The following is a 288,358-nucleotide window of genomic DNA, read 5'->3' as shown; positions in this document are numbered from 1 at the left end:
TCAGGGCCCCCAGGCCAAGCACCAGATCCCCGCCCATGGCCCCCGGGGTCTTGGGGCTCAGCCAGCTTCCTGCCCAGGGTCCCCCACCTCGCAGCACACACAGGGCAGCCACTGTGGCTTGCAGGTCGTCAGCCTGCTCTGCTGGCTCTGGGACTTTTGCTCTGAGGCACAGCAGAGCCCTGTGCCCTCTGGGGAGTGGTGGCGGCCAGGCAGGGCGGGGAGGGGCAGGGGAGGCCCCAGGGTAGGGGGAGGCTCCCCAGCTCCCCCTTTTGAGAATAAGGAGGGGCTAGGGTGTGTCTTGGGGCAGAGCAAGAAAGAGACGTCCATCCACGTGGGTAAAGACACACACCGACACACGATGGGCTTTGTCACACACAATGGTCTGTACCTTGTGACACACACCTCCACTCACCACACCCAGACACCGAAGGACACTCCACGGCCCAAGACAGAGACTAACACACCAGGGCACACAACACAACCTACACAGAGTGACTCACAACTCCCAGCAAGCTCCAAAACCCACAGCCACACCCAGACACCACACACATGGTGTGACACACACCAGTACTTAGCAAGCAGGCAGCATCCCGTGGCACACACAGCCACACAAATACCGTCCACACACAGCCACAAATATTACACTCAAAGTTGTCACAACTTTCTCTGACACAAAGATCCTCACCCAAACACCACAAATAGGATGATGCACATCTGTGGCCACACAAACACAACGTACATCAGGTGTTACACAAACACATAATATATATTAAAATACTGACACCCCGACGCCACACACCACACATCTACAGAAACACGGTGCAGTCCCGGTTTCCTAAACACTACACACCCTTGGAATGAACCCCGATATGTGCAGACACACAACATTTAGGGACATACCTAGAGCAGCCCCCAATCACCCAGCACCTAGAGAAATGCACATACATTGTGGCACCTGTTGACTCAAACACAAGTGCTCACGGTTATGATTCAAAACACACACTGATCCAGCGTGCTCCAGTGTGTGATGCGATTCCAATGTATGGTCAGAGGACACGCTGAGTGGATGCGTGCGGAGACCTACAAGGTACAGAGACACACGGAGAAACCCAAGCAGCACATGCCTGAAGCAAGATGATTCTGGTATGTTCTGGTCACACAGGACACGACCCAGGATGATGCCCCGGGGGAGGAGGATGAGGTTGGACCTTCATAGACCCCAGTGCCCAAATGCAGCATACGGCTGGGTGCAGTGGCTCATGTCTGTAATCCTAGCAGTTTGGGAGGCTGAGGTGGGAGGATCGCTGGAGCCCAGGCGTTTGAGACCAGCCTGGGCAACAAAGCAAGATCCTGTCTCTGAAACAAACAAAAACAAAAAAACAAACGCAACACACACCATCACCTTTGACCCATGAGCCACACCCAAACATCACCGACAATACCACCACACAACCCAGCACATGTTATATTCCAACATGCGTGGCCACACAGACAACATGCATGGAGTAATACACCAGCACACAGCAACACAAAACACATAGACACAATGTTTCCCAGCACACTCAACCTTCCACAAACGACCACGTGTCCCATAAAACACCAGATGTCACCACTCACTGATACCACTGACACTGAGGCCTACCACCACCCACACAACACCAGCATCCGGGGAGCGGGACATATCCTCCGACATAACACACAGCTACACAAACACAAGACACTTGGGGTGGTTGGCACTCAGGCTGGGTGCTGGGGGCTGGGAAGGAAGAGGCCCCGGACAGGGACATGGACCCTGACGTGAGACACAATGTCACGTCCTTGAGTGATACACAATGTTACATACAGGAGACCCACCAAGAGAAAACACACACACTGCCACACACAGCAGCAAATGGAAGTGTGGAATGCACACAGTGACTCCCAGAGTGACACACGACAAAGGACATCACCATGTGTCGCGGTATGAGCCACTCATGGGCCTGTATACCATACGCTCTGACACAGACCCAACCCTCCTGTGGAGACACACAGCCATGCGCTGACCTGGTGACGCACATCACCTCCCAGCGTCGTGCACTGACCCGGTGACACTGCCCTTGGCCTCATGCACACCCATCTGCGAGGAACCCGCGGACACAACCCTCCCCCTCCTTGTGTCCTAGGTCATGTGGGACCCTGGACCCACCAGCCCCAGGGAAGCGAGACACGCACAGACATGCCTGGTTGCACACCGAGGCAGCCCACACAAACACACCCAGAGACACCAAACCATACACACGGACATGCCCAGTGACAAAAACACAACCCTTGCGGGGGCCCCGCCCCTCGGCACACAAGATTACCCACTCGGCGAGACTTGGTGGGAGAGGGCTAGAGACACACCCGGGCGCGCCCAGACACCACACATGCGTCCACTTGGAGAAAGTGCAGCCGCCAGGCACTTCCGAGCCTGCAGCCTGGGTACCCCTGCCCACTGGCCGCCGGGCTCTCCACGTCTCTCTCCTCCCTCTCTGGCTCTTTCTCTAGTTCTTTGGGCCTTGCTTCCTGTCTCAGTCTCTCCTGGTCTGGAAGCCTCTGCTTTTGTCTTTTTTTTTGAGATAGAATCTTGCTCCATTTCCCATGGCTGGAGTGCAGTGGCGGGATCTCGGCTCACTGCAACCTCCACCTCCCACGTTCAAGCAATTCTCCTACCTCAGCCTCCCGAGTAGCTGATATTACAGGCATGCACCACCACACCAAGCTAATTTTTGTATTTTTAGTAGAGACGAGGTTTCACCATGTTGGCCAGGCTGGTCTTGAACTCCTGACCTCAGGTGATCCACCTGCGTCAGCCTCCCAAAGTGTTGGGATTACAGGCGTGAGCCACCGCTCCTGGCCAGGTTTGTCTTTATCTCTGTCTCTGTCTGTCTGTCTCTGTTTTTCTCTCCCAGTACCTTTGTCTCTCTCTGTCTCTCTCCGCTCTGTCTCTCTGTCTCTGCCTCTCTTAGCCTCTCTGTGTCTCTCTCATCTCTCTGTCCCTTTCTCCATCTTCCTGTCCCTCTCTGCTCCTCTGTTTCCTTCTCTCCCTGTCACTGTCTCTGTCATTATGTCTGTCTCTGTGTTTGTCATTGCCTGTGTCTCTGTCATCCTGTCTCACTCTGTCTCCCTCTCTCTGTCTCTAGGGCCCTCTGTTTTTGTCTGTCTCTTGCTGAATCGATGTTTCTCTCTGTCTCTGTTTCACTCTCTCCCTGCCTCCTGGTCTCCTTCTGGGTCTCTCTCTTTCTTCGGGCCTCTCTATGCTTGTCTCTGCCTCAGTTTCTCTCTGTTGTTCACTGGCACAGCTATGGACAACCTCGTTCCTTCCAGTTCTACCCCAGCCCCACTCAGAGGCTGAGGGCCAGTGACCCAGAGACTGCAGCCACCCGAGGGTCAGAAGCCACTAAATAGAGAGCGCTCCAGCTGCGGCCATGCCATGGCATCTGTGCCCCAGTTCAGGCACTTGTGAAAAATGGAGACAGAGACTGACACAGAGGGAGAGAGAGAATCAGAGACACCTCGAGTTGTTCAGCCCAGGGAAGGAGGGGGCATGTGTTAAAAAAAAATCAAAATCAAACAGACCCACAGGTGCAGAGAAACCGGAAAATAGAATCAAGACACGGAAGTTAGAGCACAGAAATTTTGCCTCCAAAGAGACTATGACTGAAAGAGGAAAACAGCAAAGGCTGGGCATGGGCATGCCTGGGTGGCAGTGATGGGGTTACAGTGGGAAGGGCACCTGCCTTCAAACTGCAGTCCTGGGATGCAGGGGTCAGTCCTAGGAAACTGCTTTGCTACACAGCCAGCTGCTTCCAGCCCAGGGAGGGGCTAAGCGGGGAGGGAGAGGTGACTCAGGGCCCCAGGGCTTCTTGTGACTCACTGTTGGTCTCAATCCTAGAGTGGGGAGTGGAGGCAGAGAGGGGTTTGTGTAAAAGAGAGGGAGAGGGAATAGTAGGGGACCTCAAAATGCCTAAGAAGAGGGGTCCAGGAGGAAGAAGGTGGGAGCCTGGACTCCTGGGTCTGAGGGAGGAGGGGCTGGGGTCTGGACTGCTGGTCTGAGGGAGGAGGAGCTAGATCTGGACTCCTGGGTCTGAGGGAGAAGGGGCTGAGGCCTGGACTCCTCGGTCTGAAGGAAGAGGATATGGAGTCTGGATTCCTGAGTCTGAGGGAGGAGGGCTGGGGCATGGACCACTGGTCTGAGGGAGGAGGGGCTGGGGTCTGGACCCCTGGATCTGAGGGAGGAGGGGCTGGGGTCTGGACCCCTGGGTCTGAGGGAGGAGGGGCTGGGGTCTGAACCCCTGGGTCTGAGGGAGGAGGGGCTGGGGTCTGGACCCCTGGGTCTGAGGGAGGAGGGGCTGGGGTCTGGACCCCTGGGTCTGAGGGAGGAGGGGCTGGGTCTCATGTACTGGAAGAACTGATTCCAGAGTCTCCGGGATTTTTCCCTGGCCTTGTCCCAGTTGCACCACCTCTGTCGCGCCCCATCTCCGGGCCTGGAAAGAACCCAGGTGCCTCGGGGCCCAGCAGGAAGGGCCCAGGGACAAAGAGTTGTTTAACTGGGCAGGCTGGTGAAGGAGAGTGAAGCGGGTGTCTCAGGCGGAAAGGTCATTCATCGCCCAGGGCTTGTGCAGGGAAAGGCAGGGCTGAGCCCTGGGGAAGAGATCCTGAAAGTCAGAGGTCAGTGGCGGCAAATCCTCCACCGTCATCTCTGGGACCTTGGAGCCTGGAAGCTCCAGGGCTTATAAATACTGTCACCTGGTGTTCACTTAGGGAACTGCAGGCACTCTCCCTGTCCAGCCTGGTTTCTTGCCAGCATATAGCAAACACCTACTGAGCGCCAGGCACTGCTCAAGGAGTTGGTGACATGTAATGAACAAAAACAGATAAAATTCTTGCTCTTGTAGAGCTCCCAGGCTAAAGGAGGGAGACCTCGTGGTTCCATCAACCTCAATCTCTTCTTCGCTCTCAATCTTCGTTTTTCTTTCTGTATCTCATTGTCTTTCTTCTTTCCTCTTTCTTTCTTTCTTTTCTTGTTTTTTTTTTTTTTTTTTTTTTTTTTTTTGAGACGGAGTCTCGCTCTGTCGCCCGGGCTGGAGTGCAGTGGCCGGATCTCAGCTCACTGCAAGCTCCGCCTCCCGGGTTTACGCCATTCTCCTGCCTCAGCCTCCCGTGTAGCTGGGACTACAGGCGCCCGCCACCTCGCCCGGCTAGTTTTTTGTATTTTTTTTTTTTTAGTAGAGATGGGGTTTCACCGTGTTAGCCAGGATGGTCTCGATCTCCTGACCTCGTGATCCGCCCGTCTCGGCCTCCCAAAGTGCTGGGATTATAGGCTTGAGCCACCGCGCCCGGCCTCTTTCTTTTCTTTCTTTCTTTCTTTCTTTCTTTCTTTTTCTTTTTCTTTCTTTCTTTTTCTTCTTTCTTTCTTTCTCTTTCTTTCTTTCTTTCTTTCTTTCTTTTCTTTCTTTCTTCCTTCCTTCCTTCCTTCCCTTTCCTCTTTTTCTTTCTTTCTTCTTTCTCTTTCTCTTCTTTCTTTCTCTTTTTCTTCTCTTTATTTCTTTCTTCTTTATTTTTCTTTATTTTCTTTCTTTCTTCTTAATTAAAAAATCTTTTTTTTCTTTTGTCATAAAAACAGGTCTCACTATGTTGCCAGGCTGGTCTCGAACTCCTGGTCTCAAGCCATCCTCCTGCCTCGTCCTCCTAAGGTGCTGGAGTTACAAGCGGGAGCCACCACGCCTTGTCTTGCTTCTCTGTTTCTATCTCCTGGTCTTAGTCTCCAAGTGCATATTTTTCTCCTTTCTCCCTTTTTCTTCCTTTCTGCTTTTATTTTCTTCTTTGTATCTCTGTGTTCCTCACCAGTTAAAAAAAGTATGTATGTTATGTTATTACACAGAGACATACACCCGAATACTATATATAGTATATGCAGATATGTAGTATAGTATATGGCATAGTATACAGATGTGTAGTATATACAGATGTATATTATATACAGATATCTATATCTCACAATATGGGAGTCTAGAGACCTTGGTTTAAGCCTCGACGTGACCATTGCCTTTATTTATTTATTTATTTGAGACAGAGTCTCGCTCTGTCACCCAGGCTAGAGTGCAGTGGCACGATCTTGGCTCACTGCAACCTCCACCTCCTGGATTCAAGTGATTCTCCTGCTTCAGCCTCCCAAGTAGCTGGTACTACAGACGTGCACCACCACACCAGGCTAATTTTTGTATTTTTAGTAGAGACAGGGTTTCACCATGCTAGCCAGGCTGATCTTGAACTCCTGTCCTCAGATGATCCACCTGCCTCAGCCTCCCAAAGTGCTGGGATTACAGGGGTGAGCCACCATGCCCGGCCTAACTTTATTTTTGTATGGAATATATCATACGTACAGCCTGGTTTAGAGACAAACCTGAATTCAAGCCTAGTTGCCATCCATAGTTGTGTGCTCTGTGAAACTTGTAAAAGAGGGATTATGTTTCCTATGTGACAGGGCTGCTTGAGGCTTAGGTGAGAGAGGATGTCTAGAGCCCTAATACTGGGCCTGGTCTATGTTAAACTCTTGTGATACATTGTCTCCCAAGTTGCCTGCCAGTGACTTCTCCCTTCCCTGCACTGACAGGTGGCTCCTCCCATGAAGAGATACAGTATGTTCCTTCTCCTTCAGTCTATCTGGCTCATGACTTGCTTTGACTAATAGATTGTGGCAAATGTGACACTGGACCAGTTCCACATCCAGTTATTTTTTTTTTTTTTTTTTTTTTTTTTTTTTTTTTTTTTGAGACGGAGTCTCGCTCTGTCGCCCAGGCTGGAGTACAGTGGCGCAATCTCGGCTCACTGCAAGCTCCGCCTCCCGGGTTCACGCCATTCTCCTACCTCAGCCTCCCGAGTAGCTGGGACTACAGGCGCCCGCCACCGCGCCCGGCTAATTTTTTTCTATTTTTTAGTAGAGACGGGGTTTCACCATGGTCTCGATCTCCTGACCTTGTGATCCGCCCGCCTCGGCCTCCCAAAGTGCTGGGATTACAGGCGTGAGCCACCGCGCCCGGCCCCACATCCAGTTATTAAGGACTCTAGAAGCTTCTGCTTTTGCACCATTAGAACTTAAAAACCACCATGCTGTAAGGAAGCCCAAGCTAATCACACGGAAAGGCCATGCAGGGATAATGAAGCTATCTTGGCTAAAGCCCCAATCCCACAGTAACAGAATGCTGTGGCCATGTGAATGACTTCAGGAGAGACCAGCAGAAATGCCCAGTCAACCCTTAATTATGAGATTGTTTATTTTAAGACACTAAATTTTGGAGAGGTTTGTTACACAGTAAAAAGTAGATTATTATACCCTTCTGTTCATTTCTGCATGTTTGAAGTTTTCCATAATAAAAAATTATATATATGGGCCAGGCACAGTGGCTCACGCCTGTAATCCCAGCACTTTGGGAGGCTGAGGTAGGCGGATCATTTAAGGCCAGGAGTTCAAGTCCAGCCTGGCCAACATGGCGAAACCTCATCTCTACTAAAAACACACAAAAAAATTAGCCGGGCGTGGTGGTGGGCGCCTGTAATCCTAGCTACTCAGGAGGCTGAGGCATGAGAATCACTTGAACCTGGGAGGCAGAAGTTGCAATGAGCCAAGATCGTGCCATTGCACTCCAGCCTGGGTGACAGAGTGAGACTTTAACTAAAAAAAAAAAAAGTATATATATGAATATGTATGTATATGTGAATAGATAATAAAATAATAAAATGTATAATGCAAATTGCACTCCATACACTGCAACTAGCATCATTTTGCTCCTAATTTTTTTGCCTATGAGCCTTTCTTGGTCAATCTTGGCTTGTGTCTCAATTTTCCTGTCTGTCTTTCTCTTTACTTTCTTTCTGTGTGTCTATTCCTATCTTGTCAAAACTCCTCCCACCACTTTCCTCTGCATTTACTTTGCTTTACCACATTAGCCTTGTTGCTAATTCTCGAACATACCAAGCTTTTTTCTGCCTCTGGGTCTTAGCATTTTCTGTTCCCTCTTCCTGAATGCTTTTATCTCCACTCTCCTCATGGGCCATTCCCTCACTTCATTCAGTTCCCTGCTCAAATATATATATAAATTATAATATATATTATAATAATATACAATAATATATAATATTGGCCAGGCGCAGTGGCTCAAGCCTGTAATCCCAGCACTTTGGGAGGCCGAGATGGGTGGATCACGAGGTCAGGAGATCGAGACCATTCTGGCTAACACGGTGAAACCCCGTCTCTACTAAAAATATAAAAAAACTAGCCGGGCGAGGTGGCGGTCGCCTGTAGTCCCAGCTACTCGGGAGGCTGAGGCAGGAGAATGGCGTAAACCCGGGGGCGGAGCTTGCAGTGAGCTGAGATCCAGCTACTACACTCCAGCCCGGGTGACAGAGTGAGACTCTGTCTCAAAAAAAAAAAAAAGTATATATAATATTATATAACATATATAACAAAATAATAACATATAATCATATAATATAAATATATAGTATATTTATATATTATATATATTATATAATATATAATTATAATTTTTATATAATATATAAAATTTATATTATATATAAAATATATAAAAATTTATATTATTTATATTTATATTATTTAAATATACTATATATAAATATAGTATATTTATATTATTTAAATATACCATATATAAATATAGTATATTTATATTATTTATATTACAGATATATATCATTATACTTATATTATTTATATTTATATTTATATTATTTATATTTATAAATTTATATTATTTATATATTCATATATATGTATTTATATTATTTATATATAATTTTTATTTCCTATTTTATTAAATTTTTTTGAGACAGGGTCTTGCTCTGTCACCCAGGCTGGAGTACAGTGGCGCGATCTTGGCTCATTACAACTTCTGCCTCCCAGGTTCAAGTGATTCTCGTGCCTCGGCCTCCTGAGTAGCTAGGATTACAGGCGCCCACCACCACGCCCGGCTCAAGTGATTATCCTGCATCAGCCTCCTGAGTAGCTGGGACTACAGGTACAAGCCACCACACTTACCAAATTAAAAAAAAATTTCTAGAGAAGTGGTCTTCCTATGTTTCCCAGGCTGGCCTTAAACTCCTGGACTCAAATAATCCTCCTTCCTCAGCCTCCTGAAGTACTGAGATTACAGGTATGAGCCACAGCACCCAGCCACTCTGCTCAAATATAATCTCTGCCTTAACTACCTCTTTAAAAACGGTCTCTTCCATCTCCCTTAATTATCCTGAATCTTATTTCACTACTTTATATTTTATCATAGAGCTTATGACTATGTAAAATGATCTCATTTTATCTGTCTCATTGTTTAAGGACAGGAACCTTACCATCCTGTGTTCAGTGCCTGGCACATAGCAGATGCTCAATGAATATTTGTTGAAGGAATGCTCTTGTTCAATGATACTGATGGGCTTTTTTCGACTCTAGCCTCTTGTCCTGTTCCACACTGTTCTGGAGGGGGGCGAGATGGCATTTCTTCATTTCCCTGTCTTTTGTCCTCCATTAGTTGAGTTGCTGTCTGTGGTTCTGAGACCCAATACTATGGATCTGTCCTTGGTGCTGACCTGGACTTCCACTTCCACTTAAGCTAGGGAGGGTGGGGGAATCTTGGGAAGGGGCAAGGTTGTGTGTAAAATCCAGTCGTTAGATAATCATTACCTGCATTACCAGGAGAAGAGAGATGTCTGGGTTCCCAAAGAAGTGGGTGTATGGGTCACTGTGAGTTAAATGGGTATTAGTTCTATCTATCTATTATCTACCTTTTCATATACACATACATACTCATATATATGTACATATATATTTATTATGGAGAATTTCAAACATATAGAAGTGAACAAAAGAGTATAATAAACCTCCATGTATCCATTTAACAAATACCAATTCGTGGTCAATTGCATTTCATCTATGCTTCCATTTACTTCCTCACTTCCTATGTTATTTCAGTGTAAATCCTAGATATAATACCATTTAATTATATGTGGTATTTTAAATTGTTTTCTTTTTCTTTTTAGAGGTGGGGTCTCGCTCTGTCACCCAGGCTGGAGTGCAGTGGCCCAATCAGAGCTCACTGCAGCCTCGGCCTCCTGCCCTCGAGTGATCCTCCTGCGTCAGCCTCCCAAGTAGCTGGGGCTACAGGCGCACACCACTGTTACTTTTAAAATTTTCAATAAAGACAGGGTCTCTCTATGTTGATCAGGCTTGTCCTGAACTCCTGGCTTCAAGCAATTCTCATACCTCAACCTCCCAAAGTGCTGGGATTACAAGCGTGAGCCACCAGGACTGACCTAAGATTTTCTTTTTGTTGAGGTATGGCTTACACATCGCAAGTCTGCAGATCTTAAGTGTATGGATAAATTCAGTTAAACCTGTGTACGGACATGAGTGATCACCATCTCGATCAAGCTATCTCCATCATCATAAGAGACTCTCTTGTAACCCTCCCAACTGATACACCAGAGATAGCCAGTATTCTGAATCCCTATCACCAAAGATTAAAAAGCTCTAATATGGATGTCCAAAGACCTGAGCTCTAGCCTTGTCTTTGCTTTTGGCATTAAAAAAAAAAAAAAAAAAATAGACTCGGCGCGGTGGCTCAAGCCTGTAATCCCAGCATTTTGGGAGGCCGAGGCAGGTGGAATACCAGGTCAGGAGATCGAGAACATCCTGGCTAACGTGGTGAAACCCCATCTTTACTAAAAATACAAAAAAAATTGGCTGGGCATGGTGGCGGGTGCCTAGAGTCCCAGCTACTCAGGAGACTGAGGCAGGAGAATGGCATGAACCCAGGAGGTGGAGCTTGCAGTGAGCCAAGATTGCACCACTGCACTCCAGCCTGGGCGACAGAGCCAGACTCTGTCTCAAAAATTAATTAATTAATTAATTAATTAAATATGCCTTATATGTAGAAAGTGCATAAAACATAGTGGTACATTTTGGACAAATGATGTAGTGTGAACCTCCATAAAATCAAAGGCACACCAAGAAAAAATATTTGCATTCCCTGGAATCTCCTTTTTTTTTTTTTTTTTTTTGAGACGGAGTCTCGCTCTGTTGCCCAGGCTGGAGTGCAGTGGCTGGATCTCAGCTCACTGTAAGCTCTGCCTCCCAGGTTTATGCCATTCTCCTGCCTCAGCCTCCCGAGTAGCTGGGACTACAGGTGCCCGCCACCTCACCCGGCTAGTTTTTTGTAATTTTTTAAGTAGAGACGGGGTTTCACCGTGTTAGCCAGGCTGGTCTCGATCTCCTGACCTCGTGATCCACCCATCTCGGCCTCCCAAAGTGCTAGGATTACAGGCTTGAGCCACCGCGCCCGGCCCCTGGAATCTCCTTATGTGCTCCTTTATGATCAGGAACCCCCAACCTCCAGAGGAAACCACTATCATCACTTAGAAGGGACTTTAACTCCTTGTAGACCATAACACTCATACTCTGGTTTCGCAGTTCCTCCTTCTGCCTCCAGCCTTTTAATCCTAAATGGCCCTTGACTCTAGAAGCCAGGAGGCATGAGAGGCCCTCTCACCATCCACCTCCCTGGTCTCCCTGTCTCCAATCTCACTCCCCTGGGTCTGTTTCCTGCATGGCCACAGGGAGAGCCTCGTGTCACCTGGCTTTGACCATGCCTCTCCCCTTCTCTACATCAGTCCATGGCTCCCCATTGGCTGTAGGAGAAAGTTCAGAAAGTGTTATCCCTATTTGACATCGTAAGCCCCTCAGGGGCACTGCCACCTCTTCATTCACATCTTCCTCGCTTAAAAAATAAAATAGAGCCTGTAATCCCAGCACTTTGGGAGGCCAAGGCAGGTGGATCACGAGGTCAGGAGATCAAGACCATCCTGGCTAACACAGTGAAACCCCGTCTCTACTAAAAATGCAAAAAAATTAGCCAGGCATGGCAGTGGGCACCTGTAGTCCCAGTTACTTGGGAGGTTGAGGCAGGAGAATGGCGTGAACCCGGAAGGTGGAGTTTGCAATGAGACTCTGTCTCAAAAACAAACAAACAAACAAATAAATAAATAAATAAATAAATAAATAAAGACTGGGTCTTACTCTGTTGCCCAGGCTGGAGTGCAATGGAGGGAACACAGCTCACTGCAACCTCAAATACCTGGGCTCAAGCAATCTTCCCACCTCAGCCTCTCTAGTAGGTGGGACCACAGGCACGCACCATCATGCCCCACTAATATTTTTAGTCTTTTGTAGAGATAAGCTCTCACCATGTTGCCCAGGTTGGTTTCAAAGTCCTAGGCTCAAGTGTTCCTCCCACCTTGGTCTCCCAAAGTGTGGGGATTACAGGAGTGAGCCACTACTTCTGGCCTTCCTCACACTTTACACACATACCAAGTCTTTGTGCTTCCCACCTTTCCTACCTGGAATGCTCTTCCTCCTGCTTCTTTGCCAATTCCTACTTGTCATTTATGTTTCTTCTCAGGGATTCATTCCTAGGAGGATCCTTCCCTGGTCTTCCTCTTTGGAGTTCCCTTAGTCCCTCACATCTCATGTTTTTTCAACTGTGAGCCTCCTGGTTTGCGACTGTCTCTTTCCAGCCCAGAAGGGCAGGGCTTGATCTAACTCATTGCTAGGTCCCCAGCATCACCAACCCAGAAGAATGGGTTATAACTGTTTGCTGGATATTTGTCCCTGCAGCTCTCTGTCTCTTATGAGTTCCTGCTCCTGTCCTGTGGCCTCTGCCATTTAACAAGTGTTTCCTGAGGGCTTGGGGTGGGCTTGTCCCTCTGCCTGCATGCTGTTCCCAAGTCTGTTCACCTGGCAACCTCCTACTCGAACTCCTGGCCTCAAGCGATCTTCCTGCCTCAGTCTCCCTAATGTGCTGGGATTACAGGTGTGAGCCACCACACCCCTCATCATTACATCTAATACTCACTTGCAGAATTTTGCTTCCTGTCCGCAACAGCTCTGAGCTCTGCTGGTTTGGGTCGAGTCTCAAATAAAGTATGCCTCCACCAGGGGGCGCAGGGGCTGGTCCACTGAGCTGGACGATGAGACAGCCATCTGGCCACTTGCAGGTCCTCTTGCCACTGAACCAAGAGGTAAAGAAAAGCATTACTCTATTTGCTAGGGCGATTGATCTCAATTACCAAGAGGAAATTGGGTTACACAGTGGGGCCAAGGAAGGCCATGTCTGGGACCCAAGTCATGCTCTGAAGCACCTGTTAGAACATCTATATTCATTAGTGAAAGCAACCAACCAACCAAACAAACAAAAGGTAGGACCACTGAGGATTTAGACCCACTGACCCCATGGAGGATTTAGACCTTTCAGGAAAACTGTTTTGGGTCATCTTGTTCAATAAAGACCACCAGCCAACTGAGGGCAAAGGAATTACATTCCACTAATTCCATTACTTGGCATGAGTAACGGAAGAGGTTAAACTTATCAACTATGGCCTTGTGACCAATTACAGAAATGCAATTACAGCTATGCATATTTTCTTCTTATTTTTTCTTTTTCTTTTTCTTTTTTTTTTTTTTCGCGGAGTTTCATTCTTTCAGCCAGGCTGAAGTGGTGTGATCTCGGCTCACTGCAACCTCTGCCCCCTGGGTTCAAGCAATTCTCCTGCCTCAGCCTCCTAAGTAGCTGGAATTACAGGCACCTGCCACCATGCCTGGCTAATTTTTGTATTTTTAGTAGAGACGGGGTTTCGCCATGTTGGCCAGGCTGGTCTCGAACTCCTAATCTCAGGTGATCCACCTATCTCAGCCTCCCAAAGTACTAGGATTAAAGGCGTGAGCCTCTGCGCCTGGCCACATATTTTCTTCTTTGTTCTCTTTTCTTGTTTCCTCCTTCCTTCCCTCCCTCCTTTCCTTCCTTCTTCCCTCCCTTCCATTACATTCATGTATTATCCATCTACTAATTTATTTTGACCTTGCCTCATCTTTCTCTTTATCAAGTGTTTGTAAATAAAAACTTTGTGAGTAAAATCCATCTTACTTCTCCATTGCTTCCCCCACTCCATCAATATCAGACATTTCTTGTGCATTGCAACTAGAAGACAACAATAATTAATTGTTGAGTGAGTAGTAAAAAATGGCTAAATATTCAAACAGATGACCATAGATCAAGAGTACAAAGAGATGTGTGTGACAGGGTAGGCAAAATGAATGACATGCAAACTTAAGTCCATTCAATCACAAAAATGTTACACATAATTTGGATAATTCGGGACCAATAAAGGGAATACAGACTATATTTTCTGGATCTATTCATTTATTATTTCTTTTATGTTCTTTTATGTAATATGTTGCATAAAATGCCCCAGTTCATTCGATAAGATGATTAACTGAAGTCTTTACTCTTTTGCTCATTGGTTGTAAACAAATTAATACTTTTAAGAAAGAAGCAGGCTCTTATTTCCTCTTTGTTCCCGCATTCCCTGATACCACCACCATTTGCCTTTTCTTTTCTTTTTAGAGATAGGGTCTTGCTATGTTGCCCAACCTGGTCTCAAACCCCTGGGCTCAAGCAATCCTCCCCACTTGGTCTACCAAAGTGCTGGGATTACAGGCATGAGCCACCACGCCTTGGTTCCATTTGCCTTTTCTACCCCCAAGAAAGTATTTTAAGATCTTTAAAATGTGCATTGGAAATCATATGCATATAGAAAGAGCATAAATGCCAAGTGAACAGCTCAATGAATGCTCAGATGAATAAACACAATGGTCAGGCTCCTAGATACTCCTTTACCCCTCTTCCAGTTGCAACCGCCCCCAAATAGTCACTACTGTGACTTCTGATTGCATATTTAGTTTTGCCAACTGTTGTGATTTGCTTAAATGGAAACATACAGAATGTTCTCTTGTGTGTCTTTATTCTTTTGCTCAACGTTTGTGAGATTCCTCCATGCTATTGCATACACTTGTAAAGTGTTCATTCTCATTGCTGTGTAGTACTCTATTATGCAAATAGGCCACAAATTGATATATCCACCCTACTGTTGATAGGTACTTGGGCTGTTTCTATTTTGTGACTATTATAAATTGTTCTGCTAGTACATGTCTTTTGAGAAAATGTATACACTAATTTATGATGGAGAGCTCTATCCAGGAGTGGAAATGCTGGGTCACAGTGTGGGTGCAGAGTCTGGTTTAGGTAGGTACTGAAAGATAGTTTTTGCAAGGGGTTGTTCTATTTTAAAACACACATACTACCTGGATGTGAGAATCCCAGTAGTTCCACATCCTTGCTAATAAATGCAGCTTTTTATTTTACTTTCAATTAAACTTTTTAGAGAGACAGCCAGGCTGGTCTCGCACTCCTGGGCTAAAGCAATCCTTCCGCCTCTGCCTCCCAAATTGCTGGGATTACAGTTGTGAGTCACTGTTTCCAGAAGGTGAAGCTTTTATTAGGCGAGTGCAAAAGTAATGGCGATTTTTGCATTGTTGGAATTTGCCATTTGATATTGGAATACATTCTTAAATAAATGTGGTTATGTTATACATCTTTTTTTTTTTTTTTTTTTTTTTTGAGGCAGAGTCTTGCTCTGTCACCCAGGCTGGAGAGCAGTGGCACAATCTAGGCTTACTGCAACCTCCGCCTTCCAGATTCAGGCGATTCTCCTGCCTCAGCCTCCCGAGTAGTTGGGATTACAGTGTGCACCACCATGCCTGGCTAATTTTTGTATTTTTAGTAGGGACAGGGTTTCACCATGTTGGCCAGGCTGGTCTCGAATTCCTGGCTTCAAGCGATCTGCCCACTTTGACCTCCCAAAGTGCTGGGATTATAGTTGTGAGCCACCATATCCAGTCTGTTATACATCATTTTAATGGACATTTCTTGCTTTACGTTTTTTTGCTAATGACTTATTACTTGACGTTTATTTTATGTTTATTTTAGACTATGGAAATGATATTAGACAAAAAGCAAATTAGAGAGACTTTCTTATTTGAGTTCAAAATGGTCATGAAGCAGAGTTTGTTGAATCCTGAAGCACGTATTTTTATACTACAGGAATCAAAAAACTTAATTCTCGTTGGCAAAAATGTGTTGATTGTAATGGTTCCTATTTTGATTCTTAAAGATGTGTGTGAGCCTAGTTATAATGATTTAGAATTCACGGTCCAGGCTGGGCATGGTGGCTCACGCCTGTAATCTCAGCACTTTGGGAGGTTGAGGAAGGTGGATCAACTGAGGTCAGGAGTTTGAGACCAGCTGACCAATATGGTGAAAGCACCTGCCCCTATTTCTACTAAAAATACAAAAATTACCCGGATATGGTGGCATGCACCTGTACAGTCCCAGCTACTCAGGAGGCTGGGACAGGAGAATTGCTTGAACCCAGGAGGCAGAGGTTGCAGTGAGTTGAGATCATGCCACTGCACTCCAGCCTGGGCAACAGAGCAAGACTCCATCTAAAAAATAAATAAATAAAATAAAATTTATGGTACAAAACCATAATTACTTTTGAAAAGCGTCTCCCTCTCTGCTAAGCACTCACGAAGGCATCTGGGTGGCGATACCCAAGCAGCTACATAGCTGAGTCCACATTTTCACTTGGACTCCCCATACTGTGAGTTCTAAGACAGTCGGTGCACCCCTGTCCTGCTTAGTGAGAGCTATCAAGTATAACCTTTCAGAAGTTTTTGAATCACTCTCATGGCAAAGAACTGCCAATTGCTCATGTATTGCATCTCACAGGAGTCCTTGGCCACCACACCTCAGGGAGAATCTTCTGTCTCAGATGTACAGTCATACACTGCCTAACAACCCCTCGGCCAATGTCGGACTGCCTTTATCATTACTGTGGCACCATAAGATTATAAAGAAGCTGGCCGGGCGTGATGGCTCACACCTGTAATCCCAGCACTTTGGGAGGCTGAGGCAGGCGGATCACTTGAGGTCAGGAGTTTGAGACCAGCCTGGCCAACATGGTGAAACCCCATCTCTACTAAAAACACACACACAAAAATTAGCTAGCCGCGGTGGCTCATGCCTGTAGTCCCAGCTGCTCAGGAAGCTGTGGCAGAAAATCGCTTGAACCTGGGAGGCGGAGTTTGCAGTGAGCTGAGATCGTGCCACTGCACTCCAGCCTGGGTGACAGAGCAAGACTGTCTAAAAAAAAAGAAAAGAAAAAAAAAAGATTACCATGAAGCTGAACAATTCCTTTTTTTCCACCCTATTCCTCAGGCTGAAACCTATTTACCCTGTTCCTCAGGCTGAAACCTAGGAGTCATCTCAAGTATTCCTTGACCAATATATCAGCAAGTCCTGTCTTCTCCACTAATAAAATCTATTCCTTGCAACCTGTTAAGGAGCAGCTAAATTAAAAATCTATTCATTTTCCAACTCCTTGCACTACCTCTGCCATCATGGGTACATCATCTCTTGCCTAGACTGGTGCAGTAGCCACCTCACAGGTCTAGCTTCTATTCTTGTCACAGGGAAGCGTTTAAAATGTAAAGCACGTACACAAAAGCACATGCTGTAGATTCCATTCTTATGAAGTTTAAAATAAGCAATATTGATCTATGATAGAAGTTGGAGTCATGGTTATCTTTGGGGTGGGAAACTGACTCTGAAGGGCTATGAGGGAGGCTCCGGGGACATAGGCTGGAAATTTTCTACATCTTGACCTAGGTGGAGGTTATTCAGGTATGTACATATGGAAAAATTGCAATTTATGCATTTTATTGTATATATTTTATGCCTCAATGAAAATGTTATATCATATATATTACATGTAATTATATACACATACAACATATATATACACACCTATATATGATTATGGCAGTCTTCTACTTCTCCAACCCTTTTTTTTTTTTTTTTTTGGAGACAGAGTTTCAGTCTGTTGCCCAGGATGGAATGTAATGGCATGATCTCAGCTCACTGCAACCTTTGCCTCCTGGGTTCAAGCGACTCTCCTGCCTCAGCCTCCTGAGTAGCTGGGACTACAGGTCCATGCCACCATGCCCGGCTAATTTTTGTATTTTTAGTAGAGATGGCATTTCACCATATTGGCCAGGCTAGTCTTGAACTCCTGACCTCAGGTCATCTGCCCACCTCAGCCTCCCAAAGTGCTGGATGACAGGCGTGAGCCACCATACTGGCTCCAACGCATTCTGTATTAGCCTTGGATTAACCAGAAAAACAGAACCAGTAGACGATCTATAATACAATACTTATTGCAAAGAATTGCTTATGTGGCCTGGCTGGGCAGGTCAGAAGGAGCAAGCTGGAATCTCAGACATGGGCTGAAGCAGCTGTCCATAGGTGCAGTTTTTTTTTTTCTTCCTCAGAGAAGCCTCATCTCTGCTCTGAAGACCTTTCAGCTGATTGAGTCAGGCCTACTCAAATTGTCTAGAACAATCTCCCTTCCTCAAAGTCAACTGATTATGAACTTTAATCACATCTACAAAATACCCTCACATCAACCCACTGATTAGCGTTTGATTGAACAACTGAAACTGTCACCTAGGTAAGTTGACACATCAAACTGGCCATCCCAACTTCAGACCACATTCGCAATAAAATCCAAAATCTGGCTGGGCATAGTGGTGGCTCACACCTGTAATCTCAGCACTTTGGGAGGCTGAGACAGGAGGATCGCTTGGGCCCAGGGATTTGAGACTAGGCTGGGCAGCATAGTGGGGCTCCATCTCTATAAAAAATACAAAAATTAGCAGGGTGTGGTGGCACACACCTGTAGTTCCAGCTACTAGGGAGGCTGAGGTGGGAGGATTGCTTGAGCCTGGGAGATTGAGGCCTCAGTGAGCTGATTGTGCCACTGCACTCCAGCCTGGGATAGAGCGAGACCCTGTCTCTAATAAATACACAAACAAAATCCAAAGTTTGCTTTGGATTGCTAGCCCATCAAAAAGGCTGCTTCTTAAAGGTGGGAATTTTTGCCACTTTTGTTCCCTGCTGTATGCCCAACAACTGGAACAGCGCCTTGCACATAGTAGGTGCTCAGTAAATGTGAAGGATGAATGAAGACATTCAGCTTCCCCTTGTATGTCAGGGTGTAAAGACAACTGAAGCCCTTGTCATGTTGGCCTTACAGAAGCATAGGAGCAGAGAATTTCTGAATTGCCCACCTTCCCCCAAGGCTGCTTGCTGACATGGAGCGAGAAGATACGGGAGGTTACTCTTGCTATGCACTTACTCTGAAAATTGCTTTCTCATTGTGCTTTGCTCATCTTGTCTGTAAAACAGGAATGTGTCTTAGTCCCTTCAGGCTGCTGTAACAAAATACCATAGACTGTATGGGTTACACATAACAGAAATTTATGTCTCACAGCTCCGGGAGTCTGAGAAGTCTACAATCAATGCACCAACAGATTCAATGGCTGGTGAGAACCCACTTTCTTGCTTATAGGCACCTGCTGGCTGTGTTTTCATGTGGGGGAAGGGGCAAGGCAGCTCTCTGGGGCTTCTTTTATCAGGGCACTAATCCTATTCATCGGGGCTCCACCTTCATGATCTCACCACCTCCCAGTAACATCACTTTGGTGAATAGGATTCAAAAGATGAATTTTGAGGAGTACAAACATATAGACAATAGCAGGATGCAACTTACTTTTTTGCTTCCCTCACTGAGTTGCTGGAAAGATCAAGTGGCAAAAAGCATGTGAAAGAACATAGTAAAGCATGTGCACAGAGAACATGCTGAAGGATCCCATTTCTATGAAGTTCAGGTACTTATGAAAGTGTCCTGTACACCCTGTGTTCCTTCCTCCCTCAGACCTTTGTCCAGGCTGTCTCCTCTAGCTAGAATGCCCTTCCTCTTGCTTCTTTTTGCCAGCTACTATTGATCCTTTAGGATTTTGCTCAAGGGTTAATTCCTCCAGGAAGTCTTCCCTGATCTTTACAGCTTGGAGAATTTCACCTCGCTGAACTTTGCCTTTTGTATTTTTCTGTGAAGTTAATTGGCACTCATGTGTTTGGGAGGTGGTGTTGCTTAGCAGTTCATGGGGCTGGGAATCTGGTTCTTGATTCTCTACTCACTAGATACACAAGCTCAACCAAGTGCTTTTGCCTTTCAGTTTGTTGACCTGTGACTTAGAGCTTAAGACAGTAGCCCACTTATACTGGGCCACTGCTGTGTCCCAAGTACTAAAGGTTAATCTTGTTGAATTCTCACCACAACTACTGTGAAGCAGTTCTTGTCGTCATTTATAGAGTTTATTTTCACCTCCACCTTATAGGTAAGAAAATATTGGCACAGAGAGTTCAAGTGACTCGTCCATGGTCTCTGTGGGATGAACGGTGGAGCTGGGATTTGAACCCATGCAGCTTACCTCCAGAGGCTGGCCTACTAACTGTGAGGGCATACTGCTTATTGGGCCTCTCATGATGACACTAATAAAGACATCATTGTATAGCTCCCTCCTAGAGCTGCGACAAGCTCTGGAGGGAGAGCACAGGAAGCCGTGTTACGGGGTGCCTGGTGCTCAGTAAGTAACAGCTGTGATGAGAATTGCTCTTCATCAGGGCAGGACATGGCTGTTTTGCCCTCCCCTGGGATGCTGGTGACTGTGTCCAGTTTGTTCCAGTCCTGTTGACCAGGTTGGGGGGCACGAGGGAGGGAGAGATGAAAGGCCAGAGGGACACGAGTGTAATTCTTATTTTAACATCATTTTCCAGTGAGCTATGTGATAGGGGCTGAAGCAGCAAGAAGGAGGTATGTGAACCCTGTCCCCAGCATCCTGGAGGGGCAGTCTATGAGAGCCCCACCAGCAGGAGGACCGGGAGGAGCAGGGCCAGGACCTGTACTGCTCGGGGAGAGGTGGTGGCCAAAGCACTGTTGAAGGGCTGGATCATGGATTTCCTGTTGCAGAGGTGCCCCTCACAGCAGGAGCCCTGGAGGTCGATGGCTGTCCAGGGGCTGGTGGTGCCCTCAGTGGTGCAGGAGGGCCGGTGGCAGGTTCTGATGTACACAGGGACTGAGAAATTGCCTGGGGGTGGGCGGAGCAGTGAGGAGCCGTCAGAACTGAGGGAGACAGCTGCACCTGAACTTCCACCTTGATGGCTAGGGCCATGCCTGGGTCCTCAGACTTGCTTCAGGTTTTCCTCCTAAGACCAGGGCCAGGCCTCCTCCCTCAGACCAGGGCCATGCCTCTTCCCTCAGACCCCAGGGCCATGCCTCCTCCCTCAGACCAGGGTTATGCTTCCTCCCTCAGATCAGGGCATGGCCTTCTCCCTCAGACCAGAGTCATGCCTCCTCCCTCAGATCAGGGTTATGCCTCCTCCCTCAGACCAGGGCCAAACCTTTTCCCTCAGACCACGGTCATGCCTCCTCCCTCAGACCAGGACCTTGCCTCCTACCTCAGAGCAGGGCCATGTCTCCCTGTTGGGCCTGTCTGGTGTCACTACCCTCATGGTTGCCCTACCACCCTTTCAGCCCCTCACCGACTGTCATTCTGCCATTGCCCTGGAAGCAGGCGGTCTGGTCCTGGTGACACTGGACCCTACGGGACTTGCTGATAGCGCAGTCATCCTGATGGACCCCAATACAGGCGTAGCACTCGGCGCCGCTGAGCGTCGGTGGTTCGGGTGCTGGCAAGAGAGGGTAGACGCACACTCAGGCAGTGGTACCCTGGCACAGTCGTGCGGGCTGCGCACTGCACCAGAGCCCGTGCCTTAGCACGTCTAGGGGGCTGGGATCCTAGCGCGCCAAGAGAAGGCGCTCAGCGGAGGCCACGCCTTCCCCGAGGCTGCCCGTCCTCTTATCGTCCCGCCCAGAGCCCAGCCCCGCTCTCCCGCGTACCTTGGCTCAGGTTGGGGAGGGCGTCATGAGTCATGAGGTGGGCGTTGCACTTATCAGTTGTGCAGCCGCGCACCACCGAGTAGTCTGGCGGCAGCGCGTCGGGGTTCGATTGCGTCTGGCCGGCAGGCGGCCCGGTCCAGCAGCCCTTCCGCACCAGGGTCACCGGCGCGCGATACCCTGGGGGCGGGATCGGGGCTTGTGCTCTGCTTCCCGAAACCAGTAAACTGGATAAACCTTTCTTTATCCAGTCTCAGCGTTCTTCCTCCTCCCTCTACCCTTTTGCTTTCAGCTACACCTCCTCCTCTCCCTCCTTCCCTGCTTCCTCTCACCCCCAGACCTTTTCCCCGAGTTCTTCTCTTCCTCTGCTCTTCCTTCCTGTGTTCCTCTCCCACCTTCTCTTCCTTGCTTCCCCATTGTCTCCTCCCCACACTGCTCCTCTCGTCCCTCATCCACTTTTTCTTTTGTGGGGCAGGGGACGGAGTCTCGCTCTGTCGCCAGGCTGGAGTGCGGTGGCGCGATCTCGGCTCACTGCAACCTCCGCCTCCCGAGTTCAAGCGATTCTCATGCCTTAGCCTCCCGAGTAGCTGGGATTTCAGGCGCCCGCCACCACGCCCCGCTACTTTTTTTGTGTTTTTAGTAGAGACGGGGTTTCGTCTTGTTGGCTAGGCTGGTCTCAAACTCCTGACTTCGTGATCCAGCAGCTTGCCTCCCAAAGTGCTAGGATTACAGGCCTGAGCCACCGCCCCAGCCTTCATCCACCCTTTTCTTTCTCTTTCTCCTCTTCTTCCTCTCCCTCCCCATCTTTCTATCTTTATCTTTTCATCTTCTGCCCAATTCCCCTCCCTTTCTTCTCCCTTCTCCCCCCTTTTTCTTCCCTAATCTCTCATCCAGGTCCCCCTGTTCCCGCTCCTCACCGGTGTCCAGAGACAGGATAGCCTCAAAACACTCGTGAGGACAGGAGATGCTGGGCAGCTTCATGGCCCTGAGGTCAAATGGGCCAAAGTAGGTGTGCTCAAAACTGTAGCACTGTAGGCCTTGGGACCCTGGGGAGAAGGACATAGCGGAGTCAGTAGGGCCACTGTGAGCCTGTCCCAGGAACTCAGAGCTCCACCCAGCCAATGACAGGCACATGGGCCTGGCCCCTCTGTTCCCAGGGAAGCCGCGCCTTGAGAGACCAGGTGCTGCTATTGCAGCTGGTCACAGCTGTGTCTGTCTCATGGCAGAGTAATGACTTCTCTGCAGCTGACAGTCCAGTTTTTTTCCCTCCAGGCCGCTCCAGGTCTCCACCCTCCTCCAGGAAGCCCGCTCCCTACCTATGATTTAGAATAGGAAGGAAAAGTGATTCATTCTCACTCTGCCCATCCTTCCCCACACTTAACTCACAATGTGGACAGCACAGTAAGTGACCCCTGACGGGCAACGTGCACTCCAGGACAGGCAGAGTGACATGTGGTCCTGTAGTGCCCTGCAAACCCACGCATCGGCCCCAGCAACACACAACACTGACATAAACACACAATAACAACATATACACAGGTTCATCCAGGTCTCACAAGTATACACAGAATATCCTGAATGTACCCAGGCAGAGTTTTACATTCCCACATGAAACAAGTATGCCCCTAGACCCTGCAATATAAACCCCCCTAACTAAGGCACAGCACTTCACACATGGAAAATCACACAGACACCAAAGCGTGTGTCTGTGAGGATGCTTGTGCATGTGTGATAATCATATCAACACAGAGAGGGACCAGATGCACGGAAAACCATACCCAGAGAGGTCCCAAATCACAGAAATACTGAGCACATAGACATAGAGATAAATATAGGCCTACAGATCACAGAAATACATAAACACAGACCCAGATACACAAAATTACACACGCATCTCTTTTACAAAGAAAGCAAACTCAGAGACAGACCCACAAAAGCGTTTGCTCAGACTAAGACTTTGAAACCTATACAGAGAAATACACACAAGCACAGGGACCCACAGGACGTGCTGCACGTGGACACATACAGAAATCAAACGCTCTCCCATTGAGGAGCAGAAACACACAGATTTAGTTGTGTGCAGGAATAGCCTCCTTTCTACCTTTCTAATTCCCTGTCTTTGTAACCACTTCCATTCTGAAATGAGTATGTTCCTTCCTAGCCCACAATGGGGTAGAGGTTGCCGGAAGATGAAGCCAGGGTTCCTGCCAGTTCTGGAAAGAGTCCTAAGGGCTCCCTGGAAATACCTTTGAATTGGGGCTTGGGCAAGGAAGAGAAGAAAGGCTGGGATGGTGGGAAGAGAGACACCAGGAAAAATGACTGATGGGAGAAGAAGGAAGGCAGGGAAGAGAAATGAAGATGACATAGTCTCGAGGCTCCTGCCCACCAACACCCAGGAGTCCAGGCCCCCAGTCCCCTCCTCCCTCAGACCCAGGAGTCCAGGCCCCCAGCCCCTCCTCCCTCAGACCCAGGAGTCCAGGTCCCCAGCCCCCAGCCCCCTCCTCCCTCAGACCCAGGAGTCCAGGCCCCCAGCCCCTCCTCCCTCAGACCCAGGAGTCCAGGCCCCCAGCCCCTCCTCCCTCAGACCCAGGAGTCCAGGCCCCCAGCCCCTCCTCCCTCAGACCCAGGAGTCCAGGCCCCCAGCCCCTCCTCCATCAGACCCAGGAGTCCAGACCCCCAGCCCCCTCCTCCCTCAGACCCAGGAGTCCAGGCCCCCAGCCCCCTCCTCTCTCAGACCCAGAAGTCCAGACCCCCAGCTCCCTCCTCCCTCAGACCCAGGAGTCCAGGCCCCCAGCCCCTTCTCACTACTGGATTCAGAAGTTTGGGTACCTGTCAGGCAGAGTGCAGCCCCAAAGAGGCAGAGGAGAATGACTCTGGGGACCCCCATTGCCATTGCTGAGCTGCGCCACCTGGGACAGCTCCTCCCGCTGTGATGTGCTGCCTGGCTGGTTCTCCCTACTGAGTCCTAAGCATCCCGGCCACCCTGCCTGGCCAGTATTTCTCCGTCCCACCCTCCCTATGTGGGCGGGTCTCTTCCTAGGTAATCGTGATGGAACCAGGGTGATCCTCAGTTGCTGGAGGCCTGCACTTCTGGGTCTGAGGGAGGAGGGAACTAGAAGTCTGGAACCCTTAATTTTGAATGATTGGTGTCTTGCTGGCCTTCTTCCTACACCCCTCCCAACACCCTGCTCTAATCTGAGGGTGGCATATATGGCCTTTTGACTTTCCTTCCCTCACCCTACCCCAACACACACCACCCACACAGCTTCCAATCCTGGGGCCACTTCTCCATACCCAAAGATACATTCATCGTCCCCTCCTCTAAGACTTCTCTGACCCCCATCTCCCCACTCATCCACACATCCTCAGCCTCCAACACCTCCCTGTCTCCCAGCCCTGATCAAACTAGGCTGGGCTAGCGTCTGTCTCCCCTAACAGGCTGTGAACTCTTCGGGGGCCTCCAGGAATGTCTGAGATATTTTTGTATGAGTGAGCGAATGAATCAATGAATGAAGACACAAACAAACAGAAAGGCACCAAGAGACAAGCAGGGAGAGACAGACACAAAAGAGAAACAGAGAGAGAGAGAGAGAGCGCCTTTGAGGAAGCAATTACACATGAGATACAGAAAGACAGACAGCCTGGTGTGAACAGATGTGACTGTGTAGTCACACAGACAAACCAGAGGTGAAGAGGGTCACCGCGATAGACATGACATACCCCCAAGGTGTTTCAGAAACATTAAATGAATGAAATCAGGAAGACGGAGATACAGCAGACAACCAGAGGGACACTGCCCCCCTAGGACACAGACAGACCCATGTGGATGCTCAGACACTCAGCAGATGAGGAGGTCCAGAGGTGGCCCCAGCAGGTGGGTGGTGCTGGAGCAGAGACCCCAGGTTAGCATCTGCTGGTTTGTCTCACTTCTTGCTGCTTAGAGATGCTGCCTGCTGGATCGGGCTCATCCACTAGCCACAGAGCAGGCACCAGTCATGTGCAGACACCTAGAATCTCAGACCCACATATGGATGGCAGAGTCCACGTAACGCTGGTGACCAAAAGAGCCTTAACAGTCTCCTCAGATCGACTAAACTTTAGACAGGTTTCTTCCTGACTCTCGGCCCCAGATCACACTTTTTGTAGAGCACTTACTTTAGAAAACTTGTGCAGTCATCCCTCGGTATCTGCAGGGTATTGGTTCCAGAGCTCTTATTGATAACAAAATCCAAGAATGTTCAAGTCCCTGATATAAAATGGTGTAGTATTTTCATACAAGCTACGTGCACCCTCCTGTATACTTTAAATTATCTCTAGATTACTTATAATAGCTAATATAATATAAACAATATGCAAATCGTTATGTCATATTGTTTTCTATTTCTTTGTTTTTTTTGTTTTTTTGTTTTCAAAATATTTTTTATCCAAAGTTGACTGAATCCGTGGAGGTAGAACCTATGGATGCAAAACCCCATGGACACAGAGGGCCAAATATAATTGCAGATTCTTTCTTTGCTCCCCCTACACCCCCACACCCCACTTTTTTTTTTTTTTTTTGAGACGGACTCTCACTCTGTTGCCCAGGCTAGGCAGTGGCGTGATCTCAGCTCACTGCAAGTTCTGCCTCCCGGGTTCAAGTGATTTTCCTGCCTCAGCCTCCCAAATAGCTGGGATAACAGGCATGTGCCACCATGCCTAGCTAATTTTTGTATTTTTAGTAGAGACGGGGTTTCAGCATGTTGACCAGGCTGGTCGCGAACTCCTGACCTCAAGTGATCTGTCCGCCTCAGCCTCCCGAATTGTTGGGATTACAGATGTGAGCCACTGCGCCTGACCTTCTCTGCCCATTTGAAATGCAGGCAAATCTCCTGGTCTCTTGCCAGTGTTACAACCCAGGAATGCCTTTTTCAAGGACCTGGGAATTATCCCTTTGAAATCATCAAGGGAGATAGCACTCCTATCTCCCAGTCTCTGTGCGAGGGTAGGAGCCTCACTTTGATAACTGACAATCAGGAAACCCAGATGGCCCAATCACAGAGAAAAACGTTTTCAGACTCAGGAATAACTCCATGTGATGGACACATCCCATTGACCCACCTCCCCCTATTGTCCTCCAGTACTTTTCCATTAACTTACCTAGGGCTTAAACACCCTAGCATGTTTGTTTCAGTGGAGTTGAGTTCAGTCTCTTTCCCTATTGCAATCACCTTGAATAAAGTCACCCTTGCCTGTGCAATTTTTCTTTGACAGCAGCCACTGTGAACACTCACCAGGCTATGTCCTCCCTTACCCTTATCTTGCCAAATCCCTCCTCTTCCCATCAGGCCTCACTTCCCAGAACCTGTTTTGCATCCAAATTATTCTTCCTTCCTGATTCTCCAGTTTCTGCCCCAGGCTCTCAGTGGGGGTCTATCCAGACCAGGGCAAGGTTGTGCTCAGTGTCTCTGGAGAGTGGAGTCTGGCCAGGAAGGAGGATGGGTTTTCTGAAGTCCCAGTGGAAGGTGAAGGCATTGGAGGTCTTCACAGCAGTTTTCAGTTTCAAGGATTGAGGCTTACAGGGTAGGCCAACCAGTCTGGTGAGTGTGTGAGTATGTGAGTGCTGTGTGCACTTTTGATTCTGGTATCCTTCAGGTGCTTTTGGAGACTTTGAAGTGTCAGCTCCCCGTACCTTTTGGGAGCATCCGTCTGGCTGTCCTCATCTGCCTGGTGTGTGAGTGTTCACGAGTCTGTGAATGCCTTAGAATTTTGAATGCCTTAGAATGTTCTCAAGGATCTTCTGTTGCATTCCATCAGTTTCCACGCATGGTTCCATTTCCAATCATGTTTGCAAACATCTTGCCTCTCAAAAATTTTTTTCCATATTTGATTTTCATAAGCAGTTTACTAAATGTGGGTAGCTTCTAGGCTTTGTGGCCCAAATAGTTGAGAAGTATTTAGTATTTCTTGCCTTATTTGAAATGATTCCATTAATCAAACAAGTCATAATTGTAATGCGTTTTAAGATATTATTCCCTAAATAACGTGGGTCATCCCTTGCTTCCAATCTTCATGTTCTGCATGAATGTTCTTCCAAACATTATCACAGAGAGTTGTGAATTTTCTTTTGGAACTCTAGTCATTACCTTGTCAAAAATTGGATCATCCAGATTGTGTGCCAATATATTCTTTAGTTATTTTGTTATTTTTATTTTTTGAGACCCAGTCTCACTCTGTCGCCCAAGCTGGAGTGCAGCGGCACCATCTTGGCTCACTGGAACCTCCGCCTCCCAGGTTCAAGTGATTCTCCTGCCTCAGTCTCCCAAGTAGCTGGGATCACAGGTGCCTGCCACCATGCCTGGCTAATTTTTGTATTTTTAGTAGACACAGGGTTTCACCATGTTGGCCAGGCTGCTCTCGAACTCCTGACCTCAGGTGACCCACCCTCCTCGGCCTCCCAAGGTGTTGGTATTACAGGTGTGAGCCACCACACGTGGCCTCTTTTGTTGTTTTCACATAAATTCTTCCTGCAGCATCAATATTTCTTTCTTTCAAATCAGATCTTAATTTTCTTTTACCGTTCAGTAGTATCAGGTGTATTCATGTTGTGCAATCAATATCCAGAACTTTTCATCTTGCAAAACTGAAACTGTTTACCCATCAAACAACTCTCCTTTCTTCTATCCCTCCTCCCCACACTCCCTGGCAAGCACCATTCTACTTTGTTTCTGTGAATTTGACTACTCTAGATCAGGGATCCCCAACCCCCGGGGCCTGGTACAGTACCTGTTAGGAATGGGGCACACAGCAAGAGGTGAGCATTGGGCAAGGGAGGGAAGACTCATCTGTACTTACAGCCTCTCCCCAACACTTGTACTACCACCTGAGCTCTGTCTCCTGTCAGATCAGTGACTTAGATTCTCATAGGAGCGTGAACCCTATTGTGAACTGCGCATGCAAGGGGTCTAGGCTGTGCATTCCTTATGAGACTCTAATGCCTGATGATGGGTCACTGTCTCCCACCACCCCTAGATGGGACCATCTACTGACAGGAAAACAAGCTCAGTGGGTCGGGCGTGGTGGCTCACATCTGTAATCACACCACTGCAGTACAGCCTGGGCGACACAGCAAGACTCTGTCTCAACAAAACAAAACAAAACAAAACAAACCCAACAAGCTCAGGGCTCTCACTGATTCTACATTATGGTGACTTGTATAATTATTTCATCATATAGTACAATGTAATAATAATATAAATAAAATGCACAATAAATGTAATGCTCCTGAATCATCTGAAACCCTCCCCCACCCCCCGGTCCATGGAAAAATTGTCTTCCACACAATCGGTCCCTGGTGCCCAAGAGGTCGAGGACCACTGCTCTGGATAACTCATATAAGTGAAGTCATATAGTACTTGTCCTTTAGTGACTGGCTTATTTCATTTAGCATAATGTCCCCAAGGTACAACCATGTCGTATGCAGCATGTGTCAGAGCTGCCTTCCTTTTAAAGGCTGAACAATATCCCATTGTGTGGATATACCACATTCTATTTATTCATTCATCCATCCATCAATGGACACTGGGGGTGTTTCGCCTCTGGGCTATTGTGAGTGATGCTGTTATGAATATGGCTGTACAAATACCTGTTTGGGACCCTGCTTTGAATTTTTTTTGGTTATTACATCAAATAATTTTGAATGTTCCACACTCTTATGGAACTGCCCCTCATCTCATTTTCTTTCTTTTCTTCTTTTTTTTTTGGCAGAGTTTCACTCGTGTTGCCTAGGCTGGAGTGCAATGGTGCGATCTCAGCTCACTGCAACCTCTGTCTCCCAGGTTCAAGCGATTCTCCTGCCTCAGCCTCCTGAGTAGTAGCTAAATTTATAGGCAACTGGCACCATGCCCAGCTAATTTTTGGATTTTTAGTAGTGACAGGGTTTCACCATGTTGGCCAGGCTGGTCTTGAACTCCTGACTTCAGGTGATCGCCCGCCTCGGCCTCCCAAAGTGTTGGGATTACAGGTGTGAGCCAACGCGCCCGGCCCACCTTCTCATTTTCAAATAATGTATGATAGCTGTGCTCACCTGTGTTGTTGCAGGCTGGGCTCTCCTGGGAGGCAGATTGTGAGGCTGAGATTAGTGTGCAGGACCTTGGGATCAACAGCTGCGAAAAGGAGGCAAGGAAGCTGGATTTTGAGCAGAGGGTCCTGATTCAGTCAAAATAAGGGTTCAGTGCGCCCCAGGGGGAGGTCTGGTACTGGGCTTGTGGGTTCTGGTCAGCTGAGGCAACGTCCAAGGGGCTGACGTCAGAAGCAGTTGTCAGAGTCCTTCATTCTTGAAGAGATCTTGGTGGCAAATCACAGCATCCACACCACATTCTACTCATTTCTTTGCCTTAGTGTATTTTTCTCCGCCTCCACTGTATTTTTTTCCACCTGTTTGAAATAAAGATTAATTACAGAATCCTTTGAGATTAAACAAAGTTACATGATCTGGTCATTTATTCCTCAGTTGAAAAAACTGATGTGAAACAACTTTTCCGTCTATCGTTACTGTCTTTTGGAAGTTAAATGTTCTTTTTTTTTTTTGAGACAGAGTCTCCCTCTGTTGCCTAGGCTGGAGTGCAGTGGCGTGATCTTGACTCACCTCTGCCTCCCAGGTTCAAGTGATTCTTACGTCTCAGCCTCCAGACAGGCTGGGATTACAGGTGTCCGCCACCACGCCTGGCTAATTTTTATATTTTTAGTAGAGATGGGGTTTCACCATGTTGGCCAGGCTGGTCTTGAACTCCTGACCCCAACTGATGTACTGGCCTCAGCCTCCCAAAGCACTGAGATTGCAGGCATGAGCCACTGTACCCAGCCTAATTGCTCTTATTTAAGGCAAATAATTTTTAAGAGTTTAAATTTAAGGGTTTGATATTTAAATATTCACATTTAAAGAGTTTAATATTTAAATTAGGTGGCTGGGTACCTGGATTGATGAAAAGAACATGTAATTAAAGGGTTCATTTATTCTCCATTTTTCCTGTCTTCCAGTTATTTCTTGAATTTTCTTTTCTTGGCTTACACAAAAGTGGAAGGAGTAAATTCATGGTCTATTCTGCTCAATCATTAACGGATCTGTGCTACATTCTGCCAAAACAGCAGCTGTGGAAATTTTTTCCTTTGGAACTTTGTTTTTCTCAAAAATTCATTCAATGATCCACTTTGTTTCATAATAGCTTTCCATTTTCTGGTCCTGATTATTTTTCGTCCTTGATAGACATCAAATAAGGTTAATATTTTATCTTAGAATTTTAGCATCTTTCAGTACTGTGTAGGTAACAAAGCATTAAATTTTCATGAGTTTATTTTTATACTCATGAAATTTCTAAAGCAATAATAAACAACTACTATAATAATATAATTAACAGACTTGCATAATACTCTTTAATTTCAACCCACACACATTCTTTGTGGATGATTAATGGTAACTGGATATTAGTTTGTTGTGTTATTGTTGTTGTTTTGAGTCAGAGTCTCGCCCTGTCACCCAGGCTGGAGTGCAATGGCATGGTCTTGCTCACTGCAACCTCCGCCTCCTGGGTTCAAGTGATTCTCCTGCCTCAGCCTCCCGAGTAGCTGGGATTACAGGTGCCCGTCACCACACCCAGCTAATTTTTGTATTTTTAGTAGAGACGTGGTTTTGCCATGTTGGCAGGCTGGTCTCGAGCTCCTGACCTCGTGATCTGCCCGCCTCGGCCTCCCAAAGTGCTGGGATTATAGGCGTGAGTCACTGTGCCTGGCTGGATATTAGTTACTATACAGTGATTTGTGCCAAGTGAAAGGACTTGTAGATTTATTTATTTATTTATTTATTTATTTAAGACAGAGCTTCGCTCTTGTCGCCTAGGCTGGAGTGCAATGGCGCGATCTCAGCTCACTGCAACCTTCACCTTCCGGGTTCAAGCGATTCTCCTGCCTCAGCCTCTGTAGCTGGGATTACAGGCGACTGCCACCACACCCGGCTAATTCACTGGGCTAATGTTTTGTATTTTTAATAGAGACAGGGTTTCACCATGTTGGTCAGGCTGGTTTTGAACTCCTGACCTCAGGTGATCCACCTGCCTTGGCCTCCCAAAGTTCTGGGATTACAGGCGTGAGCCACCATGCCTGGTCAGGACTTGTAGATTTAAACATAGAATTCAACAATTCCAGTCTGGTAGAGTAAATAATTAGATGAAAATATGAACTGCAATATGAAATACTAAATACAATGTGCTGGCACCATTAGGGACTTTAAAAAAATGTTCTGCATATCAGGTGGAAGAGCAGCTCATTGTTTAGAAGCACAGGCTATTTTAAATGACATAAAATCAACAGGTTTTTCCATTTCAAAACCAATGTCTCCTTAGTATATGGAAGTAGAATGGTAGCTACCAACCCTTTTGGAACAAGACACTTTACTGCCATCTGCTGGAACATAATTGCAATAAATTGTAAATCACTTTTGCAGCTGGCAATAGAATACACAACACACAATAATTTTCAAAAAGTTGTTTTCAAAATACTAAAGATGTCTGTGAAATGAATAGCACCTCCTTAGGTGTAGTGCTCTTGTGCAGTGCCCAACATGAACAACTGCACATGGTGACAGTAGAATCATGGCATCTGCAAAATAAAATCCGTTTTATTTTTTCCTTTCCAATCTTTATGCCTTTTTTTCTTTTTCTTGCCTTATTGTATAGGCTAGAACTCCCAGTACATAATTGAATATAATTAATGGGAGTAAAAATGCTTGTCTTGCTACTGATGTTGTTATATAGTTGTGTGTTTTTTTGAGACAGGGTCTTGCTCTGTTACCCAGGCTGGAGTGCACTGGCATAATCATGGGTTACTGCAGCTTCAACCTGCTGGGCTCAAGTGATCCTCCCTCCTCAGCCTCTTGAGTAGCTGGGACCACAGTTGTGTGCCACTATGCCTGACTAATTTTGCTAATTTTTTCCTTCCTTCCTTCCTTCCTTCCTTCCTTCCTTCCTTCCTTCCTTCCTTCCTTCCTTCCCTCCCTCCCTCCTTCCTTCCTTCCTTCCTTCCTCTTTCCTTCTTTTCCCTCTTTTCTTTCTTTCTTTTCTCTTTCTTTCTTTCTTTCTTTCTTTCTTTCTTTCTTTCTCTCTCTCTCTCTCTCTCTCTCTCTCTCTCTCTCTCTCTCTCTCTCTCTCTCTCTCTTTCTTTCTTTCTTTGTCTTTCTTTCTCTCTGTCTCTCTCTCTCTTCCCTTCTCTTTCTGTCTTTATCTTTCTTTCTTTCTTTCTTTCTTTTTGGACAGAGTCTCGCTCTGTTGCCCAGCTGGAGTGCAGTGATCTTGGTTCACTGCAACCTCTGCCTCCCAAGTTCAAGCAATTCTCGTGCCTCAGTCTCCCGAGTAGCTGGGACTACAGGTGCATGCCACCACACTCCACTAGTTTTTGTATTTTTAGCAGAGACAGGGTTTCATCATGTCACCAGACATGAGCCACTGGGCCTGACCTGATCTTTTATTTCTCACAGAGATGGAGTCTTGGCCGGGCACGGTGGCTCACGCATGTAATCCTAGCACTTTGGGAGGCCAGGGCAGGTGGATCACCTGAGGTCGGGAGTTCGCGACCAGCCTGACCAACATGGAGAAACCTCGTCTCTGCTAAAAATACAAAATTAGCTGGGTACGGTGGCGCATGCCTGTAATCCTACCTACTTGGGAGGCTGAGACAGGAGAATTGCTTGAACTCGGGAGGCGGAGGTTGCAATGAGCCGAGATCGTGCCACTGCACTCCAGCCTGGGCAACAAGAGTGAAACTCCATCTCAAAAACAAACAAGCAAACAAGGCCGGGCGTGGTGGCTCACGCCTGTAAACCCAGCACTTTGGGAGGCCGAGACGGGCGGATCACGAGGTCAGGAGATCGAGACCATCCTGGCTAACACGGTGAAACCCCGTCTCTATTAAAAATACAAAAAAATTAGCCAGGCGTAATGGCGGGCGCCTGTAGTCCCAGCTACTCGGGAGGCTGAGGCAGGAGAATGGCGTGAACCCAGGAGGCAGAGCTTGCAGTGAACCGAGATCATGCCATCGCACTCCAGCCTGGGCGACTGAGCAAGACTCCGTCTCAAAAAAAAAAAAAGTTCATAAAGAATTATTAAATATCCTTATTTTTATTTTATTTACAGCGAACAAGGCTCTAAATAAAAGGTGAGAGGTGAATATTTTTAATCAACTTGATGTAAGCAATGTTTCACAGATTAACTTTGAAATATAAATGACATGTGGCTGGGTGCCATGGCTCATGCCTATAATCCCAGCACTTGGGAGGCTGAGGCAGGAGTATTGCTTGAGCCCAGGAGCTTGAGGGAAAAAAAAAAAGGATAACATGGAATAGTTGAGAAATGTGACATCATGAACATAAAGGCGGTTTTTCTAAATTTTATTGTAAACAAATGTAAAGGTGTGAAAGTGTTGAAAAATTAGCTCACTGGCTGGGTGCAGTGGCTCATGCCTGTAATCCCAGCACTTTGGAAGGCCAAGGTGGGCAGATCAGCTGAGGTCAGGAGTTCAAGACCAGCCTGGCCAACATGGCAAAACGCTGTCTCTACTAAAAATACAAAAATTAGCCAGATATGGTGGTGGGCGCCTATAATTCCAGCTACTTGGGAGGCAGAGGCAGGAGAATCACTTGGACCCGGAAGGCAGAGGTTGTAGTGAGCAGAGATCGTGCCACTGCACTCTACTAGATTGGGTACTCAGTAGTGGCGGTAACTTGATTAGCTTTGGTGAGTGGGAGCCTCTGCGTGGTGCCCTCCCGCAGTAATGAGTTTATGCAAGATCTGGGTGTTAAAGAGTCTGGAACCTCCACCGTCTCTCTCTTGCTCTGTCTTTTGCCATGTGACACACCTGTTCCCCCTTTGTCTTCCACCATGATTGTAAGCTTCCTGAGGCCTCACCAGAAGCAGATGCTGGCGCTATACTTCTTGTACAGTCTGCAAAACTGTGAGCCAAATAACTTTCTTTCCTTATAAATTACCCAGGCTCAGGTATTCCTTTATAGCAATGCAAAATGGACTAACATACAGGCATAGCTTTCATCCTTGCCACCATGGCCGCTCTGTTCATGAGACCATTGAACCAGCATGGGACTGGCTGAGGAGATGGACAAACTTACTTTCATGGGATGAATCATCACTGTTGTTAAGAGCCTTCTTTGTGGAGGATTATTGTTCTTATTTATTTACTTTTTAAGACACAGTTTCACTCTGTTGCTCAGGCTGGAGTGCAGTGGTGCAATCTTGGCTCACTGCAACCTCCGCCTCCTGTGTTCAAGTGATTCTCTTGTCTCAGTCTCTTGAGTAGCTGGGATTACAGGTGCACACCACCATGCCCGGCTAATTTTTGTATTTTTAGCAGAGATAGGGTTTCACCATGTTGGCCAGGCTGGTCTCGAACTCCTGACCTCAAGTGATTTGCCTGCATCAGCCTCCCAAAGTTCTGGGATTACAGGCATGAGCCACTGCGCCCAGCCAAGGATTATTTTTTGTAGGCATCAGGATGAGACACATACATGTACGCTTTTTGTGTGTATGCCCATGAATTTCCCCACATACTTCTTCCTAGACCTACTTGCCCCTGAGCTTCCAGTCTCATTCCTTACAAGATTCTGACCAAATAGAAAGCCATGGGCCATTTCCCAGGAGCCCATGTATATCTGCACATTGGGCCACATCTCACTCCAATTTAAGTGCAGCGGCCAGGTGTGGTGGCTCAGCCTGTAATCCCAGCACTTTGTGAGCCTGAGGCGGGAGGATAGCTCGAGCCCAGGAGTTCACAATCAATCTGGGCAACATAGGGAGACTCCACCTCTACAAAACATTTAAAACAAATTAGCTGGTGTAGTGGTGCACACCTGTAGTCCCAGCTACTGGGGAGACTGAAATGAAAAAATCACTTGAACCCAAGAGATTGAGGCTGCAGTGAGCTATGATCCTACCACTGCACTCCAGCCTGGGTAACAGAGAAAGACCTATCTCTAAGACACACAAACAGATGAAGTGAAGATCTCCAATCACACCTCTGTACACCAGGATTTACCTTCACCACTGCCTGTAGGACCCACCTCTGAGTAGTGGTCCTATAATACGATAATTCAGGTTCAGCTTCCAAAATATATCAGTCATACTGATCCATCTGTGAGCCAGACCTTTTCTTCCTTAATTTTCTTTTTTTTTTCTTTTTTTTTTTTTTTGAGACAGAGTCTTGCTCTGTCGCCCGGGCTGGAGTGCAGTGACCTGATCTCGGCTCACTGCAAGCTCCGCCTCCTGGGTTCACGCCATTCTCCTGCCTCAGCCTCCCGAGTAGCTGGGACTACAGGCGCCTGCCACCTCGCCCGGCTAGTTTTTTGTATTTTTTAGTAGAGACGGGGTTTCACCGTGTTAGCCAGGATGGTCTCAATCTCCTGACCTCGTGATCCACCTGTCTCAGCCTCCCAAAGTGCTGGGATTACAGGCTTGAGCCACTGCGCCCGGCCTTCTTCCTTAATTTTCTACAGTAAAATCTTCATATGATGTCATGAATGTGAATTAAAGGAACAACATAGCTGCAACCAAGGCCAATGACATGAGAGTCTGAGCTGTCTGTGTAACTCTTTTGTGCCATCTAGATCTCTTACAATGAATTACTACTGTGCCAAAATGACACTGTGATTCAGTGGGTTAGATACCCAACTCATGACAGGTAGTTTTAGTCATATAGATACTTGATGTCCCTTGGTCAAAATCACAGACTCTATTAGTACTCAGCAGCTGGTTTTCAAATTGAAAGCACTTATATGCTGCATAATAATTGGACTTACTTCAGAACCTTACGGGTTGTAATTTTGCTTTTGTATCTTGCCAGAGACTCCACATAACAGCTCCAACCATCACAGATAGAGCTGACACCATCGAAGCTGCTGATTCATGTGGCTCAGGGACAGAGAGATTGCATCACAGGCTTTACCTGCTGTAGAGCTCTCACCTGCTTTGAAACTCAGCAGCCTTCGAGTTTATCTGAAAAATGAGTCAGAACAATATTCCAGGCCAGGCATGATGGCTCACACCTGTAATTCTAGTACTTTGGGAGGCCAAAGTGGGGGGATTGCTTGAAGCCGGAGTTTGAGGTCAGCCTGGGCAATAGAGTGAGAACCTATTTCTAAAAAAAAAAAAGAAAGAAAAAGCAGTTTGAGACCAGTGTGGAACACAGGGAGACCCCTTCCCCACAAAAAATTTAAAAACTAGCTGGGCACGGTGGCATGTGCCTGTAGTCCCAGTTACTCAGGAGGCTGAGGTGGGAGGATCTACCTGAGCCAGGGAGGTCAAGGTTGCAGTGAGCTGTGATCGTGCCACTGCACTCCAGCCTGGGCAATAGAGCGAGAATGAAATGTCTAAAATGTCTAAAATGAAAACAAAACCAAAAACCAGCTATAAAAGACACCTAGAACTATTTAAAAAAGAGAAAAAAAGAACACTATTCTGAAGTGTGATTTATATATGTATCATATAAATCTATATATTATACATATACACACATCTATACACACCCATCTATTATTTTAATTTTAATTTAATTTAATTTTATTTTATTTTTTGAGACAGAGTTTCACTTTGTCACCCAGGCTGGAGTGCAGTGGTGTGATCTCAGCTCACTGCAATCTCTACTTCCTGACTTCAAGCGATTTCCCTGCCTCAGCCTCCTGAGTAGCTGGGACTAAGGGAATGTACCACCATACCTAATTTTTGTATTTTTAGTAGAGAGGGGGTTTCGCCACATTGGCCAGGCTTGTCTCGAACTCCTAACCTCAAGTGATCCATCCGCCTTGACCTCCCAAACTACTGGGATTCCAGGCGTGAGCCACCATGCCCCACTCCATCCATCCATCCATCCATCCATCCATCCATCCATCCATCCATCCATCCATCTATCTATCTATCATCTATCATATATCTATCACTTGCAAATGTCAAAGATCCCTACCAAATTATGTGCCTCTTTATCAGTTTAGGAAGTGGGAGTTGTAATAACTTATTCTTTACCTTAAGGGAGATATTATGGATGTCCCAGATGATTGGACTTCTGAAATCTTCACTGATGTGGTAAGTTAGTGAACTTTCATGAGGTTTATCTCCCTCTTTCTGTCACTCATTTGCATTACTATGGTTTCTACAGTGATTGCCACTTCCTGACCACCAGGTCCAGTTAGATGATGTTATTGGTGGAATGAACCAGTGCTATGTTCTTCAGAATGTAAAGATGATCAAGGCCTCTGTGGACTACAACATAATGGAGATTAGGAGGGTTATCAGGAACCTGGGGCAAGATAGTGCTGCAGTCCTTACCATGCACACATGAATGGCTTTTGATTCTCCTAAATGTCAGAGATCAAGTAAAATACATTTGTCAGATCACTAAGCACATACTAAGAACCAAAAACTAGGTTGGTCAACTCCAGTAAAAATGTCACATCTGACATAGCAGCTGAAATTGGAGCTGCTATTTGTTTAGTCACTATAAATTAGCTTTGGCCACATAATCAGTGATATGGTTTGACTGTGTCCCCACTCAAGTCTCATCTTGAATTGTAGCTCCCATAATTCCCACATGTTGTGGGAGGGACCCGGTGGGAGATAACTGAATCATGGGGTGGGGGATTCCCCCACGCTGTTCTCATGATAGTGAATAAGTATCATGAGAGCTGATGGTTTTATAAGGGGAAACCCTTTTTGCTTGGCTATCACTCTGTCTTTGCTGGCCGCCATGTAAGACATCCCTTTGCTCTCTCTTGCTCTTCTGCCATGATTGTGAGGCCTCCCCAGGCATGTGAAACTATGAGTCCATTAAACCTGTTTTTCTTTATCAGTTACCCAGTCTCGGGTATGTCTTTATCAGCGGTGTGAAAAAGAACTAATACAATCAGTAACCCCAAAACTTAGAGGCTTGAAATTACAAATATTATTTCTCACAATTCTGGGGGCTTTATGAGCATTTCTTTTGCTCTGGGCTGGTTTGGCTGCAGCTGGATGGTATAGTCAGGCCTCACTCAAATTTCTAATGGTTGGTTGGTTATTGTCAGGCGGGTGGGTATGAGGATAACTTGGCGTTATGTTTCTCATCATCCCTCAGTCTAGTTCAGGCTTGCTTGAACTCATGGGAGCTGGGTTCAAAATGCAACAAGAAAGCGATTTCCATTCAGTGAGCATTTTTCAAACCTCTATACATGTCACATTTACTAATGTCTCCAAGAAAATCAAACGTACATGCCCAGATTCAAGGAGTGGAGAAACTGACTCCACCTTTGAAGGGAAGACCTGCAAAGTCATGTTGCAAAGAATATACACACAGGAATGGGAAGAATTTGTGGATTTTTTTTTCAATCTACCACATCCACTAGCTTCAGTCATGCAGGTTTTTTGCAGGGGCCAAATGAAACGAATGGGGATATGATAGGGACAAAGAATCCTGCATCCTCTTACATTTGATGATGATGCAATCTCTGTAATTCCTCCCACAACACAGTATTGAGTTTGAAGGGTTTCCATTTGGCCCTTTATACCATAAGGACTCTTTTTTTTTTTTTTTTTTTTTTTGAGACGGAGTCTTACTCTGTCGCCAGGCTGGAGTGCAGTGGCGTGATCTCAGCTCACTGCAATCTCTGCCTCCTGGGTTCAAGCTATTCCCCTGCCTCAGCCTCCCAAGTAGCTTGGATTACAGGTGTGCACCACCACACTTGACTAATTTTTTGTATTTTTAGTAGAGACGAGGTTTCACCTTTTTGGCCAGGATGGTCTCAATCTCCTGGCCACGTGATCCACCCGCGCCTGGCCCGTAAAGACTCTTAGTTCACAAGTTAGGAAGCCACTATAATAGGTTCTACCAGAAGATGAGCATATCTATCCCAAATATATGTTAAAGGGTAGAGGAAAACAACCATAGGGTGAGTTCATGGACTCACCAAACTCACTGTGAGATCAGACTTGGGCCAAACGTGGATAAGTAACAAGCTTAAAATCCTATCACAAGGATCTTGAGGGTCTCTCCTGGAAACACTCCTCTTAGCTTACATTCCCTACAGGGAGGACCCTAAGAAGTTTCTGTGCTATTATTTTATCAGCAGGTACAATTCCAGGGAGGCAGGAGTGAGGGAAAAGTATAGTGTGGTAGGGAAGGAGAGAACACTTGTATGAAGGTCTTACTGAGCTGGCCACTGCTTGCTATCAAGTGTAATTGATGTTTAATTTTGTATTTTAAGACCATCTAGCTGAGGAGAAGAAGGGAGGTGAATTCATCCACTGGCTCCTATTACCTATTCATGAAAGGTTTGTCCCACAGACTATTAACTCCACTGTACTTCCAGGTCGCGTGTGAATAGTTCAATGGGTTCTGTAACCTCTCACGCATTAGCATCAACAGGAAAGCCCTAGGGCTTCAGACAAGTGGTGTCCATTGCAGGCATGAGGTCAGGCTCTGTTGCTGCTTGTGCCCATGAAGAGTTGTTCCGAGTTCATGCAGGGATGTTGCTGTAGCAGTGAGTCAAGAGAAACAAGTTTCCAGAGGCCCCAGGCACAGGTGAGGCTGAGAGGATCTGAAGTGACATATACCATGTATCTGAACTCTTTCCTAATTCAACTCCTGCATGCAATTATCTGAGCCTGGTGATGATTAGAATTTAAATTCTAAACTACTGATGCTGTATCATTAATGACAAATTGTCTATTATTAAAAGTTTCTGTCTCCTCTTGTCAATTCTTTAAGTTACAGCTTTCTAGGAAATTGACCATTTCATCTCTTTTCAGATTTATTCTAATTCAAAAAATATTTTCTATTCTTGTGTAGTCTTTTTCTTTCTTAATATTATTTGTGCCTGTTCTCTTTTTTATTCATCTTTTAAAATAATCTATTTTTTAATGAACTCAGAAGTGGATCACTTCAAATAAGCAGTTGTTGGCATTTAGCCTCTATTGTATCAGTGTTTTCTATTTCTTTAACTTGTGCTTATTGCTGACTTCATCCAACTTTCTTTGTGTTTATTGTTATTCTGTTTTCTAACTTCAAGTTGGACATAGCCTTCCTTCTTTTCATTTTTCCCGTCTTCCTTTTCTTTGAGATAGAGTTTGCTCTGGTTGCTCAGGCTGGAACATAATGGCATGGTCTCAGCTCACTGCAACCTCCGCCCCCAGGGTTCAAGCAATTCTCCTGCCTCAGAGTCCTGAGGGGTCTAGGGGATTAGTGATTATTAGTTCTAGTGGGTTACAGTGACCGGTAGAACAGGAGGGACTGGCTTCCTCTTTTTGAAGGTGAACCGGATCTTTTCTGTCCTTTTTCTAAGCAGCCTAAATAACACATAGCCAATAGGCACAATTTTCATTGGCCTCTAACTCATGACCCACTAATCCCCTAGACCCCGCTGGAAAAAAGGAGAACGTGTAACCCTGGAGATCGATGGGTCAGGGTTAACCCCCAAGCTGCCATTTTAGTTCAAGGGGAGGTCCACAGGCGCTCTCCCAAACCAGTGTTTCAAACTTTTTATGATGAGCTGAATCTGCCAGCACCAGAGCTTCCAAAAAAGACAAAGAACTTCTTTCTGCAGTTAGCAGAACGTGTAGCTCATTTCCTCAATGTTACTTTCTGTTATGTATGTGAGGGAACTACTATGGGAGACTGATGACCTTGGGAAGCCTGAGAGTTGGTGCCCACTGATCCAGTTCCTGACACAATTCCAGTTCAGAAGGCCCAAACTAGCAACCTCGGGGTCCTAAAAACTTCAATTATTGGACAATACTGTGTAGCTAGAGAAGGAAAAGACTTCACCATCCCTGTAGGAAAGCTCAGTTGTCTAGGACAGAAGTTGTACAACAGCACAACAAGGACAGTCACTTGGTGGGGTCTAAACCATACTGAAAATAATCCATTTAGTAAATTTTCTAAATTCCAGACTGCCAAGGCTCATCCAGAATCTCATCGAGACTGGATGGCTCCCGCTGGACTATACTAGATATGTGGGCACACAGCCTACACTCAGTTACCTGATCAATGGGCAGGTAGTTGTGTCATTGGCACCATTAAGCCATCCTTTTTTCTACTGCCCATAAAGACAGGTGAGCTCCTAGGTTTCCCTCTCTATGCCTCCCGGGAAAAGAGAAGCACAGTTATATGAAATTGGAAAGATGATGAGTGGCCCCCTGAGAGGGTCATACAGTACTATGGGCTTGCCACATGGGCACAAGACGGCTCACAGGGATACCGAACCCCCATCCACATGCTCAATTGGATCATACGATTGCAGGCCGTCTTACAAATAATCACTAATGAAACTCGTAGAGCTTTGACTGTTTTAGTCCGGCAGGAAACCAAATGAGAAATGCCACCTATCAGAATAGACTGGCCTTAGACTATTTGCTGGCAGCTGAAAGAGAAGTCTGTGGAAAATTTAACTTAACCAATTGCTGTCTACAAATAGATGATTAAGGACAGGTGGTCAAAAATATAGTCAGGGATGGCCAGGCGCGGTGGCTCACTCCTTTGAGTGATCCCAGCACTTTGGGAGGCCGAGATGGGCGGATTATGAGGTAAGGAGATCGAGACCATCCTGGCTAACACGGTGAAACCCTGTCTCTAGTAAAAATACAAAAAAAATTAGCTGGGTGTTGTGGCGGGCGCCTGTGGTCCCAGCTACTCAGGAGGCTGAGGCAGGAGAATGGCGTGAACCCAGGAGGTGGAGCTTGCAGTGAGCCGAGATCACGCCACTGCACTCCAGCCTGGGCGATAGAGCGAGACTTTGTCTCAAAAAAAAAAAAAAAAGCTGGGATTACAGGTGTGAGCCACTGTGCCTGGCTCCAATGACCCTATTTCTAAATAAGGTTATATTATAAAGTCCTGGGGAGTGGTCTTCAACACATGAATTTTGAGGGGACACAATTCAACCCTTAACAATAACCTTTTAAAAAGACGAAGAAAAAACAGAATGAAAAATGAAAAATAAACCCCATATAAGACTTTTGCTTTAGTTTAGGATGTATAATGACACAAAAGACCTTCTACCCTGTTGTGAAAATAAGAAAAATCTGGACAAAATAAAAGTCACACTTTTCTATGAAGTTAGATAGAAGTGGTAGAGGCAAATTAGCCTTAAGGAACTGAATTCCAAGATAAATGAGTCCTTCACAGGGATACAGCTAACATATCTGGGGCTGGACACTTGATCTGTGTATCTCTGATAGGCTGGTTATAGACAGAGAAGTTTTTGTAGGATTAACAAGAAAATAAGTTGATATTTGGATTGTAGTGTGGGCTGGTGGGATAGATCAGATTCTGGATGAGCCCCAGACTTAAACACAGATCACTCAGGCAATCTGTGTTTATGTTGCTCAGGCTGCTTTTGAACTCCTGACCTCAAGTGATCTGCCCACCTTGGCCTCCCAAAGTGCTGGGATTACAGGTGTGAGCCACCACGCCCGGTGTGTTCACCAACTCAGAAGCTTGCTGAACCCCATCATTCAAGGTTTTTATGGAGGTTTCATTATGTAGAAAGGATTGATTATAGCATTGGCCATCGGTGACCGAACTCAATCTCCAGCCCTTCTCCCCTCCCCAAGTTGGAGTTGGGTGAGGCTTAAAGTTCTGACCCTTTGATCATATGGTTGGTTTTTCTGGTGACCAGACTCCAACCCGAAGTTATCCAGGCCCCTCTTATCCCCTCAACATGAGTCATCTCACTAGCATACAAAAGATAGTAAGTTCCAAGCTAAGTTTTAATAGCTTTGCACCAGAACTAGGGCTTAAGACTAAATATATATATATATATATATATTTGGATATATATACAAACACATACACACACACACACACACATATATATATATATATTTGGCTGCCTCACAGTTTGTCATTCTTTCAGAAATAGAAAGCTATTTCCAAATTTAAAAAAATAACAGAATTGTGGGGGAAGACTTTTCTTACAGTCATTAAGTGTGAGCAAATACATTGTACTGTAGATGGAAAATCATTTGACTGGATAACATCTCTAAGTTCTTGACATTCATTAATGCAACTGGACATTTCACCGTCAAGATTTGCTATGAATAGCCTGATTCTGGTAAGATGGGATGAGGAATATGTGCAAACACAGAATACTGTGTGGTACACTGGATACTTAATACCTGTGGTTATATTCTCCCCTTATTCATTGAATATTCAACTAAAATATCACTTTGAATATACAATCCTCACAAAATAGCCAATGAAATACTTAGTAGATGTTATTCATATATAATTACATTTTTTCTTGGTCATTATTATTATTTTAAAAATCTGTAGAGATGGGGTCTCACTGTGTTGCCAAGAGTGGTCTTAAACTCCTGGGCTCCAGTGATTCTCCCACCTTAGCTTCCCAAAGTGCTGGGATTACAGGTGTGAGCCACTGTGCCTGGCCATCTTGGTTATTAATAATCATAATTTTGAATATCATTTAATGTTATGTCATATCCATTTTTTATTAGCCATATAACGTTCCATCCATGGATATAATACAATAATAACTGCTCAGTCTTGTGTCACAGTTATACATGACAAAGCCATACAAACCGCACTCATACTTGTGAAAGTTGATCACAGGAATTGGGTCATTATTGTTATACCCAACTAAAACAGAGTAGAAAAGCCAGAGGGAAAAAGCACTCAGGGCATGTAACATTGCTGCAAGAATGTAATTCTCTGCAAGCCTGGCTGCTGAAGCAGTCCGCTGCAACCGATAACCTGTTTTATCTAACAGCTGCTGAAACAGCCTCCAGTGACTAAGAATAGTTTTACTCACTGCTGTTACTTACCAATCAAAACTTGCCAGCTCCCCCAAATTTTACTAGTGTCAGTGAACTTTCTCAAAGAGCAATACATAACATTTCTCTGTTTCTTTTTTTTTTTCAGATGGAGTCTTGCTCTGCCACCCAGGCTGGAGTACGTTGGTGAAATCTCAGCTCACTGCAACCTCTGCCCCCTGGCTTCAAGCAATTCTTGTGCCTCAGCCTCCCAAGTAGATGGGACTACAGGCATGCACCACCATGCCTGGCTAATTTTTGTATTTTTAGTAGAGATGGGGTTTCACCATATAGCCAGGCTGGTCTCGAACTCCTGACCTCAAGTGATTTGCTCGCCTCTGCCTCCCAAAGTGCTGGGATTACAGGCGTGAGCCACCGCGCCCATCCACATTTCTCTTTTTAAAAATAAAACCTCTAACCTTTTCTTTGTTCTTTGGACATACCAAAGACCCCCTGGTCTGCATGTATACCCCAGTGCAATTCTTTCTACCCAAATAAATTGTTTTAATTTCAGACATTAGTCTATATTTTGACTTTGACATACTAAAAGATACATATTCAGTAAGTCACAAAGCACCTCACATGTCAGTCATAGCCTCATAACCATTCAATCTGTCACAGACATACACCCAGATCCTGTCATATCCACTCTCTCTCTCTCTTTCAAATGTATAATATCTGTCACAAACCACAGAGACATATCTTTGCCCTGATAATCATACAGACACCTACATGTACTCCATGTCTGTAACACACAAATCCACTTCAGACCTGTCACTCGTATGCATGCAATATGTTATATAGTCACAAAGACTCACTCGAGAATTGTCATGTGCAAAGGTACTCACACATAAGTGTGTCAGCATAGTCCCAGAGACACATATGCTGACTAGTCAGATGCTCAAAGACACACACACACACAGAATTCTCTTTCTTACACACACACATACACACACAGAAAGCTAGCCCCGGCTTGCCTAGTCTAAAGATGCCCTCACACATAATATTTGTCAAACTGTGTGTACCATGATTCACACGTACATAAGAACTGTCACATAGTCATGTAAATACATTTTGGCCCTGTCGCTTCCAAAGACACACACAAAACATGCACATACAAAAGTCTTCTACATAACGTCACAGACACATCTGGCCCTGTAACATGCACAGGTGCTAACCTTTCACATACTTTTCATATACTGTCATATCCATACAAGCTACCACCCAACAAACATGCACAATGCCTGTCACACACAGTCACAGAGACATATCCTGACTTGTCACACGCATAGGTCACGCACACACACACTCATACCACATAGTCACAGAGATATACCTGAGACCTGTCACATAGCATAGGACACATTACACCATCATAAAACCCCACTCCAGCTGTCCCTCTACACACAAACCCACACACTTGTGTCACAGTCACAGATTTAACCCAGTCCTGCCATACACCACTTTCTTCTCTTTCACACACACACACAGTTTGTCACAGAGTCACAGAGAAACGCACCTGCTCTGTCATGAGCACACATGCAGTCATGACGACATACCCTGGCCATTTCATGTGCACAGATGCACACACACACACCCCATTCCATGTGTCACACAAGACATCCCAGCCCTGGCATGTGCACTCTCACGCAGATGCAACGTCACCATTCGCGCGGTAGGGCACATCCCTGGCTCTATCACGCACATAATATTGCACACACCCCCTACACCATGTCTGTCACTACCATGGATGGTCCATCACACGCAGCCAGGGAGACGGCCGACCTCGTTTTGCCCACCTCTGTTGGGAAAAGGGCTTGGGGATGCCTGCATAAACTGGCCATAAAAATATGGGACAATAAGTTGTGGAAAGCCACAAGAGGCCTCTGAGGAGGAAAGCCTCCTAATTGCCATTATGTTCCCATGCTCAGAGCAAGACCTGCTCTCTTATCTGTAAACACTGTGTTCAAGGAGAGAGGCACTCCTTTGAAGCACTGGAATGTGGCCAGATACGCCGGCTCCTAGTTAAGACCACTCCCCACAGCTGCTCTCCGGTAAGTTAAAGAATAAATCAGTAGTTAAGTTTACGCTGCGTCAGCACAAAGACCATTTACCTAAACCGTCATTGCTATAGATCAGGTGTATGACACACCGCCCCCCTTTCACCGTTTCACCCCTGAACATCTGCTTCTTAGATCTAAGTGACTGTATTCAATAAATAGTGTGGAGACCAGACCTTGGCGCCTTTGCAGCCTCTAATTTGCTCTAGCTCCCTGGTTCCCACCTTCACGAACTCTTAACCTGTCTCTTCTCATGCCTTTGTCGCCACCGAACTTCGGGTACCCTACGGGTGGTGTTGAGGCTGGTTCCCCACACAACCCTCCCTCAATTCTTTATACCCAGCCACACTGTCACCTTCTTCAGCGGCTCGCATTCACCTCAGTGCCTCTCCCATCCTCACCCGCACTGCCGACAAGAGTAGGAGTTCGCAACGCCCTCTGCGCCTCGCCCTGCTTCGACGTCTCCTTCCGAAGCTACTTGCTTACACGCGGAGCCCAAGAATCACTAGGATGCGCGAAGCGCCTCAGGGGCCCACGCGCATTCGGCCCGGTGGCCTGTGGGAATTGTAGTCCAGGGCCGGAAACTCAGGAGACGCCGGAAACCCAAGTGCCTTGGGACGGCACGGCCCAGGGGTTTCTGGAAGTTGTAACCTGTGCTCCGAGTGCGAGTGCGCAGGCGCTGGAACGCTTCTGGGGAATCCCTTTAGCGGGGAGCGTATATTGAAAAGTGCGTGGGGAGGTGAGAGGCAATAAATTGGTAACGGAAACAGATGACATACTTCGTTTTCAGTTATCAAATTTCAAAAACTAAAAATGTAGGTGGTACACAATATTGTTGAGAATGTGGGGAAATGAGAGCTTTCACACATAGTGGGTGGAAATGACTACAGCTCTTTTACAGTTTTGTGTAGTAGCATTTACAAAGTGTGAAAGCAAACCCCTAAGCAACCAGCATTTTTACGTACAAGTATCTAGCCTACGAAAATGCTGGCATGAAAGACAAAGATGTGGGTACAGTAATGCTTACCAAAGCCATGTTTGTAATACTGAAGAATTCAGTTTGTAATACTGAAGAACCTCAATGTTCGTTTTTTGAGACATTGTTAGTCTGTGCTGGCCAATATGATAGCTATTTGTGGCTATTTAAAATTAAATTTATTGAAATTAAATGAAATTCAAAATTCAGTTTCTGACTCACACTAGCCGTGTTTCAAAGGCTCATTAGCCAAGACAGCTAGTGGCTACTGTATTGGACAAGAGGGATATAAACATTTCTAATATCACAGAAAGTTACATTGAACAGTGCTGGGTTAGGTAATAATTCAACGTTAAAAAGAATTAAATCTATAACTGACATGAAATGAAATAGAAGAATGTGTTGAAGTGGAAAGGGCAAATGGCAGAATTACATAGATAACATGATCCCATTTCTGTGCAAAATAGCTGTGTCTTTATACATACATTCAGTGTACAGAAAAATCTGGAAGAATACCTGAAAATATTAACTTTGGTCATTTCTGTAGATAGGGAATGAGTAGGGGGACACTTTCATTTCTGACATTATTTATCATCAGTTGTTTGAATATTACAAACTACAACAATTAACTGAATATTGCTAAATCCAAATAAATATTTTTATTACTTATTTTGAAAGATTTTTGGCTGCCTTCTACTATCTCAGCAATGTACTCTTTCCTGAAATACTGAACTACTTTAACTTAATAGACCTCCCTCATTTCTATTTTATTTATTTTTCTTTTTTGAGACGGAGTCTCACTCTGTCGCCCAGGGTGGCCTGCAGTGGTGTGATCTCGGCTTAATGCAAGCTCCGCCTCCCGGGTTCATGCCATTCTCCTGCCTCAGCCTCCCGAGTAGCTGGGACTACAGGTGCCCGCCACCACGCCTGGCTAATTTTTTGTATGTTTAGTAGAGACGGAGTTTCACCGCGTTAGCCAGGATAGTCTTAATCTCCTGACCTCCTGATCTGCCCGCCTCGGCCTCCCGAAGTGTTGGGATTACAGGCATAAGCCACTGCGCCCGTCCCCATTTCTGTTTTACCTTCTCACTGAAAAGCATTAGAACATGCCTACAGCCGTACCACTCTGAATGCTCCCAATCTGGCCTGAAAAGCATTAGAACATGGAATTACTTGAGTGACTAAAAAGTAAAACAATAAGAAATTGATTGTGGCTCAGAAATAGTGAAATCAGTTGGATCAGTTTAAAATCTCGTATACATAAGTATTTTTTTAAACGTTTTTCTTTTTTACTTTGTAATTACAAAGGCAATGCATGCTTATTACATAAAATAAGAATATAGAACAAGTGCAATAACAGAAAAGATCCCTGTAGCCCATGGAGTGGTTGAAAATGGATGATTGCTAATGGGTATCGGTGTCTTTTTGGGGCAATGAAAATGTTCTAAAGTTGATTGTGATGATGGTTGCATAGCACTTTGAATAAACTAGAAACTACTGAATTCAGCCAGGCACGGTGGCTCACGCCTGTAATCCCAGCACTTTGGGAGGCTGAGGTGGGTGGATCACGAGGTCAGGAGATCCAGACCTTCCTGGCTAACACGGTGAAACCCTGTCTCTATTAAAAATACAAAAAATAAGCCGGGCGTGGTGGCGGGCGCCTGTAGTCCTAGTTACTTGGGAGGCTGAGGCAGGAGAATGGCGTGAACCCAGGAGGCAGAGCTTGCAGTGAGCCCAGATAGCGCCACTGAGCTCCAGCCTGGGCAACAGAGCAAGACTCCGTCTTAAAAAAAAAAAAAAAAAATTAGCCAAGTGTGATGGCAGGCGCCTGTAATCCCAGCTACTTGGGAGGTTGAGGCAGGAGAGTCGCTTGAACCCAGGAGACAGAGGTTGCAGTGAGCTGAGATCGCACCATTGGGCAACAAAAGCAAAACTGTCTCAGAAAAAAACAGAATCTACTGAATTGTACATTTTAAATGGGTGAATTTTAGAGTATATGAATTATATCTCAGTAAAAGTATTACAGAAAAGCAGTCATCTGCGTTAACTAGTTAACCACCTGGAAAAATAAAGTAACTTCCATCTCTCACATATTAAAACAAATAACACTGGCAACATGCATAACCTAAAAATAGACTACCAGAGTACTTATCAAATTACAAATTGATGTTATTGTAATTTTGGTCTATAGGCAGGACAGCCAAAACACAAATTATGAAGTAAATAGCTAATAAATTATAGAAAATATAAAGTATGTTTCAGTAAACTTCCCTCCCTCACTCAAATTTAAGTAGCAAATAAACTAAGGGAAAATATTTCAGATACAACAAATAGATAATAAATTTAAAACAAATCAACCTATAGATGGATACAAAAATGTATAGAAATAGGTAAAGAATATAGACCCTTAAAAGGAAAAATTGAAAATGACCAATAAATATTTGAATGCATATCTAAGCTTATAAGGAATAAAAGACATGGAACTATTATAAAAATAAAATGTTATCATTGGTTTAATGTTGGGGTCCGTGCCGGGGGTGGTGGAGAATGAAAGAACACACAAAAGACAAAGACACACAGAGAACATGGCGGCCGCGCCCAGAGCCTCCGCCTCACTTTATTTATACTCCATAAACCCCACGTCAGCAGAAAGAATGCAATGCAAAACAAACTTTCTTTTCCCACATGTAACCTTCTACTCAGTTCTTTGTTTCTATGCTCTTCTTTATCTGCCCGCCTTCTTGGCGCCTACGGGAGTTCATTAAAAGTTCAATTGGAGATACTGTCCTTGAGCCCTATCTATTCTCAGCATACTGTTTTCAAAGGCCCCTGCAGTTTAAGGACTGGGAAAGGGTCAAAACAATTGTAAATTTTAAGAAGATATTCATTCACAATACTTTTGGTGGGAGGAATCCACTTACAACCTTTCTGAGAGTAACTTTACATAAATATTTAAGAGAAGCATCTCTTTTAATTCAGGAATCCATTTCGAGAAATGTAGTCCATGAAAATCATTGAAACAGTGAAAAATGTATAACACATTCTCTACAGCAGTGTTACCCAACCTTTTTGGCACTAGGGACCAGTTTCGTGGAAGACAGTTTTTTCCACAGATGGGAAGTGGGGGATGGTTTTGGGATGATTCAAGCACATTAAATTTATTGTGTACTTTTTTCTTTTATTATTATTATGTTGTAATATATAATGAAATAATTATACAACTCACCATAATGTAGAATCAGTCTGAGGCCTGAGCTCATTTTCGTGTAGCTAGACTGTCCCATTCGGGGGTGATGGGAAACAGTGAGAGATCAGCAGAAATTAGATTCCTGTAAAGAGTGTGCAACCTACATCCCTCACATTGCAGTTCACAATAGGGTTTGTGCTCCTATGAGAATCTAATGCCATTACTGATCTGACAGGAGGTGGAGCTCAGGCAGTAATGCGAGCAATGGGAAGTGACTGTAAATACAGATGAAGTTTTGCTCATTCACTCACCATTCACTTCCTACTGTGTGGCCCAGTTCCTGACAAGCCATGGACCGCTACCTGTCCGTGGTCCACAGGTTGGGAACCTTGGTCTATAGGAATATTTATATTAGTTAAAGCAGCAAAATATCTAAAGAAAAAACAAAAACATACAGGTAAATTAAATTTGATAATCCATAAAAGAAGTAACCATGATAATGTAGAATTACCTTGCTCAATATGGAAGAATATTCATAAGCTATTAAGAAATGAAAAATACCAGTTACATGAGAATATGCAAGGGGTGATTATAATTTTTGGGAAAAAAGATACACAAGGATAAACATTGAAATTTTAAGTATTTAAAAAGTTATATTCTGAAACTAATCGTGAGCTAATTTTAGCAAATAGATAAACGTTTTTCAACTCAATTTTCTCACCTTTCAATGGGATAATTACTACCACCATCTGGATTTTTTTTTTTTTTTTTTGACACGGAGTCTCGCTCTGTCTCCCAGGCTGGAGTGCAGTGGCGCGATCTTGGCTCACTGCAAGCTCCGTCTCCTGGGTTCACGCCATTCTCCTGCCTCAGCCTCCCAAGTAGCTGGGACTACAGACGCCCGCCACCACGCCTGGCTAATTTTTTGTATTTTTAGTAGAGACGGGGTTTCACCACGTTGGCCAGGATGGTCTTGGTCTCCTGACCTTGTGATCCACCCGCCTCGGCCTCCCAAAGTGCTGGGATTACAGGCGTGAGACACTGCGCCCAGTCACCACCTGGATTTTTTAACAGAATGGTGACTAAGCCCTGAGACACTGAAACACAACCATCTCAGGTCAAAGCCTTATCTTACCATTTTAATAGCTAGGAGACCATGGGCAGGCTTCTAGAAATTTGTGTGTGTTTCATTTATTCTCCTTGGCATACTCTAGTAGAACAATAATACCATATACAGATTTTTGTTGTTGTTTGTTTTGGGCTTTTCGTTTTTGCTTGAATTAATTCATTCCTATGAATCATATGTCAATGGGTCTGGTACTCAGGAAGCTCATATCTCCTCCAGGCTGCTGGACCAACCATGATTCTGTCACAAAAGTAGAAGGAGATGGCTGTTGGGTGGGATCCCACCAGTGATTGTCACGCTGGGCACAATATCCTTCAGAGTTGAGGGAAAAATAAAGACATCTAGATTTGCAGGGGGGTCAGTAATTATGCCAATCATCTAAGCTGCCTCAGAGAACTCTTAGAGGAGGAAATCCAGTCAAGTGATATTTATGAATCAGAACTAAGCTTTCATATAAGAGGACATGAAGTGGACACCAGAAAGTGATGCTTCCACACCTTTAATCCTCTTTCCTTTCCTCTCAAAGACTTCAAGCACTTCCCCCTCTCCAGGCCTTTGCTCTTGGAATTCTGTCTTCCCTTAAGACTTTGCCCTCAGTATTCATTCTCATTTTTCAAATTTCAGCTCAATTATTAGTTTATTTTACAGGTCTTCCTTACATCTAAATTTAAATCATGGTTACTCATCACTGGCCCTTGTCACTCATCACAGTGTGTAATTTTATGTTTGTTTATATTTGGATTATACTGTCCATTGGCCAAACAAAATGTCCATTAGAGCTCCCAGCCTCTGATTATTTGTCTATCCCAGAGCAGGAAAACTATGGCCCAGGGGCCAAATCTGGCCTGCTATCTGCTTTTCACAGTGAATGAGCTAAGAGTAAGAATGGCTTGTGCATTTTAAAAATATTTTTTAAAAAGATGAATAACATTTTGTGACTGGAGAATAATGAGATTTAATAATCTGAGGTCGCATCTCAAGGATCTAGAGAAGCAAGGACAAACCAAATCCAAACCCAGCAGAAGAAAGGAAATAACCAAGATCAGAGCAGAACTAAATGAAACTGCAACAAAAAAACACAAAAGAGAAATGAAACAAAAAGCTGGTTCTTTGAAAGGATAAATAAAGTTGATAGATCATTAGCAAGATTACCAAGTAAAGAAGAGAGAAAAATCCAAAGAAGCTCAATTAGAAATGAAGCAGGAGATATTACAACTGACACCACAGAAAAACAAAAGATTGTTCAAGACTACTGTACCAAGAACAACAACAAAAAACTCCAAGACCAGACAGATTCACAGCTAAATTCTACCAGACATTCAAAGAAGAATTGGTACCAATCCTATTGACACAATTCCACAAGATAGAGAAAGAGGGACTCCTCTCTACGAAGCCTGCGTCACCCTAATACCAAAACCAGGAAAGAACATAACCAAAAAAGAAAACTACAGACCAACATCCCAGATGAACATAGATGCAAAAATCTTTAACACAATATTAGCTAACCGAATCCAGCAACCTATCAAAAAGATAATCCACCATGATCAAATGGGTTTCATACCAGGGATGTAGGGATGGTTTAACATATGCAAGTCAACAAATGTGATACACCACATAAACAGAATTAAAAACAAAAATCACATGATCATCTCAATAGACACAGAAAAAGCATTCAACAAAATCTACTATTCCTTTATGACTAAACTCTCAGCAAAACTGGCATACAAGGGACATACCTCAACGTAATAAAAGCCATCTATGACAAACCCAGAGCCAACATAATACTGAATGGGGAAAAGTTGAAAGCATTCCCTCTGAGAACTGGAACAAGACAAGGATGCCACCTCCCAACACCTTTTTTTTTTTTTTTTAACATAATACTGAGTGTCCTAGCCAGAGCAATCAGACAAGAGAAAGAAATAAAAGGCATCCAAATCGGTAAAGAGGAAGTCAAACTGTTGCTGTTTGCTGATAATATGATTGTTTACCTAGAAAACCCTAAAGACTCCTCCAGAAAACTCCTAGAACTGATAAGAGAATTCGGCAAAGTTTCCGGATACAAAATTAATGTACACAAATCAGTAGCTCTTCTATACACCAACAGCGACTAAGTTGAGAATCAAATCAAGAATTCAACACCTTTTACAACATCTGCAAAAATAAAATAAGATAAAATACTTAGGAATATATCTAACCAAGCAGGTGAAAGACCTCTACAAGGAAACTTCAACACGCTGCTAAAAGAAATCATAGATGACACAAACAAATGGAAACAAATCCCATGCTCATGGATGGGTAGAATCAATATTGTAAAGATGATCATACTGCCAAAAGCAATCTACAAATTCAAAGCAATTCCCATCAAAATACCACTGTCATTCTTCACATAACTAGAAAAAAAATCCTAAAATTCATATGGAACCAAAAAAGAGCCTGCATAGCCAAAGCAAGACTAAGCAATGGAGGCATCCCATTACCTGATTTCAATCTATAAGGCCATAGTTACCCAAACAGCATAGTACTGGTATAAAAATAGGCACATAGATCAGTGGAACACAGTAGACAACTCAGAAATAAACCCAAATACAGTCAACTGATCTTCAACAAAGCAAACAAAAACATAAAGTGGGTAAAGGACACCCTATTCAACAAATGGCACTGGGATAATTGACTAGTTACATGTAGGAGAATGAAACTGGATCCTCATCTTTTACCTTATACAAAAATCAACTGAAGATGGATCAAGGACTTAAATCTAAGACCTGAAACTAAAAATTCTAGAAGATAACATTGGAAAAAAACCCTTCTAGACATTGGCTTAGGCAAGGATTTTGTGACCAAGAACCCAAAAGTAAACGCAATAAAAACAAAGGGCCTGGGACTTCATTAAACTAAAGAGCTTTTGCATGGCTAAAGGAACAGTCAGCAGAGTAAACAGACACCCCACAGAGCGGAGGAAAATTTTCACAATCTATAGATCTGACGAAGGACTAATATCCAGAATCTACAAAGAATTCAAACAAATTAGCAAGAAAAAACTAACAATCCCATCAAAAAGTGGGCTAAGGACATGAATAGACAATTCTCAAAAGAAAATATACAAACGGCCAACAAACATAAGAAAAAATGCTCAACATCAGGGAAATGCAAATCAAAATCACAGTATGATACCATCTTACTCCTGCAAGAATGTCTATAATGAAAAAAAAATAGCTGTTATTGAGGATGCGGTGAACAGGGAACACTTCTACACTGCTGGTAGGAATGTAAACTAGTAAAACCACTATGGAAAATAGTGTGGAGATTCCTTAAAGAACTAAAAGTAGAACTATTATTTGATCTAGCTATCCCACTACTGGGTATCTAGAGGAAAATAAGTCATTATACGAAAAAGATACTTGTACACAGATATTTACAGCAGCAGAATTCACAATTGCAAAAATGTTTAACAACTGAAATGCCCATGAATCAATGAGTGGATAAAGAAACTGTGGTAGATATAGACAATGGAATACTACTCAGCCATAAAAAGGAATGAATTAAGGGCATTTGCCTGGATTTATTTATTTTTTCTTTCTTTCTTTTCTTTCTTTCTTTTTTTTTTTTTTTTTGAGACAAAGTTTCACTCTTGTCACCCAGGCTGTAGTGCAGTGGCACTATTTTGGCTTGCTGCAACCTCCACCTCCCGGGTTCAGGCAATTCTCCTGACTCAGCCTCCCAGATGGCTAGGATTATAGACACCCACCAGCATGCCGGGCTAATTTTTGTATTTTTAGTAGAGATGGGGTTTCATCATGTTGGCCAGGCTGGTCTTGAATTCTTGACTTCAGGTGATCCAGCCACCTCAGCCTCCCAAAGTGCTGTGATTACAGGTGTGAACCACTGTGCCCAGCCTGGAGACTATTATTCTAAGTGAAGCAACTCAGGAATGGAAAATCAAACATCGTGTGTTCTCACTCATAAGTGGGAGCTAAGGTGTGAGGATGCAAAGGCATAAGAATGACACAATGGACTTTGGGGACTCAGGGGGAAAGGGTGGGAAGGGGGTGAGGGATAAAAGACTAAAAAATGGGTGCCATGTATACTGCTTAGGTGATAGGTGCACCAAAATCTCACAAATCACCACTGAAGAATTATTCATGTAACCAAACACTACCTGTTCCCCAAAAACCTATGGAAATAAAAAATTTTTAAAAATCAAAAGATCCCCAAAATATTCAGAATAGTACTTGTGGGAGCCATTGAGCAAGTAACATGGGAAGAGAGGAGGCTGCTCCCACCAGTGGTTTTGGGGGTGGAGCAGATGCTGATGATAATGAAGTCCCAAATGGGAAATGGGAGTGGGTGCCGAGGAAAGCTCAAGGATCCTGCAGATGAAGACTCAGACCCACGATACTGGATGTGGCATCTATGTCACCATGGGAGTCAACCAGGGTAGTGGCCTCAGCTGAGGCAGGGGAAAAGCTGGGATCCAGGTGCTCTAGTCTTCTCTTGATAAGAGAGACCAGGAGGTGAGAGATGGCAGAGGATGAGACAGGTGATACCAGTGACCAGAAAGAGCCCCTAAAAGGTAACACTTCATTTTCTTTCTATTAGTTTTAATGTCAAATTTTGCTTTAATATTTTTAGGTAATTTTTTTTTTTTTAAATATTTATATCCAAAGGTTCTTACCACACCAACTTCAGGCTCGATCTTTTCTCCCTAACCTCAGAATCAGTTAGTTGTCTCCTTTAAAACCTTTTTTTCTCTCCCTCTCTCTCTCACACACACACACGAGAGAGAGAGGGAATATATAGTACTGTTTTTGGTGTATGAGTGTGTGCTTCAGAATAAATGGTTTCATACCCTACAAAAAAAGAATGAGATTCAAATTTTATAATCCATCAAGTTTTATTGAACACAGCCACGCTGGATTGCTTCTGTATTGTTTATGGCCGCCTTTGCACTGCCATTAGTCTCCATGGTCACAATATCCACTCACGACCACTTGTTGTCTTTCAACAGCGGCATATAAAATCTCTAACACAGTTCATCTCACACCTAATGAAACAGACACACAGGCATAAATTTAGAAACCATGCTATGAACATAAACAGGTCCACGCAGGGTCCCAGGCACCGAATCGAACTAACAAACTCCCTCAAAGCAAGACACACCCATCTGTTCAACTGCCAGACACTGTTCCAGGCGCTCGTACCCAGGTAAACTGGTAGTGTCGCGCAGGTCATTTCCAGGGAACTTACCCTGGATTCCCCTGCTCGCTCAGGTCTAAGTCCCCAGACACCCCAGTCCCATCTTCGGCTGTTCTAGACTCCAGAATGCGTTCCTTAGCGAAGGCTGAGAACCTTTTAATTCGCTCAGTCAACACCAAAGACCCTCAAGCAAAGGCTGGAGCTCCCAGCCATCTTCGGAAAAAGCGCCTTTGACTGGTGAAGCCGAGTTGCATGCTGGGAGCATCCCCCCTGTCCCGGTTTCAACTTCCGGAGACTATCCCACTGTGGACTACATTTCCCAGAACTCTCCGGGGCACATGTCTTTTAGGGGCGGGGCGAGTTTGCCGGCCAGAAACACTCCCGGTGGCTCCTCTCCCAGCCTGGGAGCGTTTCCAGGCTCTTGTTTCCCATCAGCCTCTGGGTCCAAACTAACCACGGGTCTCCGGGTCCTTTTCCGGTGTCCTTAAGGTTCTTGGACTCTGCATGGTGAGTTGGTCGTGTCCGTAAAAGTAATCAGCCCGGGTGAAGCTGGGAGGGCTCGGCTGGCTTTACCGGGGCCCGATTGGAACCGGCAGTGAGGGTGAGGGTGAGGGTGAGGGTGAGGGTGAGGGTGAGGGTGGGGGTGGTGGCATCGGGGGCGCTGGAGATGGGGAGGGCTGGGTCACGGACAGGGCGTGTCGTGTCCGGCACTCAAGCCTGTGTGCACGCGAGCAGCCGAGGGATAGTGTGTCTCAGACGGCGTGGCAGGGCCGGGGCGTGTCTCCGCGGAGGTGGGTGCAGTTGTGAATGTGTGACGGGGTGATGGGGTGCGTGGCCGTATTTGTAAGTGTGATTTGCTTTGACCAAATGCTCTAGGTTCCCTTTAGCCTGTTTTTGGGCCTTCCACGGTTAAATGACTGCAAGAAAGAAGTCTATGCTAAGCCCTGTAATGAACGTTTCAAGCAAGAAGGATGAGAATTTTAGATCTGGAAACGTCCTCGCGACAGGATCTTGTCAAAACCTGATGGGGAAGTTCTAGAGGTAGGATTCCTACAAGAGGCGCCTCTAGGAGCTCTTTGGTGGTGAGTTAGCTACATGTTTCAGAGCCACTAAAACCAGACCTCTGTCCCCAAGAATTGCCCTCAACACAGAGATAGACTCTAGCCTGCCTTTTCGTTCCATTTGGTTTTGTGTGGATGAAGGCAGAAGTGACCCTAGAGGGTGTTTTGCTCTTGTTTTTTCTTTTTTAATTAAGTCTGTGACGCTCTAGAAATGCTGATGTCTCATGTTACTGTTTTTCCCCCAGTGCTGCTAGGTTGCCAGATTTCTAAGAAGGAGCTCGAAGAGGAGAAAAGGAGTTTGCGCATATTTAGAAATCAAGGTTTAGGTGAGGTTTTTTATACATACTTTTTTTATACATATACCTACAACTACCTTTGATTCTAGGTCATGAGAACATTTTCTTTCCTTGACTTGAAAGATCTTGACTGGGTCTTCCCAGTCACATGACCTGCCATGCTGGTACATATTTCCGCCCGGTGGCCCCCTATTGTTGTTCTCCTCAATTCCTGCCCACCTGTTCACATGGCAAATCGTTCAAATCCTTCAGTGCACTGAAGAGTTATAGAAAGGCACCTCTTGTAGATTGCTATCAGAGCATTATTTTAAACTATGATTATTTGAGGAGATTAGTATTTAGGTGGTGCTATATACAAACTTTTTTTTTAAGTTTTCTGTAGTCATAATTTAAAAAAAATTTTTTTTTACTTTTTTTAGAGACAAGGTCTCACTGTGTTGCCCAGGCTGAGTGCAGTAGTAAAGTCATAGCTCACTGCAACCTTGGAGTCCTGGGCTCCAGTGTTCCTCTGGCCTTGGCCTCCCAGTGTGCTGGGATTGCAGGTGTGAGCCACGATGCCTGGCCCATAATCATGATTCTTAAAGCAAGGCAAGGTATGAGGCATTTTAAGTAAGGGGACGTTTCTGGCAGTATATGACAATGTTGTCTGCTTTATGAGGCTTTTAGGGGTGGAAATATGATTGAGCTTTGAGCATAGGGATTTGTGATTTGCACCAACAAGAGTGGGGACTTTCAGATAATCTTTAGATAGAAGTCTGTAACATTGTCAAGCATGGCTTGTTTCAAGTCCAGCTTTGTGTGGCATGTAAGAAGCCGAACTATGTTGTAGTTAAAATTAAGGCTCTGGGGTCGGGCATGGTAATCCCAGCGCTTTGGGAGGCCAAGGCAGGTAGATCACGAGGTCAGGAGATCGAGACCATCCTGGCTAACATGGTGAAACCCCGTCTCTACTAAAAATACAAAAAATTAGCCAGGCGTGGTGGCGGGTGCCAGTAGTCCCAGCTACTCGGGAGGGTGAGGCAGGAGAATGGTGTGAACCTGGGAGGTGGAGGTTGCAGTGAGCCAAGATTGTACCACTGTACTCCAGCCTGGGTGACAGAGAGAGACTCTGTCTCAAAAAAAAAAAAAAAAAAAAATTAAGGCTCTGGATCCAAAGTATCTGAATCCAAATCCTGGCTCTGCCTGTTGGTAGCTGTGTGAACTTAGATAATTGATTCAGGCCCTCTGTGCCACACCTATAAAATAGGGACAGAATAGTACCTACCTAATGGAGTTGTGATGATGTAAGATGAGTTATTATGTGTAAAGCTTCTTAGAGCAGTGTCATCCCCATGATATAGGCTTACTGAATATTGAGTTGCTATTACTGGGCTCTTCTAGATTATTTCCTGTCAGCTTTTTATAGATTAGAGTAAGAGAAATAAGAAGTTGATTGTGATGGGTGCTTGCAAATTAACAAAAAAGTGGGGGCTGAGTGCGGTGACTCACACCAGTAATCCCAGCACTTTGGGAGGCCAAGGTGGGTGGATTACAAGGTCAGGAGTTCGAGACCAGCCTGGCCAGCATGGTGAAACTCCGTCTCTACTAAAAATACAAAAAATTAGCCGGGATGGTGGCGGGTGGCTGTAGTCCCAGGTACTTGGGAGACTGAGGCAGGAGAATTGCTTGAACCCAGCAGTTGGAGGTTGCAGTGAGCTGAGATCTTGCCATTGCACTCCAGGCTGGGTGACAGAGCGAGACTCCGTCTCAAAAAAAAAAAAAAAAAGGAAAAAAGAAAAAAAAGTGACCAGATGCTCAAATGATCTAGGAATCTAGGACAGGAAAACTTCAAAAAAAAAAGTAGGGTCTTGGCCTTTTGCTGAAGCTGGAGTACAGTGGCATGATCATGGCTCACTGCAGCCTTGGCCTCCCAGGTTCAAGCGATCCTCCCACCTCAGCCTCCCTAGTACCTGATACTACAGGTATGTGCCATGAAGCCTGGCCAGTTTTTGGATTTTTTACAGAGAGGGGATTTTACTATGTTGCCCAGACTGGTCTCGAACTCCTGGACTCAAGCAATCTACCTGACTCAGGCTCCTCAAGTGCTGGGATTACTGGTGTGAGCTACTGTGCCCAGCCTTAGGACAGGAAGTCTTAGCCTGAGGTCTTCTTGTTCCATTGACAAGCTTCTAGGTGACCAAAACCCCTTGAAATCGAGACCAAATTTTTGTAAATATATGTAAATGTGTTTTTTTAAGTGGGCAAAGTGTCTATAATTTCATGAGATTATCAAAAGTGACCATGACCCAAAAAGATCTAGCTCCATTGTTCTGGAAAAAAGATTGTAATTGCTGGGAAGGAGCTTGAAAAAAATTAGTCCAGCTGGGTGCAGTGGCCCACGCCTGTAATCCCAACACTTTGGGAGGCGGAGGCGGGTGGATCACTTGACATCAGGAGTTAGACCAGCCTGACCAATATGGTGAAACCCCAGCTCTACTAAAATTACAAAAATTAGCCGGGCGTGGTGGTGTGGGCCTGTAGTCCCAGCTACTCAGGAGGCTGAGGCAGGAGAATCAGTTGAACCCAGGAGACAGAGGTTGCTGTGAGCCAAGATTGCACCACTGCACTCCAGCCTAAGTGACAGAGTGAGACTCCATCTCAAAAAAAAAAAAAAGAAAAAAAAATTAGTGTCCAGTAGAATGGAAATAGTCAAGTAAATTGCAGTATATAGTGATGGAATGATATGCACCTAATAAAAATTAAGTTTATAAAGAGTCAAAGGAAGGAAAACTATAAATGATGCAATTTTAAGCAATCATTATAATTATAAACAAAAGTGCTCAAGAATATTGTGTTACCTGTCAATCCCATCTAATAAGACAGGGTTTTGGAAGACATATTTCAAGGATTACATCTAAAATGTTACTTTAATTCGTCATTCAGTGAAGAAGTGGAGAGGTGCAGCCATACTTATTGAGCATCTACTATGTACCAAATACTGTTTTGTTTATGCACATTTATTTTCTTCCTCAGACTTTGAAGGTGGTCTATCTAATTTGTGTTGATTTACAGGAGAATCTTGACAGTGAACGTGTCTCATTACATTGAATAACAGCTACAGGATGTTCAAGAGCTGGTAGGTGTGAATTGTTTCAGGCCCACTGATTTTCATTGTTGGCCCTGTTTGTTCAGTTTTCTTCATGACTGAAATATATCCCTCCTGTCACTCAGTTTTTTATATTTGGAAATGTCTTTATAGTTCCAATTATGGAATTAATGCAGGCTTGGTCCAAAAAAACCTCAGCAATCCAGGAGACATATCGAGAAGGAAGCTAAAAATCGCATCCTCTAGAGTTAATCATTTTTAATGTTTTGGTGTTTTTTTTTTTCTTTTTTGAGATGGTGTCTCACTCTGTCACCCAGGTTGGAGTGCAGTGGTGCAGCGTCAGCTCACTGCAGCCTCCACCTCCCAGGCTCAAGCGATCCTCCCACCTCAGAGGGAAGGTAGCTGGGACCACATGCCTGGCTAATTTTTCCTGTTTTTGGTAGAGCTAGGGTTTCACCATGTTTCTCAGGCTGGTCTTGAACTCCTGAGCTCAAGCAATCTGCCTCCTTTGGCCTCCCAAAGTGCTGGAATTACAGGCGTGAGCCACCACACCCAGCACTTTGGAATATTTTTGTTTAAATCCTTTTTCCTTTGAGCCTATGGGTCTGTTTTGTTTTTTGTTTGTTTTTTTTCCTGCAGAATAAAATTATAGTAATTGGTAATGTAAATTAATTGAAGACTCTTTAGTTCTTAGTTTGAAAAAGAAACAACCCAGATTTAGGTTGTACGTTAATTTTGAATATTTAGGGATAAGAGGGAAGTGCTAGTGATTCCCTTATTTGAAAACCTTCAAATATGCACAACTTCTGGGATTATAGAAATGTCATTTAAAAATGAATTACCAGGCAAACAGGAGTTTTAGAATTATATTATTTTAAAGGTTACCTCGCCAGACAATGGCAATAATCTCCAATATAGAGCCATCTTACAAAAAATACATTTTACAGATAATATTTCCAAAGACAGGTGTAAATACCAGGAGGTAGAATGAGAAGGTTATGGTTGTAAATGTTTAAACCACCAATTTGTACAGAAGAGTAAGACTGAGCCTCTGGTTAAGTTCTCAGCTTGATACCTAATCAGGTTGTATTTTCTGATGCAGCTTAATGATGCTGAATCTCTATGTATCTTCTGGGAGGAAGTAGTATTTTCCTCTGCATGTTTCTGAGAACCTGTTTTTCTCACATTGTTATTTAGGAAGAGTACAGGCTCAAGGCTCACCTGTGAAATTTGAGTTCGTGTTATAAGAAAGCAGGTCTGAGAAGGACACGTTTTACTGTGAGCAAAAGAGAGTAGCATTAAGTTTCTTTGTTATAACAGGATAAGGGACAGTAACATTCTTCATTTTCTTTTCTTTTCTTTTTTTTTTTTTGTGATGGGGTCTCACTCTGTCGCCCAGGCTGGAGTGCAGTGGCGCGATCTCGGCTCACGGCAAGCTCCGTCTCCCGGGTTCACACTATTCTCCTGCCTCAGCCTCCCGAGTAGCTGGGACTACAGGCGTCCACCACCATGCCCAGCTAATTTTTTGTATTTTTACTAGAGATGGGGTTTCACTGTGTTAGCCAGGATGGTGTCGATCTCCTGACCTCGTGATCCACCCGCCTTGGCCTCCCAAAGTGCTGTGATTACAGGCGTGAGCCACCGTGCCTAGCCATTTTCAATAATAATGATGACAATGTGGGCAAGCCTGCTGGCTTACACCTGTAATCCCAGCACTTTGGGAGGTCAAGACAGGAGGATTCTTTAAGCTCAGGTATTCAAGACCAGCCTGGACAACACAGTGAGACCCTGTCTCTACAAACAATTTTAAAAAATAATAATTAGCAGGGCACGATGGCATGCACCTGTGGTTCCAGTTACTGGGGAGGGAGGCTGAGGTGGGAGGATCACCTGAGTCCAGGAGGTTGGGGCTGCATCGAGCTGTGTTTCTGCCACATCATTCCAGCCTAGGCAACAGAGCAAGACCCTGTCTCTGAAGAAGAAACAAAGACAACTTATAAACAATTATCATATACCATTCAGTATTTTGTATGGATTTCTTACTCTTCTATGGTGGACACTGTTCTCACCCCTCTTACTGATGGGGAAAAAGAAGTGTTGAGAAATTGGTAACTATCAAGGTCAAATTCACATCCTAAAGGTCTGACACCAGATCTTTTACCTCAATTTCAACAGAAAATACCTCCCACATTATGTTAGTCACAAACCTGCTTGCCTAAGGAATTGATCATATGTGTCTTTCTTCATCAATGAATATGAACCAACACCATCATAACCAATGAGGGTATGGTGGGTCGCAATTTATTAAACCTTTTGTTTACTATTACCTAGTTTCTCATTTTTAGTGATCAGAAGTTATTTTTGGTTGAATATCCTTGTGTATTCCTCTTGTGTGCTTCTTTGTTCTTTAGCAATTTCTTAAGGATACATTTCTAGAAGTGAAGTTTTGGGCAAAGAATTTGCCCCAAATGCCTGACCCTGTAATACTTGTACTTAGGGAGTAATACAGTGTTTGGAAGACATAGGTGTTACCTTGGAGACCAAATATGCCTTGGGCTAAGTGTAAGGCAGTCAGCAGCCAGCAACAAAGGCCAGTAGGCAATCCAGGGGACCTGCTTTAGGAACTCATAGGAAGGTAGTTATAAGCAGTACTACTGAATCATGATCAAGTATTTGGAGGCAAATGGAATTTATTCTATAAAGTTTATACTACTAATGTTAGTTGCAAAGTGAGCCTAATAGGATCAGGTGATTCAGCAGTTATCTGGAGGATACCATGTTTAAGATAGGTTCAGATACAAAATAAATCTATCAGTCAAGATAAGAAAAGCAGAATCAAAACCTCATTAATGGAAGGGGAACCAAAAAATAATAATAGGCTAGCCACGGTGGCTCATGCCTGTAATCCCAGGACTTTGGGAGGCCGAGGCGGGCGGATCACGAGGTCAGGAGATCGACACCATCCTGGCTAACAGGGCGAAACCCCGTCTCTACTAAAAAATACAAAAAATTAGCTGGGCATGGTGGTGGGCACCTGTAGTCCCAGCTACTTGGGAGGCTGAGGCAGGAGAATGGCGTGAACCCAGGAGGCGAAGTTTGCAGTGAGCCGAGATCGTGCCACTGCACTCCAGCCCGGGCGACAGAGTGAGACTCCGTCTCAAAATAAATAAATAAATAAATAAAATAAAACCCCCAAAAAACAGAAATGAAAAGATGAAATTCCCCAACTTATACTATGGATATATTAGTATTATTACACTAATATTATTCTATTAATATATCCATGGCATAACTTGGGGAATTTCATCCATTTTTTTTTTCTAGGCAAGACATAGGCATATGTAGAAATTATACAGTTCGTGTAATGCATGGCCATGGTTACAATGATTATGTGGATTACCTAAACAAAAAACATGATCATAATGAAAAGATAAATGTTATTAATATATACAGATATGTAATTTTATTTTTTATTTTTTGTTTTTTTCTTGAGATGTATAACTTTCTAAACATTTTTTATCCGTTGATGTGATTGTCAGTCTTTCTGTATTGATATGTATGTATTTTATAAATGTAATCATACCATAAATCTCATAACCTCCTTTTTCTATTGAGTATATCTTATTTCCCTAAGTTAGCATGTACTCATTGCATGATGTTCCGTGTCATGAATATTACTGATCTATGCATTGGAAAGTCAGCTTTTTGGGTTCCCGATGAATTCTTTATACATCCTGTCCAGCTCCCCTGTCTTGATCAACTTCCTTCAGTCCTGAACCCATGAAGGACATTCTAGCTTGGACCATGACAGGTATTCCTGAGAGGTAGGAATGGAAAGAGGATGATCTGATCTCCTGGGCAGGACTGAATCGTCAGATCCCAGGTCCAGATTCACATCCTTAGAACCAGACACTGCCAGAAACCTCCCTGCTGAAGAACTTTGGGGTTTAGGTGAAAGTTTGGATTCCATAAATGGCACGTGGGGTGTGTAGCAGAAGCAGGCATGGAGAAGATAAGATCTTCTATTAGCGTAAGTCAGGATGGGATCACTGAGGCACACCTGGTTTAACACTTTGTTTTCCCTCCCCAGTTCTGGCTTTTCTGGATTCTGTGCTTCACCAATAGAGGAATCCCATGGAGCATTAATTAGTTCTTGCAATTCCAGAACCATGACTGATGTAAGTTGGTATTTTTTATCTCCATGAAATACTGTGATTTTCAGGGCGTGCGAATCTTTTTTTTTTTTTAATTTTCCTAAAGCCTTCTCTCTGACAGAACTCCATCCCTGAACCCGCTTCTCAGTTCTTCCTATTCCAGTGGAGGATGGTGCCAAATAACTTAGTGTCCTCCCCTTGTACCCCTCCCCTTTTTAATCAATGTCATATTCATTGAAGATGTTACTTAACATCTCCTGTGTTCCCAGTCTTCTAGTAAGAGCAATGATAGAGCAATGAAGTCCTCTGAGGGAAATACTTAAGCTTCTGTTAAGGATAACTCAAAGAAATACAGTTAACAACACACTTTTAACACACTTTTACTTGTATGCAAAGAAAACCAATAGTGTATTGATTTCCTCCATCAAAGGCACCAATGGGAGTCATATAAAGGAGGAAAGGGAAGAGAATGAAAGACTGCAAGGATTTTGAAAACAGCAGTATTTTTTAATTTAGGGTAAGATGCTGATTTTAGAAGGTGGCTACCAAAGACACTCTGTCGTTAGACAGCTGGATGGTCACCCGGAAGAGTGATGTTAGTTGTTTATGCATTCTCTGGGAGCACTTTCATGTTTAACCATCTTGACTGTCTTGGGTGATGCGTTTTGGTATCACCTTTGATTGGCCACATCGGCACCATTTCCCGTACCCGAGTTTCTCATTCCCATGTCAGGTCTGCGTGTGATTAGTTAGTAATGAGGGTACCACTGGACCACATGCAAAACCTTGGAACTTCTCCATAGACCCAAGTTTTCCACAGAGATAAGATGGACTTTGGGGTTTCTTGGTCTCAACCTCGGTTTATGTGAAGTTGCATGTGTTGGGAGGTGCTTCAGATTAGAAAGAGGGGAGTTAGTGGTTCTTTCCAGGAGTTTCCTGAGAGATGAAGACCAGTGGTCTCTGGAGTCACCAAAGGACTCCATCACCAGTGGATTTTGAACCTGTTGACTTTGAAGTCATTTTGTCATCAACCAGGATGTGTAGGTCATGAGTGACATTTGTGTCATGTGCAACATCCTATATCAGTGTCCTCATGTGTCCTGTATCAGCATCCTCTAACTCAGGAACAAGTAACGTACTAAGCGAGGGGTAGTTGATAGTAACAGATAAGATGATGCCTAAGGTCTAGATGATAATATATTTCCACAATCAAGAAAATCTGTAGAAGTTTTGTTCAGCCTAAATGTATAGATATAGTTGAGTGATTAAGCTCATATATTGAGAGGATAAAATGAATTGCAACAAATAAAAAAATTATTTATTCATCATAAGAAAAAATGCTTATGATGTAATCTAACAGTGATATATTCGAGTCTTGCTGATAGTCCCTAATTTAATGGGAATCGGTTTTATAAAATAAAGATTTTGTAGTATATTTGGGAAAAAGTTTTCATGTTTTCCTATTTCTTTCTTTTTGAGACAGTCTTGCTGTCACCCAGGCTGGAGTGCAGTGGTGCAATCTCAGCTCACTGCAGCTTCCACCTCCCAGGTTCAAGCGATTCTTCTGCCTCAGCCTCCCAAGTAGCTGGGATTACAGGCATCTGCCACCACACCTGGCTAATTTTTGTATTGTTAGTAGAGATGGGGTTTCACATGTTGGCCAGGCTGGTGTCGAACTCCTGACCTCAAGTGATTTTCCTGCCTCAGCCTCCCTAAGTGCTTGGGATTACAGGCATGAACCATTGTACCAGGCCTTGTTTTTATTTCTTAAAGGGGAAAGATGGTGAGCAATTCACTTTTACAAATAATTTATGAGAAAGGCACATAGCACATAGTAAATATGCATGATGTATACACACATGCACTTTTTATTTAACAGAGAAGAAACTGAGATTTTAAAAATGTATTACCAGACAGGTCTGGATAGCTGAGTTATCTTATAGTATCTGGAAAGTTTTTTCTGCTGTAACAGGATTCTTCTAGAACATGTTAACATTCTGCTTTAGTCACACTGATTTTCTTGCTTTTTCCTACCTATATCAGAGGCTTTCAGCCTCCTTGATTGTTGTATTTCTCCCCCTCTTTGTAGTTTATCCTTCATACCCTCTTTTTCCCTCTTGGAAATGTTTTCTTTAATTTCACAAGTAATACATGGGTTTTTGGTTTTAGGGGTTGGTGACATTCAGGGATGTGGCCATCGACTTCTCTCAGGAGGAGTGGGAATGCCTGGACCCTGCTCAGAGGGACTTGTACGTGGATGTGATGTTGGAGAACTATAGTAACTTGGTGTCACTGGGTAAGGTCATCTGCCTGAAATAATTTAGTCTCCTCTTGGCATCATCAGTTTTCTGCACTGGAAATTCCAGGGCTATCTTTGAAGAAACCAGGTGAATTTCTTCTCCCCCTTCCCAAGGGTATGTTTTTATACTTGCTGGGTTAGAAATGGGTTCATTAAACACATTGATCTTCCCCATACCTCAGTGAGCTTTACACCATTCTTGGGCCCTCCCTACAATCACCTCTCTCCTTTAATGGCCAAGGGGCTGGATTTGCATTATAGGACATTTATTTCATAACCATTGTCAAAGAAACCAGATTTCATAAATTCTGCAAATACTATATCGAATGTCTACTTCTGGCCAGCCTTGTGCTGAGCACTATTCATAGAATCATGAACAAGTTTTGATAACTTGCCTATTTTCATGCAGTTTACTTTGTAGTAAAGGAGAAACATCAAATAAGTAAGTGAATAAATAGTGTGTAATGAACCAAATTCTTTGGAAAAGGTAAACAGTGTAAGGGAATAGAAAATGATGGGGACTGACAGGGCTAATTTAGATAAGATGGTCAAGGAATGCTTTCTTGAACAGATGTTCAAGAATAGAGATATTCAAGCTATGTGAATATGTGGGAGAAGAACAGATCAATCACAGTGAACAGCAAATGCAAAGGCCCTGTTGTTGGAAAGGAACTTTACCAGAACTCTAGGGTAGAGTTATTAAAGGAATATGTACTAAGAAATTACGCCAGGGAGATAGGAAGGGGCCAGATAATATATTGTTTTGTTGTTCTTGTTTGTGGAATTTGGATTGTTTAGTCTCTGTCAGTCTGAAACAGTTCACATGTCTTTCCTTGACTTGCACATATGTCTATGATGCTTTTGAAGATTACAGGCCAGTTATTTTGTACAGTGTTCCTCAGTTTGGGTTTGTCTGCTCTTTCTTCATGATTAGATTTAGGGTATGGATCTTTGGCAGGATTATCACAGAATCGATGCTGCATTCTTCTCCCTGCATTTTGTTGGGTAGTATGAATGATTTGTCATTACTCATGTTATTCACTCTGAGTACTTGATTAAGGTGGTGTCTGCTGGCTTCCTCCCTGTGCAGTTGCTTTTTTCCCCTTCCATAAGTATTTTATAGGGAAGAACTTTGAAACTATTAAATATTGTAGAACTGGGCACAGTGGAGGCTCAAACCTGTAATCCCAGCACTTTGGGAGGCTGAGACGGGTGGATTGCTTGAGGCCAGGAGTTCGAGACCAGCATGGGGCAACATGGCAAAACCCCATCTCTTCAAAAAATACAAAATAATTAGCTGGGCTCTGCTGGTGCACACCTGTAGTCCCAGCAACTGGGGAGGCTGAGGTGACTGGATTGCTTGAGCCTAAGAGGTTGAGGCTGCAGGGAGCTAAGATTATGTCACCACACTCCAGCCTGGGTGACAGAGCAAGACCCTGTCTCAATAAATAAATAATAAATATTGTGTTCCTCTTCAAACTTTCCATTTATTCATATGTTGGATTTCTAGTCAATGGGCTATATTCTGTTTTTTCTGTTATTTATTTTGAAGCTGAAAGTGTTGGAGCTTGTTCCAGATTTGGTCAGTGGGAATCCTTTCATGATATGGCTTTTTGGCATACTCTTTAAGTACCTCCTGATTTTCTGATAAACAAGGTGTCAGAGGTTCATCTTGTATGAAATTTCCCTGCTCTAGTTTTATAATCAGCTATTGCTTTGAAATGCCAGGTTACTTTAAGACAGATTTATAGTTATTTTTTTATGCATTTGTCTTTTAAATCAACAAATCAAAAGTAAAATAATACTAACTTTTCTATTTACTCATGTAGTTACCATTACCAATGTTCTTTATTTCTTCTTATGGCTTCTAATTACTGTTTTGTGTCTTTTCACTTTAGCCTGAAACACTCCCTCTAACATTTCTTCTAGAGTAGGTCTACTGGTAATCACCTCTTTTGGCTTTTGTTTTTTTTGAAAATGTCTTAATTTTACCTTTATTCTTAAAGGACAGTTTTTGCTGGTATAGAATTCTTGGTTGACAGTGTTTTTTCTTTTGGGACTTTTCAATATACCATCCTACTACTTTCTGTTCTCCATGGTTTCTGATGAGAAATTAGCTGTTAGTCTTGTTGAGGATTCTTGTATGTGTTAGGCTTCTGCTTTCTTCCTGTGTTCTGAAGTCTTTTTGTCTTTGGGTTTCCATAATTTGACTATAATGTGTCTAGATATGAGTCTCTTTGAGTTTATCCTGCCTGAAGTTGTTGAGTCTCTTGCATATGTGTATTCCTGCCTTTTGTCAGATTTTGGACGTTTTCAGACATTCTTTCTTCACATTTTTTTTTCTGTACTTTTATCTCTCTTCTTTTTCTGGGACTCTTAAGATGTGTATGTTGGTGTACTTGATAGTATCCCATCAATCCCTCCGGCTCTCTTCATTGTTCATTATTCCTTTTTCTTTTTGCTCCTCTAGTGCAATAATTTCAAATGGCTCATTTTCAAGTTTGCTGAATCTTTCTTCTGCTGAATCCACTATTGAAATTTTCATTTCAGTTGCTTTACTCCAGAATTTGTTTGGTTTCTTTCTTTCTTTTTTTTTTTTTAATAATTTCTATCCTTTTATTGATATTTTCATTTTGTTCATACACTGTTTTCCTGATTTCCTTTAGCTCTTGGTCCATGGTTTCTTTAGGCTCATTGAGCATATTGGATAGTTCATTAAATGTCTAGGCTTCCTCTGGAATGGTTTCTGTCAGATTCTTTTTTTCTTGTGAATGGGCACCCTATGTTCCTGTTTTATTGTATGCTTGTAATTTTTTGTTAAAACTGGGCATTTTGAGTATTATAATGTGGTACCTCTGGAGATTCAATTTTCCCATTCCTCAGGCATGGCTGATTTCTGCTTGTTGAGGGCTGGAGCTGTCAGACTTTTTCAAACTCTTTTGGCAAATTGTATGTTCCTTATTGTATGTGGTCACTGAAGTTTCTGTTCCATCATCTCTGCAGTCAGTTAGTACCAGACAAAGATTTACTTAAATATCTGGCTATAAAAAGGGGGAGAAGAAAAGGTCCATTAGCCCTTTAAATCTTCCAATAGATGTTTCTGGGGAAAGCTTCTGTGACTGATGGAGCTAAAATCAAGGCAGTCATCTGTGCTGGTCCCTCAAAATAACACAAAACCCACCAAACTGCACAACCCTGAAGTTTTTGGAAGACAAAGTCACACTGACCACCCAGGTCCCAGCTGGCTGTTCCAGGAATATAGGCTGCTGCCCTGCCCACAGTTGTGGTGGGGCTGAGGAGTGAGGGATGTGATTAGCTGGTACACACCATATCTGTGAACTTTTCATACTATGTTACATTAAAATCATTGCACTTTGAATAATCTTTTATCCATGCGTAATTTTGTAACATCATACACCAAATCCACCTGTTTCTACAAATAAAGTTGTATGGAACATAGTCTTACCCATTTGTTTATATGTTTACATATTGTCCATGGCTGCCTCGATAAAATGACAAGAGTTGTGACCATTGAGTTGTTAAGACAAAAGAGTTGTTAGACAAAACAAAATCAGCCAAAGCTCATTATGATAAGAATTTGATTCCCATTAAGATACATACCTAGCAGGGGACACTGGATAACCACAACTGGGCACATAAGGGCTTGACTGATGGAAGCTGACATTTGGTTTGAGGCAACATCAGCATGGGAAAATGAGGGACTTGTTGAAGTGAACTTTGTGGAATCCTCCAGAAAACTATAAAATCAGAACATTGAGATCACAAGAGCTGCAAAATCAAGGCTAAGTTTGTTATTTAATAGGGGAGTGCCTTGATGCTCAGGAGTGAGTTCAGTAAAGTCACCTAATTTGTCTTTTATTTCTACTGTAGTTTTTTTTTTTTTTTTCCTAGTGAAGGAAATAAAATGTGTGGTTTTCTTGTTTTCTTTCAGATTTGGAGTCAACAACATATGAGACCAAAAAAATATTTTCAGAAAAGGATATTTTTGAAATAAATTTTTCCCAATGGGAGATGAAGGAAAAAAGTAAAACCTTTGGCCTTGAGGCATCCATCTTCAGAAATGATTGGAAGTGCAAAAGCATATTCGAGGGACTAAAAGGATGTCAAGAGGGATACTTCAGTCAAATGATAATCAGCTATGAAAAAATACCCTCTTACAGAAAAAGTAAATCTCTTACTCCACATCAAAGCATTCATAATACAGAGAAACCCTATGTTTATAAGGAACGTGTGAATGCTTGCAGTCATGGCTCAAAACTTGTTCAACACAAGAGAACTCATACAGCTGAAAAACACTTTGAATGTAAAGAATGTGGGAAGAATTATTTAAGTGCCTATCAACTCAATGTGCATCAGAGATTTCATACTGGTGAGAAACCCTATGAGTGTAAGGAATGTGGGAAGACCTTTAGTTGGGGATCAAGTCTTGTTAAACATGAGAGAATCCATACTGGTGAGAAACCCTATGAATGTAGAGAATGTGGGAAGGCCTTTAGTCGTGGCTATCACCTCACTCAACATCAGAAAATTCATATTGGTGTGAAATCTTATAAATGTAAGGAATGTGGGAAGGCCTTTTTTTGGGGCTCAAGCCTGGCTAAACATGAGATAATTCATACAGGTGAGAAACCTTATCAATGTAAAGAATGTGGGAAAGCCTTCAGTCGTGGCTATCAACTTACTCAGCATCAGAAAATCCATACTGGTAAGAAACCTTATGAATGTAAAATATGTGGAAAGGCTTTTTGTTGGGGCTATCAACTTACTCGACATCAGATATTTCATACTGGTGAGAAACCCTATGAATGTAAGGAATGTGGGAAGGCTTTTAATTGCGGATCAAGTCTTATTCAGCATGCAAGAATTCATACTGGTGAGAAACCTTATGAATGTAAAGAATGTGGAAAGGCCTTTAGTCGTGGCTATCACCTTTCTCAACATCAGAAAATTCATACTGGTGAGAAACCTTTTGAATGTAAGGAATGTGGGAAGGCCTTTAGTTGGGGTTCAAGCCTTGTTAAACATGAGAGAGTTCATACTGGTGAGAAATCCCATGAATGTAAAGAATGTGGAAAGACCTTTTGTAGTGGGTATCAACTTACTCGACATCAGGTATTTCATACTGGTGAGAAACCCTATGAATGTAAGGAATGTGGGAAGGCTTTTAATTGTGGATCAAGTCTTGTTCAACATGAGAGAATCCATACAGGGGAGAAACCTTATGAATGTAAAGAATGTGGGAAGGCTTTTAGTCGTGGCTATCACCTTACTCAACATCAGAAAATTCATACCGGTGAGAAACCTTTTAAATGTAAGGAATGTGGGAAGGCTTTCAGTTGGGGTTCAAGCCTAATTAAGCATGAGAGAGTGCATAATAATGAGAAGTCTTATGGATGTAAAGACTGTGGGAAGGCCTTTGGTAGTGGCTATCAACTTAGTGTTCATCAGAGATTTCATACTGGTGAGAAGCTTTATCAATGTAAGGAATTCGGGAAGACCTTTACTCATGGCTCAAAACTTGTTCATGAGAGAACTTGTAGTAATGATAAACCCTACAAATATAAAGAATGTGGGGAAGCCTTTCTGTGGACAACTTACTCAAATGAGAAAATTGATACCAATGAAACCTTATGATTGAAAGTTGTAACAGAACATTTTGTGTGTGTGTACAGACAACTCGTCATAATAAGAACTCTTACTCTTGAGAAACCTTGTGAATGTAAGGGATGTGCAAAAGTCATTCATTTCTGTTTATGGACAGTTATCTTGCTATCTAGCAATTCATACTAGTGAGAAATATTTTGAATATAACTAATATGAAAAGGCCTTTAGACTTCTATACAGTCTTATTGGATATCAATTTATACTGATGTAAAATCATTTAAATGTAAGGAATGTGTGAAGATCTTTATTCATGACACAAAGTCTGATAACATCAGATAATTGGTATTTGTTAAAAAGAGTTTAAATGGAAGGAATGTGGGAAGGACCTAAACTTAATTCAGTTCTTGCTGCACATCCGAGAATTCATACTGCTGTGTAATCCTATGCACATAAGGAATTTGGGAAGGCTTATAGACATAGTGAATATCCTAGAGTATATCAGAGAATTCATCCAAATGAGAAATCATTTGAATTAGAATTATAGGAAGGCCTTTAGACAGATGCCACTCAAATTATTATCCAGAGACTGGTGCAGTCATAAAATTGTCATCTGTCAATCATGAGATAAATGTGGAAAGTGAGTAAATATTTGGAACTTTTATAGCAATTTGACATTTCCATAACATTCTTATTCTATTTTACAAAATTATCAGTCCATAAATGATTGAGAATTGAAAACAAAGTTTGTTCTCTTCCAGAAATAATTTTAGAGACAAGACTCACATTTTTCAAGACATGAGACAAGTCACGATATAATTTAATTTAAATAAGAAATTCTTCACTTGCACCTCTCTGATTAGAATAGCAGAATAGTCACACTATAGCAAGATTTGGCAAATGAGGGAATCAAAATTTTCTAATGCCTGTAACAGCATAAGATAATTTATACCAGATATGTTAAATGTACAGAAGCCTTCTAACACTATTCAATCTTTGCTAAACTTCAGTAAATTCATCCTAGAGAATAACTCTGTTAATGTAACAAATGTAGGAAAACCTTTATCCATGGCATATACCATACTGTCATCACCATTTCACCTCCATACTACCTGTAGGATGGTGAGCAAAATGCTTATCTCCTCTGGACATGATGTTTAAAATGCTGATGGTAACTAATAATGCTGTTATAGAGATTAGATGGATTTAGTATGCATCGTATCCTTGGAAGAGTATCTGGTATGTAGCCTATGCTCTATTGTTCATATTGTCTTTATTATTAGTATTACTACTGGTGAATTCTTAGGAGAAGCACAACCGTTTGGAGGAATGAATTCAGAAAAGCTTCCTATAACCACTCATCCATTTGAATTTCAGATAGTTCTTTCTGGGTAAGATCTAGTACAGTATAAAGAATTTGAGGGGATTTTAATTTAGAGTTTATCCCTTAAGCTAAGCTAAAAATTGAGACCTGAAAAAGCCAGACTTTTGAAGAGTTTAGGAAAGCTGTTTTATAGAATGTCACACATTAGTTTCTTTCCTCATGGTGAAATTCGATATGGGCCTCTTCTTCACATTTCTCACAACATGAAGTTGGAAATAGAGGCTTAAGCATTTTTTACCAGAACACTTCATAGATGGTGATGTGTACTTCATCTTGCAGTACATCAGAAGCAGATAGGATCCATTTCCCCCACTAGCACCAGTGCCAAGTTTGATCACTTATGATAACTACTAGAGTTGTCCATTGTAAAGATCTATTATATACCTAATAGGATTGGTCAACCTTGATCAATGATCTTTGGAAATGTGTGATCATATGGTATGTATTTTACTTTTTTTTTTTTTTTTGAGACAGGATCTCTCTCTCTGTCGCCAAGGCTGGAGTGCAGTGATGTGATTTTGGCTCACTGCAACCTCCACCTCTTGGGTTCAAGTTATTCTTGTGCCTCAGCCTCCCAAGTAACTGGGTCCACAGGTGTGCACCTGTGTGCTAATTGTATTTTTAGTAGAGATGGGGTTTTGCCATGTTGGTCCAGGCTGATCTTGAACTCCTGGTCTTAAGCAATCCACCTGCCTCAGCCTCCCAAAGCGTTGGGATTACAGGCGTGAGACACTGCCACTGGCTATATTTTACTATTTGGAAATCACAGTCCATCTTAAAATTGATGGCTTCTTGTAACCCCTTTCAACCATGTGGCTGTCATAATTTAGTGCTAGCATCAAGGCAGATTAGTTATGATGAAATAGTGTGTTTATATACTCACACAGTTAGAAATCAACCCTTTTAAAAATTATGTCTTTTTAAAAATAATGTTAGTTCCATCAGAACTAATGCATTGATAACTAAATGTCTGTGGTTCATTGTCATAAGTCTACACCTGACTTCTCTATTTTGTGCACATAAGGAATTCGTAATATCACTGTTCAAGCATTCACCCTCTAGTGATCATCATTCTCCATGATTGCACTTTTTCAAAGGCATAAAAAGCCAACAATTGCACTTTTAATAATCAACTGTAACACAAAGCAGAGTACTTGGGGAGTTTTAACAAGATATATTATTGGTAATTGGCTACTATGCCACTCCCTCTGGGTGCCACATTTGCCTGTTAACCAAGAAATGTAGACACGGTGCCTTATCCCAACATTTCTGAAATTATATCTCAAGGAATCACTAGTGCTTACTAGTCTTGAAAATGAAGGAGGATTTTATAGTTAAAGAAACTAAAGAAGCTTATAGAGTAGCATCTACTAAATCCCCTCTTAAGGAACAAGCAAAAGCACCTCACCAGCTTGTCAAAAGACTAAAGAGAAGAGAAAAAAAAAAAGACTATTCCAGTGAAGAAAATGGTTGAACTTTGTTTAAACTGGTGTGTGGCAAACTTCACTGTTGAAATACTGATTCCCATGACCTATTATCTTTGTAGGTGGGTGAAATTGCATTGGGAAATGCTGCTATAACCAAAAGATAATTTCACTCACCATGTCTGGTTGTTAGCTATGATGGAATGGCAGCATTATGCTCTCAGTTACAAGTGAACATCTTTGTTGTAGCTAAGTAGGGGTGACTCCTGAGTTTAATTAAATGCCATTTCACTATCTCTTTCTACAGTTGTATGGTATTTAATTTGTTAATGTGATGATTTATTCTGACAGATTCACTGACTTTTTCCCCTTTCCTGGATATTCCAGTTAGTCACAGTATCCTTCTGATGCATTGCTTGATTTCATTTTGCCATTTTATTTAGTATTTTTGCATCTCATGAGTGACATTATATAGTAGTTTTCTTTGTTATTGTATTTTTGTTTGTTTTGGTATTGCAGTAGCCTGTTCTTTAATATTGTATGATCCTGTTAGGTTATTTTGTTTGATCCTTGACTACTTTTCTAGTTCCATCTGTTGCATTTTTTCTTGTCTTTTAATTCCTACTTCAGACATAACAAATTTATTGAGTGTTCAGCACAGTTCCTTTAAGGAGCCTTCATAGCCATGTAGTACTAGCCAAGATCCACATAAAAGAAACATCCCAACATGGCCCCTTGTTGAAAATCCTTCATTATGTGTTCTTAAGAATAATGTGTTGGGAAGTCAGAACTTCCTTATAGGGCTGTTATGTTCATACTTGTACATGTCTTTTGGAGCATACGTGTACACATTTCTTTCTGTATACACGGGGAGTGGAATTGCTGGGGTGTGGTCATGGATACATATCTGTTCAACTTTTTAGTAAGTTTTAAATTCTTCTAAACAGTTTTCCAAACAAATGAACCGACTTACACTCTCACTAGCAGTATATCAGTGTTCTGCTTTCTCCACATCTTTGATTAATACTTGACATCATCAGTTTAAAGAATATTTTCATTACTCTCACAGGTAATAGAGTGGCATTTACTTGTTGATAATTGTGGTTTAATTTTCCATTTTCTGATTGTTGCCTATTTGTATATTCTTGCAATTTGTCTTTGCTCCTTGCTCCAGGCATTGGATACATTTGATGTGTCTGTTTTTTACAGAGCCTCTGTTCAGTTTGGAGGACAACAGTTAACACCTAGGCCATGACATTCTGTGTGTGTGTGTGTGTGTGTGTATTCCCCACCAGACAGTGAGCTGGTTTTGATGGCTGTGATGGAATCAGCTTTATCTTTGCATCTCCAGTTCCCAGTATGAACCATGACCCTTAGATGTTTGATTCAGTTAGGATACACTCAGTAGAAATTAAAATACCACACTGGGGCTGGGCGTGGTGGCTCATGCCTATAATCCCAGCACTTTGGGAGGCCAAGGCAGGCAGATCATGAGGTCAGGAGTTCAAGACCATCCTGGCTAACACGGTGAAACCCCATCTCTACTACAAATACTAAAAAAAAAAAAAAATTAGCTGGGCATGGTGATGTACGCCTTTAGTCACAGCTACTCGGGAGGCTGAGGCAGGAGAATGGTGTGAACCCAGGAGGCAGAGCTTGCAGTGAGCTGAGATAGTGCCCTGCACACCAGCAGCCTGGTGACAGAGCGAGACTCCCTCTCAAAAAAAAAAAAAAAAAAAAAACCCACTGGCTAGAACAATGAGGAAGTATATTGAATGATATAACATGCTTTCAGAGGGACAGTGGGCTCCAGATATTTTTGATTCATCAGCAAAATTAAATTTTCAGAGGCTCAGTTTCTCTTCCATTTTCCACTCTGCACTCCCCACTGTTGGCTGGCACCATGATGGCTGGCAGGCTTCCAGATATTACAAACAGACATGACAACATACACAGAAAATAATAAGGGAGAGCATCTCCTGTGACAGGAACAGGGAAACATTTCCCATTAGCCAGCAGTGTACATCTGCTTTTAGTTGCTAAAATGGGTTATATGTAATTCCTGAAATAATCATTGGTATTATTTTAAATTAACCATAGACTCTGAAAGGTTTTATTTAAATAAAAAATCAGACTCTTAAGTTTCATTAGCTATTTATATATATGTGAGACATAACAAGTGATCCTTTATTTTAAAAAGTAAAATTACAAATATGTATAAATTTCATAAGACAATTTAAATTAAATGTATATATTAAGACCACCAAACATAATTTCAGCTTTTTAGAGATTAATGTTAATTTTTTTTTTTTTTTTTGAGACGGAGTTTCGCTCTTGTTGCCCAGGCTAGAATGCAATGGCGCAATCTCAGCTCACCACAACCTCCGCCTCACAGGTTCAAGCAATTCTCCTGCCTCAGCCTCCCGAGTAGCTGGGATTACAAGCATGTGCCACCACGCCTGGCTAATTTTGTATTTTTAGTAGAGACGGGTTTCTCCATGTTGATCAGGCTGGTCTCGAACTCCCGACCTCAGGTGATCTGCCCGCCTCGGCCTCCCAAAGTACTGGGATTACAGGTATGAGCCACTGCGCCCAGCCTTAATGTTAATTTTTAAAAGCAGAAATCCTGAAATATAAAGTCTATATTGTTAGAACATTTACTAGGAATTTTTTGTGATGTAGAATATTATCTGATTGTAGATTTAGGGGACAGGGAAAATATGTTTCGTCTAACCTTGTTAAGTATTTTTTCTTCCAGACTCAGAGGAGTCTACGCTTAATTTCTGGAATTCTGTTAGTTAACCTGAAGACTGAGAAGGCCAAGATTTACAATGTGGAAATGAAACCAAGGTGTAATTGGAATTTGGGTGTGAAGGGGGCCAGCCCCTCCAAAACCTGTGGGTGTTTCTCGTCAGGTGGGATGAGAGACTGAGAAAAGCAATAAGGCACAGAGACAAAATATAGAGAAAGAACAGTGGGCCCAGGGGACCGGTGCTCAGCATACGGGAGGACCCGCGTGCCGGCTCTGGTCTCTGAGTTCCCTCAGTATTTATTGATTACTATCTCTACCATCTCGGAGAGGGGGATGTGGCAGGACAACAGGGTAATAGTGAGGAGAGGGTCAGCAGGAAAACATGTGAACAAAGGTCTCTGTGTCATAAATAAGTTTAAGGAAAGGTGCTGTGCCTTGATGTGCACGCGCACAGACATCTCGGTGCAAGAAAGAGCAGTAGTGCTGCCAGCATGTCTCACCTCCAGCCCTAAGGCGATTTTCTCCTATCTCAGTAAATAGAACATACTATTGGATTTTACACTGAGACATTCTATTCCCAGGGATAAGCAGGAGACAGATGCCTTCCTCTTATCTCAACTGCAGAGAGGCCTTCCTCTTTCACTAATCCTCCTCAGCACAGACCCATTACGGGTGTCGGGCTGGGGGACAGTCAGGTCTTTCCCTTCCCATGAGGCCATATCTCAGGCTATCACATGGGGAGAAACCTTGGACAATACCTGGCTTTCCTAGGCAAAGGTCCCTGCGGCCTTCCGCAGTGTATTGTGTCCCTGGGTACTTGAGATTAGAGAATGGTGATGACTTTTACCAAGCATACTGCCTTCAAGCACTTTTTAAACAAAGAACATCCTGCACAGCTCTAAATCCATTAAACCTTGAGTCAACACAGCACATGTCTCTGCAAGTACAGGGTTGGGGCTAGGGTTACAGATTAACAGCATCTCAAGGCAGAAGAATTTCTCTAAGTACAGAACAAAATGGAGTCTCTTAAGTCTACTTCTTTCTACATAGACGCAGTAACAGTCTGATCTCTCTTTCTTTTCCCCACAGGGTGAACATATTTACTCATTTTTTTTTTTTTTTTTTTTTTTTTTTTGAGACGGAGTCTCTCTCTGTCACCTAGGCTGGAGTACAGTGGCGTGATCTCACTGCAACCTCTGCCTCCCGGGTTCAAGCGATTCTCCTGCCTCAGCCTCCCAAGTAGCTGGGACTACAAGTGTGCACCACCGTGCCCAGCTAATTTTTGCATTTTTAGTAGAGACAGGGTTTCGCCATGTAGGCCAGGCTGGTCTTGAATTCCTGGCCTCAAGTGATCCACCTGCCTCCACCTCCCAAAGTGCTGGGATTACAGGTGTGAACCACCACACCCAGCCTCAGTTCATTTTTACAGCACACATACATAGCACTAAATTCAAAAGAAACAAAAATCTTATCTCTCACCTTTTCTGAAGCTATAAAATCATCCATTTCAGAGACGACTACACTTTCCAGCCTCTTCTGTGTTCTTGAGCAGATAGTCCATGTAAATAGCAGAGTACATTGCCTTAGAGTAGACATTCAAGATTTGAAAGTATTCCTTTAATATCTCATAATTCAGTGTTAGTCATATACCAGGGTCATTATGGATTTCATCAATAAAAATTTTGGTTCAATTTATTTTCACTGTACCCAAGTGTTTACTGTGGAGGAAGGGTCTGCAGTGTCCTTGGCCACATTTTAAAAATATGGTTCATTCTGAACTGTTTGCCCAGATCTCTGCCTGGTGCACAAGAGATATTGTGGCCTCCACCACCATCACCACTGGGATTCTCTTCACCTCTCTCCTCTACTGAATTTCTTGTTTTCTACTCATTCATTTTGGTGGAAAACCCCTTCCACTTGCTTTCTTTGAAGAGGTGACTTGGAAGTAATTCACGTGGTTGAAAGGATTTTATTCTACCTTTCAGTTTTTGGTGTCTCCCTATTCTTGGCCAGCAGGTTCCTAGGCATGTTCTTTTCATAGTAGACGGCAGAAACACAAGAGACTGAGCCAAAGCATGTTTAAAGTATCTATATCCATTGTAATCCACCCAAATTCTGTTGACTAGACACATGGCCAAGCCCAACACCAATGGGGCAGGGATAAGCTCTGCCAAGGGCGGAGAGTAAGGGAAGAATTGTGGGCAAATACCCTAAGCTACCAGATTCATACGAACATTACTGGCATCACTGTGAGTCAACACATTCCACTGTGGGGGGCAACTGAGAAACAGTTAATGGTTTCATTGAGAATAGTTTATTCCCATGACTTTAGTCAACTGGAAAATATAAACCTTTACTATAAAAATGTTCCCGGTTGGGCCGGGCGCAGTAGCTCACGCCTGTAATTCCAGCACATTGGGAGGCCGAGGAGGGCGGATCACAAAGGTCAGGAGATGGAGACTTTCCTGGCTAACATGGTGAAACCCCTTCTCTACTAAAAATACAAAACATTAGCTGGGCGTGGTGGTGGGAGCCTGTAGTCCCAGTTACTCGGGAGGCTGAAGCAGGAGAATGGTGTGAACCTGGGAGGCGGTGCTTGCAGTGAGCCGAGATCGCGCCACACTGCACTCCAGCCTGGGCGACAGAGCGAGACTCTGTCTCAAAAAAAGAAAAAAAAAAAGTTCCTGGTTGTTACATGAATATATAAAATTTATATCTATTTTGTACACGTTTAACAATAGCAAAACAGTTGAGTAAATGATTCTATATTAATATTGCTTAAAATGAGTCTTACGGCTTGTAGCAGAATGATTAAAGTCACGAAGTATGTCTGTTCATGAATAATTGTGGGGATAAAAACAGGAAGAAAGGAGAAAATCTGACCATTTTGGTTTGAGTGAGAAGGAGAAAGATTTTAGGAGAACATGTCTTGTCTGTGCGTGTTAGTTTTGGAATTATTTCTACAGCTGCAGACTTCTAGAGAGAATTTACAGTGAATGTTGGGGTGGTCATTCAACAGTGGAAAATCTGTGCGTCACTGCCCCATCTCCATAGTACAGCTTATTAAACTAAAAGCAAAGCAGTGTGCTCAAAGCAAAGCTAATTTTCTGTCTGTGCAAACTTGGGCACGATGCCTATGTATTCTTTCTACATTTCCTCTTGGGATGTTACTAAAAGTTTCCAGTCTGCATCAGGGACTCATATTACAAAAACCATATCTTCAATTTCTGTAATTTGTAGGTTAATGTTTTGGGTGGGGACATTTATCCTGCACACAGTCCTGTGCCAGGACAGAAACAGTCAAAAGTCAAGAACTCTACAATGAGCAGAGATTCAGGATCAACTAGAGGCTTTTTCTAGGGGGAAAATGCCCTCCAGTCTCTGGGGGGCATAAATGGTAAAGGAATCCGACTCTTTTCTAAAAGAAGTGCAGTGATGTGTGTACCAGGGAATAGTGTGCTTTTAAGCTGCAGTTGTGCTTAAAAATTACTTTGCAAAATTGCAAATTGGCATTTAGCAGGAATGGGAATCTATCTTCCTTATAGAGGCTCTCTGAGATGCCTTCTCTCTGTATACACTTCCATTCCTGTATCCAACTGAAAAACAAAATTTTGAAGGGATTTGAAATATCCTTCTTTCTGTCCTTGATCCCTTATTATCTTTACAGAGCAATGGGATGAGGATGAGAGAGTTGGGAGTAACGATGACTCTCTACCCCTGGGATTCAGGAAACAAATAATGGGTGGGTTTAGTGAAATAAGGATAAATAGGTACATAGAGGTGAAATTATTTTTCCACATAATTTCCCATTGCAACAGTGGCTCCAGGCCTTGTGTTCTAGAGAGAATGTCAGTGGGGTTTTTTTTTGGGGGGGGGCACAAACTTAGGGGTTTCAAATTTCATGATGAGATGGAAGCAAGATTAACAAGCTAATTTTATATTGATGCATTATTTCTTTTGTTGTTGTTTAAGTGTCTCTAGTGCTAAGCCCCTCCAAAGGCTTCCAATCACAGTTGGAATCAAATTTAAACTCATCATTAATTCCTACAGGTCATACATGGTCTTGAGTACAGGATTCTGGCATTATTTCTATGACTCCCCTCCCCTCACTGCCTGCCATGGTCTACTATACTCCATCCAGGATGAAGCATTTCTGTTCCTTAAAAAATAGCAAGCTATCTATCACTTGCCGGCCACTCTGTTGGCCACTCCTCGGTTCTTCACAGACTTCTTGTAATTCAGGTCTCTGCCCAAATGCCACCTGATTGAACAGGTCTTTCTTGACCACCCACTTGACTAGCCCCACCCTTCTGTCAGTTACACTCTTTCGGATTATTTAAAAAATTTTCCTCATTGCACCAAACACTAAGTGACATTCTTTTATTTTATGTATTTATTTATTTAATTTTTTGAGATGGAGTCTTGCTCTGTTGCCTGTGTTGGAGTGTAGTCGCACGATCTCAGCTCACTGCAACCTCTGTTTCCTGAGTTCAAGCAGTTTTCCTGCCTTAGCCTCCCGAGTAGCTGAGATTACAAGCATGTGCCACCACGTCCCGCTAATTTTTGTATTTTTAGTAGAAATGGGGTTTCACCGTGTTGGTTAGGCTGGTCTTGAACTCCTGACCTCAAGTGATCACCTACCTTAGCCTCCCAAAGTGCTGGGATTACAGGCTTGAGCTACCGTGCCTGGCCAGGCAGTCTTTGATTTTAAATAATGTGTCAGAGAAAGTGACATTATTTGTCCCCATGCTGATTGTCTACACTCTTAGTTATAAGTTCCACAGGATCAGGGAATATGCTTCTCTTGCTATCATTGTATCTCCAGTATCTAGAGAAATGTATGGCTCAGAGAAGATGCTCAAATGTTTGTTAAAGGAATAAAAGAGAAAATGGATTGATTCATATTTAGACTCTAAATAGAGGTGGAGTACTGCTGCCTCCTTTAGAGAATAAAACTCAAGGCTCTGAATAGTATGAGTTTCTCATATTTAGGGAAGGAAAATATGTGAGGACCAAAGTGGAGTTAAATGCACTGAGGAACCTAATATTTATAAGGATGCAATTTGGAATAATATTACTTCTTGGATTTAATTAACTTCTGGTAATTTGAATGTAGTGTGAAGGAATCAACCCTTATTCTTTGATTCTGGAACTCACGCCACACAAAATAGTACAGTGGTTGAGGGCATTGTCTTAGAGACTAAACCTCCACCACTTACTAGTAGTTTACTTAATGTCTTAATCTCAAGTCACTTAATCTTTAGTATCTATAATAGAGATATAACAATAGTATAACTATGTCATAGCACTGTGGAGGGTATTATATGAGTGAAAACATGTAGCATGGTTAATGCACTGCCTGTAAGTTCTGTATAAAGGCTTCCCACAAACCTCTAGATCTGGCTTGCCAAGACTGTAAGTGGCATCCAAAAGGCATGGGCAAAAGCCCTGAATCCATACCTTTTCTGAAGTCTCATATTAGTTCTAATAATTTATCTGATGATTTTTTGGTGTTTTCTTAGTTTATTATATTATCTAAAAGATTAATTTTATCGTGTTCTTTTTATGTATTTTCTTTCTCTGGCTTTATTTATATATTTTTTTGAGACAGGGTCTTGCTCTGTTGCCCAGGCTGGAGTGCAGTGGTATGATCATAGCTCACTGCAGCCTCAAACTCCTGGGCTCCATTGGTCTTTCCACCTCAGCCTCCCGAGTAGCTGGGACTACAGGCACAGGCCACCATGCCTGACTGGTCTTTAAACTTTTTGTAGAGACAGGGTCTCCCTATGTTGCCTGGACTAGTCTCAAACTCAAGATATCCTCCTGCCTCAGCCTCCCAAAGTGTTGGGATTACATGCATGAGCCGCCATGTCTGGCCCTCTTTTTATTGCTTTAAAGCAGAGGTCCCCAAGACTGTTAGGAAGTGGGCCACACAGCAGGAGGTAAGCAGTAGGAGAGCAAGCAAAGTTCATCTGTAGTTATAGCCACTCCCCATCACTCACATTACTAAGGTCCCCCTTCTGTCAGATCAGTGGAGGCATTTAATTGTCATAGTAGCATGAACCCTATCATGAAATGTGCATGCAAAAGTTCTAGGTTGTGTGTTCTTTATGAAAATCTAATGCCTGATGATCTGTCAGTGTCTCCCATCACCCCCAGATGGGACTGTCTATTTGCAGGAAATCAAGCTCAGGGCTCCCACTGATTCTACATTATGGTGAGTTATATAATTATTTCATTATATATTATAATGCAACAGTAATAGAAATAAAGTGCACAATAAATGTAATGTGCTTGAGTCATCCCAAAACTATCCCTTCCCTGGCCCCAGAGCACGGAAAAATTGTCTTCCAGGAAATCGGTCCCTGGTGCCTTTAAAAAGGTTGGGAACCACTGCTTTAAAGTGTTGGACAGGAGCTCTACTACTAATTTAAAAGAAGCAGTAATGAAGGACATTCTTGCTTTTTTTCCTGGTATGAAGTGAAATGAAATAGATTTCCCCAGTATTAATTTTTGCTAAAGGTTTTCTGACTATAACCTTGAATAACTCTTGTGAATGACAGAATTTCATTCTTTTTATGGCTTAGTACTCCACTGTGTATATATATACCACATTTTATCCATTCATTTGTTGTTGGATACCCAGGTTGATTTCATGTCTTAGCTATTATAAATAGTGTTGCAATAAATATGGGGATGTAGATGTCTCTTGGATATATGGATATCCTGTCCTTTGATAAATGTCTGGGTGTGATTGCTGGACTGTGTGGTTACTTCTCTTCATAGGTTTTTTTGAGGAGCCTTCATACTGTTCTCCATAGTGGCCATACAAGGTTACATTCCAATCGGTCAAAGAAAAATTTCTGTTAGGTATGAAAAAATATTTCTATCATAATAGATGATACACCAGCTGTATTGGGTTAAAAATCTGAATTCCTTGAAATTTTAATGCAAGAGACTGATGTCTCCCTAACTGCTTTGCTCTACTGTATAAAGAGTATACCTATGAAGTATATACATGTAAATATTATGAATCATGACTACTTCATGGAACTGTTAAAAGACATAGAGGCCAGGCGTGGTGGCTGATGCCTGTAATCCCAGCATTTTGGAAGGCTGAGGTGGGTGATCATGAGGTCAGGAGATCGAGGCCATCCTGGCTAACACGGTGAAACCCTGTGTCTACTAAAAATACAAAATATTAGCCAGGTGTGGTGGTGGGCACCTGTAGTCCCAGCTACTTGGGAGGCTGAGGCAGGAGAATGGAATGAACCCGGGAGGTGGAGCTTGCAGTGAGCTGAGATCACACCACTGCACTCTAGCCTGGGTGATAGAGCAAGACTCCATCTCAAAAAACATAACATAACAAAACAAAACAGAGATAGAGAACAATTTATCTTATGTTCTTTCCCAATGCTCACCTGTTTAATGGTGTAAGAGATTTACAAAGATTTCTTGTACTTTGAACTCCAGTTCAAGACTTCCTTTAAGGAAAGTTTCCCAAACATTTAATAATCAAGGAAAAAAAGACAGTGATTTTTTTCTCACCAGTATCACATTGCGTATGAATAAACAAAATCTGAAACTCCAAGGAAAGGAAAAGCTTTTTTTGTGACCTAGTCAAAATAATAGGAACATTCATTGAAATGAAAACTTTTCACAGTATAAGTTCATAAAAATGATTTTATATATTTTTCTAGTATGAATCAATATACAGAGGATTTTAACAGGACTCAAAAGCCTTGTGAAAAGATGCATGCAATGAAGAAATAGGTAATCTTAGTAAAGAAATAGGAACTATAAAAGTACTAAAGGAAAATTCTAGAACTGAAAAATGCAATATCTGAAATTAAACAATTTGATAGATAGGCTTGGCAGCAGAACTGAAATGATAGAAAAAAAAAGAATAAGTGAACTTGAAAATAGAGTAACAGAAGTTGTCCAAGCTGAAGAACAGGAAAAAATTACTGAAGATAAATAACAAAGACAGTGACCTGCGGGACAGTACCAAAAGACTTAATGTATGAGTAGAGTAAATGCAGAAAAAATATTTGAAGATATAATGGCCAAGAATTTCTGGAATTTGGTGAAAGGCACATGTGTACAAGTTTCAGAGGCTCAGAGTATCCCAAGCAGAATTAACACAAAGAAAACCATACCTAGGCACATCATACTCAAACAGCTGAAAACCAAAGGTAATAAGAAAATCTGGAAAGCACCCAGAGAAAAAGGACACATTACATACAGAGAAAAAACAATTCAAATGACTTCTTCTTGCAATCTATGGAGACCTGAAGACCGGAAGTCAGTAATTTTTATATATATGAAACAATATATATCTCTTTACCTTTATAAGTATATATATATGTGTGTGTATTCTTTGTGTGTGTGCGTATACACACATATATATTCATATATCTCCAAAAAACTGCCAACCCAGAATTCTATAGCTAGAAAAAATCCTTAAAAAATAAAGGCATTTCAATAAAAGAAACTATGAAAATTCATCACCAGCAGATATTCACTCCAAGAAATGCTAAGTTAAGTTCCTCAAACTGTAGGGAAATGACACCAGAGAAAAAGTCAGATCTCTGGAAAGAAATAAAGAGCATGGGAAATAGTAAATATATGGGTAAACATAAAAGATGAGGATTTTCATCTTAATTTCTTTAAGCAACCGGATGTAGCACTGTGTGCCTATAGTCCCAGCTACTCCAGAGGTTGAGGCAGGAGGATTGCCTTAGCCCAGGAGTTCAAGGCTATAGTGTGCGATATCACATCTGTGAATAGCCACTGAATTCTAGCCTGGGCAACATAGCAATACCCCATCTCTAAAAATAGAATACAGAAGACTGTTTAAATTTCCAACATGACTTTCCATGGATTACTTATTTAATTGCAAAGAAAAAATTCACCCATACCATGGAAGGAGCTGGTGGTCAATACATGAATCAAGGGATAAAACATAGTTTCACTTGTAGGCCACCTGACATTTTATAATATTAAGTACACAATACTATCTATGAAGTAGTCTTTTAAAAATATTTAATCTGAAACCCAATCAAGCCTCTAATCATAACCTCCAGGTCACAGTAAATATAGAGGACAAAGAAACAAGTTAATCACACCTTCAGAAACAATAAGACAAACACAGGATGTGCAACACTATTTAGGTCAAATCTAAAGTCTTTAAAAAGTCTATGTCACAAAATGATGAAGGGTAGGCTCTTGACTAAAACAGACTTAATAAGTCATAATCATATAAAATATATGAGATTAGTTTAGTTCTTGGCTTGTAAAAAAGCCAGTCTAAAAGCCATTATTTTAAAAATTGAAGAAATCTGCAAATGGAGTAAATATTTTAAGACATTATAGGGTTACTTAATTTTTTGTGACAATAGTTAAGTAGACATTTAGAAGATTAATTTTGATCCTAGCAGTTGTACGTTGCTTTTTAGAGGTGAATGATACCTAAAACATTCGCTCAAAAAACAGGAAAAATTATGTATGTAATATATATATTCATGTGTAATAAGTATGATATATATGTCTATGTATATACATAGATATGAGACATGTATGGGTATATATGTATTTGTGTGTATATATGTGTTAGTATATACATATAAAAAAGAGAGACATCAGATGTACTAAAACTAGGTGAAGGGCAAACAAGCCTTCATTGCACCACTGTAAACAGTTACCTTTCCTCTAAGTATGTAAATCTTAACATTTTCATAAACTTGGGGAAACTTTTCCAAATTAATATCCGTCTTTTGGCTACCTAACTGTTCATTTCTAATTTATTTTAATTGTAGAGGATGTCAAATGTATGTTATCTGTATTACAAAATTTGTGAAAAAATTTCTTTAAACCACTCTCTAATTTTCAACAGCTATACTTTCATTATTCAATAAATACACAGTATTTATTCCAGCATTAATCTTCAGGGGTATGAATTTTGAATTCAAAAATTTCTCATTTAATATATTCTACAGGATTTTGTCCAGAAAAAATTATATGAAGTGATGATAGAACATTTTCAAAATATCACGCTCATAGGTCTTCCTTCTATAAAATTTCTTTTTAGTAATTCTAACAATTATCATAAAAATAATATATTTAGTAAGCAAATACTATGTGCCAGATGCCTTTCCAAGTGTTTATATTCTATATTAACTAGTTTAATCTTCTCTATAGGCTGGACGTGGTGGCTCACACCTGTAATCCCAGCACTTTGGGAGGCCAAGGCAGGTGGATCATGAAGTCAGGAGATCAAGACCATCCTGGCTACACGGCAAAACCCCATCTCTACTAAAAAAAAATACAAAAAATTAGCCAGGCATGGTGGCGGGTGCCTGTAGTCCCAGCTGCTCTGGAGGCTGAGGCAGGAGGATGGCGTGAACCTGGGGGGCGGAGCTTGCAGTGAGCCGAGATAGTGCCACTGCACTCCAGCCTGGGCAACAGAGTGAGAATCCATCTCAAAAAAAAAAAAAAAAACTTCATTATAGCATCATAATAGTGACAACAGTAAAAGATGTGCCATGGCTAAAGGCTTTCCCTCTTATTACATTAAGAATCTCTCACCATGGTGAAATCTTTGATGTTGACTAAGTTGATAGCAATGACTAAAGGCCTTACCAGATTCTTTGCATTTGTGTGGTTTCACACCAGTATGAATTCTCTGATGTTGAGTAAGTCGATCACTATGATTAAATGCCTTACCACATTCTTTACATTAATAGGGTTTTTCACCAGTATGAATTCTCTTATGTTGAGAAAGATCTGAGATAGAATGAAAGGCCTTCTTACATTCTTTACATATATAGGGTTTCAAACCAGTATGAATTGTCTGATGATAAATTAGTTGAGAATTAAGTCTAAAGGTTTTTCCACATTCCTTACATTCATAGGGTTTCTCCCCAGCATGAATTGACTGATGTGTCTTAAGGTCTCTAACATGACTGAAGGCCTTCCCATATTGCTTACATTCATATGGCTTCAAATCAGTATGAATTATCTGATGTTGAATAAGATATGAATGAAGCTTAAAAGTCTTCCCACATTCTTTACATTCATATGGCTTCTCACCAGTATGAATTCTCTGATGCTGTGTAAGTTGAGAGCCTCTACAAAAGGCCTTTCCGCAATCCTTACAATCATAGAGTTTCTCACTACTATGAATTCTCTTATGTTTAAGAAGGCTTGAGCCCCTACTAAAAGTCTTTCCACATTCCATGCATTCATGAGGTTTCTCACCAGTATGATTTCTTTGATGTTCAACAAGTAGATAGCTGCGAACAAAGGCCTTTTCACATTGTTCACATTTATATGGTTTCTCACCAGAATGAATTTTCTTATGTTGGTAAAGACTTGAACGATGACCAAAAGCCCTTCCACATTCTTTACATTTATAGGGTTTCACACCACGATGAATTTTCTGATGCAGACACATATGTCGATATAATCTAAACGTTTCCCCACATTCCTTACATTCAAAGGGTTTCCAGCCAATATGAATTTTCTGATGTTCTGTAAGGTGAGAATAAAGTCTAAAAGACTTCCCACATTGCCTACATTCATAGGGTTTCATACCAGTGTGAATTATCTGATGCTGAATAAGCTGTGAATAAAACCTAAAGGCCTTCTCACATCCATTGCATTCATAGGGTTTCAAATCAGTGAGGATTTTTCGATGTCTAATAAAATGCTGGGAAACTACAAATGCTTTTCCATATTCATTACATTCATAGGGTCTCACACCGGTATGGTCTCTCGGGTGTTCAGTAAGGTGTGAATATTTTCTAAAGCCCTTCTTATATTTCTTACACTCATATGATTTCTCTCTTGTGTTATTTCTCTGATGTAGGGGAAGGGATTTATGTTTTTTGAATATCACTTGACTAAAACATCCCACTTTAGGTCCCTGTTGTCTCCCAAATTCAATTGTGTACCGTGAGTCATTTCTGAAAATAAACCTCATAAGGTTTAAGGTTTTCTTTCTTTTCAGTGTCTCCTGATGGTATGCATTTACCTCATAATTTCTTTTTTCTGAAGACAACTTGTCACTTTCAGTTGTGAAATCAAGGTCTGGAAGAAAATGAAAAAAATGCTATTTTCCAATAATAGGGGTAGGGAGAGGACATCTATATTAAAAATAGTGATAAACTAAAAGTGTATCTGTTAGTAGTAAAAGAGTTCAGAAAATTCTAAAATACTGCCATGCAATTTTTAAAAGGCAAGAAGGGCTCAGAAAATTATGAAAGTGCACAGGAGGATGCAAGATTTATGAGTAGGCAAAGAAAAAGTCACTAGTTCACTGCTCTTGAGAGAAGACTGAACATACAGAAGATTGTGAAAATCAGTTCAAAAAAGGAGGGCAAATGAGGAGGAATGTGAAATAGGTTCCAAGAGACAGCTTTCTGAGATAGGAGGTTTCAGGATAAAAAATGAAAATATTACATGAATTAAAAAATCACAATATGTCAGAAAAGCAAAAGAGACCTCCACTCACCTGGGCCATGGTTTTAGAAATGCTAGATCTCTTCAGGTATCCTCTACCAGAGAAGCAGAGTTCAGAGAAGCCAAAGCTAGGTAATCAAGCATCACCTGCCAAAAGATACGTAACTTTACTGAAGAGATGATGTTTATAAGCAATAAGATACTGTCATTTTACAGGCATTTAGTTGTCAGATTTAAAAGGTTGATGATGTACCACATATTAGTGAGGTTGTAGGGCAAAGTGTATTCTTATGGTGTCCTGTAGACTTGTGAAAATCAAGGGCATTAATACATGTAAGCAAATCTCCGCATAAGAAGAACTTAACCATGTAAGGTCATTTCTGAGACTGTCCAAAGGAAATAATTATAAAATGTGCTTGAAGATGTATAAAGGAATGTGATGATACATATTAGTTGTAATGAAAAAAGCTGGAGAAAAATCTAAAGATACATAGATGGGTAGTTAAATAAACGACTGTGTATTCACATAATGGAAAATAAGGTAGATATTAAAAACCATTGTGTAGATCACTGGTTCTGAACAGGCAGTGAATTTGTTCTTAAGAGAACATTTGGCAATGCCTGGAGACACATTTGGTTGTCATCATGTAGGCAGAGGTGTTAAGGTATCTAGTGGGAAGAGACCAGGGATGCTGCTAAACAATGTACAATGCACAGGAAAGTCCCTAAAACAAAGAATTAGGTAGCCAAATATGTCAGCAGTGTCAAGGGTGAAAAACCCTGAAGTAGACTCATTAAAGGAAGATAACATAATCCAGAGTCTCTATAACATGTAATAGATTATGCCAACACATGATAACTGCTAAACATGAAAAAAACAGGAAAAAGTTACTAATGAGCAGAAGAAAACAAAATATCAACAGAAACAGACTCACAAAGAATCCAAATATGGGAGCTAGCAGACAAGGGCTTGAAAATGTGATTAACATGCTAAAGAAAAGAAAGGAAAAGATGAGCAAAATGGAGTAAATCAATAGAGTATCAGATCTGAAAAGACAATCACATGAATATTTTAGAATTATAAAATTAATTAAGAGCTTATTGGGCTGGGTGCAGTGGCTCATGCCCGTAATCCCAGCACTTTGGGATGCCAAGGCGGGTGGATCATTTGATGTCAGGAGTTTGAGACCATCCTGGACAACACAGTGAGATCCTGTCACTACTGGAAATACAAAAATTAGCCAGGTGTGGTGGTACTCGCCTGTAATCCCAGCTACTTGGAAGGCTGAGGCAGAAGAATCACTTGAACTGGGGAAATGGGGGTTGCAGTGAGCTGAGATCATGCCACTGCACTCCAGCCTGGGTGACATAGGGAGACTCTGTCTCAAAAAAAGAGCTTATTATGCAACATTAAGTCAAATTTACAATGATCTTTCTTTCAAAAAATCCTCTATGTTTATTATTATTATTTTAGAGATGGGGTCTTATTCTGTCACCCAGGCTGGAGTGCAGTGGTATGATCATAGCTCACTGCAGCCTCAAACTGCTGGGCTCAAGTGATCCTCACACCTCAGCTTCCCAAGTAGCTGGAATTACAAGTCTGAGGCAATGCACTGCGCCTCAAATTAACGACAATCTTATGCAGAGAGGGGAAAAAAAGAGAACACAATTGAAAAGAAAAATTCAAGAAACAGTGAAAATGTGACACTGAACATCTAGAAGAAAATGAGAGAATGGGACAGAAAAATTATTTAAAGAAATAATGAACAAAAACATTCCAAAGCTCAGGAAATACCTTGATATATAAATAAAAAACTTGTCAAACCTAATCAAAATAAAATGAGGAAATTCACACCTAGAGATATCATAGTCAAACTGCTGAAAAACAACATTGAAAAACATAACTTAAAACCACATCGTTTAAAAAAAAAAAAGCTGTCAGCTATAAGAAAACAGTAAGAAAAATGGTTGACTTCTCAATAGAAACTATCATAGCCTAAAGAATGGAACGTATATCTTTAAAGTGCTGAAAGAAAAAAACTGAGAACTCTGAATTTTATACCCAGAGAAAAATTTTTCAGAAATAAAGGTGAACTAAATACTTGTTGAAACAAATGCTAAGAGAATTCTTCATCAATAGATCCACAATATAATACTAAAAGAAAGCATTAGGCTAAAGGAAAGTAATCCCAGATGGAAGCATGAATATGCAAACAAGCAATGAACAGCTGTAGATGGAGTAAAGACATGACTGATATGACTAAACAAATGAATTATTTAAAGCAATGAAAATAATAATGTTTTATGGGGCTTGTAATATAGGATCGAGGAACGACAATAAAAGCAAAAATGATGAGCACGGAGGTTAATGGAGTTAACATATTAACCTCCATTAATGACTACTGAAAGGTCCTTGCACTATGGGGACTCTATTAAAGACACATATTATATTATAATATCTCAGCGGCCAGGAGTGGTGGCTCACACCCGTAATCCCAGGACTTCGGGAGGCTGAGGTGGGTGGATCACCTGAGGTCAGCCTGGCCAACATGGTGAAACCTTGTCTCTACTAAAAACACAAAAATTAGCTGGGCTTGGTGGCATGCCTGTAATCCCAGTTACTTGGGAGTCTGAGGCAGGAGAACTGCTTGAACCTGGGAGGCGCAGGTTGCAGTGAGCCGAGACTATGCCACTGCCCTCCAACCTGGGCAACAGAGTAAGACCCTGTCTCAAAAAATAAATACATAAAACAAAAGATTATACAAACATGTACAATTGAAAAACCTGATAGACAAAGCCAGGCATGGTAGCTCATGCCTGTAATCCCAGCACTTTGGGAGGCCAAGGAGGGTAGACCACCTGAAGTCAGGAGCTCGAGACCAGCCTGGCCAACATGAGAAAATCTCGTCTCTTCTAAAAATATGAAAATGAGCCAGGCATGGTGGCGGGTGCCTGTAATCCCAGCTACTCGGGAGGCTGAGGCAGGAGAATTGCTTGAACTTGGGAGGTGGAGGTTGCAATGAGCCGAGATCGAGTCATTGCACTCCAGTCTGGGCAAGAGCGAGATTCCATCTCCAAAAAAAAAAACCCAAAACAACAACAACAAACTGACAGAGGAGATGAAATGGAATTTTAAAAAAACTGAATTTATACAAAAAAGTCAGGAAAAGAGCAATTTAAAAAATAAAGAGGCCGGGCGCGGTGGCTCAGGCCTGTAATCCCAGCACTTTGGGAGGCCGAGACGGGCGGATCACGAGGTCAGGAGATCCAGACCATCCTGGCTAACACGGTGAAACCCCGTCTCTACTAAAAAGTACAAAAAACTAGCCGGGCGAGGTGGTGGGTGCCTGAAGTCCCAGCTACTCCGGAGGCTGAGGCAGGAGAACGGCGTAAACCCGGGAGGAGGAGCTTGCGGTGAGCAGAGATCCGGCCACTGCACTCCAGCCTGGGTGACAGAACCAGACTCCGTCTCAAAAAAAAAAAATAAATAAATAAAGAATGAGACAAACAGAAAATATATAGCAAGATGGCATTCTTAAACCAAAGTAATTATAATAAATGTAAATGAACTAACCATTGCAATTCAAAACCAATATTATCAGATTAGGTTAAAAAGAAAAATAGGATCAATTAGGCTGCTTACAAGAAAAGTTCTCTACATATAAAGACACGTGTGTTTAAAAACATGGAAAAATCTATCAAACAGTATTCAGAAGAAAACAGACATAGCTATACTAATAACAGATAAAGTAGATTTTAATGCAAGAAGTATTGTAAGTAATAAAGAGGGTCATATTCTGCAATTCAGCAAGAATACAACGGTAGCCCTATATTTGTATGTACCTAATAACAGTTTCAAAAAATATAAAATAAATGTCAACAGAATTAAAGAAGAGACAAATTTTAAATTAAAGTTAGAGGTTTCAACACTCTCTATTGGTAAGTACTAACAGGAACACCAAAAATAAATCCACAAAGGCATAAAAGTTTGAACAAGATTAACCAAATTAAACCAAATGAACATTGTACTCCCAAACTGCAGACTACACATTCTGTTCAAATGATTACATCATATTTATCAGAATAACATTCTGTGCTATAAAGCATCTATAAATTACAAAGGATTAACATAAAACAATGTATATTTTCTGAGCCTTTACAATTAGCTTAGAACTCAAAAAGAAGAGGTTCTCAAATATTTCCAAATACAGACAGACCATAGAGATATTGCCGGCTTGGCCCCAGACCACCACGATAAAGCGAATGCTGCAGTAAAGTGAGCCACATGGATTTTTTGGTTTCCCCAGTACATAGAAAAGTTATGTTTACACTGTAGTATTAAGTGTGTAATAGCATTATGCCTAAAAAATAAGGTGCATACCTTAATTTAAATATACTTCATTGCTAAAAAATGCTAATGGTCATATGAGTCTTCAGAGGGTGATAATCTTTTTGCTGGTGGAAGGTAATGCCTTGATGTTGATGGCTGCTGACTGATCAGTGTTGCTGAAGGGTGGGATGGCTATGACAATTTCTAAAAATAGACAGTAATGGGCCAGGTGCAGTGCAGTGGCTTATGCCTGTAATCCTAGCATTTTGAGAGGCCCAGGTGGGTTGATCACAAGGTCAAAAGATTGAGACCATTCTAGCCAACATGGTGAAACTCTGTCTCTACTAAAAATACAAAAATTAGCTGGGCGTGGTGGTGCACAGCTGTAGTCCCAGTTACTTGGGATGCTGAGGCAGAAGAAGCGCTTGAACCTGGGAGGCAGAGGTTGCAGCGAGCCGAGATTATGCCACTGCACTCCAGTCTGGGTGACAGAGCAAGACTCTGTCTTCCAAAAAAAAAAAAAAAAAAAAAAAAAGACAATAATGAAGTTTGCCACATCAATTGACTCTTCCTTTCCAAAAGATTTCTCTGTAGCATGCGATCCTGTTTGGTAGCATTTTATTCACAGGGGATCTTTTTTCAAAATTGGGGTCAATCTTTTCCAACCCTGCTGCTGCTTTATCAACTAAACTTGTGTGCTATTCAAAATTATTTGCTTTCATTTCAACAACATTCACAGCATTTTCACCAGGAGTAGATTCCATCTCAAGAAACCACTTTAACTGCTCATCCGTAAGAAGCAACTCCTCATCCATTAAAGTTTTATCATGAGATTGCAGAAATTCAGCCACATCTTCAGGCTCCATGTCTAATTTAAGTTCTCTTGCTATTTTTGCCACATCTGCAGTTACTTCCTCCACTCAAGTCTTGAACCCCTCAAAGTCATCTGTGAGGGTGGGAATCAGCTTCTTCCAAACTCCTGTTAAACATTTTGACCTCTTTCTATGAATCAGGAATGTTCTTAATGGCATCCAGAATGTTAAATCCATTCCAGAAGCTTTTCAATTCACTTTGCCTAGATCCATTAGAGAAATCACAATCTATGGCAGCTAGAGTTTTATGAAATGTATTTCCTAAAAAAAAAAAAACTTGAAGGTTGAAATTAATCCTTGATCCATGGGCTGCAGGGTGGATGTTGTGGTAGTAGGCATGAAAGCAAAATTTATCTTTTCCATACATCCCCATCAGAGTTCCTGGGTGACCAGGTGCAATGTCAATCAGCAGTCATATTTTGAATCTTTTTTTTTTTCTTTCTGAGCAGTGGGTCTCAACAGTGGGTTTAAAATATTGAGTAAACCATGCCATAAACAGATGTGCTGTCATTCAGGCTTTGGCACAACAGTCCCATTTCTAGAGCACAGGCAGAGCAGATTTAGCACAATTCTTAAGGGCACTAGGATTTTCAGAATGGTAAATGAGTATTGCCTTCAACTTACAGTCACCGGCTGCATTAGCCTCTAACAAGAGAGTCAGCCTGCCCTTTGAAGCCAGGCATTGACTTCTCTCTAGCTATGAAAGTCCTAGATGGCATCTTCTTCCAACAGAAGGCTGTTTTGTCTACATGGAAAATCTTTTGTTTAACGTAGCCACCTTCATCAATTATCTTAGCCAGATCTTCTGAACAACTGGCTGCAGCGTATACATGAGCACTTGCTGCTTCACCTTGCACTTTTATGTTATGGAGATGACTTTTTTCCTTAAATCTTATGAACCAAGCCATGCTAGCATCCAACCATTCTTCTGTAGCTTCCTCACATCTCTCAGACTTCACAAAATTGAAGAGAGTTAGGTCTTTGCTCTGGCTTTGGCCTAAGGGAATTTTGTGGCTGGCTTGATCTTTTATCTGGACCACTAATCTTTCTCCATATCAGCAGTATCTCCATATGACTCGAGTAGCACTTTTCATTTCCTTCAAGAACTTTTCCTTTGCATTCACAACTAGACTGTTTGGCACAAGAGGTCTAGCTTTTGGCCCATCTTGGCTTTTGACATGCCTTCCTCACTAAGCTTAATCACTTCTAGCTTTTGATTAAAAGTGAAAAATGGAGGACTCTTCCTTTCATTTGAACACTTAGAGGCCATTGTAGGGCTACTAATTGGCCTGATTTCAATATTGTTGTGTTTTAGGAAATAGGGAGTCACAAAGAGAGGAAGAGAGACAGGAATAGCTGGTTGGTGGAGCAGTCAGAAGACACAGAACATATATTCATTCAGTTCACCATCTTATATGAGTGTGGCTCATGGTGTCCCAAAGCAATTACAACAGTAACATCAAGGACCCTGATCAGAGTCACCGTAAAAATAATGGAAAAGTTTTTTTTTTTTTTTTTTTTTTTTTTTTTTTTTTTTTTTGAGGCGGAGTCTCGCTCTGTCGCCCAGGCTGGAGTGCAGTGGCCGGATCTCAGCTCACTGCAAGCTCCGCCTCCCGGGTTTACGCCATTCTCCTGCCTCAGCCTCCCGAGTAGCTGGGACTACAGGCGCCCGCCACCTCGCCCGGCTAGATTTTTTTTTGTATGTTTTAGTAGAGACGGGGTTTCACCAGGTTAGCCAGGATGGTCTTGATCTCCTGACCTCGTGATCCGCCCGTCTCGGCCTCCCAAAGTGCTGGGATTACAGGCTTGAGCCACCGCGCCCGGCTGGAAAAGTTTTAAATACTGCTAGAATTACAAAAATGTGACACAGAGACAGAGCGAGCACACGCTGTTGAAAAACAGAGACAATGTACTTGCTCAATGCAGGGTTACCACAAATCTCAATTTGTAAAAATTGCAATATTTGCAAAGTGCAATAAAGCAACATGCAATAAAATGAGATGTGCCTGTGTAAAAGGGATGCTTCTAAATAGTTACTGGTCAAATAATAAATCAACGGAAGCTAGAAAATATTTTGAGTTAAATGATAGTGAATGTAAGATATATCAAAGCTTGTGAGATGCAGGTAAACCAATGTTTATGAAAACATAAGCTTTAAATATATCTTTTATCAAAATAGAAAGGCTGAAAACCAGTGATATACATCAAGAAGCTTGAAAAGGAAAAGCAAATTAAACCTATAGGAAGTATAACATACCAAAAGTAACGAATAACAGAAAAAACCCAGATATACAATAAAGAAAAATCAATAAAGCCAAAGCTATTTCACTGAAGAGATTAATAAGAATAATAAACTTCTAGTTACACTGATCAAGAAAAAACTGCTAATATCAGGAATATAAAAGAAGATATCACTACATATTTTACAGGCATTAAAATCAGAATTGTATGAACTTTATAACTTTTTAATAAACTTGAAAATGTAGATGAAATGTTAAAATTCCTTGAAAACACAATTTGAACTGATATAAGAAATTGAAAATCTAAATATTGTTTTATTTATTAAAGAAATTAAATCTGTATTAAGGATCTTCTCACAAAAATAATGTCAGGCCAAGAGGATTCAGTGGCGAATTCTCCCAAACATTTAAGAAACGAAAAATGCCAATCATACTCAACTAGGTTCCCCAAGTTTCCCCTACTCTCTGTGTTTCATAGAGTGCCTTGACCTCCCTGTGACCTGTTCAGTTGCATGTTTTCCCCTGTAGGTTTGAACCCAAGGCAAGGCCTTGAACATTCCTAGGCACTGGTGAAGTTGTGTAGGTTATGACCTGAAATAGTGAAAGATTAAAATGTGTTGCAAGCTAGCTGTGATCCTGAGCCAAATTTCTTAAGCCCTCATGTAAATTTCATAACCCGGCCCATTTATTGTGGACATACCTAAGCAGATAGGTCTTCGTTAAAATTGAGAACATCTATTTATAATAAGACATGATTAAGAAAGTGAATAAGATGCCACAAGAACTCTTTCCTCTCTCCCTTTCTACCTCTCTCTCTCTCTCTCCCTTCCCCCTCCCCCTCCCTCCATTTCTCTCCTCCTCCCCGCTCCTTTTTATGTCTGTATACATACACAAAAGACTTGTGTTCAAAATACATTTATAAATTCCTACAAATCAATAGGAAAATGACAAATCAAATTTAAAAATGGGGAAAATAGTTGATTGACCCAAGAGTATATAAAAATAGGTAATATCATATGAAAAGATGTTAACATCATTATCAGGAAAATGTAAATAAAAATAACAATGAGATACCACTACACATGCACCAGGTTGGCTAAAGTTAAAATGTCTGACAACACGAAGTATTGGCAAGTTTGAGGAGCAACTGGACCTTATACACATTGCAGTTGGAGTGTAAACTAGGTAACACGCCCTCCCTTTGGTATGTACCCAAGAAAAACAAAAACATATGTCCACACAAAGACTTGTAAAGGATGTTCATAGAAGTTTTATTCATAGTAGTCAAATACCAGAAACAACCTTATTTTGTCCAGCTGAACACTCAGCTGGAGTCACCCCATCATTCTCATGATGATAGGTTTGTAAATATGATTATATTTATAAAATATACGTATTTATCAATATAGAGAGAAAAACTGACATCAATAAGTTGAAAAAAGTATGGAAAACATAAACAGGTATATTAACTTACTTAATATTTATTTTACATTCCTGGGTTTCTGCCTTTTCCTAAAAGTATATTTCATAAAATTAAACCTTTTTTTAAAAAAGCAACTATCTTACTTATTCCTATTTTTATTTATTCTTCCTTACTGGATACCAAGTCATTTGAGGATAGCAACTATATCTTTTTGTCTTGAGACATAGTTAGATAGATTTCTGAATTTTTAACAGATTCTCTCTGAACAGGTGGGAAAAAATCCTCCCCGCCTTACCTTTTAAATATCTTTTGATCCGGAGGAAAAAGCTTAGAATACTCTAGAACAAAGGTCCTCTAAATATAGTCCCTGGGAACTTGTTACCAATGCAGATACTCGGCTGTACCTCAGACCTACTGAATTAGAAACTCTGCCGCTGGGGCCCAGCAAACTCTGTTTGAACAAGCCCTGCAGGTGATTCTGATGCATCCTACATTTGAGAACCAACGCTGCTCTAAAAACTGCTGCTGTGTTTTATTGAAAGCTTTTACTTTATTTTCATCAGTTCCAATTACCTGAATCCACCCTATAATTCGTTTGCCTGTATAAAAGTTATGTCAGTGTAAATTGGAGACTCTGATATTTTGTATGCATTACTGGTAGTCTCAAAGCTGCTTCCTATTATATATTCCTGATAGATGGGTTTATTTTACTTCTGTATCTATCCTCCTAATCACAGTGTCCTGCAAACAGTTGTTAAGACATCTTGTTCCATTTAATGTCACTTTGCATTTAACATCATTAGAATAAAAACTCTAAGGTCTAAGACCCATTTTCTTTCACTGAATTCTCACAGTTTGATCATATCCTGACAATGCTGCTACAGTCAGAATAATGCCTCTTCCCTGTGAACTCCCAAGACAGGTCATCTGAATTTCTCTAGTGGCCTTTCACATCAACTATCTTTCTTATCCCTATTCTCATTTCATTTTCCTTACTGGATACCAAGTCATTTGAGGATAGTAACTGTATCTTTTTGTCATTGTATCCCAACAAGTACAAGCACATGGTAAATATCTGATATTTGACTCACATTTTGAAACTAGGGGTTATCCTTAGGGAATGGCTATAAAAGGATGCAAAGATCTCTGCAAAATGGTGTTCATTATAGACTAGTTTTTAGTCAACAATTAGAAATATAATAGCTTGCAGTAGGCAAAACGTTAAATTATGAAGAGAAGGGCTTAAGGGCCCTGAAAGGAGGCTGTAATGGCATATTCACAGATATGTCACTGTTAGGCAGGACATTTCCAAAGAGAAGAAAGAGTCTCCTGTCTTTAAAATTAAAGAGCATTTTACGAGTAATGAGGGAATACAAACTCACCTGGACTTTAGCTTTCAGACGTGTAACAAAAATTCTTTCCTCTTTCAGGATCATGTTTTTTTTTGTTTTTTGTTTTTTAACAGAAGGGCAGCACTGGAAAAGAGAAGGCAATCATGAGACATCTGGGGTTTCTTGGATAGCACAGTAACTTAGGAAATACCCTCAATGATCATACCTGCTCAGCTACTTCACTGAGCACAACCAGATGGGAAGAGGAGGGAAACTGGAACAGTGTTGACCTTCCCAATACGAGAGAGGCCAAGGTCACTGATGTCTAGGGTGGAACCTGTCTCTAATTCACAGCAGGTTCCTGGGCTGGAGCTTTAGAAATGCTATAGTTACAAACATAGCTGGCTTCTCGGAGCTTCCAAGCGGGAAATATCCAGGAGGGATTCCCATTGCTGAGAACTCTTTATCGAGTCTTCTCAGAGCCTGCCTTGAGGCCGCAGCCAACTTCAAAAATCTCATCTCAAGATCAAGTCTGTGTTTTCTTGCTGGGATCCTTCCTGCCTCCATGAATCTGGCTTCTCTCTTTTATCTGCTGCAGATCCCAAGTGTCTGTGAGGCGACAGGGCTGAGGAATCTGCAGAGCCTAGCGCCTGGAGTCACAGTGACAATTCACACAGGTACACAACCCTGTTCATTCGTCTAACACATACACACACATACACAACACTATTCGTTCATCACACCCACCCCACCCACACACACACAACCACACAGTCTCTCACAGGCACACACAATCTCCTCCTCTGCTGCTCAAGAAGACAGGCCTGAAATTCCACTGAAACTCCAGGCATGACACCCCCGTCCACGCCCTGGGTCTTCTGGTCTTCAGCGCCTCTCACCCTCATCGCCGGTTCCATTCCAACCAGGGACTGTGGAAGCCTCCGCTGATTTCTTTTCTTTGGACACAATCTACTCACCACGTAGGGCCTACAGCCGCTCGGACACCGGAAAAAGACCTAGAGCTCGAGGGTGATCCAAGCACGGTGACTTCTGGGAAATGTAGTCCATCTGGAATAACCATGTCCACGGCGCCCGCCATTCTGTAGACTATTCTCGGAGGGCGCATGCGCAAGAGCTTGGCCCTCTGCGCCGTTGGTTGACTTGCACTGTTAAGGGCTATGATTTCAGGTCGTCCTGCGTGTTTAGAGGAGACGAGTGGAATCTTGAGTCTTGGCCGGAGAAGGCAGAACACGGGTATGCAGACCTCAAAGCCTCAAACCTGCGTGTGAGAGAAGGTGGCGAGCTCCAGAGTATGGTCCGCGGTTGGTACTCCAGGTGCGAGCTCTCTGAGGATAGGGGCTTTTGTTTTTCGCGCTCCCAGGTAGCGCCAGCGCCTATAGTAGCTCCAGGAGCACAGCAGGCGTTAAATGTGCATTAGTTTTCCAGCAAGAATGCCTGTGTGTTTTGTATTTTCACTCTGTGACATTGTGGAATTCACTGTGTGAGACCATGGATGGGGTTGTATTCCTGATTATGGTTTGTTTCTAAGTGTGTTACTTTGGACATAAAATGGTTTGTTTCAGACTTTGAGATTATATAAATTTTTAAAGCCCTCTCCCTTCACTCCAGCTCCCACTCTGAAATTTCCCATGCTCATTTGCCATCCTCTCACTTAAAATACGAATCCGGTTGATTTGTCCAAGGTGCATACTACTACGGCCTACTTATCCATTAGGCAGAATGGGCAGAGTACCAAGAGCCCACAGAAATGTTTTCTTTCAAAATAAGAAAATGAATTTTAAGGTCAAAGAAACTTAATATCGTAGTTTACTGGTGAGTGTATAAATTGATACAATCACTTTGGAAAACTATTTGGCAAGATCTATTGAAGTCGAATATATGCATTTGCTATAACCTAGGAGTTCCATTCTTTAACCCAAAAGCGTGTATGCATATTCACCAAAATACATGAATGGGGATGTTTGTGGCATTGTCATTTTAATTGGAATTGCATTCAATGTATGGGTACTTTTCAGGAAAATTGGTATTTTAAACGTTGTGAAAAGGCTGGGTGTGGTGGCTCATGCCTGTAATCCTAGCACTTTGGGAGGCCAAGGTGGGTGGATCACTTGAGGCCAGGAGGTCGAGACCAGCCTGGCCAACGTGGCAAAACCCTGTCTCTAGTAAAAATACAAAACTTAGCCGGTTGTGGGGGCGCGTGCCTGTAGTCCCAGCTACTTGGGAGGCCGAGACAGGAGAATCACTTGAACCCAGGAGGTGGAGGTTGCAGTGAGCCAAGATCGTGCCACTGCACGCCAGCCTGGGAGAAAGTGTGAGATTCTGTCTCAAAAAAAAAAAAAAAAAAAAGGAAAAAAAGAAAATTGAGAAGGGACTTCCAGGAAGATGGAATAGATGTACTTTTTTCTATTCGTCCAACGAAGTACAATCAAAACCCTGGGCATTAGTTATAAAAAAAAAAAAAAAAGAGAGAGAGAAAAAGAAGACTGAGTGGTAGAGAAAAGGTAGACTGGTGCTGAGTTCCCTTGGTTTTCTTTGTGCCTCCTTTGTGCCAGACTTAAAGCCAAAGAAGCCAGCAGTCCCAGTACACCAATGGGCACAGACAAAAAAGTCCCAGCAAAAGCCAAAAGCCTGCTGTCTTTAGCCAAAAGACAAGGAAGAGGGCAGCCTAGCAAGAAGGAAAACTTTTAGACAATTAGTGCCGTGCTGTAGTCAAACACCACAGGAAAAACCTTCACCACTATCCCCAGCATGCAAGCAAAGACCCATGCTTCCACTGTTGCCTGCAGAGTTAGGACTTTCCTCACCACACAGTGAGGAATGAGGCCACTCCCCACCCCTTAACCCAGTGCTAACAGTAGAAACCACATGGAGTGCAGTAATAAGGCACTCCGTTCCCTCCAAAGAAAGGTATCAGTGGAGGTCTAGTGGGAACTCCCATCCCTGCAACTAGTAATGAGCACCCCCGTGGGTATCAATGGAGGCTGAGTGGGAAATCTGGATTTCTGTCACCACCTCATAATAATCAGGCAGGACCCAATTCCCCTACCACAGTGATGTCAGAGGAGAGCAGGTGATATAAACTGAATTGTGTACTCCACTCCCTGAGTTCATATGTTGAAGTCCTAACTCTCAGTACCTCAACATGTGGACTATATTTGGAGATAAGGTCTTTAAAGAGGTAATTAAGGTTAAATGAGGTCTTTGGTGTGGGCCCTAATCCAGTATGATTGGTATCCTTATAAGAAGAGGAGATCAGGACACAGATACTCAAAGGGTGTGTGAAGGTAGCATGTCTACCAGAAGAATATGGCCATCTACAAGCCAAAGAGAGAGACCTCACAAGAAACAATACTGCTGACACTTTGATATCAGACTTCTACCCTTCAGAACTGTAAGGAAATTAATTTGTGTTGTTTAAGCTGCCCAATCGGTGGTACTTTGTTAGGTATCATCCAGAGCCTCAGATCATAAAACCAAAAATGTTCAGTTCTAACAGAAAATGACTTATCACACCAAGAACTAGGAAGATCTCAAACTGAATGAAAAAGACTCAATAGATGCCTACACTAGGATAGAAATATTAGAACTATTTGACAAGAATTTTAAAGCATCCACCTTAAAAATGCTTCACACAATAATTATGAATATGCTTGAAACAAATGAAAATATAGAAATGGGTCTCAGCAAAGAAATCAAAGATATAAAGGAACAACAAGGAATTCTGAGACCTGAGAAATTTAGTAACCAATTAAAAACTCATTGGATGTATTCAGCAGAATTGAGAGAACAGAGGACAGAATCAGGAATCGGGAAGACAGAACAGTAGAAATGACCCAGGATGAACATCAGACTGGATAAAAGACCAAAAACACAAAAAGGTGTAAAACTACACAGAAGTTGAAATAACAGTTATAGTCAAACATAGCAACACTCTGCTGACACTAATTGATAGAATAGATGAAAAATCAATAAGGACAAAGAAAACTTGAACAATATGATCAACCAATTAAATGTAATTGATACAACATTCTGCCAAACTATAGCAAATTGCCCAATTTTTCCAAGTACATATGTCAAGATAGGCCATAACCTGGACCATACAACAAATCTCAAAAGCTTTATAAGGATTCAAGTTATACAGACTTTGTTCTCTATTCCACAATGGAATTAAATTAGGAATCAATAACAAAAAGACAGCAGGAACTAAATAACCTTTTTTTTTTTTTTGAGACAGAGTCTCGCTGTCACCCAGGCTAGAGTGCAGTGGCGCAATCTCAGCTCACTGCAACCTCCACCTCTTGAGTTCAAGTGATTTTCCTGCCTCAGCCTCCTTAGTAGCTGGGACTACAGGTGTAAGCCACCACACCCGGCTAATTTTTGTATTTTTAGTAGAGACAGGGTTTCACCATGTTAGCCAGGCTAGTCTCCAACTCCCGACCTCAAGCAATCTGCCCTTCTGGGCCTCCCAGAGTGCTGGGATTACAGGTGTGAGTCACCAGACCCGGCCAGCATTTCACAGTCAATAGGTCAAATAAAATAAAATTAAAAATAAAAACAACATATGAAAACATATAGGATGTAGATAAAATAAGACTTCAAGGAAAATTTATAGCATTAAATGCCTGTATTAAAAGAGAAGAGTATCTCAGTGACTGATACGGTTTGGGTTTCAGATGCTCTTCTTTTGCTCTTGTTTCTTAAGATAAACACTGTATTAGTCCATCAGTGACTGATATGGTTTGCATCTGTGTCCCCACCAAATCTCATGTCAAATTGTAATCCCCAGTGTTGGTGGTAGGGCCTGGTGTTAGGTGAATAGATCATGGGTGTGGAGTTCTCATGAATGGTTTAGCACTATCCCCCTTTGGTACTATATAGTGAGTGAATTATCAGGAGATCTGGTTGTTTAAAAGTCAATGGCACCTCCTCCCTCGCTCTCCTCCTCCTGCTCCAGCCATGTGACTTGTGCGGTAAGTAAGAGCTCCTTGAGACCTCCCGAGAAGCAGAAGCCACTGTGCTTCCTGTACAGCCTGCAGCACTGTGAGCCAACTAAACCTCTTTTCTTTATAAATTACTCAGTCTCAGGGATTTCTTTATAGCAGTGTGAGAACAGACTAATATAGTGACCTAAGCTTTTACCTTAAGAAACAAGAAAAAAAGAACATCTGAAACCCAAAGTAGGCAGAAGAAAGGAAACAAACAAACAAACAAAAAAAAAAAGAGAGAGAAATCCATGAAATATGCACACCTGTTCATGATAAACAACACATTCAACAAATTAGAAATGGAAGGGAACTTCTTCAACATGATAAAGGGCATCTATAAAAAACCCACAGCTAATATCATACTTAATGGTGAAAGACAGAGGACTAAGATCAGAGACAAGACAAAGATGTGCACTCTCACCACTTTTTTTTTTTGAGATGGGAGTCTTGCTCTGTTGCCCAGGCTGGAGTACAGTGGCGCGATCTCAGCTCACTGCAACCTCCACCTTCCAGGTTCAAAGGATTCCCCTGCCTCAACCCTGCCTACCCCTCCCGAGTAGCTGGAATTATAAGCACCTACCACCACGCCCGGCTAACTTTTGTATTTTTAATAGAGATGGGGTTTCACCATGTTGCTCAGGCTGGTCTTGAACTCCTGACCTCAAGTGATCTCCCTGCCTCAGCCTCTCAAAGTGCTGGAATTACAGGCATGAGCCACCATGCCCGGCCAACTCCCACCACTTTCATTTGATACACACTGGGGGTTCTAGCCAGGGCAACTAGGCAAATAAATAAGAGACATCCATATGGAAATGAAGAAGTAAAATGAAGTAAAGCTATATTTGCAGAGATGATTTTATATACATAAAGTCCTAAACAAATCACAAAAAACTAGTAAGACTAGTAAATGAGTTCAGCAAAGTTACAGGAAGATCAATATTCAAAAAAAATTGTGTTCTTACACACTAGCAATGAATAATCAAAAAAATGAAAGGAAAACAATTCCATGTACAATAGAATTTAAAGGAAGAAAATACTTAGGAATAAAGTTAACAAATGAAGAGGAAAGTTTGTACACTGAAAACTATAAAACATCACTGAAAGAAATTAAAGATGACCTAAATAAAAGGAAAGACATCTGTGGTTCATGGATAAGAAAAGTTAATGTTAAGATGCCAATACCTCCCAAATTGATCTATGGATTCAATGCAATCTTTATCAATATCCTAGCTGGCTCCCCCCACCACCACTACATCCAGAAATTGACCAGCTGATCCTAAATTCATATGGAGACACAAGGGACCCAAAATAAAACAACGTTAGAAAGGAAGAACCAAGTTGGAGGACTCACATTTCCCAATTTCAAAAGTTACTAGAAAACTACAGTGTGGTACTGGCATAAGGGTAGACATGCAGATGAGTGGAATAGATTTCAAAGTCCAGAAATAAGTCCTGACATTTATTGTCAATTCATTTTCAACAAGGGTGCTATGGCCATTTAATAGGGGAAAGAATAGTCTTCTCAATAAATGATGGTAAGACAACTGGATATCTGTCTGCAAAGAAAGAATGAAGTCAGAATTCTACTTTATACCATACACAAAAATTAACTCAGATCACTGACCTAAACATAGGAGCTAACACTATAAAACTCTTCAAAGACAACACAGGGGCAAATCTTCATGAGTTTGGAATAGGCAGTGATATTTTAGATACACCAAAAGCACAAGCAAAATAATAAATAGGAGTATATAAAAATGAAACCTTTTTACTACAAATGATACCATAGAGAAAGTGACAAGATACCCACTAAATGGGAGACAATATTTGCCCATCATACATATGACAATGGACTTGTATCTAGAATACAAAAACTCTTAGAACTCAACAATAATAATTTAAAAAACCAGATAATCCAATTTCTGGAAGTCAGTCCGATTTCTGGGAGGATCACTCCCATCCTCACAACAACAAAAAACTAAAGAAATTAATTTTTTCTGGATCTGTCAGATAATAGAGGTCACAAGGCAAACCACAGGCCCTAAATCTGGAGAGAAAAGCAAATAGAGATCAGCTTACTTGGAGCAGAAGGACCAAGTAAGACCATTTAGGCACGGAAAGAATATTGGTAACTCTTACCAATAACACTGCTAATTAAGTATTACCAGCTAATTGGTAATATTTATTAGCAGTTTAATTATTACCAGCTAATTGGTAACTAAGTGTTGGTAACTGTTACTAATTAGCTGGTAATAAGTAATTAGCAATGTTATTGGTAGGAATGCTTAATTGGTAATTTAGAGAATTCATTGGAGGCTAGCTTCAAAAATCTTCCAGGGACCCAGTCTTAGGGGGAGCTTCACATTTTCATGGAATTTACCTCCAGTAATACTACTAGGTTCTCATGGTGAATATACAAGAAAAATCTCATGTTTTGGAGGAGGATAAAAGTAACTATTCTGAAATACACTGAGAGTGTTCCACGTAACAAAGGACTGCTCTCCAAAGGAAATGACTTTATCAAATACTTACATAACTTGGGAGAAAGGCAATTTGCCAACTCCTGCCCTCTTTAGCCTTCCTGTCTCACCTAAGGGGAAAACAGAAAGACTAAGAACTGCGTCTGAAGGTCACAGGCCAGGGACTCAGGCCTACTAAAAGACAGATTAAATCATATGATTGTAGAACACTTCCCCTCTCCCCACACTTTACCACATATCAATAGGATTCTTGTATAACAATAGGATAATAAAACTGAGAAGGCTGCAAGACACAGATTCTATTTTTAAACTTCTTAGGGAAATTCAGAGACAACAGGGAGGGAAAAAGAAGGGACACTAGAGAAAAGTAAAACTGAAACCTCTGACACCTTCAGCTAAATCAAACATTAAACACAGCCCAACACCTAGCCAGATTAACATAAAACCTCACACTTAACTGAAGCTCCCACACTGCCTGCTATATAGCCATCTACAGTCATGTATTCTCCTGTCCTGCACAATGTAATCACACTCTGCAAGAAGCTAAAGCTTACTGGCAGGCCCTTACTTATCTAGGTATATCCAAACCCTGATGAACGGCAGCACACAGGGACCTACCATTGCCAATGACCTACTCTGTTGCATCAAGGAACTGCAGTAGATTAGATTTGTCCTTGTCCCATTCTATTGGCTCCTCATGTGATGCCCTTTTGGTGTAAGCCAATGCCCTACAAACTAGCCAACTTACACCCATTGGTGCCCCACCACTTAATTTCATCCTTTGGGTGAAATGACCCCCACACAAAAGCCTTTAAAACTATACCTCCCTTCGGCCGGGCGCAATGGCTCACGCCTGTAATCCCAGCACTTTGGGAGGCCGAGACGGGCGGATCACGAGGTCAGGAGATCGAGACCGTCCTGGCTAACACGGTGAAACCCCGTCTCTACTAAAAAAATACAAAAAACTAGCCGGGCGAGGTGGCGGGCACCTGTAATCCCAGCTACTCGGGAGGCTGAGGCAGGAGAATGGCGTAAACCCGGGAGGCGGAGCTTGCAGTGAGCTGAGATCCGGCCACTGCACTCCAGCCTGGGCGATAGAGCGAGACTCTGTCTCAAAAAAAAAAAAAAAAAAACTATACCTCCCTTCATGCTTAACGCTTGGGACCTGGACATGATAACTACTCCCTATGGTCTCCACAGTGACCTCCACAACCACATTACCAGTCCCATTGTCCAGCAATCCATGCTTCACTCTGCACTATTCCTTCATCATGACACTACATCCTACTTTCTTCAACTTGCCAGATAATACATGTGAAACAGCAACAGAACATGTCATCCAAGAGATAAAACTCCAACAACGCTGGGCCTGCCAGCCCGCGTCCCAGTCTGGGTAAGCACTTGTACAACTAATTTCCACACTCTTGGAGGTATTTGATATCCATACTACTATCTAGTTGCCATCCTCTCTGGTCACCCTCCAGCTCTTTTACTTCCCCAGGCACTCTGTCAACCTCACCAGGTTCTTCCTCATGAAATTTCCCTTCACAGTCCCACCTTTCCTGCCCTCCATCAACGATTGATAGTATATAAAGCCATTGAAAGTACAAAGGTCTCACATATATGCACTGGTGAATGCCCTTCCCGTAAAAGGGGATACCAGGCCACCTTTTTATATATTATAAATTGGGCCTCGTCACAATCTTTGGTATAATAGGCATAAGTCTAGATCTTTTCAGTTCTGTAGCCAGCCAAACAACGTCACAATTCCTGGCAGACCATATATACCAAATAGCCCAAGATTTAGAAGCCCTTAATGAGATAAAGCTCTGTAGCTGTCATGGTAGTTGATAAAATACTGCATTAGACGAACTAATGGCATCTCAAGGTGGCCCTCTGAAGGGAACCTCTGGATGCGTGTAGGTCAATAAAAACAGGAAAGCTCTCCAGAATCGTTCAATAGATAAAACAAACCAAAACAGTCAATGATGTTACTCAGTGACTAAAATGTAGCAAGAGTTTCTGAATCTCCATTTCTCCTGACTGCCTCCTTCTGCCTGGATTAACATCATCTGGTGCCACATTATCTTACAGGGAGCTATTATCGTTGTTGGCCTAATTTTATTGGGTCAACTTTGCATATTTGGCCTCTCTCAAATGCAAGTTTATTTCCAGGAAACCTGGGAGTTTGCTGCTAACCCAAACATCAGGGGTGAATTGTTAAGACTGGAGGAAACTTGGGAGTTTGACTTAGTGCAAGCCACCTATAAGCATCTCTTGCCTATGTCCAGTCTCCCTCACAATCCTGATAAGGTTCACTTACTGCTCCACAAGTGCATATGCCCTCCACCACCTCTTTTAAACTCTGTGCTGGCAGGACATCCCCCTTTATAAACTGACTGAACACTGACTATTCTTTCTGTTTTGGACCTTTTTTTGGACAGCCCTCCCACCCGTGTAATCATCTTTCTTTGATCATTCCAAAGGACTACTGTCAGGAGTTTTGACATACAAACCTAACCTTGGAAGGAATTTTGACATTCAAACCTAACCTTGGAAGAAGTTTCCCCACACCATAGTAAAGGTGCTGTAATAGGCATATAAATTGGGAGGGAAAAGCACTTTTTTTTTCTTTCTTTTTTTTTTTTTTTTGCAGATGACAGGATTGTCTACACAGAAAATCCCAATCAATAGAACAGCTACTTAAACCAATAACTAAGTTTGGCAAGATCATAGGACACAAGGTCAACATAAAACAACTGTATTTCTATATATAGAAAAAGAACAATTGAAAATTGAAATTTGAAAAACAGTACTAATTTAGAACCCCCCAAAAAGAAATATGTAGGTATAAATCTAACAAAGTATGTGCAGGATCTATAGGTTAAAACTACAAATTACTGAAGAAATAAGGGAGTCCTAAACAAATAGGCAGATACTGTGTATATGGTTTAGAACATTCTCAGTATTGCTAAAATGTCAATTGTCCCCAAACGCATCTATAATATTTGTTGTAATCTCAATAAAAATCCCGGCAAATTATTTTTACAGATGACAAAGCTGATACTGGAAATTATGGCAAGGCAAACAAATTTGATAGCCAAAATAAAATAATGAGTTGGAACACTCACACTATCTGGTTTGAAGACATTATATACAGATACAAAAGTCAAGATGTGCAATATTTGGCAAAATGATAGACACATAAATCAATGAAACTGCACTGAGGCCAGAAAAAGACCCGTACACGTATGGTTAGTGGATTCATAAAGGTGCCATGGCAATACTGAAAGAATAGTTAATTGGATTCTTATATGCAAATAGTGGACCTCCCTTATATAAAGGTTCATATCTTATATAAATACTAACTCAAATATATCATAGACCTAAATATAAAACCTGAAAACATAAAAGTTGTGATAAAAAAGTGGGAGAAAAATCTTTGTGACCTTGGATTAGGCAGAGTTCTTATATTTGAAACCAAAAGCACAATCCACCAAAGACAAAAAAAAAAGAACTTCATTAAAAAAAAAATTTCCAGTGTGAAAAATACTGTTAATGGAATAAAAACACAAGTCACATAATGGTATACAATATTTGCAAAACACATAACTGACAAAGATATCTATCCAGAACATATAAAGAACTCTCGAAAATCAGTAACAAACAACCCAGGTTTTTAAAAAGTGGACAAAAGATTTGAACATATTTCACAAAAGAAAATAGGCATATGGATAGCGGACGAGCAGTAAAGATGCTCAATGGCCATTAAGGAAATGTAAATCAAAACCAAAATGAAATCCCAGTATAAAACCTTTGAAATCCTAATAACAAAATAAAAACAAAACAAAACCCTGACATACCAATTGTTGGTGAAGTTAAGGAACTGGGACTTTCATACATTGGTGGTAGGAATGTAAAATGGTACAGTTATTTTAGAAAAGTCTGTCAGTTTTTCATAGATAAATATACTATTACCATACAACCCAGCAATTCCACTCCTATTTACTAAGACAAAAGAAAATGTGGATACACAAAACTGTTTGCAAATGTTGAAGCAGCTCTCTTCATAATCACTAAAAACTGAAAACCCAAATATCCCACCAGTGATAAATGGATAAACAAACTGGAACATCCATATGACTAACTACTACTCAGCAATAAAAAGAAATGACTTCTGTACTGATATATGCAACAAGACAGATGAGTCTCACAAGCATTAAGTGAAAGGTGCCAGACTCCAAAGGAAACATACTCTAGGATTCCATTGATATGACATTCTGGAAATGATATAAACTATACAGATGGAAAATGAGCCAGTGGTTGACAAGGGCTGGTGATGGGGAGAGGGACTGACTAAACAGAACAAGCAAGTTTCAGGGCAGGGGGTGCTAGAACTGTTGAATGTCTTGATTGTGATGGTGGTGTTCACATGACAGCACTTGCCAAAATGCATAATGATACACTAGTCAGTTTCACTGTATATAAATTATTCCCTAATAATGTAAAAAAAGTCAGTTTCACTGTATACAAATTATTCCCTCATCTGTAAAAAAAAGGTTAGCTTGTATGATTTTCATGGATGCCTTTTATCTTATTGAAAAATTTTTTCATCATGAGTGGATGCTGAATTTTGTCAAATGTTTTCTGTGAATCTACTGAGATCATCATACATTTGATCATAAGAATCTAGATATAAGAGTACATACTAAATCCATAGGAAGCTCAGGAACAGACCTAAGTAATTTATGGTACAGAAATCATAATACTTGGCACTGGAGGTGGGATTGACTGGAAATGGGCACAAGAAAACTTTTTGGTTTAATAGACATTGTATACATGGATCTTGGTGATTATTACATTTGTCAAAATTCAGGAAGCCATAAACTTGAGACTTGTGCATGTTACTGCATGCAGATTACACCTTAATAAAGTACTGTTAACATACAAAATTTCTAGTTGCTAGCCAGAAACTGATCTCTGGACCCACTAACAAGCTGCAATCTTCAGTTTGATAAACACTCATCCACGAGACCTGCAAAAATGGGAAAATCAGGCCATATGACTAACTTATATATCTTCCAAGCCTTGCAGAATTCTTCTTCTGAGTACAATTTTAGAGAAACTTCTAGAGATAAATGTCAAATATTACTGAATTTCAAGTATGACAGTAATTTCAAACATTACTGAAAAATTACAATGTGTTAGGCACTGAAAAGGCAGAGTAGATTTGGCAGTCAACAAAGTCCCTACCCTCTTGGACCTTATATTCTAGTGGAATAGCGTTCAGCATTCCCATCTTAGTACTTCTGGTTTACTCCAGATCAGATTCATCCTTCCTGATCCTCTTGTCTGCATGTATCAGCTACTGGTCAGTGTTCTGAATGCAGTCCATGTCTCCACTCTTGTGAGGCTTCTCTGCTGTGCGGTCTCCCAGTCACTCGGCCGAACTACTGACTATAAAACAAATGTTTTGTCTATGATAGCTCTGATAATTAAAATATTTCAGCACCCATCTGAGATAGTAAAACATATTTTATCAAGTTTTCCTGTGTGAATCCTCTGATGAAAGAAAGTCCTTGTCACCCTCATCATCAGCATGGACTCGCTGATGAATGATAAGACTTGAGCTCCAACTGAAGCCCTTCCCACACTCCTCACATTTGTATGGTTTTTCTCCAGTGTGAACTCTTTGATGGGCTTGAAGGTATGAGCTCCAGCTGAAGACTTTCCCACATTCCTCACATTTGTATGGTCTCTCTCCTGTGTGGACCCTCTGGTGGGCCTGAAGGTAGGATCTTTGCCTGAAGCGCTTACCACACACATCACATCGGTATGGTTTTTCTCCTGTGTGGACTCCACGATGTGCCAGAAAATTTGAGGCCCGACAGAAGCCCTTCCCACACTCCTCACATTGATAAGGTTTCTCTCCAGTGTGGCACCTCTGATGGGCTTGAAGCTGTGAACCTACACTGAAGCCCTTCCCACACTCTGCACACTGATATGGTTTCTCTCCAGTGTGGACTCTCTGATGCACCTGAAGGCTGGAGAACTGACTGAAGGCCTTACCACACTTCTCGCATTTATAGGGTTTCTCTCCTGTGTGGATTCTACAGTGTACATTAAGATCCGAGCTCCGACTGAAGCCCTTCCCACATGTACCACATTTGTAGGGTTTCTCTCCAGTGTGGCCTCTTTGATGGGCCAGAAGATTTGAGGCCTGGCTGAAGCCTTTGCCACACTCCTCACATTTATAGGGTTTTTCCCCTGTATGGACTCTAAAATGAATGTTAAAATCTGAGCTACGACTGAAGCCCTTACCACATGCATCACACTGATACGGTTTCTCTCCAGTATGGCCTCTTTGATGGTCCAAAAGATTTGAGGCCCGGCAGAAGCCTTTCCCACACTCCTCACATTTGTATGGTTTCTCTCCAGTGTGGCTTATCTGATGGGCCTGCAGGTGTGAACCCACACTGAAACCTTTCCCACACTCCTCACATTTATAGGGTTTCTCTCCTGTGTGGATTCTACAATGAATGTTAAGGTGTGAGCTGTAACTAAAGCTCTTGCCACACGCATTGCATTTGTATGGTTTCTCGCCAGTGTGGATTCTCTGATGAGCCTGTAGTCGTGAACGCCAACTGAAGCTCTTCCCACACTCTTCACACTTATATGGTTTCTTTCCAGCGTGAACTTTCAGATGAACCTGAAGATATGATCTCTGACTGAAGCCTACCCCGCACTCCTCACATTTATAGGGTTCCTCTCCCGTGTGAACTATCAGATGAGCTTGACAATGTGAGCTTTTCCCAATGTTCCTCCCACACTCTTCATATTTGTATGGATTCTCTCCAGTGGGAACTCTCTGATGATGGTGAAGATGTGACCTCTGACTAAAACTCCTATAAGCTGCATCATCTGTGTATGATTTTGCTCTACTGTGGACTCTCTGATGGGCTTGAAGACTTGAAAACCGACGGAAGGCATTATCACATTTTTCACATTTGTAGGGCTTCTCTCCTGCATTAGCCCTTCGGTTAATTTGAAGATGAGGGCTCCAGCTGAAACTTTTCACACAATGTTCTCCTTTGTAGGGTTTTTCATCAGTGTGGACTCTGTGGTGAACGTGAAGATGGGAACTTTGATTACTGAATCCCTCATCTTTATAGTGCAAATCATCTCGTTTTTCCAACTGACAGCCTGTTCTTTGAATGTTTACCACAGAATCTTGATACTTGGTTAACTCTCTTGTAATCTGTTGCCAGATCTGGGAGCAGAAAAATTCTTCATGAGACAGGTACCTTAATCCTACTTCTTGAAGAGTCTCCATCTCTTTTAGATTCTTGCCTCCTAAAAGGATAAAGAAAATTTGGAGATGGAGCATGTAAATAATGTTTTGTTCCAAGATGTCAAGTTTATAAACTCAGGCCCACAGCCTAAGGCTTCATTGAACCAGGAGAAGGTTCCGTTTCTCATTATCATCATGTACATGTACCAAGACACCAAGAGGGAGTCATCAGGTTCTCATTCACTACACATGAGACCTGCTTAGAATCACACTAAATTTCTGTGTGAGCTACCCGGTAAAAATGTGGTGGTTGCAGAACAGGAAACATGTTTCCTAAGAAATCTTTACCAAGAAACTACACCTTACTAAAAGCCTAATTTTTTGCTATAGCAGATGTCTAATGAATAGCTTCCACAAAATTTGCCTACTGCATAGACATCTGAACAAAGTGGCCCTGTTCAAAATGTCTAGCAAAACTCCTACCATAAATTATCAAAAACCTTTGCCTGGGATTATTTCATTGGAAGTTTATTCCAAGATTGGGAGATTTTGAGGCACTGTGCTAGTTAGAAAGACATACATTTTTCAGAAAATACCTTATCACCTAAGTTAGGGTCCCCAACCCCTGGGCCGTGCACCAATACCAGTCCGTGGCCTGTTACGAACTGGGCCACACAGCAGGAGGTGAGCAGGAGGCAAATGGCCATTACTGCCTGAGCTCCACCTCCCGTCACATCAGTGGTGGCATTAGATTCTTATGGGACCGTGAATCCTATTGTGAACTGTGTGCGTGAGGGATCTAGGTTGCGTGCTCCTTTTGGGAATCCAACTGAGGTCTGATGATCTGAGGTAGAACAGTTTCATTTCAAAACCATCCCCCCGACCCCAGTCTGTGCAAAAACCATCTTCCAACAAACCAGTCCTTGATGCCAAGATTGGGGATTGCTGACCTACATACCTAAAGTTCAAGTGTAAACAGATAGTGGTCCTTTACCTCTTGCTAGGAAATATCCTCCATGAGAACACCTGGGAGAAGAGGTTTATGGTAATAACATACATTATTCTAAAACCTAATAGCAATTAAAGTTTCCATAACCACCAGGGGGGTTTCACCATGTTGGTCAGGCTGGTCTTGAACTCCTGATGTCGTGATCCACCCGCCTCAGCCTCCCAAAGTGCTGGGATTACCAGTGTGAGCTACCGTGCCTGGTCCTTTTTGTTTTTTATAGACAGGGTCTCACTCTGTCACCCAGGCTGGAGTGCAGTGGCGTGAACCTGGCTCGCTGCAGCCTCAACCTCCTGGCTCAAGTGATTCTCCTGCCTTATCCCCCCAAGCTGCTGGGACTACAGAGGCACACTACCACACCTGGCTAATTTTTGTATTTTTTGTAGAGCTGGGGTTTCACCATCTTGCCTAGGCTGGTCTCAAGCCCTTGAGCTCAAGCTATCCACCTGCCTCCGTCTTTCACAGTGTTAGGATTACAGTTGTGAGCCCCCATGCCCGGCCCAGTGAGGCCTCTTTCCCACTCAGTATCAAATAGTAAATTCTCCCCATCTACCTTACTCCCCTGGCAAGTTCCATTCACCTGTTTTGTTTTGACAAAGCACGTATTACCCTCTGACAGACTAAATATGTCCCTTATTATTTTTTATGTCTCTGTTGAACGGATGTTGCCATCCATGAGCACAAGCATTTTATATCATTCACCACTTTATCATCACCCAAGAGCTCTGCCTGACACACAGTGTTCAACAGATGTATTGAATAAAAGAATTCCCACTTGTCTTCTCTAGGAGACTTTGAGCCAAATTACAAAAGTGAAAGAACTTTTTCAAGTAAACTATGCCTAATGGGAAAGAACTGGAAAGAGCGATTCTTCTGGGAAGTTTTAAGGTTTTACTGGATGCAGGGCTAAGCTAAGTGGATAGTGCTGATGAGAAAATCATGCTGATCACAAAATCATGGTAACAATTACCTAGAAAAAAAAAATCGTAAGGCAGAAAAGTGGCCAGGGTATCTAGGGATTGATTGCTTCTAAAATTTTTGTTCTCTCATTGTTTTTGAAATTTTTCCTTTTTCAAGTAGGAGTCAATATTTAGAGCCTCGGGAATAATGTTGTCTCTGAAAGCAGACTATGAAAATGGATGGATGTAAATACATTTTTCTATATGGATCACGCCATTGCTTTTCAAACTGAAGGCTAGGACTATTAGTGAGTTTGAAATAAATTCAGTAACTTGTGACAAGCATTAACAGAATATAAAAATATTAGATGTGTTTTGTAAGCAGTAATGTATTTATTTCTCTGCATAAATTATTGTTTAAAGCCACACACACACACATCTACCCATATGTGAATGTTTGTATTATTTATGATATAAAATATATTTCTTATTGTAACTCATACTCAAAAGTTTGACACCTCCTAGCCTAAATGATTAAGAAAAGTATTAATTTCTTAATCAAATAAATTGTTCAAATAGAAAGTTATATTGTAATAATGGAAACTTGGAAAACAGATAAATGTGTTTCCTTTAAGTTGAAGCCTACTTAGTTTGTCATGTCTGTATATATTTTGCAAGTTTTGACTTTTATGTTTGTTTATTTTTTTTGAGATGGAGTTTCACTCTTGTTGCTCAGGCTACAGTGCAATGGCGCGCTCTAGGCTCTAGGCAATCTCCACCTCCCAGGTTCAAGTGATTCTCCTACCTCAGCCCCCCCGAGTAGTTGGGATTACAGGTGCCCGCCACCATGCCTAACTGAGTTTTGTATTTTTAGTAGAGACGGGGTTTCACCATGTTGGCCAGGCTGGTCTGGAACTCCTGGTCTCAGGTGATCCACCCACCTCAGCCTCCCAAAGTGCCGGGATTACAGGCATGAGCCACCATGCCTAGCCGCAAGTTTTCACTTTTAAATGTGACTTTTTTTTTGTCTTCCTGAGAATGTGTCAATTTGAGTAGGGCAATTTCCCTATTTTGCCCAGGTTATAATGTTTCTAATTGAAAATGATATGTTAGCCCCTTATTACAATGAAGAGAAAACTAAAATCTACCTTCTTTAGAATATGTTTATTGAATGGCTATCTTCTATAACATTTATTTGCTTAGTGGCTAATTTTGTAGATAATAAAGGCATTGCCATACATACCATATTTGAATAGGGATGTCTAAAATGAGAAGTAACATTCTTTTCTGTAACTCTCTTTGGAAGAGGGGGATGGTTGCCACAAAGAAAACCTTTAAAGGGAAAGACTTAAAAGCTATTCTCTAAACATTATTTTTTCCTTGTGTAAAGTGATTTTCTTTTATAGAGACTTGCCTCAAAAGTGGCTATGAGAATCTTTATTCTACAAAGTAGTTCTTCACCAAGTGAGCAAGATTCACTATTAACGGCTACAGGAAAGCCACAAGGGGGAAATGATACTCAATTTGATTACAACTAAAGCTAAGCTTTCATTAGATATGGGTGCTATGGTCTCAATGTGTGTGCCCTTGCCATTTGTATGCTGAAATCCTAACTCCTAAGGCATTAGGAAGGTGATTATGTCATAAGGGCAGATCTTTCATGAATAGGATTAGTGCCCTTATAAAAGAGGCCTGAGAGAGATTTCTTGCCCCTTCCATTTAAGGACGTAGCAAGAAGGTGCTGTTGTTGGATCAGGAAGTAGGCCCTCAGCAGACATCGAATCTGCTGATGCCTTGAACTTGGACTTCCCAGCCCCCAGAAATGTCAGAAATAAATTTCTGTTGTTTATAAATTCCCCAGTCCGTACTATTTTGTTTTAGCATCCTGAACAAACTAAGTGGGTTAATGAATACAGATCTTCATATATCCAAAAGCACCCAATAAATTAGAATTAGATTAGATATTCATCAGGGGGAAAAAAACTGTTCTAGACTATGCCTTCATCACATATTTTTGTTTACCAACCTTGGAATATCTCCAAGACTAATAGAAAAAAGTCCAGCAGCCCCAGCCCCTCCTCACCTGAGGAGTTATCTCTCTGGGTTGCCATCTTCATCATCCACAGCTTTTCTTCTCTCTCTAACTGGGGTAGACCATCTGGTGTGGACTGATGCCCTGTGAAAAGGCAAGGACATAGGTTTATAATTAATACATTAGAGGCCAAAATTACAAAAAATTCTTGTCCTCATTTCATCGTCAAAATTAGTGTTTTCCACACTTCTAATCATGACCCATCGGAGGAAGTATATTTCATGCAAAGACCCAAGATATGCAGATATAAGTATAAATTACTAGAAAAAAAAATATGTTTTCATCATACCCTCTCCATTGTCTCTCACATTCTTCTTGGCATCAGGACATAGTCTTTGCTGCAATGTGCAGTTATTGCCAAGTGCTCTGACATTTTCTACCCCATTTTATTTCATTAAAAAAACCAATGGTACAGTTCATCAAATGTATATCATGACCCATTAATTGGAGATGACCACAATTTGAGAAAGTATAAAAGTGTATAGTTGGCCGGGCGCGGTGGCTCAAGCCTGTAATCCCTGCACTTTGGGAGGCCGAGACGGGCGGATCACGAGGTCAGGACATCGAGACCATCCTGGCTAACATGGTGAAACCCCGTCTCTACTAAAAAATACAAAAACTAGCCGGGCGAAGTGGCGGGCGCCTGTAGTCCCTGCGACTCGGGAGGCTGAGGCAGGAGAATGACGTAAACCCGGGAGGTGGAGCTTGCAGTGAGCTGAGATCCGGCCACTGTACTCCAGCCTGGGCGACAGCGCGAGACTCTGTCTCAAAAAAAAAAAAAAAAAAAAGTGTATAGTTGTCATGCTGTCAAGTTATAGTTCATTAACAAAATACACACTTTTGCCAGGAGGAAAGACTAAAAATTCCATATCTGTCTTATGATGGATGATTAGAAAACTGAAAACCAGTTCAAGAGCTCCAAAGCCCTGTATACCCAAGGACAGAGAGACACCGGAGGGAGACAATGTTCAGTCAGAGAATGCCTGTCCTCACCCACTGAGACCACATTCCTGAAGTTCTCCAGCATCACATCTCGGTACAACTTCCTCTGGGCGAGGTTCAGCAGTCGCAGCTCCTCCTCAGAGAAGACCACAGCCACGTCCTTGAATGTCACTGGCTCCTACAACATCAAACACACTCCACCTAAATCTTGCAATATAGGTCCACTGGAAGACAGATAGCACTGAGAAATGTGAAAAAGATGTGTAGGGAAAGGTGCCAGATTCTTAAGAGACCATACTCAACTTTACTATCATATAGTTAAACATTCCATATAAAGTGTATTATATTTTAGAGATTTTTCCTCTTTATAATAAATGCTGTAAAGAACAACTTTTTACACAGATATTACCCACCTATTTTCTTAGGTAAGTTCCAAGAAGTGAAAAATCACAATGTCAGAGAATATGCAACTTCCAAATTATGATGTATGACAGATCTTTTCAATTTTTCCCTATCTTATCCTATCCCCAAGAGAAAGTAAATATCACTGATTCTCCATACCATATATAACATTGAATATAACTGACTTTTCCAAAATCCTAGGCAATCTGTTCAGTAAGAAACAACTTGGTTTTTTGGTGTGTACTTAATTAGTAAGATCATATTTTCATATATTTACTGGACATTTTTATTTTTCTTTGGTATCTTGCCTGTTACTGTCCTTTTATTGATATTCCATTTAGAGTTTTATCTTACAACTCTGTAAAATTTCTAGTGATGATTTTAAGTCTTTGTTTTTTTAGCATATACGTTGTTGTTCACCTACATTTTGCTGGTGTTGTATAGCTTTGTGTAGAGGAGGGTTTCTCAAACTCAGCACTATTGCTATTTCAGGCGAGATAGCTGTCTGCTGTGTGGGGGTGTCTAGGGCACTGTAGGGTGTTTTGCAGCATCCTTAGCTTCTACCTACTAGATGCTGGTAGCACCCCTGACCTGTGGTACCAAAAATGTTTCCAGATATTGCCGGGGGGTGGGGGGCGGGGTGGCAAAATCACCCGTGATAAAGAATCACTAGCGTATCATATAGTTTGTTTGTTTGTTTGTTTGAGACAGAGCCTTGTCTGTTCCCCAGGCTGGAATGCAGTGGTATGATCTTAGCTCACTGCAATCTCCGCCTCCTAGATTCAAGTGATTCTCGTGCCTCAGCCTCCCAAGTAGCTGGGATTACAGGCATGCACCACCATGCCAGGCTAATTTTTGTATTTTTAGTACAGACAAGGTTTTGCCATGTTCAGCCAGGCTGGTCTCGAACTCCAGACCTCAAGTGATCCACCTGCCTCGGCCCCACAAATTGCTGGAATTACAGGTATGAGCCACGGCGCCCAGCCAGCATATCATAAATCATATAAACACTGTTCATCCCTGGAGCCCTGCACATTCAGGTGCCCTAAATGAATGACAGTGATCATACAGAAGAAGAGGCCACTGGAGAGAGAATCAAGTAGAGGCAGTATTATCTGAGGCATCTTCCACTAACCAGGACAAGCTAGGCACCCACACAAAAAGGGCCAGGTCCTCTGAGTGAAGAATTCTTTTCCTTTGCCTCTCTCTCTTTAATTAAGTAAAAATCCTGGAGTCTTTTGAAATCAGTTGGATCTCTGGTATCCTAAGTGAAACTCAGCAACTTTCCACAATTCTACAGTCTTGTTTCTTTGTAATTAAAATGCACAGGAGACCAAGTACTGCCTCATAAAGTTGGTGTGAGGAATAAATACAGTAAGAAAAGTATCTGGTAAGTCCTCTTGTACGACTGGACTTCTAAAATTAAGTACATTATTACTTTAATAAAATAAGTTAACATAAGAGTAAAACAATACAGATCAGTAAATAAACATACACAGGGTACAACTTAGGCCTGGGTAAGAAAAATCTAGCTTTCTTACATGGAAATACCTAATAATGTTTTCTCTGATCAGAGATACCATGTTGCACGATGTCATATTTGAATCATTGATATACGAAATACCCAAAGTACCACATATCAAAAGTACTTTTTCGGCCGGGCGCGGTGGCTCACGCCTGTAATCCCAGCACTTTGGGAGGCCGAGGCGGGCGGATCACAAGGTTAGGAGATCGAGACCATGGCGAAACCCCGTCTCTACTAAAAATAGAAAAAATTAGCCGGGCGCAGTGGCGGGCGCCTGTAGTACCAGCTCCTCGGGAGGCTGAGGCAGGAGAATGGCGTGAACCCGGGAGGCGGAGCTTGCAGTGAGCCGAGATTGCGCCACTGCACTCCAGCCTGGGCGATAGAGCGAGACTCCGTCTCAAAAAAAAAAAAAAAAAAGTACTTTTTCAATATAGTGTTTCTATAACATTAAAAGTAAATAATACCAAAACTCCTTCAAATTGCTTTTTGGAAAAAAATGGTTATTTGTGGGAAAACTGTAGTAACCGTTTTCAGTAAAAATTCTAAACTACCTAAATGTTGATGAATGAGGAGAAAAGTTATTTCTCACACACACCACAGAGTAACATCAATTCAAGGGACTATAAAAATATGGGGCAAATAATATTAATTAGAAAAGTTGTAACTTGAACATTTTATCTATACAATGCTTACAAATACACAGAATACATCTGAGGAAAAGAACATGGAAAATCAAAACAGTTGTTTTGTAAGGGAAATAGTAGGAAAATGAGAGATTTTTATTCTGTTACTGACTTTTCTATGCTTATTTATCAAATCATAAAGTCATAAAGTAAAGCAAGAAAAATTAACACAAAAGTAAAAAGCAGCAAGCATCTGGCACACAAGAGGTTCTTAAATGTCTACTGTTCTCCTTCATCTTCCTAACAAAAAGAATAAGGTGTGTGTAATCTTTCAGAAATGAGATGACAGTTTTTCTGGAGAAAGGGAGGTCCAACTCACCTTAGACTTCGTCATTTTGTCCTCCTCCTTCTGGAGAAGTGCCAAGTCTTAAGAGGGAAGGAGAAAACAAGGGGGAAGGAGAAAAAAGCCATGAGAGTTTGGCCAAGGATGTCACTAACCCACATAGCCATTTTTTAAACATGAAATAGCAACAGTGTTCCTTCCTCAGGCTGACTTGATGAACAGAGACTAGGCTGGATTCCAGATACTACTTGTCCCTCTGACTGTAAGACCCTGGCAAGCGAGTGACCTGCCTGACCACACACAGTGTGCCCCTAACATAGTATCTCCTTGTGGCTCTCAGGGTATGACTGATTCTAGGGAGAGTAGAGATTGAGAGTAAAATGCTCAGATTAAGAGTAATCTCTGGGGCCAAATGCCTAGATTTATGGCATTGTTATTTGCTATGAAATCCTGGACAAATTATTAATATCTCGGTGCCTCAGTTCTTTCACGCATAAAATGAAGAGATTAACAATGAGAGAATTAACAACCTCATAGGATTGTTTACGAATTAAATGAGGAGGGGAAAAACTCAAAGAACATTTTCAGAGTAGCTTACTTCTTAGCTGCAGAAAAGCACATAACATTCAGTAACATAAAACCTGTCCTCATTAATGGTTTCTACCAATAAATTCTTTTTTTTTGACAGGGTCTTGCTCTGCTGTGTAGGTTGGAGAGCAGTGGCACAATCATGACTCACACCTGGGCTCAAGCAAGCCTCCCACCTCAGCCTCCCAAGTAGCTGGGACCACAGGTGTGCACCACCATGTCCAGCTAATTTTTTGACTTTTTGTAGAGACGAGGTCTTGCTATGTTGCTCGAGCCGGTCTCGAACTCCTGGGCTCAAGTGATCCTCCTGCCTCAGCCTCCCAAAGTGCTGGGATTACAGGTGTGAGCCACCACACTCAGCCGATGAATTTTTTAGTAGAGGTTTGTGCTTTAACCTCGCCTTTAACCTCTGAAATACCTGTTATTCTCTCTTGGTTTCCCATACTTAATTTGAGGCTTTTGCAATAATACTTAAGATTACAGAGGTCCTTCCTATCCATAGTTTTGCTTTCTGTGGTTTCAGTTACCTGAAGTCAACTATGGTCCAAAAATAGGTGAGTAGAGTGCAGTAAGATATTTTGAGAGACAGAGAGACCATGTTGATAGAACTTTTGTTACAGTATTTTATCATTATTCTATTTTGAGTTATTGTTAGTCTCTTACTGTGCCTACTTTATAAATTAAGCTTTACCATAAGTATGTAGGTAAAGGAAAAACATAGTATATTGAGGCTTTGGTAATATCCGAGGTTTAAGTCATTCACTGGGGCTCTTGGAAGGTATTTGCTGTGGATAAGGGGGGACTACTGTACATAGATGACTGCTTTTTTGATAGCAAAATATGTAGCATAAAATTTACCATTTTAACCATTTAAGTGGTTCCGTTCGGTAAGTACATTTACATTGTTGTGCAACCATCACCACCATCCATCATCAGAATTTTTTCTGTACCCATTAAGTAATAATTCCCCATTCCCCCTCCCAGCCCCTGATAACCACGTTGTCTCTATGAATTTGACTATATGGACTGGTTTCTAAAAGGTATAAGACCCTGAAAAATTTGGCTGTGCATGGTGGCTTATGCCTGTAATCCTAGCACTCTGTGTCCAAGGTGGGAGAACTGCTTGAGGCCAAGAGTTCAAGACCAACCTGGCCAGCAGAGTGAGACTCTATCTCTAAAGAGAAAGACAAAATCTAAAAAAAAAAGACCTTACAAAATTTACTTTAACAGTACGGCCTTAAAAAGATTATCACAGAGACAGAGGAAATTGAATAAAATATCATGACTCTGCAAGACTTATGTAGCTATAAATTAGATAATCAATGTCACTGAAATTAACAAGCTACAGTAAGTACAGTAATAACAACAAAAATGGTGATGTTTAACTTATGAAGAAGTTGGTCCATGATGTTTCATTAAGGTACTTCACACATACCTGTGAAGAACCTACTGTTGCATCAGTTGTGTGACTTTGGTCCAACCACCCAAACCTCTGTGCCTCTGCTCAGCTAAAAGAAAGGAAATGAAAACAGGATGTTAATCATAGGATTACTGTGAGGAATCAATGACTGAATTTATGCAATGCCCTCGGCATAATACCTGGCATTTTAGGGAGTTCTCAACAAATTATGATGATGGCAACTGTATCCATTTAACAGGCGAGGAAGCTGAGGTTCGGTGAGGTCAAGAGGCAGGAACGGTACCTGAATCTGGCTTTCATACCAGAGCCACTATTCCAAATCTTGTCTCTCTGTTGCTTCTAAAGACAAAAATAAGCAGATGGGAGTCTAAGGTTTCATGGAAGGAGAAATGAGGGCTCCAGAGTTAGGGATAAAAGACAGAAATGGAGATTGGACTCTGAAGCCAAGGGAGCTGCTTGAGGGAGTAGAGAACACAGTTGTGAAGTCTAGACTCCAGAACTAGCCCACCAGTACTGGAATACCGGCATCTCCAACTTGCTAGTACTTTGTGCTCTAATGTCTAATCTATAAATTGGATATAATAATAACTACCTCATAGGAAGATCAGTGAAAGTGACTAAGTATACATAAAACACGTGGAACAGTTTCTGGCAGCTTAAACAATCAGTAGAAGTTATGCATAAACCCATGCGGCTGCTTTACATGAAACAGTCAAGGAGCCCCTCCCTTGCTGCTGTGGACCAATGTCTATGTCCCCTCAAAATTCTTATGTTGAAGCCCTAATGTGATGTTATTGGGAGGTGGGGCCTTTAGGAGGTAATTAGGTCATGAGGGTAAAGCCTCCATAATGGGATTGCTGTCCTTGTAAGAAAAGCAAGTAACCTAGCTCCTTCTCTCTTCCCCGCAGGAAGATACAAGACAATAGCTTCTGCAAACCAGTAAGAGTGGCCTCATTAGACACTGGATTTGCCAGTGACTTGATCATGGACTTCCCCATCTCCAGGACTGTGAGTTATAAAGGTTTGCTGTTTAAGCCACCCAGTCTATGGTATATTTTGTTATAGCAGCACAAACGGACTAAGACACTCAAGGAGTCTGCAGCTTCACATGGCTTGATGATGGGGAAGCATGGGCTGGATTCCAGATTCCACTTGACCCTTCAGGAGAGAGCCCCTGCACAGTGAAAAATGGAGTTCTCCTTGTAGCTCTCAGGGTATGATTCTGATTCTATGGAGGGTGGAAACAGAGTAAAATACCCAGATTAAAAGTTTAGTATTAGTTAATTACTGCTTCATTTGTTAGTAAATTATTCTTAGTTCTCTCAGTTCAGATAGAAGAACCCTTACTACAGAAACGGGAAACATAAAACCTTCCAATCTTAGAAGAAATATTTATTTTTCTGAAATGGAGTCTCACATTGTGGCCCAGTCTGGAGTTCAGTGGAATGATCTTGGCTCACTGCAACCTCAGCCTTCCAGTTCAAAAGATTATCCTGCCTCAGCCTCCCCAATAGCTGGGATTACAGGCACCCACCACCATTCTTGGCTAATTTTTTTTGTTTCTTTTGTTTCTTTAGTAGAGATGAGGTTTCCCCATTTTGGCTAGGCTGGTCTCAAACTCCTGACCTCAAGTGATCTACCCACCTTGGCCTCCCAAAGTGCTGGGATTATAGGTGTGAGCCACCGCACCCAGCCTGAAATACTTTTAGAATTTGTAATTCACTTTGTTCTAACTCTATTATTTGCCCAGCAACCTCTTCTCAATAAGAATGTTTTGCAGGGGGTATATTTCCATTGCCTTGGGGAAAAAAGTGATAATAGCACATCAACCATCTGTCTTGTGATGAATGCTTATTCAGCTTTATATCCCAAGTACCTAAAACAGTTCCTGTACAAAGTAATTGCCCAGCAGAAATGACTGAAAGAATGAATGAACCCACCATCAGACATGGAGATGCACATAGGAAGACTAGACTAGTTGCTCTAAGGTCTCTCTGAGTTGTGTAATTCTGAGACTGACTCCAGTTGGGAGGATTTGGAGAGCAGGGATTTTATTTCCAAGTTTTTCCTCTAGGTCTTTCACAATATTTGCTGTCCTTGGGCAAGATCAAAGTCATTTTTGGAAGGAAAAGCATCTCTGGATTTTGTTAAATACATCTTAGGACAGTACTCTCTGCTCTTCAAAGTCAATGCCAGCATGAGTCACTGTTACGGAACCTACAGAATATGTCCCTTAAAATACTGAGAACGAACACTATTTTACTGCCTGCATAATTAGCACTAGGCAGGTGAATTTATTACTACTTCATTAAATAGATGAGTTTATTAACTCAATGAAGACTTGTGGGAACCTTACTAAAAGAGATGCAATTCTCCAGCCTCAAGATGCTCACAGTCTAGTGATGAGGAAACTGGCAATTCCACTACACATGGCTAAATGCCAGAGTAGTGCACAGCATCCTCTGGCAGCATGAGGAATGGGCTCCTAAGCCCACACTGGAATGCAGGGGATTCTATGCAAACGTGGCTTAATCTGAGCCCTGGAGGATGACTGAGCTGTATTAGCCAGAGAATCCAAATCACTATAAAACTCCCAGAGAACAAATGTCATGATGTGAAGACAAATAATAGGCAGAAAGAGATGGGACAGGAAGGCAGAATTCAAACCATGATGATGTTCAAGTCACAATATTATCTGCAAGTCAGCAGGAGAGCACTGAAGGACTTCCAGAAAGGAGTGTTAGAAACAGATTACTCTCTCAGACAGGAGGAGGCTTGATGGGGAGGAGGCTAGGGCCAGAGAGACTATTAGAAGAGCCACACTAAGAACCTCTTCCTTCTTTATTCAAATGTCACCACCTCAGAGTCTCTAGCCATCCCGTAGATAATTTCGGTCTCCTAACTGCACCCCAACACTTCCTATCCCTCATCTCTGCTTAATTCTTTTCTCTAAGCCCTTATTCCTCTCTAACATCCTTCTAATTATTTACTTACTTATATGCATTACACCTGTCTAATGGGGAGTTTCGTTTCCTGCTCTATCCCCAACACCTACTATATTGCTACAAGCATTTGGAAGGAACTCAAAGATTTGCACAATGACTACTTTAATGATGTAGTGAATAGTTGATAGATACACCATGTGGATCAAGGCCTCATTATTTATCACCTGAACCATTCATTCCACATATAATTGTTGAAGGGTCTACTCTATGCCAGCCAAGGGTCCTAGATGTGAAATATACAGCAATGAACAAAGACCTTGATCTCACAAAGCTGATATTATAATGGGCCACGAGGGCATAACAAACCCCCAATATATAGTGAGAGACACTTTTAAGAACAAGAAGGCAGGGTAAAGAAATAAAAAGAGATGAAAGGAGGGGCTGTCACAGAACAAGTTTTTGTCATGAAAAATTTCTCTTATATTTGAGCAGAGACCTCAAATATAGGAAGAGAAAGCCATGTAGATATCTGATAACTGAAGGCATGTAATTCAGCCCTGAAGAACATAGAAATTTTTTTTGTTGTTAAAAAGCCATAGGTCTGGTATTTAGCAAAGACATGGAATCAACCTAAATGCCCATCAACAGCAGTCTAGATAAAGGAAATGTGGTGCATATATACCATGGAATACTATGCAGCCATAAAAAAGATATCCTGGCTGGGTGCAGTGGCTCACACCTGTAATCCCAGCACTTTGGGAGACTGAGGCAGGTGGATCACCTGAGGTTAGGAGTATGAGACCAGCCTGACCAACATGGAGAAACCCTGTCTCTACTGAAAAAAAAAAATACAAAATTAACCAGGCAAGGTGGTGAATGCCTGTAATCCCAGCTACTCAGGAGGATGAGGCAGGAGAATCGCTTGAACCTGGGAGGTCGAGGTTGTGGTGAGCTGAGATGGCACCACTGCACTCCAGCCTGGGCAACAAGAGCAAAACTGTCTCAAAAAAAAAAAAAAAAAAAAGAAAAGATGTCCTTTGCAGGAAGATGGATGGAGCTGGAGGACATTATTCTTAGTAAACTAACACAGTAACAGAAAACCAAATACCACATGTTCTCACTCACAAGTGGGAGCTAAATGATGAGAACACATGGACACATAGAGGGGAACAACAGATGCTGGGGTCTCCATCAGAGCGTGGAGGATCAGAAAAAATAACTAATGGGCACTAGTGACAAAATAATCTGTACAACAACCCCCCATGTCACAAGTTTACCTATATAACAAACCTGCACGTGTACTCCTAAACTTAAAAGTTCTGAAGGATGGGAAGTCTAAGATCAAGGCTCCAGCAGGCTGTGGGTCCAGTGAGGGCCTTTTTGCTCACGTGGCAAAAGGGTAGGGGAAAAGGGGGACGGGGGAATGCTGTGTCTTCACATAGCAGAAGAACAAGGGAGGTGAACTCTCTCTGAAGCCTCTTTTATAAGGGCATTAACTCCTTCATGCCCTCATGACTTAATCATTTCCCAAAGGCCTCACCTCTTAATAACACCACAATGGGGATTAAGTTTCAATGTCTGGGGGACACTTAGACAGTAGCAGGTGGGGAATCCCTCCTTTACCAATGGGGTGAATAGGTGACCAGAACACCTGAATTACTAATAAAGAACACAGAGGTTCAAGCTCACAGAAGGAGTCTAGGGCCTGGGTCTTGTGATTCTGATGTGACCACAGTTCAAGAACCACTGCCATTATTCTACATTGCCTCTTAAAGAGTTGACGGAACTATCCACGGGCACCCGGGAAGCTGGGGGCATGGCTCTGCCTGGCACTTGGGCCTACTGATTATCAGCTCCCTGCTTCTCTCCAGTATAAGATGCCCCTCGAGCTCTCTCTAAGAGGAAAGAGCTGCAGAATGACTGCTAATGCTTCTGGAGGCAAATTCTCAGAGTGAAAGGGGAGGCTTCCCTTTCTCTTGGACCAGTGCTGTCCAAGAGAAATATAATGCAGGCAAGCTATTTGTGTAATTTAAATTTTTCTCATAGCTACATTTAAAAAGGTAAAATGAAGCAAGTGAGCTTAATTTCAACAATATATTTTCTTTAACCCAACATATCCAAAATATTATCCCCTCAACTTGTAATCAGTATAAGAATTACTGAGGGATTTTACATTCTTTTTTTCTTTTCTTTTCTTTTTTTTTTTTTTTTTTTTTTGAGACGGAGTCTCGCTCTGTCGCCCAGGCTGGAGTGCAGTGGCCGGATCTCAGCTCACTGCAAGCTCCGCCTCCCAGGTTCACGCCATTCTCCTGCCTCAGCCTCCTGAGTAGCTGGGACTACAGGCGCTCGCCACCTCGCCTGGCTAGTTTTTTGTATTTTTAGTAGAGACGGCGTTTCACCATGTTAGCCAGGATGGTCTCGATCTCCTGACCTCGTGATCCGCCCGTCTCGGCCTCCCAAAGTGCTGGGATTACAGGCTTGAGCCACCGCGCCCGGCCCATTCTTTTTTTCATAGTAGGTCTTTGAAATCTGTTGTGCCTTACCATTATAACATATCTCAATTCAGACTAGTCACGTTTCAGGTGCCAATAATCATATGTAGCTAATGGCTACACTATTGGATAGTGCAGGCTTAGACCTTTTTATTAAGGCAATATAGACCATATAATCATCCCACAGGGACTCGCTAAGTTCAAAAGACAGCAAATTATAGTTAGTTATAGGTTTCAGCAATCACTATCATAGAAACTATACACATTTGTTTAAATATATAACAGAATTAAAGCATCCATAGAAAAAGCAGAAAGTGGGGAAGAAAAGAATACTTAAAAATATACCTTTGAGGCCGGGTGTGGTGGCTCACGCATGTCATCCCAGCACTTTGGGAGGCCCAAGCAGGTGGATTACGAGGTCAGGAGTTCAAGACCAGCCTGGCCAAGATGGTGAAACCCCATCTCTACTAAAAATACAAAAAAATTAGCCAGGCATGGTGGCGGACGCCTGTAATCCCAGGTACTCGGGAGGCTGAGGCAGAGAACTGGTTGAACCCTGGAGGCGGAGGTTGCAGTGAGCCGAGATTGTGCCACTGCACTCCAGCCTGGATGATAGAGCGAGACTCTGTCTCAAAACAAAACAAAACAAAACAAAAATATATTTATACACACACACACACACCCCTTTGCTCCTTCAATAACTTGTTGCATTTTTCAATTTATCTGTAGAAGATGAAGGCCAGCTTTAGTCTATAATACACAGAGGACTTACTACATGCGAGGCGCTACTTCAAACATTGTTACATATCTGTTCACAGAAACTTTACGAAGTAGTTATTAATATCATCCCTACTTAACGGGTAAGAAAACTGGGCACAGAAAGTTCAAGTAACTTGCCCAAGGTTATTCAGTTACTGAGTGTTCCGACTTGCTACTGAAGTTTGATTCTGGCTCTGCCCCGCTGACTATGCCACCGGGTCATCTGTATAGTTAACTTGTCTGTGTTTGCTCTTCATCTTTAAAATCAGAATAAAATAGAACTGTCATAAAAAACAAATAAGCTAGTGCATGGAAACCACTAGAAATTCTCCAAGTCATAAGAAACACCCAACAAATGTCAGCAGTCCTTACCATAATCCCAGCACTTTGAGAGGAAGAGGCGGGCAGATCACTTGAGGTCAGGAGTTCGAGACTAACCTGACCAACATGGCAAAACCCCGTCTCTACTAAAAATACAAAAATTAGTTGGGCATGGTGGTGCACACCTGTAATCCCAGCTACTGGGAAGGCTGAGACAGGAGAATCGCTCAAACCCGGGAGGTGGAGGTTGCAGTGAGCCAAGATCACACCACTGCACTCCAGCCTGGGCGACAGAGCAAGACTTTGTCTCAAAAACAAACAAACAAAAAAGACTGTACCTTAACAGTGGTTTGATTTGTCTTTAAGGCAGTTTGTTTTAGATATTATCCACAATTGTACAATATTATCCACAATTGTACTCAACTTTTGAATACTCTGAAAAAGTTGATGGATTCTACAGCCCATCAAACGTGAGATAATGGACAAGGACTATGGGTAATCTTTCTATTTTGTTCTCTAATTGCAAGCTGTAGCACCCAAAATCCAGATGCCTGTTGGAGAGCTACATGAATCACACTTACTCACTGAATAACTCCTCTTTGCAAACCTCTTGCTGGGTACTCTGAGAATGTGATAATGTCCATGAAACAGAGGTCCCTGAAGTCTAATGGGAGAGAGATAAGAAATCAAGAGTTATATGCCAGTGGCAAGTGCAACTCCAAAAAAGCAAAGAAAATCAATCTTCTTCCTTTTCCTAAATTGCAACTCTTTCTAGCTTTCTCACATAAGTAGCATTCTCCTAGCTGCCAGGAGTCAAAAACCTTAGAGCTGCTGCTAATATCTATTATGGGCTGAATTGTGTGTGCCTCTCTCAGTGTTAAAGTCCTAATGATCGGTATCTCAGAAAATAACTGTCTTTGGAAATAGGGTCTTTAAAGAGGTGATGAAGTTGACATACAGCAAGGGAGCTCAAGCACACAGAGGGGAGAGGCCTTATAAGATACCAAAACTGGCGACACCTTGATCTTGGACTTCTAGCCTCCAGAACTGTAACAAATACATTTCTGTATAATCCGACCAATTTGTAGTATTTTCTTATGGCAGCCCTGGCAAATGAATAGAATCTCCCCTCCCTTGGCCTTCATATATAAACAATTAATGAGGCCCGGCATGGTGGCTCACACCTGGAATCCCAACACTTTGGGAGGCTGAGGTGGGTGGATCACTTGAGGTCAAGTTTGAGACCAGCCTGGCCAACATGGAGAAACCCAGTCTCTATACTAAAATACAAAAATTAGCCGGGCGTGGTGGCGGGCATCTGTAATCCCAGAGGCAGGAGAATTGCTTGAACCCAGGGGGCAGCAGTTGCAGTGAGCCGAGATCGCGCCACTGCACTCCAGCCTGGGCAACGGAGCAAGACTCCATCTCAAAAAAAGCAAAACACACAAAACACAATGAATGATAATTATTAGTTTTTAAGCCTTACTGACTGAACATCTGGGTTTGTTTTGAAATACTCAAGGGAAAAAAAAAGTTGGTGGGAGAGGCAATAAGATTAGCAAGGATGGAAGCAGGGTGACTGTATGTAAGAGTTCAATATATTTGGGTATGTTTGGATATTTCCATAGTCAAAAATAAGGGAGTAACAACCCACTATGAATAGTGTGATAACAATTTCATAAAACATAGACAAAAACACATTAAAAACTGCTAAACAGAAATGCATTAAAATGTTAATAATAATTTATATCCTAGTATTAAGAAAATTTGTAATATTTTATATTTCTGTATTTTCTGCATCCTGTACAGAGAACATGCTTCTCTATGATTATAATATGAACTACTAATATTGCTTAAAATTAAATTAAATGAGAATTCTTTCAAAATTTTATAAAGAAGTCCAAACTCAACCTTTCTTTCAAAATCTTCTACAGTAAAATTTCAACCTCCGTCCCCAACTTGATCTCAAATGGCTCCTCTGTAGCCAGTTTCCTATGCTTATTTATATGGATTGTTTATTTTATTTCCTAATTCTAAATTGGGATTTCAAACTGTGGGACCAAGGGTATTCAGATGTAAGGAACCCAATTCTAGGACACAAATCCCACTGTTCTTACTAGCACTGTGACACAGGAAAGTAAATTAGGCTCTCTCCATTTCCTCGTCTGCAAAATTGGTGTAACAACAGTACCCACATCACCTTTGTAAGGTGAACAGAACCCACAACACAAAGCCTTTGTGAAGGTTCAGTGTGTTAGTTTTTATAAAGCCCTCAGAGTGATAGCACCCAATGTATAGTGTGACTAATATTCATGTCACATTTTCCCCAATTATTCAATAACGGGAGAAACATTTGCAATGAATGAAATACCTTCTTCCACTCGGAACAGAAGAGAAAGGTGAATGCTAGGTCCTGTCACAGTGGGGCTCTGCTGCTAGGAGCCAGGATGCTCTCTTTCCTCCTCTCCGCAGCATTCTTTCAGAAGCCACAGCAGGGGAAGGAAAGGAGGCTGGGAGATGGCACGACCTTGTCTGAGATCCTGGAAAATCCACAGAGGATAACTCCAGATGCCACCTGTTGAGTGATGCACTCTTTCTTAAAAAACAGGTCAGAAATAGTCCAGCAACAGCCTCCTCTCCTGCAGGAATCAGAAAGGAGAGCCAGGCGCTTGCTGAAAAATGAATATTTTTAAGGTTATTACCATAGTTTTAATATAATAGCCAACATGTTGCCACATTCCTGTACTATTCTATACACATTTTACTTGTACTATATTACTAATTGTCAAAACAAATATATAAGGTTAATATTCCGTTTTGCAGAAGAGGAAACTAAGACCAGAAACTAAGCACCAAAAGATTAAGTTCCCACCCAACGTTATACCGCTAGGAAGCGAAAGAGCTGTGGGAGGTGAGGGCAGGCGGGTCAGGCCGCTGAGAGCCCAGGAGACCCTCAGACGCCGCCCCATTCAGGTCCACTCCCAATCTGGGGACTCTCGAACCGCCCCGAACGCAGCGGCTCCGGATAGAGTAAGGCAATCAGTTGCCCTGCCATTCAACTCCGCCCTCCGCTGCTCGCCGCAGCGTCTTTTCCTGCTGACCGAAGAGCGAGCCCCGCTGATCCTACGACCAAGCCATAAAAGTTAAAACAGGTCGCCGGATCCCAAGGCTCACTCACCTCCACGAGAGGAATGAAGGCCGCGCTCTCAACCTTTTGCAGCGGAAGTGACTGGGACGGCAGGGAGCTCTGGAACTACACTTCCCAGCATCCCCGGGTGGAAGGGCAGCCGCTGCCCCGCCCCTCTAGGCGGAAGTGCCGGCTTCAACTCCCACGGCCCAATCGTATTTCCCAGAATCCCCGAGGGGAGCAGGCTTCGTGTTCTGGTCCTCAAGTAGCCGAAGTATCACCGAACCCACTGAGCACTGGGTTATGGGTTCCTATTTCCCCAGTAGAGCAAATAACAAAGCCACGCTTTCCCAGAGCGGAAGTGCCCCCCAAAGTCGGGACTACACATCCCAGAATCCTCTATAGGGCTGAGCTTCCCGCCAGCCTGCAATTTTCCTTTTGAATTAGCAGGTGGAATCTAAGTCACTGCTTGTAGAGCTCAGCTTGCGTTTTCCTTTTGCCATTGTTCCCTTTTATACGTGACAGAAGTTGCAAATATGAAAAAAAGGAAATTGCAAAGGAATGCTATGTGTAAGCTAAAATCAGAGGTAATAAAAGAGGTGGCCAGAGCCGCCCTGAGCAACAAGCCTTTTTATTATATGGGTCTGGATTCATCTGTGATTAAAAATGCTCAAAAATGGAGATGCAATCGTCCAGCAGGACAGGAAACAAAAGCAGCGAAATTTTCCACTTTTCTTGCACTTAGTTTTCTTTCATTCTCAGGATACTGAAGAAAGTATATAGTATTGAATAGGGTCTACCCTATATAAAATCTTGAAAAAAATTAGATTAAGGAATCACATCACTTCTTGCTCTCAAAATCAGGATCTGTAAAGATGTCCTATGATTTGCCAAAGTGTCTATGTATATTCCCTAAGGAGAGGGAGGTGAAGTGAGGGATTAAGACATGAAATGCAAAAAATACAGAAAGCTATACTATTCACTTTTCTCCTAGGTAGAAACTAAATATTTTTCTAACTTTATTATGGAAGGGTAAAAAACAAAAAATGGAAGTTGACTACATAGGAGTAGATGTAAACATTTGAACAATGTTCCATTTGGGCTGAGACAGGAGACCAGCAGGGTGTGATTCCAAGACCAGATAAGAAACCTGCTGAAACCGGCAAGTGATAGAAAGCAACCTGTAAGTTCTCTTTGCTACCTATCCGTATAAGACACTCCCACCAGCGCCATGACAGTTCATAAATGCTAGCTGTGGCCTGACCACTTTGGGCATATGTTCTCAGGGTCTTCTGAGGGCTATGTCCTGGGCCATGGACGCTTGCGTTTCGCTCAAAATAATCTCTTCAGATATTTTACAAAGTTTCAGTCTTTCCATTGACAGCAGCTTTACTGTTACTGAAGTCAGCCTCCCTAAAAATTTGGAGGGTGGGGTTTTTAAAAGATAGTTTGGTGGTCAGGGGGCTAGGGAATGGGTGCTGCTGATTGGTTGGGGATGCAATTGGTTGGGGATGCAATCACAGGGATGTGGACCTCTTCTGGGTGGATGCCACATGACTGGTAGAGTCAAGAATTGTGGGCCTGGGTGGGGTCATCTGGTCATCAAAAATGCAAAAGCCTGAAAAGACATAGCAAAAGGCCAGTCTTAGGTTCTGCAATAGCGATGTTATTTATAAGGATAACTGGGGAAGCTGCAAATTTGTGACCTCCAGAATAATGATTGGTAATCATTTATCCCTACATCTTAGCAGAATTCAGGCCTCTCTCATAATCCTAAACTTGTGGCCTTTTATTAGTGCACTTGTGAGCAAAGGCTGCTCCTTTCCCAAATAATGTAAATTTAAAGACAACTACCCTGAACATGTTTCTCCTATAAGTGTGTCTATATGAGATTTAAATATGTTACTTAAATTCAGATTTGAGAAAATAACCTTACTTAATCTTTGGATGTCATTGGACATTTGACAAACTCAATTTCCTCTAACATTATTACTACTAGAGGTAGTGGTACTGCTAATATCTTAAAATCCACTTTATTAAGTATAGTTTATCTTAAAACATACTGATTTTAAATAATAAAGTTCAATACATTCAATGAACGTGTACATTTGTGTAAAGCCACTACACTCAAGATATAGATATTTGCATCACACACCAAAAAGTTCTCGTTTGCCCTGCTATGATTGTTCTATCATGTCCCCAGCCCCAAGCATTAATCTGCTTTCTGTTATGAAAAATTAGTTGTTTTCCTGCCCAAAGAATCTCATGCAAATGAAATCACACAACATGTACTCTGATGTGTCAACCTTTTTTTTTTTTTTTTTTTTTTTTTTTTTTTTGAGACGGAGTCTTGCTCTGTCGCCCGGGCTGGAGTGCAGTGGCCGGATCTCAGCTCACTGCAAGCTCCGCCTCCCGGGTTCACGCCATTCTCCTGCCTCAGCCTCCCGAGTAGCTGGGACCACAGGCGCCCGCCACCACGCCCAGCTAGTTTTTTTTTTTTTGTATTTTTTAGTAGAGACAGGGTTTCACTGTGTTAGCCAGGATGGTCTCGATCTCCTGACCTCGTGATCCGCCCGTCTCGGCCTCCCAAAGTGCTGGGATTACAGGCTTGAGCCACCGCGCCCGGCCTGTGTCAAGCTTTTTTGACACAGCTTTTTTTTTGAGCTGGCGTCTCACTCTGTCACCCAGGTTGGAGTGCAATGGCGCCATCTCGGCTCACTGCAAGCTCTGCCTCCCGGGTTCACGCCATTCTCCTGCCTCAGCTTCCCAAGTAATTGGGACTACAGGCGCCCTCTATCACAGCTGGCTTTTTTTTTTTTTTTTTTTTGTATTTTTAGTAGAGACGGGGTTTCACCGTGTTAGCTAGGATGGTCTCAATCTCCTGACCTTGTGATCTGCCCTCCTCAGCTTCCCAAAGTTCTGGGATTACAGGCATGAGCCACTGCACCCGGCCGACACAGCATGTTTTTGAAATTCATTCGGGTTGTACTACTTGTTCTTACTGTTGAGTACTCTTCAATGATATGGATATGTCACAACTTATTAATCCATTTATTTCTTGATAAACATTTGGAATGCTTTCAATTTTTTGCTATTATGAGCAAAGCTGACGTGGACATTTCACAAGGAAATTCCCCTTTCATTCCTCCAAGATTTTCTTTCTCGGCTCAATGTTTACTCTTTCAACAATACTGTAATAATTGGACACGTTTAATCTTTCAGGAGTTTTGCCTGTGAAATATTTTATCTGTGGACTATTTTACCTACAGAACGTAGCAGAGGGTAATTCAGGATCTCAGGGTAGGAATTCACATTACCACTCCTGAAGTCGGGAACGTGAACTTTGCTATTCTGGGGGATGTTGGAGACGGTAGTCCAAGAGCCCGGAGGGGTCTTAAACATCTCCAACCCAAGACGGCGAGACAGTGGAAGGGTCTCTCCCTTGGCTTTCCAGGAAGTTTCCAGAAGTTCCCCGGCGTCCGGGGCACTTCCGCTCAGGTGGCTAGGGCAGAGGAGTTCTGGGAAGTGTAGTGCGCACAGTACTTGGGGTCTTAGGCACTTCCGCTCCTGGAGGGGAGGTTGCCGCCAATTTTTCCCTCATTGCAGTGTGTTGGTACAGCCTTTTCTACTCTTCCGAGCTTTTCCGGTAGGGCACAGCCATCAACTTAGGGGAAAAGAGTCAGGGGCCTTGGGAGGCCTTCCCCTTAACTGAACCTCTGAGCGTTTGGGTCGAGGCAAGGTCGTCCATTCCCTGGTGTTAGGGCCTCCCGCGTGTGTTGCCTAAACTCTGTTCCTCTGATTTTTTTTTTTTTTCTATCTGCATAGTGGGATGATAGTAGTGCCTTCCTAATAAGGTGGTTTGAGAATTAAAAGAGAAAGTACAAAAAAAAATTTTTTTTTTCCTAAAGCAGTCTTTGGGATGTGGTAAGTGGTTGTCTCTTTAATTTCCTGGGAACTGCTTAGTTTCCTGAACTCTGTGAATGTGACATTGTGTCAGAGGTCCATGTGTATTTGACTTGGCCTTTCTCTTTGATTCCTGTAGGGAGTGGAACAGTCTCTGACCCTTTTTTTTTTTTTTAATGGAGAGAGTTGCTCCCCGCATTGCTTGGGGGAGTAAGACGAAATGGGGGAGTAGAGATAGGAGAATATTTCTGTGTTTTCTCAAGGACAGAAGTCGCTGTATTTCCCTGCTTTTTTTCTTTTCCTGACCTACAAGGGCTGCATTTCTTTTTCCACCATTGTCACTGAATGGTTCTGTTTCATAATTGTTAATGTTCTAGAAATTATGATGAGATGAAAACACCAAGGACTAGCCACTGCCAGCTATCAGATGTTGTGGGGTTTTTTTCCCCTCCACACTTTTATCATATCTATATCTTTATTTTTCCCCAAAGCATTGGAAATTAAGCCATACAGATGGCATTTCCTTAACCCTTAAAATTTAAGTATGTTTTCTAAGAACAAGAACATTCTCTTTCATAATCAGTTTCATGATCAAAATCAGAAAATGGGTTATATTGATAACATATGTTATTTAACCTAAACTCCATATTTAAATTTATTCTGTTTTTAATTTAAATTCCTTGTAATTGATTTTCCTCCAGTTTAGCCCACTTTTATGAATCGTTTTTAACTGTCATGTTTCTCCTGTCACCATTAATCTGGCATGACTCTTCAGCTTTCTCTTTTTGCTCATGGTGTTTTTGATACTATTTTAATGTATGGATATACTGCATTTTCTATATCAATAGTAATCAAAAGTAATACCATTTGTAATAGCCACACATAAAATCAAATACCTAGGAATCAACCAAAAAAGTTAAAGTTACCTATAATAAAAACTATAAAACACAGATTTTAAAAATTGAAGGGGACACCAAAAAATGGAAAAATGTCCCATGTTTATGGATTTGAAGAATCAGTAATGTTAAAATGTCTATACTACCCAAGCAATCTATAGATTCATTGCAATCTCTATTAAAATACCAATGACATTCTTCATAGAAATTAAAAAGCCTCAAATTTATATGGAACCACAAAAAAATCCCAGAATAATCAAGGCTATCCTGACCAAAAAGAACAAAACCAACTTCAAATTATACTACAGAGCTATAATAACCGAAACAGCTTAGTACTGGCATAAAAACAGACACAGAGACCAATGGAACAGAACAGAGAACACAGAAACAAATCCACACACCTATGGAAAACTAATTTTTGACAAATGTGCCAAGAACACATATGAGGAAAAGACAATCTCTTCAAGAAATGATGCTGGGAAAACTGGGTATCCATATGCAGAAAAATGAAACTAGACCTCTATCTCTTACCACATAAAAAAGGAAATCGGAATGGATTAAAAACCTAAATCTAAGATCTCAACCTATGAAACTAATAAAAGAAAACTTTGGGCTGGGTGCGGTCGCTCACGCCTGTAATCCTAGCACTTTGGGAAGCTCAGGCGGGTGGATCACGGGGTCAGGAGGTCAAGACCATCGTGGCTAACTTGGTGAAACCCCGTCTCTACTAAAAATACAAAAAATTAGCCGGGTGTGGTGGTGGGCACCTGTAGTCCCAGCTACTTGGGAGGAGGCAGGAGAATGGTGTGAACCCAGGAGGCGGAGCTTGCAGTTAGCTGAGATCACGCCATTACACTCCAGCCTGGGCGACAGAGCGAGACTCCACCTAAAAAAAAAGAAAAGAAAAGAAAAGAAACTGGGGAAAATCTGCAGAATATTGATCTGAGCAAACATTTTTTGATCTGTACAGCACAAGCATAGGTAACCAAAGCAAAAATGAACTGATGGCATTACATCAAGTTAAAAAGTTTCTGGAAAACAAAGGATACAATCAACAAAGTGAAGAGGTAATGCACAAATGGGAGAAAATGTTTGCCAACTACCCATCTGACAAGGGATTAATAACCAGCATATATAAAGAGCTCAACTCTACAGAAAAAATCTAATGATCTGATCAAAAATGGGCAAAAGATCTGAATAAGCATTGCTCAAAAGAAGACATACAAATGGCAAGCAGGCATATAAAAATGTGGTCAGCATTATTGATCATAAGAGAAATGCAAATCAAAACTACCATGAGATATCATCTCACCCCAGTTAAAATGGCTTTTACACAAAAGACAGGCAATATAAAATGCTGGTGAGGGTGTGGAGAAAAAGGAACCCTCATTCACTGTTGATGGGAATGTAAATTAGTATGACTACCATGAAGAACAGTTTGGAGGTTCCTTAAAAAACTAAAAGTAGCTACTATGTGATCCAGCAATCCCACTGCTGGACATATACCCAAAAGAAAAGAAATTAGCACATCAAAGAGATATCTGTGCTCCTATGTTTGTTGCAGCACAATTTACAATAGCTAAGATTTCGGAGCAACGTTAAGTGTTCATCAGCAGATGAATGGATAAAGAAAATGTGGTACATATACACAATGGAGTACTATTTGCCATAAAGAAGAAGGAGATTCTGTGATTTGCCACAACATGGATGGAACTGGAGATCATTATGTTAAGTGAAATAAGCCAGGCACAGAAAGACAAACATCAGATGTTCTCACTTTTGTGGGATCTAAAAAGTGAAACAATTGATCTCATGAAGATAGAGAGTGGAAGGATGGTTACCAGAGGCTAGGAAGGATAGTAGGGAGTTGGCAGGGAGGTTAGGATGGTTAATGGGTAAAAAATAAAAATAAAAAAAGAATAAGACCTACTATTTGATAGCACATTAGGGTGACTATAGTCAATAATAACTTCATTATACATTTTTTTTTTTTTTTTTTTTTTTTTTTTGAGGCGGAGTCTCGCTCTGTCGCCCAGGCTGGGGTGCAGTGGCCAGATCTCGGCTCACTGCAAGCTCCGCCTCCCGGGTTCCCGCCATTCTCCTGCCTCAGCCTCCCGAGTAGCTGGGACTACAGGCGCCCGCCACCTCGCCCGGCCAGTTTTTTGTATTTTTTTAGTAGAGATGGGGTTTCACCGTGTTAGCCAGGATGGTCTCGATCTCCTGACCTCATGATCCGCCCATCTCGGCCTCCCAAAGTGCTGGGATTACAGGCTTGAGCCACCGCGCCCGGCCTTACATTTTAAAGTAACTTAAAAAATATAATTTGTTTGCAACTCAAAGGATAAGTGCTTGAGGGGATGGTTACTCCATTCTCCATGATGTGCTTATTTCACATTGCATGCCTGTATCAAAACATCTCTCGTACCCCATAAATATATATACCTATTATGTACTGACAATTTAAAATATTAAAAAATTAAAAATAAAAAAACAAGGTAAAAAAAAATCTGGTAAATACTACTTTAGCTAAGAGATCCAAGTTAACAATGTCAATATTAGAACAACATTTTAGTCTTCCGGATATGATATACTGAGGAGGAAGGATACCCTATCCCTTCTGTAGTATTCCTGCCAAAAATGCACAAACCTGAATCTAATCATGAGGAAACAAACGTGAACTCAAACTGAGAGACAGTCTCCTACTGTACAATATCTGATGGTGGGGAGGATAATTGACAAAGGCCACAGCTGGTTTGCTGTAAAATCCATCACCCCATTTACAATTTTCCCATGGGTTGCTCCAGCAAATGCAGGAGAGATGCTATTGTAGACCTGTACCTAGAGACTGGCTTTCTCTCTCCTATGCTTTTTTTGCCCCCCACTGGGAACTCCTTGATAGCCTTCACAAACTTTCCTTAAATTACAAGGCTAAATTATTCTATTCAATCTCCTTTTATGAGAGTCAATATATACAATCTCTTGAAATTAATAGAATAATTCCTCTCTTTATTCTTTTTTTCAAAATTGCTTTAGCTATTCTAGTTATTTTTATTTTTATGATTTCTTTCTAATTTAGTCTTGAAGTTTCTCTGTTGAGAGTGGCCATAAGCCAAGGGAGCCACTCTCTAGGACAGCCCTCTTTTGAGGGAGGGAAGTTAGGTTAGTAATCAAAACAGTGTCGTACTGGTGTAAGGGCAGAAACATAGAGCAATGGAATAGAATTGAGAGTCTATAAAAAAATAACAAACCTGTACACCTAAGGCCACTTGATTTTCAACAAGAATACAAAACTGTTTAATGGGAAAACTATGGTCTTCTTAACAAATGTTTATAAGACAACTGGATATTCACATGCAATATAATGAAGTTGGATCCTCACCTCTTTCTATACTTAAAAATTAACTCAAAATGGAACAACCTAAATGTAAGAGCAAAAGGTATAAAACTCTTAGAAGAACCCATAAGAGTTGCCGAGACCAGCTCAGTTGGGGAGACCCTAACCCAGCGGTGCTGGAGGAATTAAAGACACACACACAGAAATATGGAGGTGTGGAGTGGGAAATCAGGGGTCTCACAGCCTTCAGAGCTGAGAGCCTCGAACAGAGATTTACCCACGTATTTATTGACAGCAAACCAGTGATAAGCATTATTTCTATAGATTATAGATTAACTAAAAGTATTCCTTACAGGAAACAAAGGGATGGGCCGAAATAAAGGGATGGGCTCTGGCTAGTTATCTGCAGCAGGAACATATGCTTAAGGCACAGATCTCTTATGCTATTTTTTGTGGTTTAAGACCACCTTTAAGCAGTTTTCCGCCCTGGGTGGGCCAGGTATTCCTTGCCCTCATTCTGGTAAACCCACAACCTTCCGGCGTGGGCATGATGGCCAATATGAACATGTCACAGTGCTGCAGAAATTTTGTTTATGGCCAGTTTTGGGGCCAGTTTATGGCCAGATTTTAGGGGGCCTGTTCCCAACAGATTTTTTGGGGAATAAAATTTTAGATAGAACTATAAGCACAAGCAACAAAAGAAATACATAAATTTGACTTCAGTAAAATTAAAAACTGTACCCATGAAAGAACACTGTTAAGTGAAAAGACCATATAGTATGATGTTTAGTATTCAGAATATATTAAAGAAAACTTTTATGCTTAACAACAAAAATACAAACCAGCCAATTTAAAAATGCAGAAAACACGTGAATAAACATTCAGATATACAAACAACCAACAAGCATATGAAAAGATGCTCAACATTGGCCGGGCGCAGTGGCTCACGCCTGTAATCCCAGCACTTTGGGAGGCCGAGGCGGGTGGATCACGAGGTCAGGAGATCGAGACCATCCTGGCTAACACGGTGAAACCCCGTCTCTACTAAAAATACAAAAAATTAGCTGGGTGTGGTGGTGGGCTCCTATAGTCCCAGTTGCTTGGGAGGCTGCGGCAGGAGAACAGCGGGAACCCAGAGGCAGAGCTTGCAGTGAGCAGAGCTTGTGCCATTGCACTCCAGCTTGGGTGACAGACCGAGACTACATCTTTAAAAAAAAAAAAAAAGATGCTCAACATCATTAATCACTGGAGAATGCAAATCAAAACAACACTGTGTTATCACTTCACAAGTACTATGATGTCTATCATTTGAAAATGGAAAATAAATATGGGCGAGGATGTGAAGAAATTCTCACATATTGATGGTTGGAATATACGGTGTGGCAGTTGCAGTGGCAAATGGTTTTGTGGTTGCTCAAAAAGTTTAACATAGAATTATCATATCACTTCACTAATTCCACATCTAGGAATATATACAAAAGAAGTGAAGGCAGGTAGCGTAATAAATATTTGTACATGAATGTTCATAGTAACATTATACACAACCCAAATGTACATCAATGAACAAAAAAAAGTGGTATAAAACATAACAATATTATTTATCTTTAAAAATAAATTACTGATACATGCTATGATGTAGATGAACCTTTAAAATATGCTACTAAAGCAAAGTCAGACACAAAAGGTTACATATTGTATGATTCGATTTATATGAAATATCCAAAATAGGTAATTCAGTAAGATAGAAAGATTGGTGGTAGGCAGTTGAGGCTTAGGGGCAATGGCAATGACCTGCTTACTGGGTATGGGGTTTTCTTTGGGGAGATAAAGATGTTTTAAACCTTAAGAGGTGTTGTTTTCACAGTGTTGTGAATGCACTAAATGTCACAGCCATTGAACTGTCCATTTTTAAATGGTTTGTTTTATGAATTACATCTCAATAAAAGTATTTTAAAAATTATAGATTACATTAAACTTTTTTTTTGTGGCAAAAAAGCCATAAAACCAAAAAAAAAAAAAAAATAGAGGGGCCGGGCACGGTGGCTCACTCCTGTAATCCCAGCACTTTGGGAGGCTGAGGCAGGCGGATCACGAGATCAGGAGATCGAGACCATCCTGGCTAACACCGTGAAATCCCGTCTCTACTAAAAATACAAAAAATTAGCCTGGTATGGTGGTGGGCACCTGTAGTCCCAGGTACTCGGGAGGCTGAGGCAGGAGAATGGCGTGAACCCGGGAGGCGGAGCTTGCAGTGAGCCGACATCGCGCCACTGCACTCCAGCCTGGGTGACAGAGCGAGACTCCACCTCAAATAAATAAATAAATAGAAAAGATTTGCAAGAAAAAAGAATTATTTAACAAATGTATAAACAATATTTAAATAGTGAGGGAAAAGGCCAAAAAGCCATTAGTACAGTAGGCAAAAGGTTTGAACAATTTACCAAATAATAATAATAATAATGGCCTTTGAAAATATGAAAAGATGTTCTATTTCATTTACAATACAGGAAATGTAAATTAAAATTACATCGGCATACTATCAGTTTTAGCCTCATATCATCAGGTTATACTAAACATTTTCCTCCTTTCAGTTCTCTACTGATCCTCAAGCAGTAATTTCTTGTTAGTTCCTTGAAGATTTATCTCCACATTTGTTCACTCTCCAGTAATACTTCTGCAATAATTGGGGATATTTCGATCAGGGAATCATTGTTTATGTAATATTTTTGCTCGAAGACTCAAGAGAAGCGTAAGGACGAGACTCAGTGCAAGAGTCCATATTGCCACACAGGCATTCGGGATGAGGGCGTCCCTGAAGAAGTGTGGTCAAGAAGCTTTGTGTAGTTGCAACACTTCCCCCTGGAGGGTAAAACTGTGAACGTTTACTCCTTGGGCATTCTGGGAAGTGTCCAAACCGTCGGTGGAGTTGCGGGCACTTCCGGTCAGGCAGGCGGATCCGGGGAATTCTGGGAAATGTAGTCCAGACGCTCTGTGGAGTCGCGGGAGCTAAGGCTGCGAGAGTTACCCTTTATTCTGTGATAGTTTGAGCTGTTCTGCGTCTCGCGGGCCCTTCTGAATTTCCTGGACCTACTCTCGGAACCCTCAACGAGCTAGCGATAGATTTAGAGGAAAGGAAGCGCCGTCGGAAAGCAAAGGTTTGGAAGGGTGAGGGCGGCGGTTTGCAATCCCCGCGGCAGAGCCTTCTTGCGTTTAGGGCTGTCATAGCGTCCCGCGGGAGTTTGGGACTCGGTCCTGTCACGCTTCGCCTTATTTGGGGGTTTCTTGGGCTCTCAAGCTCGCCCCATCCGCCTGCCTCCACTTCTGGCGCGGGGCCGACTCCCCCCGGGGTCGTTACTCAATCTCCCTGGGCCTCTTTTTGCTTTTCTTTAAATGGGGGATATTAAGACCTTCCTAATAGAATTGTCTTGGGAATTGAAAGAGGTAATATAAAGGAGTCTTAAAACAGTTTCCGTTATAGTGAATGGCGATCTCTTGTTAATTTCCTGAGAAATGTTCAGGTCCCTGGGGTGGTGTCAGAGTTCCAGCTGGCTCTTCTCTCTGATCCCTGCAGAACGCTGGAAAATTCTGACCTCTTATTTAGGAAAAGGATGGGTATCTCCAATTTCCGCAGAAGGATGGGAGGGTCTTGACTGTTTTGTCAAGAATGGTGACACAACCATGATATTTCGCAGCATTGTTTCCTCTTCCTGACTTCTCTAAAAGGATTGCTCGGAGGTAGATGGAGTAATTCCTTGACTACTGACAACAAAGTTCCACGCAAGTGTGACTTATCATTTTTCTTTTACAGTAACGTTCACATCTATTGTAGGATGCTGTAATCGGGCATGGGCATTGATAAGAAAGTCTTAATTGCTATCTTCAATTCTAAGGGCTTTATACAAAGAAATTCATGTACACCACATAGTAGCTCTGTGGAGAGGTACTGCCATTTCGTCTATTAAAGATAAGAGTGAGACAAAGGGAGCAGGACTTATTTGCCCATAGTTGCCCAAGTAATAAGAAGTGGAGCTGGGGTTGGAACCTTTGCAGTCCAGGTCAGAGCCCAAGCTGATAATTTCTTGGATACATTCTCACTGAGGCAGAGGAACTAGCTGGAATCAGGTGGGGAAGGCAAGTTAGGACTTGATTGAAGGGACTTTGAGAGCAAGGTTCATGGACTTGGACTTCTCTAGGAGTCTTTTAAAACTTTATCAACTATTTTGTTTCACTTATTACACATATTTTGTATTTTTCTAGAACCATATCATTATGGAGCATTCAGAAATTACAGAAATATGACAAGAAAAAATGTTTACCTCTGAATGTAGGCTATAAAGATAATAACCATTAAGCTTATTTTTATTTATTTCATTTTTCAAGTTTTTGAGACAGAGTCTTACTCTCGTCGCCCAGGATGGAGTGCAGTGGTACGACCTTGGCTCACTGCAACCTCTGCCTCCCAAGTTCAAGCGATTTTCCTCCCTTAGTCTCCCAAGTAGCTGGATCTATAGGCACACACCACCCCGTCTGTTAGTAAAGACGAGTTTTAAAATTTCTCCAAACTGGAGTAAATACAGCAAACTTATTTGAAACCCTTTAATATTGGGGGATCAGCAGAGGATCCCTTTGGTCCACCAAACCTTCAATATTATTGTGTTCAGACTTTTGTTTTAGCCTTATCAATTTCCATTTTATTTATTCCATTTCTTAATAAAACTGTTAAAAGTTAAAAAATCTTAGATAAATCAAAGAGTTTAATTGAGCAAAAAACAATTTGCAAATCAGGCAGCCCCTGAACCAGAATAGATTCAGAGAAGCTTCGGTGCTACGGTGTGGTTGAAGAAGATTTGTAAACAGAAAAAGGAAAGTGACATTCAAAAAGTGGAAGTGAGAAACAGAAACAGCCAGTTTGGTTGCAACTCAGCTTTTGCCTTATTTGATCCCTGTTTGAACAGTTGCCTCCATTTGATTGGTCAAAACTCAGTGATTGGCACAAGAGTAGGTTACAGTCTGTTTACACTTCCAGTTAGGTTACAGTTCACTATATATGGATAAATCTTTTTTTATTTTTATTTTTTATTTTTTATTTTTTTGAGATGGAGCCCTGTTCTGTCGCCCAGGCTGGAGTGCAGTGGAGCGATTTTGGCTCACTGCAACCTCTGCCTCCTGGGTTTAAGTGATTCTCCTGCCTCCACCTTCCGAGTAGCTGGGATTACAGGCACACACCACGTCTGGCAATTTTTAGTAGAGACGGGGTTTCACCATGTTGGCCAGGCTGGTCTCGAACTCTTGACCTCAGGTGATCCACCCACCTCGGCCTCCCAAAGTGCTGGCATTACAGGCATGAGCCACCACACCCCGCCTGGAGAAGCCTTTTTACCTAAAGTATGTAAGAAAGCAGCTTTAGGCTAAACTTAATTTAACATAATGATCTGAAGATTTTCACCCTGTTGGAAGGAGTCCCATGACACTCTCTCTTTCTTCTTAGTTTCACCTTTATCATTGTTGTTTAAATGACCTTTAAAAAATCTCTAGCTTTCTGGGATGAGTCCTTTGACTCTGCCCTCTGTCTTTTTCCTCTTGCTAATTAATGTAATCTTTTTATTAACATTTTTAATATCCTTAAAGGGAAACTGAGACAGCAAAACTGATAAGGCTTCTAGGACTGTTGTTCAGTTTTGCAAGAGTTAAGGTGTCAACCAATAAATAAAATCAACACTGAGCCACAAACAAGAGAAAAGATATTTTAAGTGGGGTCTTGTGAATTGCAATCAAGAAGTACAGATCTAGCAGTCAGCTAAATCATTTCCTGTTCTATCCAGGCAAGGTTGGGCAGGGGCTTATAAATGTTTACCGTAAGTTTACATATCTGGAAGGTCTTAGTACAGTCCATGATTCATGTCAGTTGGTTAGCAACTTAGGATGTCTTTCGTTGATGATCAATATAGTTCAGCATAGCTGTTTCCCCAAGAGGTTCATGAGCAGGCCATGTATAAACAATTCCAATCAAATGCAGCTGGTTTTACAATTTGACCCAATTAAACAGGTAAAAATCCATCTGGGTGTGTACATAACTGGGGTCCAACTCCACATTCCTCTTTTTATAAACTTCTGACATAACCATCTCCGATTTGGATTTTCTTTTTACAAAAGTCACATGGGGTACCCATGCAAAAGGGGCCCCCTTAGCCACAGCATTTACCATGACCTGGGTAAGAAGCATATTCAGAAGATGAATATCCCAGTCATCATATATTCATTCCCACGTGGCTTGCATGCAGTGTATCGGCTGCATCATCTGGGGTATCCCACCCAGCATTTATAGGGTGAGTTGAGCAGTCCCCCTTTTCAGGGCAAGCAGACCTTACCATGCCTTTTATCCAGTTGATCAGGCTGGCTCTTCCCTTGGGAACAACCTGTTAACATTGGTAATGAGATTCAGGCAATGTGGTTAAATATTGAGTTTTTTCAAACACAAAATTTGAAGATGTCCACCTGGGAGAACACGGACTTCAAAAGATTGGATAAATGTTCTGAAGTGGAAGGGTTTGAGGGTCATTATGTAGGCAGGGTCTAGGAAGCTTAACAGGATGCCAGCATTTTCTATACAAGATTAATGCATAGTTAACAATTCGATAGCAGTGTTTCCTTTTATTGGGAAGAACGGATTTAACATTCTGCATTAGAGATGTAATAGTCAAAGGGGTCTTTTATCTCAGACAAAGAATCTTTTATCTTAGATGCTATCTGGTCTGAGCCAGGAACAAGAAAATAAAAAAGGAAGTTAAGAGGTCAAGCTCAGTGACTCAGTTTCCTTGGGGCCTACCAAGGGCTTTTAGAAGCCCCAAATAGATAAGACTATTGGTTTTCTTTTCTTTTCTTTTCTTTTTCCACATCTCCTGTGTGTTTGCGTTAGATTTCACCATCTGTAATTGTTGCATCAAGTATCACCATCTGTAATTGTTTCATAGTGAACTGTGGGTCCTACATAAACCCAAACATGCTCTTCAACTCTGCAACATTTAAAACCAAAGATGCTACTACTTAGTTTCTCTCACAGTCTAGTTGAATAAAGGTTCCTTAGGAAACTACAAAATAAACAATTCTTTCACACTGTACACTGTAGTTTCAGTTTCTTGGTTTTACCCTTCCCACACATTGATTGACTTTTGGTAACCACAGGTCTTAGAGGTACTTACTGTTGTCCTGGCATAATTTTTCCCTTAGGGACAGCTTTGAGGCAAGTGGCTAAAGCTTAGATTCACTAAAATTCGAGCTTGGTCAAGCATCAGAGTCCAACCCAGTCCTCTCTTTTAATTACATTTGATATAGTTTGGATGTTTGGTCCCTCCATATCTCCAGTGTTGGAGGTGGGGTCTAGGGGGAGGTGTTGAATCATGGTGGCAGGTCCGTCATAAATGGTTTGGTGCTATCCCCTTGGTGATGAGTGAGTTCCTGCTCAGTTAGTTCATGTGAGATCTGGGTCCTCCAATTTCTCTCTCTTGTTCCTGCTCTCACTTTGTGACATGCCTGCTCCTGCTTCACCTTCTCCCATGAGTAAAAGCTCGCCGAGGCCTCTCCAGAAGCTGAGCACATGCCAGCACCACACTTCTTTTCCAGCCTGAAGAAATGTGAGCCAATTAAACCTCTTTTCTTTATAAATTACCCAGCCTCAGATATTTTGTTACAGTGACACAGAAATGAACTAATACAGAAAACTGGTACTGAGGTGTAGTGCATTGCTATAAAGATACCTGAAAATGTGAAAGTGGCTCTGGAACTGGCTAATGGACAGAGGTTGGAAAAAGTTTGGAGGGCTCAGAAGATGAGAAGATGAGGGAAAGCTTGGAACCTTTTTTTTTTTTTTTAACTTTTTCACTGAGCCATGGGAACTTCTTACAGACTGATTAAGTGGTTGTGATCAAAATGCTGGTAGGGAAATGGACAATGAAGTCCAGGCTGATGAGATCTCAGATGGAAATGAGGAAGTGATTGGGAACTGGGGTAGAGGTCACCCATGTTACGCCCTAGCAAAGAACTTTGCTGCTTTGTGTTCATGCCCTACAGATTTCTGGAAGCTTGAACTTAAGAGTGATAACTTAGGGTACCTGGCAAAAGAAATTTCTGAGCAGCAAAGCATTCAAGAAGTGGCCTGGCTGCTTCACTGCTTCAAACAGCCTACAGTTATATATACAAGCAAAGAAATGACTTAAAGTTAGAATTTATATTTAAAAGGTAAGCAGAGTATAAAAGTTTGGAAAATTTACAACCTGGCCATTTGGTAGAGAAAGAAAAAGCATTTTTAGAAGAGTGATACATGTGGGCTGTGGAGCAACTACTTGCAAAAGAGATTTGCGTGACTAACAGAAAGCCAAGTGGTAATATCTAAGATAATGGGGGAAATACCTGGAAGACATTTCAGAAGTCTTCAGGAAGGTCCCTCCCATTACAGGCCCAGAGGCCTAGGAGAAAAGAATGGTTCCAAGGGCCAGACCCAGGGCCCCACTGCCCTGAGCAGCCTCAAGACACTGTGCCCTGAATCCGGCCACTCTGTCTCCAGCCTCAGCTCAGAGTGCCCCAGGCACAGCTTGGGTTGCAGCTCCAGAAGGTTTAAGCCTTGATAGTTGTGGTGGTTTCCACATTGTGTGAAGGCTGCAGATGCTCAGAATGCAAGTATGAAGGAGTCTTGGCAGCTTCTACCTAGATTTCAGAGGATGTATGAGAAAGCCTGAGATCCCAGTCAGAAGCCTGCCACAGGGGTGGAGCCCCCGCAGAGAACCTCTACCAGGGTAGTGCCAAGGAGAAATGTGAGCTCCCCACAGAGTCCCCACTAGGGCACTACCTAATGGATCTGTGGGAAGGGAACCACTGCCCTCTGAGAAGTGGTCCTGAAACCACTGCTCAGTCATGTCACTTGGCTGCCCAAGGCTTTGGGAATCTATCCCTTATACCAGGATGTGGGACATGGAGTCAATGATTATGTTGGAGCTTTAAGAGCCTTGGCTGGAGTACAGTAGCACAATCCTAACTCACTGCAGCCTTTAACTCCTAGACTCAAGCTATCCTCCTGCCTCAGCCTCCCAAGTAGCTGGGATTACAGGCTCAAGCCACAGCACCTGACTCTTCATATGCTCTTTACCCAAAATTTCCAATTACTTACTTTTTGTATTTTGCTTTGTTAACACCCATCAGCCAAATACCACTGGGAACAAACTTATAATGAGAAACAACTTATTGTAGCTTTCTGCAGCAAGGAAGCCCATATGCCAAGGTGATCATGGGGTGTCTTGGTAAGAGGCATTTAGGAAGGGCTGGCTATAGAGTTTCATATAACATGCTAGGTAATATTAGATATAATATTAAATAATATCACTATTAAATACTAGATATCAATTAAAAGACTACCAATATTAGTTAATTCTGTTACGTATTAGGTATGGCTAGACACCATCATCTTTTCTATCCAAAGTCCCATATTTAAATTTGTTGTGCTTTTTAAAGTTCTTGTAACTGTTTTCACCCATCCCCCAGTCCAAAGTCCAATTTTATGTACTGCTTTTAGGTGTCACATTTCTGTAATCTTCTTTAATCTAGAAAGATTCAACAAGCTTTGTCTTTTTATTCTTGACATCCTTGAAGTATATAGGCAAAGTATTTTATAGAAAGATACTCATTTGGGATTTATGTATTTCATGTTTGGGTTCAGATTATGCATGCATTGTTGGTGTGGATACCACAGAAGAGTTGAGGTGTCATAACAGGGGCCACATGATGTCTGTTTTCCCTTCATTGGAGGTCTCAACTTTGTTCACTTGGCCAAGACGATGTCTTTCAGATTTTTCCACAGAAAGGTTGCTTTTTAATTAAATTTTGAAAACAAAAACGTTTCTTATGGGAGATACATTATTAGTGGGCATTCTTCTGTAAAGATTAGCTTCCACTTCTCCCCAATTTATTCATCAGTTTCTTCAACTATAAATATTCTATCAATATGGACTCAGAATCCAGTTAAATAACATGTAGATTAACCATTATTATTTCCGACTTTATTGAGGTGTATTTTACATATCATAGAATTTACCCATTTCAGGCTTACAATGTAATAATCTTCAGGAACTTTGAAGAGTGGTGTAACTATCATCACAATTCAGTTTAGATCATTTTTGCCCCCCAGTTGGACTCCTTATGCTTATGTACAGTTAAACCTCATTCTCACCTCAAATCCGGAGCAACCACTAACCTTTCTCTATATATACATTTGCCTATTCTGTATATTTTATAAAATTGAATTTTATAATCCATGGGGTTTTGTGACTGGCTTCTTTAACTTAGCATAATGTTTCCAAGGTTCGTGCATGTTGTAGCATGAGCCAGTTCTTCACTCCTTTGAATTTCCAAATAAAATTCTGTTTGTATTGATATGCCATGATTTGTCTATTCATTTACCTATAGGAGGGCATTTTGCTTGTTTGCAGTTTGGGGATATGAGTAATGCTGCTGCGAACATTCATGTGCTAATTGAAAATACTTGACTGTGTTGGTGGGCGGCATTCCTAGTCACCCTTTCATGTCTGTTTTTCTGCCTTTCCTGGCACTTTCCAGGCACGATTTCACCTTCATTTGAACTGCTTCATTCAGGACTCTGCAAATTCCCTGAAGTAGAAGGAAAAATGACCACATTCAAAGTGAGTAGGGCTTGCCTCTCTTGCTGTTAAAATTCCATCTTACTACTCATATTGTCACATTTTTATCTGTCTTGGGAAGACTCAAGGAGAACAACAAGCATTTGAGGGCACTTTGTTTGCCAGATGCTTCCTTTGTTGCTTTTGAGTTGACTTTCCATTTGGTTTTAGTTCTTGTTTTCTTATATAATTTCTTTTCCGCAGTAGAGAGAATAGTAGGAATGGATAATTCTTTCACTTCACTTCTCTGATCACAAATTAGCTGTTATCTTATATTCTTCATCGTGTACATTCTTAACTGTGTATTGATGACATACCTCTAATTTTAAATTGTGCTCATTTTACATAATATTATATAATGTTCCATTTTTACATTGGCATCATAGCCCCACTGAATTAATGTACCTTCTTGTTTTTAACTACCTCACACTCATAGACATTTAGGTGGTTTCGGAATTTTACTGTTTTAAGCAATACTGCTGCGACAGCTTTCCTATATATAACCCCTTCCCCCCAAAATTAATTCTGAAAACAAGATAGGATACTTTTGACATGTATCACACTGGCTGTTTTGTAGATGATAGATTATTTCAACAGGACACAGCACATCAGGCTCTGACTGCCACTTCCCACAAATATTGTTATTGGAGCTTTCACACAGGAAGGGCTAGATTCTGTGTTTGCCATACCTCAGTCATACCTTGTATGCATGTTATTTATTGGTCTCTTCTTATTCCTTTATGGAGTAAGCAGTTTTATCAAAGTAGTAGGTACCTTCATTTCAAATGTCCAATGATACTGGAAGATTGGCCAGTCACTCTGTTCTGTTACTATATTTATTCAGAGAAGCAGAATGCAGGTTTTGGTCTCTTGTTCCTCTTAAACTTATCAAATATGAGAAATCTGCTCAGATTCACACAGGCAACCAAGGTCAGGAATGTTAGCCATTCTGCTCATTTATAATCAAATAAGTGAGAATGATATTAATACAATGAATTATTCTTCCTAATCAGATTACCAAAACCATGGGAATATTTACAACCTGCTCTTAACCATTATAAGGAGATTAAGGGTACTTGTGTTCACTGGAAAGAGTGGGAAGTAGGTAAAAAAATTTGGAAGAAAGTATGAAATTATGTGATCAAATTTTAAATGTGTTTATTGACATTCTAATTTTCATTTGACATTTTAAATAATCAGGAGAATAAAGAGTATATAAAATTATTTTCTTTACAGGATTGATAATGAAAAATGTTTAATATGAAGTATACATTATTTAAATAAAAAGAGATCATTTTTGCCCTGGAATACTATGCAGATATGAAACGAGATGAAATAAATAACAATAATGACAGTTATAATTAAAAATAATAAAAATAGATAATATTTATTAAATACTTAGTCTTTGCCACACAGTTTTCCCAATGCTATATATATTTCCTTCTTTAATCCTTGAGAAAACTATACCAGGTGAAAATCATTATACAGACAGGAAACTAATGCATGTAGGTGAGCTTGTCCAAAGCCACACGTCTAGGAAGGGACAGAGCTTTGGGATGTGCTCTGGGCATGATGGTTCCATATCATGACATTGAATGCTGCAACTAATGTATGTAGTTTGTGCCTTGAGAGTATAAAGGATGCACTGCATAGCTGTCCCACACAGGTCACCATAAACTTGTTAGTTTGACAGATATTAAAGAAAAGTTACAGCATCTACAGTTTGAGGATGAAAGGAAGACAACACAAGAGACGAAGACAATGGATGTTATCAAAGTTGGGACTAAATTGCTAAATGTTACTGGGGCAATTGGCAACTCACTAAAACCTAAATACCTGAAGCCCAGGAGGCAGCATTTAAGAGTCCTAGAGGGCTGGTTACAAGTAGACTCAATGAATGCACAAAGTAAAAGTACAGGACTTCTTTTATATCATTGCACTTCTGATGGATCTCATGAAAATCAGTGTGTGTCATTGTCAGGATATAGGCAGAATGAGTGGGAAATCTGTATGTTGACCTACATCCCTCAAGATCTAAGACAACTTACCACACCTGTCCCCTTTGCCTACTTAGTGCCACCCTTCTTTGAATAATCGTTGGTCATAAGATTTAGGTTTTGTATGTTGGATATTTTAGGAGGCAGTGACCTTCAAAGATGTGGCTGTGGTCTTCACTGAGGATGAGCTGGGGCTGCTGGACCCTGCCCAGAGGAAGCTGTACCGAGATGTGATGCTAGAGAACTTTAGGAACCTGCTCTCAGTAGGTGAGGACAGACACCCTCTGTAACAGAATGTTAGGCCCCAGGAGTGATTTTGTATTCCCAGTTTGAGTATGCATTGGGAATCTAAGTTTCCAGTAAATTTTCCCTAGATATTACCTACAATGGGTTGGAATTAAGCATGTCACTGCATGTTCACAGGGAATCAACCACTCCACCAAGATACTTTCCACTTCTTAAGGAAGGAAAAGTTGCGGATGATGAAGACAACAAGCCAAAGAGAAGGGAATTTAGGTCAGAACCAAGCAACTGTGCATCCTTGTACATGACTCTTCCATCTGTTTTACTTCTGTCCATGCCTATTTCCGTCACCCTGGTCTAAATTCCCAAACTGCTTTCCTGAATTATTGCAACTGTCTTTCTTCTTTAAAGTTCCTTGGGTTCATTATTCATGTTCATATTTTATTAGTTCCATAATTTATTATGCAAGATTTTAGACTGGGAAATTTACCAGAATTAGTAACAGGTTAAATATGTCTATGTTATTAATTATTTAATTCAGTATTTTATTTCTACCAAGGATTTTATGTATGAGATGTGATGTGGTTCTAAATTCATCTCTTGAAAACCAAAGACCATAGTGCACTTGGAAAACATGAACTTAATGTTTCCTGTATTCATTAAAGTTTAATGCCATGTCCTAAGTTTGAAATCTTGAAAACATTGAACAGGGCTTCACTTGCCCACATATATTAATTCTGTGTCTTTTTAGGAGGGAAGATCCAAATTGAGATGGATACTGTTCCAGAAGCAGGACCACATGAAGAGTGGTCCTGTCAGCAAATATGGGAACAAATTGCAAGTGACCTAACCAGGTCTCAAGACTCCATAAGGAATAGCTCTGAGTTATTCACAGAAGGTGATGTCCTCTGCCAGATTGAGGCAGGACTATCTATAAGTCATGTGCAACAGAAATCTTACCAGTGTAATGAATGTAAACAGTCCTTCGGTGATATTTCTGTCTTTGATCTTCATCAACAATTACACTCAGGAGAGATGTCTCATACATGTGATGAGTGTGGAAAAAGCTTCTGTTACATCTCAGCCCTTCGTACTCATCAGAGAGTCCATATGGGAGAAAAACACTATAAGTGTGATGTGTGTGGTAAGGAATTTAATCAGAGCTCACATCTTCAAACTCATCAGAGGGTCCATACTGGAGAGAAACCATTGAAATGTGAGCAGTGTGGGAAAGGCTTCCATAGTAGATCAGCACTTAATGTTCATTGCAAGTTACACACAGGAGAGAAGCCTTATAATTGTGAGGAATGTGGGAAAGCCTTCATTCACGATTCACAGCTTCAGGAACATCGGAGAATCCATACTGGGGAGAAGCCATTCAAATGTGATATATGTGGTAAGAGCTTCCGTGTTAGATCAAGACTTAATAGGCATTCCATGGTTCACACAGGAGAAAAACCATTCAGATGTGATATATGTGGCAAGAACTTTCGTCAGAGATCAGCACTTAATAGTCATTCCATGGTCCACATAGGAGAGAAGCCATACAAATGTGAGCAGTGTGGAAAAGGCTTCATTTGTAGGCGAGATTTTTGTAAGCATCAGATGGTCCACACAGGAGAGAAACCATATAATTGTAAAGAATGTGGGAAGACCTTCAGATGGTCCTCATGTCTTTTGAACCATCAGCGAGTCCACAGTGGACAAAAACCCTTCGAATGTGAAGAATGTGGGAAGGGATTTTATACAAATTCACAACGATCTTCCCATCAGAGATCCCACAATGGAGAAAAGCCATATAAGTGTGAGGAGTGTGGTAAGGGCTATAAAAGGAGGCTGGATCTTGAGTTTCACCAGAGGGTCCACACGGGTGAGAGACCCTACAATTGTAAGGAATGTGGGAAGAGCTTTGGCTGGGCTTCCTGTCTTTTGAAACATCGGAGACTCCACAGTGGAGAAAAACCTTTCAAATGTGAAGAGTGTGGAAAGAGATTTACTCAGAGTTCACAACTTCATTCCCATCAGACATGCCATACTGGAGAAAAGCTATACAAATGTGAGCAGTGTGAGAAGGGGTACAACAGTAAATTTAATCTTGACATGCACCAGAGGGTCCACAGGGGAGAGCGACCCTATAATTGTAAGGAATGTGGAAAGAGCTTTGGCTGGGCTTCATGTCTTTTGAAACATCAGAGACTCCACAGTGGAGAAAAGCCATTGAAATGTGGAGTGTGGGAAGAGATCTCAGAATTCACAGCACCATTTACATCAGAAAGTCTATGTGGAAAAAAAGCCATACAGTTGTGAGACGTGTGGGAAGGGCTTTGGCTGGGCCTCAACTCATCTGACCCATCGATTTTCCACAGCAGAGAAAAACCATTCAAACGTGAGAACTATGGAAAGAGCTTTGAACATAGATCCTATCTTAAAGACCAAGAAAAAAGTCCACGGTGGAGATAATCCATACAAATGTGAGGAGTATGGGATGTACTACAACAAGCACTTGACTTGATATGCATCAGAGGGTCCATATTGTAGAGAAGGCATGGAAGTTTGGGGAGATTGCCATGTGCTTCAGTTACGCCTCAAAGTCTTCAGCTTCATGAGTGTTCACTTTTAAGAGAAACCTTAGTAATGCAATGTCTGTGATAGTCTTCTCAACTACAAGCTCATCTGAGAGTTAACAATGGGAGAAACATTAAAAATTTGATACATGTGGTAAGCACTTCAGTTTGAGTTCGTATCTCATAGCTTATTACAGAATCCATGCTGATGATACATTCCATACAGTCTCAGGAGGGAAAATAGTTAAAGTCAGTGTTTCAGCCATAGTTCAGCATACCCATGTGGTTTTAGAACCACTGTAGCACAGAACTTTTGTAAGTTGGGGCTTCATTCAGAAGTTTGGCAATTATAGTTATTCAAGAGACAGGCCTTAGAAAGAATAGGAGTTTGTTCTGGCATTTACAAATCCCTAATGATGGACATGTCAAAATTGATGTCAGCTAGAATGTAAACTGTATCTTTCCTGCAGAATCTTCACAACCTTAACACTGATTGGAACTTTGTATGTGTGTTTGGTACATGTAAGAGATGTAGAAAGAGCTTTAGCTGGGCTTCATATCGTAGAAATGTCAGAGACGTGATATTAAAGGATCAAAAGGAGAAAACATATTTCAAAATTGTATCTAAAAGAGGAAACCTGGGATGGACCAAGATGGCCAATTAGAGGCAGCTGTGGTTCATGGTACTCACAGAGAGGAATGAAAATGACAAGTGAATTCAGTACCTTCAACTGAAATATCTAGATTACCTCACAGGGACTGACTAGGCAATCAATTCAGCCCACAGAGAATGAAGAAAAGCAAAGTGAAGTGATGGCCCACCTGGTGTGGCATGGAGCCAAAGGAACCCTCACCCCACCCAAGGCAAGCGGTGAGTGATTGTGTGACCCTGCCCAGGAAACCATGTTACTCAAAGATCCTTGCAACCCACGGGTCAGGATATGTCCTTGTGAGCCCATGCCACCAGGGCCTTGGGTTCAATACACAGAGCTGTGTGGAGTTTTGGCAGAGCAGCCTCTCAGCCATACACAGAGACCTAGGAGGTTTACATGCTCCAGCCCCAGAATTCCTGGCAAGATGGCAGATTCATCCTTATACTCCTGTAGGAAGGGGGCTGAATCCAGGGAGTCAGGCAGCAACATTCTATGGGCCCCACTTCCATGGCACCTCACAAAACCCACTGACTTGGAATTCCAACCAACCAACAGCAACAGGCCTCGGCCTGAAATAGGAGGGAGCTCCTGAGGGGAAGACTGGCCACCATTTCTGTGGTTCAGTCGACTCAGTGTTCCAGCCTGCCGGCTCTGGAAAGACCAGGTTGTCTGGACAAGGAGAGGATCCCCCTGCCCAACACAGCACACATGCTTTGCCAGATCATGCCCAGACTGCTGCCTTTTTTTTTTTTTTTTTTTTAGCTAGACTATCAGTCCGTTGCTCAGACTGGAGTGCAGTGGCATGCTCTTGGCTCATGGCAACCTCCACCTCTTGGGTTCAAGCAATTCTCCTGCCTCAGCCTCCCAAGTAGCTGGGATTACAGTCAGGTACCACCACACCTCGCTAATTTTTGCGTTTTTCATAGAGACAGGGTTTCACCGTGTTGACCAGGCTGGTCTTGAACTTCTGACCTCAGGTGATCCGCCTGCCTCGGCCTCCCAAAGTGCTAGGATTACAGGCATGAGCCCCTGCACCTGGCCCAGACTGGTTCTTTAAGTGGGACCCTGATCCATTCCTCCCCACTATGTGGTGCCTCCCTGTGGGGGGGCTTTCAGTCACTTCAACCAGGTTTATACTGACAGAAATCTAAACTCTGTCTGGGATGGAGCTCCCAGGGGAGAGGCGACCACTGTCTCTATGGTTCAATTGACAAAGCTGTTCCAGCCTGCTCGCTTTGGAGAGTCTGGGCAATCTGGATGAGGAAGGGTCCTCCCCCAGCGCAGCACACCTGCTGTACCAAAAGCAGCCAGACTGCTTCTGTAAGTAGGTCCCTGATCCTGTTCCTCCTGACTGGATGAGACCTCCCAGCAGGAGTCTCTAGACACCTCTTACAGGAATCTTCAGGCCAGCAACAGGTCAGTACCGCCCTGGGACAGAGCTTCCAAAGGAAGGAGAAGGCTGCCATCTTTGCTGTTTTGCAGCTTTCACTGGTGATACCTCAAGGCACAGGAAAAACTGAGGCAACTAGGGTCTTGAGCAGACCCCAGCAAACTGTGGCAGCCCTACAGTTGCTAACAGTCAGTGGCTTGACTGTTAAAAGAAAACAGGCAGAAAACAACAACAAGAACATCAACAAAAAGACCGCACAAAAACCCCATTCAAAGGTCACCAACCTCAAAGATTGAAGGTAGATAAGCCCACAAAGATGATGAAATCAACACAAAAAAATGCTGAAAACTCAAAAAGCCAGAACACCTCTTCTCCAAATGACCGCAGCACCTCTCCAGCAAAGGCACACAACTGGGCTGAGGCTGAGATGACTGAATTGACAGAAGTAGGCTTCAGAACGTGGGTAATAATGAACTTTGCTGAGCTAAAGGAGCATGTCATAACCCAATGCAAAGAAGCCAAGAATCAATGATAAAACAATACAAGAGCTGATGACCAGAATAGCCAGTTTAGAGAGGAACACAACTGACCTGATGGAGCCAAAAACAACACAAGAACTTAACAATGCAATCACAAGTATCAATAGTAGAATAGACCAAGAAGAGGAAAGAGACTCAGAGCTTAAAGACTATCTTTCTGACATAGGCAGAGAAGAACAGAGAAAGAATGAAGAGTAATGAACAAAACCTCCAAAAAAATAATATGGAGTTATGTAAAAAGACCAAACCCCTAACTGACTGGGGAACCTGAAAGAGATGGGGATAATGGAAACAAGTTGGAAACATACTTTAGGATGTTATCCAGGAGAACTTTCCAAACCTAGCATGACAGGCCAACATTCAAATTCAGGAAATGCAGAGAACCCCAGTAAGATACTCCATGAGAAGATCAACCCCAAGACACATAATCATCAGATTCTCCAAAGTCAAAATTAAAGAAAAAATGTAAAGGGCAGTCAGAGAGAATGAAAGGTCAGGTCACCTAAAAAGGGAAGCCCATCAGACTAACAGCAGACCTCTCAGTGGAAACCCTACAAGCCAGAAGATATTGGGGGTCAATATCAGCATTTTTAAAGAATTCTTAGCCAGAATTTAATATCTGGCCAAAGTAAGCTTTATGTACAAAGAAATAAGATCCTTTTCAGACAAGCAAATGCTGAGAGAATTCATCACCACCAGGCCTGCCTTGCAAGAGTTCCTGAAGGAAGCACTAAATATGGAAAGAAAAAAAAAAAAATTACCAGCCACTACGAAAACACACTGAAGTACACAGAACCAATGACACTATAAAGCAACCACATAAACAAGTCTGCAAAATAACCAGCTAGCATCATGATGGCAGGATCACATTCCCATGTAATAATACTAATATTAAATGTAAATAGGCTAAATGCCCCAATTGAAAGACACAGAAGTGCAAGCTGGATAAAGAGCCAAGACCGATCGATACGCTGTCTTCAAGAGACCCATCACATGTGCAAAGACATACATAGGCTCAAAATAAAGGGATGGAGGAAAATTTACGAAGAAAATGGAAATCAGAAAAAAGCAGGAGTCACAATCCTAATTTTTGACAAAACAAACTTTAAGCCAACAAAGGTAAAAAAATAAATAAATAAAGCAAGGCATTATATAATGGCAAAGGGTTCAATAAGAAGAGCTAACTATTCTAAATATATATACCCACCCAATAGCAGAGGACCCAGATTCATAAAGTAAGTTCTTAGAGACCTATAAAGAGACTTAGACTTCCACGGGGTAATAGTGGGAGACTTTAATACTCCACTGACAATATTAGATCATTGAGATAGAAAATTAACAAAGATATTGAGGACCTTAACTCAGCTCTGGATTGAGCAGACCTGATAGATATCTGCAGAACTCTCCACTCCAAAACAACAGAATATACATTTTTCTCATTGCCACATGGCACTTAAAAATTGATCACATAATCGGAAGTAAACACTTCTCAACAAGTGCAAAAGAACTGAAATCATAACAGTCTCTCAGACCATAGCACGATCATATTAAACTCAAGATTAAAAGTTCACCCCCAAAAATTAAAATAAAAATTAAAGTAACTCAGAACCACACAACTATGTGGAAATTGAATAACCTGCTTCTCAATGACTCCTGGGTAAATACTGAAAATAAGGCATAAATCAAGAAATTAGTCGCAACTAATGAGAATAAAGACACAATGTACCAGAATCTCTGGGATGCAGCTAAAGAAGTGTTAAGACGGAAATTAATAGCACTAAATACCCACATCAAAATGCTAAAAAGATCTCAAGTTAACAACCTAACATCACAACTAAAATAGAGAACCAAAAACAAACCCCAAAGTTAGCAGAATACAGGAAATAAGATCAGAGCAGAACTGAAGGAGATAGAGACAAAAAATCTTTCAAAAATTAACAAATCCGGGAGGTGGTTTTTTGAAAAAAAAATTTAATAGACTGCTAGCTAAACTAATAAAGAAAAGAGAGAAGAATCCAACACAATCAGAAACGATAAGGGGGATATCACCACTGACCTCACAGAAATACAAGCAACCATCAGAGAATACTATAATACCTCTCTGCACATAAACTAGAAAATCTAGAAAAAAAAAATGAATAAATTTCTGGACACATACACCCTCCCAAGGCTGAACCTGGAAGAAATTAAATCCCTGAATAGACCAATAATGACTTCTGAAGTTGAGGGCAGTAATAATCTACTAAAAAAAAAAAAAAAGCCCAAGATCAGACAAATTTACACCTGAATTCTACCAGAGGTACAAAAAAGAGCTGGTACCATTTCTACTGAAACTATTCCAAACAATCGAAAAGGAGGAATTCCTCCTTAACTCATTTTTATTAGGCCAGCATCATCCTGATACCAAAACCTGGCAGAGATAAAAAAAAGAAAACTTCAGGCTAGTATCCCCGATGACTATCAATCCAAAAATCCTCAAAATACTGGCAAAGTGAATCCAACAGCACATCAAAAAGCTTATCCACCACAATCAAGTTGGCTTCCTCCCCAGGATGCAAGGTTGGTTCAACATACGCAAATCAATAAATGTGATTCATCACATAAACAGAACCAAAGACAAAAATCACATGATTATCTCCATAGATGCAGAAAAGGCCACTGATAAAATTCAGCATCCCTTCATGCTAAAAACTGTGTATACTAGGTACTGAAGGAACATACCTCAAAATAATAGGAGCCATAGATTACAAACCCACAGCCAATATCATACTGAATGGGCAAAAGCTGTAATAATTCCCCTTGAAAACTGGCACAAGACAAGGACCCCCCCACCCTTTCCCCACTTCTATTTAACACAGTATTGGAAGTTCTGGCCAGTCCAGACAGACAAGTGAAAGAAAGAAAGGTATTCAAATAGAGAGGAAGTCAAAATATCTTTGTTTGCAGATGACATGATGCTATATCTAGAAAACCGGATCATCTCAGCCCAAAAGCTTAAGCTGATAAGCAACTTCAGTAAAGTCTCAGGATACAAAATCAATGTGCATAATCACTAGCATTCTTATACACCAACAACAGGCAAGCAGAGAGCCGAATCATCAATGAACTCCCATTCACAATTGCTACAAAAAGAATAAGATACCTAGGAATACACCTAACAAGAGAAGTGAAGGACCCCTTCAAGGAGAACTACAAGCCACTGCTTAAAGAAATCAGAGAGGACACAAATGGAAAAACATTTCATGCTCCTGGATAGGAAGAATCAACATTGTGAAATGGCCATACTGCCCAAAGTAATTTATAGATTCAATGCTATTCCCATTAAACTACCATTGACATTCTTCACAGATTTAGGAAAAAAACCTATTTTAAAATTCATATGGAACCAAAGAATAGCCCAAATAGCCAAGACAGTTCTAAGCAAAAAAGAACAAAGCTGGAGGCGTCATGCAATCCAACTTCAAACCATACTCCAAGGCCACAGTAACCAAAACAGCATGGTACTGGAACAAAAGCAGACACATAGACAAATGGAACAGAACAGAGAACTCAGAAGTAAGACTACACACCTACAACCAACTGATCTTTGACAAACCTGACAAAAACAAGCAATAGGGAAATGGTTCCCTGTTTAATAAATGGTGCTGGGAGAACTGGCTAGCCATGTGCAGAAAATTTAAACTGGACCTCTTCCTTACACATTATACAAAAATTAAGATGGATTGAAAACTTATAAAGCCCAAAACTAAAAAAACTCCAGAAGAAAATCTAGGCAATACCATCCAGGACATAGAGACAGGCAAAGTTTTCATGATGAAAACACCAAAGGCAATTGCAACAAAAGCAAAATTTGACAAATGGGATCTAATTAAACTAAAGAGCTTCTGCACACCAAAAGAAACTATTTTCAGGGTGAACAGACAACCTACAGAATGGGAGAAAATCTTTGCAATCTGTCCATCTGACAAAGGTCTACTATCCAGAGTCTACAAGGAACTTAAACAAATTTATGAGAAAAAAAATCAAAAAGTGTGCAAAGAACATCAACAGACACTTCTCAAAAGAAGACATACATGCAGCTGACAAACATGAAAAAAAGCTCAACATCACTATCATTAGAGAAATGCAAATCAAAACCACAATGAGATACCATCTCACATCAGTCAAAATGGCAATTATAAAGTCAAAAAGAAGCCAGGTGCAGCGGCCCAAAGTGCTGTAATCTCACACTTTTGGGAGGCTGAGGTGGATGGATCACTTGAGGTCAGAAGTTGGAGACCAGCCTGGCCAACATGGTGAAATGAACCCCTGTCTCTATTAAAAATACAAAAATTAGCTGGATGTGATGGTGCAGGCCTATAATCCCAGCTACTTGGGAGGCTGAGGCATGAGAATTACTTGAACCCAGGAGGCAGAGTTTGCAGTGAGTCAAGGTCATGCCACTGCACTTCAGCCTGGGCAACACAGTGAAACTGTGTCTCAAAAAAAAAAAGTATAAAAGCAACAGTTGTTGGTAAAGTTGGGGAGAAAAAGGAATGCTTTTACATTGTTAGTGGGAGTATAAATTAGTTGAACCATTTTGGAAGACAGTGGGGCAATTCCTCAAAGATTTAGAGGCAGAAATACCATTTCACCCAGCAATACCATTACTGTAATATATACCCTCAAATTATAAATCTTTCTGTTAGAAAGATACATGCACTTGTATGTTCATTACAGGACTATTCAAAATAAAGACATAGAGTCAACCCAAATGCCCATCAATGATAATATGGTTAAAGAAAATGTCATACATATAGACCATGGAATACTATACAAACATAAAAAGAAATTAGATCATCCAGGACATGGATGAAGCTAGAAGCCGTTATCCTCAGCAAACTAACACAGGAACAGAAAACCAAACACTGCATGTTCTCACTTATAAGTGGGAGCTGAATGATGAGAACATATGGACACAGGGTGGGAAACAACACACACTGGGGCCTCCGGAGGGGGGGAGGGAGGGAGAACATCAGGAAGAATAGCTAATGGATGCTCAGCTTAATACCTAGGTGATAGATTGATCTGTGCGGCATACCACCATGGCACACACTTACCTGTGTAACAAACCTGCACATCCTGCACATGTACCCCTAAACTTAAAAGTTGAAGAAAAAAATAAATAATAGTATTAAAAAGGAGAAACCCTGCAAGACATAATTTATGGAAACATGAGTTGAAATGCAGGGTACACTCAACACTGCAATCTATAACTTTATTTTGATTATTATCTTATTCCACTTGGCTCCTGGCTTCCCCTCATCCTCTGTTCTCAAGTCGGATTCTTATTATTTGGGACTCTGTCTAGTGTTCCATTGATTGTATACAGTATAAATTTAACAATCATTTGTCATTTTTTCTCACAATACAAAGTGAAAAGATTTTGTAATAACAGACCACTGTATATTGTACAATTAAATTTTTTCAACAGTTTTAAGGCAGGATTCAGAGTAAACACTTTTTTTTCTTTTAAAAAATTATTTTTAAGGAATAGAGACAGTCTCACCATGTTGCTTGGCTGGTCTTGAAATTCTAGGCTCAGGCAATCCTCCTACCTCAGCCTCCCAAAGTGCTGGAATTATAGGTATGAGCCACCACACCCAGCTCACAGTAACGCTTTTAATGTGGCAGATGTAGTTACATTGACAAAAATTTTTCTAGTAAAGGCCAGGTATGGTGGCTCACTCCTGTAATCCCAGCACTTTGGGAAGCTGAAGTGGGTGGATCACTTGAGGCCAAGGGTTCAAGATCAGCCTGGTCAATATGGTGAAACCCCGTTTCTACTAAAAATACAAAAATTAGCTGGTGTGGTGTTGTGTGCCTATAATCCCAGCTACCTGGGAGGCTCAGGCATGAGAATCACTTGGGCCTGGGAGGCGAAGGTTGCAGTGAGCCAAGATTGTGCCACTGTACTCCAGCCTGGGCAACAGAGCGAGACTTCATCTCAAAAAAAAAAAAAAAAAAAAAAAAAATTCCTAATAAATTTTGAATTGATCATGATTTGTGGTTCCGCGTTTCTATGCAGGCTTTAATATGACTTCCTTCTAATTGCTGTAGTATTTCTTTTATCAGACTTCTCAGGTAGAAGCTTTACCAAATTCAAAGGAAAATTTTTGGCAACCTTATTACTCAGTCTTTCTTCTCATCTCTATGAACTACCAAGAAAATTTGTTGGAGTTTGGTAATTTCATCATATGTATTCATTATTTGAGCAGGAGTAACATTTACATACTCTTCTTCATTGTTGGCCAGAAGAATACGTCTTTAGGAAAGTGGTATATGGCAGTAAGTATAAGGTACAACTGTTCGACCTGGAAATCATAGGATAGAAAATTACAACATTAAAACTCTGAAAATTAGTAGACTATACGGATGATGTCACTTCATTTTAAAATGGAAAGAACAAGTGTTCAACCACAGGAATTTGTGTGAAGTGCATTTATTCGTATAATAACACAAAGCCAGTAAAGTGATGAAATAGATGTACAATAAAAAAAGAACATAATGTATGCCTTAGGAAATCCTATTGTAGTCTTCTAAGTGTCTTTGTGTTTCTGGGTTTGTTTATTTGGTTATTTTTAGTGTGTACGTACATCGTTTGTGAATGAATATTCTGACATTTTCCCTGGCCATGAGTATTTGCTGGAATTTTTCATTTTATAATTTTACACATTTTAAAATTTCTCATTGAACACCAATTTTACCAAAGCAGTTATGTGAACAAAAATTTGAAAAATTATTAATATTAATCACTTACCTATAAGGACTCTGAATAAGATTGCTCTACATTGTCATATGACAGTTCAAAATTAAGGAATAGGGATATGGAAGTCATATTTCAAAATTAAAAAAATGTATCTGGTCATTTGGATATACAGATTGATGAGTGTGGTCAACTGCCTTCATAACTAATGTGTGTGATTCTGCTTTAGGCATAAGTCAGGAAGCAAGCAAATCCTAGTGATAGAAATAATGTGGGTATATATGGTTGTGGAGGTTAAAAAAACAGATTCTTTGAAGAACAGGTGTGCATGATCAGGGAACTTAACACGACAGCAGCAGTCTCTTAGTGTGTGGAACCAGCTAGGACAAAGAGCTGATTTGGGTGCCAATTCATAGTTGTACACCATGGTATAACTTAACTGTATTAGGTTAAAAGTCATTCTTCAAAGTGTCTAGTTGAGATTCATAAGCTTTTCATAATTAGTTTTCTAAATAATATCTTTCCATGATGCTGTATTCATGCTGTGCCAGTTTGGATAATAGATTGGAGGTCCCTAAGAATACTTCTGGGTTCTGTGATTTGCTAAAATAACTGAGAGTATAGTTGTACTTATAACAATATTACAGTGACAAGATACAAAACAGAATCTGTAAAGGGAAATGGCTCATCAGCAGTTGTCTAGAGGAAACCAGAAGCAAACTTACCAGAGTCCTCTCTGCATGGTGTTACATAAGACTTAACTCCTCCAGCATTGAATTGTGATACTACTTGTGAAATGTCTACAGTGGAAGCTCATTAGCAACCAGCAGCAAAGGTTCTTATTGAGATTGATTATATAGGTATCTGTCTAGTGCATACCAAGATTCCCAACTCTAAGAAGAAGAGCAAGTGTTCCGAATAAGTTGCATTGTAGAGTTTAGGCATGGTGAACCACTCTTACCCATTATTGAAAGGTGGTAACTCTCAAACCCCATGTTCCTTGACGCCAGCCAAAGGCCAGTGTTGTGAACAGCTCTTTTTAAAGTTAGCAATCTGACTTATGCCTGCTCTGTTAACTTTTTGTGCACATGGTATCAGAACAGTAGGGCCTGCAGTCTTGTGGGGTTTCCTTAAACTATCACCAAATAACATAATAGTTCATCTCTAAGGTAATTATTTGTGAAAGAAAACTCATCAGATTACATTTTAAAATATTTGTTATAACAAAAAATATCATAGGTAGGCCTTCCATCTACCCTCTTGTGTGCCTGGGTCCTCAAATTGGTCACAAGATGACATTAACACCTGGGAGCAGTTGATTTTTTTTAATTGTTCATATTTCTGTCTCACAGAGTGCATGAGTATTTGACTCCCAATAAAACTGAATATTGAATACCTAGCTTCATATGTAGTACCTGAGATTTTGTGTGGCCAGTATTTCTTGCCACTTCTCAGCATGCACTGGATCCCTTTTATGTGTGTGACCCTGGTGAGTTCACCATGTTAACTTTGAAATTGGGTACACTGTTATAATTGGGAATTATTGCAGCGTCTCAATCTCTGTGTTTGAAAAATGAGGGAAGCTTCCCAAGTTATTAATCTCTGACCATATCAGTAGGATATCCATTTAAAGGTTTGAGTTAAATGCCACAACATTTGTGGATTTTTTTTGATACACTATGACAATAACTTCCTGGATAGATTTGTTGTTGTTTTAAATTTTATAGTAAAAATACACTGATTTTACTTGCAAGAATAATGCCTAGACATTGGAAACAATCACATTGGTACAGAAAAGTCTAAAAAGGAAAGTGGAAGATAGGAAGTATGAATATTTTGGTAAGGATAATTCAGCATATATATGCACCTAGGTAACAATTGTATAGAATTTTACAAAACTAGGAACACACTAAGCATACTTGCTCCTAACAGGATTGTCCTAATTTGACACTAATGTTAAAGGCTGTATAAATAAGTTGACCTCCAACCTCATTTCTACTCATTTCTACTGCCTGCTGTATCCTGGTGTACTGAATATTAATTTTTCCTTAAACAGTTTTCTGCTGATGAGGATCTGTGTGGTATCAATTTTAATTACAACATGCCTAGACTTCGGTCCCTAGTTATTTAATCAAGCACTAATATATATATATGGAAGGCATTTTGTAGATACTTAGCCCATAATCAGTTGGCTTTGAGTAGGGATATTATGTGAGATAATGTTGGTGGGCCTGATGAATCGCTTGAAATTATTTAAAAGTAGAGCTGAAGCTTCTTTGAAAAAAAAAAATTGCACCTTTTAGTAGCATCTTCCTCCCATGAGTTAGTGTTCCATCTGAGCCATCCTGGGGTACAGCCATTCGGTTTTTGCAATTGCTTAGCCAGTCCCACAGTGGCATAAGAAAGTTCCTTGCAATAAATCACTTGTATATGTTATATTGATTTTATTACTCTCTTTCAATGCTGACCAAAAGATACTTTGTTCCAGAAATGGTTCTAGAGGAAGAGAATCTTAAGAATGAGTTTTCTAAATTAATTATGTGTTTTCTCAAATTGGATTTCTCATCTGTTTTAGTTTAAAGGCACTATTGACTTTATTTCCAGTGGAAAATAGGGCATTGGTTGTGAAAACCACGACATGGTGATAAATATATGCCAAATATATTGGATAATCCCAAGCATATACTTATAGAAGGCATGATTCTGGATGACTATGAATTTGTTAGTTTAGGACATAATAGTCAAACAAAAGACTATAGTGGTATTTACTAGTTGCTCCTATTTGTGCTTCAGAAAGTGGGATAGAAAAAGATGAGGTCAAGGCATCAAATTCCAGCTCAACCAGAATAACCTGAAAGCTTCAGCCATTGTGCATGGCTTCTTAACCTTGTGTTGTTGATCTTGGCATTCATAGTAAATAACTTGATGGGAAGTCTATTACACTGTTACTTGATTCGTATAGGCAGGAGGATTCTATTGCAGGTAAACAGAAATCCAACTGGAATTACCTAACAGAATCACATCTCCCAAATCAATTCTAAGACATGTCCAGTTTATAAATCCACAATTGTTTCAATAAATGGGAGGTCAGTTCTGAATTAGGATGGACCCTGGTACATTGCAGAGTAATTCACAAGGCCTACAACCATTAACCCGTGTGACTATGTAGTCAAAAGGAGAAATATTCAAACATCTTGGCAATGACTAACTCCTTATTGTGAAATGGCACATTTATATTTTGATGATTGGGCCTGGTGAGAAGGAAGCAGGAAGGAATCTAGGCATATTTGTAAGATATGTACGTATCAGAGGGAAGAAATAAATCTTGTAATAATTCATGGGTCTTTTGCCTTGGTGAAATTTCCACAAGTTCTCTGATGTAGGCCTATTGAGATATCCTTTCTGGGTGTAGGGCAAGTAGCATATAGCCCTTCCTACAACCAAAAAACAGCATCACAACGCCTAGTGGGCCACTAGAGCTATTGTATGCTACTTAATCCTCATTGAGGTGTGCTATTTTGCCTATTTTGTGTGACCTGAAAACATTCTGACTCACCCAAGATAAGTCTGTGCAGTGTGTCCCAGCTGCCATGTAAGTTTCTCTGCCATCAGGCCCCTATGACCTAGAAGGGTCAAAAGGGATTAAAATGTTAATGAAAGATAGTGATGCTTGAGCCTTTGGCTGGCCCCACTTAGTAAATCAAAACACAGATACATAGGATTTGGGGGCAAAGCTCTGCCATTCTTAACATATACTTACAATTATTTTGAGATGCAGCTTTTGGTTTTGCTAGTGGCTTTAGTGGAGACAGAGCAATTAATCATGGACTACCAAATTAGCATGTGAGCAGAGATTTCCATCATGAATTGGGTGTTGTTGGCCCCTCCATGTCTTTTTTTTTATTTTTACTATTACTTTTTTTTTTTTTTTTGAGACAGAGTCTCACTCTGTTACCCAGGCTGGAGTGCAGTGACGTGATCTCGGCTCACTGCAAGCTCTGCCTCCCGGGTTCACGCCATTCTCTGCCTCAGCCTCCTGAGTAGCTGGGACTACAGGCACCAACCACCACGCCCGGCTAATTTTTTGGGTTTTTTTTTTTTTAGTAGGGATGGGGTTTCACCATGTTAGCCAGGATGGTCTCGATCTCCTGACCTCATGATCCACCTACTTCAGCCTCCCAAAGTGCTGGGATAACAGGCGTGAGCCACCATGCCCGGACTGGCCCCTCCATGTCTTTAAATTGCATGTGCACATCAGCATTCCATTTGGAACCGGTATACATGAGATTGAGTTTGAGCAGTCCCCATAGCCTCAGGTAAGTGATTCTAAGCCCATGGTCCCTAATCCTTTTACATTAACTTCAGAATGAGTGAACATGATAAGTTATATGAAATTATTGTTTTAGCAGCAAAATTAAAATGGAATTAATAAAAGTGAACAAAACCTAAGGGACATTGTGGACACCATCAGTTGGACTAATGTATGCATGATAGAAGTTCCAGATGGAGAGAGAGAGTCAGAAAGCTAATTCAAAAATAAATACATAAATAAATAAAGGCTAAAACCTTCTCAAATTTGAGCAATATGAATCTGCAAGTCCGAGAAGCCTAAAGGACTTCAAAATGGATTAACCCAGATACACACACTGAAACACCTATAATAAAACTGTTGGAAGCCAAAGACAAACGAGAACCTTGAAAGTAGCAAAATAGAACTAATTTGTCATGTACAGGGAATCTTCTACAAGATAATCAGTGGATTGTTCAGCAAACCTTTGAGGAGATGATATGTTCTAATATGCAGAAGAAAAAAAGTCTACTGAGGATTCTAAATTCAGTGAAACTGTCCTTCAAAAATAGGAGATAAATTAATAATCTGCCAAGAGATATGGTTTGGAACTGTGTCCTCACCCAAATCTCATGTTGAATTGGAGGAGGGACCTGGTGCGAGGTGATTGGATCATGGGCGCACTTTCTAATGGTTTAGCACCATCCCCCAGTACTGTCTCATGATAGAGTTCTCACAAGATCTGGTTGTTTAAAAGTATGTAGCACTTCCCCCTTCATGTGCTCTCCCTTTCTCTCCTGTTCTGCCAAGATAAAGACATGCTTGCTTCCCCTTCATCTTCTGCCATGATTGTAAGTTTCCTGAGGCCTCCCAGTCTTTCTTTCTGTTAAATCTGTGGAACTGTGAGTCAATTCAACTTCTTTTCTTCATAAATTACCCAATCTCAGGTAGTTCTTTATAGGAGTCTGAGAATGGACTAATGCTACGCTATAGGACAACTGTAGTTAACAGTATATTATATCGTTTCAAATATCTAGAAGGAGGACATTGAATGTTCCCAATACAAAGGAATAATAAATGTTTGAGATGATGGGTATGCAGATTACCCTGATCTGATCATTGTACATTATATGTATCAAAACATCATTATATGTCTCATGAGTAGTTATAAGTATTATTTGTCAATAAAATATACTACAATAAAAACTTTAAAGGTGTTAACATCTTAAATAAATAATAATTAAAAATTGAGAAGAGGCCAGGTACAGTGACTCATACCTGTAATCTCAGCACTTTAGAAGACTGAGGTGGGAGAATCGCTTGAGCCCAGGACTCCAAGACCAGCCTTGGCAACACAGCAAGACCTCGTTCTAAAAAAAAAATTGAGGAGAACAGACCAAAAAAACTCAACATAAAAATGGGTAATAGATTTGAACAATTTACAAGAAGAAAAATAATACTGACACAGGAAATATGCAAAAATGTTCCATGTTATTTAAAAAACAAGAAATGTAAATTAAAACTAAATTTAAATACACTTCTTACCATTTAATTGGCAAAACTTAAAAAATGCCATAATAACATATTTTGTTAGCTAGTTTCAAGGCAAGAGTATATTTATACATTACTTCTGGAAATGGAAATGGTATGAAAAAATTAAGGCAACTTGACAATATGCAACAAATTATATTTCTATTAACATCTTCTCTTTTCAATCCTGCTTTTTGGGATGTACTCTTCTGATATATCTTCAACAAGGATAATACATACATGTACAAGTGTATTTACTACAGCATTATTTGTAATAATAAAATATTGGAAGTCACGGAAATGACCATAAATTGGAGCCCTGTTAAACAAACCACTCAATGGAATGTATTCAGTTTTAAAAATAAATTACTCTATATGACGTGATTTCCAAGATGTTATTATGTGAAGATAGAAGAGTTAGAAGTGTACTATCTTAACATTTAAGTAAAAAGGGAAAATAAGAAACACATCTATTCTGTTAAAAAAAAGTGATGATGAAAATAATACAATTAGTTACATAAAAGTGTTAGGTAGCAACACCATGGAAGTGGTTTAGGGGTAGGAGGGAGGGGAGTGGCAGTTCTCTGAGAGTAATATGTGGTAGAGCATTGACTTATGGGAACATGTTAATGACTGACATACCCAATAATATAAAATCAAGAATGAGATTTCTTTGTAGATAAACGAGGAAAGTTAAAATCATAGAATAACAAATTAACCTAAATGTATTTCAAGTCAATGACATAAACAGTCTAAAGGTGAGGGCAAGAAGTAATTTAAGCAACGTATTAAACAGTACAGTATTTGACTATATATCCTCAGTCTAAACACAAAAAGAACTACAAAAAATGTTGAACTCTACTTTTGAGTTATTTTTTACAATGATATGAATTAGTAATTCTGATACTACATGATGCATATGCAATGGTCTTAATGTTTGTGGCCTACCAAAATTCATATGTTGAAATTGTTACTCTCAATGTGATGGCAATAGGAGGTGGGGCCTTTGGAGGGTGATTAGGTCATGAGGGAAGAACATTCATGAATGGGATGAATACCCTTATAAAAAATGCCACAAGGAGCTTATTTGTCACTTCAACCAAATGAACACAGCAATATGGTGCTACGTATGAACAAGAAAGTGGCCTTCTACCTGACACAAAATCTGCCAGTGCCTGGATCTTGAATCACAGTTTCCAGATCTGTGAAGAATAGATTTCTGTTGTTTAAAAGCCAGGCAAGCTATGGTATTTTGTGACTAAAAATATTGGTACTGTAACAAATACCTAAAAATGTAGCAGTCTCTTTGGAACTATGTAATGGATAGAGGCTAGAAGAGTTTTTTTTTTTTTTTTTTTTTTTTGAGACGGAGTCTCGCTCTGTCGCCCAGGTTGGAGTGCTGTGGCCGGATCTCAGCTCACTGCAAGCTCCGCCTCCCGGGTTCACGCCATTCTCCTGCCTCAGCCTCCCGAGTAGCTGGGACTACAGGCGCCCGCCACGGCGCCCGGCTAGTTTTTTGTATTTTTTTAGTAGAGACGGGGTTTCACCATGCTAGCCAGGATGGTCTCGATCTCCTGACCTTGTGATCCACCCGTCTCGGCCTCCCAAAGTGCTGGGATTACAGGCTTGAGCCACCGCGCCCGGCCTAGAAGAGTTTTTACATGCATGCTAGGAAAAGCCTACAGTGCCGTGAATGGACTGATGAGGACAATTCTGGTTAGGGCTCAGAAATAGAGAATGAAAACTGTAGAGAAAGCATCGATCTTGTTAGAGCATACCTAGGTGGTCACGATCAGAATGTTGGTAGAAATATGGACAGTAAAGGCCATTCTGAAGACTTCAGTCAGAAATGTTGACCATGTTACTGGAAGAGAAGAGAGCTTCTTGTTATAAAGGGACGAAGAATTTGACTGAATTATATTCAGGTGCTAGTGTTTCATGGCAGGTAAAATTTGTGAATGATATAATTGAAGATTTATTCGAATTAATTTCTAATCAAAGTAAAGTTGCAGCTTGAATAATCTTGACTACCCATAGTAAAAGGCAAGAAGTGAGAAATGACTGAAATAAGTATTAATTAAAAGGGAAACAGAACTAAAATTTATAAAAGTTTACAGCCTATCTACTTTGGCGGAAAAAAAAAAAAAGGAAACCTGAAGGAAACAAGGGTATGGTTAAGCAATTAATTCATGAAATTAGTATGGATTGGCCATGTCAACTGAAGCCAGGACCTATTGTCCAAGACAATGGAGGAATGACCCCAAAGGCATTTCACAGATTCTGGCAGCTTCTTTTCCCATCACAGGCCCAGAGTGCAAGGACCTGGGGGACACAAAGGGCCTTTGATGCCAGATATACCCTAATATACTAGGCACAGTTTCCTGCCTACTACGATTGAGCGTGTCAATAAATTTTTGTCTCTTGTGGGGGCAGAATAGAGCAAGGATACAGCTGTAACTGGTATAGAAATAGCATTCACTTAATTTTCAGAGAAGTGTTCCTCATACTGCGGTAGTCACTTTATCTAAAGAAAACCATGAAAAGTCTTCTTTTTTAGTTCAGAAAAATAGATATAGAACATGAGATTCCATTATTTTAAAATAAAAATATAGGTTGAAAGGCCAGAATTCACAGGTCCACTTGCCTGAGCCAAAATTCCCACGCCTCCACAGAGCAAATGGACTCCATTTCCCAAGATACACGCGAAACGCCTGCGAGAGTCCAGTTGCCCCGTGAATGCGCGGGAAATTTGACCCCCGCAGGCCTTTCGCGAGTATATTGGGGGGCGTGGGAATTGTGGCTCAGGCAGGAGGACCTATGAATTCTGGGAAGTGGAGTCCATTTGCTCTGTGGAGTCGTGAGAACTTTGGCTCAGGCAGGAGGATTCGGGGGATTCTGGGAAGTGTAGTCCAGACGCTCTATGGCATAGCGGACACTTCCGGTCTCCGAGCAGGACTTTACTACTTTACTTAACAAGGTGGTTCAAGCCGACTCTGTGTCTTGCGGGTCTTTGTGAAAGTGAACCAGTTATTGGGGGGCGCCTAACGACCTGGGGGTCAACTAAGGGGGCAAGAAGCCCTGGCGAAGACCTGAGGTTTGGAGATGCGGGGGACGAAGGGGGGTTTCGTTGCGGTCGATGGAGCCTCCTGGCGTTGGGGGCTGTACGCATGTCCACCGGAGGAGTTGTCGGGGGTTCGGTGGGCGGGGGAGAACCCTGTCTAGTCTTGTGTGCCTGTTTAGAGGGTTTTCCAGGTCTTTGACCTCGCTCAGTCCGCCTCCACCTTAAGTGTGCAACCTCTTTCTCGCAATATAACGTGGGGTGTTAATCTCCCTGCACCTCCTATTGCCGTTTTTTAAATGAGGATTTTAGGACCGTCCTGATAGAATTGTTTTAGGAGTTGAAAGTTGTGGTATAAAACAAAGCCTTAACAGTCCCTGTCACTTGGTGTTCTGTTAATTTCCCGCGAAGTGGTCAGGGCCCCGTCAGAGCTCCAGCTACCCTGGCCCTTCTCTCTGATCCCTGTAGGACGCTGGATGGTCCCTGACGCCTCTGACCTCTTTTTAGGAAGGCGAGGGTTGCATCCACCTTTCACGAAGGGAGGGGAGCATTTAACTTGTATCCGGGACGGCGACGTAGTCAGGGTGTTTCACAGCTTTCTCCTTCCCCAGCCTGACCTTTCTAAAAGAACTGCAGGGAGGGATTTGGCTACTGAGGCAAAGCTCTCTACACGAGTGGTCCTTGGCTTTTTTTCTTTTTAAAAAAGTGTTATTTATTTTGTTAGTCTGCTATTATTATTATTATTATTATTATTATTATTATTATTATTAGAGAACGAGGTTTGCTCTGTCGCCCAGGCTGGAGTGCAGCAGTGGCGCGATCTCGGCTCACTGCAACCTCCGCCTCCCGGGTTCAACTGATTCTCCTGCCTCAGCCTCCCGAGTAGCTGGGATTACAGGCATGCGCCACCATGCCCGGCTAATTTTTGTGTTTTTAGTAGAGACGGGGTTTCACCATATTGGCCAGGCTGGTCTCAAACCCTTGGTCCCAAATGATCCATCCGCCTCGGCCTCCCAAAGTGCTGGAATTACAGGTGTGAGCCACCGCGCCGAACCGGTTTTTTTCTTTTAAAGAGATATTCACCTCAACCAAGAGTGTATAGGATGTATCCTTGGGCATGGGTGTTGATAATAATTAAGCCTTAATTGGTAACTTCATTCTCAGGGCTTTATGGCAATAAATACATTTACACCACATCGTCGCTCTGCGAAGTTATTGCTCCTTCCTCCCCTTTTTTTTTTTTTTTGGAGACGGAGTCTCACTCCGTCGCCCAGGCTAGAGTGCAGTGGCGGTATCTGGGTTCAATGCAATCGCCGCCTCCCAGGTTCAAGCGATTCTCCTGCCTCAGCCTCCTGAGTCCCTGGTGGTGCATGGGTGTGCACCACCATGCCCGGCTAATTGTTGTATTGTTAGTAGAGACGGGGTTTCACCATGTTGGTCAGGCTGGTCTCGAACTCCTGACCTCGTGATCCACCTGCCTCAGCCTCCCAAAATGCTGGGATTACAGGCGTGAGCCACCAAGCCGGTTCGTTCTTTTCCATTTTAAATATGGGAGTGAGACACTGGGTGCATAGTTACCCAAGTAGTAAGAAGTGCAGCTGGAGTTGGAACCTAGGCAGTTTGGGTCAGAGCCTGAGTTGATCATCCCTTGGATACATTTTCATTGAGGTAGAGGAACTAGCTGGAATCAGATTGGGAAAAAAAGCTAGGACTTGAGTGAAGGGACCTTGAGAGCAAGGCTCATGGACTTGGACTTCTGTAGGAGCCTTTTAAAACTTGGTCAACACTTTGTTTCACTTTTTATAAGGATTTTGTATTGTGGAACTATATCATTGTGGAGCAGTTTAAAGTTAGATAAATAGGAGGAGAAAATATGTTTTAAATTACCCATGAATCCAAGATGTAAAGGTGGTAACTGTCTGATACAAGTTATAGAACTTTCAGTTCTCCCCCATTTCCTTTTAGTCTTTCTTTATGTCTATTTGTATATTTATTTATAAGCATTTGAAAAATTGTTATAATGTCTTATTGTGTTTTCCCATGTTTCTTTAACCATGGAAATTTTTAAACACTGCTAATAGAGAATGAACTAGCAAACTACCGTATTATGTCATGCTCATCCTTATTATTCCCATTGTTACCGTTCTTATGACTATTTCCTGATAGTTTAAAACCTTTCATTTTTATATCATTTCAAAGCTATAGAAAAGTTGCAAGAATAGTTTAAGGAATTCTCATATACTCTTTACCCAAATTTGCCAATTGTTTACATTTTTTCCTGTTTTGCCATAATCACGATTCAGTTTAGACCATTTTCATCTCCCAACTGGACTCTTTGTGCCCACTTAGAGTTAAAACTCATTTTCAGGCCGGACATGGTGGCTCATGCCTGTAATCTCAGCACTTTGGGAGGTCGAGGTGGGAGGTATAGCTTGAGCTCAGGAGTTTGAGACCAGCTCAGGCAACATAGCAAGACCCCATCTCTTAAAAAATAAAAACTCATTCTCACCTCAAATCTGGAGCAACCACTAACTTATTTTCTCTATATATAACTGTTATCTGTTCTAGATATTTCATATAAATGGGATCATATAATCCATGGGTTTTGTGATTTTCATTTAGCATGATGTTTCCAAGCTTTGTGCATGTTGTAGCTTGAGTCAGCACTTCATTCCTTTAAATTTCCAAATAAGATTCCATTGTATGGATATGCCACCATTTGCCTATCCATTTACCCAGAGGAAGGCATCTTGGTTGTGTGCAGTTTGGGGTTATTATGAATAATGCTGCTGTGATCGTTGATGTGCTAATTCACAACACACATCTATATTGTTGAGTGTCATCCGTGGCAACCCTTTCATGTCTTTTTCTGCAGACCGTAGCATGTTTCAGGCAGGATTCCTCCTTCCTTCAAACTGCATCACTCAGGAGTCTGCAAATTCCCCAAAGTAGGAGGAAAAATGACCACATTCAAGGTGAGCGGGGCATGCTTCTCTTGCTGTTAAAATTCCATGTCACTACTCATATTGTCATGTGTTTTCCTCTGTCATGAGAAGACTCAATGGGAAAACAGGCATTTGGGGACCTGTTGTGTGCCAGGTGCTTCCTTATCTCTTTTGTGTTAACTGCAATTGGTTTTTTGTTTTGTTTTGTTTTGTTTTTTACCATTATTTATTTTATGGAGTATGAAAATTAGTAGAAATGAACTGTGCTCCCACTTCCTTACCTCCCCTCTCTCAAATTATCCATTTTTATCTTCTCTTGCTGTTTGTCATGTACATTCATAACTGTATTTGTATTGATGATATACATCTAACTGTAAACTGTGCTCTTTTTATATGTTATATAATTTTTGATTTTTATGGTTATATCATATTCCTATTACACTGATGTATCTTTTTATTTATAACTACCTCACACTTAGACTTATTTTAAGCAACACTGCAGTGACAGCTTTCCTATCTATAACCTTTTCCCACAAAATTAATTTGACAACCATATGCCATGTTAGCTCAATTTTGAAAGGGTACTTTTGATATGTACCACATTGGCTGTTGTACAGATAGAATATTTTAACTGGGCACAGAACAACAGGATATAACTGCTGCTCCACAGAAATATTGTTGGAGTTTTCACACTGGAAGAGCTAGATTCTGTGTTCTCCTTGTCTCAGTCATACTTTGCGTGTGCTTTATTTACTGGTCTCTTCTAATTCACTTATGTAGTAAGCAGTTTAACCAAAGTAGTAGAAAACCTTCATTTAAAATGTCCAGTGATACTAAGATTTGCCAGTCACTTGTGTTCTGTTACTACGTTTACTCCTCAGAGCAGCAGAATGAGGAGGTTCCTGGTCTCTTCTTCTTCTTAAACAGGTGAAATATGAGAAACCTGCTCAGGGGTACACAGGCAACCAAAGGTCAGGAGGGTTAGCCATTTGGCTCAAGCGAAAAAGAGAGACAAGGAGAGAGACAGAATTCTCCATTGAGCAACCTGTGCCCTGTGGTGTGGGTGTCAGGAGTGCCCTGTTGAGTGATGGTGGCCCTAGTGGTGCTGCTCCCCCCTGTCCCTACTTGGTGTGACTTCTTGTCACATGTCACTTTGACATGGCATCTACTCCAAGCACTGAAGTACACTGATTACCACAGTTGTTATAGAAAATCTTTAAATCCCTTATGGCAAAAGATGCCTCACACAATGTTACCAGAAGAAATAATGACCTGGGGCAGAAATGTTTGCCACATGGATACCTAAAGAAAATAAAATTCAAAATCAAAACCTTGAGCACAGAATAAAGGAAAAACTCCAAACAGATAGGAACAAAGGACACTAAAAGGCCAGTGTAAAAGGAAAACTAGCGATGTCCAATAACGTTCAAAAGTGATGGTTTTCATTTATAATAAAAGAAGTGAGAATAATAGAACGAATTGTTCTCCCAATCAGATTACCAAGACTGTGGGAATATTTATAACCTGCTCTTGGCCATGATAAAGAGAAGCAAAGTACTTGTATTCTGTTCAAAGATTATGGAGGTAGGTAAAAAACTAGGAAGAAAGCATGCAGTTATATGATCACTGTTCTAAATGTGCTTATTTTTTGATGTTTTAATTTTCATTTGAAATTATTATTTTAAACAATGAGAGAGGAGAGTAAGATGTTCTTACATCTTACTACATCATTACTTAATGATCTCTTCACAGGATTGATAATGGAAAATATGTAAAATTAAATATTCTTTACTGTGGCTAAAAGTAGGTCATCAGTTCTCTGGAATACTATGCAGCCATGAAATAGATAATGCTAGTAAAAACAGTAAAAATGATTCCAGCTAATGTTCATTAGACACTTAGTGGCACAGATGTTTCCAAATGCCATGTATTTCCTTGTTTAATCCTTTAAATTACTGTGCCAAATAAGGACTATTATTTAGAGAGGAAACTAATTCTTGTAGGCAAACATGCCTAAGGCCACACAGCTAGGAAGGGGCAGACCCTTAGGAAGGGCAATGATGCATTCTGGCTTCTGATCAGGACACTGAGGGCTGCAATTAACATTTGTGGTTTGTACCTTGAGAGTAGAGGACACACTACATAACTGTCCCACACAGCTGTCCACACAAGTACTGTGGAGTAGGTTCACTGTGCACTGATTATCAACTTGTGTGAGTCCTGTGAGACAGAACACGATCTCATTCAACAGATTATGTGAAGCAGATTTGTTACCTACAGATTGGCAGCAAGGGAGCACAGAAGTATAGGACATACTGTGAGGTGGCCATCCAAGGCTGAAGAAAACTTCCTGGGGTGGGTAGAATCTTGACCCCATTTCCACACAGAGCAGAGGTACCCCAGAAGGCAGCCCACCCCAGGTTATATACCTCAGGGGCAACACGACTTACTGGGCACTTTCTCCCTAACTCAAGACGTTATCTTCCATAGGAAGGACAGGAACATTCATTACTAGCATGTTCTATGTTTATTCTTCAGAACTATAAGCAAGAAAGAATGATTCAAGGCCACCCTGAAAATCACCCACAGTTACCTAAAACTTGTTAGTTTAGCAAATACTAAAGAAAAGCGATAGCAACCAGGGTTTGAGTATAAGAGAGGACAATAGGCCTTACCCAACAAGGTTGGAACTGAATTGTTTAATGTTGCTGGGGCAGTTGGCAAGATTTGTTGAACCTATATATGGGTAGCCCAGAATGCAGGATGTAGAGTGCTACAGGGTTACATACAAGTAGACTCGATGAGTGCACAGAGTAAATGTACAGGACTTCATCATTGCACTTCTGGTGGAGTTCAGGTAAATCAGTGTATGTCATTGTCAGGATATAGGCAGAATGAGTGGGAAATCTCTTAAGTTCACCTACTTCTCTCAGTATTGAGAACAACTTTCCACTCATCCCCTTCCCTTGCTCAGTGCCGCTTCTTCTGCAGTAGTCCTTGGTCATAAGATTGAAGTTATGTCTTCTTGATGTTGTAGGAGGCAGTGACCTTCAAGGATGTGGCTGTGTTCTTCACTGAGGAGGAGCTGGGGCTGCTGGACCCTGCCCAGAGGAAGCTGTACCGAGATGTGATGCTGGAGAACTTCAGGAACCTGCTCTCAGCGGGTGAGCACGGGCATCTTTTGTAACAGAACATCAGGCCCCAGGAGTGGCTTTGTACCTTAGAGTGTTCAAGTTTGAGTGTGCATTGGGAATCTAAATTTCCAGTAAATTTTGCCTAAATATTACTCCAGAATGTGTTGGGATTCAGCACGTGACCTTACCTATTCACAGGGCATCAACCATTCCACCAAGATACTTTCTACTTCCTAAGGGAAGAAAAGTTTTGGATGATGGAGACAGTAACCCAAAGAGAAGGGAATTCAGGTAAGAACTAAGCATCTGTGCGTCCTTGTACGTGACTCTCCTACCTGTTGTGCTTCTGTCCGTGCCCATTTGCATTGCTCTAATGTAAATGACCACATCTCCTTCAGGATTATTACAACTGCCTTCCAGTTGGTGGCCCTGTTCCTTCCCACCCTAATATCTGTTCTCATGGCAGCCAAAGCAATCCTTAGGAAATGGAAGTCAGATTGTCATTCCTCTCCTCAAAAGCTTTTATAACTTCTTATTTTTATTAATGTTACAACCTCTTTAAGTGCATCTTAGAGACCGTTGTGGTCTGCTCTTCATCCCATTCTGCCTCTCTGACTACATATGTCCTTTCCCTTTTTCTCCATCATTTCCAGCCACATTTCTTCCCTGCTGTTTCTGTCCTGCCAAGGACACTGTATTGCCTGTTGTGGTAACCAATGGCCACAAACTTAGTGGACTAAACAAAAATATTTATTGTCTCTCTGTTCTTTAGGCCTGAAGTCTGATACATTTCACTGGGCAAACATCAAAGCATCCCTAGGGCTTTGTTCCTGCCTGGATGTTCTTGCAGGGAAAGCTTCACTTTGGTTTACCAGTGTCTAGGCACTGTCCACACTCCCTAGCTCTTGTTTCACGTCTCCATCTTCAAAGGCAGCTACTTTGCATCTCTGACCAGTCTTCCGTAATCCCATTCCCTCTGCCACTCTTCCTAAGCCTCTGCCCTCTACCTTTCAGGTCCCTTGTGATTGTATTAGTCACTCCTGCATAATCCAGGATGATCTTCCTGCCTTCTGCTTAGGTGACTAATGACCTTTATGGCCTCTGCCATTTTAATCCTCCTTGCTGTGTAACATAATAGGAAGGCTGACTGTATATTGCAGAACAGGTTTTTTGGCCTACTGATTGCTGCTTATCCAATTCTGACTTTCTTAGGTTCCCTTGACATGATTGGTTTTAGATGTGTACAATTGACCCACATCCCATGGAAACTTCTAAGCACTGTTTTTATGACCACACTGAGTAAGATGCCCTCCTTGAGACTTACACTGGAGCTTTCCATAGGGAGCATATTTATATCTGGGAAGAAATTCTTTTTGAATGAGGGTTTCCAGCTACATTTCGTTCGAAAGATTTACCCATCTGCAGTCCATTTGCCTTTTCCAAAATCTATATGCGCTTCACTGGCCCCAGGTTCGTCTTTCTTCTTACTAGAAGGGGGAAGAATGAGGATGAGGGGACACAAGTCATGTAGCTGAACATTTACTTTATTTCTGGTCCTCTTTCTTCATGAATGTGTATATTTCTGCATCTTTATGTCATACAAATTTTGTCAAAAACATTAAAGGATAGATTTTACACAATTTTTTCTTGATTTTTATAGATTTAGTGCTGTATTTTGAACTGGTGAACTTTATGACCTGCTAGGAATTGGGAAACTGCCTTCTCAAACTAGAAACATCCTGAAGATTCTCCTTTCTCCCTAAAGACCTCTTATTTATTTAATTTATTTTTGAGATGGAGTTTCGCTCTTGTCGCCCAGCCTGGAGTACAATGGCGCGATCTCGGCTCACAGCGACCTCCGCCTCCTGGGTTCAAGTAATTCTCCTGCCTCAGCCTCCCAAGTAGCTGGGATTATAGGTGCCCGCCACCACACCTGGCTAATTTTTGTATTTTTAGTAGAGGTGGGGTTTTACCATGTTGGCCAGGCTGGTCTCAAACTCCTGACCTTAGGTGATCCGCCCGCCTCAGCCTCCCAAAGTACTGGGATTACAGGCGTGAGCCACCATGCCCAGCCAAGACCTCTTATTTATAAGTGACAGTGTATTAAATATATCTGTGTACTACTGTGTACCAATAGGTACATGCTTACCTATTAATCCTTTCCAAGATTCAACCTTTGCAACTTGACTTTCCCTTGGAAGAATTTACTTAATTCAGGACTTGGTATTAGCCTGACAAATTATTGAATGTTTTGTGAGTATGAGCCATAGTAAGAAGCACATGTTTGAATATAACCCGGACAAACATTTTTCATGCCTGTAGATGTGTACGAGTGAATCTAGGAGGCATTTCATGGAATGATCACTTTCCTGCTTGTCATGATGCTATGACAATTTACATTCCAGTTCTTTTTTGTAAATGTTTATTGCAGAGTTTAATTGTATTTCATAGCTTACTAATGTGTAGTCTTCAATATAAAAAGTTATAAAGTCCTATTTATCTGCATCATAGACTTTCTTTTCATTCCATGTGATTCTTCACATTTTTGATTGTGTGATCAGGAGCATCCTCCTTTGTGGACCCCTGGAAGGACAGCCTTTCAGATTCCCCTCAGAACTGCAGTTGTCTGTCCCTGTACTCTTTCAGATAACCAAGTTACTGAACCAAGTTACTGTCCATATCAATACAGAAAAGTAAGATTAAGCATTTTACATATGCTGTGCAAAATTCTTGTGCAGGGATACTTTGAATGTGTACCTAGAAACACTACGAGGTGTTTGATGTTTAACATTGTGAAGTGTTCAACCAACTACAGAATTTACTGAGACGTTTTACAGAGAACTGCTCTAACTTCACACCAACTGCAAATTCGAGAGGTTTTCAAAACTACCTTCACATTTTTCTAAACTCTCAGAACTCACTGAATACTTTTATTCTCACTGACTGATTTTTACAGGGAAAAGATGTATATTATACTTAGAGAAAAACCAAATAAGACAGGGTCCAGATGAGAAGAACCAATTGTGGACCTTCTGTTGTATTCTCTTGGCAGAGTAGGATGTGTTACATTCCCAGGATTAAGGTATGACTGAGACTCAAAGTACTGTCAGTCACAGAAACTCACCTGAGTGCTGGGATCCAGAGTAATTATTGGGTCTCCATTACGGAGCCATTATTGGTTGATTGACTCCTAGGTGATTAATCAGTCTCCTGGTCTGCTAACTCTCTGTGACCTAAAGCTCCACCTTAAATCACATTGCTGTTATTTCTGACATGGAGAGGAGCATCTCCCACCCCCAAGCCCCCAAAGGATTTGCTAGCTACAACCGTAAATTATATTGTTTCACTATGCAGAGTGATCCAGTGTTTGCCCTCAAGCCAACCAAGACACTCTCCTGAGGTATGACACTTCAGGATCCTAGAGATTACCTCTCAGATGCTGAGGACAAAGTCCCAACCTCTTTTTGGTTAGGGCAACTTTTTTTTTTTTTTTTTTTTAGGCAGAGTCTCACTCTGTCTCCCAGGTCAGAGTGCAGTGGCACGATCTCAATCTCAGCTCACTGCAACCTCTGCCTTCCAGGTTTAAGCAATTCTCCTGCCTCAGCCTCCTGAGTAGCTGGGACTACAATCATGTGCCACCACGCCTGGCTAATTTTTGTATTTTTAGCAGAGACAGGGTTTCAAGGCCAGGCTGGTCTTGAACTCCTGACCTCAAGTGATCTGTCCACTTCAGCCTCCCAAAGTGCTGGGATTACAGGTGTGAGCCACTGCACCCAGCATTTTTTTTTTTTTTTTTTTGAGACAGGGTCTTGCTCTGTCACCCAGAGCTCACTGCAACTTCCACCTCCCAGGCTCAAGCAATCTTTCCACCTCAGCCTCCCAAGTAGCTGGGACTACAATGTATGCCACCACTCCTGGCTCATTTTTGTAGTTTTAGTAGAGACAGGGTTTCACTATATTGCCCAGGCTGGTCTCAAACTCCTGGACTCAAATGATCAATCCCAAAGTGCTAGGATGACAGGTTTGAGCCACCGCACCTGACCTAGGTTAACTTCTTTATAAGGATATACAGCATAAACACAAATATACAAAGTATTGATTATGTTATTGCTTTTCCTCAAAGTTCCTTTTGATTCATATTTATGTACATAAATTTTTATTTTCATAATTTATCACGCAAGATTTTAGACTAGGAAATTCATTAGAAATAGTAACAAGTTAAAAGTATATCATATTTTTTAATTAAGTCTATTGTTTCTATCAAGGATTTTACATGTGAGACATGATGTGGTTCTGAATTGGCCTCACGCAAACCAGAAATCAGGGTGTACTTGGAAAACACAAACTGAACGTTCTCTGTATTCATTGAAGTTTAATGTCAAGTCCTAAGTGTGAAACCTTGCGAGCACTGAATAAAAGCTTTACGTGTACACATCTCTTAAATCTGTGTCCTTATAGGAGGCAAGATCCAAACTGAGTTGGAGTCTGTTCCAGAAGCAGGAACACAGGAAGAGTGGTCCTGCCAGCAAATCTGGGAACAAATTGCAAAAGATTTAACCAGGTCTCAGGACTCTATCATAAATAACTCTCAGTTCTTTGAAAATGGTGATGTCCCCTCCCAGGTTGAAGCGGGACTGCCCACAATTCACACAGGACAGAAACCTTCCCAGGGTGGGAAGTGTAAACAGTCCTTCAGTGATGTTTCCATCTTTGATCTTCCTCAGCAGTTATACTCAGGAGAGAAGTCTCATACATGTGATGAGCGTGGAAAAAGCTTCTGTTACATCTCAGCTCTTCATGTTCATCAGAGGGTCCACATGGGAGAGAAACTCTTTACGTGCGATGTGTGTGGCAAGGAATTTAGTCAAAGCTCACATCTGCAGACTCATCAGAGAGTCCACACTGGAGAGAAACCATTCAAATGTGAGCAGTGTGGGAGAGGCTTCAGTCGTAGATCAGCACTTAATGTTCATCATAAATTACACACAGGAGAGAAACCTTACATTTGTGAGGCATGTGGGAAGGCCTTCATTCATGATTCCCAGCTTAAGGAACATAAGAGAATCCATACTGGGGAGAAGCCATTCAAATGTGACATATGTGGTAAGAGCTTCCATTTTAGGTCAAGACTTAAGAGCCATTTCATGGTTCACACAGGAGAAAAACCATTTAGGTGTGATACATGTGATAAGAGCTTTCATCAGAGATCAGCACTTAATAGGCATTGCATGGTCCACACAGGAGAGAAACCGTACAGATGTGAGCAATGTGGAAAAGGCTTCATTGGTAGGCTAGATTTTTATAAGCATCAGGTGGTCCACACAGGAGAGAAACCATATAATTGTAAAGAATGTGGGAAGAGCTTCAGATGGTCCTCATGCCTTTTGAACCATCAGCGAGTCCACAGTGGAGAAAAAAGCTTCAAATGTGAAGAATGTGGGAAGGGATTTTATACAAATTCACAACTGTCTTCCCATCAGAGATCCCACAATGGTGAAAAGCCGTATAAATGTGAGGAATGTGGGAAGGGCTACGTTACTAAGTTTAATCTTGACTTGCACCAGAGGGTCCACACGGGAGAGAGGCCTTATAACTGTAAGGAATGTGGGAAGAGCTTTAGCCGGGCCTCAAGTATTTTGAATCATAAGAGACTCCACTGCCAGAAAAAACCATTCAAATGTGAGGACTGTGGAAAGAGGCTTGTACACAGGACATACCGTAAAGACCAACTGAGAGACTACAGTGGGGAAAACCCATCCAAATGTGAGGATTGTGGGAAACGCTACAAGAGGCGCTTGAATCTAGATATACTTTTATCGTTATTTCTAAATGACACATAATTATTCATATTTATGGGGTATAATGTGGTTTTAATGTGTGCATATAATTTATAGTGATCAAATCAGTGTAATTGGTGTATCTATCACCTCAAATATTTACCATTTCTTTGTGTTGGAAAATTCAAAATCCATTTAAGAGGAGTTAGTAGACAGCAAGGGAAGGGTCCCTGGAGAGCCCCCACCGCACGGGTCAGTGCCTCATCCCCACATAACATAAAAAGCAGCCTGGGGAAGAAAATCAAGCTACAGGCACCAATAAGGGAACTAGCACAGGGGATTGTGCCTGGAGACATGCCCATGGCTGCACAGATAGAACTGCCACCTCACTCAGGTAAAAACTCGCACAAACCTCCGGCTCACTCAGTTAAGGGAACAAGACCTGACACAGATATGCCTTTGTCCTTTGTACAATCAGCAGGCTCCCAGGAAAAAGTTTCTTCTTTTATGGGCATGAACATAGTGGGTTTCAGTAGGTTCAGATTGGCATTTTCCTTTGTGGAAAAGGAAAAGCCCAGCCTCTATAAATCATCGCTTCAGCTCCTAATTGGTCCCAGGCCAAGCTGAATAGCCGTTATGAATCATCACTTCAGCTCCTGATTGGTCCCCGGTCAAGCTGAATAGCCCTTATGAATCATCACTTCAGTTCCTGATTGGTCCCAGGCCAAGGTCCCAGACCAAGCTGAATCACACTTTCTCCAGAACAGCCCGCAGGCTAAGCGCATTCCTTCCCCTTCCCAGTCCATAAAAACTCCAGACCCCAGCCTCATAGTGGGCAACTTATTTGGGTCCCCGTCTCCACTGTGGAGAGCTTTTTTTCTTTCACTTTTTAAACTTTCACTCCAATTTCACCCTTGTGTCCGTGCTTCTTAATCATGTTGGACATGAGATTAAGAGCTCCGAGTGATACATCACAAGAGAGACTGCTACAGTGTGGTGCATTTGTGAGACTACAACACATTTTTAGCAATTTGTAAATAATTGTTGATGATAGTCACCTTTAGTGCTGCAGAACAGTATAAATTCTTCCTCTCTACCTCTTTTGTATCTGTTAGCCAACCTTTGGCCATCTCACCTACCTCCTACACTTCCACTTCCTTGCCTCTACACCCACTGTTCTACTCTCTACTACGAACTCAGCTTTTTTTAACTTCCATATGAGTGAGGTCAGTATCTCTCTTTCTTTGCTTGGCTTATATTACTTAACGATGTCCTTGAAAACTCATCCATGTTGCCACAAATGATAAAATTTTGTTTCCTTGTTATGTCTAAAGAGAATTCCATTGTGTATATGTGCCACCTTTTCTTCATTCATGTATTGATAGACACTTAGGTGGATTCCATATCCTGGCTTTTGTGAGTAGTGCTACAATGAACCTGGGAGTGCAGCTATCTCCTCGACATACTGATTTCCTTTCATGTGGATATACCAATAGTGGAATTGCTGGATCACTTGAATTTATTAGGCTTCAGAAGCTCCACATGGGAGAGAAACTACAGAAGTATGGGGAGGGTGGTATGTGCTTCATTCAGGCCTCAAGTCTTCAACTTTAGAGTGTCCACATTGGCGAGAAGCCTCAGTAATGTATGTAATAAAGTTTTTACTCAGTTTTCATGACTACAATCTCACCTAAGCATTCACAAAGGGGAGAAACATTAAAATCTAAGGCACATAGAAAGCAGTTCCCTTTGAGTTCGTATCTTGTAATTTATCACAGAATCCATGCTGATGATACATTTCATCCAGTCCTGTAGGAGAAAAAACATTTGTTTAAGTTAAAACCTTTTTCAGCCATAGCTCAGCATACCCCAGTGGTCCTGGGACTGTCATAGTGGAGAACCCTTGTTAAGTTGTGCAGTAGGGCTTCAAACAAAAGTTTGACAGTTACAGTTATTCAGGAGGCCGGCCTTAGAATAAGAGTTCATTCATGCATTTACAAAACTCTAATCATGAACATATCAAAGTTGATTACCACTAGCATGTCAGCGACATGTGTTTTCTGCTGTATCTTCACAACTTTTAACACTGATTATCATTTTGTGTTCACTGTGTGTTAAATGAATCAAAAGGAGCAAACATGATGTTTTAAAATTGTATCTAAGAGAGGAAATATACAAATAATTCAGGAACACCCGAGTTGAAATGCAGAGTACACTAAATACTGCAGTTCACAGCATTATTTTGATAATATCTGTTCCCACTTGGTTCCTGTCTTCCCCTCCTCCTCTATTCCAAAGTTGCATTCTTAGTATTTGTGGCTTTGTGTAGTGTTCCATTGGTTGAATACAATATACATTCAACAATAATTTGTAATTTTTCTCACACTACAGGCTGAAAACATTGTAATAAATTCAACAAAACATCTTAATAAATTCAAAAGTTTAATACCATATAAGTCTTTTCCAATTATAATCTAGAGCACAAAAACTGAAATTCAGTCACATCATGAAAAGTGGAAAATTCACAAGTATGTGGAAACTAAACAACAAACTTTTTTTCATACTTTAAATTCTAGGGTACGTGTGAACAACGTGCAGGTTTGTTACATATGTATACATGTGCCATGTTGGTGTGCTGTACCCATTAACTCGTTATTTACATTAGGTATATCTCCTAATGCTATCCTTCCCCCCTCCCCACACCCTACAACAGGCTCTGGTATGTGATGTTCCCCACCCTGTGTCCAGGTGTTCTCATTGTTCGGTTCCCACCTATGAGTGAGAACATGCGGTGTTTGGTTTTCTGTTCTTGCAATAGTTTGCTCGGAATGATGGTTTCCAGCTTCATCCATGTCCCTACAAAGGACATGAACCTTTTCTTTTTTATGGCTGCATAGTATTCCATGGTGTATATGTGCCATATTTTCTTAATCTAGTCTATCATTGATGGACATTTGGGTTGGTTCCAAGTCTTTACTATTGTGAATAGTGCCTCAATAAACATATGTATGCATGCAACACACTCTTAAATAATATGTCAGAGTAAATCAGGAGTGAAATTAAGAAATACCTGGAGACAACTGAAAATGAAAACAATGCCCAAAACTTTTGGAATGAGGCAAAAGCAGTAGAAGGAGGGAAATTTATACCTGCAAATGCTTATATTAAAAAAGAAGAAAGATCTGACATCCACAGCCTAATTTTATTTTCATGAGCTAGAAAAAGAGAATCTTACAGAAAGTGATTAGGAGGGAAATAATAAAGATTAAAGTATTAATAAATAAAATAGAGAAGAACAATGCAAAGAAAATCAACCAAACCAAGAGTTGGTTATTCTGAAAGACTAACAAAATTGTGAAAACTTTAGCAGGACTGACTAAAAAATAAAGACTCAAGTAACTAAAATCAGAAACAAAAGTGGGGACATTATTACCAATTTTTACAGAGGTGAGCCCCAGCGCCCAGCTGGATGTTTGTATATAGTGTAAGGAAGGGGACCAGTTTCAATCTTTTGCATATGGCTAGCCAGTTATCCCAGCAGTACTTATTGAATAGGGAGTCCTTTCCCTGTTGTTTTTGTTATTGTCATCAGTGACATGGTTTGGATGTGTCCCCACCCAAATCTCAGCTTGAATTGCATCTCCCAGGATTCCTATGTGTTGTGGGAGTAACCCCACAGAAAGTCCGAATTATTAATTAAAAGGGAAACAGAACTAAGAATTCTAAAATTTCACAGCCTATCTATTTTGGAAAAAAAATTAGAAAGCCTGTTCTGGATAAAACAAGGATAGAGATAAGCAATCGATTTATGAGATTAGTTTGGATTGGTCATGTCAACTGAAGGCAGGACCTACTGTCCAAAACACTGGAAGAATGACCCCAAAGGCATCTTAGAGATCATAGAGGCTTATCCTCCCATCACAGACCCAGAGTGCAAGGACCTGGGGAGCAGAAGGGACCTTTGATACCAAGTGCCCCTAACCTCTTAGGCTCAGTTCCCTGCATGCTATGATTGAGTGTGTCAATACATTTTATCTTTCGGGAAGGCAGACTAGATCAAGGATACAGCTATAACTGGCTTATGAATAGTGATCACTCAATTTTCAGAGAGTGGATGTTTGGCATCATAAGGTTGGCACAGTCACCTTATTTTTGTGTCTAAACAAAATTATGAAAAGTTTTTAGTTTAGAAAAATAGATAAAAAACAGTAGACTCCATTTTTTTTAAAAGAAGAATATTGGTTTATAGGCCAATGTATGTTTATAGGGAGAAAAAATCAGGTTACCTTCAAAAGAACAGGTTTTTAGATGAATTGTTTCCTAATTTAGCTTTATACTATTATTTTTTTAACCAATGCCAGTTTTTTTTTTTTTGAGACGGAGTCTCGCTCTGTGGCCCAGGCTGGAGTGCTGTGGCCGGATCTCAGCTCACTGCAAGCTCCGCCTCCCGGCTTCCCGCCATTCTCCTGCCTCAGCCTCCCGAGTAGCTGGGACTACAGGCGCCCGCCACCTCGCCCAGCTAGTTTTTTGTATTTTTTAGTAGAGACGGGGTTTCACCGTGTTAGCCAGGATGGTCTCGATCTTCTGACCTCGTGATCCGCCCGTCTCGGCCTCCCAAAGTGCTGGGATTACAGGCTTGAGCCACCGCGCCCGGCCCACCAATGCCAGTTTTTAAATTGCTAACTATAATAAAGAAATTATGTTTCACCAAGAAATAGGGAGAAACGTAAGAAAAAATTTTTTTAAATTATTGAGGTATCTGTTGCCTAGGCTGGAGTGCAGTGGTGGCCTCATAGCTCATTGCAGCCTCACTCAAACTCTGGGCTTCAGCGATCCTCCCACCTCAGCCTCCTGAGTACTTGGGACTTGTAGTCCCAAGATCAGGCCACCACGCCTGGCCACTTAAAAAAAAAATTATAGAGATGAAGTCTCCCTGTATTGCCCTGGGGGGTCTCCAGTTCCTGGGCTCAAGGGAACGTCCTGTCCTGGCCTCCCAAAGGGCTGGCATTACAGGTTTGAGTCACTGCACTCGGCCAGGAAGAAACTCTTAATAAAACATGCTCCCTCACCTATAGAATCTTCCTGTTTTACTGCATTTACAATCTCAATGTAAGATTGATACCAATGCCTAGCACTTCATCAGTCATTATTGCTCTGAGGTACTGGGCAATTCACTACATTCGCTGAAATTTGATGTTTCTACATCTAAGGAGAAATATGAATACCATGAAAAGTTTATGGGAAGATAGCCATTCCATGACGACACCGCTTCTTCACTGGTAGTTGTGATCTCAAATGGGGGTGGCTTTTCCTGCCAAACCAGTGGCCCCACAGCTTCTGGAGTAGGGGCTGGTGTTTTCCTGCTCCTCATTGCCCCTGCCAAACCATTCCACCTGGCTCATCCTTTAAACCCTTAGTTTTAACCTCCCATCATCAGGTTATCCTAATCCTTGAAGACTTTATCTCCTCGTTTGTTCTCTTCCCAATAACACTCCTGTCATCGTGGGAGGCGTTTAGACTTCAGGAATTCCTGTCTATACAATATTTTCGTTCAAAGACTCAGGGAGAGAGAAGGACGACTCACAGGGTCACAGTCCACATTCCCCACCAGGCGCTCAGAGATATGGGATACGTTCCCGGTAGGCATTGCGGTGTGTGTAGTCAACGACCACCGCGGAGTCCAACGCTTCCCTCTGAAGAGTAAGCTTACAGACATTTTCCATTCGCAATGGAGGAAGTGGAGTCCACACTCATTCTGAGCCGCCGGCAGGTTGGCTCAGGCGGGTGGACGAGTGAATTCTGGGAACTGTAGTCCATCAACTTCCTGGAGTGGCGGTTTGACGCCGGCGGTTGAACCGGGGAATTCTGGGAAGTGGAGTCCAGACGCTCTGTGGAGGCGCGAGCGGTTCCGGTCTGTGAGCCTTCGGTTGCTGCTTAACCGCGTAGTTTGAGCCATTTCTGCGTCTGGCGGGCCCTTCTGAACTTGTCACCTTTGCTTGGGGTCGCAACGACCGGATGATCGATGATCCAAGCAAAGGAAAAGAAGCCTTGGCGGAGAGCGGAGGTTTGGTGGGGCGGGGAATGGGGTTTTGTTCCCGTCCACGAAGCTTTCTGGGATGGGGGTGCTGTGCTCGCATCCCGGGGATGGAATTGGCGGGATCCTCTGTGCCCTGCTCTGAGCGTTTCCAGAACTTTGACCTCGCTCAGCCTGCCTCCCTCCACCCTACGTGTGCGACCTCTTTGTCGCAGTGCGACGTGGAGTGTTACTCAATGTCCTTATACTTTCCATTGCTATTTTTTGTAATGGGGACATTAGAACCATCCTAGTAGAATCGTTTTTGGGAACTGAAAGAGGTAACGCAAATGAGAACCTTAAAGCAGCCCCTGTCACTTGGTGACTGGTGGTCTCTTTTTAACTTTCCGAAGAGGTCAGGTCCCCGGGTGGGGTCATAGCTCCAGCTGCAGGGGCCCTGGTCCTTCTCCCTAATCCCTGCAGGACGCTGGATGATCCCGGGAGGCCTTCTGACCTCTTTTTAGGAAAGCGAGAATTGCGTTCGCCTTCCGCGAAGGGCGGGGAGCATTTAACTTTCATGGGGGACCGCGTTGCAGTCAGGGTATTTCACAACTTTCGCCTTCCCCAGCCTGACCTTTCTAAAAGAGCTGCAGGGGGGGACTTCTTGGCTACTGAGGGCAAATCTCTATGTGATTGGTCCTTGACTTTTTTCTTTTACAGAGATGTTCACCTCAACCGAGAGTGTGTCCTCGGGCATAGGTGCTGATAATCATTAAGCCGTAATTGGTAGCTTCATTCTAAGTGCTTTATACAAATAAATTTAGGCCACACTGTAGCTCTGTGAAGTATTGCTTTTCCCAATTTTAAAGATGAGAGTGAGACACAGGGTGCATAGCACCCAACTAGTGAGAGGTGGAGCTGGGGTTGGAACCTAGGCAGTCCAGGTCAGAGCCTGAGTTGATCATCTCTTGGATACATTCTCATCGAGTCAGAGGAACTGCTGGACTCGTGGGGAAAGCAAGTTAGGACTTCATTGAAAGGACGTTGAGAGCAAGGCTCATGGGCTTGGACTTCTAGGAATTTTAAAAATTTTTTCTCAACTATTTTGTTTCACGTTTTCAAGTATTTCGTATTGTTGTGGAACTGTATCATTGTGGACCAGTCTGAAATGCGAGAAATAGGAGTAGAAAAAGTTTTTAAATTACCCATGAATCCAAGATGTAAAGATAGTAATTGTTAAGCTTCTAATTGATTTCTTTTTAGTCTTTCTTTGCATCTATTTCTCTATTTGTTTATAAACATTTTTTTAAAATTGTTATATCTTAATGTATGTCTTTATAGAAAATTTTAAATACTGCTAATAGAGAATAAACTAGTGAGGCTGGTTGCGGTGGCTCATGCCTATAATCCCAGCATTTTGGGAGGCCAAGGCAGGTGGATCATTTGAGGTCAGGAGTTTGAGGCCAGCCTGGCCAACATAGTGAAACCCCATCTCTACTAAAAATACAAATATTAGCCGGGCGTGGTGGCACATGCCTGTAGTCCCAGCTACTCCAGAGGCTGAGGCAGGAGAATTGCTTAAACCTGGGAGGTGGAGGTTGCAGTGAGCCAAGATCACGCCATTGCACTCCACCCTGGGCAACAGAGACTCAAAAAAAAAAAAAAGAATAAACTAGTGAACTGCCATATTATATCATGCTCAATTTTATTATTCCCATTATCCTTATAACTACTTCCTGATATTTAAAATATTTTCATTTTTATATCATTTAAAAGCTATAGAAAAGTTGCAAAAATTGCATAAGGAGTTCTCATACTCTATCCAAATTTGCCAATTGTTTACATTTTTCCTGGTTGCTTTGTTGATGACCATCAGCCAAATACCACCAGTAACATAACTAACCAGAGACAGCTGACTATAGCTTTCTGCAGCAAGGAAGCCCACATACCATGGTAAATGTGGGGTGTTTTGGTAAGAGGTATTTAGGAAGGGATGGTATAGGGTTTCACATAACATGCTAGATAATATTAGATATTAAATAATATTGTTATCTATTACATATCAGATCTGTTAAAAGACTACTAGTAGTTGTAGTGTTACTCATTAGATAGTGGTTGGATAGCATATTACCTGACATCCTGTTATCTAATTTGTAGTTACATATTTAAATTTGTTCAATTTTTCATTTAAAGTCCTATGCCAGGCACGGTGGCTCATGCCTATAATCCCAGCATTTTGGGAGGCTAAGGGGGTGGATCACCTGAGGTCAGGAGTTCGAGACCAGCCTGGCCAACATGGTGACACCCTGTCTCTACTAAAAATATAAAAATCATCCGGGTGTGGTGGCACATGCCTGTAATCCCTGCTACTCGGGAGGCTGAGGCAAGAGAATCACCTGAACCCAGCAGGCGGAGGTTGCAGTGAGCTGTGATCACACCACTGTACTCTAGCCTGAGTGACAGAGCGAGACTCCATCTCAAAAAATAAAAAAATTAAGTCCTTATGACTGTCCCCTACTCCACCCTTCACCTGCAATGCCATTCAAAGTCCAGTTTATGCATTGTCTTTAGTTGTCACATTCCATAGTTTCTTTAGTCTGGAAAGATTCCACAGTCTTTGTCTTTTATAAACATGGTTTGTTTTTTTTTTTTTAAATAGGAAAGTTATTTTGGAGAAAGTTATTTTGGAGAAAGATGTTCATTTGGAGTTTGATATATTTCATGTTTAGTTTCAGATTGTGTATTGTTGGTAAGGATATCACACAAGTGATGAAGTTTCCTCTTTATTGCAACATAACATGATGTTGGTTTGTCCCTTCACTGGTGATCTCAACTATGTTCACTTGGCCAAGATGATGTCTTTCAGATTTGTCTGCTATAAAGTTACCTTTTTTAAAAAAACTAAAGTTTCTTATTGGAAGATACATTATTAGTGAGCATTCTACTAAAGATGAGCTTCTGGTTCTCTTCATTTATTCATTTGTTTGTTCACCTATAAATCTGCCAACAATATGGACTCAGAATTCAGTCTTATGAAGGTAAATGACATGTGGATTAGCAATTTTTTTTCAACTCTGTTGAGGTATATTTTACATAAAGCATTCACTCATTTCAGGAGTACAGTGATCTTTAGGAACTTCATAAAGTGGAGTAACCATCATCATAATTCAGAGTCCCCCAGTTGGACTCTGTGCCCATTTACAATTAAACCTCATTCTCACCCCAAATCTGGAGCAACCACTAGCTTACTTTTCCTCTATGTATACGTTTGCCTATTCGGACATTTCATATAAATGGAATCATATAATCTATGGATTGTTGTGACTGGCTTCTTTCTCTTAGCATGTTTCCAAGGTTCATGCATGTTGTAGCATGAGTTGGTCCTTCATTACTTTTAATTTCCAAATTAGATTCCATTATATGGATATACCATGATTTTTCTATCCATTTACCCAGAGGAAGGCATTTTGGTTGTGTACAGTTTTTGGGTTAGTATGAATAATGCTGCTGTGATCATTCATAATACATGTCCATGTTGCTACACAGCATCCCCAGCCACCTTTTCATGTCTCTCTTTTTACTGTTTCTGGCATTTTCCAGGCACGATTCCACCTTCCTTCATGCTCCATTACTTAGGACTCTGAAGATTACAAAAAGTAGGAGGAAAAATGACCACATTCAAGGTGAGTAGAGCTCACCTCTCTTGCTATTAAAAATCCATCTTATTGCTCATATTGTCATACATTTTTCTCTGTCTTGGGAAGACTCAAGTAGGAAAAGGGCATTTGGGACCTGTTATGTGCCAGTTGCTTCCTTTGTCTCTTTTTTGTTGGCTTTGCATTTGGTTTTTGGTTTTTGTTTTGTTTTCTACCGTTACATTATGGAGTAGAAAAATTAGTAGGAAAGAACAGTACTCCCACTTCTTTACCTCCTTGCTCTCAAATTAGTCTGTTTTTTCTTCTTGTGCTGTTCCTTGTACATTTGTAACTGTATTTGTATTGACGATGGAGTTCCTTGTGTCAAGAGTGCACTATACACCAAGATAACATGTCCTTCTGGTTTTATTCATACTTGCCCATCAGATAGTCCCCCTTTCTGTGGAGGCCCCCATCACACATGTTGGCTCCATCCCTCTTAGATGCTCCGGGGACCCTCTGACCTACTTCATCCACTTCCTGAGTCCTCTGGCCCTAGGAATGAGCTATTACTTAAGGTGTCTCAATCAGCGGATCATGTGCCAAGCTCCTGTGTTTCCATATTCTGTCCTCTCTGTCTCAGCCAGCTCACATCTGTAGAGGGGTGGCCTGTGTCCCACTTATCATTCTGTCTTCTTTATAAATCATCAAGCTGCTATCCAGCCAGCCTGCGTCCCCAGGCTGCCATCACTGCACTGGGCCAATTGCCCGGGATATAAGTGCTCCCCCTTTGCTGGTCCAGAGTTTTGTCAAATTGGACCCTGCTGGCTGCACCAATTCCATGGAACAGGTTCACTAGTTACAGACTTGGGAAGCCCACCATGAGAGAGCACACTCATATATGACAAATTACATAAAGCAGATTTATTACATATAGGTAGCAAGGGACAACAGAAGCCTATGATCCACTGTGAGCCAGTCCCCCAAGGCTCAAGAAAGCTGCCTAGAGTGGGTGGAGTCATGACTGCACGTGCCCCATTTGCATCATAGCTGAGCCACCCCAAGAGGCAGCCTGTCCCAGGTTATATGCCTCAGGGGCAACATTACTTACCAAGCAGTTCCTCCTAACTCAAGATATTATCTTTTATGGATTGGACTAGGATCAAAGAAGGTATAAAAATAAAAAACAAAAATAAAAAGATGTTATCTTCCCTAGGAAGGACATTGCATAACTAGCATATTTATGGTTATTCTTGAGACCTGTAAACAAGAAAGTGGGGAGAATGGATCCAAGGCCACTTTGAAAATAGTTACTTAAAACCTGTTAATTTGGCAAATACTAAAGAAAAGTGATAGCATTCAGGGTTTGGGTCTGAGAGAGGAGGACAATAAGCCTCAACAAACAAGGTTGAGACTGAATTGCTCATTGTTGCTGGGGCAACTGGGGCAATTGGCAAGATTCATTGAAACCTATATAGGTGTAGCCCAGGATGCACCATTTGAAATCCTAAGGGGTTACTTATAAGGAGACTCAGTAAGTGCACAAAGTAAAAATACAGGAGGTCTTTTTCATGATTGCACTTCTAGTGGAGCTCAGGAAAATCATTGTCAGGATACAGACAGAATGAGTGGGCAATCTATAAGTTGACCTCCACTTCTCTTCTCCACCTGCTCAATGCCGCTCCTCCCCCAGTAGTCTATGGTCATAGGATTGAGGTTATGTATCTTGATGTTGTAGGAGGCAGTGACCTTCAAGGACGTGGCTGTGTTCTTCACTGAGGAGGAGCTGGGGCTGCTGGACCCTGCCCAGAGGAAGCTGTACCAAGATGTGATGCTTGAGAACTTCACAAACCTGCTGTCAGTGGGTGAGCATAGGCACCCTCTGTAATGGAACATCAGGCCCTAGGAGTGGCTTTGTATCCTAGAGTATTCAAGTTTGTGTATGCAGTGGGAACCTACATTTCCAATAAATTTTACCTTGATATTACCTAGAATGAATTGGGATTAAGCACATGACTTTGCACGTTCACAGGGCATCAACCGTTCCACCCTTTCCACTTCCTAAGGGAAGAAAAGTTTTGGATGATGGAGACAGCAACCCAAAGAGAGGGAAGTTCAGGTAAGAAGCAAGCAACTGTGCATCCCTGTACATGACTTGCCCGTTTGTTTTACTTCTGACTGTGCCCACTTACATCACCCTGATCTAAATTGCCCAATCTCTTTCCTGGTTTATTACAACCCCTTTCTGGCTGGTGGTCCTGTTCCCTCCCTTCCACCCTGACATCTATTTTCCTCAGAGCAGCCAAAATGATCCTTGGGAAATGCAAGTCAGTTTTCCACTCCTTGGTCCAAAAGCCTGTATGGTTTCTTAATATTATTAAAGTTACAGACTCTTTATTGGCTTTTAAAGACCCTGTGGTCTGTTCTTCATCCCCTGCTGCCTCTTGACTACATTTGTCCTCTCCCCCTTGCACCATCTTTTCCAGCCATGTTCTCCTCCCTGCTGTTTTTCTGTCCTGTCATGGCCACTATATTCCCTGTTGCTGGTAACAACAGACTTCACAGATTAAACAACAAACGTTGTTGTTCTTTCTGACATGGGGAGGACGGTCTCCCACCCCTCACCCTGGAAATGAGTGGCCAGCCACAACCCTAAATCATATTGTTTCACTATCCAGAATGATCCAGAATTGGCACTCTAACAAACAAAGTCACTCTCCTCCAGCATGATATGTCAGGATCCTAGAGATTACCCCTCAGATGCTGAGGACAAAGTCCTGACTTCTTTTTACTTAGGGTAACTTCTATATAAGGATATACAACATAAACACAGACATATAAACTATTGATTTTGTTATTGCTTTTCCTTAAATTTCCCTTTGATTTATATTTCACTATGAACATTTAGTAATTTATCATGCAATTTATCATGCAAGATTTTTGACTGACCAGAAAATTCCTTAGAAATAGTAACTAATTAAATGTATATATTATATTAATTTTTTAATTGAGTCTATAACTTCCATCAAGGATTTTACATATGAGACATGGTGGGGTTATAAATTGGTCACATACAAACTAGAAAACAAGATGCATGGGGAAAACATAAACTGAACATTCATTAAAGTTGAATGCCATATCCTAAGTGTGAAATCTTAAAAACACTGAACAAAGGCTTCATTTGTCCACATCTCTTCATTCTGTGTCCTTATAGGAGGCAGGACTGTTGTGGAAGCAGGACCATATGAAGACTGCCCTTGCCAGCAAATCTGGGAACAAACTGCAAGTGACTTAACCCAGTCTCAAGACTCCATTGTAAATAATTCTCACTTCTTTGAACAAGGTGATGTCCCCTCCCAGGATGAGGCAGGACTATCTATAATTCATACAGGACAGAAACCTTCACAGAATGGGAAGTGTAAACAATCCTTCAGTGATGTTGCCATCTTTGATGTTCCTCAGCAGTTACACTCAGGAGAGAAGTCTTATACATGCAAGGAGTGTGGAAAAAGCTTCTGTTACATCTCAGCTCTTCGTATTCACCAGACAGTTCACTTGAGAGAGAAACTCTCTAAGTGTGACATGCGTGGTAAGGAATTCAGTCAGAGCTCATGTCTGCAAACTCATGAGAGAGTCTACACTGGAGAGAAACCATTCAAATGTGAGCAGTGTGGGAAAGCCTTCAGATGTAGAGCGATACTTCAAGTTCATTGCAAATTACACACAGGAGAGAAACCTTATATTTGTGAGAAATGTGGGAGGGCCTTCATTCACGATTTCCAGCTTCAGAAACATCAGAGAATTCATACTGGGGAGAAGCCATTCAAATGTGAAATATGTGGTAAGTGCTTCTGTCTTAGGTCAAGTCTTAATAGGCATTGCATGGTCCACATAGCAGAGAAACCGTACAAATCTGAGGAGTGTGGAAAAGCCTTCATTGATAGGCTAGATTTGCATAAGCATCAGATGATTCACACAGGACAGAAACCGTACAATTGTAAAGAATGTGGGAAGAGCTTCAGATGGTCCTCATATCTTTTGATTCATCAGCGAATCCACAGTGGAGAAAAACCATACAGATGTGAGGAGTGTGGGAAGGGCTACATTAGTAAGTCAGGTCTTAACTTGCACCAGAGGGTCCACACTGGAGAGAGACCTTATAATTGTAAGGAATGTGGGAAGAGCTTTAGCCGGGCTTCAAGTATTTTGAATCATAAGAAACTCCACTGCCGGAAAAAACCCTTCAAATGTGAGGATTGTGGAAAGAGGCTTGTACACCGGTCATACTGTAAAGACCAACAAGGAGACCACAATGGAGAAAACTCATCCAAATGTGAGGACTGTGGGAAGCGCTACAAGAGGCGCTTGAATCTGGATATAATTTTATCATTATTTTTAAATGATATGTAAGTTGTATATATTTATGAGATATGGTAAGAAATTTTAATATGTGTATATAATGTATAAGGATCAAATTGATGTAATTAGTGTATTACCTTAAACATTTACCATTTCTTTGTTTTGGGAAAATTCAAAATCCATTGTTCTAGTGATTTGAAAAGAAACAATAAATTATTGTTGATTATAGTCACCTTTGGTGCTTTAGAACACTAGAATGTCTTTCTCCTATCTAGCTGTACTTATGTATCGTGTTACCGAATCTTTGGCTATCTCACGTAACCCCTACACTTCCCTGCTTCTAGAACTACTGTTTTACTCACTACTTCTATGAAATCAACTTTTTTAGCTTCCATATGTGTGTGAGGACAGTTGGTATTTATCTTACTTTGCTTAGCTAATGTTGTTTAACATAATGTCCTCCAAAGCTCATCTGTGTTGCCATAAATGACACAATTTTGTTTTCTTTTTATGCCCAAAGTGTATTCTATTGTGTATATATGCCACCTTTTCTTCATTTATCTATTGATGGACACACAGGTGGGTTCCATGTCTTAACTGTTGTGAAGAATAGTTCTCCAATGAACATGGGAGTGTACATATCTGTTCCACATACTGATTTCCTTTGCTTTGGATATACTCAATAGTGGGATTGCTAGATCACTCAAATCTTATGCCTCAGAGGCTTGACATAAGAGCAAAACTATGAAAGTGTGGCTAGGGTGGTATGGCCTCATACCACCTCAGGCCTCAAGTCCTCAACTGCACCAGAATGTCCACATTGGACAGAATCCTTAGTAATGAGGTGTGTGATAAAGTCTCTGCTCAGTTGTCTATAATCTCATCTGAGAGTTCACAAAGGGGCAAAACATTAAAAAGAGGCATATGGTAAACACTTCAGTGTATGTTTATATCATAATTTATCACAGGCCATACTGGGATATATTTCATCCAGTCTTTTTTTTTTTTTTTTTTTTTTTTTTGAGACGGAGTCTTGCTCTGTAGCCCAGGCTGGAGTGCAGTGGCCGGATCTCAGCTCACTGCAAGCTCCGCCTCCTGGGATCACACCATTCTCCGGCCTCAGCCTCCCAAGTAGCTGGGACTACAGGCGCCCGCCACCTCGCCCGGCTAGTTTTTTGTATTTCTTAGTAGAGACGGGGTTTCACCGTGTTAGCCAGGATGGTCTCGATCTCCTGACCTCGTGATCCACCCGTCTCGGCCTCCCAAAGTGCTGGGATTACAGGCTTGAGCCACCGCGCCCGGCCGATTTCATCCAGTCTTGCAGGAGAGAAAACATTTAAGCTAAATTCACTGTTTTACCATAGCTCAGCATACTCCCATCATCCTGGGACCATTGTAGTAGAGAACTCTTGTAAATTGTGCAGTAGGGTTGCAAACAGAACTTTGACATTTACACTTGTCATTCAGGAGAAAGGCCTTAGAATAAGTTTGTTGACACATTTACAAAACCCTAATGATGAACATGTCAAAATTGATGACCACTAGAATGTCAACTACAGGTACCTTGTTTTCTGCATCTTCAGGACCTTAACACTGATTAGCACTTACATGTTTAGTATGTGTTAAATGACTCAAAAGGAGAAAATGTGATATTTTAAAGTTGTATCTAGGAGAGGAAATCTACAAAAAATAATTCAGAGACACCTGAGTTAAAATGCAGAATATACTCAGTACTGCAATCCAAAGCATTATTTTGGGTAATATTACCCTATTGCACTTGGCTGCTGGCTTCCCCTCATCCTCTGTTCTGAAGTTGGATTTTTACTACTAGTGGCTTTGTCTAATGTTCCATTGGTTGCATACAATATAAATTCAACAATCATTTGTAATTTCTCACAATACAGGCTGAAAATGGTTTGTTAACTTGGCAATAACAGTCCACTGCATATTTCACAATTACACTTTTTCAACAGTGTTAAGGCAAAATTTATAGTAATTTTACGTGGCAGATGTAGTTACATTGGAAAAAACTTCCTCAGTTCTGAATTCACATGGTTTCTTGTGTATTTTCATGCAGGCTTTGATATGACGGCCTTCTAATTGTGGTAGCATTTATTTTATCAAACAACTCAGGTAGAAGCTATGCCAATTTGACAATTTTTGGAAACCTAACCTAATATTCTCTTCCTATCTCTATGAAATACTAAAAGAAACCTATGGGAGTTCGGTAATTTCGTCAAATGTATCCATGGTTGGGGTAGGAGTGACATTTACATGTTCTTCTTTATTGTTGGCAGTAAAAATAAGTCTTTTGTAAGCAGTGTATATCAGAATGTATAAGGTACAAGTGTTTTATCTGGAAATGATGGGATAGGAAATTACAATTATGATGTTAAAACTGTGAAAAGTAGAAAACCACGTGGATGATATCACCCCATTTTAAAATGGAATAAGTATTCTATAATAATTTATGTGAAAAGCATTTATTCCTATAACATGAGACCAATAACAGACATACAGTAAAAGGAGAAAAACATAATGTGAGCTTTGTGAAATCAGACTGTAACCTTCATAACATAATCAAATATCTTTGTGTGTTTCTGAGACTTTTTAATGTGTGTATATGTAATATGTGAACAAATATTCTTTCCTCTGGCAATGAATATTTGCTGCTGGTATTTTTCCATTTTATAATTTTATGCATTTTTAGATTTTTCAGTGAACATCAGTTTTATCAAAGCAGTAAATTTTGTGCAATAAATTTGCAAACTTATTAATGTTAATCACCTATCAGGGCTCAGAATCTCAGAATAAAGTTACTCTATATTGTCATATGACGTAAGTTCACAATGACTAGGGTCCTGGAAGTCATTTCAAAATGAAATATTCTCTAGTTGGGCCAGGCACGGTGGCTCACACCTGTAATCCCAGCACTTTGAGAGGCTGAGGCTGGCAGATCATGAGGTCAGGAGATCGAGACCATCCTGGCTAACGCAGTGAAACCCCATCTCTACTAAAAATACAAAAAATTAGCCAGGTGTGGTGGTGGGAGCCTGTAGTCCCAGCTACTCGGGAGGCTGAGGCAGAAGAATGGCATGAACCCAGGAGGTGGAGCTTGCAGTGAGCTAAGATCATGCCACTGCACTCCAGCCTGGGCAACAGAGCTAGACTCCATCTCAAAAAAAAAAAAAAAAAAAGGAAAGAAAATAAATATTCTCTGGTTCTTCGAATATGCAGATAAATTGATGAAGTCTGGTTAACTGTCTTGGTAATTAAAGCATGTGATGCTTCTTTAGGGATAAGTCAGGAGTGTGCAAATACTGGAGATCCTGCCCAGTGCCCAGGCACAGCTGATTTATCAAGACAGACAATTCACAATAGAGAAAGAATTTAATACACAGAACTGGCTAAATGGGAGATGGGGTTTTATTATTACTCAAATCAGCCTCCTTGAAAATTTGGAGGCTAGGGTTTTTCAAAGATAGTTTGACAGGCAGGGGGCTACGGAATGGGTGCTGCTGATTGGCTGGGGATGTTAAAAATGACCCTTGGGCACTAAGTCCACTTCTGGGTGGGGGCCACAGGACCAGTTGAGTCAAGAGTCATGGGTTTAGGTGGGGCCATCTGGTTGTCAGAAATGCAGAAGCCCGAAAAGACATCTCAAAAGGCCAGTCTTAGTTCTACAATAGTGATGTTATTTACTGGAGTAATTGGGGAAGTTGCAAATTTTAAGACCTCTGGAATAACAGCTGGAAATCAGAATAATGGCTGGTAATCCTTTACATATATTATCTTAGAAGTCAGGCCCCTCTCATCCTCCTAAACTAGTGGGGCCTTTCAATCGTATTACAAAGGCAGTTTAGTTTGGGGAAAGGGCTATTATCATTTAAACAATAAACTAAAGTCCTCCCAAAGTTAGCTTGGCCCATGCCCAGGAATTACCAAGGGCAGTTTGGTGGTTAAAAGCAAGATGGAATTGGTTAGATGAGATCTCTTGCACTGTCATAATTTTCTCATTGTTAAAATTTTTACAAAGGTGATTTCAGAGATTGAAATAGATATACGTATGTTATGAAGGTTGTTTGTTTTTTGTCTTTTAAAGCAACAGATCCTCACCTGAGGTCAGGAGTTTGAAACCAGCCTGGCCAACATGGTGAAACCCTGTCTCTACTAAAAATACAAAATTAACTGAGTGTAGTGGCACATGCCTATAATTCCAGCTACTCAGGAGACTGAGGTGGGAGGATCACTTGAAACCAGGAGGCAGAGGTTGCAGTGAGCCAAGATCATGCCATTGTACTCCAGCCTGGGTAAAAAAACTCCATCCCAAAAAATTAAAAACAAAAACAAAAACAAAAAAACCAGATCCTTTGAAAACCAGAGGTGTATGGGCAGGGAACATAGCATGACAGCAGCAGAGCTTCTGTTGCTATGGATCCAGTTAGAACAAAGACCTGGTTTGGATGCCAATTCAGAGTTATACACCATGGTGTTGACAAAAAGAGTCAAACTCTATAAAATATAAAGAGATTTATTCTGAGCCAAATATGAGTGACCAAGGCCTGTGACATAGCCATAAAATGTCCTGAGAACACGTGCCCAAAGTGGTTGGGTTATACATTTTATACATTTTAGGGGGACAGAAGTTACAAGCAGACATCAATCAATACATGTATACATCGATTTGGTCTGGAAAGGTGGGACAACTCAAAGTTGGCCATGGAGGTGCTTCCAGGTCATAGGTGGATTCAAAAATTTTCTATTGGCAATTGGTTGAAAGAGTTATCTAAAGTCCTGGAATCAATAGAAAAGAGTGTCTGGATTATGATAAGGGGTTCTGGAGACCAAGGTTTTTATTATGCAAATGAAGTCTCCAGGTAGCAAGCTTCAGAGAATAGATGGTAAATGTCTCTTATCAGGTGGAAAACAGTGCCAGACTCTTTAGTGAATTCTCTTCTAGAGAGAGACCTGGAAAAGGAAGAGGAATGTAGATTTTACAAAATGAATATACTAAGTATGCTAGATTCTAACGAGATTGTTCTGATTTGACAATATTAAAGGTTTTCTTAATAAATTGACTTCCAATCTCATCTTTAATATCTGTGGTACTCTTGTATACTGAATATTAGTTTTTTTCATTAAACAGTTTTCTGTAGATCCTGAGGAAAAGATACAAAAAATTTTTGAAAAACTCAAAAGGTAGTTTTCTGCTGATGAAGATCTGTGTGATAATTGATTTTAATGGATTTATAGTGCATAGACTATAGTCCCTAGTTATTTAATCAAGCACTAATATAGACATTGTGATGGTATTTTGTAGATATTCAGCCCATAATCAGTTGGCTTTGAGTAGGGATATTATGCTAAATACAGGTAGGCCTGATCCATCACTTGAAGATCCTTTAGAATAGAGCTGAAGCTTCTCTGAATGAAAAAATACCACACCTGCTGGCGGCATCTTCCTCTCATGGGTTAGAGTTCCATCTTCACCTTTCTGGTGGCCAGCCATATGCATTTTGGAATTGCTTAGTGATGTGGTTTGACTCTGTGTCTCTACCCAAATCTCACGTTGAATTGTGATCCTGAGTGTTGGAGGTAGGGCCTGGTGAGAGGTGACTGGATCATGGGGGTGGTTTCTAATGATTTAGCATCATCCCCCTAGTGCTGTCTTTTGATGGAATTCTCATGAGATCTGCTTGTTTTAAAAGTGTGTAGCACCTCCTCCTGCTCTCATTCTCTCCTGTTCTGCCATGGTAAGATATGCTGGCTTCTCTTTCACTTTCCATCATGATTGTAAATTTCCTAAGGCCTCGTAGCCACGCTTCCTGTATAGCCTGCAGAACTGTGAGTCAATTAAACCTCTTTTCTTCATAAATTAACCAGTCTCAGGTAGTTCCTTTTTTTTTTTTTTTTTTTTTTTTTTTTGAGACGGAGTCTTGCTCTGTCACCCAGGCTAGAGTGTAGTGGTGTGATCTCGGCTCACTGCAACTTCCGCCTCCCAGGTTCAAGCAATTCTCCTGCCTCAGACTCCCGAGTAGCTGGGATTACAGATGTGTGCCACCATGCCCAGCTAATTTTTGTATTCTTTGTAGAGACGAGATTTCACTATGTTGGCCAGGCTGGTCTCGAGTTCCTGACCTTAGGTAATCCACCTGCCTTGGCCTCCCAAAGTGCTGGGATTACAGGTGTGAGCCACTGCACCTGGCCAGGTAGTTCTTTATAGCAGTGTGAGAACAGACTAATAGACTTAGCCAGATCCACAGTGCCAAAGGAGAGTTCCTTGCAATAATTGCTTGTATATGTCATACTGATTCTGTTTCTCTGGTTGAATGCTGACCAATAGACATTTTGCCCCACAAGAACTTCCAGAGGAAGAGCACCCTAAGGATGAGTTTTCTGAATTGATTGTGTTTTCTAGAATTGGATTTCTGCTCTCACTAAATTTAAGAGCACTATTGACTTTATTTCCAGTGCAACATAGGGAACTGGTTGTCAAAGGCATGGTGTGATAATATGCCAAATATCATATTGAATAATCCTAATAAAATGCCTATTGGAATGATTCTGGTTACCATGAATTTGTTAGTTTAGGACACAGTAGACAAACTTTTCAGTATAGTATATTTCCTGGATGCTCCTACTGGGGCTTCAGAAATTAGGAAAGAAGGCCAGGCACGGTGGCTCACGCCTGTAATCCCAGCACTTTGGGAGGCCGAGTAGGGCGTATCACAAGATCGAGACCATCCTGGCTAACATGGTGAAACCCTGTCTTTACTAAAAATACAAAGAAATTAGCGAGTTGTGGTAGCACGTGCCTGTAGTCCCAGCTACTCGGGTAGCTGAGGCAGGAGAATGGCGTGAACCTGGAAGGCAGAGCTTGCAGTGAGCCGAGATCACGCCACTGTACTCCAGCCTGGGTGACAGAGCGAGACTCCATCTCAGAAAAAAAAAAAAAAAAGAAGGAAAGAAGAAGATGAGGTCAATCACTTTGCAGGGCTTAACTTCGCCTTGTTGATCTTGGTATTCATAGTAAATAAATTGATAGGAAATCTATGATACTGTCACTGCGTTTGTATTGGCAGAAGAGTTCTATTGCAGGGGAAGAGAACTCTAACTGCAACCACCTAACATTGTCACAGCTCTCAAATCAATTCCAAGACATGTCCAGTTTACAAATCCACATTCACTTATATAAAGGGGAGGCCAATGTTAGATGAGTATGGGCCCTGATACATTTCAGAGTTTTCCACAGGAAACCATGGCCATAAACCTGTGACTGAGTACATAAAAGGAGAAATAATCACTCTTTTGGGCAATGACTGAATCTTCATTGTCAAATGGCACATTGATATGATGATCAGACATGGTGAGGAGAAAGTAGGAACTACTAGGCATATTAGTAAGACACATGCATGACAGAAAGAAAGAATCCTATAAATATTCATGGGCCTTCCATTTTGGTAAAATTTCCATAGGTTCATTGATGTGGGACTATTGAGATATCCCTTCTAATGTATAGGGCAAGAAGCATATGGTATTCCTACAACCAAAGTGTCACAATGTCTAGGGGCCCTCCTTGGCTACTGGATGCTACTTATTCCTCATTGGGATATGCTACTCTGCCTTTTTTGTCTGACCCCAAAACATTTTGCCTCGACTAAGATACGATAAGACTGTGTAATGTGTCCTAGCTGCCATGTAAGTTTCTCTACCCCTAGGACACTATGGACCAGGATTTCCAAAAGTAATTGAAATATCAGTGATACAGAATGATGTTTGGAGCCATCAACTGGTCACATTTGATGAATCAAACCACAAATGGATGGGATTTTGTAGCAAAGCCCAGTCATCCTCTACATATACTTACTCTTGTTCTTTTTGGTAGAGACAGGGCCTTGCTTTGTTGCCCAGGCTGGTCTCAAACTCCTGGCATCAAGAGATCCTCGTTCTTCAGCCTCACAAAGCAATGAGTACAGGTATGAGCCACCAACCCCAGCCTACTTACTCTTCTTTGGAAAAGCAGCTTATGATTTTGCTAGTGGTCTTAGTAGAGACAGAGCACTTAACCATGACCTACCAAATTAGCATGTGCACCAAGCCTTCCATCATGAATTGGGTACTGTTGGTCATTCCTTGTCTTTAAATTTTATGCGCACATTGGTATCCCATTTGTAAGTGGTATATATATGATCGGGTTTGAGCAGGCTCTGTAGCCACAGATAAGTGTATCATGACCCCTACTCCTACTACATTACCTTCAGAATGAGTGAACATGAAGAGAAGTCCTATGAATTACTGTGTCACAGCAGCAAAAAGAAATGAAGTGATTAAAAGTAAACAAAGCCTAAAGGACCTTATGTGCATTATAGGTGTCCTGGATAGAGAGAAAGAAAGCCAAGAGAGCTTATTTACGGAAATAAAAGCTGAAAACTTCTCAAATATGAAAAATACATTATTCTGTAAATCCAAGAAGTTCAATGCATTTCAAGCAAGATAAACACAAAGAGACCCAACTGAGGCATATTATTAAAAAATTGTTAGAAACCAAAGACAAGGCCCGGCGCGGTGGCTCAAGCCTGTAATCCCAGCACTTTGGGAGGCTGAGACGGGCGGATCACGAAGTCGGGAGATCCAGACCATCCTGGCTAACACGGTGAAACCCCGTCTCTACTAAAAAATACAAAAAACTAGCTGGGCGAGGTGGCAGGCGCCTGTAGTCCCAGCTACTCGGGAGGCTGAGGCAGGAGAATGGCGTAAACCCGGCAGACGGAGCTTGCAGTGAGCTGAGATCCGGCCACTGCACTCCAGCCTGGGCGACAGAGCGAGACTCCGTCTCAAAAAAAAAAAAAAAAGAAAGAAACCAAAGACAAATGAAAAATTTGATAGCAGCAAGTCCAAAGTCACTTGTTATACACAAAGACATCCTTAACGAAGATGTCAGCAGATTTCTCAGCAAACATCTGAGACGAGATGATATATTCTTTGCTAAAAACACATACACACACATACACACACACACGTCTATTGAGAATTCAACATTCACCCAAACTGTCCTTCAAACTTGAGAGATAAATCTAGTGAATGGGTAGACAATATGTATAGACATAATATATGACATCAGTTGTACAAAGTGGGGAGAGGGAGAAGCTGTGAATGTGTATTTTGCACGTGATTGAAGTCAAGCTGGTATCCATGGGCGACAGAGTGAGACACTGTCTCAAAAAAAAAAAAAATTAAAGAAGGCACAAATAAATGGAGATATATCCATTATTAATGGATTGAGCGACTTCATATTGCAAGGATGTCAATATCTATATCTATAGATTCAATGCAATCCTTAATCACAGTAACATTTTTCTTAGAAATTAAAAAATCCACCTAAAATTCATGCGAAATATCAACGGATACGCTCTCCTCTCCCATGGTCATATCTTAGACCTCGTCATTTTCTAGCAAATATTCCTCCATAATAATTTGCAGCACTACTTTCCAACAACTTTGACTTGTATTTCCACCTCGGTCCCACCAGCATGCTAGCATCAGTAACATTAGAACCTCGCCAATACCTACAGTCCACTGAGATGATTACCTTTTTACTCTTGTAACTCCTCCTCTCCTCACAGCCTGCCAAGCACATCTCTTGTCAGGAGAGGACAGCTTACTTCTCCTAATGTCTTACTTCCCAGAATTGTGTCCCATGAAAATTTTTAGCTAGATGAAGGCAGAGAAAGAAAATATTTGATTTCTTAGGCTTTATGGAAGCGATAGGAGTGGCAATAGGGGTTTGGAATGGAGACTGCACGCACCAGTCAACAGGGTGTGTCCTCAATAAGTAGTGGGTACAGGACATTTACTGAGGTGCTATCTCCAACTCCACTTCAGGAAAGCTTGCTGCAGAGTTACAGTGACAGAGTCCAGATGCTCTGTTCGAGTCGCGGGCCCTTTGTCTCAGACGGGCGAGTCCGGGGGATTCTGGGAAGTGGAGTCCAGACGCTCTGTGGAGGCTCGAGCACTTCCGGTCCCCAACTGTGACGTCGCTATTTCACTTACCATAGTAGTTTGAGTTATTACCGTATCTTGCGAGTCCTTCCGAACGAGTCTCCTTTGCTCGGGGCTCGCAACCACCCAATGATCGATTCAGGAGAAAAGAAGCCTGGGCGGAGAGCAGAGGTTTGGAGGGGCGAGGGTGAGGATTGCCGCTCTGGTCCGCTAAGCCTTCTGGCCTCGGGGGGCTGTGCTAGCGTCTCAGGGAGTGGGATTGGCGCGGCCCTGTGTGCGCTGCTTTGACCTCGCTCAGTCCGCCTCCCTCCTCCCTACGTGTGCGGCCTTTTTCAGTGTGGTGTGGAGTGTCACTTAATGTCCGTTTATCTTCCATTGCTGTTTTGTTGTTGTTGTTGTTGTTTGTTTGTTTTGTAACAGGACTTTTCGGACCCTCCTAGTAGAACCGTTTTGGGACCTGAAAGAGGTAACACAAATGAGAGCCTTAAAAGCAGTCCCTGTCCCTCGTTGTCTGATGGTCTCTTGTTAATTTCCCACGAAGCCTGTCAGGTCCCCGGATGGGGTCAGAGCTCCAGCTGCCGGGGCCCTGACCCTTCTCCCTGATCCCTGCAGGACGCTGGCTGATCCCTGACGCCTTCTGACCTCTTTTTAGGAAAGCGAGGGGAGCATTTAACTTTTATGGGGGACCGCAAAACGGCCAGGGTGTTTCACAGCTTTCTTTTCCCCCAAGCCCGACCTTTCTAAAAGAGCAGCAGGAAGGGACTTCTTGGCTACTGAGGGCAAAGCTCTAAGTGAGTGATCCTTGGCTTTTTTCTTTGACAGAGATGCTTACCTCAACCAAGAGAGTGTAGGATTTGTCCCTCGGGCATGGGTGTCGATAATAATTAAGCCTTAATTGGTAACTTTATTCCAAGTACTTTATACCCGAAAATACATGATCTCCACAGTGGCACTGTGGAGGGGTACAGCTTTTTTAATTTTAAAGATGGGCGTGAGACACAGGTGAAGCAGGGGTTGAAACCTAGGCAGTCCAGGTCAGAGCCTCAGTTGATAATCTCTTGAATGCATACTCACTGAGGCAAAGAAACTAGCTGGGAGCAGGTGGAGAACCTAAGTTAGGACTTGATTGAAGGCACCTTGAGGCAAGGCTCAGGGGCTTGGACTTCTGTAGGAGTTTTTGTTTGTTTTTGGCTTTTTTTTTTTTTGAGACGGAGTCTCGCTCTGTCGCCCAGGCTGGAGTGCAGTGGCGCAATCTCGGCTCACTGCAAGCTCCGCCTTCCGGGCTCACGCCATTCTCCTGCCTCAGCCTCCCAAGTAGCTGGGACTACAGGCACCCGCCACTGCGCCCGGCTAATTTTTTTCTATTTTTTAGTAGAGACGGGGTTTCACCATGGTCTCGATCTCCTGACCTTGTGATCCGCCCGCCTCGGCCTCCCAAAGTGCTGGGATTACAGGCGTGAGCCACCGCGCCCGGCCTTTTTTTTTTTTTTTAACCTTATCTACTATTTTCTTTCTTCTTTCTTTTTCTTTTTTTATTTTTTTGAGAGGGAATCTTGCTGTCTCCCACGCTGGAGCGTAGTGGCGCGATCTCGGCTCACTGCAACCTCCGTCTCTCAGGTTCAAGCGATTCTCCTGCCTTAGCCTCCCAAGTAGCTGGGATTACAGGAGCCCGCCCCCACGCCCAGCTAATTTTTTTGGTATTTTTAGTAGAGATGGAGTTTTACCATGTTGGCCAGGCTGGTCTCGAACTCCTGACCTCAGGTTATCCACCTGCTTTGGCCTCCCGAAGTGCTAGGATTTCATTCACTTTTTAACTAATATTTCATATTGTTGTGGAGCCATTTTATTACGGAGCATTCAGAAACTAGAGAAATTGGAATAGAAAAAAATTTTTAAGTCCCCTTGAATCCAGGATATAAAGACAGTAAATGTTATGTTTTGAATGCATTTCTTTGTAGCCTTTCTTTTTGATCAAAATTATTATTTATATTTTATTTGTAAACATTCTAACAAAATTCTAATATTATAAATGTGTTCCCCTTATCTGTTTAACTATGGAAACTTCCAGACACCACCAAGAGAATTCACTAGTGAGCTTTCAAGTTATGTCATGCTCATTCTTATTAATCTCATTGTTATTATTCCTATGATTGTTTCCTGATATTTCAAAACATTTGATATTATTTCAGAGCTATAGAAAAGTTGCAAAACAGTATAAGAAATTCTCATGTACTCTTTTTTTGCGGGGGGTGTGATGGAGTTTTGCTCATGCACTCTGTAGCCAAATTTGCCAAGTGTTTACATTTTTCTTGTTTGCTTTGTTCATATCCATCAGCCAAATACCACCAGGAACATACTTGTAACTAGAGACAGCTGATTGTAACTTTCTGCAGCAAGGAAGCCCACATACTTGGGTAATCGTGGGATGTCTTGTTAAGAGGCATTTAAGAAGGGCTGGTGTAGCATTTCATATAACATGCTAGATGATAGTAGATATTATATTAAATAATATTGTTATCTGTAATTTATCAGATCTGTTAAAAGACTACTAATACTATAGTGTTATTTTTTACATAGTATTGGATAGCATATTATCTAATACCATGTAATCTAATCTGCAGTTCCATATTTAAATTTGTTCAGTTTTTCATTTGAACTTTTTATAACTGCCCCCTTCCCCACTCTCCATCTCTATCCCCAAAGTTCAATTTTGTGTATCATCTTTAGCTGTCACATTTCCATAGTTGTCTTTAGTCTGGAAGGATTCCACATCCTTTGTCTTTTATGTGCATTGTTGTTTGAAGAGTATAGGCAAGTTGTTTTGGAGAAAGACATTCATTTTTAGCTTGTCTGATATATTTCACCTTTAAGTTTAGATTCTCCATTATTGGTGAAGATACCACAAAAGTGTTAAGGTATCCTTTCCAATGGAACATAACAGGGTCAAGTGAGATTCGTTTGTCCCTTCTTTGGCTGTTTCAACTGTGTTCACTTAGACAAGACCATGTCTTTCAGATTTGTCCACTGTAACGTTACTTTTTAAAAAATTATTATAAAGTTTCTCATAGGGAAATATATTATTAGTGGACAGTCTGCTGTAAATGGAGTTTCCATTTCTCCTTCATTGATTCATTCGTTTGTTGAACTATAAATATTCTATCAATATGGACTCAGAATCCAGCCTTATTTATTTTAATGATATATAGATTACAATTATTTTTTCCAACTCCAGTGTATTTTACATAGCATAGCATTCACCCATTTCAGGTGTACAATTCAGTGACCTTTAGGAACTTTGTGGAGTAACTATCATTGTAGTTCAATTTAGATCTTTTACATCCCCCAGTTGGACTCTTCATGCTCATTTAATTTAAACTTCATTCTCACCTCAAATCTGCCTCAACCACTAATCTACTTTCTCCATATATACATTTGCCTATTCTGGACATTTCATCTGAATGGAATCATAGAATCCATGACTGACTTCTTTCACTTAACATAATGTTTCCAAGCTTCATGTATGTTGTAACATGAGTCAGTATTTCATTCCTTTACATTCTAAATAAGATTTCATTGTATGGATATGCCAAGATTTCTCTATTTACCCATACAAGGGCCTCTTTGTTGTGTGCAGTTTTGGGTTAGTATGAATAATGCTGCTGTAAGCTTTGTCTGGTACTGTGGTGACCTGAATCGCGAACCATACCAGAATGTGTACTCTAAAAGGAAAAAGAATGGATGAGAACACTGAGATTGGGGTCTCACAAGCACAGCCTAAGCATTCACGTGCTAATTCACATCCATATTGTTGGGCAGCATCCCTGGCCACCCTTTCATGTCTCTCTCTCTGCCTTCCATGGTACATTCCAGGCACAATTCTGTCTTTGCTCAAACTACGTAACTGAGGACTCTGCAAATTCCGTGAAGTAGGTGGAAAAATGATCACATGCAACGTGAGTATGGCGTGCCTCTCTTGCTGTTCAATTTTCATCTCACTACTCATACTGTCATGTGTTTTTCTCAGTCTTGGAAAGACTCAAGGAGAACAACAGGCATTTGAGGATCTCTTCTGTGCCAGGTGCTTCCTTCTTTTCTTTTTTTTTTTTTTTTTTGAGATGGAGTTTCGCTCTTGTGGCCCAGGCTGGAGTGCAGTGGCGTGATCTCGGCTCACCGCAACCTTCACCTCCCAGGTTCAAGCCTCAAGTAGCTGGGATTACAGGCATGCACCACCATGCCTGGCTAATTTTGTATTTTTAGTGGAGACGGGGTTTCTCCATGTTGGTCAGGCTGGTCGCAAACTCCTGACATCAGGTGATCTGCCCGCCTCAGCCTCCCAAAGTGCTGGGATTACAGGTGTGAACCACCAGCCCAGCCGCTTCCTTTTTCTCTTTCGTTATCATCAGTGGGACACCTCTCGTCCAAGTAGTCAAATGAGTGTGGTGCAGCAAAGCACCAACCCACTATGGCTTTGTTTGTTTAGGTTGTGTGATTGTGCTGCTGTGTACCAGTTACCATAGGGCACCTCCAGCTCGCTCTCATGTGGCAGGTGCCAGGTCCTCACTTGGTAAGCCAGGGCTTGGGTTCTATTGGCGGACACTGTGATGTGAGTGATGCTGGTGTGGTTTACCATAGTCAAGACAGGAGGGTCACTGTGGTTGGTGACAGAACAAATCCAAAACAGATCAGGTGACCTGAAGTGGCCACAGCTTGGGAGAACCTGAGTGTGCTGTGCTCTGCTACCACATCCTTGTGGAAACAACAGATTGACAGATGTTGGATAGGCGGAGGGCTGAGGTGGTGCAGTGACCCAGTCTGTCTGTCCCTGCCCTGAGGCTACTACCACTACAGACATCCATTCCCCTGGTCGCTTGGCCCAGACCTTCCTGCCTCAGTTGTTCAGTCAGGAAGGGAGGTCATGTCCTGTACAAACAGACATGCCTACTAGTGACACCCACCCAAATGGAAAGATCAGTAATCTTCAGCACCATTAGAGGGACCCTAACACCCTGGTGTTCCATGGTCTCATCCATCAACCCTCTGAGATCCCACAGAAGTCTGGGATTTCCAGGGAAGCATTGCCTCCAGATGAGAGTCAGGGAGAGCTTTGTCTGGTACTGTGGTGACCTGAATCGCGAACCATACCAGAATGTGTACTCTAAAAGGAAAAAGAATGGATGAGAACACTGAGATTGGGGTCTCACAAGCACAGCCTAATCAGGCTGCTGCCATGTTTGCCTCCACCTCCACTTCCATCAAGCTCAGTATTTCTAAGCACACGTGGCAGTGAGTTGTTTCCTTGGGACTGGTGTGCAGAGTGTAGTGTCCATGTTAACCTAGTCAGACAGGAGTACTGTCCTACTAGCAGGCCATGGGAATGTCTGTCCCTTCTTCAGTGATTTTATTTTATTTTATTTTATTTTATTTTATTTTATTTTATTTTATTTTTTATTTATTTATTTTTTTTGAGACGGAGTCTCGCTCTGTCGCCCAGGCTGGAGTGCAGTGGCGCAATCTCAGCTCACTGCAAGCTCCGCCTCCCGGGTTCACGCCATTCTCCTGCCTCAGCCTCCCGAGTAGCTGGGACTACAGGCGCCCGCCACTGCGCCCGGCTAATTTTTTCTATTTTTAGTAGAGACGGGGTTTCACCATGGTCTCGATCTCATGACCTTGTGATCCGCCCGCCTCGGCCTCCCAAAGTGCTGGGATTACAGGCATGAGCTACCACGCCCGGCCTTTCAGTGATTTTATTAGTCACCTGTTCTATGGTTCAGTAGCTCCATTGGCCTGCAGGTGACAGGGTGCACACCAAGTTCATCATATTTCATGAGAGGGCACCCATTCTTTTGCATGGTCAATGAAGGATATTCCTTGGTCAGAGTGAAATTCCATGAGGTGTTCAAAAACACAATATCAGTTCTTCTCAAGGAGGCTGTGGTAGTCCCAGTGTTCACGAGTGACATATATTTATCCCTCCTAGGCAGCAAGCTATTGCCATGCTTTTTGTCCACACACAGTGTACCCAGTCAATAGCCATACTCCTGACCAGATGGCTGGACTGCTGACAATAGCCCAGAGTTCATGAAAACGTAGCAAGATATGGTAGTAGCAGTTGCCTGCATTGCAGTCACCACTGCATGTAGTTTGGTCCATCAGGCAAAAGGGCCATGTTCAGTCTCAGCCTTAAGATAGCCATTCACTGGCCAGATGCTGGTCACAGCCCAGTGGAGCCTGTCTGCTTGTTGTTTCGCAGAGCTGTCTGTAAACCATACTGTACCATCAGTAGGCACACGTGAATCTGGGGCCCCAGGTAGCCACAGGAGGCGCCAGAACCCCGCTTATGGGTCATTTGGTCTCTGCTGTTAAGCTAGCCATTTGTTCATATAGCCTTCTGGGTCTGATCGTGAATGTACCATTTCCTTTTTTTTTTTTTTTTTTCTGAGAGGGAGTCTTGTTCTGTTGCCTAGGCCGGAGTGGAGTGGTGTGATCTTGGCTCACTGCAACCTCCGCCTCTTGAGTTCAAGCGATTCTCCTGCCTCAGCCTCCCCAGTAGCTGGGATTACAGGCGCCCATCACCACACCTGGCTGATTTTTGTATTTTCACTACAGATGGGGTTTCACCATGTTGGCCAGGCTGGTCTTGAATTCCTGACCTGAGGTGATTGTCCGCCTTGGCCTCCCAAAGTGCTGGAATTACAGGAGTGAGCCATGCACCCAGCTGAATGTACCATTTGCCTATGATAGTAGAGCTTTACCACTTATCAAATGGAGCCTGCCCAACTTTATGTGTAGGGTGAATAAGGGCCCAGGTGAGAATGGGCAGTTTATGTCACATGTGTACTCCAGCGGTAAAATGCACTGTCCCCATCAGTGCCCAATAGCAAGCAAAGAATTGCCATTTATACAAGCATCCCCTGTGGCTGCCTTAGGCAACATATCAAAAATCTCAGAGACTGGTGCACCTCAGTGTCAACGTTTTGTTTTCACAGACTCTAGTCAGTACACATGCAGATTATGGACCTTGTACCTTCATTGGACTAGCGTGCTCTGAAGGTGTAAAGGCATGTCTGGGCCTTGGCTGGTTGAATGGCTTCCAAGGCCTGCTACTACAAAGGGTCCCATTCAAAGTTGATGGCTTTGCCACTCAGTGTCTGTGGGGCTAAATGAACACCAAGTGGGCTATGTGCTTTCTGCAGTACCCAAAGGCCTATCGGCTGATGAGTCTCCGTTCCATTAGTGGGTGCTGACACAGTTAAGACTTTTTGCTTGCCTGTATCTGGGATATTTGTTTGGCTTCCCATCCATGTGACATTGGCATTCAGCCTTCCATAGTCAGCTGTTCCTCTCCATGCCCTGGAGGTCTGTCTGACCAGCTAAAAAACTGGGCTGTTACATTTTGACCTGGTCGGTGTAACATTTTTCTCTGTGGCAAGCAATTCCTGAATTACTGAAGTATGTCTTGTTCTCCACGTAGCATGCAGCAGTGCTTTTGCTGAACCCACCGGGGCTTGGGTGGCTTAGGTGGTAGGCAGGAGTGGATATGCCCCACTGTTATGGTTCAAAAATTACATGCAAGGACACATGTCCCCTGAGGCAGCGGTGATGTTCTGTGTCTGAACAGCCCAAATGCCACCGCTTCTAATACACTCAGAGTGGGAACCACAGTCACTGACACCTGAAGTAGCCCAAAGGATTCACCCCCAAACATAAGCACCACAAGCAAACAGGCATCATGAGTCACTGAGTTCTTCCTAAAAGCTTTGATGTCATTAGTTTCATTTTTCCCCTAAGAAATATTAATATTTGAATTCCTCCCTCTTTTTTTCCCTCTTTTTTTTTTTTTTTTGAAGCAGAGTTTCACTCTTGTTACCCAGGCTGGAGTGCGATGGCGCGATCTCAGCTCACTGCAACCTCCACCTCCTGAGTTCAAGCAATTCTGCTGCCTCAGCCTCCCGAGTAGCTGGGATTACAGGCATGTGCGACCATGCCAGGTTAATTTTGTATTTTTAGTAGAGATGGGGTTTCTCCATGTTGGTCAGGCTCGTCTCAAACTCCCGACCTCAGATGATCCGCCTGCCTCAGCCTCCCAAAGTGCTGGGATTACAGGCATGAGCCACCGCACCTGGCCTTCCCTCTTATCTTGATAGGAATGGTGAAGACCCAGAGACCGGGCTCCATCCCTAATTGTGCTGTTCTTTTTGGGATAGAAAAATCTGTCCTCCCTCACCAACAATCCGGGATAGCCAAAATAGCATGTCCTCATGATATTGCCTATACCTGTCCTGCAGATCGTGAGTTTCTCTTTCTCGAAGGCCCACATCATGCTTACTGGCTCCCTTCTTCTTAGCTGCCTCAGAGACTTTCTGATAACCCACTTCACCTACTTCCAGAGCCCTCTGGTCCCAGGAATATGCGATTACTTAAAAGCCCCACAGTCAGTATATTACACGCCATGCTCCCCTGTTTTCATTTGCCATCCTCTCTTTCTGAATCCATGCAGCCAGCTCACATCTATAGAGGGGTAACCTGTGTCCCACTTATCACTCTGTTTTTTCCCATAAATCATGCAGCTTCTTTCCAGCTCCTGTGCCCCCAAGCTGCCATTACTGCCCTGGACCACAAGCTGGGGGGCATTATGCTCCCCCTTTGCTAATGCATGGTTCTGTCGGACCAGACCCTGCTGTGCCAATTCTGTGGAGCAGGTTCACGGGTTACCAATGTACATGAGTTCAGTAGAAGAGTACACTCAATACACGACTAATTACATAAAGCAGATTTATTGCTTACAAGTAGGCAGCAAGGGAGAACAAAAGCCTGCAGTTCCCTGTGAGCCAGTCCCCCAAGGCTCAAGAAAGCTGCCTGGAGTGGGTAGAGTCTGAATTGCAAGCGCCCCATTTGCAGCTCAGCTGAGGCACCCCAAGAGGCAACGTGTACTGGATTATGTGCCTCAGGGGCAATATAGCTTACTGGGAAGCTCCTCCCTCACTTGAGATGTTATCTTCCCTAGGAAGGACACGTACATTGCATTTGTAGCACATTCTATGGTTATTATTGAGAGCTATGAGCAACCAGGGTGGGCAGAGTCAATCTAAGGTAATACTGAAAATTGCCCAGTTACCTAAAACTTGTTTGTTGGGCAAATAGTAAAGAAATGTGATCACATCTGGGGTTAAAATATGAGAGAGAACAATGAGTGTTATCAAACCAGGTTGGGACTGAATTACTAAATGTTGCTGGAGCAATAGGCAAGATTCATTGAAACTTTTATATATATATATATATATATGAAGCCCAGGATGCAGCATTTAGAGTTTTAGAGGGTTACTTATAAGTAGACTCAATGAGCGCACAAAGTAAAAATATAGGACCTCATTTTCTTTCTATTCTTTTTTGTCTGTGTGTTTTTGAGACAGAGTTTCGCTCTTGTTGTCCAGGCTGGAGTGCAGTGGTACAATCTTGGCTCACTGCACCCTCTGCCTCCCAGTTTCAAGTGATTCTCCTGCCTCAGCCTCATTTTCATCATTGCATTTCTGGTGGAGCTCAGCAAAATCAGTCATTGTCAGGACACAAACAGAATAAGTCGTAAATCTGTAAGCTGACCTGTGTCTCAAGATCCAAAACAACTTTACACTTGTCCCTTGTGCCATTGCAATGCTGCTGTCTACCAATAGTCCTTGGCTATAAGATCGAGGTGACATCTGCTTGATGTTGTAGGAGGCAGTGACCTTCAAGGACGTGGCTGTGGTCTTCACTGAGGAGGAGCTGGGGCTGCTGGACCCTGCCCAGAGGAAGCTGTATCGAGATGTGATGCTGGAGAACTTCAGGAACCTGCTCTCAGTGGGTGAGGACAGGCGCCCTCTGTAATGGAATGTCAGACCCCAGGAATGGTTTTGTATCCTAGGGTTTTCAAGTTTGAGTGTGCAGTGAGAACCTACATTTCCAGTAAATTTTGCCTAGCTATTAGGTTGGTGCAAAAGTAATTGTGGTTTTTGTCATTGGAAGTAATGGTACACCGCAATTACGTTTGCACCAACATGATGTTACCTTGAACGTGTTGGGATTAAGCATGTGACTTTGCCTGTTCACAGGGCATCAACCATTCCATGGAGATACTTTCCACTTCCTAAGGGAAGAAAAGTTTTGGGTGATGGAGACAACAAGCCAAAGAGAAGGGACTTCTGGTAAGAACCAAGCAGTTGTGTGTCCCTGCATGTTATTCCTGTCTGTTTTAGTTCTGTCCATGCCCATTTCCAGCATTTTGGGGTAAATGGCTGAACCTGTTTCCTGGATTATTACAACCTCCTCCTGCTGATGCCCCTGCTCCAACCCTTCCCACCGTGCCATCTATTCTCACGGTAGTGAAAGTGATCCTTAGGAAATGGAAGTCACATTGCCATTACTCAGCTCAAAAGCCTTTCTGGCTTCTTGTTTTTATTAGTGTTACAACCTCTTTAAGTGGCTTTTGTAGACCCTGTGATCTGCTCTTCATCCCACACTGCGTGACTGCATCTCCTGTGCTCTCCCACTTGCTCCATCTTTTCCAGGCACATTGTCCTCCCTGCTGTTTCTCTATCCTGCCAAGGACGTTGTATTGCCTGTTGTGGCCAGTGATGTAAAACTCAGCAGATTGAACAAGAAACACTTATCTTTCTCTTCTGTAGGCCTGAAGTCTGACACATCTCACTGGGCAAAAATCAAGCTGTCTTAGGGCTTCGTTCCTTTCTGGATATTCATGGGGAGAAGACTTCATTTTGGTTTACCAGTCTCTAGGCACTGTCTACACTCCTTGACTCTTATTTCCTTTCCTCCATCTTCAAAGGCAACTACGTTGCATCCCTGACCATTCTACTATAGTCACGCTCCCTCTGCCACTCTTCTTATGCCTTCCTCTTTCACCTTTCAGGCCCCTTGTGATAGTATTCATCAATCTTGGATGATTCAAGATGACCCTTCCACTTTCTGCTTAGCTGGCTAGTGACCTCAATGGCATCTTAATCTCCCTTGCTGTGGAACGTAACATGTTCATATGTTCTGAGGACTGGATGTAGACATCTTTCAGGAATGATTATTTTCTCTACCACAAAAGATTCTGCCTCCAAGCCCCACTTGCTCTTCTCTCTGATTGGAATACACTGTCCCCACAAAACTTACTGATCCCTCTTTTAGTTTATGCAGCTCTCTGCTCAGTTTTAATATCATAGGAGAGGTCGTCTCCAAGCACCTTATTGAAAATACTATCCTATCTTTACTCTTCTTGGCCTACATGTGTTGCGTCTCATGTATTTTTGTCTACTGATAGATCACCTCTCCCCTTTACAATGTAGTCTCCTGAAGGTATTTATCTGTTTCTTTATGACTGCGTCTTCAGCACCTAGAATACTCCTGGTACATGGCAGGTATCTGTAAATATTTGGTATTCTTGTGAATGAATTAATGGATGAGAGGTCTTGACTGTCTGTAAGAATCATGGAGATAGCTAATAAATGACAGATATACCAGAGTGAATGTTATATAGTCATGCCTTGGTAACCATGGGGTTTGATTCCAGGGCCCCCTTGTGGATACCAAAAGCCAAGGATGCTCAAGTCCCTTCTACATGTAAAGTATTTGTGTATACCCTACACACATCCTCTCATATACTTTAAGTCATGTCTAGATTAGGTATAACACCAAATGCAATGCCTACCCATTGCTTTATTCACATGGATTCAATGTATAGGACTCAATGTGAGAAATTCAAGTTTTGCTGTGTGGAACTCTGTGGAATTTTTTTTTTTTCTAAATACTTCTGATGCACTGCTGGTTGAATCCATGTATGCTGAACCCACACATATGGAGGCTGACTGTATGTTGCAGGACAGTTTTTGTTTTTGTTTTTGTTTTTGTCTGTGTATGGCTGCTTATTCAATTTTGACTTTCTTAGATTCTCTTGACATGGTTGGTTTTCTGTGTGTTCTGTTGACCCACATCCCGTGGAAACTTTCAAGCGTTGTTTTCATGACCACACTGAGAAACATGCCTTCCATGGGGCTTACCCTGGAACTTTCCTTAAGGACCATGTTTACGTCTGTGAGAAATCCTTTATATCTGTGAGCTGAATGTTGCTTATATTTCTGCATGTTTTTCTTCAAAAAATGTGGTGTCTATTTCTGCATCTTTATACAAATTTAATTGTCAAAATGTGAAGGAATATAGATTTTACAGAAGTTTTTATTTATATTTACAGAGATAGAGTGTTGTATTTTCATCTCGTGAATTTTATGACCTGAAAGGAATTGGGAAACTGCTCTCAAAATAGAAACCTCCCAAAGGATACTCTCCCTTCTCTTTAAAGACTTCTTATTTACAAGTGACATCATATTACATATATCCATGTACTACTGTGTACTGACAGGTACATACTTACCAATTAATATTTTCCAAGATTCTTTCCATTGGAAAAATTTGGAAGTTATCTTTCCATTGGAAAAATTCAGGACTTGGTAATATCCTGACAAATTCAGGACTTGGTAATATCCTGACAAAGTTCTAAACATTTTGTGAGCATGAGCCGTAGTAAGAAACACACCTTTCAATGTAACCCAGACAAACATTTTTTGTGTGTGTAGATGTGCGTGAGTGGCTTTAGTAAGCAATTCATGTAATGACATTTTTCCTGCTTGTCATAATGCTGCAATAATTTTCATTCTAGTTCTTTTTTTGTAAATGTTTATTGTGGGTTTTAACTTTATTTCAGCTCATTGAGGCATAGTCTTGAGTATAAAAAGTTACAAAGCCTGTTTACGTCATAGGCTTTCTCTTCATTCCACGTGATTCTTAACAACTTTGGTTGTCTGCTCAGGAGCATCCCCCTTTGTGAACCTCTGGAAGGACAGCCTTTCAGATTCCCCTCAGAACTACAGTTGTCTGTCCGTGTACTCTTTGAGATAACCAAGTTACTGTCCACATCAAAACAGAAAAATAAGATTAAGTGTTTTTATACATGTGTAAAATTATTGTGGGGGAATACTTTGAATGTATAGATATTAAACACTCTGAGGTGTTTGGTGTGAACATTGTGAACAGTTCAACCAACTACGAAGTTTAATGGGACATTTTACAGAGGACTGCTCTCACTTCACATCAAGTGCACATTCGGCAGCTTTTCAAAAGTATCTTCATGTTTAGTAATTTGCTAGAAAGACTCTTAGAATTCACTGAATGCTTTTATCCTCACAGTTCCTGATTCTTACAGGGAAAACATGCATATTATAGTTAACCAAGAGAGAAACCAAGTAAGACAGAGTCCAAGGAAGTACCAAATCCTTATTTTCTATTGTATTCTCCCAGTGGAGTGGGGTATGTTACATTGCCAGGATTAGCATGTGACTTAGACACAGATAACTCCCAATCAGGCAAACTTACCTGAGTGCTGGGATCCAGAGTAATTACTGGGGCTCCATTACATAGCCATAATTGGTTGGTTGATTCCCATGTGGTTATTTAGTCTCCTGGTTTACTGATTCCCCGTGAGGTAAAGCCCCTGCATGAATCACACTGATGTTCTTTCTGATGTGAGGAGTACCACCCGCCATGCGCCAAAGGAGTGGCCAATCACAACCCTAAATAATATTGTTTCACTCTCGAGAGTTACCCAGGTTTTACCTTCAAGCAAAGAGACTCTCTTCAGGCATGACACTGCAAGATCCTAGAGATTACGTCTCAGATGCTGACAACATCCTGACCTCTTTCAAGTTAGGTTAACTTCTTTGTAAGGATGTATGACAGACAAATATATAAACTACGTATTCTGTTATTGCTTCTCCTTAAAGTTCCTTTGGATTCATATTTCACTACGTATGTAATATTTTAGCTTTATGATTTACCACACAACATTTTAGACTGACTAAAAAATTCACTAGAAATAGCAACAAGTGAAGTGTATATATTAATTTTTTAAACAAGTATTTTATTTCTAGCCAGAATTTTATGTGTGAGACATGGTGTGGTTCTAAATTGGTCTCATGCAAACCAGAAACCAGGGTGCACTTGGAAAACAGAAAATGAATGTTCATTAAAGTTAAATCCCACATCCTAAGTGTGAAGTCTTGAAAACACTGAACAAAGACTTTACTTGTTCACATGTCTCGTTTGGTGTTTTTTGTTTGTTTCTGTTTTTTGTTTTTGTTTTTTGGTTGTTTTTTTTGAGACAGAGTCTCACTCTGTTGCCCAGGCTGGAGTGCAATGGCCTGATCTTGGCTCACTGCAACCTCTGCCTCCCAGATTTAAGCAATTCTCCTGCCTCAGCCTCCTGAGTAGCCGGGATTACAGGTGCATGCCACCACGCCTGGCTAATTTTTGTATTTTTAGTAGAGACGGGGCTTCAACATGTTGGCCAGGATGGTCTCGAACTCCTGACCTCATGATCCACCTGCCTCGGCCTCCCAAAGTGCTGGGATTACAGGTGTGAGCCACCGTGCCCGGCCTACTTGTCCACATGTCTTAATTCTGTGTCCTTATAGGCAAGATCCAAACTGAAATGGAGACTGTTCCAGAGGCAGGAACACATGAAGAATTTTCCAGCAAGCAAATTTGGGAACAAATTGCAAGTGACTTAACCAGGTCTCAAGATTCCACCATAAATAACTCTCAGTTATTTGAACAAGATGATGGCTCCTCCCAGATTGAGGAAAGACTATCTACAGTTCACACAAGAGAAAAACCTTCCCAGGGTGGAAAGTGTAAACAGTCCTTCAATGATGTTTCCATCTTTAATCTTCCTCAGCAGTTATATTCAGGAGAGAAGTCTCATACCTGTGATGAGTGTGGAAAAAGCTTCTGTTACATCTCAGCCCTTCATATTCATCAGAGAGTCCACATGGGAGTGAAATGCTACAAGTGTGATGTGTGTGGTAAGGAATTTAGTCAGAGCTCACGTCTGCAAACTCATCAGAGAGTCCACACCGGAGAGAAACCATTCAAATGTGAGCAGTGTGGGAAAGGCTTCAGATGTAGATCAGCACTTAAAGTTCATTGCAAATTACACATGAGAGAGAAACCTTATAATTGTGAGAAATGTGGGAAGGCCTTCATGCACAATTTCCAGCTTCAGAAACATCAGAGAATTCATACTGGGGAGAAGCCATTCAAATGTGAAATATGTGGTAAGAGCTTCTGTCTTAGGTCAAGTCTTAATAGGCATTGCATGGTTCACACAGCAGAGAAACTGTACAAATCTGAAAAGTATGGAAGAGGTTTCATTGATAGGCTAGATTTGCATAAGCATCAGATGATTCATATGGGACAGAAACCATATAATTGTAAAGAATGTGGGAAGAGCTTCAAATGGTCCTCATATCTTTTGGTCCATCAGCGAGTCCACACTGGAGAAAAGCCATACAAATGTGAGGAGTGTGGGAAGGGCTACATTAGTAAATCAGGTCTTGACTTCCACCATAGAACCCACACGGGAGAGAGATCTTATAACTGTGATAACTGTGGGAAGAGCTTTAGACATGCTTCTAGTATTTTGAATCATAAGAAACTCCACTGCCGAAGAAAACCATTGAAATGTGAAGACTGTGGAAAGAGGCTTGTACACCGGTCATACTGTAAAGATCAACAAAGAGACTACAGTGGAGAAAACACATCCAAATGTGAGGACTGTGGGAAGCGCTACAAGAGGCGCTTGAATTTGGATATCATTTTATCATTATTTTTAAATGACATATAAGTTATACATGTTTGTGGAGTGTGAAATTTGATACATGTATATAATGTATATAATGTATGCTGATTAAATCAGTTTAATTTGTGTATCACCTTTGTGCATTTATTAATTTGTGTATCACCTTTGTGCATTTATGATTTGTGTTGGAAAAATTGAACATCTAATTTTTGGATTTGAAAACAAGTTACTGTTGATTATAGTCACCTATAGGGCTGTAGAACATTAGAAGTGAAGTAGTGAGGAGTTTTTTTGTTTTTGTTTTTGTTTTGTTTTGTTTTGTTTGAGACGGAGTCTTGCTCTATCGCCCAGGCTGGAGTGCAGTGGTGCAATCTTGGCTCACTGCAAGCTCTGCCTCCCGGGTTCAGGCCATTCTCCTGCATCAGCCACCCAAGTAGTAGGGACTACAGGTACCCACCACCAAGCTCAGCTAATTTTTTGTATTTTTTAGTAGAAATGGGGTTTCACCATGTTAGCCAGGATGGTCTCAATCTCCTAACCTCGTGATCCGCCCGCCTCAGCCTCCCAAAGTGCTGAATAGTGCGGAGTTTTGAATAAAGTTACAAGATCAAGAGCCAGGGTTCTAGAGAGAGGAAAAGAGGGAGAGAGATTTTTCTTGGGACTGGAACCTGAATGAACTTAGTCCAGGGCAGGGGTGCAGTCCCTCCCACTGCTTGCCAGGTTGATTAGGCCTGCAAAGTCAGCCGTTTCAATTCATCCTGCATGGATGTCTATTCAGGTGACTTGGATCAGTAAGACAGGGAAACTTTCCACCCATTCCTCATGGATGTCTATTCAGGCAACACAAGCCAGTATGGATTAGGAAAGGAGAGGCAAAGCACCCTGAGTGAGAAAAAAGATAGGAAGAGGAAAAGAGAGAAAGAAAAAAGGGAAGGGATTGACTGGGCATGGTGGCTCATGCCTGCAATCCCAGCATGAGAGGCCAAGGTGGGCAGATTGCTTGAGTGTAGGAGTTTAAGACCAGTCTGGGCAACATGAGGAAACCCTGTCTCTATAAAAATACAAAAATTAGCCGGGCATGGTGGCACATGCCTGTAGTATCAGCTACTTAGGAGGCTGAGGAGGGAGGATCATTTGAGCCTGGGAGGCAGAGGTTGCAGTGAGTTAAGATCACATTACTGCACTCTAGCCTGGGTGACAGAGTGAGACCCTGTCTCAAAAAGAAAGAAAATCATTGGCTGGTAGGGTGAGGCGGTCCCAATCCCTGTTGGACTGAACAAAGGAGGACAAACACGGGAATAAAGATAAAGACAAAAGAGTATATTTGGAAGAAGGGGTCAGGAGGCTTCTTGCTTCTAGTGAACCAGGGCCATGAGCTTCTAGATCCCTTTGTATTTATTTAGCAAAGGAGATAGGGAGAAGGAGGTGGTTGTCAGTCAGTAGATTGACTTGGTGCAGGCCTGCACGACTGCATTCTCTGAACAGTAGTCTCCAGATGTTCCAGTAGATAACCTCCAGGAGCACAGCACCAGGGAGTGTTTGAACCCAACAAATCTGGCAGCAGGCGCAGATGTGAGTTTGCTCACATCCTGCATTCATGATAAACAGTGTGCTGTTTGATCACATAGCCTTACTGGAGTGCTGAGTTGGTCACGATCCTATGGCTTTCGGCTCTCTACAGCAGAGGCAGAGGCAAGGAGGTCCATGAGGCTGGAGAAAGCCACCCGTTGTGGTAACACTGAATCAAAAGTTCAGTCAGGTGATTTTCAATTGTGAAGAAATCTTGTCCAGCAGTACTGTCAGCTCACATGTCTCCCACTCAGGGAGAGAAAGGCCCCCCACCAACTCCCATGATCCTAGACAAATCCGCAAAGAATATGCCACCAACCACAGGTTCCTGGGCTCTCTGCAACAGAAATTGAAATGAGGCTGAAAGGGTTTTCCCAGACAAGCTTTCGTTGGAGCTTATGCCAGGACATAAGGGAGGTAGCACAAGAATCTCCTGACTCCTTTCAAAGAGCTCATAGGATTGTTTATTTGGCAAAGTGTGGGAATTAACATCAGGAATAGGGTTTGAAGGCTGGGCTGGGCAAAGCACATGACTGGTAGGGCATGCAGGTCAGTATTACCTGGTTGCAATGGTTATCTTGTGTAATGGGCCACCTGGTGGTCTGGGTGGTGGCAACAAGGCTGTAAATCAATTGTTTAGCATTTCATCCCGAAGTGAGACACTCTACAACTTTGTGATATGCCAGGGTTCTTGGAACCAATCCCCCACATATACTAAGGGTCAACTGTACTAGGACACTTCATACCTCACTTTCAAATAGCCAGACCAAAGATAAGTAAGAAAAAACAACAAACAAAGATGAGTAAGGAAATAGAGAATTTGAAGAACATTATACACAAAATTGACCTAAAACACATATATGGAATAACCCACACAACAACAACAGAGTATACATTTTCTCATTTGCACATGGCATATTCTCCAGGATAGCTATATATTGGGCCATGAATCAAGTGTTAATAAATTTTAATACAATAAAATACATTTTTTTTCAATTACAATCTAGATCACAAAAACTAGAAATGATAGCAGCAAGAAAAGTGAAAATTCACAAGTTTGTGGAGACTAAACACATTCTTAAATAACCTATATGTCAGAGTAAATTAGAAGGGAAATTAGAAAATATGTGGAGACCATTGAAAATAAAAACAATGTGCCAAAATTTATCAGATGAGATAAAAGCAGTAGTAGGTGGGAAATTTGTACCTGTAAATGCTTATATTAAAGAAAGAAATATCTTAAATTCACGACCTAATTTTATATCCATGAACTACAAAAGGGCAAAGAATTTGAACCAGAAAGCTAGTAGAAGGAAAGAAATAATGCTGATTAATGCAATGACAAATGGAGAATAGAAAAACAGAAAATTAACCAAACTGAGAGTTGGTTATTCCAGAAGATTAAGAAACTTGAGAAACCTATAGTTAGATTGACTAAAAAATAGAGAAGCCTCAAGAAACAAAATTTACACACAAAAATGTGAACATTACTGCAAATTTTAGAGAAAAATGATTATAATAGAGCACTATCTGCAATTGTAAGCCAACAAACTGTACCACCTAGATGAAATAGACAAATCCCTTAAAACATATACCCTACCAAAAATGAATCACGAAGACAGAAAATCTGAGTAGATCCTTAACTAGTAAGGAGATTTAATCAGTAACCCAGAGCCTCCCAACAAAGAAAGGCCCAAACTAGGTGGCTTCACTGGTTAATTCTTCCATTTAAAAAAAATTTTTGTTTTTATTTTTAGTAACCTGTATTTTACTTAGAAGTATTCCAAACATTTAAGGAACATTTAGCACCACAACTCCTCAACCTCTTCCCAAAAATGCAAGAGGAGGGAACACTTCCTAGTTCCTTCTTTGAGGCGAGGATTACCATGGTACCAAACCAGAAAAAGACATTGCATGAAAATTATAGACCAACATCCTGTGTGAATACTGATGCAGACTCTACCATAAAATACCAGCAAAATTCAGCAGTATATTAAAAGGATTATACTCAATGACCAAACATTTATTTCTGGAATGCAAATATAATTTATGACTCAGCATACAAATATTCATGTATTATGCTGCATGAACAGATTGAAAGATATAAAAATATCCACATGATCATGTCAGTGAATGCAGAAAATTCATTTAACAAAATTCACCTTTTCATGATTAAAATACCACTCAAACAACTAAAAAGAAACTATCTCAACAAAATAAAGGCTAGATGTGGAAAATCTCAAGAGCTTATTTTCATATTCAATGGTGAAGGACTGTAAGCTCTTCTTCTAATATCAAGAACACAATGAGTTTGCTCCACTTTTCCACATCAGTCGACATAGTATTGGAAGTTCTAGGCAGAACGATCAGGTAGAAAAAGGAAATAAACCTGTTAAAATTGGAAACAGATAAAACTGTGTCTATATGCTGACGACATGTTCTTATAAATGTAAATCCTACTCAAGAAAAAAACCTCTTGGAGCTAACAAAGTCAAAAAGTTGCAGGAAAAATACCTAGATAGAAGAAGCAGTTGTATTTCTACACAAAAAACAATCTGAAAAGGAAAATACTTCTCTTGGCAATAGCATCAAAAAGAAACAATTAGGAACTGTCATAACGAAGGACAAGAGAAGCACTTGAACACTGAGCTCTGCAACACCTTACTGAAGGAAATAAAAGGAGGCATGAATAAATGGAGATATATCCATTATTAATGAGTTGACAGATAAATTACAAGGCAGTCAATACCACCTAAAATGGTCTACAGATTCACTGCAATCCTTAACGTAATCACAAAGATTTTTTTTTCAGAAATGGAAAAATTCACCCAAGATTCATGTGAAATATCAAGGGATGCTCTCTCCTTTGGTCATATCCTAAACCTTGTCATTTCCTAGCAAATACTCTTCGGTAAAATTTGCAGCACTAGTCTGCAACAACTTTCACCTGTATTGCCACTTGCGTCCCATCAGCATTCTTGCATCAATAATCTTAGTACCTTGCCAATACCTACAATCCACTGAGGCTATCACCTTTTTGCTCTTTTATCCCCTTATGTCCTCACAGCCAGCCAAGTGCATCTCTTGTCAGGAGAGGACTGCTCACTTCCACTTCTATCTTACGTCCCAGAATATGTCCCATGAAAATCTCTAGCTAGACAAAGGCAGAGAAAGATAATATTTGATTTTTTAGGCTTTATGAAAGACAGAGGAATAGCAATAGGGGTTTGGAGTAGACCCTGCAAGCAGCAGTCAATAGGGTGTATCCTGAATAAATAGCTGGTAAAGGACATTTGTTTTGATGCTCTGTCCAATTCCACTTCAGGAAAGCCTGTCATAGAGTTAGTTAGAGTGATGTTTTATTAGAATAATAATGACCTCCATGTTTTTGATTTTTGAATTATTCTCACGCTTTGGAATTAAGGAATTTCTCATTACAAATTATTCTTCAGATACTTTGTGTATAATCATGTTCTTAGTTTGTAAGCACTGCTGTCGGGTTATACAGGGCAGTGAGTGGACATATCTGTGAAGCATTAACTCTGGGCATTGTGGTGAGTGTAATGGTAGAAGTATTTTCAATGTGTTGTGAGGGAAAGAAATATACCAATTCATGATAGGTGAGTGGGCTATTGGTGTAACTGAAAGAAGGTCCAGCTGCTCATCACTTATAGAAAAAAGCCAAAATAACAAAAGGAATGTGTGATAAAAAGAGTGAATTTTATTATTTGTTGCTAGCAAGGGAAAGAGTGACTGGAATCTTTTCCAAAAGTTGCCACTTTTCAATTTCTGGAGAGAGGGCCACCATTTAAGAAGCAGGTTTGGAATGCATCGAGGTAAGGGGGTTTAGGAGGTACCTGATGGCCTGTCTCGCTCTGATGATCTTGAATTATTGTTCCATCTAGTGAAGGGGCCAGCGCCATCATGGGCTCAATCAGGTTATAAATTAATGGCAATCAATCTTGCAGTTCATCTGTCGCAAGGAGGAGAGAATTTCAGAGCTGCCTGATCCTCATCAGTATTCTTCCCATGAAGCTTCTAAGAAAATATATGAGCAGATAAGTGAGCATGGTGTGAGCTTAACAAGCATCCAAGTAAATAAATGTGCATAGGGCATGGAAGCATAAGGTGAGAAAAAGAAGGGAGTGGAGTTTTAAAGCAGATTTGGAGGCTGTATTTCAACACGAAAGAAAACACATATGTAGTTTGTCTCAAAACTACTTCTTGAGACTGGGGAGAAGAGGTAAAGAAAAAACAGTTTTTAAAATGTAGTTTGAAGCTAAGGTGCTTGGTTACGTAGGCTCCAAAACACTATTAGGCCAACCAGCCCAACCTTGCTTAAACTTGAGTAATGATTCAAATATAAAATGCATCACTTTAAAATGTATCCTTTAGTGGTTTTTAATATATTCCTAAAGTTGTGCAACTGTCACTACTCTCTAATTTCAGGTTTTTTTAATCAGCCCAGAAAGAAATCCCCTATCCTTTGGCAGTCACTCCCAATCCTCGTCCTTTCTCCACCAGCTCCTGGCAATCACTATTCTACTTTCTGTTTCTACAGATTTGCCCATTCTGAATATTTCATGTAAATGAAATCATACAACCAAGCTCTCTTCTGTATCACATCTCTTAGTTTTCATTTCTCTTGGTGTATACTTAGGAGTGAAATTGGGTAATAAGCTGTATTAGTCTGTTTTCACACTGCTCTAAAGTACTCATATAAAGTATGAGACTGGGTAATTTATAAAGACAAGAGATTTAATTGACTCACAGTTCCAAGTATTAACAGGAAGTATGACTGGGAGGCCTCAGGAAACTTACAATCATGGTGGAAGGCGAAGGAGAAGAAAGCACTAGAACAGAAGAGAGAGAGCAAAGGGTAAGTGCCACACACTTTCAAACAACTGGACTTCATGAGAACTCACTCATTATCATGAGAATAGCAAGGGGAAAGTCCTTCCCTATGATTTAATCACTTCCCACCAGGCTCGTCTCCCAACATGTGGGAATTACAATTTGAGATGAGATTTGGGTGGGGACACAGAGCCAAATCATATAAGCTCAATCTTTTTGTCAGTGTATTTTGCCAGTATCAGCCTCTTTGGGATGTCCATGCCCTGAGATTCTGTGGTCTTCATTCTGGGAATGAACTGAGTCTAGGGCTGCAAAACAGATGAAGAATGCTCCCTGCAATACATATTACAACACATAGGATGATGAGTGTGGTGAAATGGTAAAATTGACAATGGACAGAGAGGACAGCAGTACTGCCCTTAGATCCAGGGAAGTGATGTCCATGCTCTAGGCCCTGTGTGTCATGGGCCCACAGTTTCCAGTGCCTCCTTCACATTCTTCTTTGGTATCTGGAACTAATCATGCCTGGCAGTGCTGTTCAAATGGAGTTCCCTGAGCCCTGACCTGGACCTGTGTTTGCCATTCTGTTTTCTGTTTTGTTTTGTTTTTAATCTAGAGCAGATGTTTGGTGTTATTTGCAATTTAAATTGCAAATTTCCATTTAAATTGAAAGCAAATTCAGCCTAGCACTATGGCTCATGCCTGTAATCCCAGCATTTTGCGAGGTCAAGTCAGGAGGATTAATTGAGACCAAGAGTTCAAGACCTGCCTTAACAACATAGTGAAACTCCATTGCTACAAAAAATCTAATAAAGTAGACAAATATGGAGACTGAGGCAGGAGGATCACTTGAACCCAGGAGGTTAAGGCTGCAATGAGCTATGATTGTGCCACTGCACTCCAGCCTGGGTTACAGAGCAAGATTCTCTATCTAAAAAAATAAAATAAAATAGCAAATACAAACTATATGTCAATACAATTTTTACAATTAGATTGGGAATATTTATAGTAAAATTTGAACCATGAAGCTTGAGTCCTCTTGCTTTGTTGTTTTTCTGAATCATTTTGGACATTCTGAGTCCCTTGAAATTTCATATGAATCCAGCATTCAGCATGTTAATATTTAAAGAGAAGTCAGCTGGCATCTTGAGAAGTATTCCATTGAATTTGTAGAACTGTTTGGGGAGTGTCTCCATCAATGTTTAGTCTTATATTCTATGAAGATGGAGTGCTGTTCTATTTATGTAGATCATCGTAGCTTCATTCAACAAAACAGTAGACTCAACAAACTTAAATGGCCTAGTATTTCTTGGGGAAAAATATTCATAAACATAAAGGAAAGTTTAATGAGTTTGATAAGCATAAAAAATAAAACTTATGAAAAGGGAAACAAACACGGGGAAAAGCTCACCACACATATATTTGACAGCACAGGTATAAGCAGACTATACAAATACCTCCTACTAGGTGACAATAAAATGAAAAACTAATTTTTAAAAGACCAAAATGGTTAACTATACAGTTTTAAAAATTATATACAGATGGTTGCCAAGCACATTTGGAGGTATGCATCACCATTATTAATGAGAGAAATAGAAATTAAAATCAATATGTAACATCATTCCTCACCACTAGAAAGACAAAAATTAAAACAATGAGCAATACTAAGTCTTGGCAAAGAGTTGGAAGAACTATAGTGTTTAATACATTGCTAGCAGGAGTATAAAACAGTATAAATTCCTTGAAGAACTGTTTGGCAATTTCTTATGAATTTAAACATACAACTGTTCAGTAACCCAACATAAAAGCATACTCAGATATGGCAGATGTTGCCACTAAAACAACACTTTAACCAAACATTATCCTCTGTTTAATGGTAGGTTTTATAAGGTGTAGCATTGTGTCTTTCACCTTGGAGGGGATATCTGTGTTTCAGAAATAGAATTTCAAGAAACATCACCTAGGTCATGGTTCCCTACATTTTCATGGGGTTTATCATACCCCATGGTTTATAGATTTCTAAAGGAGCTCATTTGCAACTTTCTGCACATCAGATTCTAACAGCATGGTGTCTTTTTTTTTCTTTTTTCTTTTCCTTGTTTTTTTTTTTTTTTTTTTGAGACGGAGTCTTGCTCTGTCGCCCAGGCTGGAGTGCAGTGGCACCATCTCGGGTCACTGCAACCTCTGCCTTCCAGGTTCACGCCATTCTCCTGCCTCAGCTTCCCAAGTAGCTGGGACTACAGGTGCCTGCCACCACGCCCGGCTAATTATTTTGTATTTTTTTTTTTTTTTTAGTAGAGACGGATTTTCACTGTGTTAGCCAGGATGGTCTCAATCTCCTGACCTCATGATCCACCTGCCTTGGCCTCTCAAAGTGCTGGGATTACAGGTGTGAGCCACCGCGCCCGGCCAGCATGGTGTCTTTAGTGTAGTGGTCCCATGTGATATTGTGGCGAATGCAAACTGTTGAGAGCATTTTAGAATATATGATGGCACAGGGAAGGAGATTCATGATAAGATGGAGAAACTTGGCCGGGAGCGGTGGCTCAAGCCTGTAATCTCAGCACTTTGGGAGGCCGAGACGGGCGGATCACGAGGTCAGGAGATCAAGACCATCCTGGCTAACACGGTGAAACCCCGTCTCTACTGAAAAATACAAAAATCTAGCCAGGCGAGGTGGCGGGCGCCTGTAGTCCCAGCTACTCGGGAGGCTGAGGCAGGAGAATGGCGTAAACCTGGGAGGCGGAGCTTGCAGTGAGCTGAGATCCGGCCACTGCACTCCAGCCTGGGCGACAGAGCAAGACTCTGCCTCAAAAAAAAAAAAAAAAAAAAAAAAGATGGAGAAACTTCACAATGGAGGGCTCAGATATCCCTAACATAAGAACCTTTATTGCTGGCAAACCTAGGAACAAGTTGCAACTACATCAAGCAAGAATAAGACTCTCTAATGAATCTTGAAAAAATTAACTCCTGGTTCTTAAAGCAAGAGGTTCTGCTGTCACATATGTGCCAGAGTTCAGGATTCGGAAGATAAAGACTATGTCATAAATTTTCAAGGAGATAGTTCCAATAATAACTAAAATCAAAAGTTTCCAGGAAGCAGAGCCTAAGATTCTTACAAGAAATTTATAAAAGTAACTAAGTAATTAGAGTAGAGGTCAATAAATTTCCTTGAAAAATGTCCCATATAAATGCAATCAGTATCTTTTTCAGCTTCAGTTGGATTTGACATCACTGTGATAATGAAAGAGCACATAATAGAGAGAGAGTTTATTATAGTCACATGACTTTGGGAAAACCATCACCTAACCCTGCAGACAAATTTCACAGAAAATCCATGTGTAATGAATGTGGACAAAAAAGTAGTGATGGCTCTAAACTTGAAAGGCATCAGTAATTAGATTAGATAGGGAAGCTCCATATATGTAGTAATATAGATTGGGCTTCAGTTATAGCTTAGTTCTTCCCATTCATAAGCCTTTCCAAACTCAAGTCATCATCTAGTCAACTCTGGAGAGAAGCCTTAGAAGTGTGGTTTATCTTCAGATAAATTAAAGTCTTCAAGTTCACAAAGATGTCTATAATAGTGATATATCTCTTACAGCTAATGAGTCTAGTTAGAGTTGTCTTCAAAGTTGAGAATCTTCATTTGAAGATACCATATAAGGGAGACACTCCAGAAAATTATGTCCTTCAAGTACTTCTGCATGTATTATAATCATCTTTATACCAATACAATTGTAAAATATAATTTAAAAAAATTTTTAAAGGAAGGAGTCCAAGAAGATGGAGGTGCCCAAAATCTAGAAGAGTCAAATGTGGCTTCCTCCTTATTACTTCAATGATATTGAGAGGATCCCTGTAAATGGAAAACCTTTATTAAGTTTATCAAAAGTTAATGCTAAGTTGCACTCAAATAAATAATACTGAAGGTGTAACCTTGCAAGTATTATTCAAGAACACCACCATCAATTCTATGTAGAAAACCGCACAACGTTACATTCACAATAACAGAAACTAAAGTATAAGTTATACTGCTATAAGCCAAACGTTTCTGTCTAGCTTCCAATGAGAGATGTAAAATAAAATTCTTATTATTTGGGTCTGCATCAGAACAATCAGAAATGAACAGAATATTTTCATTTCTTTTGTATTTTTGTTACAATACATACTGAAGAAAAATTTTCCTCTTTTTATTTTTTGCCTTATTATTATTTCGAGACAGAGTTTTGCTCTTTTGCCCACGCTGGAGTGAAGTGGCGCCATCTTGGCTCACTGCAACCTCTGCCCCCCAGGTTCAAGTGATTCTCCTGCCTCAGCCTCCCGAATAGCTGGGATTATAGGCGTCAGCCACCAAGTCCAACTAATGTTTGTATTTTTAATAGAGACGGGGTTTTGCCATGTTAGCTAGGCTGATCTCGAACTCCTGACCTTAGGTGATCCACCCGCCTTGGCCTCCCAAAGTGCTAGGATTGCAGGCATAAGCCACCATGCCTGGCCTTTATTTATTTATTTTTTAAAGTTAGGTCTCTCTGTGTCGCCAAGGCTGGAGTGCAGTGGCGCAATCACAGTTCACTGTTGCCTTCACCTCCTGCGCTCGATCAATTCTACTGCCTCAGGCTCCTGAGTAGCTGGGACTATAGGTACATGCCAACACACCTGGCTAATTTTTTTTTTCTTGTTTTCTTGTAGAAACGGGGTCTCACAATGTTATCCAGGCTGGTCTCGATCTCCTGGCCTCAAGTGATCCTCCCACCTCAACCTCCCAAAATGCTGAGATTACAGGTGTGAGGCACCATGCCTGGCCCAATAATTGTAGTTTTAAATTAAACTTTCTGTAACATTACACAGTTTTGTTTTTGTTTTGTTTTGTTTTTTTGAGGAGTTTTGTTTTTGTTGCCCAGGCTGGAGTGCAATGGCATGATCTCAGCTCACAGCAATCTCTGCCTCCTGGGTTCAAGCAATTTTCCTGCCTCAGCCTCCAGAATAGCTGGGATTACAGATGTGTGCCACCATGCCCAGCTAATTTTGTATTTTTTTACTAGAGAGGGAGTTTCACCATGTTGGTCAGGCTGGTCTCGAATTCCCAACATTACACAGTTTTATATGATTTAATTTTTTGGACCCTACCTATAGTATAGAGAGAGGACTATTTTCTACTGTAACTCTTTGTAGTTCAGTAAAGTTAATAATGAAAAGACATTCTGGCCGGGCGCGGTGGCTCACGTCTGTAATCCCAGCACTTTGGTAGGCCGAGGTGAGCAGATCACGAGGTCAGGAGTTCGAGACCAGCCTGACCAACACAGTGAAACCCCATTTCTACTAAAAATACAAAAAAATTAGCTAGGCGTGATGGCGCGTGCCTGTAATCCCAGCTACTCAGGAGGCTGAAGCAGGAGCATCGCTTAAACCCAAGAGGTGGAGGTTGCTGTAAGCCGAGATGGTGCCATTGCGCTCCAGCCTGAGTGGCAGAGTGATACTCCATCTCAAAAAAAAAAAAAAAAGACATTCCTCAGAAAAGCAGGGATTGATAATAATCAGTTGTGTTATCTTTTTGTAGTGAAATAATTTGAAATTCACAGGAAATTGCAAGGGAAGTACAGAGAAACCCCCTGGGTCTTCCATCTAGTTTCTTAATTACATTTTACATAATTTTAGTAAAATATCAAAACCAGGAATTCAACATTGGCACAATGTGTGTGTATACTACTTTTATTCATAGTATCTCATGTAGATTTAATGCAACCACCAAGGCAGTGATGATACAGAAACAACTATTCCATCACCACAAAGATCTCTCTTGAGGTACCCCTTTATAGTCAACCCAACTTGTGTCCTCACCATCCTCTGGCAACTACTCATCTGATGTCCATCTCTACATTTTGTCATTTTGGGAATGTCATACAGATGGAATCATGTATTATGTACATTTTCAGATTGTCTTTTTACTCAGTATAACATTCTTTAGCTCAACTTGTCCAGCCAGTGGCACGCATGCAGCCCAGGATGGCTTTGAATGTGGCCCAACACAAATTTGTAAACTTTCTTAAAACATCATGAGTTTTGTTTTTTTTTTTTTTAACCTCATCACCTATCGTTAGTGTTAGTGTATTTTATGTGTGGCCCAAGAAAATTCTGCCAATGTGGCCCAAGGAAGCCAAAAGATTAGACACCCCTGCTTTAGATCAATGCAAATTGCTGTATCTACCAGAAGTCTGTACTGCTTTTCTTTTCTTTTTTTTTTTTTTAAGCATTACATCTAACTCAGCTGTACTGTTTGTTATTCTTGAGTGGCATTCCATGGTATGCACATACCACAGCTTGATTTAACCATTCACCTGTATAGAAAGGCTAATTTTGGCTGCTTCCAGTTTGGGACTCTTACAAAAAACAGCTGTGAACAATTATGCACAGGTTTTTGTGCAGGTATAAATTCTCCTCATTCTGGCATAAATGCCCAGAAATGCAATTGCTGGGTCATATGTAAATGTATGTTTTTAAGGAACATCCGATGCTCCTTCTTGGAGGGCTGTGCCACTCTTTATAGGCACTAACAAAGTATGAGAGAGCTAGATTTTCTGCATCTTCAGCTGCATTTAATGTTGTAACTATTACATACAATTCAACTGTTCAAATTTTGTGTAGCGATGCTCATAATTTGTATTTGTGCTCTTAATTTTTTATTTCTGTAATGGCTAATGCTGTGAACATCGGTTTCTGTGTTCACATACCATTCATAAATCTTCTTAAGTGAATCGTGTCTTTGTGCTTTTTGCTCCTTTTTTTATTAGACTATTTTATGGTTGAGTTGTGAGAGTTGTTTATATATTGTAGATATAAGTTTTTTATGTCAGATATGAGGTATGCAAATACTGACAAAGCTCTAGATACTACAGTTTTCCTACATTGTCTTCTTAAAATTTTGTAATTTTACATTGATATTTCACATTTAAATCTATGATCCAATTGGACTTAATTTTTAAATAAAGTCTCAGATTCTTTTTCTTTTTTGCATATGAATGTTCAGTTTTCCCAGCAGTCTTTGACGAAAACACTGTCCCATTTCTATTTATTTGCTTTAGCATTTTGCACAAATAATTTTGTTATAGTTGGTTAGGGTCATTTCTGGGTTATCTATTGTGTTCCACTGATCTGTGTGTCTGTACTCAGAGAATATTACTCTGCCTTGGTTGATGTGGATATATAATAACTGTTGACATGATTAGAGTGATTCCTTCCACTTTATTCTTTTGCGAAGTCATTTTAGGTGATCTAGTGCCTTTGCCTTTTGATATGAATTTTTTATCAGTTAAAAAAACTTGCTGGCCAGGTGCGGTGTCTCACACCTGTAGTCCCAGCACTCTGGGAGGCCAAGGCGGGCGAATCATCTGAGGTCGGGAGTTCTAGACTAGCCTCTACTAAAAATACAAAATTAGCCAGGCGTGGTGGCGCATGCCTGTAATCCCAGCTACTCCGGAGGCTGAGGCAGGAGAATCGCTGGAACCTGGGAGGTGGAGGTTGTAGTGAGTCAAGATGGTGCCATTGCACTCCAGCCTGGGCAACAAGAGTGAAACTCCGTCTCAAAAAACAAAACAAAACAAAGAAACAAAAAACACCTTGCTGTGATTTTGAACCCTCCTGGGTTCAAGCGATTCTCGTGCCTCAGCCTCCCTAATAGCTAGGATTACAGGCACCTGCCACCATGCCTGGCTAAGTTTTTTGTATTTTTAGTAGAGACGGGGTTTCACCATGTTGGCCAGGCTGGTCTCAAACTCCTGACCTCAGGTGATCCACCCGGCTCAGCCTCCCAAAGTGCTGGGATTACAGGAGTGAGCCACCAGGCCCAACAGGAAACTCTTAATAATAAATCATGCTCCCTCACCTACAGAATCTTCTCCAGTTTTATGGCATTGAACCATAGATATTGGGTGTCAGATTGATACCAGTGCCAAGCTCTTCAACAGTTATACTTGCTTTAAGATACTTAGCAATTCACTAACTTCTCTGAAATTTAGTGTTTCTATATCTAAAGTAGAAACATTACTACCATGAGAATGTTAAAGGTGGGAAGATAGCTTTTCCATGAGGACACAGCTTCTCCATTGATGGCTGGAATTTTGTTTTTCCTGCCAAACCAGTGGTACCACAGCATCTGGACTAGGGGTGTAACTGAGAACCACCATTTTTTCTAAGAGATGGCTTATTTATTTCTTTCTCTTTTCTCATTTCCTTAGTTTCCCACTTCCTACGTAGCCCTTTAAAAAAATGCAAATATAGACTTTTACCTCCCCTTCACTAGACACTTCCTACAGGGCAAGTTCATCTAACTATGTGCTCCAAGCCAGAACTCTCCTCCGGAATTAACAGTCGATTTATAAACTAAAGCATGCTGGCCTCTGAACTCTCACCCACCAGGAGATTGCCTGAAGAGACAACAGTTGAAAGCATGCCTGCTACTCTCTCCCTTCTGGTTACAAATTGTTTCTGCCCGTGAAAAAGTCAACTCAACTGCCTGATAGATAAGGCACTAAGTCAGCACACAGACCCCTGCCCTCTTCCTCCCCCACCTTTTAAAAGTGCCTGCCTTCTGCTCTAAAAGCCAAGCAGTACACTTAAAGACAACACCTGTGCTTCCTACCCTACACTAGCTCTGGATTAAATAACTTTCTTTATACCAGATCTCCCTCTTGTTAACTGGACTTTGCAAACAGGAAGCCACTAATCTACTTTTCAGTTACAGGGGCTGATGCTTTCCTGGCTTCTCATTGTCCCTCCCAACCCATTTTCCCTGGCTCATTCTTTAAACCAGTGGTCCCCAACCATTTTAGCACCATGGACCGGTTTTGTGGAAGACAAGTTTTCCACCAGGAATGGTTTCGGGATGAAACTGTTCCACCTCAGGCATTAGATTTTCATAAGGAGCGCCTAACCTACATTCTTCCCACGCACAGTTCACAATAGGTTTCACGCTTCTATGAGAATGTAATGCTGGGCTGATCTCACAGGAGGTGGAGCTCAGGCCATAATGCTCCCTCACCTGCCGCTCACTTCCTGCTGTGCCGCCCGGTTCCTAACAGGCAGTGGAACGGTACAGGTCTGTAGCCCTGGAGTTGGATATCCTTGCTTTAAACCCTGAGCCTCCTTTCAGCCATCTGACTGCTCAACAGTCACTCCCACTAGCTCCTTGAATATTGTATCTCCTCTCTTGTTCCCTGTCCAAGAACACTCCTGTCAATCATGGGAGACATTTAGACTTCACAAATTCTTGTTTATTCAGTATTTTCGCTCGAGAACTCTGGGAAGGACAACTGTCAGGGTAACAGTCTACATTCCCCACCAGGCGCCTGGGGCTATGAAACTCATTCCCCCTGGGTGTTGCGGGAAGTGTAATCGAGGAGCACCATGTAGTCAAAACACTTGCCCCTAAAGGGTGAGATGATGGACATTTTCCTTTTGCATCCGAGGCCCTGAAATCTAGACACCTGGCGGGATTCCCGGTACTTTAGCTCAGGTAGGCATTTCCGGGGACTTCTGGGAATTGTAGTCCATTTTATGGGACGTGCAGTCCACTGGCTGATGGAACACCGGGCATTTTGGGAAGTGGAGTCCAGACACTCTGGCGCAGAGGACACTTCCGGTCTCCGAGCCTGAGATTCCTGCTTTAATGACCCGCGTCTTGCAGAACATTTTGAACGAGCCCCTTTTGCCTGAGGCTCGCAACCACCCGATGATCGATGATCGTCTCAGGGGAAAAGAAGCCTTGGCGAAGAGCAGAGGTTTAGAGGTGCGCGGGCGGGGTGTTTATTGTTCCCGTCAGTGGAGCCTTCTGGCGTCGGGGGCTGTGCCGGCGTCCCCGGGGGTGGGATTGGGGGGCCCTGTGTGCCCTGCTCTGAGGGTTTCCAGGACTTTGACCTCGCTCAGTCCGCCTCCCTACGTATGCGGCCTCTTTCTCGCAGTGTGATGTGGAATGTTACTTAATGTCTCTGTACTTCCCATTGCTGTTCTTTAAAATAGTGCTTATAGGATCATCCTAACATTGTTTTGCGAATTGAAAGAGATAATACAAATGAAAGCCTTAAAGTTGTCCCCGTCACTTGGTTACTGGTGGTCTCTTGTTTCCTGATATTTTAAAACGTTTGATTATCATTTCAAAGCTATAGAAAAATTGCAAAACAATATGAGAAATTCTCATATACTCTTTACCCAAATTTGCCAAATGTTTACATTTTTTCTGTTTGCTTTGATACCACCAGGAAAATACCTGTAACCAGAGACTGCTGATTGGTAGTTTTCTGCAGCAAGGAAGCCCACATACCATGGTAATTGTGGGGTGTCTTGGTAAGAGGCATTTAGGAAGGGCTGATTATAGGGTTTCACATAACATGGTAGATAATATTGGATATTATATTAAATAATACTGTTACCAATTACATATCAGATAGATGTGTTAAAAGAATACTAGTATTTGTAGTGTACTTACTAGATAGTGTTGGATAGCATATTGCCTAGCATCGTGTTATCTAATCTGCAGTTCCATATATGAATTTGTTAAATTTTTCACTTAAAGTTCTTATGACTGTCCTCTGCCCCACCCTTCACCTATTCAAAGTCCAGTTTATGCGTTGTCTTTAGCTGTCACATTTCCATAGTTGTTCATTTGGAGTTTGATATTGAAGGGGGCGTGCCTCTCCACACCTGTGGGTATTTATCACAACGTGGAGACGAGAGACTGAGAAAAGAAATCAGACACAGAGACAAAGTATAGAGGAAGAAAAGTGGGTCCAAGGGACTGGCGCTCAGCAAGTGAGGACCTGCACCGGCTCTAGTTTCTGAGTTTCCTCAGTATTTATTGATCACAATCTCTATGATTTTGGCGAGGGGCATGTGGCAGGGTAATGGTGGGGAGGGGGTCAGCAGGAAAACGTGAGCAAAGGACTCTGTGTCATAAGTAAGTTTAAGGAAAGGTGCTGTGCCTGATTTATGTGTGACTTTACACAATCATCTCAGTGCAGTAAAGAGCAGTATTGCTGCCAGCATGTCTCACCTCCAGTCATAAGATGGTTTTCTCCTATCTCAGTAAATAGAATGTATGATCGGGTTTTACACCAAGACATTCCATTCCCAGGGACGAGCAGGAGACAGATGCCTCCTCTTATCTCAACTGCAAAGAGGCCTTCCTCTTTCACCAATCCTCCTCAGCACAGACTCTTTATGGGCGTCGGGCTGGGGGACAGTCAGGTCTTTCCCTTCCCATGAGGCCATATCTCAGGCTGTCTCAGTGGGGAGAAACCTTGGACAATGCCCAGGCTTTCTTGCACAGAGGTCCCTGTGGCCTTCCGCAGTGTATTGTGTCCCCGGTTACTCCAGACTGGAGAATGGCAATGACTTTTACCGAGCATACTGCCTGCAAACACATTTTTACCAAAGCACACCCTGCAGAACTCTAAATCCATTAAACCTTGAGTCAATACAGCTCATGTTTCTGCGAGCACAGGGTTGGGGTTAGGGTTGTAGATTAACAGCATCTCAAGGCAGAAGAATTTTTCTTAGTACAGATGAAAATGGAGTTTCTTATGTCCTCCTTTTTCTACGTAGACACAGTAACAGCCTGATCTCTCTTTCTTTCCCCCACAGATATATTTCACATTTAGGTTCAGATTATACATTGTTGGTGGGGATTCCACAGGAGTGCTGAGATGCCCTTTTCTTTTCTTTTTTTTTCTTTTTTTTATCTTTTTCTTTTTTTTTGAGACAGAGTTTCGCTCTTGTCACCCCGGCTGGAGTACAATGGTGAATTAAGATGCCCTCTTCATTGTAACATAACAAGGTCCAAGTGATGTTCGTTTGTCCCTTCATTGGTGATCTTAGCTTTGTCACTGGCCAAGAAGATGTCTTTCAGATTTGTCCACTCTTATGTTACTTTTTTTTAAATTATGAAGCTTCTTATGGGAAAACACATTATTAGTGGGCATTTTCTTGTAAAGAAGAGCTTCCATTTCTCCTCTATTGGTTCCTTGATGTGTTCAACTATAAATATTCTATCAATATGGACTCAGAATCCAGTCTTATTGATTCTAATAATATGTGCATTAACAGTTATTTAACTCTAGGTTTATTTTAGTTGTAGCATTCACCCATTTCAGGTGTACAAGTCAGTGATCTTTAGGAACTTTGATGTGGAGTAATCATCATCATAATTCAGCCGAGATCACTTTCATCCCCCAGTTGAACTCATGCCCATTTACTTTAAACCTCATTCTCACCTCAACTTTAGAACAACTACTAACCTACTTTCTATATATATTTGTCTATTCCAGACATTTCATGTAAATGGAATTGTAGGGTCTGTGGGGTTTTGTGACTTGCTTCTTTCACTTACTGTAATGTTTTCAAGGTTCACGGGTGTTGCTGCATGGCTCATTGTTTCATTCCTTTACATTTCCGAATAAGATTCCATTGTGTGAATATGCCACAATTTTTCTATCCATTTACCCATAGGAGAGCTTCTTGGTTGTGTGCAATTTAGGGTTAGTAAGAATAATGCTGCTGTGAGCATTCATGTGCTAATTGAAAATATGAATCCTTGTCGGTGGGTGACATCCCTGACCACCCTTTCATGTCTCTTTTTCTGTCTTCATGGCACTTTCCAGGCACAATTCTGCTTTCCCTTGAACTGCATCATTCAGGACTCTGCAAATTCCCTAAAGTAGGAGGAAAAATGACCACGTCCAAGGTGAGTAGGGCTTTCCTCTCTTACTGTTAAAATTCCATCTTACTACTCAGATTGTTCTGTGTTTTTCTCTGTCCTGGGAAGACTCAAGGAGAACAACAGGACTTTGAGGATCTCTTGTCGCCTGGCTAATTTTTGTATTATTAGTAGAGATGGGGTTTTATCATGTTGGTCAGGCTGGTCTCGAACTTCTGACCTCAAGTGATCTGCCCCCCTCGGCCTCTGAAAGTGCTGGGATTACAGGCATAAGCCACCACACCCAGCCAGAAAGCCTTCATTTAAAATGTCTAGTAATACTGGGCTGGGTGCGGTGGCTCACGCCTATAATCCCAGCACTTTGGGAGGCTGAGGCAGGCAGATCACCTGAGGTCGGGAGTTCGAGACCAGTCTGACCAACTTGAAGAAACCCCGAGTCTACTAAAAATACAAAATTAGCTGGGCGTGGTGGTGCATGCCTATAATCCCAGCTACTCGGTAGGCTGAAGCAGGAGAATCACTTCAAACCAGGAGGCAGAGGTTGTGGTGAGCTGAGATTGGGCCATTGCACTCCAGCCTGGGCAACAAGGGTGAAACTCCATCTCAAAAAAAAAAAAAAAGTCTAGTAATACTGAAGATTGGCCAGTCACTTGTGTACTGTCACTCATTTACTTCTCAGAGCAGCAGAATGAGGAGGTTCCTGTTCTCTTCTCCTAAACTCAAGAAATATGAGAAACCTGCAAAAAATCACAGAGGCAATCAAGGATCAGGAATCTTAGCCATTCTGCTCAAATGAAAGAGAGAGACGAGAACAAAGAAAAATTCTCCATTGAGGGTGTGGTGCCCGTTGTGTGAGTGTCTGGAGTGCTCCCTTGAGTGATGACATCCACAGGTGGCGCTGCTTCTCTTTGTCCTGCGTTGGTGTGACCTCTTCTTTTCCTGGCATCTGAGTAGGTGTATTCATCGTTCCAAGTACCCAAGGACAGTGATTACCACAGGTGTTCTTAAAAATCTCTAAACTCCTTCTTATGGCACAAGATGCCTCACACATTGTTTTTTTGTTTTGTTTTGTTTTGTTTTTGAGACAGAGTCTCACTCTGTTGCCCAGGCTGGAGTTTAGTGGCGTGATCTCAGCTCACTGCAAGCTCTGCCTCCCGGGTTCGCGGCATTCTTCTGCCTCAGCCTCCCGAGTAGCTGGGATGACAGGCGCCTACCACCACGCCCAGCTAAATTTTTTTTGTATTTTTAGTAGAGACAGGGTTTCACCGTGTTAGCCAAGATGGTCTTGATCTCCTGACCTCGTGATCCACCCGCCTCGGCCTCCCAAAGTGTTGGGATTACAGGCGTGAGCCACTGCGCCCAGCCCGCCTCACGCATTGTTACCAGAAAAAAATGACAACCTGGGGCAAAGATATTTACCCCTTGGATAGTTAAGGAAGAATAAATCCAGAATAAGAATCTTCTAAAAGGATAAAGAAAATAGTTCAAACAGATTGGAACAAAGAACACTAAAAGGCAATTGTAAAAGAAGAAATAGAGATGGCAAAAGTGATGGTATTCGTTTATAATAATAAGTGAGAATAATACAATGAATTGTTCTTCCTAATCAGGTTACCAAAACCATGGGAATATTTATAAACTACCCTTGGCCATGATAAGGAGAATTAGAGTACTCGTATTCTGTTGAATGATTGGAGAGGTAGGGAAAAAAGTGAGACGAAAGTATGCAATTATATGATGATAATATTAAATGTGGTTATTTTTCACATTTTAATTTGCACATGAAATTATTTTAAATGAGACAGGAGAGTTAGATGTTCTTACATCTTACTACTTATTATATTATCTTTGCAGGATTGATAATGGAAAATATGTAAAAATATTTATTCTTTAGTGTAGCTAAAAATAGATAATCTGTTCCCTGGAATACTGTGGAACCCTGAAATAGATAATGGTAATAAACAGTAATAAGTAATACTAGCTAATGTTCATTAAACACTTAGTCTGTGCCATAGACTTTTCAAAATACTGTATATTTCCTAATTCTTGAAACTCTGTCGTATAAGAACTATTATTTGCAGAGGGAGCAAGGCTTGTAGGCAAACATGTCTGAGGTCACATGGTTAGAAAAGGGCAGACTCTTAGGACATGTACTGAAGCATGCTGGCTTTTGATCAGGACACTAAATGCTGCAATAAGCATATGCGGTTTGTGCCTTGCAAGTGCAGAAGACACACTACATAGCTGTCTCACACCGAGTACCATGGAGCAGGTTCACTGTGCACTGTTTACCAACTCGTGTGAGTCCTGTGGGACAGAACACACTCACATGTAACAGATTACATGAAGCAGATTTATGACTACAGATTGGCAATAAGGGAGCCCAGAAGCCTGGGGTCCACTGTGAGCCGGCCATGCAGGGCTCAAGAAAGCTACCTTGAGCAGATGGAATCTTGACTGTATGTGCCCCACTTGCACCAGAGCTGAGGCACCCCAGAAGGTAACCTGCCCTTGTTTATATACTTCAGGGTGCCATGACTCATGGAGAAAAACTTGAAGGACATCCTGCTTCCAGGTGAGAGAGGAACAAAGCCCAGATTGTCAAAAGCAGTTAATTCCTCCCCATAATACTGCATTCCTAGAATAATCTACAGTTATTCTTGAGAACTGCAAGCAAGAAAGGGGAGAGAACTGAGTCTGCCCATTTCTAACCATGTGACCTCGGACATGTTTGCCTACAACTGTCCTGCAGTCCATCCCCTGACCTAGATATCCCCCTTAGCCAACTGGTCCATTTCATGTGCCCATCGACCTCCCTAGGCCTGGAGGTGTTGGTTGATCTTGTTAGATCAGTGTAATACCTTGACTGACACAATCTCTGCCAACTTCATGGAATTATAGCTGGAATACATTCCGTGGACCCCAGAGGAGCACGACCACAAGCAGCACGGCCAGACCTTCCTGAAGTAGCAATCCTGCCTGGGTCCCAGTTATCAAAATAAGAAGCTGCTGAAGATACCAAAGAAGAATCATTTAGATGGCCCCAGTGTCTGAAGCCAGTGGGCCTGCTTCTGGGTTGCCTCTCATTGAGTTTTTACAGTAGTTATGTATCCAGAGAAGACCGGAGGTGTTGGCAGTCGCAGACCCACTCCTCCCAGTAAGCACAGAGCACTTGTGTTTTTTGAACCTTCCTGAGGGAGTGAAGGGATGTTGCTGGGCTCCCGAGGCAGTGGCCGTGTAAGAAGCAGTATCTATTGACCATTGTCTGTGACAGGTGTCTCACCAGTTTTCATGGGAATTGACTTGTAGGTATAGAACATAAATCTGGAAGCTAGCTACAACTCCAGGCAGGTCCCCAGTCAGCCTGGGGCACAGCTTTAGCCTTCTTGCCCAGTGGTACATCTCGCTCCCAGGGTGAGATCTAGGGGCACCCCCGGCATGCCCAGTGTTTAGGATCTAACAGTCTGCCAGCTTTCCAGGCATGACATAGCCACCCTGTATCTGGGTCACCCTCCAAACCATCCACAGAGAAAGCCATAAGGCTCAGGTGCACACAACACCCATTCCCTTGTTTGGCTGTTCTGTGACCCATTTGTGGGAATGGGGACATTATCTTTTGCCAGCCAGAACTCATTTTTGGCACAGTTGCATAAGGTCAGTTCCCCGCGTATGACATTCATGCGGCCCTTACAGAGAGGAATGCCACTCATCCAGTTCTGGTTTTCATTATATGGAACATTTCTCATCCAGGTAGTCAAAGGAACATGGTGTGAGCAAGCACAGTCCACTGTAGCTTTGTTGAGGTTGTGTGATTCTGTTGCCTTACACCAGTTACCACTGGGCCCTCCAGCTCTCTCTCATGTGGCAGGTGCCAGGTCCTGACTTGACAAGCCAGGGTTATGGAGCTGTTGGTGTGCACTGTGGCATGAGGGATGCTGGTGTGGTTTACCATGGTCAGGATGAGAGGGTCACTGTGGTTGGTGATAGAATAAATCCAGGGTAGCAGATGGAACACTTAGCCAGGTAACATAAGGTGACTGCAGCTTGAGATAACTTAAGGAATGTGCTGTGCTTCCAGGCCTCTGCTGCCACACCCTTGGGGAAACAGCAGATTAATAGCTGTTGGATAGGGGGCGGGCTGATGTGGTGTAGCGACCCAGTCTGTCTGTCCCTGTCCTGAGGCTACTACCACTGTAGACATCCATTTCCCTGGTTTTTTGGCCAAGACTTTCCTGCCTGAGTTGTTCAGTCAGGAAGGAGGTCATGTCCTGTACAAAAAGATATGCCTGATAGTGCCAGCCACCCAAATGGAAGGATCAGGTGTCCCCAGTACCATCAGAAGGACCCTGATACCCCCTACAGTGTTCTGTGGTCTCATTCTTCACCACTGTGGGATCCTGTAGAAGTCAGGGGATGTTCAGGGAAGCATCACCTCCAGATTAGAGTCAGGAGGACCTTTGTCGGTTACTGTGGTGATCTGAACCACAAACTACCAACAGGATGTGCACTATAAAGGGGAAAAGGAAAAATAATTATTGGGAATACTGAGATTGGGGTTTCACAGCCACAGCCTCATCAACCGGCTGCCAGGTTGGGCAGATACTGACTGAATTGCTCACTGTTGCTGGGACTATTAGCAAGGTTCATTGAAACCTATATACCTATAGCCCAGGATGCAGCATTTAGACTCCTAGGGGGGCTACATACCGGTAAACTCAATGAGTTCACTAAATAAGACCACAGCACTTCTCCATCGTTGGACTTGTGATGATGCTTGGGACAATCAAGGTGTGTCATTGTCAGGACACAGACTAGAATGAATGGGAATTCTATAAGTTGACCTACATCTCTGAAGATCCAGAAAAGCTTTCCACTTTTTCCGTTGACCTCCTCAATGTTGCTTCTCTCCCAGTAACCATTGGTTGTGAGATTGAGGTTGCATATGTTTGATGCTGTAGGAGGCAGTGACCTTCAAGGATGTGGCGGTGGTCTTCACTGAGGAGGAGCTGGGGCTGCTGGACCTTGCCCAGAGGAAGCTGTATCGAGATGTGATGCTGGAGAACTTCAGGAACCTGCTGTCAGTGGGTGAGGACAGGCATCTTCTATAAGGGAATGTCAGGTCCCGGGAGTGGTTTTGTATCCTAGGGTGTTCAAGTTTAAGTGTGCAGTGGGAACCTAAATTTCCAGTAAGTGTTACCCTGATATTATCTAGAATATGTTGGGATTAAGCATGTGACTTTGCCTGTTTACAGGGCATCAACCATTCCACCGAGATACTTTCCACTTTCTAAAGGAGGAAAAGTTTTGGATGATGGATATAGCAACCCAAAGAGAAGGGAATTCAGGTAAGAAGCAAGCAACTGTGTGTCCTTGTTTGTGACTTCCATCTGTTTTACTTCTGTGCATGTTCAACTGCATTACCTTGTCCTAAATGGCCAAACATCTTTCCTGGATTATTATAACCTCCTTCCAGCTGGTGGCCCTGCTCCGTGCCTTCCCACCCTGACATCTGTTCTCCTCATGGCGGCTAAAGTGATCCTTAGGACAGGGATGTCAGATTGTCATTCCTCAGCTTAAGAGCCATTCTGGCTTCTTATTTTTATGAAAGCCTCTTTAAGTGGCTTCTAGAAACCCCTGTGGTCTACTCTTCATTCTTCACTGCCTCTTAACTACATCTCCCATGCTCTCCCTCTTTCTCTATCTTTTCTGGCCACCTTGTCATCCCTCTTGTTTCTCCATCCTGCCAAGTACACTGTATCACCTGTTGCTGGTACCCAATGACCACGAACTTAGATGATTAAATAAGAAGCATTTATTATTTCTCTTTTCTTTAGGCCCGAAGTGTAACACATCTCACTGGACAAAAATCAAGCTGTCTTAGGGCTTTGTTCCTTTCTGGATGTTCACGGAGAGAAGCCTTCGTTTGTTTTACCAGTCCCTAGACACTGTCCACGCTCCTTGGCTCTAGTTTCCATTCCTCCATCTTTGAAGGCAGCTACATTGCATCCTTGACCATTCTTCCAGAGTCACGCTCCCTCTGCCACTCTTCTTATGCCTATGTCTTCCACCTTTCAGGTCCCTTGTGATTGTATTCATCACTCCTGCATGATCCAAGTTGACTTTCCTACTTTCTGCTTAGCTGATTAGTGACCTCAATGACATCTGCAGCCTTAATCTGCCTTGCTGTGTAATGTGTCAGATTCATAGGTCCTGAAGGTTGGATGTAGACATCTTTCAGGAACAATTATGTTCCCTACTATAGAAGCTTCTGCCACAGAGCCCTCACTTGCTTTTCTCTCTGACTGGAATCCTCTGTCCCCACAAAACTTACTGACCCCCTCCCTTAGTTTATGCAGGTCTCTGCTGAGTTTTACTATCATGGGAGAGGTCATCTTCAAGAACCCTATTGAAAATACCATCCTATCTTTACTTGGCCTGCAAGTATTGTGTGTCATATGCTTTTGTTTACTGGTAGATCACCTAATCCCTTTCAAATATAATCTCCACAAGGTGTTTATCTGTTTGTTTATGACTGCATTTTCAGTACCTAGAATAGTTCCAGTACATGGAGGGATCTATAAATATTTGGTATCTTGATGAATGAATTAATGGATGGGGGGACTTTACTGTCTATAGGAATCATGGAGCTAGCTAATAAGTAATACATGAACCAGAGTGAATGAAATATATTAGTCCCTTGGAAGCCATAGGGATTTGATTTCAGGACCCCACATGGATACCGAAAGCCAGAGATGTTCAAGTTCCTGATATATGTGGAGTATTTGCCTATAACCTATGTACATCCTCCCATATACTTTAAATCATGTCTAGACCAGTTATAATACCAAATGCAGTGCCTACCTGTCACTTCATTCAGAAGGATTCAACATAGGACTCAGTTTGTGAGAAATTCCAGTTTTGCTCTTTGGAACTGAAATTTTTTTCCCTAAATAATTTTTAAGCACTGTTGGTTGAATCCATGGGTGCCAAATCCATGGATATGGAGGGCTGATTATATATTGCAGAACCTTTTTTTTTTTTTTCCCCTGTGGATGACTGCTTATCCATTTTCAACTTTCTTAGGTTTCCTTGACATGATTGGTTTTATGTGTGTGCAGTTGACCCATGTCCTGTGGAAACTTCTAAGCATAGCACTTTTTTTCATGACCACGCTGAGTAATATGCCTTCCCTGGGACCTACCCTGGAGCTTTCCATAGGGAGCACATTTATATCTGGGAAGAAAGTCTTTTTGAATGAGGATTTCCAGCTACATTTCCTTTGAAAGCTTTACCCATTTGCAGCCCATTTGCCTTTTCCAAAGTCAGTCTGCACTTCACTGCCCCCAGGTTCCTCCTTCCTTCCCTTAAAGGGGGAAGAATGAGGATGAGAAGACGCAAGTTATGTAGCTGAATGTTGACTCTGTTTCTGGTCATCTTTCTTCAAAAATGTGTATATTTCCTCATCTTTACATTATGCAAATTTAATTGTCAAAAAGTTAAAAGGACACAGATTTTACAGGCTTTTTGTTTATTTTTATAGATTTAGTGCTATATTTTGAACTGGTAAGCGGTATGACCTGGAAGGAATTGGGGAATTACTTTCTCAAAATAGAAACATCCTGAGAGACCTTCCCTTCTCCTTAAAGACCTCTTATTTATAAGTCACAGTGTATTAAATATATCCCTGTACTGATGAGAGGATTGTTCCCTTGACCATCTTTGCGGGCGGAAACTGCAGGGTTTGTTTCACTCAGCCCTCCGCTGTCCACTCCTTGCGGGAGAGAGCATGCAAGCGAGCAAGTGCTGGAACTGGAGCAAATGAATGCTGGAATTGGCTGGTCGCTCCTCTCTGGTGGGAGCAGGCTCTGTGCATGCCCCACAGCAATGTCCAAGCATGTTACAACCCGTGCTGTTTCAGCTCTGCCATCTGGGGATGGCCAAGTGCCAGCCAGCTCAGTGGAGCTTCAGAGTAGCTGCCCCTGCCCTCTTGGCAGCTGGGTTCTTGTCCAGCATCCAGGAAGAACCGGGTCACATGAACTGTGTGAAAGGTAATGAATAAAGAAGACTTTATTGAGCAGTAGGTGGCTCTCAGCAGAAAAGGAGACTGGAAAGGGGATGGGAAGGTGATTCGTTTCTGAAGCCAGGCCATTTGTGGCTAGACCGCTCTCCAAAGCCACACCTTCTGAAGTTAGCCAGATCTATCTATAGTTTCCAACACTCAGTTGCTTCTCTGCTTACTGCTCAGCAACTTGTATCCTTGCCACTCAGCTGCTTGTGTTGCTCTGCCAGCTGAAATCTTTTATGGGCACAGGATAGTGGCAGGCAGGCCAAAAAAGCAACATTTGGGCAGAAAAATGGGGTCATCTGTTTCCACTTAGGGCCGAGGTTCTAGGCTTAAGGGTGGAGTTTGGCCAGGAGCCCAGCCCTTCTCTGTCACCACTGTACACCGATAGGTATCCACTTACCTGTTAATATTTTCCAGGATTCAACCTTTGGAACTTAACTCTCCATCAGAAAAATTTACCTGATTCAGGACTTGGTAATACCCTGACAAAGGTTTGAGCATTTTGTGAGCATGAACCATAGTAAGAAACACCTCTTTCGGTATAACCTGGACATTTTTCATGCAGGTAGATGTATGTGAGTGACTAGCTGACATTTCATTAACGATACCTTTCCTGCTTGTCTCCACGCTGTGATAATTTTCATTCTGGTTCCTTTCTATAAATGTCTACTGCAGGTTTTAACTTTATTTCAGCTCACTGATATGTAGTCTTGAATATAAAAACAGTTATAAAGGCCTGTTTATCTACATTATAGGCTTTCTTTTCATTCCAAGTGATTCTTCACATCATTGATTGTCTGATCAAGAGCATCCTCCTTTGTGGACCCCTGGAAGGACAGCCTTTCAGATTCCCCTCAGAACTGCAGTTGTCTGTTTCAGATAACCAAGTTACTGTCCATATAAAAACAGAAAAGTGAGATTAAGTATTTTATATGTGTCATGCAAAATTCTTGCATAGGAATACTTTCGATTTGTAGATATAAAGACTCTAAGGTGTTTGATGTTTAGTATCGTGAAGGGTTAAACTAAAAATTTTAATGGGACATTTTACAGAGAACTGCTCTCACTTCACTCCAAGTGCAAATTCAGGAGTTTTTCAAAACTACTTTCACTTTCAATAATTTCCTAGAAAGACTCTCAGAACTCACTGGATGCATTTATTCTCACAGTTACTGACATTTACAGGGAAAAGATGCATATTATAGTTAGCCAGTGGGGAAAACCAAATAAGACAGAGTCCAGTGAAGCACCAAATGTGGATTTCCTATTGTATTCTCACAGTAGAGTGGGGCATGTTACATACCCAAAATTAGCATGTGACTTAGACACAGGGAACTACCAATCAGGGAAAGTCAACTGAGTGCTGGGATCAGAGTAATTATTGGGGCTCCATTACACAGCCATAATTGGTTGGTTGATTCCTTTGTGGTTATTTAGTCTTTTGGTCCACTGGTTCCCTGTGACCTAAAGCCCCACATTAAATCACATTGTTATTTTTTCTGATATGGGGAATTCCACCTGCCATTTTCCATCCCCCAAAGCTGTGGCCAGTCACAACCCTAAATTATATTATTTCACTATCAAGAGTTACCCAAGATTTGCCCCCAAGCAAACAGAGACACTTTCCTCAGGCATGCCCCTTCAAGATCCTACAGATTATCTCTCAGATACTGAGGACAAAGTCCCAACCTCTTTTTAGTTAGGTTAACTTCTTTTCTTATTTTTAAAAATGTTTTTTAAGCCACCTTGTACAGAAAGGAAGGTTAACTTCTTTATAAGGAAATACAATATACAGGTAAATATACAAAGTATTTATTATGTTACTGCTTTCCCTTAGAGTTCCTTTTGATTCATATTTCATTATGTACATAATAGTTTAGTAATTTATCATGTAAGATTTCAGACTGAGTTGGAAATTTTAATAGTAACAGGTTAAATGTATGTGTTATATTAATTTTTTATTTCTATCAAGGATTTTATATTTGAGATGTGGTATGGTTCTTTCTTTCTCCTTTTCCTTTTCCTTTTCCTTTTCTTTTCCTTTCCTTTCCTTCTTGTTTTGAGACAGAGTCTCACTCTGTCGCCCAGGCTGGAGTGTAGTGGCACAATCTCGGCTCACTGCAACCTGTGCCTCCTGGGTTCAAGCAATTCTCTTGCCTCAGTCTCCCAAGTATCTGGGATTATAGGTGTGTTCCACTACACCTGGCTGATTTTTATATTTTTAGTAGAGACAGGGTTTCACTATTGGTCAGGCTGGTCCTGAACTCCTGACCTCAAGTGATTCGCAGGCCTCAGCCTCCCAAAGTGCTGGGATTATGGGTGTGAGCCACCGTGCCCGGCAACATGGTATGGTTTTAGATTGCTCTCATGCAAACCAGAAACCAGGGTGCACTTGGAAAACAAAAACTGAATGTTCATTGAAGTTTCATACCATGTCCTAAGTGTGAACTCTTAAAAACACTGAACAGGGCATAGCTTGTCCTGATCTCTTAATTTTGTATTCTGATAGGAGGCAAGATCCAACCTGAGATGAAGACTGTTCCAGAAGCAGGAACACATGAAGGGTTGTCCTGCCAGCAGATCTGGGAAGAAATTGCAAGTGATTTAACCAGGCCTCAAGACTCTACCATAAATAGCTCTCAGTTCTTTGAACAGGGTGATGCCCACTCCCAGGTTGAGGAAGGACTATCTATAATGCATACAGGACAGAAACCTTCCAATTGTGGGAAGTGTAAACAATCCTTCAGTGATGTTTCCATCTTTGATCTTCCTCAGCAAATACACTCAGCAGAGAAGTCTCATTCCCGTGATGAGTGTGGAAAAAGCTTCTGTTACATCTCAGCACTTCATATTCATCAGAGAGTCCACCTGGGAGAGAAACTCTTTAAGTGTGACGTGTGTGGTAAGGAATTCAGTCAGAGTTTACATCTGCAAACTCATCAGAGAGTCCACACTGGAGAGAAACCTTTCAAATGTGAACAATGTGGGAGAGGCTTCAGATGTAGATCAGCACTTACAGTTCATTGCAAATTACACATGGGAGAGAAACATTATAATTGTGAGGCATGTGGGAGGGCTTTCATTCATGATTTCCAGCTTCAGAAACATCAGAGAATTCACACAGGGGAGAAGCCATTCAAATGTGAGATATGTAGTATGAGCTTCCGTCTTAGGTCAAGTCTTAATAGGCATTGTGTGGTCCACACAGGAAAGAAACCAAACAACACTGGGGAATATGGAAAAGGCTTCATCGGTAGGCTGGATTTGTGTAAGCATCAGACGATCCACACAGGAGAGAAACCATATAATTGTAAAGAATGTGGGAAGAGCTTCAGACGGTCCTCATATCTTTTGATCCATCAGCGAGTCCACACTGGAGAAAAGCCATACAAATGTGACAAGTGTGGGAAGAGCTACATTACTAAGTCAGGTCTTGACTTGCACCATAGAGCCCACACAGGAGAGAGACCTTATAACTGTGATGACTGTGGGAAGAGCTTTAGACAGGCCTCAAGTATTTTGAATCATAAGAGACTCCACTGCCGGAAAAAACCATTCAAATGTGAGGACTGTGGAAAGAAGCTTGTACACCGGTCATACCGTAAAGACCAACCAAGAGACCACAGTGGAGAAAATCCATCCAAATGTGAGGACTGTGGGAAGCGCTACAAGAGGCGCTTGAATCTTGATATAATTTTATCATTATTTTTAAATGACACGTAAGTGTTGCACATATTTAAGGGGGAAATTTGATATTTAAATATACATATATGATATATAATGATCAAATCAGTGTAATTAGCATATTTATCACCTCAAACAATGATCTCTTCTTTGTGTTGGGAAAATTAAAAATTCATTGTTCTAGCAATTTGAAAATACATCGTTGTTGATGATAGTCACCTTTAGTGCTGCAGAATAGTAGAACTTCTTCCTCCTATCTACCTGTACTTTTGTATCCTTTAGCCAACCTTTGGCCATCCCACCTATCCCCCACCCTTCCCTGCCTCTAGAGCCATTGTTCTCACTACTTCTATGAAATCAGCTTTTTTTTAGCTTCCACATGTGAGTAAGGACAGTTGGTATTTGTCTTTCTTTGCTTGGGTTATATTGTTTAAAATAATGTCCTCCAAAGCTCATCCATGTTGCCACAAGTGACACAATTTTCTTTGTTATATCTAAAGAGTATTTCATTGTGTGTGTGTGTGTGTGTGTGTGTGTGTATATATATATGTATGCCACCTTTTCTTCATCTATTGATGGACACTTAGGTGGGTTCCGTATCTTGGCTATTGTGAGTAGTGCTGCAGTGAACATGGGAGTGCAGATATCTCCTCGGCATACTGATTTCCTTTCCTTTGGATATACCCAGTAGTGTGATTGCTACATCACCGGAAATATTAGGCCTCAGAGGCTTCACATAGGAGAGAAACCATGGAAGTGTGGCAGAATGGTATGTGCTTCATTCAGACTTTAACTCTTCAACTTCATCAGTGTCCACACTGGAAAGAAACCTTAGTAGTGTGATGTGTGTGATAAAGCCTCTACTCAGTCTCACTACAGTCTCATGTGAGAGTTCACAAAGGAGAGAAACATTAAAAATAAGAGGCATGTGGTAAGTGTGAGTTCATATCTTGTCATTTATCACAGAATCAATGCTGCTGATAGTTTTCATCTGGTCTTATGGGAAGTAAAATATTTGTTTAAAGTTAGTGTTTCAGCCATAGCTCAGCATACCCTAGTGGTCATGGGACTGTCATAGCAGAGAATGCTTGTAAGTCGTGCTGCAGGGTTTCAAACAGAAGTTTGACAATTAGTTATTATTCAGGAGACAGGCCTTAGTATAAGAGTTTATTCACACACTTTCAAAACACTAATGAATATGTCGAAATTGATGACCCCTAGAATGTCAGCCACATGTCTTTGTATTTTTGCTGCATCCTTACATCGCTTGAGTCTGGAAGATTGAGGTTGTAGTGACCTATGATAGTGCTACTGCACTCCAGCCAGGGCAACAGAGTGAGACCCTGTCTCAAAAAAAAAAAAAAAAAAAAAAAAAAAATTTAAATAAATACCTTTGCGTATTTCTGAATAAGCATATCTGTTTTTCTGGAATTTTTTATTGAGTGTACATACATAATGTGTTACAATTATATTCTTATTTTCTTCAGCAATGAATATTTGCTGGAATTTTTCTATTTTATAATTGTATGCATTAGTTTTAGATTTCTCAGTGAACATCAGAAACCCCACCTCTACAAGAAATACAATAATTAGCCAGTTGTGGTGGTGTATGTCTGTAGTCCCAGCTGGAGACTACTGGAGAGGCTGAGGTGGGAGGATCACTTGAACCCAGGAGGCAGTCATATAGATAAATGGAATAGAATTGAGAATCCATAAAGAAACCCATACATCTAAGGCCCCTTGATTTTCAAGAAGGATCCAAGATTACTTTATGGAGACAGAATAGTCTTCAACCAATACTGCTGGGACACGTATACACAGACACACAACATAATGAAGTTAGATTGCATCTCACACTACACTTAAAAGTTAACTCAAAATTCATCAATGACCTAATGTAATAGCTAAACTATAAACGTAGAAGAAAACATAGAAGTAAATCTTCCTTTTTATTTGGAATGGATTCTTCAATGAAACAACATGAGCAAAAGCAAATAAAAATACAAAAATGGGACCTAAGTTTTAAAAAATGCTATGCATACATGAACATTGTCAAGAACATGAAAAGACCATGCAGCATGAGTTCTATCCAAATTATATAAAGAATTCTTACAACTCAATAACAGAAACCACCCAGTTAAAAAAATGGGCAAAAGGCTGGGCGCAGTATCTCATGCCTATAATCCCAGCACTTTGGGAGGCTGAGGTGGGCAGTTTACTTGAGGCCAGGAGTTCAAGACCAGCCTGGCCAACATGGTAAAACCCCGTCTTTACTAAAAATACAACTAGCTGGATGTGGTGGCCTCCTGGGCTCAAACCATCCTTCCACCTCAGCCTCTTGAGTAGCTGATACTACAGGCACGTGCCATTGCCTCTGGTTAATTTTTGTATTTTTTTTGTAGAGATGAAGTTCCTCCATGTTGCCCAGGCTGGTCTCAAACTCCTGCACTCAAGTGATCTGCCCACCTCAACCTCCCAAAGTGCTGGGATTACAGTCATGAGCCACTGCACCCAGCCTAAAAAAATTTCTAATTTTTATGGGTACACATATAGAGTATGTGATACAGGCATACAATGCATAATAATCACATCAGGGTAAATGGGGTATCTGTTACAAGCATTTATCATTTTTGTGTGTTAGAAACAATCCATACTCATTTAGTTATTTTAAATGTACAATAAATTATTGTTGACTGTAGTAACTCTGTTGTGCTATCAAATACTAGATCTTATTCATTCTATCCAAGTATACTTTTGTACCCACTAACCATCCCCACTTTCCTCACCACTAACCTTACCTTCCCCCCTCTCTGGTAACTAACATTCTGCTCTCTGTCTCCATGCATTTAATTGTTTTAGTTTTTAGCTCCTACAAATAAGTGAGAACATGTGAAGTTTGCCTTTCTGTGCCTGGCTTATTTCACTGAACATAATGTCCTCCAGTTCCATCCATATTGTTGCAAATAACAAAATCTCATCATTTTTGTGGCTGAATTGTGGCTCCATTGTGTATATGTCCATTTCCTGTATCCATTCATCTGTTGAAGGACAGTTAGGTTGCTTCCAAATTTTGGTTATTGTGAATAGTGCTGTAATAAACATTGCAGGGGAGGGTGCAGATATCATTTTGATATGCTGATTTCCTTCCTTTTGCGTACATACCCAGTGGGATTGCTGGACTGTATGGTGGTTTCAGTTTTAATTTTTTGAGGAACCTCCATACTGTTCTCCGCAGTGGTTGTACTAATTTACATTCCCACCAACAATGTGCAAGAATTCCCTCCCTCACTCCTTTCACATCCTCACCAACATTTGATATTGTCTGTCTTTTGAATAAAAGCCATTTTAACTGGGGTGAGATGATATCTCACGGTAGTTTTGATTTGCATTTATCTGATGATCTATGATGTAGAGCACCTTTTCATATACCCATTTGCCATTTGTATGCCCTCTTTCGAGAAATGTCTATTCAGATCTTTTGCTCATTTTTAAATTGAATTATTAAATTTTTTCCTATTGGGTTGTTTGAGCTCCTTACATTCTGGTTATTAATCCCTTGTCAGATGTATAGTTTGCAAATATTTTCTCCTATTGTGTGGGTTGTCTCTTCACTTTGTTGATTGTTTCCTTTGCTATGCAGAAGCTTTTTAACTTGATGTGATCCCATTTGTCCATTTTTGCTTTGGTTATCTATGCTTTTGGGGTATTACTCAAGAAATCTTTGCCCAGACTAATGTCCTGGAGCATTTCCCCAATGTTTTCTTGTAGTAGTTTCATAGTTCGAGGTCTTAGATTTAAGTCTTTAATCCATTTTGATTTTTTTTGTGTATATGGTAAACAACGGGGTGAAGTTTCATTCTTCTATATGTGGATATCATGTTTTTCTGGCACCATTTATTGAAGAGACTGTCCTTTTCCCAATATATATACTTCGCACCTTTGTTGAAAATGAGTTCACTGTAGGTGTAGAAATTTATTTCTGGATTTTCTAGTTTATGCAGTGCTAAAAAGAATGTACTGTACATGAAGTGATTTCTAGGATATGTTGTTACATGACCATAGAAGAGTTAGAAACAAGCTTTCTTTTAAGTAATAATGGAAAATAAGAAATCTACACACATTGATATGGTTTGGCTGTGTCTCCACCCAAATCTCATCTTGAATTATAGCTCCTATAATTCCCACATGTCATGGAAGGGACCTAGTAGCAAGGACAGATAGAAGAGAGAAGAGTGACTGAATAGAATGGGAGGCAGGTTTGCCCTAAGCTATTTCCAGCTTGAAGTTTCCTTAGTGATTTTGGGGGCCCAAGATATTTTCCTTTCACAATACTAAGCAGTTTAATTTCTCTGGAATGTGGCGTTTCCACGTCTAAAGAATATTAATACGAAAACTTTAAAGTGGGAAAATAGGTTTTCCAGGAGGGCAATTGGCCCTCCATATTGGCTCTTGACAGGGCAGGAGCATTGCCATCTTGGACAATCACTGCCATTTTAAAGTTCACCTTGATCAAAACCTGCCTAAATCCAAAGGGCATCAGCCTAATGGCTAAGGTCGGCATGACCATAAACCATAAATGACATCTCCAACCAGAAACATTCCAACCATAAGATAAACCCCTCCCTGACCAGAGAGACATGCCAGCCCTGAGATAACCTCCCCTCTGCTGGAGAGATGTCAGTACCAAGATAACCTCCCCTCCAACCAGAGATATTCCAACCCCACAACAGACTTCTCCCCAACACAGAAACATTCTAAGCCTGTGATAAGCTCTCTCACCCTAAAGTCAATACTCTTAGTCTGTAAGAGACTGTGCTCCTGACGGCAATCGGCCAGAAGCCCCTCTCAGGTTTATTCTCCAAAACGAGCCTGTCTTTGACTGTTGAGCCGCTTTTCGTGTTTCTTTTCTCTTTCTTTAATTCTTACAGCCCTCATAAACACTTAAACTGTGGTTGTTTTTCTTGCCAAAGCAGTGGTACAACAGTGTCTGGAGTAGGGGCTGATGCCCCACGAATTGCCTGTCCCAAACCATTTTTTCCTGGCCCATTATTTAAGCTCTTAGATTTAGCCTCATACTGTTAGCGTCTAGTATATTAGCCTTTCAGCCATCTCCTGACCGCTCAACAGGCACTCCCCGCTAACTCCTTGAAGATTGTATCTCCTTGCTTTGTTCTCTTTCAGTAACACTCCTGTCATCACGGCAGGCGTGTAGACTTCAGGAATTCCTGTCTATTCAATATTTTCTCTCGAGGACGCAGGGAAAGGGAAGGATCACTCTCAGGGTCACAGTCCATATTCCTCACCAGGCGCTCGGGTATATGGAATTCATTCCTCGTGGGCATTGCGAGAAGTCTAGTCAAAGAGCACCGCGGAGTTCCAGGCTTCCCGCTGGAGGGTGATCCTATTGAACGTCTCCTTTGGCATTCAAGGAAGTGTAGCGCCGGCGATGCGTTGAATGACGGGCAAGTTGGCGCAGGGCGGCGTATACGGGGAATTCTGGGAAATGTAGTCCACATGCTGCGCCGGGTAGGGGGCACTTCCGCTCCCGGGGGGTGAGGTTGCTGCCGTGCATTTCGGTGGTAGTTTTGTGTGAGTTGTGTGTCTTGTCGGTCCTTCTCAACATGTCCCCTTACGATGCGGGCTCACAACCACCTGGAAGTTGACTAAGAGGAGAAGGAGCCTCGTTGGAAAACGGAGGTTTGAAGGTGCAACAGCCACTCTTTTCGTTCTTGTCCGCGGAGCCTTCTTGGTCTTGGGGTTGTCCTCGCGTCCCCGGAGATGAGGCTGGGGGTTGGGACTTGGTCGGGACGCCGCCTGGTTTGAGGGTTTTGGGGGCTCTCAGCTCGCTCAGCCCACCTCCCTCCATCCCACCTGTGAGGCTACTTTCTCACAGTTTAGGGTTGGGATGTTATTAATCTCCCTGTACCTCCCACTGCTGTTCTTTAAAATAGGGACTTTAGGACCATCCTAATGAAATCGTTTTGGGAACTGGAAGAGGTAACACAAATGAAAGCCTTAAAGCAGTCCTTCCTTTAGTGACTGGTGGTCTCTTCTTAGTGTTAATTTCCCACGAAGCCTGTCAGATCCCCGGGTGGGGTGAGAGCTCCAGCTACAGGGACCCCCGCCCTTGTCTCTGATTCCTGCAGGACGCTGGGTGATCTCGGACGCTTCTGACCTGTTTTTAGGAAGGCGAGGGTTGTGTCCACTTCCACGAAGGGAGAGGAACATTTAACTTTTATGCGGGCCGGCAACGCGGTCAGGGTGTTTCACAGCTTTCTCCTTCCCCAGCCTGATTCTCAAAAAGACCTGCAGGGAGGGACTTCTTGGCTACTGAGGCCAAAGCTCTACGTGAGTGATCCTTGGCTTTTTTTCTTTTACAGAGATGCTCACCCCAACCAAGAGTGAAGGATGTGTCCTCAGGCATGGGTGGTGATAATAATTAAGCCTCAATTGGTAACTTTATTCTAAGGGCTTTATAAAAATAATCACATTTTCGCCACACCATGACTCTGTGGAGAGGTACTACTTTTTTCCGTTTTAAAGATGAGTCAGATAGAAAGGAGCAGGAGTTATCTGCGCATAGTCACCTAAGTAGTAAGAGGTGGATCTGCGGTTGAAACCTGGGCATTACAGGTCAGAGCCTTAGTTGATAATCTTTTGGATACATTCTCATTGAGGCAGAGGAACTGGCTGGAATCTGGTGGGGAAAGCAAGTTAGGACTTGATTGAAGGGACCTCGAGAGCAAGGCTTGTGGGCTTGGACTGTTCTGGGAGTTTGTCAACTATTTCATTCATTACAACTATTTCATTTGTTACAAGTATTTCACTTGTTATGCAACGGTATCATTGTGGAGCGTTCAGAAATTGGAGAAAGATGAGTAGTACAAGTTTATAATTACCCATGAATACAGCATGTAAAGATAGTAACTGTTAAACTTCGAATGCATTTCTTTTTAGTCTTTCTTTTGGTATATTTGCATATTTATTTATAAGCATTTAAAGAAAATTTTATAATTTAAAAAATGTGTTTTCCCTTATGTGTTTAACTATGGAAATTTGGAAACACTGCCAAAAGGGAAATTAACTAGTGAACTGCCATGTTATATCATGTTCATCCTAATTTATCTCATTGTTATCTAATTTTTTTGTAAATGTTTCCTGATATTGGCCGGGCGTGGTGCCTCACGCTTGCAATCCCAGCACTTTGGGAGGCCGAGATGGGTGAATCACCTGAGGTCGGGAGTTTGAGAGCAGCCTGACCAACATGGAGAAACCCCATCTCTACTGAAAATACAAAATTAGCCAGGCATGGTGGCGCATGCCTGTAATCCCAGCTACTTGGGAGGCTGAGGCAGGAGAATCACTTGAACCCGGAAGGTGGAGGTTGTAGTGAGCTCAACTCGCACCATTATACTCCAGCCTGGGCGACAAGTGCGAAACGCCCTTCTCAAAAAAAAAAAAAAAAAAAGTTTTTAACACTTTATTTTCATATCATTTGAAACCTATAGAAAAGTTGCAAAAATAGTATTAGAAATTCTCATATACTCTTTACCCAAATTTGCCAAGTGTTTACATTTTTCCTGTTTGCTTTGTTGTTGCTCATCAGCCAGATACCACCAGGAACATACGTGTAGCCAGACAGTTGCTTGTAGCTTTCTGCAGCAAGGAAGCCCACATTTCAAGATAATTGTGGGGTGTCTTGGTAAGAGGTGTTTAGGAAGGGCTGGTTATAGGGTTTCACATAACATGCTAGATACTATTAGATATTATACTAGCTAGGCATGGTGGCTCATGTCTGTAATCCCAGTACTTTGGGAGGCCGAGGCAAGTGGATCACTTAAGGCCAGGAGTTTGAGACCAGCCTGGCCAACATTGAGAAACCCCATCTCTACTAAAAATACAAAAATTAGCTGATTTGTCCACTGTGAAGTTACTGTTTTAAAATTTGAGGTGGCGTGCGCCTGTAATCCCAGCTATTAGGGAGGCTGATGCATGAGAATCATTTGAACCCGGGAGGCAGAGGCTACAGTGAGCTGAGATGGCACCCCTGCACTCTGGTCTGGATGACAGAGTGAGACTCTGTCGTGAAAACATAATTAAATATTATATTAAATAATACTGTTATCTATTACATATCAGATAGATCTGTTAAAAAGCTACTAATAGTAGTTGTAGTGTTATTTATTAGATAGTGTTGGATACCATATTACATAACATTGTTATCTAATCTGCAGCTTCCATATTTAAATTTGTTCAGTTTTTAAATTTTGGTCCTTATAACTATCCCACTTTTTACCTGCAACCCCATTCAAAGTTGAATTTTATGCATTGTCTTTATTATCACATTTCTATACTTTTCTTTAATCTAGAAGGATTCCACAGCCTTTGTCTTTTACATGCATGGTTTTTTGAAGAGTATAGGCAGTTGTTTTATAGAAAGACATTCATTTGGGGTTTATCTGATAAATTTCATGTTTAGGTTTAAATTATGCATGGTTGGTAGGGATACCATAGTAGTAGTGAGGTGTCCTTTTCATTGCAACATAACAGTGTCCAAATGATGTTGGTTTGTCCCTTCTGTGGGGAAAAGAAAGAGAGATCAGACTGTTACTATGTCTATATAGAAAGAAGTAGACATAAGAGACTCCATTTTGTTCTGTATTTGAGATGCTGTTAATCTGTGACCCTACCCCCAACTTTGTCCTTGTAAGAGACATGTGCTGTGGTGACTCAAGGTTTAACGGATTTTGGGCTGTGCAGAGTGTGCTTTGTTAAACAAGCGCCTGAAGGCAGTATGCTTGTGAAAAGTCATCACCCTTCTCTTAATCTCAAGTACCCAGGGACATGTACACTGCCAAAGGTCGCAGGGACCTCTGCCTAGGAAAGCTAGGTATTGTTCAAGGTTTCTCCCCATGTGATAGTCTGAAATATGGCCTCGTGGGAAGGGAAAGACATAATCGTCCCCCAGCCTGACACCCGTGAAGGGTCTGTGCTGAGGAGGATTAATATAAGAGGAAAGAAGGCCTCTTGGCAGTTGAGATAGAGAAAAGCATCTGTCTCCTGCTCATCCCTGGGCAATGGAACATCTCGGTGTAAAACCCGATTGTATGTTCTATTTACTAAGATGGGAGAAGACCGCCTTAGGGCAAAAGGTGGGATGTGCTAGGGACAATGCTGCTCCTTATGCACTCAAAAGGTTTGTGGAGATGTTTATATAGGCATATCAAGGCACAGCACTTTTCCTTAAACTTATTCATGTCACAGAGATCTTTATTCATATGTCTTACTGCTGACCTCCCTAGATGATCCTATTATCCTGCCACTTCCCTTTTTCTAAGATGGTAAAGATAATGATCAATAAATACTGAGGGAACTCAGAGACCGGTGCCAGTGTGGGTCCTCTGTATGCTGAGCGCCGGTCCCCTGGGCCCACTTTTTCTTTCTCTATACTTTGTCTCTGTATAGACTTTCTCTGTCTCATTTCTTTTCTCAAGTCTCTCCTTCTAGCTAACGAGAAACGCCCACAGGTGTGGAGGGGCAGGCCACCCCTTCACCTTCACTGGTGATCTCACTTTTGTTCACTTGGCCAAGATGAAGTCTTTCAGACTTCACTGAAAGACTTCACTGTGAAGTTACTTTTTTTAAATTTTGAAAATAATAAAGTTTCTTATGGGGAGATACATTATTAGTGGACATTCTACTGTAAAGATGGAGTTTCCATTTCTCCCCCATTGATTTATTCCTTTATTCACCTATAAATATTCTATAGATATGGACTCAGAATTCATTCTTACTGATTTCAGTGACATGCAGATTAACAATTATTTTTTCCAATTCTGTCAAGATATATTTCACATATAGCTTTCATCCATTTCAGGCATAGAATTCAATGATTTTTAGGAATTTTGTGAAGTGGAATAACCATCATCATGATTCAGTTTAGATCATTTTCATCTCACGTTTGGACTCCTTGTGCCTATTTACAGTTAAACCTCATTCTTACCTCAAACGTGAAGCAACCACGAATCTACTTTCTCTATTATATATTTGCCTATTCTGAACATTTCACATAAATGTGATCATACAGTCCATGGCTTTTTGTGACTTTTTGTGTCTTTCGTTTAACATGTTTCCAGGGTTCATGCATGTTATAGCATGAGTCAGTACTTCATTTCTTTACATTTCCAAGTAAGATTTCATTGTATGGATAGGCCACAATTTGTCTGTCCATTTACCTGTATGAGGGCATTTTGGTTGTGTGCAATTTGGGGTTATTATTAATAATGCTGCTGTGAACATTCAAGTGCTAATTCACAATGCATGTTCATGTTGTTTGGTGGCATCCCTGACCACCTCTTCATGTCTCTTTTATTGCCTTCCATGGCACCTTCCAGGCACAATTCTGTCTTCCCTTGAACTGCATAACTGAGAACTCTGCAAATTCCCCAGAGGAGGAAAAATGACCATGTTCAAGGTGAGCAAGTCTGGTCTCTTTTGCTGTTCAAATTCTGTTTCGCTACTTAAGATTGCCACGTGTTTTTCTCAGTCTTGGGAAGATTCAAGGAGAACAACAGTTATTTGTGCACCTGCTGTGTGCCAAGTGCTTGCTTGTTTCTTTCGTGTTGAATTTGCATTTGGTTTTGGTTTTGTTTACCTTTACCATTATTTGTTATGAGTAGAAATTCTCCCATTTCACTGCATCTCTTCTCACTAATTAGGGGTTTTTATTTTCTCATGCTATTCCTCATGTATATTCATAACTGTATTTGTATTGATACTTATCTAATTTAAACTATGTTCTTTTTGTTTAATATTATGTAATGTTCATTATTTATGGTTGCATCATGTTCCATTGCATTGATGCTCCTTTTTTTTTTTTTTCCTCGAGATGGAGTCTTGCTTTGTCACCCAGGCTGGAGTGCAGTGGCGCAGTCTCGGCTCACTGCAACCTCCACCTCCTGGGTTCAAGCAATTCTCCTGCCTTGGCCTCTTGAGTACCTGGGATTACAGGCACCTGTCACCACGCTTGGCTAATATTTGTATTTTTAGTAGAGATGGGGTTTCACCATGTTGGCCAGGCTGGTCTCGAACTCCTGGCCTCAAGTGATCTGCCCGCCTCAGCCTCCCAAAGTGCTGGGATTACAGGTGTGAGCCATCACACCCACCAATGTTTCTTTTTAACTACTTTATACCCAGGCACTAGGAGCTCAGTTTTGAAAGGGTACTTTTGACATGTACCATGTTGGCTGTTTGGTAGATAAAATATCCACATGTGGCACAGCACAGCAGGCTGTAACTGTGGCTTCACAGAAGAATTTCTGGATATTTTCACATAGGAAGAGCTAGCTTTTGTTTTCCCCATGCTTAAGTCATGCATTGTGTATTTTATTTACTGGTCTTTTCTTATTCCTTTATGTATTAAGGAGTTTGACCAAAATGATAGGTAACTTTAGTTTCAAATGTCCATGATATCAGAAGATTCTCTAGTCACTGTGTTCTGTTCCTTTGTTTGTTCCTCAGAACAGCTGGATGATGCAATTCTTAGCCTCATCTTCCTCTTAAATATGTGAAATATGAGAAACCTGCTGAGGTTCAGAGAGGAAACCCAGGGTTGGCATGTTAGCTATTTTGCTAAATTGAAAGAGAGAGAGAAGAAAGAGGATTCTCCATTGAAGGACCTGTGCCTTCTGGTATGGGTGTCTGGAGTGCCCTCTTGAGTGATGACAACCATTGGTGATATAGCTCCTCCCTGACCTCTCCCCAGGGGACCTCTTCTCTTCCTGTTGTGTCACCTCTTCAGGTGCACCTAGTACTCCAGGCACCAAAGGACAGTGATTGCTACACTCATTATAGAAAATCTTTACATTCCTAATGGCAAAGATGGCTTACAGAGTGTTACCAGGAAATATAACAGCCTAAGGTGAAAATATTTACCACTTTGATATCTAAAAAACACACACTCCAAAATAAGAATCTTATGTACAAAATGGAGGAAAAAAAATCAAAGGAATATGAATAAAGGACATTAATCCATTAATTGGTAAATTTTAGAGAAGAAATAGAAGTGGCCAGTACATGTTTGAAAAGGTGATAGTATTATTTATAATCAAATACATGGGATTAATAAGGTGAATTATTCTCTCTAATAAGAGTATCAACATCACGGGAAATTTGATAATCTGCCTTTGGCTATTTTAAGAAAAGCCAGGGTAATGTATCCCCTTGAAAGATTTTGGAGTTTGACAAAAAATTGGGATCTGGCATACATGATCACAATTTTGAACATTCTTATTTTTTGACACTGTAATTTTCATTTGAAATTATTTTATTTTAGTTTATTCTTATTCTTTTAGAGACAGAATTTTGCTCTGTTGCCCAGGATAGAGTACAGTGATGTAAGTGTAGCGCACTGCAGCCTTGAACCTCTGAGGTCCAGATCTCCCTGCCTCAGCCTCCCAAGTAGCTAGGATTACAGGCACCCATCACCACGACTGGCTAGTTTTTAAAATTTATAAAGATGGTGTCTTGCTGAGTTGCCTAGGCTGGTCTTGAACTCTTGAATTCAAGCAATACCCCCACCTTAGCCTCTTAAAGCACTGGGATTACAGGTGTAAATCACTGCACCTGGTTTGAAATTATTTTATTTAATTAAATTAATTAATTTATTATTTTATGTTATTTCTTTTTAGAAACAGAGTCTTGCTCTGTTGCCCAGGCTGGAGTGCAGTGGCACAATCTTGGCTCACTGCAACCTCCACCTCCTGGGTTCAAATGATTCTTCTGTCTCAACCTCCCAAGTGTCTGGGATTATAGTCACGTGCCACCATGCCCAGCTAATTTTTGTATATTTTGTAGAGACAGAATTTTGCTATGTTGCCAAGGCTGGTCTCGAACTCCAGAGCTCAAATGATTTGCTTGTCTCAGCCTCTGAAAGTACTGAGATTACAGGCATGAGCTACCATACCGGGCCAAAATTATTTTCAATAATCAGACAGGAGAGTAAGGTCCACATAACATGATTTTCTTTGCAGGATTGGTAATAATGAAAACGATATAAAATTAAATATTCATTATTTAGAATAGATAATGATAGATCATCAGTTCCCTGTAATACTATACCGACATGAAATGAAATAGATAACTATAATTAAAGTTATAATAAAAAATCCAAAGAAATATGAATAAAGGACATTACCAGCCAGGTACGGTGGCTCACTTTTTTTTTCCTAGCACTTTGGGGGGCCGAGGCGGGCAGATCATCTGAGGTCAGGAGTTTGAGACCAGCCTGACCAACATGGATAAACCCTGTCTCTACTAAAAGTACAAAACTAGCTGGGCATAATAGTGCATGCCTGTAATCCCAGCTACTCAGAAGGCTGAGGCAGGAGAATTGCTTGAACCAGGGAGGCAGAGGTTTCCATGAGGTGAGTTTGCACCACTGCATTCCAGCCTGGGCAACAAGAACAAAACTCTGTCTCAAAAAAAAAGAAAAAACGGTAATAAAATCAACTAATGTTAATTAAATACCTAGTCTGTGCCAGAGACTTTCCCCATTTATATTCTCTTGTTTATTCCTGGAGAAAACTGATGTGACAGTCTTTATACAGAAAGGAAACAAATGCATGCAGGCAAACTTATCCAAGGTCCCATGGCTGGGCAGGCAAAGGCACAGAGCCTTGGGATTGAGCCTTGTGAGTGAGCACACACGCTCAGTGTGATCATAGGCATACTGGCTCTAGATCATGACTTTCAATGCTGCAATTAATATATGTAGTTTGTGTCTTAAATACAGACGACCCACTCCATAGCTGTCCCACACAGATCACCGTAAACTTGTTAGTTTGGCAGATACTGAAAAACATGGGCCGGGTGCGGTGGCTCACGCCTGTAATCCCAGCAATTTGGGAGGCTGAGGTGGGCAGATCGCTTAAGGTCAGGAGTGCATGACCAGCCTGGCCAACATGGTGAAACCCTGTCTCTACTAAAAATACAAAAATTAGCCGGGCATGGTGGTGGGCGCCTGTAATCCCAGCTATTCGAGAGACTGAGGCAGGAGAATTGCTTGAACCCAGGAGGTGGAGGTTGCAGTGAGCTGGGATAGCGCCACTGTACTCCAGCCTGGGCGACAGAGCAAGACTCCATCTCAAAAAACAAAAATTAGAAAAAAAAAAAGAAAAATGATTATATCCAGGGTTCAAGTACGAGAGACAACAATGGGCGTTATCAAACAAGGTTGGGACTGAATTGCTAAATGTTACTGGGGCAACTGGCATGATTCATTGAAACCTATATATGCATAGCCCAGGATGCTGCATTTAGAGTCCTATAGGGTTACTTACAAGGAGAGTCAGTAAGTGCACAAAGTAAACCTATAGGACTTTTTCATCATTGCACTTCTGGTGGAGCTCTGGAAAATCAGTGTGTGTCATTGCCAGGATACAGACAGAATGAATGGGAAATCTGTAAGTTGACCTACATCTCTCAAGATCCACAGCAACTTCTCACTCATCCCCTTCACCTGCTCAGTGCCACCCCTTTCCCAAGAATCACTGGTCATGACATTGGGATTATATATGTTTGATGTTGTAGGAGGCAGTAACCTTTAAGGACGTAGCTGTGGTGTTCACTGAGGAGGAGCTGGGGCTGCTGGACCCAACCCAGAAGAAGCTGTACCGAGATGTGATGCTGGAGAACTTCAGGAACCTGCTCTCAGTGGGTGAGCACAGGCACCCTCTGAAATGGAATGTCAGGCCCCAGGAATGACTTTGTATCCTAGGGTGTTTGTATTAGTTTGTTCTTACACTGCTGTGAAGAAATACTAGAGACGGGGTAATTTATAAAGAAAAGACAGGCCGGGTGCGGTGGCTCACGCCTGTAATCCCAGCACTTTGGGAGGCTGAGGTGGGTGGATCACTAGGTCAGGAGTTCGAGACAAGCCTGGCCAATATGGTGAAACCCCATCTCTACTAAAAATAAAAAAATTAGCCGGGTGTGGTGGCATTTGCCTATAATCCCAGCTACTCAGGAGGCTGAGGCAGAAGAATAGCTTGAACCCAGGAGGCGGAGGTTGCAGTGATCTGGGATAGCACCACTGCACTCCAGCCTGGGCGACAGAGCGAGACTCTGTCTCAAAAATAAATAAATAAATAAATAAAATAAAAAAAGGAAAGACGTTTCATTGACTCACAGTTCCGCATGGCTGGGGAGGCCTCAGGAAACTTACAGTCATGGTGGAAAGCCAAGGGGAAGAAAGGCACCTTTTTCACAGTACAGCAGGAAGAAGTGCTGAGCAAAGGGGGAAAGGCTCCTTATAAAACCATCAGATCTCGGCCGGGCGCGGTGGCTCAAGCCTGTAATTCCAGCACTTTGGGAGGCCGAGACGGGCGGATCACGAGGTCAGGAGATCGAGACCATCCTGGCGAACACGGTGAAACCCCGTCTCTACTAAAAATACAAAAAACTAGCCGGGCGAGGTGGCGGGCGCCTGTAGTCCCAGCTACTCCGGAGGCTGAGGCAGGAGAATGGCGTAAACCCGGGAGGCGGAGCTTGCAGTGAGCTGAGATCCGGCCACTGCACTCCAGCCTGGGCGACAGAGCCAGACTCCGTCTCAAAAAAAAAAAAAAAAAAAAAAAAAAAAAAAAAAAAACCATCAGATCTCATGAGAACTCACCCACTCTCATGAGAACAGCATGAAGGAAACCGCCTCTATGATTCAGTTATATCCCACCAGGTCCCTGTTATGACATGTGGGGATTATGGGAAATACAATTCAAGATGAGATTTGGGTGGGGACACAGCCAAACCATATCAGTGTTCAAGTTTGAGCGTGCAGTGAGAACCTAAATTTCTAGTAAATTTTACCTAAGATGTATTGGGATTAAGCATGTGACTTTGTTCACAGGGCATCAACCTTCCTACCAAGATACTTTTCACTTCCAAAGAGAAGAAAAGTTTTGGATCATGGAGACAGCAACTCAAAGAGAAGGGAATTCAGGTAAGAACCAAGCAACCATGAATCCTTGTATGCGACCCTCCCATCTGTTTTACTTCTGTCCATTGCCCAACTCCATTGCCCTGGTGTAAATGGCCAAACCTGTTTCCTGGATTCTTACAACCTCCTTCCTGCTGGTTGTCCTGCTCCCCCAACCCCTCTTCCCACCCTGACATCTGTTTTCCTCATAGCAGCCAAAGTGATCCTTAGGAAACATAAGTCAGATTGCCATTCCTCAGCTTAAAAGCCTTTATGGCTTCTTATTTGTATTAATGTTACAACTGCTTTAAGTGACTTTTAGAGACCCTGGATCTGCTCTTCATCCCCCACTGCCTCCCTGACTACATCTTCATTTTCCAGCCAAGTTGTATTCCCTGTTGTTTCTCCATCCTGCCACGGACACTGTATCACCTGTTGCTGGTACCCAGTGACCACACACTTAGCAGATTAAACAACAAACAATTATCTTTCTGTTCTTCAGACCTGAAGTCTCACACATCTCACTGGACAAAAATCAGGGTGTCCCTAAGGCTTTGTTCCTGGCTAGATGTTCTTGGGGAGAAGCCTTCACTTTAGTTTACCAATCCCTAGGCACTGTCCACACTCCTTGGCTTTTGTTTCCCTTCCTCCATCTTCAAAAGCAGCTACATTGCATCCCTGACCATCCTTCCATAGTCATGCCACCACCCTTCTTAAGCCTCTGTTTTCCACCTTTTAGGTCCCTTGTGATTGGATCGGTCACTCCTGCATAATCTAGAATGATCTTCCTACTCTCTGTTTAGCTGACTAGTGATTGTAATTGCATCTGCAGCCTTAATCTCTTGCTGTATAATGTAACAGGTTCATAGGTCCTGGGAATTGGATGTGGACATCTTTCAAGGACCGTCGTTCTGTCTACTATAGAAGCTTCTGTTTTAGAGTTTATATATGCTCTTCTTTCTGATTGGAATCATCTTTCACCTCAAACCCTTCTGACCCTTCCTTTATTCTGGTCTCTGTTCAGTTTTAGTATCATGAGAAAGGCCTTCTGTGACCACTCTATTTAAAATACCAGCCGGGTGTGGTGGCTCACGCCTGTAATCTCAGCACTTTGGGAGGCTGAGGCAGGCAGATAGAATGAGATCAGGAGTTTGAGACTAGCCTGGCAAGCATGGCGAAACCCTGACTCTACTAAAAATACAAAAATTAGCTGGGTGTGGTAGCACAGTCCTGTAATCCCAGCTACTTGGGTGGCTGAGGCACAAGAATCACTTGAACCCAGGAGGCAGAGGTTGCAGTGAGCTGGGGTTGTGCCACTACGCTCTAGCCTGGGTGACAGAGTGAGACTGTATCGAAAGAAAGAAAGAAAGAAAGAGAAAGAGAGAAAGACAGAAAGAGGGAGGGAGGGAGGGAGGGAGGGAAGAAAGGAGGGAGAGAGAGGGGTGGGCGAGAAAGGGAGAAAGGAAGAAAAAAGTAGAATGGAATACCATCCTATCTTTACCCTTCTGGTGTTGTCTTATACTGTGTTTTTTATATTTCTATTTAGCTGTCGTCTCTACCCACTGTAATAGAATGTCTTAAGAGGAGGACTTTCAGCTGTTCAATTTTTATTTTAAGATTCAGGAGGTACATGTGCAGGTTTCTTACCTAGGTATATTGTGTGGTGCTGAGGTCTGTGTTGCAAATGATCCTGGCACCCAGGTACTGAGCACAGTACCCAGCAGCGGTGGCAGGGTAACCCTCAGGTTTCCAGGCTGTGTGCACTGGTGTTAGAGGCAGTGGTGATGGGCTGGGTGGGCCAGTCCTGAGGCCCCCCATGGTGTGTGCAGGTGAGTATCAGCGGTGGTGGTGGTAGCAGGTTTGTAGGACCTTTCCTCAGGTCACTAGGAGGAGTGCACAGATGCCAGTGGTGGTGATCAGGGCAGGGAAATCCTTAGGCCTCTGGACAGCAGGCTTGGGCACCTGCGGCAGGGTTCTGGGTCTGTTGTAAGGCTCCCTCCATAGTACATGCTCATGCCTGGGGCAACCAACAGGGCAGGGTAATCTCAATAGCTCCAAGTGGTATGCTTGGGTAGTGGAGGCATGACGCCAGGCCAGGTGAGCCTGTCCTCAGGCCTTTCAGTGGCGCGGGCAGATGTAGGCTGTGGTGGAAGAGGCGGCGTGATCCCTAGGCCCCCAGATGGCATGCTCCAGCACTGCCAGCACACGAGCTGGGTCTTTGTCAGGTCTCCTGTTTGTGCACACGTGTGCCTGAGGCAACACAGGGTGGAGCAATCCCCAGGTCCCTCTGTGTCATGCTTTGGCACTGAGATGGGTGGCACCAAGTGAAGTGGGCTTGTCCTGTGCACGGGCACAGATTGTGGTGGGCAGTGCAAGGGGTTCCCCAAGCCTTTAGGAGGTGTGCTTGGGTGGCAGTGGCAGAGTGTGCGGAGAGCCTTTCCTCAGAATGAGAACACATGTGAGTGCACAGTGGCCCTGTTGCTGGGGGTGAGGGAGCATTGCTGTTAGAGGCAGCAGCCCCAGACAGGCAGCTTTCAAGCTCTGGTGAGTGCACACTTTGGGTCCTTTTGTACTGTATTGGGGGCAGACTCCCTGGTGTGCTGCACTGCCCATTCGCCAGAGAATAGGACACTATGTGGCCTAGATTGCTGGGGACTCTGCCATACTGCTGGGTCTAACAGGCATTGCACTATTGCAACCCTCCGGGTGGATGTGGGGGCATGTCGATGGGGCTCCAGGGATTTGGAGATGCAAGGGCTGTTGGGCCCCAGGGCAAGATGCAGTCTGGTGGGGGTGCAGCTCTCAAAATAGCGCTGTGCCATAACTGCTTGAGTCTCAGGAAGTGTGTGGAACCCATCATGAGCGCCTTCTCTGAAGCAGTGCCCTTGCTTGGACTCCAGGTAGCCCCCTATACTAGTCTCAGGACCCACAGGGGTCGAGGGCGTCTCTCATGGCTGACTGCTGGAGTCCACAGTGGAAATGTAAACCACTAGGGCCCTCTCACTTACCCTTTCCCAGCACTGAGGAGCCTTTCCGGGCTTTCAGGTGATCACGGCTAGAAGGGCTACCTCCCTTCGCTCTCCTTTTGTGCTTTGGGTGTTTCCTGTCACTTCTCTGCTGAATTCCAGTGATCCCTCTTAGATGCTATTTGATGTATGATTATCTATTTGCTTTTTAAATTTGTTATTAATATATGACACTTCATGAATTTGCATATCACTTCATGATACGACACTTCATGAATTTGCGACACTTCATGAATTTGCATATCAGCCTTGCGCAGAGGCTGTTCATTCCAGTTTTACCATATGCACTGCTGAAGTGAGCACTACTCATTATTTTGGCTCTTTGGGGAGGAGGCAAGCTCTGGGTGTCTTTAGTCAGCCATCTTGAAGTCTTCCTACCCTTAAAGTTCCTTCTGATTCATCACATATATAATTTAGTAGTTACATAATATACTATGCAAGATTTTAGATTAACTAGGAAATTGGCAGAAATAGTAACAAGTTAACTGTATTATATTACTATTTTAAATTAAATCTTTCTACCACGTATGAGACATTATGTAGTTCAAAACTGGTTTCGTGACAAGAGACCGTGGTGCACTTGGAAAACACAAACTGTACCTTCCTTGTATTCAGTAAAGTTTCAGGCCATGTCCTGAGTGAAATCCTGAAAACACTGAACAAAGGCTTCACTTACCCACACCTCTTAATTCTGTGTCCTTATAGGAGGCAAGATCCAAACTGAGTTGGAGTCTGTTCCAGAAACAGGACCACATGAAGAGTGGTCTTGCCAGCAAGTCTGGGAACAAACTGCAAGTGAGTTAACTAGGCCTCAAGACTCCATGATAAGTAGCTCTGAGTTCTCCACACAAGGTGATGTCCGCTCCCAGGTTGACGCAGGACTATCTATAATTCACATAGGACAGACACCTTCCGAGGATGGGAAGTGTAAAAAATTCTTCAGTGATGTCTCCATCCTTGATCTTCATCAACAATTACACTTGGGAAAGATGTCCCATACATGTAATGAGTACAGGAAGTGCTTCTGTTACAGCTCAGCTCTTCATCAGAAAGTCCACATGGGAAAGAAACTCTATAAGTGTGATGTGTGTAGTAAGGAATTTAGTCGGAACTCACAACTGCAAACTCATCAGAGAATCCACACTGGAGAGAAACCATTCAAATGTGAGCAGTGTGGGAAAAGTTTCAGCCGTAGATCAGGAATGTATGTTCATTGCAAATTACACACAGGAGAAAAACCTCATATTTGTGAGGAATGTGGGAAGGCCTTCATTCACAATTCCCAGCTTCGGGAACATCAAAGAATCCATACTGGGGAGAAGCCATTCAAATGTTATATATGTGGTAAGAGCTTCCATAGTAGATCAAATCTTAATAGGCATTCCATGGTCCACATGCAAGAGAAATCATTCAGATGTGATACCTGCAGTAATAGCTTTGGTCAGAGATCAGCACTTAATGGTCATTGCAGGGACCACACAGGAGAGAAGCTCTACAAATGTGAAGAATGTGGAAGGAGCTTCACTTGTAGGCAAGATCTCTGTAAGCATCAGATGGACCATACAGGAGACAAACCATATAACTGTAACGTGTGTGGGAAGAGCTTCAGGTGGTCCTCACGTCTTTCGAGACATCAGCGGATCCACAGTGGAGAAGCAACATTCAAGTGTGACGGATGTGGGAAGAGATTTCATATGAATCCACGGGGCCATTCTCATCAGACAGCCCACAGAGGAGAAAAACTGTATAAATGTCAGAAGTGTGGGAAGGGCTACATTAGTAAGTTTAATCTTGACTCGCACCAGAGGGTCCACACAGGAGAGAGACCTTATAATTGTAAGGAATGTGGAAAGAGCTTCAGGTGGGCCTCAGGTATTTTGAGACATAAGAGACTCCATACTGGAGAAAAACCATTCAAATGTGAAGAGTGTGGGAAGAGGTTTACTGAGAATTCAAAACTTCGTTTCCATCAAAGAATTCACACTGGAGAAAAGCCTTACAAATGTGAGGAGTGTGGAAAGGGCTTCAGATGGGCCTCAACTCATCTAACCCATCAGAGACTCCACAGTAGAGAAAAAGAACTTCAATGTGAGGACTGTGGGAAGAGCATTGTGCACAGTTCATGCCTTCAAGACCAACAAAGAGACCACAGTGGAGAAAAAACATCCAAATGTGAGGACTGTGGGAAGCGCTACAAGAGGCTCTTGAATCTCGATATGATTTTATCATTATTTTTAAATGATATATAATTATTGTCCATATTTATGGGTTACAGCATATTTCAATACATGTATACAATGTGTAATGATCAAATCAGTGTTATTAGCATATCCATCACCTCACTTATCATTTATTTGTGTTGATCATTTATCATTTCTTTGTGTTTTGAACCTTCAAAAACTGTTCTAGTTATTTGAAAATAAATTATTATTAATTATAGTCACCTTTAGTGATGTGGAACACTAGAACTTGTTCCTTTCATCTTACTGTACTTTTGTATCTGTTAACCAATCTTTCATCATCCACCCTTCCTCCTGCTTTTCCCTTCTAGTAATTGCTATGCCATGCTGCTTCTCCTTTTTATTTTTATTTATTTATTTTTTTTTTTGAGAACAGAGTCTTGCTCTGTTGCCCAGGCTTGAATGTAGTGGCATGATCCTGGCTCACTGCAGCCTCCACCTCGTGGGTTCAAGTGATTCTCCTGCCTAAACCTCCTGAGTAGCTGGGATTACAGGCATGCACCACCATGCCCGGCTAATTTTGGTACCTTTTTTTTTTTTTGAGATGGAGTATTGCTCTGTGGCCCAGTCTGGAGTGTAATGGCGCGATCTCAGCTCACTGCAACCTCCGCCTCCCATGTTCAAATGATTCTCCCTGCCTTGGCCTCCCGAGTAGCTGGGACTACAGGTGGCCACCACCACAATTGGTTAGTTTTTTTATTTTTAGTAGGGAATGGGTTTTTGCCATATTAGCCAAGCTGGTCTCGAACTCCTGACTTCAGGTGATCCACCCACCTCAGCCTCCCAAAGTGCTGGGATTACAGGCGTGAGCCACCATGCCCAGCCTAATTTTTGTATTTTTAGTAGAGACTGGGTTTCACCATGTTGGCCAGGCTAGTCTTGAACTCCCAACCTCAAATGGTCTACCTGCCTACCTGCCTTGGCCTCCCAAAGTGCTGGGATTACAGGCATGAGCCACTGTGCCCAGCCAATGCTATGCTGCTTCTGTGATTTTTGAGAACAGTCCTGCTCTGTTGCCCAGACTTCCACATATGTGTGATAACCTGTAGTATTTGTCTTTCTGGGCCTGAATTTACATCACTCAACTTCATGTTTTCCAAAGCTTATCTTTACCTTGCCATAAATGACAGCATTTTATTATTTTTTATGGTTAAATAGTGTACCTTTGTGTATGTATGCCACATTTTCTTTACCATTTTCTGTTGATGAATATTTAGATTTGTTCCATACGTTAGCTATTGCAAATAGTACTATAATAAATATAGGAGTACAGATAGGAGTTCAACACACGAATTTCCTTTCCTTTGGATATACAGCTAATAGTGGGATTGCTGGATCACTTGAATCTTAATATGCATAAGAGGATCTACACTGGAGAAACACCATGGATGTGTGGAGAGTGTGGTACATACTTCAGTCAGGGCTCACATCTTCAAATTCAGTGCCTATTCTGTAGAGGAACCTTAATAATGTGATGTATGTGACAGCAAAGCGTTATAAGGTATGAATATGTTAATTTTAGTAGATACTTCCAAAAACTATTTCAAACTGGTTGTACCTCTATAAACTCTGACCATTATTAGGCAAGAATTGGCTTTTTTTTTTTTTTCTTTTGAGACAATCTTGCTCTGTCACCCAGACTAGCATGCAGTGGAATGATCACAGCTCTCTGTAGCATTGACCTCCCAGGCTCAAGAAATGCTTCTGCCTCAGCCCCTCAAAAGCTGGGACTATAGGCATGCAACAACACGCCTGGCTAAATTTTTGTTGTAGAGATGGGGTCTCACTATGTTGCCCAAATTAGTCTCAAACTCCTGGGCTCAAGTGAGTCTCCCTCCTCAGCCTCCCAAAGTGCTGGGATTACAGGCATAAGCCACTGCGCCCAGCATTTTGTTTTATTTTGTTTTGTTTCTGAGATGAGGTCTCTCTGTGTTGCCCAGGCTGGATTGTTTATTCACAGTTGCATTTACAGTGCCCTGTAGCCCCGAACTCCTGGGCCTAAGTGATCCTCTTGCTTTAACCCCCTGAGAAGCTGGGACTATAGGCATGGACCACCACCCCTGACTGATCTTCTTTAGTTTCTGTCAACAAAATAGCACACTGTTTCCACTAACTTGGGAAGGCTAGTATTTTTTTGGGGAAAATCACTAAACAAGAAAGAAAATCTGATGAATTGGACAGCATAAAAATATTGGCATAAAGATGAACATAACATAAGCAGGAATATTTAAAGCACATACTTTTTATAGAGTGTCTCCCCTGTAATGTCTCTGGTTAAATGAAAGGCTTTCAACTGTGAAGACAACCCTAACCATACTCATTACCTGTAAAAGATGTAGCATTGTCATGGACTCCTTAATAAACGTGAAGACTTTAATCCATCTGAAGGTGCGTCACATTTCTGAAGTTTCCAACACTGACAAGGTGATGGGCTTACGGATGAAAACTCATGAATGGGAAAAACTCAGCTATCATTAAAGCCCAATATATTTTATTAAAGATATTGGGGCTGTCTCCTAAATCTAGTTAGTGATGAATTTCAACTCTAGAGCCATCACTGAATCCTTGTCCACATTCATTACACATAGGTTTTCTGAGAAAATTGTCTGCTGGTTATGAGAGGTCTTCTCCAGTGCCAAAGTGAGCATAATAAGCTTGCTTTCGGCTGGGCTTGGTAGCTCACACCTGTAATCCCAGCACTTTGGGAGGCTGAGGTGGGCAGATTGCCTGAAATCAGGAGTTTGAGTCCAGTCTGGCCAACATGGTGAAACCCTGTCTCTATTAAAAATACAAAAAAATTAGCTGGGTGTGGTGGTGGCATGCACCCATAAGCCCAGCTACTCAGGAGGCTGAGACAAGGCAATTGCTTGAACCAGGGAGGTGGAGGTTGCAGTGAGCTGAGATTGCGCCATTGCACTCCACCCTGGGCGACAGAGCGAGACTCCGTCTCAAAAACTAAAAATAAAAATAAAAGTAAACAAACTTGCTTTCTTTTATGTGCTCCTTGATTTTGATGGTGATGTGAAATGAAACTGAAGCTGAAAACACAATAATCACATTTATACAGGGCATTTTTCAAGGAAATTTGTTGATTTTTACTTTAATCATTTAGTGACTCACTTTTGTAAGTCTCTTGTAAGTGGCCAGGCATGGTGGCTTACACTTGTAATTCTGTCACTTTGGGAGGCTGAGGCAGAAGGATCACTTGAATCTAGGAGTTCGAGACCAGCTTTTTACAGAGTGTCTCCCCTATAATGTCTCCGGAAATGAAAGATTTTCAACTGTGAAGACAACCCTAACCATACTCATATGCTAGTTCCTTTGCCTTTCCATATAAATTTTAGAATAATTTTATATCTACAAAATATCTTGCTGTAATTTTGATAGTAATTATTTTAACCCTGTGTATCAATTTGGGGAGAATGAACATTTTTGCTATATTGAGTCCCACGATCCTCAAACATGGAATATCTCTCCATGCACTTAATATTGTTGGATTTTCTTCATCAGTGTGTTGTAATTTTCATCTTACAACCCTTGTACATCTTTTGTTGAACTTCCATCTAGGTAAGAACTTTGATTTCCATTTGTTCATTGCTAGTATAATATATATAAATTAATTTTGGTACGGTGATCACGTATCCTATGATCATGCTGAATTCACTTATTATCTAGGCATTCATGGATTGGAAAACTTCACGTTTTATGATGACAATACTATCCAAACCAATCTACAGTTTTACTGCAATCACTATCAAAATCTAAACAGTCTTTTTTTGCAGAAATAAATTCATACATAATTGCAACGGATGCAAATAGACATCTTTTCTTTTCTTTTTTTTTCTCCAAAAAAAGGAACATGATGGATGGCTCCCACTTCCCGGTTTCGAAACTTACTACCTATAGTAATGGAATAGAATTGAGAGTCCATAAAGAAACCCATAGATCTAAAGTAACTTGATTTTCAAGAAGGATCCAAGATGGCTTAATGGAGAAAGCATAGTCTCTTTAGCAAACAATGCTGGGCAACTATATATACATATGCAACATAATGAAGTTAGATCCGCACTTCACACTGTACTTAAAAATTAACTCGAAATGATCAATGACCTAAATAAAAGAGCTTAAGCTATGCAACTCCTAAAATAAAACATAAAGGTTAATCTTATAGGCTTTTTATTTGGAATGGAGTCTTAGTAAGACACCATATGCACAAGCTAAGAAAAGCCCACATAAATTGGACTACAGCAAAAAAATCCTTTGCATACAGAGACATTGTCAAGAGCATGAAAAGACCATACAGCATGGTGTCTAGTATCAGAATATATAAAGAACTCTTAGACCAGGTGAAGTGGCACTCACCTATAATCCCAGCACTTTGGAAGGCTGAGATAGGTGGATTGCTTGAGCCCAGGAGTTTGAGGCCTGTCTGGGCAACACGGTGAAAACCATGTCTCTACAAAAATGAAAAAATAAAAGACAAATGCAAAAAGCAGCCAGGCATAGTGGCCCACGCCTGTGGTCCCAACTACTTGGGAGGCTGAAGCAGAAGGATCGCTTGAGCCTGGGAGGTCAAGGCTGCAGCGAGGCATGATGTGCCATTGCACTCCAGCCTGGGCAACAAAGAGAGACTCCATCTCTTGAAAAGAGGAAGAAAAAAAAAAGAACTCTTACAACTAAATAACAAGAAGAGAAACCATTCAATTTTCTTTCCTTTCCTTTTTTTTTTTTTTTTTTTTTTTTTTTTTTTTTTTTTTTTTTTTTTTTTTGAGATGGAGTCTCACTTTGTTGCTCGGGCTGGAGTGCAGTGGCCGGATCTCAGCTCACTGCAAGCTCCGCTTCCCGGGTTTACGCCATTCTCCTACCTCAGCCTCCTGTGTAGCTGGAACTACAGGCGCCCGCCACCTCGCCCTGCTAGTTTTTTGTATTTTTTAGTAGAGACGGGGTTTCACCGTGTTAGCCAGGATGGTCTCGATCTCCTGACCTCGTGATCCGCCCGTCTCGGCCTCCCAAAGTGCTGGGATTACAGGCTTGAGCCACCGCGCCCGGCCCCATTCAATTTTCTAATGGGCAAAGATAGAAATAGAAATTTCAGATATACAAGTTACCAACAATTGTGTGAAAAGATGCTCAACTATTAGTCATTAGGAAAATGCAAATCAAACCAATAATGAGATACCATTTTAAAACAGCTATGTTGGCTATCATCTTTAAAAATAGAAAATAGCCGATGTGGTGGCAGGCACCTGTAGTCCCAGCTACTTGGGAGGCTGAAGTAGGAGGATCGCTTGAGCCCAGGAGCTTTGAGGTGTAGTAAGCTATGCCCACTGGGTGTCCACCATCAACATGGTGACCGCTTGGCCGGGCGCGGTGGCTCACGCCTGTAATCCCAGCACTTTGGGGGGCCGAGGCGGGCGGATCACAAGGTCAGGAGATCGAGACCATGGTGAAACCCCGTCTCTACTAAAAAATAGAAAAAAATTAGCCGGGCGCAGTGGCGGGCGCCTGTAGTCCCAGCTACTCGGGAGGCTGAGGTAGGAGAATGGCGTGAACCCGGGAGGCGGAGCTTGCAGTGAGCCGAGATTGCGCCACTGCACTCCAGCCTGGGCGACAGAGCGAGACTCCGTCTCAAAAAAAAAAAAACAAAAAAAAAACAAAAAAAAACATGGTGACCGCCTAGGAGCAGAGGACCATGAGGTTGCCTCAGGAGAGGTAAACTGGTACAGGGTGGAAACACAGCAGGTCAAAACTCCCATGCTGATCAGTAGTGAGATGTTGCCTGTGAATAGCCACTGCCATTCTGCCTGCACAACACAGGGAGACCCCATTTCCAATTTATACACACACACGTACATATACATATATATTTTATACATACATACACACACACACACACACACACAATAAGTATTGGAGAGGATGTGGAGAAATTACTACCCTCACACACTGAAGGTGGGAGTGTAAAAATGGTGCAGTTGCTGTGGAAAATTGTTTTGTGGTTCCCAACGTAGAATTACCATACGAATCACTAAATTTCATATCTGGGTATATACCCAAAAGAATTGAAAGCAGGTGATGAAAGAAATACTTGTATGCCACTGTTTGTAGCAACACTATTGACTACTGCCAAAAGGTGGAAATAACCCAAATGTCCCTCAATGAATGAATGGATAAACAAACAGTGGCACAGGCCTGTAATCCCAGCACTTTGGGAGGCTGAGGTGGGTGGATCACCTGAGGTCAGGAGTTGGAGACCAGCCTGAGTAACATGGTGAAACCCTGTCTCTACTAAATACAAAAAAATTAGCCGGGTATGGTGGCACATAACTGTAATCCCAGCTACTTGGGAGGCTGAGGCAGAAGAATCATTTTAACCCAGGAGGCGGAGGTTGCAGTGAGCTGAGATCACGCCATTGCACTCCAGCCTGGGCATCAAGAGGGAAACTCCGTCTCAAAACAAAACATGATAAAGCAAACAAACAAAAAAACAAATCGCAGCGTAAACATAAAATATTATGAAGTACTGGTACATGCTGTGATGTGGATGAACTTTAAAAGCAGTATGCTGGCCAAGCACAGTGTCTCACGCCTGTAATCCCAGCACTTTGGGAGGCCGAGGCGGGTGGATCACGAGGTCAAGAGATCGAGACCATCCTGGCTAACACGGTGAAACCTCGTCTTTACTAAAAATACAGAAAAATTAGCCGGGCGTGGTGGCACGCGCCTGTAGTTCCAGTTACTCCGGAGGCTGA

General features: G+C 41.8%; 9 protein-coding genes, 2 long non-coding RNA genes and 1 other non-coding gene across 59 annotated transcripts in view; 5 read left to right on the top strand and 7 right to left on the bottom strand.

The window, feature by feature from the left end:
• KCNN4 (potassium calcium-activated channel subfamily N member 4) overlaps positions 1-5,956 on the bottom strand; it is a 21,643-nt gene extending 15,687 nt beyond the window's left edge. Inside the window, exon 1 of the mRNA XM_007997061.3 lies at positions 1-5,956. This exon is cut by the window's left edge and continues 122 nt beyond it. Coding sequence (XP_007995252.1) covers positions 1-37 — 37 coding nt within the window. The 5' untranslated portion in view covers positions 38-5,956.
• Positions 5,957-12,998: 7,042 nt separating this feature from the next.
• On the bottom strand, positions 12,999-47,204 carry LYPD5 (LY6/PLAUR domain containing 5). Of its 5 annotated transcripts, none has more exons than XR_012093148.1 (7): positions 47,022-47,204; positions 29,846-30,195; positions 22,701-22,829; positions 21,787-21,963; positions 21,429-21,575; positions 19,183-20,974; positions 12,999-13,098 (listed from the first exon to the last, which is right to left on the bottom strand). XR_012093148.1 is itself a non-coding variant. In XM_073016343.1 (6 exons), exons 3-6 carry the CDS (start codon positions 22,762-22,764, stop codon positions 20,739-20,741), a joined length of 624 nt encoding a protein of 207 aa, XP_072872444.1. In that variant the 5' UTR covers positions 22,765-22,829; positions 29,846-30,195; positions 47,022-47,204; the 3' UTR covers positions 17,788-20,738. The 5 variants fall into 5 exon arrangements, 2 of the variants coding, with proteins under 2 accessions (XP_072872444.1, XP_007995251.1); XR_012093150.1 differs by having other exon boundaries at positions 47,068-47,204; XR_012093149.1 differs by lacking the exon at positions 47,022-47,204 and adding an exon at positions 37,833-38,223.
• A 10,325-nt stretch (positions 47,205-57,529) lies between these two features.
• On the top strand, positions 57,530-76,775 carry ZNF283 (zinc finger protein 283). 8 transcript variants are annotated; one of them, XM_073016336.1, is made up of 7 exons: positions 57,530-57,655; positions 58,025-58,189; positions 58,455-58,535; positions 61,557-61,620; positions 65,681-65,768; positions 67,914-68,040; positions 71,996-76,775. In XM_073016336.1, exons 4-7 carry the CDS (start codon positions 61,607-61,609, stop codon positions 73,696-73,698), a joined length of 1,932 nt encoding a protein of 643 aa, XP_072872437.1. In that variant the 5' UTR covers positions 57,530-57,655; positions 58,025-58,189; positions 58,455-58,535; positions 61,557-61,606; the 3' UTR covers positions 73,699-76,775. The 8 variants fall into 8 exon arrangements, with proteins under 8 accessions (XP_072872437.1, XP_072872438.1, XP_072872440.1 ...); XM_073016337.1 differs by having other exon boundaries at positions 58,025-58,230; XM_073016339.1 differs by lacking the exon at positions 58,455-58,535.
• On the bottom strand, positions 70,623-103,632 carry LOC103234806 (uncharacterized). 4 transcript variants are annotated; one of them, XR_012093144.1, is made up of 5 exons: positions 102,783-103,632; positions 101,935-102,027; positions 91,740-91,834; positions 91,260-91,315; positions 70,623-71,801 (listed from the first exon to the last, which is right to left on the bottom strand). It is a non-coding gene; the product is annotated as an uncharacterized protein (transcript). The 4 variants fall into 4 exon arrangements; XR_012093145.1 differs by having other exon boundaries at positions 70,789-71,084; XR_012093147.1 differs by lacking the exon at positions 70,623-71,801 and adding an exon at positions 80,710-80,807.
• Positions 89,691-91,208, bottom strand: ZNF404 (zinc finger protein 404). Its single transcript, XM_073017204.1, has one exon. The coding sequence runs from the start codon at positions 91,206-91,208 to the stop codon at positions 89,964-89,966; it is 1,245 nt and encodes a 414-aa protein (XP_072873305.1). The 3' UTR covers positions 89,691-89,963.
• A 10,539-nt stretch (positions 103,633-114,171) lies between the features above and the next one.
• Positions 114,172-136,272, bottom strand: ZNF45 (zinc finger protein 45). 10 transcript variants are annotated; one of them, XM_073016327.1, is made up of 10 exons: positions 136,196-136,272; positions 135,389-135,689; positions 133,599-133,681; positions 132,283-132,562; positions 126,680-126,839; positions 126,516-126,588; positions 124,529-124,575; positions 121,651-121,777; positions 120,649-120,741; positions 114,172-116,722 (listed from the first exon to the last, which is right to left on the bottom strand). In XM_073016327.1, exons 7-10 carry the CDS (start codon positions 124,541-124,543, stop codon positions 114,909-114,911), a joined length of 2,049 nt encoding a protein of 682 aa, XP_072872428.1. In that variant the 5' UTR covers positions 124,544-124,575; positions 126,516-126,588; positions 126,680-126,839; positions 132,283-132,562; positions 133,599-133,681; positions 135,389-135,689; positions 136,196-136,272; the 3' UTR covers positions 114,172-114,908. The 10 variants fall into 10 exon arrangements, with proteins under 10 accessions (XP_072872428.1, XP_072872430.1, XP_072872431.1 ...); XM_073016329.1 differs by having other exon boundaries at positions 132,283-132,404; XM_073016330.1 differs by having other exon boundaries at positions 132,283-132,401.
• Positions 136,273-147,455: 11,183 nt separating this feature from the next.
• ZNF221 (zinc finger protein 221) lies at positions 147,456-166,845 on the top strand. Its single transcript, XM_073016325.1, is given in 9 exon segments — positions 147,456-151,908; positions 154,880-154,962; positions 157,097-157,223; positions 157,380-157,472; positions 157,951-159,424; positions 159,426-159,553; positions 159,556-159,638; positions 159,640-159,704; positions 159,706-166,845. Coding segments are annotated over 9 exon segments (2,190 nt in total). The 5' UTR covers positions 147,456-151,871; the 3' UTR covers positions 159,806-166,845.
• Positions 166,846-177,760: 10,915 nt separating this feature from the next.
• Positions 177,761-204,057, top strand: ZNF155 (zinc finger protein 155). 6 transcript variants are annotated; one of them, XM_073016323.1, is made up of 6 exons: positions 178,048-180,941; positions 183,949-184,075; positions 184,244-184,336; positions 188,504-189,747; positions 195,380-195,409; positions 203,269-204,057. In XM_073016323.1, the coding sequence occupies exons 1-6, from the start codon at positions 180,927-180,929 to the stop codon at positions 203,878-203,880; spliced, it is 2,121 nt and encodes a 706-aa protein (XP_072872424.1). In that variant the 5' UTR covers positions 178,048-180,926; the 3' UTR covers positions 203,881-204,057. The 6 variants fall into 6 exon arrangements, with proteins under 6 accessions (XP_007995277.3, XP_007995275.3, XP_072872423.1 ...); XM_007997086.3 differs by lacking the exons at positions 195,380-195,409; positions 203,269-204,057 and adding an exon at positions 177,761-177,885 and having other exon boundaries at positions 180,842-180,941; positions 188,504-190,005; XM_007997084.3 differs by lacking the exons at positions 195,380-195,409; positions 203,269-204,057 and adding an exon at positions 177,762-178,002 and having other exon boundaries at positions 180,842-180,941; positions 188,504-190,005.
• On the bottom strand, positions 191,467-195,581 carry LOC119621749 (uncharacterized). The gene is made up of 2 exons (XR_005238311.2): positions 195,407-195,581; positions 191,467-191,631 (listed from the first exon to the last, which is right to left on the bottom strand). It is a non-coding gene; the product is annotated as an uncharacterized lncRNA (long non-coding RNA).
• Positions 204,058-207,771: 3,714 nt separating the features above from the next.
• LOC103234818 (uncharacterized) lies at positions 207,772-213,768 on the bottom strand. The gene is made up of 3 exons (XR_497703.3): positions 213,636-213,768; positions 213,419-213,540; positions 207,772-208,797 (listed from the first exon to the last, which is right to left on the bottom strand). It is a non-coding gene; the product is annotated as an uncharacterized lncRNA (long non-coding RNA).
• An 89-nt stretch (positions 213,769-213,857) lies between these two features.
• On the top strand, positions 213,858-261,536 carry LOC103234817 (uncharacterized). 19 transcript variants are annotated; one of them, XM_073016312.1, is made up of 9 exons: positions 214,022-214,294; positions 217,699-217,781; positions 218,309-218,392; positions 223,540-223,666; positions 223,914-224,006; positions 248,566-248,648; positions 253,580-253,706; positions 253,874-253,966; positions 259,196-261,536. In XM_073016312.1, exons 3-9 carry the CDS (start codon positions 218,366-218,368, stop codon positions 260,407-260,409), a joined length of 1,764 nt encoding a protein of 587 aa, XP_072872413.1. In that variant the 5' UTR covers positions 214,022-214,294; positions 217,699-217,781; positions 218,309-218,365; the 3' UTR covers positions 260,410-261,536. The 19 variants fall into 19 exon arrangements, with proteins under 19 accessions (XP_037847696.2, XP_007995280.1, XP_037847698.2 ...); XM_037991770.2 differs by lacking the exons at positions 214,022-214,294; positions 218,309-218,392 and adding an exon at positions 213,874-213,999; XM_037991769.2 differs by lacking the exons at positions 214,022-214,294; positions 218,309-218,392 and adding an exon at positions 213,875-214,015.
• A 4,380-nt stretch (positions 261,537-265,916) lies between these two features.
• On the top strand, positions 265,917-284,492 carry ZNF284 (zinc finger protein 284). Of its 2 annotated transcripts, XM_007997080.3 has the most exons (5): positions 265,917-266,075; positions 270,765-270,844; positions 274,960-275,086; positions 276,272-276,364; positions 280,072-284,491. In XM_007997080.3, the coding sequence occupies exons 2-5, from the start codon at positions 270,830-270,832 to the stop codon at positions 281,613-281,615; spliced, it is 1,779 nt and encodes a 592-aa protein (XP_007995271.1). In that variant the 5' UTR covers positions 265,917-266,075; positions 270,765-270,829; the 3' UTR covers positions 281,616-284,491. The 2 variants fall into 2 exon arrangements, with proteins under 2 accessions (XP_007995271.1, XP_072872422.1); XM_073016321.1 differs by lacking the exon at positions 265,917-266,075 and having other exon boundaries at positions 270,815-270,844; positions 280,072-284,492.
• Positions 284,493-288,358: the final 3,866 nt, after the last annotated feature.

The sequence above is a fragment of the Chlorocebus sabaeus genome, chromosome 6, assembly GCF_047675955.1.
Source record: "Chlorocebus sabaeus isolate Y175 chromosome 6, mChlSab1.0.hap1, whole genome shotgun sequence".
In the NCBI taxonomy this organism is placed as follows: Eukaryota; Metazoa; Chordata; class Mammalia; order Primates; family Cercopithecidae; genus Chlorocebus; species Chlorocebus sabaeus.
This window is presented reverse-complemented; position numbering and strand designations above follow the sequence as displayed.

Bases quoted from the DNA above. Each gene is read 5' to 3' on its own strand.
- LYPD5 (XM_007997060.3), bottom strand. From the start codon at position 24,676: ATGGCAATGGGGGTCCCCAGAGTCATTCTCCTCTGCCTCTTTGGGGCT. The intron at 21,964-22,700 runs GTGAGGAGCGGG...TCCCGCCCCCAG, and splicing joins TATCCTGTCTCTGGACACCG to GGTATCGCGCGCCGGTGACC. The intron at 20,975-21,428 runs GTGAGGGGCTGA...GCCCACCCCCAG, and splicing joins CAATGGCAGAATGACAGTCG to GCAATTTCTCAGTCCCTGTG.
- ZNF283 (XM_073016342.1), top strand. From the start codon at position 62,966: ATGGGGTCTCACTCTGTCGCCCAGGCTGGAGTGCAGTGGCGCGATCTC. The intron at 63,088-65,680 runs GCGTCCACCACC...TTCCCTCCCCAG, and splicing joins CCGAGTAGCTGGGACTACAG to TTCTGGCTTTTCTGGATTCT. The intron at 65,769-67,913 runs GTAAGTTGGTAT...TTTTGGTTTTAG, and splicing joins ATTCCAGAACCATGACTGAT to GGGTTGGTGACATTCAGGGA.
- ZNF404 (XM_073017204.1), bottom strand. From the start codon at position 91,208: ATGAGGTTTATTTTCAGAAATGACTCACGGTACACAATTGAATTTGGG.
- ZNF45 (XM_073016326.1), bottom strand. The intron at 120,742-121,650 runs GTGAGGACAGGC...GCCTTTTCACAG, and splicing joins CAGGAATGTGGTCTCAGTGG to GGCATCAGTCCACACCAGAT. The intron at 116,723-120,648 runs GTGAGGAGGGGC...TTATCCTTTTAG, and splicing joins CCAGAGAGATAACTCCTCAG to GAGGCAAGAATCTAAAAGAG.
- ZNF155 (XM_073016324.1), top strand. The intron at 184,337-188,503 runs GTAAGAACTAAG...GTGTCCTTATAG, and splicing joins CCAAAGAGAAGGGAATTCAG to GAGGCAAGATCCAAACTGAG. The intron at 189,748-203,064 runs GTACACAGGACA...ATGCGTGGTAAG, and splicing joins AGGACTGTGGAAAGAGGCTT to GAATTCAGTCAGAGCTCATG.
- LOC103234817 (XM_037991768.2), top strand. From the start codon at position 213,958: ATGATCGATTCAGGAGAAAAGAAGCCTGGGCGGAGAGCAGAG. The intron at 223,667-223,913 runs GTGAGGACAGGC...GCCTGTTCACAG, and splicing joins CAGGAACCTGCTCTCAGTGG to GGCATCAACCATTCCATGGA. The intron at 248,649-253,579 runs GTGAGTAGGGCT...TTGATGCTGTAG, and splicing joins GAAAAATGACCACGTCCAAG to GAGGCAGTGACCTTCAAGGA.
- ZNF284 (XM_073016321.1), top strand. The intron at 275,087-276,271 runs GTGAGCACAGGC...CTTTGTTCACAG, and splicing joins CAGGAACCTGCTCTCAGTGG to GGCATCAACCTTCCTACCAA. The intron at 276,365-280,071 runs GTAAGAACCAAG...GTGTCCTTATAG, and splicing joins TCAAAGAGAAGGGAATTCAG to GAGGCAAGATCCAAACTGAG.